Source organism: Acinonyx jubatus, chromosome D3 (assembly GCF_027475565.1).
Source record: "Acinonyx jubatus isolate Ajub_Pintada_27869175 chromosome D3, VMU_Ajub_asm_v1.0, whole genome shotgun sequence".
Taxonomy (NCBI): domain Eukaryota; kingdom Metazoa; phylum Chordata; class Mammalia; order Carnivora; family Felidae; genus Acinonyx; species Acinonyx jubatus.
The window spans coordinates 17033203-17317817 of NC_069392.1; the positions used below are offsets into that span (position 1 = coordinate 17033203).

General features: G+C 52.2%; 2 protein-coding genes and 3 long non-coding RNA genes across 24 annotated transcripts; 3 read left to right on the forward strand and 2 right to left on the reverse strand.

The window, feature by feature from the left end:
• Positions 1 to 1084: 1084 nt before the first annotated feature.
• Positions 1085 to 18066, reverse strand: LOC113595130 (uncharacterized). Its single transcript, XR_008291659.1, has 3 exons — positions 17911 to 18066; positions 12058 to 12159; positions 1085 to 2718 (listed from the first exon to the last, which is right to left on the reverse strand). It is a non-coding gene; the product is annotated as an uncharacterized LOC113595130 (long non-coding RNA).
• Positions 13013 to 25067, forward strand: LOC113595142 (uncharacterized). The gene is made up of 3 exons (XR_003415609.2): positions 13013 to 14329; positions 16868 to 18680; positions 23010 to 25067. It is a non-coding gene; the product is annotated as an uncharacterized LOC113595142 (long non-coding RNA).
• A 20458-nt stretch (positions 25068 to 45525) lies between these two features.
• Positions 45526 to 161713, forward strand: WSCD2 (WSC domain containing 2). 7 transcript variants are annotated; one of them, XM_027044001.2, is made up of 9 exons: positions 45531 to 45916; positions 106033 to 106914; positions 118387 to 118501; positions 122691 to 122875; positions 137317 to 137438; positions 139874 to 140048; positions 146103 to 146267; positions 153366 to 153566; positions 159655 to 161713. In XM_027044001.2, the coding sequence occupies exons 2-9, from the start codon at positions 106536 to 106538 to the stop codon at positions 160005 to 160007; spliced, it is 1695 nt and encodes a 564-aa protein (XP_026899802.1). In that variant the 5' UTR covers positions 45531 to 45916; positions 106033 to 106535; the 3' UTR covers positions 160008 to 161713. The 7 variants fall into 7 exon arrangements, with proteins under 7 accessions (XP_026899803.1, XP_026899802.1, XP_053061686.1 ...); XM_053205711.1 differs by lacking the exon at positions 45531 to 45916 and adding an exon at positions 47819 to 47943; XM_053205714.1 differs by lacking the exon at positions 45531 to 45916 and adding an exon at positions 66066 to 66209.
• A 37595-nt stretch (positions 161714 to 199308) lies between these two features.
• Positions 199309 to 252983, reverse strand: CMKLR1 (chemerin chemokine-like receptor 1). 13 transcript variants are annotated; one of them, XR_008291410.1, is made up of 7 exons: positions 252861 to 252983; positions 248498 to 251130; positions 247556 to 247707; positions 246240 to 247318; positions 245929 to 245983; positions 243670 to 243759; positions 241253 to 243471 (listed from the first exon to the last, which is right to left on the reverse strand). XR_008291410.1 is itself a non-coding variant. In XM_053205518.1 (4 exons), the coding sequence occupies exons 3-4, from the start codon at positions 202837 to 202839 to the stop codon at positions 201237 to 201239; spliced, it is 1137 nt and encodes a 378-aa protein (XP_053061493.1). In that variant the 5' UTR covers positions 202840 to 202940; positions 245929 to 245983; positions 247556 to 247707; the 3' UTR covers positions 199309 to 201236. The 13 variants fall into 13 exon arrangements, 10 of the variants coding, with proteins under 10 accessions (XP_053061493.1, XP_053061492.1, XP_053061495.1 ...); XR_008291409.1 differs by having other exon boundaries at positions 241253 to 243759; XR_008291407.1 differs by lacking the exons at positions 241253 to 243471; positions 243670 to 243759; positions 245929 to 245983; ... (2 more) ...; positions 248498 to 251130; positions 252861 to 252983 and adding exons at positions 199309 to 199975; positions 200367 to 202337; positions 202804 to 202940; positions 222392 to 223353.
• LOC128312313 (uncharacterized) lies at positions 222251 to 234953 on the forward strand. Of its 2 annotated transcripts, none has more exons than XR_008291411.1 (3): positions 222251 to 222446; positions 232509 to 232583; positions 233049 to 234953. It is a non-coding gene; the product is annotated as an uncharacterized LOC128312313 (long non-coding RNA). The 2 variants fall into 2 exon arrangements; XR_008291412.1 differs by having other exon boundaries at positions 232513 to 232583.
• Positions 252984 to 284615: the final 31632 nt, after the last annotated feature.

Below are 284615 nucleotides of genomic sequence, written 5' to 3' on the forward strand. Positions count from 1 at the left end.
CACGCTCGTCTGGAGTTAGGCTCCAAGGCTTGGGTTAACCAAGACGCCACCCTCCTCAAGTTGCCTTTTCCCCCTGGAGCCCTTCGCCCTGAACTCTGCTCCCATTAGGTGTTAAAGATGGTCGGGGTCCCTGCAATTGTCAGTTACCCCGGGAGACAGGAGTCTCAGGCAGGGCTGGCCTCAGAATCCCCCTGCTCATTCACAGGAAGCAAACATTTTCCTTCCACACAGGAAATGCTTTATGGCTCCTTTTCGACTAGAAGAGCGATTTATGCTCTTCTAAGACATGCAGATGATACATAAAGGTGTAGAGAAACGCGTGAGCTTCCTGCCTAAGGAACCATGCGTGTGAATGTGTAGTGAGCCCTCCTGTGGGTGAGCCCGGGAGCGGGTAGTGTAGACAGGGGTGCCCAGCAGAGACTCATCCCTGCTCCCAGGAACTCCCTGCCAGCGCGTGGACCTGTGTCCAGCTCATCTTCCAGGCAAAATCCCATGACACATTTTTTCAAAAAGAATGGGGCCATCCTGTGGAACTGTCACAATTTTTCTCTTACTATCATCTGATGATGTCCTTCCACTCCCTAAAAGGAAAATAGACTCTACGGAGTGTGGCTTCACCAGGGCTGCCTGAAAGCAAATGGCTTCGGCTTCGGGTTCCCAGGTGAGAAATGCATTCCTCCGGTGAATACCCGCCCCACCACAGGCTGTTTCCCTCTCTCTTCCACCGTCCCCACCTGCAAAACAAACAACACTGCCCTCCCCTATTCTGTCAAAGAGCAAATGAGATAAAACACCCGTAGCACGGTGCCTGACACACAGTAGGGGTTTCAAAAATGCTGGGCTCCTTCTGCTAGGACTTTGTTTTGCATATGAGCCTAGTAGGGTGATTTTTGTCTTGAGTTTTATTGTTTCCAACCTGGGGTGCTGAGGCTGAGGTGCTCATGCTTCCTGGCTTAGGACACATCCACATCACTGTCTGCAAGCGTCTTCCGTGTGTCGTTCATTCATTCATTCTTTTCCATTTATCCTCACGCCCCACTCTTGTCCACCCCTCCCGTACATGCCCCACAGGCAGCCAGTCTGATCCGTTTGATGTCCTTTTATTTATATTTGTCCCCGGAAAACATGTTTTGTGTGCATGTGTTTTTTTTTTTATTTACCGGAACGGTACGGTGCTGTGGGTTGTATCCTGCTTATTGTTTCCTTCGTGGTGCTGTGATATTAACATCCACCGGTGCTGTCGTGTCCGCATCTAGGACTGCCCGACGGTGTGCCCTGGTGTGGGTCCACCATAGTTTGCCCCTCCGTTTATGTAGGGGCAGACCCTTACAGGGACTCAGCTTGTTGCCAGCGTAGATGGCGTGGTGGTGACCAGTCTCTCGTGTAGCCCCCCACCCCTGTCCTGCGGCCTCGGGTGAAATTTCTCTGCGGTGGATTGCCCTTGGCTGCCCTCCCAATCAGTACTTGCATACGATGCCAACATTAGCAAGTTTCTTCTGATTGACCCCGCTGGGGGTCACTGCATCGGGACCCCTCCCATCCTCTGCTTGGGATCATTTTTGGAAAGCCAAACGTAAGTGTAACTTTGTAAAGGTCTTCGTAGCTATTTGGGATCCTCGCCAACTTCAGAGCTCCAGGGGCTGCTCAGAGCCTCATTGTCCTCACTTGTACGATGAGGGTGGGGGGGTAGATCATCTGGAAAATCAGAAGAGCAGAAAGGGTCAGAAGACCTTGGGTTTGAGTCCTAGCTCCACCATTTACCAGCTCTGTGCTCTTGAGCAAGTGGCTTCACCTGTCTGAGCATCTGCTTCCCCATGTGTAACACGGGTCCCTAAAAGTATCCATTTCCGGGGGTATTGTAAGAGATAATGAGATAATGCATGGAAAGCTCTCAGCCCCTTGCCTGGCTATTCCCCACAGCCACTCTTACTGCTGTTGAGATGAAGACTGATGATGGTTGAAATAACGAGAGAGCATAGCTCCAGGTTCTGATCATCCCTGAGCCTATGATAAACGCAGTAGCACAACTAATGGCTTGACCCACTGCATTTCATTTCTTCCCCTGCATTTCCCCATACCACCTGGAGGGGGCAGTAATGAGTCACCAACCTGTGACCTAAGCAATGAACGTTCGGAAGATTCAGAAAAAGTCCTCTGCTGAACCTCTTTCTACGGGTTTCACATCACGAATCCTGCCATTGGATTTCTTTCCTGTGCCCATCCCCAACCTGGCCCCTGCCAACGTTTTTAAAAAGCTGGTAAGTTGAACACATTCTCCTCAGCAAGTGCCGGTCTTCCATCTAGCCTGCTGGGGTTAGCTGGCCTCCCGTGTAAATTTTAATGCAGGTGTTCAGTTTTCATTGTTTGCTGTGCACGTGGACCCTACTCTAATGGGACAGTATATCTCACTTTTATGGAGTAGATGTATGCCAGGCTGCAGACTGGCTTTTCTCTAAATCATTCTCTCACGCTGGATCCCACTTTCTAGTATATACCTGTATTTCTTTTCCAGGTTTTATTTTTAAGCAATCTCTACACCCAACGTGGGGTTGAACCTCGCAACCCCGAGGTCAAGAGTCGCACGCTCTACCGACTAAACCAGCCAGGCACCCCAGTATATACCTGTATTGATACGGGCAACAAATGTTTATTAAGCACCTAGTATGGTCCTGCCACTGTGTTCTCCACAAGGGAAGGCAGGTATTGAACTTTCAGTGCCTAGGAGAAGGCAGATATGGAACAACGAATTACACAGATAGTAAGTTAAATTAAAATGTCACAAAGTTATTATACTGCATTACACTATGCTATGATCTAGTATGCAAACATACACAGATACAGGCACACAGAGAAGTATGGGAAGAGATAGAGCAAAATGTGACTGTTGATTTTCTTTGGATGATGGGCATATTGAACAGGAGTCTTTCAGTTGCAAGACTCAAACACAATTTAAACTCAGTTAAGTAGGGAAAGGGATTTGTTGTCTCGTGTATTAAGCTGAATGATATGAAATTGTCTTTGGGGGGAGGGGGTCAAAAGTTGCCAACTGTTGGAATTGCATATGGCTCAATTTAATAACTGAAAACTCTATTAAAATACTGGCTTCAGGTGTAGTTGGATCCAGGTGCTCAGACAATGTCAGAAATCTCTCTCTCCCTGTCTCAGCTCTTTCTTCTGTGGAGTTGGCTTCATTCTCAGGCAAACTCTCCACACACTGAGGCAAGACTGGCCACTCCCTGCTCCCAACCTCTTTACAACTTAGGACAAGTAAAAAGGAAAAAAAAAGAAGAAGAAAAAAAGCCTCTTTCTCTCTGATTCCAGGGGAAGTTCTGGGCAGAGCTCTAATTGGCTGAGATTGGTTGTACTCCCTTCCATGAACCAATCACTGTGGCCAGGGCTGGGATGCTCTAATTGGCCATTTCTGGGTCACATGCTCCTCCCCTCACCCCACCCCCACCCCCCACCCCCACCCCCAGCCTGGGGATGGCGTCAGCCGCTAATTAGCTGGGTGGGGAGTGAGACATGTATGGTTTTAAATTTGAGCACGGCCACTAGATGAAATGGAAAGACATGGCTGCCTCAGAAAGATTTCAAGCAATTTTTTTCTTTATTCTTTTTTTTTTTTTTTTTTTTTGCCTCTCTACGTTTCCTAAATTTCTACAATGAACATGAATTACTTGCAGAAAAACATTCTCAAGTTATTAGAAGGAAACCCAAAGGTATTGAAAATGGAATTTGGACGCGAATGTGGCCTGGCTTTATTCCAGGCCGATAATGGCTTTCTGTGTTATCCCTCCAGGTACGATTTGCATTTCAACCAGAGTCAAAACAACGTGACTCCAAGGAGAGTGTAATGAAGGAATTTAGGGCACAGAGCGAGCCCAGGAGGCCCTGGAGCCCATTGTCTGCCTTCTCTAGGGCCATGTTGCCCCGAGATCCGGTTGACCTTGAAAAGCTTTCATGCGGATTAAATCAACAACCTCAGAAGTGGTGTTCAGCTCTGAAACTCAGTTTCCTCACCTGCCAGGTGAGGATAATTAACAGTTCCTTCCTTACAGGATTGCTGTGAGGTTAGCAAGCCAGCACAGGTAGGCACAGTCCTAAAACAATGGTCACCCCGTTCCTGCTCCTCCAGAAGGCCCTCTTCCCAGCAGGCCGTGGGGGACTGAGCAAAGCTGAATTCAAAGCCAGCCCTGCCATGTACCAGCTGTGTGGCCTCCCACGGGACATGAAACCTCATGGCATCTGAGTTCCCTCACCTGAAAACCGGGCATGAAATTATTCTCGGTGCAGAACTGAGATAATCTGACAGGGCAGCCTTAAAAAAAATTTCTTTTAAGTTTATTCTGAGAGAGATTGAGAGCGGGAGTGGGGGAGGGAGGGAGAGAGAGAGAGAGAGAGAGAGAGAGAGAGAATCCCAAGCAGACTCCGCACTGACAGTGTGTAGCCTGATGTGGGGCTCAAACTCACGAACCTGTGAGATCATGACCTGAGCCGAGATCAAAAGTCAGACAGTTAACCCCACCGACTGAGTCACCCAGGCACCCCGACAGGGTAGCATTTTAATAAAACAACGTGATGCTTAGTGGACACTCCGTAAACATTTGCTATTGTTCCCTTTCTGGTGACTTTTAACCTCTTTCCCAGAATCATCAACACAGATCACATCCGTGTAGTTAGAGACTGTGTTTTAGAAATATATTTACACGCATAACTATCATCATTACATAACACAGCGAGATGGCAAATTCATGCAGAATCAGCAAGTTCCTAGGCTATGATTTTAAAGATGTTGATTTCCTTCTTAAAATTTTTTTTTTAAAGCTTATTTATTTATTTTGAGAGAAAGAATGTGCGCAGTGGGGTCGGGGAAGGGCAGAGTGAGAGGGAGAGAGAATCCCACGTAGCGTCCCACGTAGCGTCCCACGTAGGCTTGAACCCCTGAATCGTGAGATCATGACCTGAGCTGAAATCAAGAGTCAGACGCTTAACTCACCGAGCCAGCCAGGCTCCCCCGATTTACTTTTTCTATTTAAAAAAGATATATGTCCAGCTGTTCCAAAATGCTAAATTACCAAAGGTGTTTACTTATAAAATTTTCTGAAGCATGACTTGGGGGCTGATATTTCACACCTTGAGTTGTCTGTCCATCCATCCATTCATCTTTCCTTTTCTTCCTTCCTTTCCTCCTTCCTTCTTTCTTTCCTGCCATCCTTCTACCCATCCATCCGTTCATGAATCCATATGGCCATCCAATCATTCATCCATATATCCATCAATCCATTCATCTCTTCATTCACCCATCCATCCACCCACACCACCCCCCCCCCCCATTCATCCCTTCAACATATAATGGATGCTGTGTGCCAAGTCCTTGTTCTGGATGCTGGGCACACAGTGACAAATAAGACAAACACGGTTCCTGACCTCACCGAGCTCACTCCAGGTTCCTGGGAAGCAGAATGTGACTGAAAAGGCTGAGACTGAGCACTGATCCGGGGACTCAGCTTGGTCCCCAGGGAGGTGAGGTGGTCCTCTGGGACACCAGGTGAGTCATTCTCTGCTGTGGAAGCCCCTCCCTGCAGGTGGATCCATGAACCACCCAGGAATGGTCAGCGTGGGTGGGATTTTTAACAGGAAGAGGTGGATGTCCTTGTGTGCGGGGGCCTTGAGCCATCAACTGGCATGTTAACGTGATGTCACTTTTTTACACCCGAAATTTAAGATTGGGCTTATACCCATTTAAAAAAAATTTTTTTTTTAACGTTTATTCACTTTTTGAGAGACTGAGACAGAGTGTGAGCAGGGCAGGGGCAGAGAGAGAGGGAGACACAGAATCTGAAACAGGCTTCAGGCTCTGAGCTGTCAGCACAGAGCCTGACCTGGGGCTCAAACCCACGAACTGTGAGATCGTGACCTGAGCCCAAGTCAGACACTTAACCGGCTGAGCCACCCAGGCACTCTGGGCTTATACCCATTTTGAGTAGACCCTCACCCTCCTGAGTTTAGCTTCAACTAATCTGAATGGGGTTTTGTTACAGCCAGCATGCCCTCACTGTAGCCCGTGAGGATTATTTTGCTTAATCTTTGTAACAGCACTGCGGAGCTGGATCTATTACTGACACCAACTTACAGAAGAGGAAAGACAATCTCAGACAGGTGAAGTGGCTTGGCCTGGGTCAGACACTCAGAGGTGGGGCTTGTGCCCAAGTCCTAAGCTGGATTTGAAGGCGAATGTAGGGGAGGGCACTCCAGGCGGCGTAAATTGCGTGTGGAGGAGCTGGGAGAGGGCCCACGGACGTTGGCCTTGTGGTTCTGCGCAGGAAGGAGATCGAGGACGTGAACTAGGCACACAGATCTGATTGCCGCTCTCCCCAAGCACATTGGGCCCCTGTGTGCTGGAGAATGCCGACCTAGAGGAGGGTTACTCCACACTGCCCCATTATGAGCACACACCACCCCCCCCACCCCCCCCACCCCCCGCTACCCTGGCGGAGGCTCGTGCAGTGACAGCTCTTATGACAGCCTGGACCAGGGGCCTTTTTCTGCAAACAGATTACATCATTACCTTGAGAGACGCTGCGTTGTGAGCATGACAGTTTTACGGCCTGTAGATCCCTACAACTGGAACCATCTGGACTTTTAAGTTTTTAAAATTTTTTTTTTTTTAACGTTTATTTATTTTGGAGACAGAGAGAGACAGAGCATGAACGGGGGAGGGTCAGAGAGAGGGAGGCACAGATTCTGAAACAGGCTCCAGGCTCTGAGCTGTCAGCACAGAGCCCGACGCGGGGCTCGAACTCACGGACCGCGAGATCATGACCTGAGCCGAAGTCGGCCGCTTAACCGACGGAGCCACCCAGGCGCCCCCATCTGGACTTTTAAAAGCTTGGTAATGCAACAGCATAAACAGGCCTCTGCGTGAGTCCCACTGCGTGCTGAGATTTAGAACGAGGAGTTTGCCCTCGGGGAGGCAGCCAGGTCTGATGAGGACTCAGGCTCTTAAGGGTTTAGGCAGGGTGATTTGCTGTGCAGCCCCAGGCAGATGTCTCCCCTTTCCTGGGCTTCACTTTTCCTCCTTACTGAGACTGTTTTCTCAACGCATAGGGAGGCTTGGAATGAGAAATGATACGCGTGTTCTTTGTTCAAACCACCCCTAAGCCCCTTCTCTCAAGATCCCAGGGCTTCCCACCATCCTGCCACCCCAGTTATGGAAACATCGGTTCCAAGTGGCTAGGATGTGTGTGCCCAGGGTGACGGGGATGCTCACAGCAGAGCTCCGTCTGAGGCCCTAAGTGATCTGCACGAAGGGAGCACACAGACGTAGCTGCAGAAATGCCGGCACGCACCGGGGGCGTGAATGAAATATTCTTCTTAAAGGCCAGGCCTTCCCTCCATCACAGCACAGGCCTCCTTGCCTCCAGCCCAGGTTTTCTGTACCTGACCTGAAGGAGACCATGAACAGACTGCTTTCAGGCTGAGCTGATGAGCCGTCTGTTTTCACGTTGTCACCCGGAAGGACAGAGTCCAGAGACATTTCCAGGTGTGGTATGTGGGGGATTGGGGAAGCTTTCGAGCCCCCAGAGCTCAGTCGGGGGAGGAAGGCAGAAGGTGAATGGTGACAGACAAGGCGATACCATGTGGCTCATGAGGTTCTGCGGCAGCGTCCCACGTAGCAAGCAGATTAAGAAGAATGATAACAGGAAGTTATTGTCAACAATACAATTGTGGACACATGGCCACTCTCATGCCTTAGTGTACAAACTGGTCCCTGTAGGGAAATTTTGCAGTAGATACTGAGAATTTAGAATGTCCAGACTCTTTGGTCCAACTATTCACTACTAGGGATTTATCCTAAGGCAAAAATTGGACAAGTGCAAATATTTGTATTATAGGGTCACTTGAAAGCTTGTGAGTGAAAGCTTGTAAGTCACACAAATGTCTGACCAATGGGACAGATTTTGTAAAATATACTTCTGCCCTGCAGTGGAATATATACAGCTATTTTTTTTTTTATGAGCCTGACATCCTGACATCCTTTCCTAGGCATAGAAATGATAAGGCTATTTCTGTTTTGAAACGTGGAATGAAATGATGTCAGATGGGGGCCTGGGTGGCTCAGTCGGTTAAGCTTCCGACTTCAGCTCAAGTCAAGAGCTCACGGTTTGTGAGTTTGAGCCCCGCCTTGGGCTCTCTGCTGTCAGCACAGAGCCTGCTTCGGATCCTCTGTCCCCCTCTCTCTCTGTCCCTCCTCTGCCCATTCTGTCACTCTCTCAAAAATAAGTAAACTTAAAAAAACAAAGATCTTGGGGTGCCCGGGTGGCTCCGTCGGTTAAGCGTCCGACTTCGGCTCAGGTCATGATCTCACTGTCCGTGAGTTCGAGCCCTGTGTCGGGCTCTGTGCTGACAGCTCAGCGCCTGGAGCCTGTTTCGGATTCTGTGTCTCCCTCTCTCTCTGACCCTCCCCCGTTCATGCTCTGTCTCTCCCTGTCTCAAAAATAAATAAAACGTTAAAAAAATTTAAAAAAAAAAAAGATCTTTAAAACATGATGTCAGAAAACTAGACTCCATTCACAAGACTCTTAGTTTTCTCCATCCCCATGGTTTGCTCACAGAGAAGGTTCTTCTCATTCAGCTTCCTGGACGTCATCTTGCCCAAAGTTCCCAGATCTTCCCAGGGGCTCTAAGCCCTGCTGGAAGTGAAGGCTTTGTTTTCTGAACTTCACTCTCCTGTTGTGTTTCATTGTCTGCCTGGTATTAAGGTGAGCTATGCCTGTGCCTTCCATGCCTTCCTGAACTTGGCTAGATCCATGTCTGAAACACCTTTGATCCCCAGGGCATGGATAATTGTGGGGAAGGAGTAAATGATGCCTAGCAAATTCTCTACCATGAGAGAGAAGTTTATGTAAGGCCCTGCAGCTAATTTCTATACCAAATGCCTTAGTGTCACTTGATATTCTGGCTGGTGTTGCCTTGAACTTGCCCACGTCCTCATGAAGGTCAGCACCAGCTCCTGCTTGCTGTGATGCCTGTGATAAAGAATCCACAAATGTGTGAAACCGCCAAACTAAAGGGGGTAGGAAGAAAAGGTGCTGACCTAAGTAACTTTGGAAACGTGCAGAGTCTGAGAGACTAAAGGATACCGGAATTGAAGAATTACGTGAATGGATGGTGCATGGTGGGAGCCAGGCTTCTCATTGTTGAAGTATAAAATGAACAAGGGTAGGAGGCTAGATGATTCGTGTGGTAATGGATTAGAGCTGGGTACATCAGTATGAACTCATGTATAGCTTAATATATGTACATGCTGGGGTTTTTGTGTGTGTTTCTTTTTTATTTTAGAGAGAGCGAGTATGAACAGGGGAGAGGGACAGAGGGGGAGAGAGAGAGAGAGAATTTTAAGCAGGCTCCATGCTCAGGGCGGAGGCTGACTCAGGGCTTGATCCCATGGGAGCATGACCTGAGCCAAAATCGAAAGTTGGACACTCGACCGACTGAACCACCCATGTACCCCATACATATTGTTACACACAGAAATATTTATATACACTTGTGTATATGTAGGTCAGCGTGCTGACAGGCAGTTCCTGCTCTTCACTGAGAGGGCCTAGAAGCAATGACACCCCAGTAGCAACACAAACATCTAACGCCCAGGTCTTGGTTTAAAACCCCATTCTCCCATAAAAGGAACCAGGGATTGTTGGAGAAGTGGCTGATTCAATGACCAGGACGGTAAATATGCAAGGTGAGCCAGGAGCACCTTATCCTGCCATACTGTAAGAATGCGCTCCAAACTAAAAACGAAAAAGAAATTGGGGTATGTCAAAGGAACAAAGGAACCAACTGAGAACCTCCCAGGGGCCCAAGCTGGGACAATGTGAACCAGATAAATAAAGAATTATTGGATTATAACTCAACGTGTAAAACAAATAGCCATGAGTCCATACTGATATAAATAAATGATTGAATAACTTAAATGGGAAAGAGACACAAGTATCCCATGCGGAAGAATTCCAAATAATTTATGTAGATACTCTGCCCTCAAGGAGGGGGAGCATAACTCTTCACTTCTCAAGTGTGGGCCAAGTGTGGGCTGTGCACGTTAACTTCCCTCCAAAGTGTACGGGATGGAAAGGGGACAAATGAGCACCTTGACAGTGGAGAAATCTGACAGACACTACCTCAGCCAGATGGGATCAAAGCCCACATCAGGGGTCATGTGTCATGTTAATGCTATGTATCCTTGATATGATGTGATGAAAATTTTCTCTCTCCAGTCTTCCTCCCCAAAACCCATAACCCCAGTCAATTCGTTAAGGAAAAAAAAATCAGACAAGGGCGCCTAGCTGGCCCAGTTGGAAGAACGTGCGACTCTTGATCTCATGAGTTCGAGCCCCACGTTGGGTGTAGACATTACTTAAATAAACGAATGAGAACTTAAGAAAAAAAAAATTTTTTTTGGTACTAATAGAGACATTCTACAAAATACCTAACTAGTACTCCCAAAAAGTGTCAGGGTCATCCAAAATGAGGCAAGTCTGTGAAACCTAAGGAGACATGGCAACTATATGAAAGGTGCCATCGTGGATGGGATTCTGGATGCCAGAAGGGAAGTTAAGTGAAAAGTAAGGAAAATGTGAATAAAATATGAAGTCTGGTTAATAATCATGCATCAGTATCAGCTCATCAGCTGTAACAAATGTACCGTATTGAGGTAAGATGATACTAATAGGCAAAACTGAGCGGGGATATGTGGGAAGTCTCCATACTCTCTTCTCAAATTTTCTGTCAGTGTAAAACTTTTCTAAAAAAGTTCAGTCTATCTTTAAAAAAATTACCAATTAGGTACAGGTGAAGAATGATATCTTGGGTTTTCTTTAGTTAACTTTCTTTGTTTACTGTCGCTGTGAAGCGTTTTCATGTATGTGGTGGCTACTTCTATTTCTTCTGTGGATTGCCGATGGTCACGTTGTGGGGTTATTTGTTATGTGGCATTGTAGCCATAGCTAACTGATACAATCTTACTGAATTCCTGCAGCCCTATGAAGTATTATTTGTCCCCTTTCCATTATTCAAATATCCATTAAACAGATGAAGAAATGGAAACCCAGAGAGACTAAGTCATTTCCCCAAATTCAGACTCAGTGTCTCACCTAAGCTTTGAACCCACGGCTGTCTGACTCCAGAATTTTCTGACCACCACGCTATACTGTGAAGTACCATGAGTGATGATGGCAGGGGGAGGGGAGGGAATCCTGACAGCTAGTTGGGCGTCCAGTGACGAGCTTTGAATTCTGCGCTTTCGTGTAGGGATGCCAGTATGCCAAAGAGGGGCACCATGTGCAGCTAAACTAGAAATGATATAGGATATCCTCGGGGCACCTGGCTGGCTCAGTCGGTGGAGCGTACGACTCTTAATCTCAGGGTTGTGGGTTTGAGCCCCACGTTGGGTGTAGAGATTACTTAAAAATGAAATCTTAAAACAAGGAGATCCTCGAGTGGCTGCCATGAGAAATGGCTCATGAGGGCACCAAACTTCCTGTCCCAAGCAGGTGGGCTGGGGTAGGACACTCCAGACCTGCTGAGAACAGCAAAATGGGCTCTCTGGAGTTGTGCCTGGAAGAAATGAGATTGTCAGGTGCTAGCAGGCAGCACAATCCCATGTCATACATTATCATAATTTAATGTCAAGGCTCTGAATACTGGAGCCAGGAAGCACTATCTCCTCTCAAGAATGCTTAACCAACGTCCAAGATGTGGGGGCCCCCACTCACTGGCCCCTGCCTTCCCAGGGCTCGACCTCAAGGAGCTGGACTGAAATCTGAAGGTTCTGGGCTCAAGAACCAGGTTTGACCTCTGGCTCAGCTGACTGTGCTGTGCGGCCTGGGGCAAGTCAGCTCAGTGCTCTGGTCCTTGGTTTGTTCGTTAGAAAATGAGAACCGTAGCCCTTGCCCTACTGACCTCACGGAATTTTCCAGTGGATAAATCATAGTACTGATGGTTACTGCACACTCTCCACATACCAGAATTTTGCATGCATCGACTCTGAATACTCACAGCAATCTTAATGGGTGGGTGCTTATACTATCCTCGTTGTACAGATGGAAAAACAGGTCTGGAGGCAAAAACAGACTTGTCACTTGCCTGAGGTCACCCAGCCTGCAAAGATTAAGTCAGAATTTAGAGCCCATCCTGTTCACCAAAGAGGATGTCACTCACCATATTCCCATATGATGCTAGACGGAAAAAAAGCTTGAGGAACTTGGGACCCTTGGGGAAGAAATTGGCGGGGGGAGGGCAGGCTGGAGAAGCAGGATAGGGTGGGCGTGGTTACCAGCCAGGGCTTGGTCCTCATCGCCGGTTGGCTGTGCACACGGGGTTTGGAGAAGCAAGGTGCAGAGAGAAACCAGCCTGAGTGGACAAAGCTGGCAGAGGGGACAAAAGAGAGTTGTGGCAGCTGCCCAAAAATCATGCAAATCTGGTGAAGACAGAAACACCGGAAGGGGAGTTTTAGGAAGCTTTGCTCACAGATGGGCTCTGTAATCTCCATCCTCTGGCCTCCGCTATACCTGCAGTAAAGTCCCCGGGTTTTGCCAATGCCTTAGGAGGCGAATCCAGGTGCGCTTTGGATTTTGACAGCCTGAGACTGGCCACAGAGTGGCCAGGGGGCCGACACCATTCCTCCGCCCTGGGCTCCTTGGCATGAGCCTGCCTCAGGCCCAGGACAGCCCCAGGGAGTCCACAGGCTGCAGTTTCTGGAAGCTCTGGCTCCGAGTCCATCAAGGACAACAGATTTTTTTTTTTTTTAATTTATTTATTTAGAGAGAGAGCGCGCCGCAGGGGAGGGGCAGAGAGAAAGGGAGAGAGAGAATCCCAAGCAGGCTCTGTGCCGTCTGCGCAGAGCCTGATGTAGGGATCCATCCCACAAACCGTGAGAACATGACCTGAGTGGAAATCGAGAATCGGACGCTCAACCAACAGAGCCACTCCTGCGCCCCAAGGACAACAGCTTTTTTTTTTTTTTCAACGTTTATTTATTTTTGGGACAGAGAGAGACAGAGCATGAACGGGGGAGGGGCAGAGAGAGAGGGAGACACAGAATCGGAAACAGGCTCCAGGCTCTGAGCCATCAGCCCAGAGCCCGACGCGGGGCTCCAACTCACGGACCGCGAGATCGTGACCTGGCTGAAGTCGGACGCTTAACCGACTGCGCCACCCAGGCGCCCCAAGGACAACAGCTTTTTAAAGGAGTTAACTGTGCAGGTGGAGCATCCTAGCTGGGTCCTGGCCAAGGTGTCTTCTCAAACAGATGTGAGTTAGAGGCCCAGTCAGCCTTCTCTTTCCTTTCCTTTTACCTTTTTCTTGGCCATTCCTTCTTTCTCTTTTTCTCATTTTCTTCCTTCCTTCTCTCTCGCTTCCCATCTCCCCCTTTCCCTCCAGGTCCCGCTCTCTTGGACAGCAGGATCCTGGTGAGTTTGTTTTGTTTTTTTTTTTTCATCATCTCATCTGGTAAAATATGGATCATTCACCTTCCATTCTCGGGGTTATTTTCTAAGCGTTTCTTCCACGTAGCTGTACAACCTTCTTCCTTGTTAATGGCTACGTGATGTGCCACCAAGTACTCTCACTTGCATAACGGGCTCCCTGTTGTGGAACACTAGGTAGTTTCGAGGTTTTGTATCCTTACAGGTGAAAGTATTCGTTTTTTCTGGTCTGCCGTGTGTGGGGCTCGTGGGTCCAAGTTAAGTGGGGGCCTGGGAGGCACGAGGTAGATGATTGGCATGGGGTGGTAGTTCGTCCAGGAGCTGCTTCCTGCCTGCCCTCATCCCCAGGGCAGCTCGGAGTATACAGCAGGTGCCTCATGAATGCTGCCTGAGGATGCCTCTCGGCCTCTATTCCTGCACCTGGCATACTGCCTCAGTGCGCTCTCCATTGAAGCGTCCTCTTTCCCACCTGGCCGTGACCTTCCATAGCCTTTTTATCTCTATGTCCCCCGTGCCTGGCACCAGGAAGCCCCTCAGGAATGGAAGGGAAGGAAACAAAGTAAACGAAGAGGAAGCCAGAGAATGCTCACCTACTCTGGCCACCCCTCATTAATAGGGACTGGGATTGCCGTGGGACATTAGTGACAGAACATGTTGACATTGTGTAATTTATTAGCCTGAACTATACAAATTATACCTTCCCCCAGGATGCCTGCGACGAGAAGCTGCTTTTCATGAGTTTATCCTGGGGACTCGAATAAATAAGCAGAGAAACAAAAAAACCTCATGAATTTTTTAAAGAGCTTATTGGAATCAGGAGAAAACCTGGTGTTCCGGGTGCAGAAGTAAGTATCCAATAGATCAGCATTCATTTCTCTTTACCCTCTGAAGTCTTTTTTAATCCTCTTGCTTGCCAGTGTTAATCCGTGTTTTTCTGTGAATTTCCCTCCAGATCGGCAAGCGAACAATACCCACCCAGGGGGCCTCTCCCCATGCATTTCCCACCACACTGGGGGGGGGGGGGGAGGCCAGTGCCTGGTGAAGGGTGGGCCTTGGAGCCCCAGAGGTGCTGTGACCCCATCCTCTGCCTGCACCTGTACGGAGTGAGATTAGAGGTGTGGAATTGCCGCGCTGAGAGCCTTGGTGTCCTCTTAAAAAAAGCTTCTTGGCTATGAGAAACACCTGAGTTGATCATCCGCCAAATGTCAGCCTCGCCGAAAGTTAAGCGGTTTACAAGGTCTTGCTGAGAAATTCCATGTATTAGAAGCTAATAGAAGGTCAGCATTTTCCATTTCGATTTTTTTTTTCTTCCCGCTGCCCAGGGTCTAGGTAATAATACTCCCTTGGGCATTTTGAAGACGCTTCTACGAATTGTGGCATGGTAGCTAAGTGCTTGATGGGATTTACCCTCCCAAAGCCTGCGAAACAGAAGTTGTTATTATGTCCATTTTATAAATGAGGAAATTGAGGCTTGAGTGGAGAGGGGTCCCTTGCCCAAAGTCACACACAGCCCATGATGGAGCTGGGTTCTGTCTGATGTCTGTCAGAATCCAAAGCCCATGCTTCGATGCATTATGACTTCTTCCTCTACTTGGCACGTCGGAATGTCTCCTCCCCTCCCTTCCCCTCTGCAGACGTCTTCCTCGGTGGTGACTCCGTAATCGATGCTAGCAGCCCGAGATCCAAGTTAGAGTACTGCAACCTTGAATAGGCACAGTGGACATTCCATCTCTGGTTTCCTCTAATTTCCTGCAGCCAAGGTCAGCGAACTATACCCCTTGGTCCAAATCCGGCCCGCTGCCAGTTTATGTAAATAAAGTTTTATTGGCACTCAGCCACGCACATTCATTTACACATGGTCTGTGGCTGCTTTCAATGCTACAAAAGCACAGATGAGTAGTGGGACAGACACCATATGGTCCACAAAGCCTAAAATACTGACTTTCAGGCGGTTAGAGAAAAAGTTTTCTGACTCCTACAATGCAGAGTTGTCAACGTTTATTACCCCAGAATCTAACGTGATAAATGATAACACCAGTCCTGTGAGTAGATGGCATTTTTGGAGGGCCAACTATGAGCCAGGCATTCTGCTAGTTGCTTTCAGGGGATGATCTCCTGGAATCCTCCAACAATAGCATCAAGCAGGTGCTCCGAGAGGTGAGTAACTGCCCATAGTCACAGTCACGGGGTCTGAGACACGACCCTTGAGCTGTCTGGCAGTTCATACACTGCAGAGTGTTCTACGGCAATAAAGCACCGTTTCCAGATTGTCTACCCAGTGCCTGGCATCATGCTGCGTGCTGGGATGCAGCGTGATACATGACAAGCAAGGGACGGTCTCCATCCTTGGGAAACCTGTGGACTTATGGGAAAGACAGGCCTCCATCTAGATCAGCTGGCGAGATGAGCAGTCAAGAGCTCACAGGAGGAAGAAGCATCTGAGAAGGTGAACTTCGAATTAGGTCTTTCATGACGAACAGAAATGTGATCATTGAAATAGAAGAGAGAGAAGAACACCCCAGGGACAAGTTAAGCAAAGGCTTGGATTGAAATAATTGCCAGGCACCTGAGTCTAGGGTGAGTGAGGGGCAGAAGGGAGCAGAGGGTGGTCACAAACGACAATAGGACTTGTTCGAGACCGGAAGAGGAGAGGTTGGGATGTGATGCTGGGGACTTTGAAAATGTGTTTTCCTTCTCTTATCTAGAAAGAGCCTCAGGTTTTGCCATCCCTTTTCCATCTGGTAGGTAGTTGGTACTCAAGAAATGCTTCCAAGAATCAAATGTCAGCCCTCGCAACAGGGAGCAAGCTTGCATTTGTCTGTCCTTGCGGGATGCTCACATGGCAGCAGGCAACAACCACCACCCAGGTGACAATGACTCATGCACCTGGGACCACCATGCTTCCAAAGAGTTTCAAGTTTGAGGTTGACTCCATTGGGTCTCTGGAGAGGGGCTTTCCAGAAAAGTCTCCTACTTTCCTACCTGTGCTCAGATGGCATGACAGGGGTCTTGTGCCCTGAAAGAACTACCCTTCCATCATTGATCATTTGCTTGGGTTGGGTGAGGAGATGGGGAGAGCCCGGACTTTGGGGCCATCACCATCCCCCATCCACCGTCTGTAGGTTTCTGGTGTGTGACCTTGGGCAAGTTCCCTACTTTCTCAGAGCCTCGGTTTTCTCGTATATAAAATGGAGGCCATTCCTGTGTCATGGGGTTGTTATGACAAGTACAGCCTGCCATATAGTAAAGGCCCAATATTTATGATCGGTTATTATTTTTACTATGATTAGCGATCAGATTTCTGTATCAGTCGGCATTTGCTGCCATCATGCCAACAGTCTGTGTGATTTATAAAAGCATTTATTTTTTGTTTCCTCTCACAGTTTCCTGGATCCGTTGGGGACGGCTCTGCGGGTTGGGTTTAACCATCTCCCTTGTCTTTTATCCTGGGACCGGTGCTCACCTAAGACATGCTCCTCTGAAGGCAGGGAACAGAAATTTCAAGAGAGGCGAGTGAAAACTCAGGCCCCGCCTAAGGCTTGCGCTCAGAACTGGCCCACAGTTATCTCAAAATATCCCATCGGCCAAAGCTAGTCACACGGCCCAGCCCAATAGCACGGGTAGAGAAAGGCGGAAGAATTGTGTCACTCCCACAGCTGCCAGGATTCCTAGCGTGGCTGCTGGCCATATGATTCCACCACCTACCCAACATTGCCTTCCGTATTTCACACAGAAGGCTGTCTCCAATCACAGAGCATCTTAGAGATTGGTGACTGTCCATAGGACACTGTATGTTTTGTATCAGTGGGGTTCTGACGAGGTAGTCTCTAGCTGAATTTCCGGACCAAGATTAATTTGCTGCTGGAATGTGAAGACAGCCACCCTCACACGCCCACCGCGGGTCCAGCGGGAGGGAAAATAAGGAGACAGCCCCCGTGTTGGATAATGACCGCCCAAATTCCAATACTCAGGGCCCGACATTGCCCGTTCAGTTTCCTCTGGCTGAAATTCTTGGTTGTTCCGCTGCTAAAACCAGGGTGGCTATTTACTCTGGGCACCAATGGCTGTTCTTAGCCATATTGATAAACAAGGCTTCCAAAATCATCTCAATACCAGGAACAGTTCATTTAAAACAGAAGCAGCAACACCACCAATGACAAAATCGACAGGTCAGTCCTGTGGTGTCCACCCTCGCCCAGGGGAGCCTGGTGATGAGTTGAGGAGTATTTTTGGACACAGACAACAGCAGGCCTGGCCCAGATCCACTCATTCCTTCAGTAGAGCTTCCCAGGGAGTTCCACTTATTTCCCAATTTGTTCCAGCCACATCACCTTTTGTGGCTTCGTTTGGGCATTGAGGTCATCGAGAGATGACTGACTTGGGCAAAGCAGAGAGTAGGGGGAGGAAAGATTCTTCACTTACTCACCCACTCACTAATTGCTGAGTGTCTTCAGGGTCCTGAGCTGGGGGTTCAAAGCTGAAGGAAGCAGAAGGTCCACTGTGCTGGCCGTTTGGCGCGGCAGATCCTCCTTCCACGTGTCTTTTTTAGGGTAGATGGTTGGCTTCCCATCAGCCCCCGCGCGGCAGATGATTGGTTCAAGCTAATCCTGGCCGTGCGATTCTCTTGCGGATAATTGGTTGAGGGGTTAGCATGTGACCCAGTTCTGCCCAATGAGAAGTGAGGGAGAAATCTGTCCGTGGCCTTTGAGAAACTTTCCCTCACGACTAAGAAGGAGCTGGAGGAAGGGGTGGGTGCTGCTCCCCAGCGTTTGCAGTATGTGCAGGTGTGACAGCCGCACTTTTGACAGCCATCTTGCCACGTGCTGCAATGTAAGAGATGAAACTCGCTCTGGCAATGGCAGAATGGAGAGATGGGGACTATATCCTCCCTGATATCATTGAGTTGCTAAGTCCTTTTTTTTTTTTTTTTAATGTTCTTATTTATTTTTGAAGGACACAGAGAGACAGAGCATGAGCAGGGGAGGAGCAGAGAGAGAGGGAGACACAGAATCCGAAGCAGGCTCCAGGCTCCAAGCCGTCAGCACAGAGCCCGACGCGGGGCTCGAACTCACGAACCGTGAGACCATGACCTGAGCCGAAGTCGGCCGCCCAACCGACTGAGCCACCCAGGCGCCCCGAGCTGCCAAGTCTTTAAGTGCAAAGGCCACTCTATCCTTGGACTTCCCACTCTGCGGGGTAAGAGGTTTCCTCCAGGATAGGTGGGGGTTTCTGTTATCTGCATCCCAAGGCTTCCTACTTAATGCTGCAATATTATTGTAGAAACTTGATTTATCTATAAAGGAGCAGGCGTGGAGAAGTGGGTTAACTTGTCAGCTGGGAAACACCGGAATTAGGTTGTGAACCCAGGACTCTCCGCCTCCAGCCGTCTGTCTGCATAGGTGACCTTATAGCTGGCCTCTGAGAATGCGCATAACAGATGTTAAGCATCCAGTATGGGCCGTGCTGGATGCTGAGGGGGTAGGGAGCTCATGCCCAGAGAGAATGGTGAAGATCCTATCAGAAGAGCAGAACACGGGGGTGCCTGGGTGGTTCAGTCAAGTTGAGCGTCGGACTTCGGTCCAGGTCATGATCTCGCAGTTCTTGAGTTGGAGCCCCACATGGGGCTTGCTGCTCTGAGTGCATAGCCTGCTTCTGATCTTCTGTCCCCCTCTCTCTGTGCCCCCCCCCCCCGCTCATGTTCTCTCTCTCAAAAATAAACAAAACATTTTAAAAATTTAAAAAAGAAAGGAAGAGCAGAACATGACAGGTGGGGGGTAGGGCCACACATGCTTTGCTAGTGCTGGGATACAACCCCTCTCCCATCCCCCGTACCGTCCACAGCAAACAGCCACATTACCTAGGATCATTTGGTCCAGTGGAAAGCACTCCCCTTTCACATTCAGATTAGACCTGGGTTCGAATCCTGCCTCTGCTACTCCTTAGCGCTGTGACACTGGATATGTCCCACCACCTCCGAGTCTGTTACCTTGTGGTTCTGAGGACTGGACATGATGAATGCACATTGCCGGGCACTTGGAAGATGCTCAAACGAATGATAACTATGAGGACGCTTGTGGCAGGATTATTACGAACTTTGAGAATCACACCGCAAAAGGAGTGCTGTTCTAATGGCAGGAAGACCCAGGTCCTAGTCCCAGCTCTGCCATGATGAGCTGTGTGACATCAAGCCATCCCTGCCCTCTCTGGCCCATTTACTTGCTCCCGTCTAGAATGATGGGGTTTGGCTTGACCAATTGTTTTCAAACTCTGCTCCATGGAGCTCTAGAGATTCACTGGCTCCGTAATGAGGAAGGGGCCCAGTGGCAGGAATGGGGTGCCCCCCCCGCCCCGCTTCAACCCCACAGTTCTTTTGTTATTTCTTTCATGGGACTGGGTTTTCTGGAAGATGCTCTTTGAAGAGAGGCTTCTGTTGCTTTAATTTCAAAAAAGAAGAAGAAAAAGGCAGCCTGAAATACTCCAGATTAGATTACTAAATTCCTTCCATTTATTCAGTGGTTGACAGTGTGAACTTTGGAGTTCAACCCACCTGATTTGAAGGATGACTCTGACATTATCTACCTTCGTTAACTTGGGGAAGCAAATAATTTCCTGAGCCAGTTTCTAATCATCTACCAGCCATTCCTGGGAGTCTCTTTCCCCTCATCTCTGCCAGCAGGAGGTGTTATAGCTCTTCAAAGTGTTTGCCAGTTCAATGGGTACAAAATGGTGTTTCATCGTCACTTGAACTTGCATTTCCCTAACTTGTAGAGAATTTAAGCATGTTTGCCTGTATTTATTTGTTGGCCACGCAGATTTCTTCCGTGAATTCCCATCCTTTGTTCATTTTTCTATTGGATCATTTGTCACTGGTTAATTTGTGAGAGCTCTTTACTATAGTGTGGACATTACCCTAATACGGTATGGGTTTTATCTTTTACCTGCGTTACGGCTCTTTTCTAGAACGATCACTTGTCCTTTTTTTTTTTTTTTCCCCAATCCTATAATAATGATTCCCCCACTGCACTGTCTTGTGAGGATTAAAGCACGAGTAGAATTCCTGGTATGTGGTTCGGTAAATTACTTTTATTACTTACAAGCTTTGGTGCGGGTACAGGATTCTGGAGTTATCCCAATGTGTGTGTGCTAAAATGCCATTGGCCGAAGCAAGTCACACGGTTGAGCCGAGAAAGAGAGAGGAAGCACCGTGGTCACGTGGGCAAGGACGTGGGCAGGGGGAGGGTTAGAATTGCGGCCACCGTTGCAATCTGCCACAATGGTCCGGCACAGAGATCAAGACTGCAGGTTGTGGAAACGGAAAGACCTGGATCCTGGCACCTCTGGCTGCTGGGATTGCCACACCTCCCCCATGGCCCCCTTAGCTTGCCTATCCCAGAGCCGTTTTCCCACAAGCCTTTGTTGTCAGCCAGCTGCGGCCGCCAGAAATCTCTTTTCAACGTTGCCTTCCAGCTGCTAATACCCTCTTTCTCTTCCAAGGATATTTGCATTAAAAGATCCTTGCTGCCTTTTCTGATGACCAGGGAACACATGCTCAGTGCACAGTGATCCAGCAATATAGATAGAGATCCAGCTCCGTAACTCCGCCCTGAGTGGAGACTTTCCTCTGTTCACATGTTCTTCCAGACGGTCCTTCTGTGCCTATCTGAGATCTCTTCTCTTTGTCAAATACAGGCTCATGCTTTACACGCGTACCCTTTGCACTTAACAATAGCGTGAGTGCTCTCCTGTGAAGAATGTGGTCAGTGGCTAGGGCTTCGGAATGGTCTCGAAAGGAGAATATCAAAATGCAGATTCCCACACCTCATTCCTAAAGAGTCCATTTTGAAAGGTCTGAAGGGAGTCCAGGAACCCGTGTTTTTAACTAACTGTAGATCCACAGGGCAGGTGACGCTTGAATAATGCAGGGGTCGGGGCACCGTGCACAGTCTAAATTCCACATATAACTTTTGACTCCCCCCAAATTTATTTATTTTTTTATCTATAATTTTTTTTCTGTTTATTCATTGTTGAGAGACAGAGACAGAGCATGAGCAGGGGAGGGGCAGAGAGAGAGAGAGAGGAGACACAGAATCCGAAGCAGGTTCCAGGCTCCGAGCTGCCAGCACAGAGCCCGATGTGGGGCTTAAACTCCCGAACTATGAGATCATGACCTGAGCTGAAGTTGGACACTTAACTGACTGGGCCACCCAGGCGCTCCTACTCCCCCCAAATTTAAATACTAATAGCTTACTCTTGTCCAAAAGTCTTACTGGCCACACAGCACATATGTTGTATCTTATATGGATTATATACTGTATTCTTACAATAATGTAAGTTAGAGAAAAGAAAATGGTATTAAGAAGATCATAAGGCAGAGAAAACACATTTACAGAACCATACTGTATTTATTGAAACACAATCCATGTAGGGGCACCGGGGTGGCTCAGTCGGTTAAACGTCCGACTCTTGGTTTCAGCTCAGGTCATGGTCCTGTGGTTTCATGAGTTCGAGCCTGCATCGGGCTCTGTGCAGGCAGTGCAGGGCCTGCTTGGGATTCTCTCTCTCTCCCTCTCTCTCTCTGTGCCCCTTCCCCCTCAACCTGTCTCTCTCAAAATAAATAAATAAAACTCAAAAAAAAATTCATGTATACCTGAGCCCACACAGTTCAAACCCCTGTTGTTGAAGGTCAACTACATTTGTATTTTAATAGGACCTCCTTGCCTGGTGCTAATTTTGGGTAACAGTGGGGGGGGGGCGGGTATATCCAATGAAAGGAAAGACATGCCCCAGGACACCTGCCTTTCCCAGAGGAAGGAGCCTACACTGCCTTCAAGCCACAATTTCTTTGCCATCCGCCCAGGTATGGCTCCCTAAGCAACCAGGGAACCATTAACCCGAGGTCTGATACTTCCCAGCTTCATGTCCTTACCAAGCGACCACCTCTCTGAGCCTCAGTCGGCTCATCTGTAACATGGGAATCCTACTGAGTGTCAGGGCCATCGAGAGAGAGGCAGTGACTTCACACGTGTAACAACACCCGCTTGGGGGTTGGGCTCTGGGTAGATCTTCCAGAAACAGAATCTCCCTTCCCCCTCATGAGATGAGCAGAGCAGGGACTCACTGGCCGGCTTGGGGGAAAGCCAGAGAGTCCCCGAGGGGAGCAGCAGCCACACCAGGTGTCTTGACGAATTAATTATGGGAAATTAGGGCAAGTCAGGTTTCCGCCTCCAGGAATCTCATGTTAAGGTCGGGAGGATGGTGCGGGATTTTAATCATTCTCCAGGGGCTGGAGACGAGAAAGGCTCTTCCTGCCGGGACAGATGATAAGTAGGGGAACCAATCAAAATATGCAAATACAGCTGAGGAAGAGGCTGGGGACACCTCCAGAGAGTGCCAAGGCCTTTTCTGGATGTTTGCTGGCTGGGGACTCTTAACCCAGCGTACAAACCTGAGAGAGGCATTCATAACTCCTGACCTCAATTCTCTACCCTTCCCCATATCCTCTCCTTTTCCGATGTGACTTTGCAGCAGCTGCCATTAAGAAGTGGAATCTGTTTCCTTAAAAGCCCTTGAACCTGGGCTAGCCCTGGCACTTGTTTTGACTTCCAGCATATGGCAGAAGTGGATATGGTGGCTCCCAGCACGGGGGTCACAAGGACTGGGATACTTCCCACCCTCTGGTTTGGAATCTTGACCGACCACCATGAGGACCAGCCTGAGCTAGACTTCTAGAGGATGGGAGACCCCCGGGTGACCCCCAAGTATGTAAGAAAGCTCAACCCAGCCCAGCCAGCGGAGCCACCGACACGACTCCACCTGTCCTCGGACCCATCAGTGAGCCCAGCTGGGGCCAGAAGAACCTCCGGCTGACCTGCAGACAGTGAGCAAAATAATCGTTTATGGTTTTAAGCCAGGAGCTTTGGAGTAGTTCGTTAGGCGGCAATAGCTAACCGATAACAGTGTATGTGTGATATAATGATGTAAGAATAATAGAATTGTAGGAAGAACGATCACATAACCACATCGCCAAGGACTGTGCAGGTGATGCTCCCTGTCTCTATTTGTATCGGTATTTAATGATCACAACGACCCATCTCATCCGACGGGGGAGGGAACTCAGGCTTGGTACAGGTTTGTCTTAATTGTCTGTCGTCAGAGGCCAGGATTGGAACTTAGCTCTCTCTGACTCCAGAGTTTGCCTTGTACTGTCTCCTAAGGGCACCGACTAATCCACAGAGAAGCTGTTCCCAGGGCAAGGCCAGGTTCCCCAGGCGGCCCGGAAGGCCCCCCACCCCATGACCTAGCCCCCCGGTTCCCCCTTTTGATGTTTCTCCAAAACCATCCATACCTTTGCCCAAGCCATTCTCTCTCCCTGGGGTTGACCTTCCTTTCTTTTCTACCCAAAAAAACTCTTATGCGACCTTCAAGACCCAGCTCTGTCTCACTCTTATTGACTCTTAGATACAAGTCATAAAAAGTCCCTTTTTCAAATAGGCACAGCCCCGAAGCACAGTTGATGTCCCACATGAATGGAACTCCAGAGGTGAGGGAGGAAGGAGAGTCCCAGTGTGGTTGAGACAGCTGTTCTGTGGTGTTCTCGAGGGTCCCCCATCCCTGCCATGTCTTTGCTCTGTCAGCTGCCCTCACAGCGGGTTGCAGGAGAGCGGCTGTAGACCTGGCTTTGCATCCAGACCCAGCCACGTCCAGAGAAATCAGAGGGTTATTTCTTTTTAACCTTGAGTCTCATTTTGAGAGTCAAGGAGGCCCCTCTGTGCAGCCTCCAGGCAGATTTCCCTCAAGTCTCCTTGGCCAGGACTGGGTCATGTGTCCTTCTCCGAGCCAATCGCTGGCAGGAATAGGATTGTATCGCTATCATTGACTTTGACACATCCAGTCATCCCTGATGGGTCAACCACCATGGCCATGAGCCATGTCCTCAGGAAGTTGCCTTTGACTCTTGAGGCTGGAGCAGGTGCCTCCATTGGGGTTCTCAGAGCTCGCCAACCTTGCCCATTATAACACAGCAGGGCCCCTAGAACGTGGCCTCCTCCAGCACAGCTGGGGTCGCCGTGTGTTACAGGGGCTGCTTCTTTGGTAAGGCATCCCCTCTAACTTAGCTCTATCATCCTCATCCGTTGTCTCCTGCACAACCCCCCCCCCCCAATGCTCCCACACTTAGAATTACTTACCCGACATCCTGCGCCAAATATGAACTTCATGACAGCAGGTGTTGTTACCGCCTCCTTTGCTGTATTGTCAGCCCCCAGCAGAGTCCCTGTCCCACTGAAGTGCCCAATAAATATTTGTTTTGCCCGTGGCTTATTTGCTAAGACTGGAACTCTGGATCAATGCAGGAGAAGGAGCTGCAAGAGAAATATTGGGGTGTCATCTTCAAGGGCACCTTTGTGCAGATTTCCACCAGGGATGGCTTGAGCCTCAGCTGGATGCCCACTGAGGCTTCACCAGCCATGAGGCACCATCACTTTCATGGCCCCGAATAATAGTCAACAACTGCGGGTGTACATGGCTCACAAAGGGTCTGCCCACGTGTTAGCCCTCTGATCCTTAGGGCAACTCCCAGAGCCATGTGGGAACCTCATTTTGTAGATGACTCCTGCAGGGGTAAAGGGACACACAGAGGCTGGGCTGTTAATTGCCGGGGCGTACTGAGTCTGCGTTGATTTCAAACTGGTGCTCTCTCTGATTCATAAAAAAACACCAATGGGTTTCCAGCTTCCAACTCTGGCACCGTCTAGGTGGCTGTCCTTGGGATAACATGTAACTGTTGACCACTGCCTGTATGATTTTGTGGAAGAGGCATTTTTTTTTCTCCCTTACAATAGCAAAGAAATTTTATTAAACAGGGTGTTTTGTACTGTTATCCAGCAAATATTCACTCTCCCCTCCCTGGTCAATGAGGAGAGTGCATTTCCTCGGCCCATGGATGTGGGGCTTGGCGATGTGGATTGATTTGGCCAAAGGAATGTGGGCAGAAGCGATGGTGTGCTAGTTCTAGGCAGTGGCCTCAGGAATGGCAAGTTTCTGCCAGTTCTTGCTCTCCCTAAGAGAACAGCATTTCCAGATAGGAGCTTCTCCTTTACCCTGGGGCCCAACAGAGAAGACACATGGGGCAGACCCAATTCTGACCCGTACCCTTCAGATATATATAAGTGAAAAGTAACTCTGTTGGAGCCCAGTGAGATTTGGGAGGATGTTTGTCACACGGCTTTATCATAGCAAAAGCTGACTAATACACTCTGTTCCTGGATTATGCAAAGCCTTTTCCATGCATTAGCTTATTCGGTCCTCACAACAATCTCCGAAGGGAGTACTATCACATTTCTGTTGATCTATGACTCCTTTTGTCCATCCCTGCATCAGCAGAGCCTAGGGCACTGCGTGGCACATGGTGTAGAAACAATTTTTTAGAGAACATTTTTAGATGAATTAATAAAGTCAAGGTAGGAACTGTGTGGCACTTTCCTGCTTTGTGGCCAATACCTGATTGATAATAATGAACTGCTGTGCAGCAGGCATTGCTGACGTTGGTTTAAATGAGAAATTATCCCACCAAATAGTTACCAAGCATCTACTTCAATCCAGCATTGTTCTAGATGCTGGGAATAGAGCAGTGAACAAAAGAGACCAAACCCCTGCCTTCCTGGGGCTGAAAATCTACCCGGGGCGAGATAGAAAACAAATAAAATATATATAAACCCACGATACAATATAGTCAGTAATCAATGTCATGAAAAAATAAATCGGAGCCAGGAAAGGAGATGAAGAGGGACGAGGGTAGTGTTGTGGTTTCTAACCAGGCGGGGAGAGGGAGGGTCTCTCAGAAGGGGTGGCTTCTGAACAAAGACTTGGAAAAGGTGACTGAGAGGCATGAATGTCTGGGGGGAAGACTGACCGGTGGAAATAACAATTATTAATCCATTTGAGGGATGATTAAATGGGCTTGGAAGGATAAAATTGCTTGCCCATCGTCAGATGGCAAGTGGCAGAGCTGGGACTTGGGCCAGTTTTCTGGACCCAGGTAACCCGACTCCAGTGCCTGGGCCCTTAACCACTTAATAGAGGGTCTTAATGGGGAGGGGGGGGGCTCTGACCTAGCGGTGGGTCTGGGAATCCTTGCGCTGATCCCAGGGCCTCCACCCTGTGCCCTGAGTCGTATCTTCATCTGCCTTTCAGCTGATGCCAGTGGGAAACCACTCGGGTTCCTGATGGATTCAGTGCTCTCCAAATGCTCTGTCGTATTAGCCGTGGAAATGGGCTTTGTCTTGTCCAGGAGTCATCGCTTGATGAAATGAACAGGCACTCAACCTCCCAAAGCCCAAGGTGATTTAAAAACATTGCAAGAGCCAGCCTTAGATGAGGCTTATGCAAACAATCTGTTTAATTTGTTGGGAGGCGGGGGGCCGGGGGGGGGGGTGGTTCTTGTGGCTCTCCTGGGGCCCTGGGTTCCCACCGTAGGCAGCTGGTAGGTCAGCGTCCACCACCTGCCCCAGGATCCTCTGCTGCTGGTGCCTGGGACCGAGGTTAACCTGGAGAGGAGAGATAGGGTCCAGATGCTGTCTCCCGGCTGCCAGTGGGCAGAGGCAGAGAACACGGCTCCTCTGGGTTGCCAGACCCCAGCATGGTGCCCAGCACACGGTCAACACTCAGTATAGATTTCGGGTCAAAAACCTTCTGCTTGGCACAGTTTCTCAGAAGACAAAGCAGATGCAGCCAAAAGAAACCCAAGCAATGGATTCCAAGGCCAGGGACTGAAGATGTGTCCCTTGGGGGGGGGGGGGGGTTGGGGGCCGCCACAGGTGTGCTTGCCTACTCCATCCTGCCGCCTTCAATGAGCCTGGACAACTAAGAGCCTGGCTCCTTAAAAAAGAGACCCCTTAGGCTTCCCCTTTAGGAGTCTCAGGGGGCCTCCTAGGTTGAATGTCCCCATAAGAGACACTGAGAGAAGAAGCAGATCCTTGGGAACAGGAGTAGGAGAGGGTTGGGAGCCGGGGAGGGAAGGAAACCAGCACAGCCTGTGTTAATAAGCTGGTAAGGGCCGTGGGCAGCCCCACTAGGGGACTCTGGGGCAGACAGGGTATAATGTGCCCAGAGTTGTCCTACCCCAGGACAAGCACCCGGTGCATTTACGCACTTAGTCTCATTTGCCAATTCCCCAGCTCTTACGGCTGAGGCCCAGGCTCGCACAAGAAGCTACTGCCCTCTAAGAGAATGATGAGTGCACGGGAGTATGGGCCAGACATTGACAGCAGCAGCCACAGAGGGTCTGAGGGTCTCCTCCCCGCACCATGAATGCAGTCCCAGGGGAGAACATCTCTGATCTCCGGAAAAGCCCTGCCCATAGGTGGGGAGAGAATGAACTTTGGAACCACGCGTCCTGGGCTCAAATCCCAGCTCTTGGAGGCTCACCGTCTACTTTCTCTGCTGCCGAAGACGGTTTACACCCAGCAAAGGGAGATCTCAGAAAAGGCTGAGCCTGAGTGGAGGGTGTGGAGGTGGCCTGGTTATTCTTAGCAAGGAACGAAGAGAGGCAAAAGATGCTTTGGGCTGCCAGGGCCGCATAGCACCTTTCAGAGGGAGCAGCCAGACCACAGTCCTTCCTGGCTCGCCAAGTTTGGTTGGAAATTCTTTCCACCCCAGGCAGCGGGGAATTCAGGGAATTCGGGGTGGGCCTGCCAGGGCCTTCAGAGACCCTTAAATAAAATTTCTCAGCTCTGGTGTCAGAACAGTGGTCAGACGTGATGAGGGCTGTTCGAACAGCCGGGCCTGGCAAGCAGGACCCCAGAGGCTGGGCTCCTGGCCCATCTGTAGTTTTCCTTCGCGTCTGAAAGCTTTGATTCATGCAAGGGCTGGCCCAAGGAGGGTGAGGGGAACTGAAAAGGTACGTGTCCTCAGAACCAAGGAAGAGGGAAGGACATTGCCACCACCTTGCTGACGCCCCGGCTTTCAAAGGTTCAGGAAGAGCTGAATGGCATTGAGACCTGGCTTTTTGGTCCAAACTGTTGTTGCCCTCCAGGAGAGAACAAAAGTCCTTTTCTAGGGCACAGACTCTGTGGGTAAGACAGAGGGTAAGGGGTAAGAGCACAGCCTCTGGACTCAAAAGAGCCCCATCTCTGTCACTAAGAAGCTGTGTAGCACTGGACAGGTCATTTAACATGTAAAAATTAATGAAAAGGGAACCTCACTAAAAGGGAGTCAGGAGGCCAGAAGGGAGTCTGGGGGGAGGGGGAGAGTATCACTCAAATATCAATTTTAAGAAGAATTGTCAATTACAGACTCCCAACAGAATTCAGGAAATTATCATCAATTACAGGCCCCAACAGGGAGAGATGTACATTACATCCCCTGTAAGAAATCAACTACCCCAGCAACTCAGCTAGTGAGAAACTGTCAGTCCCGAACTCTTGCTTTGTTTAAGGGCCTTTCATGCAAAACAACCCGACTAACTTCCTCTTTCTCCATAAAGCGTTTCTTTCCTTTGTTTGTTGCACTTGCCCCTGGTTTTACTGTTTTGCAATTCTCGGCTATTCCCGAATAAACCCATTTTGCTGATAAGATAACCACTGTTCTTCAGATGAACAGATGTTGCCGTGCCTCAGTTTCCTCAACCAGTCATCCCTACGTTACGGGGTCGCTGTGAGGATTAAATGAACATTCAGTTCTTGGAGCAGAGCCTGGTTTACCCAAAGTCGTTGGTAGATAGTAACCCACGAGTCTGGCATAGGAAAGTATTCCATTAATAGCAACTATCCTGGGTACTGGCTGCTTTTCCATCTGTCCAGTCTGTTGTAGAGTGTTTAAGGCTTGTAGACATGAGGTGGCTCAGTCAGTTGAGTGTCCGACTTTGGCTCAGGTCATGATCTCCCAGTTTGTGAGTTTGGGCCCCACGTCAGGCTCTGTGCTGACAGTCCAGAGCCTGGAGCCTGTTTCGGATTCTGTGTCTCCCTCTCTCTCTGCCTCTCCCCCACTCATGCTCTGTCTCTGTCAAAAATAAATAAACGTTAAAATTTTAAAAAAATAAATAAAAAGACTTGCAGACGTGAAAGAGGACAGGTCTTGCAAACGAGTCCGGTTCCTCATCTGTAAGATGGGAATAATCGTAGGAGCCACTTTATAGACCTGTCATGAGGATTAAGTAAGTGAATTGAAGCTCCTTCACCACAGTGCCTGGCACACAGGAAGCACACAGTACTTACTCATTTTTGTTATCACTTGTTACTTAGTTTGGCTAGAATTATTCATCAATCCCCTGCTCAGTCATAAAACACTTCTGTCGCAGGCTTCAGCTCTCCGAGAAAAGTCAGATGTGCTATTAGCCTCCACAGGCGAATTCTAAGGATCTGTTTCCCCTCAGGAAAGGGGTTTGTTTCCAGAAGGGAGAGGAGAATGGGAAGGCAGATGTCACAATGTCCACTCTGGCTCCTAGGTTCCTAGATCTTCGGGTACAGTTGTGGGGATGAGCTGGTACCCAAAATGGACAAGAACGATGCCAGGAAGCAGGGCTCATACCCATCCTTTCTGACTCTTGGGTCTTCTACTGTGCTGTCTGGGAAGCCAGGAGCAGTGTAGCCCATGGAAGGGGGCGTACATTCTAGGGAGAGGAAGAGGCTGTTTCCCATCCAGGCTGATCTGGGCTGGGTCATTACCTTGCAGCAATGCTAACCACAACACCCAGCGTCTCCCCGGATTGGACCGCTTTTGATAAGCCTTCTCCAGGAAAACAGGTGCAGTCTGATAAAGTAAACTTGGGAAACCTGCCTGCTCCACCGACACCAAAAGAGCTGTGTTTGAGGGTCTTGAGAAACCCCCCATGAAGGAACCCTTTCATTTGAATTTAACCCGTGGTTACCTTGTAACACCTACTAACATCCGCCCCTGTAATCTACTAATACTTCAGGGAAGGCCACCACAGGCCAGTGCATTCAAGATCTTAGCCGGGCAGAGGAGTTTCACAGCTTGGAGAAAAAGCCCTTGTTTGCACTCCCCGCCCCCACCCCCCACCTCCGGGCCTTTTTGGAAACCCCCCTGCCTCTGTCTCTGCGTGGGCAGGGCCAAGCCTTGCAAAGCAGCTCGGTGCAGCTGGTTTGGCTGAGCAGGATAAAGTGGCAATATTCAAGAAAAGTCCTCAATTACCTAGATTCTCAGGAGAAACCAACTGGGGGGTGAGGCCCAGAAATTGGGGAAATGCAGTGCATAATAATAACCACTGGGAAAAAAAAATCCAACCGAGGAAAATAATTTGGAGAATTATTGAGTGCCAGAACCCCAAAGCTATAAACAGGATGTTTGAAAAGATTTCAAGCATAAAGGTCACAATCTGCAATTTAAATGGATAGTTTGTTGCCTTTTTTCTTGGTTATGGTTGGGTGCCACCAATTAGTAGAAGTGTGTGTGTGTGTGTGTGTGTGTGTGTGTGTGTGTGTGTGTGTAAAGGCTTTTCAAAGAGCGCTTCTCAATCAGGCTGGGTTGGTTGACAGCCTCTGAGCCCACACAGGGGTGGGCACATCCTTTATAGCATGAGAACAAGCGGAACTCATGCCCCACAGTAAGGGCCTTCTTCCTCTTTCTGGAAAAATAATAAAAATAATAATAACAGCATAAATCTCTGATCACTGCCAGCTCTCCTGCAGTGAATTTACCCGGAAGAACTGTATCATTGAAAAATCATCCCTGGGGTGGGATTGCCCCAAGGTTCAACCTAGTCCAATGGTTGTTATTTAAAAACAATTTTTTTAATATTTATTTTTATTTTGGGGAGAGCACCAGTGGGGGAGGGGCATCGAGAGGGGGGACAGAGGACCTGAGGCAGGCTCTGAGCTGACAGGCTGACAGCAGTGAGCACAATGTGGGGCTCGAGCTCAAGAGCCGCGAAATCATGACCTGAGCCGAAGTCTGATGCTCAAACAACTGAGCCACCGAGGTGCCCCTACATATTCTTTTCTTTCTTTATTTTTTTGAGAGATAGAAAGTGAGTGGGGAAGGGGCAGAGATAGAGAGGGAGACAGAGAATCCCAAGCAGGCTCTGCACCGACAGACGCGGGGCTCGAACCCACGAACCGTTGACATCATGACCTGAGCTCAAACCAAGAGTCAGAAACTTAACCATGGAGCCGCCCAGGCGCCCCCAGAGGACATCGTTAACCCGAGTCGTACTTATCAACTTGGTGAGCGCAAGGAGAGGGAGTCTGTTCAGCTGAATCTTGGTGTTATTCCCTCAAGCCTTTGTTCCGTGGACAAATGCCAAAGGTGGTTATTTTGTGGCTTGGGGAGAGGTCAGGGAGCTGACAACCAGGCAAGACGGAGTGTCCTTCTCAAGGTTGGGACCCTCTCTGTTGCTCATGGGAGGGTATTTGTGACAGTGTTAGGCAGACAGAGTAAACTTGGAATGGCTGTCAGGACAGGATTCTTCTAATGTGCACGTGAAATAACTGGGCATCTTTGTGGAGAATTAGCTAAACTACTACATAGTTATTTTCGCATTGGCATCCACTCTGCGGGGCCCAATGGCCTGCAGGGGCCTTCAGTCGACACTAGCCCCTTCAATGGCCACGTGTCCTAGATTAAAGGTCTGTGGTCATCAGGTAAGTGTAGGTTCCTGATAGGACTCCCCCAAAGGCCCTTGTGACGAGCTTTCTCTCCTGCCTCCCAGGGCCACGAAGCCTACCAAACCCGCTTTTTTTTGTTTTGAATTTCCCAAGCTAGCTTTAGACTGGAAACCCCAAAGCCCTCTACCCATGGACCCTAATAAAGGCATGTGCCCCTTGCACTCCGCCTTGACCTCCCCTCTGGGCTCCTCAAGGTGGCTCAGGACCTCCTCCCTGACAGGGGAGTAACGCACGAACTCTCTTTCAAACCTCCCGGTCTCCTAGAACTGTAGCACAACATCCAGCCCCCTGGGGCTGTGCTTAACAAATGTTAATTTAACAAAGACACAACGATCTCTTTGAAATGCAGATTCCGACCCTCAAAATCAGCCAGGAAAGAAGGGATTCTGCAATTCCAGCCAGCCCCTGGGTGAACCTGGTTTCGAGAACACTTTTGACTAGGGAGGCTCTAGACCAGCAGTGTCCCATGATATGTTCTGTGCTGAGGATGGTGCTCTGTATCCATGCTGCCCAGTACAGTAGCCACCCGGTACATGTGCCTACTGAGTCCTTGAAAGGTGGCAAGTGAGAGTGCATAACTGAATTTTAAATGTTATTTTGTTACAGAACCAGGCTGGAACGCTGGTGGAAAAACCAAGCGGCACTCGGAGATCTTGGTGGATCAGAGATTTATTTAACACCGGTGGGTTCAGAGAAGACGTTTCTCCAGCGATCTGAACGCCGAATGCAAGTGGGAAGGATAATTTATAGTTGTCAGCTTCCATATCCGTGGGGGTTTTCATGCGCGCGGCAAACAGGGCAAAAGAACCTGGAAGAGGGGCGTCCAAGCCGGAGACCAGAGCTTGTTTCAGTCCCCTTGGCCACCTTTGGCCTACTTTATTCATTTCTCCAGCAATTTAAGTTTAGTTATTTTAATGTTTATTTATTTTTGACAGAGAGAGAGACAGAGCATGAGCGTGGGAGGGGCAGGGAGAGAGAGAGAGAGAGAGAGAGAGACAGACAGACAGACAGACAGAATCCAAAGCAGGCTCCAGGCTCCAAGCTGTCAGCACACAGCCCGACGCGGGGCTCGAACTCACAGACCACGAGATCAGGCCCTGAGCCGAAGTCGGATGCTCAACAGACTGAGCCACCCAGGTGCCCCATGTTTAATTATTTTATTTTTTTAAAGGTTTGTTTTTTTTCAATGTTTATTTTTGAAAGACAGAGACAGAGCGTGAGCAGGGGAGGGGCAGAGAGAGAGAGAGACAGACAGACAGACAGACAGAATCCAAAGCAGGCTCCAGGCTCTGAGCTGTCAGCACAGAGCCCGATGTAAGCCTAGAACTCACAAACCGCGAGATCATGACCTGAGCCAAAATTGGACGCTTAACCGACTGAGCCACCCAGGTGCCCCAAGTTTAATTATTTTAAATTTCAGTAGCTACGTCAGGCTAGTGGCTGCTTCATCGCACAGCAACAACTGCAGACTGAGTTCTGTATGGGCAGGGACCTTCTTCTTATCTTACTCTTGCGTCCCCATTAGCCGAGTGTCTGTTCTACACCAGGTCCTTAATAAATATTTGTTGACCGGGGCACCTGGGTGGCTTAGCCGGTTAAGCGTCCGACTTCAGCTCAGGTCATGATCTTATGGTTCGTGAGTTCGAGCCCCACACAGGGCTCTCTGCTCTCAGCACAGAGCCTGCTTCAGATCCTCTGTCCCCCTCCTCCATCGCTTGCGCTCGTGCTCTCTCTCTTAAAAATAAATAAACATTAAAATAAATAAATATTTATTGACTACATTATTGCATAATGTAAGTGAAGAGAGTTTTAAACCTTGTTTGTTAGGACCCTAGGGTTGTTAAGTGACCAAAACCCACCTTGAACTTGAACCTGCCAAAGACTTCATGGGCTCTTATGACCCAATTGTAGAAAGATCAGGGGTGTAGCTGATCTTGGGGAGGGTTGGAGCCAGGAACTAATTCAACAACATGCTTTCTCTTTAGCCTTTCGTCTGCGTGAAGGTTCATTCCCTCAAGCTAAGTCATCCTCCCTGGACTCAAACCAATATCACAGGTAGCTCTGGACATCTAAACATAGAAACTCCTTGACGAGGCTTTGGGATGATGGTGGGGTTCGTGGGGTCTGGAGCCGACGACCAAGCAAGAATTCTTGAAGATGTCTTTGGTGCGAAAAGGTGATTTTATTAAAGCACAGGGACAGGACCTGTGGGAAGAGCGGTATATGCTTGGGAGCTGGGGGGAGGTCAAGTCCGGGGTAAGTTTCCAGTGCGATTTTCCTATGCTAAAGAAGATTCCCAGGATAGTGGAGGCCCAGCTATTGTCAAGCTAAGGTTGTTTTTCCCTCTAGCAAAGCATTAACATTAAGACAGCGGGGGACTTCCTGGGGAAACATTTTACTCTGCTGGCCTCAAGCAGTTGCCAATGGGCTGCGGGTTATAAGGAAATTGAATTTTACCTGCCATTTCCTTTTCGCCTTTGTTCCCCACATCACTATGGAGGGGTGATGTGGGGGCTCCAGGAAACAGAGTCTATAGGTTTCCGGAGATGAGGCTATTGATAAGACTACCTTTTTCTTGTAATTTACTAGGATATTTGTGAACTGATGGAGACAAATGTCCTGCAGGACGGTGATCTCTCTCAATTAACCATTGGTTTTCCCCTTTCCTTTGTTCTTGGGCAGCCAGGAGTGCCTGAGGACTGTCACACACATCCCACCTTGGGGGTCGGGGTGTTTGTGGCCTGTCACCTTGACTTATGCTCCCCCATCAGTCCTGACCACACGAAATAGGGTTGTTTCCCACCAACTAGTCAGAAAACTCCCCGGGAGTTTCCCTGATTGGCTGAGCTTGGGTCATGTGCCGTTTCCTGGACCAATCGCTGTGGGCGGGGCCTTGGGATTCTAAGACTGGCCAAGCGAGACCCAAAGATGTCCCTTCCAACTTCGGGATGGCTTCGCCCAGATACACAAGGTTAGAGTGGAAAGAAGCAGTTCTCACAAAGATGGGGTATACTTTTCTGGGCGACTAGAAGAATCAGCGTGGACGGAAGGGCGGAGGGAGGGCTCCCAGCTTCTGTTAATGGTTGTTGAGAGACATGTCTACACGGAGGACGCGGAATTGCCTTCTCGGATTATTTCCAAAGGCATAAAGAAGATAACAAGATTCCATTTTCCGGACTGGTTTCGCTGTACTCTCCTGTCCCTGCTGTGTTAGTGAAGCCATGGGGTTCTAGAAACCAAGGCCCCTCAAGGGAAGGCACTATTGAACTGGAAAAATGAGCAGGAGTTTGTTGGATGGAGAAGCGGAATGAGGGAAAGAACATTCCAGGGAGGGGCATGGCATATGCAAAGGCAAGGTGGTGAAGGAGCGTGGGGAGGTATGAAGAGTCTGCTAGACAGGGCACATGGGAATGGTGGGAAAGGAAGCAGGAAGTAGATTTGAGGCCCGGTTGCAGGCCGGGCTAAGTGAAGGAGCCTGGGCCTTCAGCTGTGAGAAACAGGAAGCCATTTGGAGGACTTAAGCAGGGGGGTGGTGTAGTCAGAGCTGTGTATGTTCTAAGATTGCCGTGGCTGGATTTGGAGGATGGACAAGCTGGTGACAGGAGGCAGGGTGGCAAGGATGAGGCTGTCCCAATATGTCTTGAAGGACCGGCCGCCTCCAAGGTGGGCGGCGAGAAACACCAAGCTGTGCTCAGGCTGCTGGTGTCCTTTCTCCCCATCTTCTGCTCGGACCTGCCCTGGCCGGATCCAGTTCTCATCTGAGCCACTTGCCAGCACTGGGCAGGTTGCCCTGAGCCTCACTTTCCTCATCTGGAAAATGGGAGTAAGGAATTCCCGAAATGCAGGGCGGTTGTGAGTTTGTGAAGCTAAAATGGATGTGATTGACGGCCCCAGGCCAGCAGACACCAGACCTGCCCACAGTAGGCGATGAACAAATGTTTTTCCTTTTTAAATTTATTTTAATGTTTATTCATTTTTTGAGAGAGAGAGAGTAGGGGAGGGGCAGAGGGAGAGGGAGACACAGAATCCAAAGCAGGCTCCAGGCTCTGAGCTGTCAGCACAGAGCCCGACGCAGGGCTCAAACTCACAGACCATGAGACCATGACCTGAGCTGAAGTCGGAGGCCCAACCGACTGAGCCACCCAGGTGCCCCTGTTGCTGTTGTTTGTTATGTGTTGTGGCTCCTGAGTTCATTTGCATGGAGAAAGGTTGAACACTGAAGACATGGGAAAGAAATAACTTTGAAAACACTGAAGCTTCTGGGGCACTTGGGTGGCTCGGTCTGTTAAGCGTCTGACCTCGGCTCTGTTTGTGATCTCTAGGTTTGTGAGTCAAGCCCTGAGTCAGGCTCACTGCCGTCAGAGTGGAGCCTGCTTCGGATCCTCTGTCCATCCCCCCCACCCACCCCCGCCCTGTGTGTGTGTGCATGCTCTCTCTCTCTCACAAAAATAAACATTTAAAAGCAAAAACAGCTCTGTAACTAGGTCAGGCTGACTTCTCCTGAATTCCAAGGTAACAAAAACCCCTTCAGCCCACAAGCCCATGGCTCACTCTCCTCCTAGGACACTCATGTGTCTAAGTTGGAACGTGCCAGAAGAGGCTAGTTTCCAAAAGCATTTCTCTGGAGTCCGTGCTGGAGTCTCCGGGGAAAATGAGGGCATTGGGCTACATTTTAGACTGGGTCTTGGAATGACCTGTTTGCTGGGCCTGACAGCCACATGTCCCTGTGGAAAGACCCCAGTGTGGAGCCAGGACAACCCAGGCCTGAGACCTCCAAGTTCTGTGAGTTCAAGAAAGTTGCCTCACCTCGGTGGGCCTCAGTTTCTCCATTTGGAGGATGGGAACAGTACTGACGACACGGGGCTGTTGTAGGGATTAAATCAGCGAATGCATGTGGCACATGGGTCACACGGCTGTGCCTCCAGTTTGGGATCAGAAATGTGCATTTATTTAAAAAAATTTTTTTAATGCTTATTTACTTTTGAGAGAGAGAGAGAGAGACAGAACATGAGTGGGGGAGGGGAAGAGAGAGGGAGACACATTCTGAAGCAGGCTCCAGGCCCTGAACTGTCAGCAGCACAGAGCCCAATGCGGGGCTCGAACTCACAGACCATGAGATCTTGACCTGAGCCGAAGTCAGATGCTTAACCCACTGAGCCATCCAGGCAGCCCCAGAAATGTGCACTTATTGAGTCCCTATGATGTGTAAGCTCCTCACTAAGTGCTGACAATACACAGACAAATAAGATACGGATCCTTGGCTTCCCAGGCTGGGGGCACAGATACCCGAATGAATACACAATAAATGATGTTGTAAGATAGTCACTGCTCAGTACTGCCCCCCTCTGTAAGAGATGTGTCAGGGTCTGTTGCATATGATTTTTCCACATAAGTAAAGGTATATTTCACGGTGATATTCTTGCCGCTGAGCTGAGCCATGGCCTGAGGATCTTCCTGCCCGGACCTTCCTTCCCCGGGCTGTTCTCAGGTATCAGACCCGCACCACAGCCTGAAGCCTCTTCCTGTCCAGTCTTGCTTCCTCTGTCTTTCTCCTCTCCGGAGCCTTTCTCCGTCAATCCCATGCCCTTCTGATTTCATCCATTCTGATTCTTCCTGCATCGCGGAGGATCTGAAGTCGGTGAGCAGAACATCCTGGCTCACAGTGATGCCTGATGTGTGAGTGACTAGGGTGAGAAATGGGGAATAGCGCCCCTGGCGGAAGAATTGAGGGGACAGGGCATGGCTGGTGAGGGAATGGGTTCAAAAGTGATTGGTTCCAGTCCCTTCTGGTGTTCAGTCTTGGGTGACTCGCTTAACCCCTCTGTGCCTGTTTCCACTGCTGAAAATGGGAGTCATGAAGTTATGACTTCCTTCCTAGGGCTGCTGGATTAAATGAGATAATCTACGTCCAATGGCTTAGAGTGGGTCCTTGAGAGAGCCGAAGTACAGGACCAGCAGCGCACCTGCCTGGAGTCCCTTGGGGGCCAGATTGGCTTCACCTTTCTGGGGCCGCAGCAGACTCTCAGAGAATTCCAAAGCTTCTCTTGCAGAAATGAGACCTTGGCGGGGGGGGGGGGGGGGGGTGGCAAAGGCCGCTGTCTGCTCTGCCCACAAGTATGGCTCTGGGAGAAGGGTCCACCTCATGGATATTTTGGCTGGGATGTGTGGTGTCTCCATGGCAGTTTGACCATTATCTGGGTCATCCGATCCCAGGGACCTGCCAAATCAGATAATTTGGGTGGTTTGCCTGTCTCTCTGGATCAGATGTCCTGAGTAATGGCCCTTGTCTCCACCTGGCTGGGTCCTCCGCAGACAATCCCCCTTTCAGTGAGCCTGAAATGAAAGCTGGTTTCAGCTGCTATGTTCAAGGTCAAGGCTTAGGAGAGGATATCAATTTAGAAGCCCACAGTTACCCTCTTTATTACATGGCTCCCTCCATGACCGTGCATAAGCATTGGTAACTAATAAAGGTTGAAATACTACGATCGGCAAATGGTTTACATTAAACATTTTAATTGTGTAATATATGACCATAAGCGTACAAACAATGCGTACAGCTCGTGCATTTTCACAAGAACACACTCTTGAAGCCGGTAGTCAGACCAAGAAAAGGAACACTTTCAGTTCCCGGAAGAGCCTCCCCCCCCCCCCCGCCCCCCGCCCCCCGCCCCATGCCACCCAGACGTACTTCCAACCTCTCCCTGAAGCATAAACACTGTTCTGACTTCTGGCATCCTGGTTAGTTTCTCAGTGAACTTTATAGGAATATCAGCAGACAGCAACTTTGGAGCTGGTTCGTTTTGTTTGCACCGTTTGTGACATTCATCTGTGTGGTCGTGGTGACAGAAGTGTGTTCGTTCTCATTGCTGGAGAGTATTCTGTTGAAGGAATCCAACACTATTTGTCCATTCTTCCACCGATGGACACTTGGGTTGTCTCCAGTTTTAGGGGTGTTACAAATAGTGCATTCTTGTTGGTGTATTTTTGAAGATGCGTGCATATGTGTGTTAGGCATCAGAGTTTTTACTATTTAAAAAAGTATAAAGTAGAAAGGGATGCCCTTAAGCCATTATTGTTCTCGATCTCTTTCATGGTGATATAAATATGCCTTGGGATTAGGAAAGGAAGGGGTGAAGCCACATCAGGATGCGTCCCGCTGCCTCTGGGATCTGTGTCTCTGTTTTAGCAGGTCTCCCGTGTGACCATTGTGGGTTCCCTGGAAGGAAGTGAGGGTTTCTGCAGGTTTTGTGGGAAGCCCCATACATCGCCTTACCCAGAGGGGGCCCTCCACACCCCTCCCGTCCTCAGTACTGCCTCCCATGCTCCCCACGACCTCAGACAGCTTACCCCACCTCTCTAACTTCAGGGGTTTCATCTGTAAAGACCAGTTAAAAATGGCTGATCTTTGGGGTGCCTGGCTGGCTCAGTCGTTAACACATGCAACTGTTGATTTTGGGTTTGTAAGTTCGAGCCCCACGTTGGGTGTAGAGATTAATTAAAAATGAAATCTTTAAAAAAAAAGAAAGAGATGGCTGATCTTCTTGGATGTCTCCAATTCTCAAACAATTTCAAATTAACTGCCATTGACAATTATGATACAAAATACAAATAGCTATCATTTGTTGAGTGCTTCCATTTCTGTAAACAATTTACACCCATAATGTCATTAAAACATTTTTTTAAATGTTTTTATTTATTTTTGAGACAGAGAGAGACAGAGCATGAGCAGGGGAGGGGCAGAGAGAGGGGGAGACACAGAATCGGAAGCAGGCTCCAGGCCCTGAGCTGTCAGCACAGAGCCTGATGAAGGGCTCGAACACACAAGGCATGAAATCATGACCTGAGGCTAAGTCGAATGCTTAACCGACTGAGCCACCCAGGTGCCCCAGCACCCATAACCTCGTTTAATTCTTCCAAGATTTATTATCCCTATTCTAATGTTCAGGAAATTGAAGCTCAGAGAGGTTTAATCCCTTATTCAAGACACACAGCAAATATCAGAACGGGGGTTGGAATTAGGTCTTTACTTTCAACTGCTACCAGTTTCTTTTTCTTTAATAAAGTATTTCAGGCACACAGAAAAGTCCAGAAAACAATAAAATTTCTATGTGTCCACCAAACTGCAGTAGAAATAGCACACTAAAAACTGTTAAAGCTCTCTGCCATCTCCCCACCCTTCCCCAACCCAGACAGCAATAACACCTCTCCTGAACTTGGTGTTCACGGTATCTATGCTTGTACTCGACATGTATGTGCTCGTAAAAATATACTGAATTGTCTTTCATAGTTTTGAGCTTTATTAAATGGTATTATCGTGTGGACCCTTTTGCAACTAGCTTTTTTTATTCATTCAATGCTGTAATCTTTGGGATTTATCCATGAGGATACATGGAGTTCGAGTTCATTAATTTTCACTGCTGTCTGGTGCCTTCCCTTTAAGAAAATACCAGAATGGATCCCTCTCTTCTGCTGTTGGGCGTTCAGATTCTTTCCAGCGTTCTGCCATTAAAAGGTGCTGCAGTACACATTCTTCCACTTTTACGTACCGTTGCCTCTTGTACTGAATTTTTAATGGGTCAATTCTCCTGATCATACCAGATTTTCTTTTAATCTGCGTCTCCCTGCAATCAGACTGGACAGTTTGATTAATTCATCCTTTTTTTTCCAGAGCACCTGTGCTCTAGACTGAATGTGTGTGTTCCTCCAAAATTCATACATTGAAACCTGATTCCTAATGTGATAGTCCAGGGAGGTGAGGCCTTTGGAAGGTGAGTAGGTTACGTGGGTGGAGCCCTTATGGATGGGACTCTTGCCCTTACAAAGGAGACCACAGAGAAATCCCTCGGCCGCTTCCACCGTAAGAGGCCACAGCAAGAAAATGGCTGTTTGTGAACCAGGAAGTGGGCTTTCACCAGACCCTGAATCTGCTGGCGCCTTGATCTTGGACTTCCCAGCCCCCGGAACTGGGAGGAATAGATGTCTATTTGTCCGTCAGCCACCCAGCCTTCGGTATTTTTGTTGCTGAAGCCCGAACGGACTAAGAGAGCCTACTACGTGCCCAGCACTGTGTTGAGTGCCAGGGACACAAAAGTGGCTGAAAGGCACAGCTCTTGAACTCCGGGAGTCTGTGTGCAGACCAACCACTATGGGATGGGAGAGGGGGATGCAGGGGACTCAGAGGAGGGCTCCGAATGGAGGGGCCAGGGAGCAGAGGGAGATTCCATGCAGAAAGCAGAGATGCAGGATTGCAGAGGAAGTGATCAGCCCATCCTGGGCATCATGCCCAAACTCCTTACAATTACGGGACCTCCTCCACTGTGTATCTGCACCTAGTGCAAAGTCACAGTGACCTTTGCAAGCCCCTTTTCTCGATCTCGTTCTCTCTTCCACACATTAACAGCAACGCGTGAGTCAGTTGTTTAGTGCCTGGAAGAAAAAAATTGGATTCTGGGAAAGCCACACAGGCTTGAATTCCAGAATTCTGTCCAGAGCCCCGAATGAATGGCATCCGTACTTTGCCTCGGATTTGTCTTCTCCATGATAATAGATCGTGCCTCACGTGCACAATGCATGTAGCTCTGTGATACGGTCTATACATGCCTATCATTTAATCTGCACAAAACCCTCATAAGGTTGGAACCACTATCCTCTGGCTTTTGGAAGATGAGGCCCAGAGAGGTTAATTAATTTACCCAAGGCCACCGAGCTCTGGCTGACTCTCGTGTTAACCCTCTGAGCTCTGCTAGGATTGGCCTGACGTTTCTGGAGGCCAGTCCCCTCCTCTCCACTTGAGACAAATACAATCAAAGGGGACTTACTTACCACCGGACACAGCCCGCTCACTACTCTAACATTCTCTCCACTTACACCAGCTACTCAGGAAATTAGAGCAAATCCTATTTTTAGACGCTGTGGCTCAAAGGACGGTGATGTATTGGTTAGCGGCTTGTTTTACCAACGTAGCTTAGAGGTGTTACCTGATCTTATGCACGGAAACTCTCTTACATCACCGTTTTGATCTTAATATAATTTATTTCAAGGATTGCTTTCTTGCTTCTCTTTCCTCCGTGAATGCTGCAACAGACTTGGGCCAGAAACAGTAAGATTCTGAGCTGAAGTAGAAGGTGTGGGGAGAGGAAGAGGTTCCCCTCAGCCGCCTGGAACACAAATGGTGGCCTGGATAAGGAGTGAGCAGAGCCAATCCTCAGCAACAATTAGAGTTTGTCCAGTGGTTGGGTCTAGACGAAGAGGACCTTGTTGCTTCCTGCCCAAACGGGCTGTGTTTCAGACAAAAAAACCCTCCAGCTTTACCACTCATTTTTTTATAGCGAATCACAATCTCCTGGTTTCAAAGGCCAGCGGTGGGGCTAAACGATGTTTGTCCGGGGCCCTGGCAACCCCAAGAATTAGGCCAGGGGGTGAAGCAGAACCAGCAGCCCTCTCCCCCTACCCCCCAACATGGCGCCCTGGGCTATCTGACCGAGTTGACCCCAGAGGGCAGGTGGGGAAAAGGCACTTCTTCCAAAAGATGGTTTTGGGTCAACTGGACATCTGTATGGGGGAAAACAAACTTTGTCTCCAGAGCCCCCACTTTTCACTGCTACAAAATGCCACGATGCTCTGTCCTTATGTGCTTGTGTGACGATCCCTGTACAGACTCTAACATCACCGTTAACGCGTCTACAGATTGTGCCGCTCTCAAAGTGGTTTCCAATGCATAATGTTCCCAGACACCTAGGAAGAGTCGGGGAAGACGTTGTCCGTCCTCTCGTGGACAACGAAGCCGACTCTAAAGGGTGAGTGCCCAACCCGAAGACCCTTGCCTAGCACTTGAACTTCACTTGTTTGATTCCAAGTCTCTTTGTGCTTCTCCACGGGCCCGATGCCCATTCCTGAGGGGGGTTCCGGAGGAGTAGGGGGGGCAGCTGGAGAGCAGTAGGGCTTTCCCCGGATCTCCACCACCTTGCAGCGGGCAAGGTGTTAGTTGCCTCACCTTGGCGAGGTGTCAGTCCCTAGACCTCGGCTAGGAGGAGGTTTGTCCCCTAGACAGAGCAAGGGGGATCTGAGTTGGGGAGGAACCAGGAGGACGTGAGAAAGGCGCCGCGTCTGCCTTTTGGAATCGTGCTGGCCACCGGGTGGGCAGGGGCCAGAAGAGCTGGGGTCTGATGGAAACTCTGCCATGAGCTTGCCGTGCATCCTTGGACAGAGGATTTCATCGCCCCGGGCCTCAGCTTCCTCCTCTCTAAATGGACTAATTCCAATACCTATCACCTGAGGTGCTTGTGAAGCATTAGTGGGAATTGTGCCTGTCACCTAGGAAGGACTCAACAGTTGTTGGCAACAGTTGCTGTGAATTGGGCGTCTGCTGGTCTTTATCTCACGTAATCCTCACAACAACTCCAGGGGGTGGGTGTTCCGTCCCAGGTTGTAGACAGGAACCAGAGGCTCTGAGAGTTGACAGCTGCTCAGGACAGAGGCCAGATGTGAATGTAGGTCGCCTGCACTTTTGAGACCCTGTCCTGCCTCTGTCCCTCTGGGGCTGGCCGGGTGGGAATGCTTTGCTCCAGATGGGGTTGGGCAGGCTACGAGGTGTGTGTGACCTCAGAAGTGTCAGCACCCCAGGCAAATGAGTGAATTGGATTTCTCAGAGGGAGGCACAGGAACAGTGGGAGAATGGAAGGTGTCAGAGCAGGGTTTGTCCAGTGGTAACTGGGTCCGATGCCCCAATCTCCAGCCTGGTAGGCTTTCTTTTCTTTGTTAAAAAAAATATTTATTTATTATTTATTTATTGAGAGAGAGAGAGAGAGAATGAGTGGGGAGGGGCAGAGAGAGAGAGAGAATCCCAAGCAGGCTCCAATGCCATCAGCTCGGAGCCCAATTCCGGGTCCAAACTCACGAACCTGGAGGTCACGAACCGAGCCGAAACCAAGAGTCAGGAGCTCAACCGACTGAGCCACCCGGGTGCCCCCCTGGTAGGCTTTTTACTGGAGCAGCAGGGTAATTGCATCTGGAGTTGTTGGGGTTGGGGAAAATGGGGGGGGGGCGTACAGCCTTAGCAAAGGATTCATGAGTTGCACTCCCCATCCCCTGATGCAGAATGGTGTCCATGGGATGATTCCCTTTGCGCCAACCGCCTTTGCGTGCAGGTATAGAAACAAGATCCGAGGAGCTCCATCAAGATCTTGCTAATCATTACCTCTGGATGGTGGGAATAGAGTTGACTTCCTTTCCTTCATGTGATTTGCTATTTTCTGAAATACTTACATCAGACAAGAATTCATTTTCTAATTGGGAAAAAATGTGCTCTGATTAAAGTGATGCGGCTGCTAATTCTTGCTGCCATTCCCAACAAACAGTAGGCCATGGTAGGGCTTCCCCTCCAGTCCCAGGCTTAACAGATACTGGTTTTGGAGTCAGAAGGTCCGGGGACCAGCTCTGACACCTTCTCGCCGAGCTAACTCGGGTGAACTTCTTAATCTCTCATCTGAAAAACTGGATTTGGAACTAGCTTCCTCCTAGGGCGGTTTCCATGACTTAAGGCGATGATGCATTTGAAACTACACTGGCCAGGTGCTTGGCATTTAGGAGGCTCTCACTCCATGGTGGTTCTCAGGACAGCAGCTCCCTTCCGGGAGATTTGCTGGAGTTCCTTTGAAGGTGGTCAGTATCTCTATCACTCCCACTTTACAGAGGACGGTCCAGAGGCTCAGAGGGGTGCTGAGACCCAGGGTCACAGAGCTCAGAAGGAATCTTCTGCAACAGGCTCAGAGAGGGTAAGTGATCAGCTCGAGGTCACACAGCGTCAGCCTACTTCCTGTAAAAACAAGAGACGAAGTACCAACGGACCCAACTGCCCTTTGTGGCAGTTGCTATTTGCAAGGTAACCTGCGAAGCCTCCTGAACGCAGCAGCAGCAGCAGCAGCAGGAGCAAACCCTCTGCCAGCTATTCGGCGCTTCCTCAATGCCAGCAGCTTGGCCCTTCGCCTCATCGGCTCTGTTAATTCTCCAAACCACCCCGGAAGCGGGTCTGCGAGCCCATTTTACAGGCGGGCAGACCGAGGCCGGGAGGCCTGGCGGCCGCGGGAAGACCGGGTGGCACGCAAGGAGTTAAGCGGCGGCGGTGCTGTGGCTCCGCGCGAGGAGCGCGCCCGGTCGAGGCGCGCTGCTGGCGGCGGCGGCGGCGGCGGCGGCGGCGGCGGCGGAGCGGGGAGCTCGGGCCGGAGACGGGAAGTCCGGGCGGCGAGCGAGGCAGCGCGCGAGGCGGCGAGCGGGAGGCGAGGCGGCCGGAGCCCCGCGCCCAGCCGCCGCCCGCGCCCGGCGCGCCCCGGGGTCGCCCTCCCCGGGCCGGGTGCCCGCGCGGGGCCTCGTCGCGGCGCGGGGCGCCCGCAGTGCCGCCCGCCCGCCCGGGCGCCAGGCTCGCGGGAGCCCGGCTTCCACTTCGCGCCGCCGCCCGCCCGCCTCCCCGGCTCGCCGGCTGGCGTCGCCACCGCCTCCTCGTCCCCCGGCCGCCGCTGTCGCCGCTGGTGCAATCCAGGACGCACACTCTTCCACTTTCCCGCTGGCGGCGCGCAGGACGCCCCTCGCGCCGGCCCCGGAGAGCTAGCCCCCCCGCCCCCCGGGGCCCCGGCCGGAGCGGGCTCGGCGGCCAGCGAGGAAATCCGGACTCGGCTTTCCCTGATGCCACTGCAGCAGCTGGCAGCCGGGAAGGCGCCCACGGAGCGGGCGCGCCGAGCGGGACGCGCGAGCCGCGGAGGGAGACCCCGGCGCCTGCTGGGCTCCGCTGGCAGAGTTTGCAAGTGGCCGCGACCCCAGGTAAGGGCTGAGGCGCCCCGACCGGGCGGGAGGGCTCCGGAGGGGAGCGGGGCGCCGAGCTGCTGCGAAACGATTCCTGCTGCCCCCAGACCGGGCTTCCAGGTCCAGCCGCTTCCCCGCAGGCTGGGGGCTCGGCGCCCGGAGTCAGGTGTGTAGGGAAAAGCCGAGCGAGTGGTGACAACCCAGCGTTGGTAGATGACAAACTTTCTCTCCTCTGGCAGAGGGTGGGACATTCCGGCTCATCCGGGCGGCCTTCCTGCGGGCATCCCAACGGGTCCCCAAAGGCAGGCGGGCAGGCACTCGAGGCTTCTCAGGCTCAGCTGGGCCACGGGGAAGGCGGTGGGCCCCTTTCATTTAATTCACGAATTAGCCCCCTTTCTCGGCCAGTTCAGAGTTCCGAGGGAGAAGGAGCTGGTCATGTTTCCAGTTTGGCTTTACGAGGTGCTCGTTGCGGTGATGCTGGGGTGCATGCGGTTTCCTGGCGTCTGGAGCCGGCATCCAGCGCTGCCCAGGGGACGGGCTTTGTGTGAGTGCTTTGCAGGCTTGCTTCTGTCCATTCCTGCCCTGTGTGTGTCAGGAGGCGAGGAGAGGACTGGGGACGGGGGACCCACGCAGTCAGAATCCCACGGCCCCAAGTGTCATCCCAGGAAGGAACTCATCTCCTTGGCGGACACACTAGGAGAGGTGGGGATCACCTCCCATTAACTGCCGCTCCTAGATGAGCCAAAGACTTGGCGGAAGTTACCTGGGCCGCTCAATGAGACCATTCAGAGCCTGGGGAGGGACCAACTTTTGTGTGGAAAAGGGGCTGGAATGGACAGCTGGGTAGAGGCTCCTGGCTTCGTCATCTGTGGCTCTGAGGAAGTGGGTAGTCCCCCCACAATCTAGATCCCTCGAGGCTCTGCCGAGCCCGGCACATAGCTCATGAGTTCGGCCAGATTATTCTTCCTCCTAACGAGAAGCATGGTCTACAGAGGCCACCTGGTCTCTGAGGATCATTTTGGAGCCACCCCAGTGGTCACAGCCTTCTAGATGCATTGTGCTTCTTAGCCGGGGCTACAGCCTAGGGCTCGGGTCATCTCGATGGACTGGTACTGGTTGGTCGGTAAGGCAGGTAGTAGAAGCTGACTGTGACCTGAAGGGTGGAAATAGTTCGCTGGTCCTGCTTGGGCTGGGCCTCTGCCTCCGGGGAATGGCATCGCTGTGTGATTCTGGGACTGTTCTTGAGGTAGGGGTCTCAGGACCTTCTGTTCTTGCTTAGGATTCTGACCTGGGACCCTGCTAGGAGCTGCCTCCCTGGGCTGCGGAGACCTGAGGTCGGAGGCTGGTGCTCGCTGGCCCAGGGCAGCCTCGTCTGTGGGTCAGAAGACGGAGCTGCCAGACCGCAGTCAGTTTGCTGTGTGACTTTGGGCAAATCGCTAGACTTCCCTGGGCTCTGGTTGCCGCCTCTGCAAGATGGAGAGATTTCACGTGTCCTCGGAGGTCCTAGTGCAGACACTCTTCGGCCCTGAGCGCTCGTCGGGGATGAGGTTTTCAAAACCCCGTAGCGTATTCGGTGTGTAAGAGGCGTCTGAGTGCGTCCAGTCGCTTTGCCCTCCGAACCTCGGCCGTCTCTGTACGGCGGGGAGTTCCCTGTTCCTGTTAGGAAGGGTGTGGGGGGGGCTGACATGGTGCGTGGAAAGTGCTTACTGTAGAGTCTGGTGAGGACTGGGGCTCCACGGACACGGGCAGGCAGCAGCAGGGCTGTCTCTTTTCGGGTCTCGTGTGTGAGCACGCGGGTGCCGTTTTCCCTGGGGAGGCTGTCCCCGTCCCACCTGAGCGCCAGGTGATGGCGACGGGGGGGGGGGGGGGGGGGGGGGGGCAGGGCCCTTGTTCTCTCCAATCAGCTGACACCTGCAATCCCCACCCCCTTACTGCTTCCTCATAAGAGCTCCGCTGGGCCAGCAGCTCCTAGAGGGGAGCTCGGGGAGGTCTGGGAGGGATGCCTGCACCCAGCTGCTGCGTTGCCATGACGACAGAAGGTGGAGGTAAGCTGTCTCCATGGCTTCAGCTTTGCGGCTGTGTAGGGACCCGGGGCCAGGAAGTTCAGTGGGTCTGGATGTCAGGCACCCGGTCTGCTGAGGCTGTTGGAACAGGCGAAGCTGCTGTTCCCTACAGGAACAGCTGCGCCAGGGAAAGTGCTGTGTGTGTGCGTGGGGGGGGTGGGGGGTGGGGGGTAAGGGAGAAGGGTTTCTGAGATTGCGGAGAAAGGCAGTAGATTGGTCAGTCTTCTTTCTCTCTGAGTTGGTTCCGAGGCTTGGGACATCTGTGTCCTTCCCCACGCTAGGGCTCCCCTGGGTCCATGCTGAGCCTGCTGGTGGGGAAGGCAGACCTCACCTCGGCCGCCCCGGAGTGAGTTCGTGGGCGTGCGGTAGGGACTCGGGCAGAGGCAGTTCTGCGGGGAGCTCACTCAGTCCGTGGCCTTGACTTTTAGGACTCTAATGAGCACTTTGTTTTCTTGGCGGAGTAGGACGTGGGTGTGTGTGTGTCGATGCCGTGTGTGAGCGCGTGTGTAAACGAGTGCGTTCTCACGCAGGTTTGTGCACATGGGCTCACGGGAGTCTGACTTACGTAGAAATCTTATATGTGTGTGTGCACGTGAATAGTGTCAGGCTGGGTGTGTACTTGTGAGATTGCGTGTCCGTGGATTTACGAGTGTGTGTGTGTGTGTGTGTGTGCGCACGTACCTGTGAGGGAACGGGTGCCTGCGTGAGTCAGAGCAGGCATGGGTGTGTGTGCACACTTGGGAGCATGCAGCCGTTGGGGTATGCGCGTTGAAGGTGTGTCTGTGACCGGGCAGGTGCCCGGCCGCTCGGCTGCACATGCAGGTCTGGCGGGTCTGTGTGGCGATGCGTGTGTCGGAGAGGCCAGGCGGGTCTGCCTGGGTGCGACGTGCTTTAGCAGCTGTGCGAGGTGCCTGCACCTGTGTGTGGGGGCGTTTGTGAGCACCTGCACGCGTGTGCAAGGATGTGGTGTGGACTTGTGGTACGCGCCTAGAGCCTGCACGTCTTCCAGCGTGCCTTTGTGTCTGTGCACATGTGTGTACAGCGTTGCACACTTGCCCGACTCTGTGTATGTGTGTGGACCTGGTTGTTGGGGTGCAACCTCTGTGAGCTCGTCTGTGTCTGTGTGTATTTCTGTGGGTGTCTGCCTGTGTGTGTGGCAGGGTAAACTTTTTGTGCATCCCTGCGTGTATATGCATGTATCTCTGAGGGTGTGTGCGCCTGTGTGTGGCATTGCACGCTCGATTGTATCTCTGCGTGTACGTGTGTGTTTCTGAGGGTCGGTACTGGTGTATTTGTTGCAGCGTCCATTTGAGTGTGTGTCCGTGTGCAGGTGTCTCTGAACGTGTGTTTGGGGGTTGCGGTGTACCTTTTGCACACATCTGCTGTGTATGAGTGAGTTTCTGAGTGTGTGTGTGCCTGGGGTGTATTTTCCTGTCTGTGGGGGTGGTAGGATTTCTGTGTGTATAGTGTGTGTGTGTGTGTGTGTGTGTGTGTGTGTGTGTGCTGAGCATGTGCATCTCTGTAGGTATGTCTGAGTGTCCACAAGGGTGTGTGTGTGGGGGGTGTAAGCACTACCAAGAGCTTCTCAACAGAAAACATCTCTGAACCTTTGAAACTGCCCTTTGTGGGCTCCTGGGGGGCTCAGTCGGTTGAGCGTCCGACTTAGGCTCAGGTCATGATCTCACGGTCTGTGAGTTCCAGCCCTGTGTCGGGCTCTGGGCCGACAGCTCGGAGCCTGGAGCCTGCTTCAGATTCTGTGTCTCCCTCTCTCTCTGCCCCTCCCCACTCACACTCTGTCTCTCAAAAGAAATAAAACAGTAAAAAAACAATAAAACCACTCTTCGCCCTGCCCCCCCCCCTCCCCCCAGGTTGGGACCGTGTTGTGCTGTGCACCCACCAGGTGTTGCTTCAGTGATCTGTGCCAGCTCCGAGCAGGTTGTCATGACGTTGTGTGTGCAGTTTTTCAAGTGCCTCTGCTCTGAAGTCCCTGTACCGCCCCCCCGCCCCCCCCCCCCCCCCCCCCCCCCCCCCCCCCCCCCCCCCCACCCCCCGCACCTTGGGTCTCTCTCACCCAAAGCCCGCGCTCAGGACGGTTGCTGAAAAACTCACAGATGTTAAGAGCGCAGGTATAATTTTAGGCAGAAGGTCTGAAAATAGGCAGCCTAGGATGCACTGAACGTCTCGACAGCAGTGTTTCTAATTAGGAGCAACTTGTTTTCCTTAAATAAACAAATCAAGTGAGGAAAGAAATTGCCTGAGATTAATGGCTCCCCGGAGCAGGTCCAGATGTTGGGAAGATGGGGATGGGGTCCCCAAGGACTGCAAGTGTTGAGCGCTTGGGGTCTCTTCCAGATTTTGACCACATGCTGATAGGCAGGGGCAGGACAGGAAGCCGGTGAGGAGGGCAGGGCTGGCGTCGGGCCCCCTTTCCGAGCTTTGGCTGGTGTTTGGTTATTGGGGTATAGAAGCATCACTGGCCTGTACCCCTGCCCTCAGCTGTGAGGCTCTGCCATTTTCCTACCTCAGGGTGCCCCTTCACTTTGGGTTTGGCCACGTGACTGACTTTGGTCATTAGCGGGCGGTGGACGTGACTGTGGGTCCGTTCCAAGCTTAGGTCTCCAGGGGCCTTGTGCGTTTCTGCCGTGGCTAAGGGAAGAGCTCCCCCAAGACCGCTGGTGCCCCTCAGCCTGGCCCCAGAATGAACACAAGTCCGACCACCCTGAGCCCAAACCTCAATAAAGTGCCTAGCTCAGCCAGGCTCCTTCCTGCTGGCCACACGCGGGTTAGCAAGGTCAATGCTCCTTATTGCGCGTTCCTGGGGTTTTATGGTTGTTTGTTACACACCGTTACTGTGGTTGTAGCTAACCGATGCACCTACCAGCAGTCTGTATTTCCTCCTCTTTCGCTGCGTCATGAATACCTGTACTTCTGACCGTGGGTATCCCCCTTCCTACCTTGCTTTCTGCTCATCTCCACCTCAGCGGTGATAAGGATGATGATGCATGATGTTTTGGGAAGTGCTGACCAGACATCATGCCCCAATGCCCTGGGAGGTAGTTTTCTGTTATTGTCTTCTCCTGTAATCTACCACAGATTGCCCCATCTCACAGCCCAGAAGAGGCATCCCGGGAATTTGCACCCAGATCCCTGATGTCATAGACCATTTTTTCAAAAATCTTTTTCATGTGTATTTATTTATTTTGAGACGGAGCGAGAGCGCAAGCAGGGGAGGGGCAGAGACACAGGGAAAGAGAGAGTCCTAAGCAGGCTCTGTGCTGTCAGTGCAGGGCCCGATGCCTGGCTTGATCTTGTGAACCATGAGGTCATGACCGGAGCTGACATTCAGGGCAGATCGCTTAAGTGACCAAGCCAAGCAGGCTCCCCCAGAGACACGTGTTTAAAGATGATGATGTCATAGTGCCTCCCCAGTGCCCGCAGGCATTTTCGGCATAGCATACGTTTGGCCTTTTCCGTTTAACGCACCTGGAGGTTGGATAGGCGGGAATGAATCATGTCATCGAAGTGGGAAGGGTCTGTCTAGATCGAGGAATGATTTGTTCGTTCATTCATTCATTCATTCATTCATTCCCATATTCATTCACTCAGCATCAGTGATTGCTGATAATCCGTATTGGCTCAGAATCTTACAACTGTCCTGTTCTGTGCTGGGCACAGAAGATACAGAGGTGAGAGACCCCAGTTCTGTCCTCAGGCGCCTACAGTTTGGAGAGGAAGAAGGAGGCAGAAGAGACTGGGATCCAGCCTAGTCTTGACCTCTTCCTGGGAGCAGCTTCAGCCCTCCCATCTGGCTGTTGAAAAATCAAAGGTCGTCACGTTGACTAAGTCCTTCACACTGTGCTTGGCGCATGGGAAACCCCAATAAACGGTATCTTTTCTTCCTCGTGTTCTTCCTCTTCTTTCTTATGGAGGAGACAGTTGAATGTCATAGCCAGAGCAATGCCGAGGTAGCCGAAACCAGGGGTCACGGGTAAATAACCGTCTTTGTCTGAAACTGTGAGGTATTTCAGGAGGCGGGATTTAGTGCCCAAAACCAGAAGAATCCCATGCAAACCAGGAAAAGCTACTTACCTTAGTCCTAGAGGAGGCGTTGGACCCCACTTGGAACGATTTAGAACAGAGCTTGGTAAACACAGGCCAACTCCAATCCACCGACTGCTTTTATAAATAAAGTTTTATTGGGGCACAGGTGAGCCATTCATTAATACATTGTCTATAACTGCTTTCCGGCGATAACTGCCGAGTTGAGTAGTTGTGACAGAGTCCATATGGCTTGCACAGCCTGAGATATTTAGTATCAGATCCTTACAGGAAAAAAAATTGCCGACCTCCGAGCTAAAAAGCCCAGCCAGGGTCCTGGGCGTCAGCCAGGAGTGGGGAGGCAAGAAGTCAGTGCACTTGGCTGAATCACTGTGGATCAGGTGGTACATAGGGCTTGCCTCCAGGGGCTCAGGAAGAGGGTAGCAACTCCAGAGGTTTATGAGCTTGGGGAATTCTTAGATGGGGAGATGTAGACCCAGAGAAGGGAAGACACTCCAGGGCCATCCAGCCAGTGGGAAGCAGGTGACTAGGGTCTTAATACCTGGCGACTGGAGTATAGCTGGGTGCTCTTCTCACCTCCAACTCCAACAAAAGCATCCTGGAGTCCTAGGCGGCAGGAGGGCCCGGCCCCGTGTGCTTCTCACGTCCAGGTGTTCCAGTTTCTAGCACAGCTCCCAGGTATATTGTTAAGGTTGCTGATTCCTTTAAATTCTCTGTGTAGCCCCATGAGTGCAGGTGACGAGAAGGGCCTCCGGATGGAAAGTGAAGGATCTGGGTCCCCACTCTGCCACCCTTTGACTTTGTGGCCTTGAGCAAGTCTCTTCCCCTTTCCGGGCCTCGGGTTTTCCATCTGGAGAATGGGAGAGGAATGATACGTAATTGCTAAGGACTTTACCAGTAAGGCCTTTGATGGTCCCATTTTCTTTCTCGTAGGCGGCATAGCCCCAGAGTCTTAAGATCTGTGCCTCTGTTCCAGGGTTGTCCTGTAGGATCCTGTTCTGCGGACCCTCCTGAGGATGAGAATAATGATGGTGATGCTAATGGGAATCATCCTCCTGGCCTCCGTTTGTAGGGTGAATCAGAGCTTCACTGCCGTTCTCTGACTGAGTCCTTGTGACAGTCAGTCCTGTGAGTTAAAGGACCCCTGTCTCTTCAGGCGAGAACACGGAGGCTCAGAGAGGTTCGTTTGCTTAGCAGGGTCACACAGCCAGTAAGGGGCAGAGCTGGGGTTTGAGCCCAGGTCTGACTGACCCCAAAACCTGTGTGCCCGGCCTCTCCTGTGTCCCCCCTCTGCTGTGTGGCCACTGGCTTTCCCAGGTGGAGGCGATGAGCTATTTCAGGAACCCCTCAGAGGCAGGCTGCTTTCTCTTCCCTGTGATTTATTAACGTGGGCGTGTCACGAGCCAGACTGGGCTCCGTTCTCACAGGCCTGATGATGGCCAGCGCAGGTCTGTGGGCAAGGCTGCGGTCTGGGTGGGAGTGAGTGACCGTGCATGGCCAGAGGGTCCCCCCCCCCCCCCGGGACACTGAAGGGCAGGTGACTCACATGGGCCTGAGGTGCTAGGACTGTGTGCATTGGCAGATTCACAGCCCCTGGGCCTCCAAGAAGCTGGGGCCACACGACGTTTGCCATGATGAACCACGTAGTTTCTGGAGATGGCAGACCATTCGTGTTTCTCCTTCTCTTAGATTGTCCCGAAGGTGAGCCCTACTGTGCCGGGATGGCCCTGATGTCTCCCTGCGCAAGGTGTCCATTGACGAGCGAATGGCCTGGGTTCTTTGTCGTTTGAATGCCCATCCTGTGGGACAGAGAGAAAATCCAGAATCTCTGGAACCATCGGACTTGCTTTCATTCTCATGAAGCTTTTAAGCATAACACCGTAATGACTGCGGCCGTATTTCCTGGAAACTCTGCTATATAAAAAAATAGAACAAGAAAGGCATCCCATTCAATTGCCACAGTGTCTCTATCAGGAAAGAGCCAGCATTTCTCGCTCAGAGACTATTTACTCATACTTTGCACACCATTCTGATGAGCTCGGTGACCTGATTTCCCAGACTTGTAGCCTCTAGAGGGAGCAGATTGGACATGTGTGGGTGGGTAGAGAAAACATGGTGACCGCAGCCAGGAGTGACAGCTGGCAGCCTGAGAACAAGGTACAGATGAAGAGATTATAAAAATGAGCATGAGGGGCGCCTGGGTGGCTCAGTCGGTTGAGTGTCCGACTTCGGCTCAGGTCATGATCTCACGGTCCGTGAGTTCGAGCCCCGCGTCGGGCTCCGTGCTGACCGCTCAGAGCCTGGAGCCTGTTTCGGATTCTGTGTCTCCCTCTCTCTCTGACCCTCCCCTGCTCATGCTTTGTCTCTCTCTGTCTCAAAAATAAATAAACGTTAAAAAAAAATAAAAAAAAAATGAGCATGAAAGGGCGCCAGGGTGGCTTGGTCGGTTAAGCATCCGACTTGGGCTCAGGTCATGATCTCGCGGTTTGTGAGATCGAGCCTCATGTCAGGCTCGCTGCTGTCAGCCCAGAATCTGGAACCTGCTTGGAATCCTCTGTCCCCTTCTGTCCTCTTCTCTCCCACTCAGTGTCACACCGTGTGCCCTATCGGAGAACAGCAAAGGTGCTGGCTTCTGTGATGGCGTTAAAGACCAGTGAGCCCCGTTCGGTTGGCAGAGCGAAGGGTGAAAAACCATTCATTGTATAAAATATTTCAGTCCCCGTGGTTAACTGATACATGTTTCTGTGTACGATGCTTCAGGTGTCTGAAAATTCTCTGAGACGGAACTCTTCGTTTCTTACGGTGTTGAGTGAGTGACATCTTCCCGTACCTAGAAGAGTATCTGGCACATGGTGGGAGCTCGGGAAATAAACACTCATTGAAACACCCAGGCAAATCTGGGTGTTCCAGTGCCGGTCTCTTCACAACAGCCAGTGAGCGGTTCCATCTCTGGCCTCAGTGTTCTCATCTGTAAAAGGGGGGGGGGGTGTGCGCAGCTGCAAACGGGCTAACGCTGCTGCTGAAAAACCAGAGCACCTCTGTGCTCGGCGTCCGACTTGGGACGTTTGCTTCCGTCGCGTGTATCTCATTCGGGAGCCAGCCGCCTGCAGAAAGCAGGCTGGCGGGGGCACTACGAGGCGGGGTTCTGGCTGTCCGCTGGTTTGCGTGCAGAAAGGCCCTCCAGCACAAGACACTGGGATGGAGTTGGGTGATGAGCCAGCCTAGTAGATGCCACGGCCCCAGAGAACGACAGCAGCACCTTCTACACCCGTGTCCAATGGCCTGCCTCACTCCGGTCTGATTTTGGAGTAGGGACCAAGACCTTGGTCTGCACGGTTGAACAGGCTTGCATTCGGTTCTCAGCTCTGCCACTTACCCGCTGGGCGATCTTTGGCAAGTTGCTTGAGCGCACCGTGCCTCCGTCTCCCCATCTTTGAAATGGGAACGATCCTGCCAGCTGGGATGCATTGTTATGGGGATTCGGCGAGATCACGCCCGGTGGCCAGTAAGTACACGGTGTGATCATCTAAGCCACGTTTGCTCACGTGGGCGTAGCTTAGGTGTCTCCTGGCATTAAAGTGTCCCTGGGCCTCTGTTCAGGACCCGTGGGGGAAAGGAGGCTGCCATTGGCTGCATCTTCCTGAGACCAGCTGGGGCATCGCCTGGAAGTTTTTCTCTTTGAACTTGAGCATCCTCTTCCATTCGAAAGCACATTTGGGCATCCGTTCATTTATGCGCCGTTCCTTTATTGGGTGCCTACCTCATACGAGAGCTTCCGGTTCCGTGCTAGGCCCTGGAAGGTGACTCCAGCTGGCAAACCATCCAACAACAACGAATCTAGCAAGGCACAGGCTAGAGAGGCAGAACCGGGACTCGAACGCGGATCCAACCCTAGAGCCCCTAGTCTTTCTCAGCCTGGTCTCCTGCCTCGGGCGCCATGCACACCCAAAGGCGGACGTGTGAGCAGATTTTGAGACAAGCTGGGAGAACATGGGTCGGGGCTGTGGACGCGGGAAAGGGAAGTCCTGGTGTTGAGAGAATCCGTGGCATGCCGACCCCCGGCGGGGTTCACCCGTTTGTTTGCTCTACAAGTCTTTATTTGAGCACTTGCTGTATGCAGGCCCTGCGGAGACAGTGGAGACAAAAACAAGACGCTGTCCTGCATATGGTTACAAGTCAAAGTAACTGTCAGGAGGCAAGGTGCCTGACACCGGGAAGGCACAGATGAGGGCCTTTGAAAGGAAGGCTGCCTTGAGAAAGAGAAAAATGAGCTGGGATCCGAAGGCTGAGCAGGATTAACCAGGCGAAGGATGGGAAGACAGGGGAAGCGGCATGCGCAAAGGTCCTGGGGTAGGAAGGAGAGTGACGTGAACCAGGGACACGGACGCCGGGGCTTTTAGGGTGGGGAGGAGCTGGTACACAATGAAAGTGGACAATTCTCAGGGTCTTGTGGACTGCGTATGTGTTTTGTCCTTTATCCTTCTAGCAGTGGAGAGCCTTGTAAAGATTTTAAGCGCAGAGTGTGAAATGATTCCATTAAATCCTGGTCAGAGCCGTAAGAAAAACCCCGCACCCCCATGTGAGGTGGGAGCCCATTGAAATCCCAACAAAGAGGGAGCTGAGCGGACGGCAGTGATTTCAGGATTTCAGCCTCATTATGCAAAACACACAGCCTTCTAAGGGAGAGGTGAGCTTTGGAAAAAAGAGTCAACAAATTAGTTTTTTAATCTGCTTTAAGTTGCAGAAATGCCCCGTCTTCCTTCCATTGTCACCTGATGGCCTATAGGCTATTTTAACTTTTATTAGAGGATTTGTTTTGTTTTGTTTTTTTAATTAAAGGAGTTTTTTCTTTTTGAAAAACAGATCCCAGCCGTGTCTCGATAAGAGAGAATTAAAAATGGCACTGGGGAAATGCCACGGAAACCTTTGCTTTTCCTCCGTATGGCATCTGAACTGATTTAAATAATAATTATATATTTCATCATGCTGCCACCGCCCCTCCCTTCCTGGCCTTCCCAACACACCACAGTTTCCCAGCAGCTCTGCGCATACACTGTCCCTAAAATCCTTAACTCGGGGCTCCGAGCGGCGTGGGGACGGCCGTAAGAGACCCGTGAGATTTCTGACCTAAGTGCTTTAGGTTTAGGGCAAAATCTTGCTCAAATTCATTGTTAGAAGTTCACCGCTGTGTGGCCTTGGGTAATTTACGTCAATCCCCTCAGCCTGCAATTGGTCACTCATGTAAAATGGAAATGACGTTAGTGTTTATACTTACCAGGATTCTTTTGGTCGTAAGAGACAGAAGAGTCAACTGAAATGTCACTACATTCTTATCCTGAGGCACGAAAGGGAACACCTGGGCTCGTGTAACTGGCAGCTTAGCTTCAGGTGTGGCTGGGTCCAGGGGCTCAACTGTGTTACAGCTCTCTTGCTTGTTCTCTCTCTCTCTCTCTCTCTCTCTCTCTCTCTCTCTCTCTCTCTCTCTCTCTCTCTTCCTCCTCCCTCCCTCCCTCACGGTTTTTTGGCTCTCCTTTTCTCTGTGTGCGCTTCCTACCGAGGCAGGCTCTGGCTGTCTTCTGGGCACAAATGCCCATCAGTGTCTCCATGTTTACGTGGTGCCAGCTGCAAGCCCAGTTCCAGCAAGTGCTGGAACTGAGCCCTGGGGCCTCCTGGGGCCAGTCACCATGGCCAAAGAAACAGAGACATGTAAGTTGGCCCCAATCGAAGTCACGTGACCCCTGAGCCTTGTGGGGGTGGGGCGGATACTCTTGGCTGCTTCCTAAGCCACAAAGACCAACAGGGGGAGAGGGATGGGTCCCCAAAGGGAAATTGGGACCCGGGGAACCGAAGAAGGGGAAGTGAATGCTGGGCAGACTAAAATGACTTCTTGGTAGGCTGTCTGCTTGTCACCAGTTGCTGGGACGCTGAAATGAGTTCAAGCACGCGAGGTCCTCGGTATGTGCTGACTCGCGTTAGTATTGCCATGGCGATGATTGCCACCGGCACGGGATTCTAGAAGCTGTGGGGTGGGGGTGGTGGGGGCGCTCTGCAAGTAGTTAGGGTGATGGGGACACCCCTGCCCAGGAGACTCGGCCTGGACGTCCCCTTGACTGCTGCGAGCCTTGGACCTGTCCCTTCCCTTCCAGTTCTGAAAGCCACTGTCCATAACAGGTTCCCCTCTTGTGTCACTTGACCAGCCCAAAGCTGTGATGGCTCAGGGGAGGTGGGGAGGGGTCGCATATGCAGACCCCTTCAGGGGCGGGCGGGTCCCATGGGAAGGAGACAGAGCAGAGGGACAGTAGTGAAGCAGAGACCAGCTGCCTTGTCCTCAGAGGCTCTTGCTTCTAGTCCCAGCCCACTGTCGCAGGGGAGTGCGGAGCCCTGGGTGGCCACCTGTCTCCACTGTTTTTTCCAAGAGAATTCCAACGTTTGTGTTTGTTTAAGTTTGTTTACTTTTTGAGAGAGAGAGAGAGAGCAGAGGAGGGGCAGAGAGAGAGAGAGAGAGAGGGAGAGAGAGAATCCCAAGCAGGCTCCACACTGTCAGCGCAGAGCCTGATGTGGGGCTTGAACCCATGAACCATGAGGTCATGACCCGAGCCAAAATCAAGAGTCGGATGCTTTACCGACTGAGCCACCCAGGCGCCCAGAGGATTCCCAGGCTTTACGCAAAATTCACCCAGTTGTAAATGTTGGCCACCAAATTCAGATGTTTTTATTTTTTTATTTTTTTAACATAATTTTCATGTTTATTAGTATATGCAAACAAAGAAGCTTCCTGCCCCCCCCCCCCCCCCCCCCCGCCATCCCTCCTCACACTAAGAAAGCAGCAGAGGGGCGCTTGGGTGGCTCAGTCGGTTAAGCATCCGACTTCGGCTCACGTCATGATCTTGCAGTTCATGAGTTCGAGCCCTGTGTCTGACTCTGTGCTGACAGCTCAGAGCCTGGAGCCTGCTTCGGATTCTGTGTCTCCCCTGCTTGTGCTCTGTCTCTCAAAAATATATAAACATTTAAAAAAATTTAAAAAAAAAAAGCACAGTTACTGTCCTAGATTTTAAAATGTTACTTGTGAAGTTATTAGAAACATACAAGTTTTTAGTCAAATTCATGGTCCCTTCATATAGTAGGAAATACTGATTGTAACACACAGGACAGACCAAACAAGCATGTCGTTGGGTGTATTTGGACCAGTGCTGTAAAGTCAGGTGTCCCCAGCGAAGGGGACACGGAGCCTGTCCTGCCTGAACCGTAGAGAGCTTGTGTTGTGGATGACCTCAGAAGACACACCCGGCTCGGTGTTCTGGAAACCAGGGTCATGCACGTTCAGCATCCTCTTGGATGGTCACAGGGGGACCTTTACACTGTGAGCTGCACCGTTTGTAACAGGCTCTGTGGATGGAATTCTGTGAGAACAGCCGCGTAGACGCGGTTCATTTTGCTGCCTGAGATTATTAGTGTTCTCTCTGATTTCCTGCTTCACACTGTTGATTTCCTGGTATAAACCTTCCCCTGCAGAGGCTGAGAAGGTAATTCAACTGCCGTCCCTCCAGGTGAGGGAGGATTCAATCCTGGCTCCCACTCTCTGCTGTGTGACTGAGGGCAGGTCACTTTGCCTCTCTGAGTCTCTGTGTGCTCTTCGGTAACAGGGATCCTCGGAGCTCCTGCCTCCTGAGGAGGGGTCAGGCGCAGAGTAGGTACTCAGCAAAGCTCAGCTTCTCCTGGGAGCTGGTTCTGCTCCTTCTGCATTAGTTTGCATATACTAATAAACATACTGCATATACTACATACCAGGCCCTTTCCCAGCACAGACGCCCTTTTCTGCTCACAGCAGCCTGAGGCTTGCAGCTTTACCGTCACGATCACCTTTTGTACGGGTGTGGAAACTAAGGCTCTGAGCAGTGAGAGGATTCGCCGAGGTCACAGAGTGAGGGCACGCGGAGCTGAATTTGAACTCCAGCCTGTGTGCATCCAGAGGTCGTGGCTCTTCAGAGAGGGGCCTACCTCCTTAGGGAATCAGTTGGGCATATACACCAAACTGATGGTTGTAAGGTCCCCTTAGCTGCGGAGTCTGGACCCAGCTCTGCTGCTAACATGCTGTGTCACCTCAGGAAAATTTCTTCACCTCCTTGGCCCTCTTTTCCCTCGCTCCTGAAAAGACCTCGTTCCCTTCCGCCACCTCGGGGCCTTTGCACACGCTGTGTCATCTGGCCGGCATGCTTCCCTCCCCATCGCTCCCCTTCTTCACCTGGTTAATTGCAGCTCCTGCTTTGGGTCTTGGCTGAAGCATTGCTTCTGAGAATTCCTCTGGGGCTCCCTTAGACCGGGTCAGATCTCCCCTGCCATGAGCTCTCCAAACTCTGGATCAGTCCTTCAGGGTCTGTGATTCTAGCGCTGAGTGACGATTTAAACTGCCCCGTGTTGCCTCTACCGGACTGTCTGCTCTGGGTGAGGGTCACAACACCCCCGAGCCCCCCTGCTGGGCTCACACTCCAAACCTGCCACACGGTGCAGCAAAAGGGTGTGGTTATTCCCTGAAATTTAAAAGGAGGGCTGAGGGCGCCTGGGCGGCTCAGCCAGTTAAGCATCCGACGCTTGGTTTCGGCTCAGGTCACGATCTCACCGTCTGGGAGTTCGAGCCCCGCATCGGGCTCTGTGCGGACAGCGTGGAGCCTGCTTGGGATTCTCTCTCTGTCCCTCTGCCCCTCCTCTCCTCGCGCGCTCTCTCTCAAAATAAGTAAAACTTAAAAAAAAATAAACAAAAGGGGGGGCCGAGGACCCTCATACACTGCCGGCAGGAGCGTGAATTAGCTCGGCCGCTTTGGAAGACCACTTGGCAGTGTTTGCCGAAGTGGCATGAGACCGCCTCTAATCTTCTTTTCCGCTTTGGGATGATAGACTCCACAAAAATCAGGGTGTATGTATATATTCTCTACTTCCTGGTGAGTCTGTCACGATAGGTATGTGAGGATACGCGTGTGCTCATATAATAACACCATTAGAGTGAAAAAGCCGAAATGTAGCCAGATGTCCTTTACGGTAAAAGAGCCACGTGACCGGAAGTGCCGTCGCACCGTGGAATAACACACGGCAGTAAAAAGGCACACGGTCCGGCTACCTGCCACAAAAGGGCGGATCACAGAAGAGCGATGCCAGGCAAACAAGACGCTCCCGGATGATCCCATAGTATACGATTCTCATTACAATAGGCTTGAAATAGAAGCCCGACTTTAGTGTTTGAGGGGGTGCGTGCACACCGAGTTTAAGCCATTGCACCTGGCCAGAGGACACGATTAGCCCCTTTTTTCAGAGCGTGATAAGGTTGGAGGGTTGACTGGCCCAGAAAAAGTAAAAAAAAGAAAACATGAAAGAAGGAGAAAAATAAAACCCGAGAAGCGTTTTCGAGTTTCTGGTTCTGTAGGCTACCAAAAGAGGGAGATACGCTGTCCTGGATGGAGGGGTCAGATAACAGGGCTGGGACGGGATAAGAATCAGGACGTGGGGCCCCGAGGTGGGGCAGCTGAGTGCTGCCCAGGGTGGGCTGGCCTAGAGGTCCAGAAGAATTAGGTCTTTGGACTTGCTGTCCTGGCTGTTTGCCCACGGCCTTGACCTCCCTTTCTGTGCAGACAGGAGGGTGGGCCTGGATCCTGATCTTGAATCTGGGCCCTGGCCGGAGAGCAGGAACGCTATGATTGTTACCGGACCTTGGAGCTTGGGCCAGAATGGAATGGGGTCAAGGGCTTCCAGAGGCTTCTACAAGTCTGGCTCATGGTTTGGATTATTAACTCCTTGATGACGAACTTCATCCATCCATTTAGGAAACGTACGTAAATCTCCTGCTCGCCATTCTGTCAACAAACGTGAATTGATCTTACCTCTGCAAAGCATCAGGGATGCAGTTGGGGCGATCCACTGGGTTTGGTTTGTCTGAGATTTTCTGTTCGGTTTGTTTTTGCTTTGAGAGAGAGAGAGGGTGCAAGAGAGAGACAGAATCCCATGAGGGGCAGAGAGAGAGAGAGAGAGAGAGAGAAAGGAGCGGGGCTCACGTGAAGCAGGTCTCGAGCTCACCCGACGCAGGACTTGAACTCACAAACCGCGAGATCATGCCCTGAGCCAAAGTCGGATGTTTAATCGACTGTGTCACCCAGGTGTCCCTGGGATTTTCTGTTTTAGCACTAAGTCTAAGCATCCCGGGGACCTCTGGGTCCCAGGCAAACCTGGATGGCTGGCCCAGGGTGAACTAGATGCTTCTGATGCCCACTCGCACAGAACTCACAGCCTGGCAGAGGAGGCAGGGAGATCCAAACCAGGAGATCACCACTTCAGGGGAGAAAGCACTGGGTGGTGTGAAAGCCTGCCCAGAAGAGACCTCTCACCCAGCAGAGGGGGTCCAGGAAGACTTCCTGGAGGAGGTGGCATCTAAACTGAGGCTTTCAGGAGGAATAGGGTCAGGCAGGAGTGACCTGGGACCTGGCAGGAGGAATAGGGTCAGGCAGGGTCAGGGCGGGGGGGGGGGGGGGAGGGAGGTGGGGTTCCTGACAGGTGAGAGACACCAGACAGAGCCCGGTGTGGTGAGGAGGTGAGTCAGGTGCACTGTGGCTGGAGGGTGGAGGTGAGTAGGGCTGGAGGGGAAGCAAGAACTAGAAAGGGCATGTGATGGTGGACCTTTTGGGTCAGGGTGGGCACCCACCAGGCGTCTGGGAACCTTGCGAGGGAACACAACAGGGGGCCGGAGGCACCAAGTTTCTATTTAAAGACGGTCCTGGCTGCCATGTGGACAAAGGAGGAGACTGACGGGGGGAGGGGGCAGGTAAGAGTGGATGTAAAGGGACCACTGGGGAGGACCACTTCCTCATCCTTGCAGATGCTCAGGCGCGAAGCTTCACCTCTGACTTCTTGCTTCCTCTCGTGCCCCCCAAAGGACCTTCAGTAAATCTGGCCGCTTCTCACCTCCTCCATTGTCATTCTGGCATCCTGGCCCAGCTTGGCTCTTCCTCCACGGCCTTTCCCACCTTCCAATCTCCCCTTCGGTTGACTGACTGACTTTGTTTACTCTCTGCTGCTTTCCCAGAGAATGGCGTTTCTCAGCCTCGAGGCTGTTGATGTTTGGGACCTGGCAATTCTCTGTTGGACGGGGGTTTACTGCGCATTGTTGGATGTCGAGGGGTATCCCTGGCCTCTCCCTGCCGGATGCCAGTAGCGTCCCCTCCCGCAGGCACTGACAGCCGAAGATACATCTCCGGACGTGGGCAGGTGTCCCTAGGAGGGGAAGGGGATGGAATCACCCCCAGTTAAGACCTGTTGCACTGAGGGGCGCCTGGAGTGGCTCGGTCGGTTAAGCCTCCGACTTTGGCTCAGGTCACGGTCTCACAGTTCATGCGTTTGAGCCTTGCGTCCGGCTCTGTGCTGACAGCTCAGAGCCCGGAGCCTGCTTCGGATTCTGTGTCTCCCTCTCTCCCTGCCCCTCCCCTGCTTACGCACTGTCTCTCTCTCTCTGTCTCTCTCTCTCTCAAAAATAAATAAAACATTAAAAAATATATTTAAAAAAACCCCATCGTGCTGGAATGTTGGTTTCCCGTTGGGGTCCTTTGCCGTCGTCTCCCCCCAGCGCCTGGAATGTGAAGCCTGACTCAGTGGTGCCTCCTGAACAGTTGTTGGTTGAATGAATGAGTGGGAGTAGCGGCCCGAGCCTGCACGGAAGGGAAGGATTTGGGAAGTAGTTAAGCGGTCGGCTTGATCGATAACTACAGCTGCCATTGTGTTTGTCACAGTGATAATCCCGGTCCTCGTCGTAATCCTCTCCACGGCTTGTACTTCTTTCATCGTATGGCAGAGAAGGGTCGGAGGGGTTAAGTGATGTGAGGAAAAACCTCACAGGAGTGGGTGGTGGAACCAGGCTAGACCTTGGGTCTTTAGAAACCAAATTCAGAGTGTTTTTTCAAGCGTCAGACACCCTCATACCGTAATGACTGCCATTTACGGAGCACTTGCTACCTGCCAGCCACCGTGGTTGGGACGGATCGCCTGATTTTTAAAAACATTTTTTTTAAGCTTATTTATTGATTTCGAGGGAGACAGAGACTGCGCGAGTGGGGGAGGGGCAGAGAGAGAGGAAGAGAGAATCACAAGCAGGCCTTGTACTGCAGCACAGACTTCGCCGCGGGGCTCGAACTCGCGAAGCCGTGAGATCGTGACCCGAGCCGAAACCGAGAGTCAGACGCTTGACCGACTGAACCACCCAGGCGCCCCCCAGGATGGATCGTGTTATGGAAGGCCCCGACGACGTCATGAGATTACTGGCATCATCCCATCTTTATCAGTGGGGACTCTGAGGTTCAGAGAGGTGGAGTGAGCTGCCCGGAGCGCACAGCCGGGGATGGGCCTGTGTGACTGTGGAGTCTGAGGCCGACTTGTAAGCAAGTACAAGCGCCGCCCCCCCCGCCCCGCCCCCCGCGGCCCACTCCAGATAATGGCATCACCCGGAAGAGTCTTACCTTTCCCTTTTGTCTGCTGAGGACAAGTGATCAAAAATTCCCACTGACGCGTTAATTATCAAGGCTGCAGTTCCCAGCGTCCTGCCTGTGAAATTCACAAGGCCCCCTGGCCAGAGAAACCTCTTGCCGCCTCAACCTTGATCTCAACCGGAGCCAGGGGCAGGGGACTGGGCCGAATGGGGCCGGGGCGTCACAGCCGACCTGCCTGGGAGGTGAGGTCAGCACACCCCTGAGCAAATGGAGGGGATGTTATTTCTTTTCAGCCAAAGACAGTAGGACTCCATGCTAGCTCCCTTCTGCGCTGGGATGGAAGCGGATTGCAGCAGTCGCTTTGCACTTTTGGTTTGGTTTGGATTGTTTTAATTCCCCCACATTTTCTCTTCCCCTCCCGCCCTCCGTGCGGAAGCTTTCCCAGTGAGCCTGGAGCGGAAGCATTTAATAGACACCCAGCACGACCTAAGATTTCCCAGCCAGCCCCCAAGCCGTGTGCACAGCCTGCTGGACGGATGAGGGAGCTGAGACCCAGCCTTCCCGAGAGACGGAGGGGAGCTCTCTCACTTCTTTTTTTTTTTTAATGTTTACTTATTTATTTTGAGAGAGAGCACTCGTGCACAAGCAAGGGGCAGAGAGAGAGAGGGAGAGAGAGAATCCTAAGCAGGCTCCACACCCAGAACAGAGCCCGACACAGGGCTTGATCCCACGAACCATGAGCTCATGACCTGAGCCGCAGTCAAGAGTCACTTAACTGGCTGGGCCACCCAGGAGCCCCTGGAATCCAAAGCATCCTAAGTACCTCTTTGTGGAGCCCCAGCCAGACCATGTGAACATTATGGAGCCTCCCTGTCAGGCTGTATACTCCTCACATGGAAATTTAGTGAGCAAGTACTTACTAGTCACCTAAATGTGCCGGCACTGTCCCCAGCACTTTACGTGGGTGGCGACCGTGGCCTAGCGTGGCCAGTCTGGGCATGTGCTCTGGGTGGACCTCCGTGAGCTCTGGAAGAAAAGCCCCTTTGTTTGGAGCCATGAACCAGCCTCCCAGCGAGGCGCTGGAAGGTTTGCGACGTGGCCCTCGGTCCCTCCTTTGACCTGAGTTTAAGGGTCAGCTGCACACGTAACATAAAATTTGCCATCTGAACCATTTTTAAGTTTACAGTTGTATTAAAACAGTTGACCTTGAACGGTTCTGGGGTTAAGGGGTGCCGCCACCCCCCCTTGCAATTGAAAATCTGCATATAACTTGACTCCCCCAAAACTTAACTGCTCATAGCCTACTGTTGACTGGAAGTCTTATCGATAACAGAAATAGTCGATTAACACAGTACTTTACGTGTTATGTCAAATATACGTGTGTTATATATGTGTATTATATACTATATGTGTATCATACTATATATATGTTATACCATATATAATATGTGTATTATATGCTATAATCTCAAAGTAAGCCAGAGCAAAGAAATCGTCACTAAGGAAATCATCGGGGAGAGAAAATACGCTCACATACCGTATTGTGTATGTTGAAAACAGTCTGTGTGTAAATGGACCCACGTAGCCCGAATCGTGTTGTTCGCAGGGGTCAGCTGTACCTAATGTTGGGCTCCCATCACCACCATCTACCTCCAGAACTCTTTTCTTGTTTGCACGTGGATGAGCTATGATCATCTGACCTACCCTCTCCGTTGGCAGGGACTTGCCCAGGTACGTAACCAGTTAGAAGCATATTCAAGGGTTGGCATCCAGGCCTCACTCTGCCTGGTGCCCCCTTCCGTGTGGTGCTCTCTCCAGGCACCTCCCAGAATGCCTTGCACGAGAGGGCACCGCACAAATACTGAGTGACCACACGCCTGCCGGGGACTCCACCGAGGTGCTCCCTGGGACTAATCCAGTTCCATTTCTAATCTCTGGGAGTTTGGAAGATGAAAACCTACTCCACAGCCTAATGGCCCAATTCATCGCTCTCTTCGGCCAGATAACACTTCTCATCGTTTTGGTTTTTTTCTTTCTAGAAATTGCGCTCACCTCCCCTGAGGTCCGACCAGCTCGTTCTGGTAGTTCCCTTCTCTCTGTCCCCGCCCTCCCCCTGCCCACACCGGGGCCAGACTGGGGGAGCTGCTCAGTGATAAGAGGGCTGCTGATCCCCTTTCGCGGGCGGCCCTGCCCTCCTGGACCTGTCTCAAGGCGTCTGGGTGCTTCGGTCTCTCTCACAATGAGGGCATTTAGCCGGCCTCTCCTCTCTTGGGACCCTCAGAGGCAGCAACTGGAGGAATAGCCAGGAGGAGAAGGAGAGGAAACAAAACGCAGCAAAACTGCCCATTCTGAAGGCCGTGCGCTAAGAGAAGGAGGCCCTGCCAGCTCAGATTTCAGGGAATTTTTTTTTTTTTTTTTTAGGAAGTGCCTCTGCCCATGGGCGTGCGGGCTGATAGGGGATGGTGCCCGAGGAAGGACAAAGTCAGAGGCCCCATTCAGACAGGCCGAGGCAAGGGTCCAGCCCGAGCGGGGCAGCGTGGGGGCCAGAAGAACAAGGGCTCTGTGTTTCTGGGCACAGGGCTGGGCAGCACATGCTCCCCGGCTCCAGCCCGGCGCTGGACGCAACCAGAAATCCACGATGCGGCTGGAGAAGTCGGGGTTGGGCGGCAGCAGGGTGATCTAGCCGTGAGCAGGGTTTGCACGGCGAGTCGGCTGTGGCGTGAGGGGTTCCGCCTGTCTGTGGCCGGGCCTGCCCTGGGATAAAGGTGACTCCAGGAACGAGCCCGGTCCATCCCAGGGCCCTGAGGGGAGGGCTTGGGTGTTCTTCCCTCACTGCCTCCAGGAGAGGGAGACGGGGAAGAGCCCAGGGAAGGGGTTGCAGACGCACGCCCTCAGGGGCCTCAGGGGCCAGGCAGGTTTGTGACGAGGTTGGGAGCCCGTGCCACCTCCGACCGCTCCAGTCACCACCGCTGATCCCTGATCGGGGAGCTAGCTTCAGATGCGAGCTCTTCCCCCTGCTAGCTGAGTGACCTCACCCAAGCGGTGTGACCTTGTGCCTCAGTTTCCCCCTCTGGACACCTGGGTTAGTGCCAGCACTTCCCTGATAGGGCTGTTGTGAGGGTTAAACCGTTAACCCACAAAAGCTCTTAGCACGGTGCTGGTTGATTTTCTCTTTTAAGAGAAGCAGGAGCTCTGGGTTTGTATTCAAGAGCTGCAGGTCCGTTAAGGTGGGCAATGAATTCAAATAGAAAAATAGGTAAATACGGGTCGTCTCCTGGCTGTCTGTAGCCTATACAGCCTGTGGGCCACCCCGGGCTGACTTCTGGCGGAGAGTTTTGGGCAGACCCAGGCTCCAGCGCCGGCTCTCCCATGGCCTGGTTCTGGAGCTCGGGCAAGCGACTCAACTTGCCTGCGTCACGTTTGCGTTGTCTGGGGTATCAGTCGGGAGGCTGGCGGGAAGGGATCACTCATGTTGGGCAGAGGATGAGAGTTTCATGTGGGGCGGTGTGGGGAAATCACAAGGGATGGGACAGCACCCCAGGGTGAGTAACAGAGGAAGCTGTTCCCCGTGCCGGTTCGGAACGGAGGTCGGAAATAGCTGTGTAGGAAGGACCACCTCCAGGACCTGGGGTTCAGCCAGCCTCATCCAGTAGAGGGGCCCAGCCAACCCTGGGGGTCCCGCAGAGAGAGCGGCGCTGGGGAAAGGCGTGCCCTGACCGCTCACTACCCACCTTCTCACCTCCTGCTGTGCTACTGGTGGAAGCCAGAGACCCAGAGAGCCTGTTGATGGGGTCCATGTGGACCACTTCCCAGGCAGAGAGCGTGGCGGAGAAGAGGGGAGACAGGCGATGTCCCCACCAGCCTCAGTTCTGGAAGGCTTTCTTAGTCTCGGTGAAGCGTGAGGCCGCACACCTACCCAGTGGGAGCCAGAGGGTGAAGGTATTGTCGTCATTGATGAGGGAGGGAAGGCAGATGCCCTGCAAGGGAGGGCTCAGCCCCCCACCCCGGGTGTTGGAAGCTGTTGGCAACTTCCTGTTGCGGCTGTAACAGATCAACACCAACTTGATGGGTGGCAGCAGCATACATTTATTCTCTTACAGTTCTGAAGGGTGGAAGCCAAAATGGGTCTCACGGGGTTAAAACCAAGGTGTTGGGAGGGCAGGTTCCTTTGGGCGACTCCAGGGGGAGGTCTAGAGGTCCTGGCCTTTTCTGGCTTCTAGAAGCTGCCCGCATTCCTTGGCTCGTGACCCACTTCCATCTTGAAAGCCAGTGATCAGTTGTGCCACTCTGGTCTCCGCTTCTGTTGTCGTTATCTCCTTCTCTGACTCTGCCTTATTTGCTGCTTCTTTACAAGGACCTTTATGATGACACTGGGCCCATTGGATAATTTAGGATGATCTCCCTGACCTCAGGACCTTAGTTCAATCCATGTGCAAAGTCCCTTTAACATGTGAGGTGACAGAGTCACAGGTCCTGGGGATTAGGACCTGGACATCTTTGGAACCACTATTCTGCCAGTTCTGCCCACTACTAAAGCATTCTAGAACCTTCTCAGAAGGAAAAACGTATTCCTACCACCATGCCCAGAAATCTAAAATCCCCTCTATTAATGTCTCTTTTTTGGATTAATCATGTTCCCAGACTCCACCACTTCTTGATTTGGCCTCAAGAATTTTCCCAGATCTGGGGCACCTGGGTGGCTTAGTCGGTTAAGCGTCCGACTTCGGCTCAAGTCACAATCTCACAGTTCGTGAGTTTGAGCCCCGTGTCAGGCTCTGTGCTGACAGAGCCTAGAGCCTGCTTCAGATTCTGTGTCTCCCTCTCTCTGCCCCTCCCCAGCTTCCACACTCTCTCCCTCCCTATCTCTCGAAAATTAATAAATAAACATTAAAAAAAAAAAAAAAAGAATTTCCCCAGATCTGCATATGTGCCATTAAATGGCTCTTACATCATCTCACTGTTTTACTCAGCGTCATTGTAAGCGACAATACGTGTAAAACCAAGGCTTGGTGTTCATTTGTGATTTTTCTCGCGTAATTTTTCTCACTATTCCCATCAAAACAATTACATAACTAGTGACATTTTAAGAAAAGCTGACGCATGCACCACCTAAAAGTGCCTTGCAGAATACTACGAGTACGTGTGCGTATATGTATAAGACAGAGGCTGGGAGGGACAGATTTGTTACAAGAAATTGGCTCACACAGTTATGAGGTGGAGAAGTCCCCTAATCTGTGGTCGGCAAGCTGGAGACCTAGGGGAGCCGATGGTGTGGGTTCCGGTGTAAGTCTGAGTCTGAAGACAGAAGGAAATGGGGTGGGGGTCGGGGGAGTGGTGGGGAGGGGAGAGCAAATGCGCCCGTGTTCTGCCTTTTTATTCTACTGATGCGTCCAAAGGATCGGCTGAGGCCCACCCACACTGGGGAGGGCAGTCTGCTTTCCTCCCTCTACTGATTCAAATGTTTATCTCATCCAGAAACACCCCCAAAGACACCCCCAGAGTAATGTTTGACCAAATGTCTGGGCATCCTACGGCCTGGTTAAGTTGGCACATAACATTAGCCATGACGGTGGCGTTGTGGGATGAACTCAGAGGAAGGAGTGAAGGGACTGGGGTTCTGGGTCTGCTCTGTAACGTTGGGCAGGTCTCATTCTGTCCGGGGGCATCAGTTTCCTAGTCTGTGTGATGGGGACCGTTCCTTGGGTTCTCAGACACGGGGAGCCTTTGTTTTTAGCCCCTTGGTGCATCAGTAACGAGACTGGAAAGCTTTGACGTGGATGGTTAGCCTATGCGATGCTGTCAGGGGCACCATAGGGGGGTCCACCCCACCCCAGGACCAGCTTTACGTGTTCTCCCTGGGCCTCACCTCGCACCATGTGCACGCATCCATCGTGGCTCTTAGTAGGGGAGACCAAGCTTTATCCAGCCTTGTAGCCATCACGCCCGACCCGGAATAAGGATTCAACACATTATCTAGTTGTTGAAGGACCAGCTGACTGAGAGAAGAAAAGGCGTGACAGTCCCCAGAGGTCAGAGCTTGCTGAGAAGCCCCTCCTGGGACTAGAACCTCTCCTTCCCCGAAAACTCAATGGTGAGCATGGGGGTTCTGTGAGTCAGATAGACCTGGGTTCAAATCCCAGAGCCACCATCTAGGAGCTGCCTGACCTTGGGTGGATGACACCACCTGTCTGAGCCTCAGTGTTCGGGTGGACAAAGGGGATACTAACAAAAGTGAGTTCCTGGGGCGCCTGGGTGGCTCAGTGGGTTAAGCGTGCAGCTCTTGCTTTTCGGCTCAGGGCGTGATCTCGCGGTTCGTGAATTCGAGCCCCGTGTTGGGCTCTGCGCTGACAGCTCAGAGCCTACTTAGGATTCTCTCTCTCTCTCTCTCTCTCTCTCTCTCTCTCTCTCTCTGCTCCTCCCCACCCCCCCAGAATAAATAAATAAACTTAAAAAAAAAAAGTGCGCTCCCAAATGTTTGTGCTGAGATTTAAAAGAGATAATCCGCGCAAAGTGCGCGGCCCGGAGCCTGGCACGTAGTGCTGTGTAAATAATAACAACGGGAACTGCTGTTAGCATTACCTTGCCATCCACGTTGTCTGGGGAAGATGTAGATGATCAGATAAGAGCCTGTGCCTCTCCAGGGCCATGCAGGGCCCGTGGGGAACTTGTGGAGACCCTACGTATAGGAGGCGTGTGTGTGTGTGTGTGTGTGTGTGTGTGTGTGTGTGTGTGTGTGTGTGGCGGGGGGGGGGGCAGTCTCTGAAACGCACATTGACTCCCCTACCGTTCTGCACCAGCAAGCTCTCTGGTGCGGTTCAGATAGTGCTCAGATGTAATATTCCGAAACTATTTTTAAGATGGCTCTTAAATGCCTGCCAAAACTAAAAACCCCACGTGCACGAAAACTGTCATTGCTAATTGGCTTTGCGTGACGCGAATAGATTGATGAAGGCAGTGGGTTCGGTTCCTCACCAAGAGGGGGAGAAAGAGCGTGTGCTGGCTACACCCCTTGCTCTGCTGCTTATGACCAGGTGACCTCAGAACGGCCCCCTAGGGTCTCTGAACTGTTGCCTCCTCTATGCCGTGGGTCACTCCCAGGGTAACCAGCCGGGCCAGCTCAGTGCCCAGTTGACCCAACCAGCAGGAGCCGTTAGAAGGTGTTTAAGACCATTCTGGCCAAGTGGCTGACGCGGTAGGCAATTCTGAAGTGCCGACTGTGGGATTTGATCCCAGGTCTGTCTGATTCACAGAGCCCGTGTGTTCACCGCTGAATTTTCGGGGGGCTTCCGGTTCCAGGAGGGGCTTTTCGGTAGGCGTTGCCCTCTTGGGACCGTCACGGCCGTTTCTTCTGTCAGTTGGTCTTTGGACAGCCAGCTACCCATGGGTTGGTTTCCTTGTGGACCGGACCCAGTAGCAGAGGGGTCTGCGGATGAATTTTGGTTGGATTTGAGCAGTGCCTTTCCAAGAATGGGTTGAACCATTTCAGGAACCAGCACACTTAGGAATCCGGTTTGACAGACTGCTACATTCCGTAGAGGACAGGTGTGGGCGGTGGGTATCGAGGAATCTAAGCCAACAAATTCGGGTTTGCCAGACATTGTAACTTTCTGAAATCTCTGTAAGTAACCTTAAATCCGATGTGGAGTCTCCACTGGGTTGCAAGAAGCCTCCTCGTTGCTGGGGCTCCCTCACCCTGCATGGGTAGACATCCCCAGGGACTGACCCTGGGACATCCCCAGGGACATCCACCTGCACCATCAAACGATGCCCTCAGCCTGCGTGTTTCCTCCAGGTCTGGAAACTCTGCTCATTCTGGGCCAAGCTGGGAGCGGGGCGGGGGGGAGCCAACCTGTGTCCAGACTGGCATTTCTGGCTCTGGGATTTTCCGACTCGCCTCCAGCATTGCCAAGACCTTGCAGATGGGCGCTTGTTGGGGTTGGAGGAGCCCCCCAGATGTTTCACTGTTGCTTGCCGGGCTTGTTAGTTTGTGTAGCTCATAGGCTTTATTTGGGAGTGGGCATTTCTAGGCTTCTAGAGAAATTGAACAGGAAGTACAGAGTTCAGGAAGTAGTCTTTCTACTCGGCCCCACCCCCACCCTGCCTTCCTCTGTGATTCATGTCTTCTGTTAGCTCCTTTGTTACAGCTGATGTGCCCGAGACGTCGTCATTACCTAGAGTCCTAGAGTTGGGAGTTGACTCTGTGTTACACGTTCTGTGGGCTTTGGCCAGCATGTAATGACCTACACCCACCATCAGAGTATCAGAGGGAATGGCTTCATGCCCTAAAACTCCTGGGTCCCCTCCCTCCCCCCACCCCCAGCAACCACTGATCTTTTGAATCTTTCCATAGGTTTGCCTTTTCTGTGTTTTTGAAATTAATTAGTTTAGCTTCCAAAATTAAAAAAAAAAAAAAAAAAGAATGGAATATTTTATGTAAAAACCCAAATGTCCGGTGTCTCTTGAAGAAGTGTAATGTCCCTGGTAACCTCAGGCCAGAGCTGAGTACAAGGCACCGCCCTCCCGTCCTTTCCCCCAGGCCTTGTGCGTGCGGCCCCCTCTCTGTTCGTTGGCCCCTCTAGGCATTTGAGTTTGCAGCCCTGCTCTGGCCTCCCACGGAGCCAGAACAGCCTCTGGTTTGTGGTCTGCTTCTGTTTCCTGCCCTGCAAATATATTCCCGAGGCCAGGTCTCACAACGAGCCCGGACGCCTGCTTGAAATGGGGAAGACCGAAACCTAGGAGAGCAAACGCAAATTCATTCCCCCCCTGGAAATCGTCTTGTAAGCTGTGGGAGGCTCCCCCGAAGCCATGCAAACAGCCAGCTGCAGGGCCATCTGAGGCTAGGACGAAGTCCGCCAACATCCTCCACTCAGCAGATTTTTTTTTTTTTCCTGTGTTCTCTATACAACCTGAAGCTGCCGGCTGTCTGAGGCCACGGACCCTGGCGTGGGCTGGGCACAAAGTCCTTCAGTGGCTGCTGCCGCTTCGGGTCAATTATTTATGCTAATGCTGCAATTCACCCTACTGACCTCCTTCCCGGAGTGTGGCGGGGAACCGGACACCCAGAGATTACATTGCCCCTGGAGTGGAGGTGGCGGGTGCACGGGGAGACTCTGGGAGGTTCAAGGCCAGAGCGTCGCTGAGACACAGCCAGGACCGAAGGCGGTGCTTTAACTTGGCTGCAAGGTTTTACTTCGGAGGAAACCCTGCATCTCTAAGCAGTGAAACACGAGCTGGCATGATGCGAGCATGCTCCCTTCTTCCCGCCCCACAAGCCCCTCTGCGGTCCTTACGCTCAGGGCCTCCGGGACGGGCTGAGGAGTGCTCAAAAGAGCACTTGATGTAGAGCCCAGTGTCTGTCCCCTTTGTGCTGTGTGATCTTAGGCAAGTTGCTTTGTCTGTCTGAGTCTCCATTTCCATCTCTGGATGGAAAAGAGGAAGGTGGCAGTAAGGTCCTACAGGAGCACGAATGGGGTTCTCGTATCCCAGGGGGTCCTCTCTGTGTCTCCCCCAAGCTCTGCATCCGTCCTCACAGCACCGACATTCTGCCCCTGTCCAGGTCGTCCTACCCAAATCCTCTGTCTCCCTCGCTCTCCATATTGACTCAGTCTACAAGTACTTACCGAGCACCTGCAATGTGCCCACCACTGTCCTAGGCACCAGGGACACCGTGGTGAACAAGATGGACCCTGTCCCTGCCCTGGGGGAACCAGTATCCCACTTGGGACCTTCCCTGTGTCTTTATACTCACCTCCAGCTACCCTGATCCAGGCCACCACCTCACTCTCTTTCCTGGATTCCTGGAACACCCTCCATACTGCAGCCAGAGTTCTTCCTGAATCACAGATCTGATGAATCCAGGGCCCCCTGCTGCCCCTAGCGTAAAATGGAAACTCCCCACGCACCAGCCGTCTTAGCCTCCTTTCTGTCCGAGACTGATGGAGCCCCTTTTGCCCCTGAATGTTTGCCCCGGCTGTTCCCTCTCCCTGGTTTCCTGTTCTTCGTGTGACATCATCTTCTTTTCAGGTGTCACTCTTGCCACCTCATTGTCCAGCCAGCCCTCCTTAGCCCTGTCTGTGTCCCCAGCACAGCCCTGATGAGAATAATAGCCAAGAGACACGCCGTGCTTTCTGTGTATTTGACTCTGTGCCCATTTTACAGATGAAGGAACGAACCAAGGCACAGAGAGGAGAGTGGCTCTGCTGGGGCTCCACAGTATTATAGTTGCCTCTGGCCACTCCATCATGAGTCCCCTGGAGCAGGGACCGTGTCTTGCTGGTCTCTGCATCTGCAGCACACAGGACCTGGCTCATAGTAGGTGCTCGACAAACTCTGACTACATGATGAATGACTGTCTTATGAAATCAGTGAGCTCATCGTGGTCCAAGCCCTACTTGAATTGCTCTGGACTGCCTGATCGTAAGAGGTTCTTATTATTCCAGTTGGACGATGAGTTGGTTCAGCCAAGGGAGGAATCCAGTTTCCCTGCCCCAGGGGGGTCCTGGCGGCCGCCGAGGCCTCTCTCACCAGGAAATGTGGGTGTGGGAGGAAGGTCCTTGCCATCATTTGTTTTTGTCAGTGTTGACTATTTTCCAGTATAGACCGCCTGCGGTGGGGAGTGGAGTCCAAGGGTTCGATATCGCTGTGGGGATTTCTGCCTGCAAGGACTCCAGAGGTCACCCCGGCACTGAGGCACGGGATTTGCTCAGCCGAGGCCCTGCCGGAGCCTTCCTGGAGATATTAGACGCCGATGTGGGGACACGGGGGCCGCAGCTCATTACGGCCTTCTAGTTAATTTAGGAGCGTGCTGGACCAGACGTGAGGGCTGCCGGGTCTTTGGAGGCTGCTGTGAGGTTCTTTTCGAGACCCCCGGTGAAGATCAATGTGGGTCCTGCAGGAGGGCGGCAGGTAGGACAGGGAGCAGAGGGAGGGCTGCTGTAAGGACTCATCTCAGAGCCCGAGGCCTGGGGTGCGCACGGCTTGCTTTAAATCCTCTCCCGGTTATGGTGTAGCTAGATGTGATATGATATGATATATACTAGAGTATTCTATGCTACGCTACATTATCTGTGCTGTGCTATCTGTACTCTCCTGTCTGTGTTGCATTATTTATACTCTCTATACTAACGGTGCATATCAAGCCATCCATACTATGCTGTCTATCGCATACTATACTATCTATATTATACTTTATTACCTACACTATACCATGTAATAAACGCAGGAGTCCACAGAAACAGAGCGGCACGATGATCGGGCACACAAACTTGGGAGGTAGATGCCTGGGTTCAGATCCCAGCTCTGCCCCCGATGAGCTAGGATCCGAACCCAGGCATCTACCTCCCAAGTTTGCGGCCCTCAGCCTTGCTCTCTGAGCCTCGGTTTCCCCATCGGTAGAGTAGAATTACTAGCTCTAACCACCTCGTAGAGCTGTCGCGGGAAAACGTCCTCGGGCACCTAGGGGCCGTTATGGGTTGAATGGTGTCCCCCGCCTAGAATTCGTAGGTTGAAATCTTAACCCTCCGGTACCTCAGAACGTGACCTTAACTGGAAATGGGGTCATTGTAGTTAAAGTTCATTAAATGAGGATGAGGTCCTATTGGAGTGGGCGGGGGAGGGGGCGGTCCTAATCCGATATGACTGGTGTGCATATAAAAAGGGGAAATTTTGACACGGACACACACAGGCAGAACGCCATGGGGACGAGAAAGCAGAGATCAGGGCGGGGCTTCTGAGATACTCCAGGGGCCACCGGCGATTGCCGGCAACCCGCCAGAAGCCGGACGAGAGGCGTGGGACAGGTTTGCCCTCACAACCTCGGAAGCAGCCAACTCAGATCTTGGCCTTGCAGCTTCCAGAACAGGGAGAGAATAAATTCATGTTGTGGAAGCCACCCGGCCTGTGGCACTTTGTCAGCAGCCCTAGAAATGGACGCAGGGGCTCAGCACGGAGCCGGGCGCAGAGAGCCCACTGCGCGGTGCCCGTTGTGATTGCTGTCCCTGGTATGTCCTGCCATTCCTGTGTTGCTCGTGCTGGGTCAGGAGCTGGTCAGAGCTAGGAGCCGTCCCCTTACTGGTGAGGCCGTGTGACTTGGGTAAATCACTTTCCCTCTCTGGGCCTCTCGGTTCCCTAATTTGTAATGTGGACACTCTGTGTGATGAGAATAATGGGACCCCTTGTGTGTAGAGATCACTTCCCCTTCCACTGTGCCCTCTCTTCCCTGACTTGCTGTCGTCCCCATTTGACAGATGAGGACGCTGAGGCTCACAGACGGAAGAAGTTACCCGCCCAAGGTCATACTGAGGCTGAGTGGCAGACATGGGGTCAAGCGCAAGACTGTCCACGCTAAGGACATTGGCCACAGAGCTCTGGTGAGGGTGGAAAAAGAGAGGGTGGTCTCAGATTCCCTCCGGGTGTGAAGATGGGACTGGCCATATTGTTGTCATTTCCTCCTTTGGGCTTATCCAGTGTTTCCCTTGTAGCTCCCGTCACTCCCCAGGCTCTTGGGGGTCCTGCCCATTCACTGGGGAAGATAAGGTGGGGGAGGGGGTCACAGATCCTGCTTCAGATTCACATGTGGAATAATTGTCTGCATGCACTTTGGCAAAGGGATTTGGGGTTGGGGAGAGGAGGTACGTTAGTGCCCCTAACCTGCTTCCCACACAGATAAAAACGACGTCTTTGGTCCCCAGGGCTCACCAAGCCGTCATTCCAACTCCACATGTATGAGCCACGTTCTGCTTTTTGGGGAAAGAAAAGAAAAAAAAAAAGCTATTTTGTTCTGCATCTGGGCATGTGCTTTCCTCAAAGTGCCAAGGAAATCCCACCTCTGATAAACAATAGGTAGCCTCCAGAAAAGCTAAGATGCGTATGTATTCCCTGTTAGGGGAGGGACTCGGCTCTTGCCCTCCCCCAGCATTCTGAAGAAGACGTTCCCTCCATTTTCTGGAAGGCCTGGGGGCTCGGTCCTTCCCTTTCTCATCTCCAGATCGGCTCTGCCCAGTCCTGGGGACTTACAAGAACATTTCTGAAGGATTTTAGAGTCAGACAGACTGAGTAGAAGCACCCAGGACTTAGTAGGTGCCTTTTTTCCCCCGTCAGTATCACTCATTCACTGCACAGCAAAAACCATCACCGAAACCAAAAGGCAGCCTACTGAATGGGAGAATATAACTGCCAATGGCATATCTAGTAAGGGGTTAATACCCACGATATTTAAGAACATACACAACTCAACACCAAAAACAACAACAAGAACAACAACAACAAAAACCGATGAAAAAAATGAGCAGAGGCCCTGAATGGACATTCTTCCAAAGAAGTCACCCAGGTGGCCAACAGACACATGAAAAGATGCTCAACATCACTCATCATCAGGGAAGTGCAAATCAAAACCGTGATGCGGTCACCTCACGCCAGTCAGAATGGCGAGTATCAAGAAAACAAGACCTAACAAGTATTGGTGAGGATGTAGGGAAAAAGAAACCTTCGTGCACTGTTGGTGGGAACGTAAACTGGTGCAGCCATGGCGGGAAACAGTCTGGAGGTTCCTTAAAAAAAATTAAAGCCGGAGATACCGTATCATCCAGTAATGCCACTGCCAGGTATTTACCCAAAGAAAACAAAAACAGTCGTTTGGTAAGATACACGCACCCCTCTGTTTGTATTGCAGCATATTTAAAATAGCCAAGATATGGGAGCAACTTAAGTGTCTATCAGTAGATGAATGGATAAAGAAGATCTGATACACCCACACAAGAAACACACACACACACACACACACACACACACACACACACACACACACACACAGTGGAATACTACTCAGCTGTTAAGAAAGAATGAAACCTTGGCCATCCATGACAACACGGATGGACCTAGAAGGGCCTTAGCCTTAGAATTAGGCTAAGTGAAATAAGTCAGAGAAAGACAAGTGCCACGTGATTTCACTTACATGTGGAGTTTAAAAGACCAGACGAACAATCAAACAAAAAAGCAGAAACAGACTCGTAAATACAGACAACAGACTGGTGGTTTGCCGGAGGCGAGGTGGGTGGGGGCGGGGAGAGCGAGTGAAGTAGGTAAAGGGAACTAAGAGGTACAAACTTGCAGTTGTGAACTAAAAGAAGTCACAGGATGGAAAGTACAGCGCAGGGAATACAGTCACCAGTCCTGTAAGACCGTTAGATGATGGCAGGTGGTGACCACTCACCGCGGGAAGTATTGAGAGAAAAGAAATCATCCGTTGGACGTCACCGAAGGTACAGGCTCTTCACCAAAAGCATTTCCAGGGAGCCAGGATCCATGCCAGCTGCCTCGCACATCACCTGTCCTCCAGCACCCCAGAGGGAGGGTAGTGATGCCCCCACTGGATAGGCAGGGAAATGACTTCAAGAGAGACTGAGCGGCGCCCCCAAGGACGCGAAGCTAATAGTGGTAGGATGAGTATCTGAACCCAGATGGGTCTGACCTGATTCCAAAATCTGTGCTCTTTTTAAAAGTCTAGGCTGGGGCACCTGGGTGGCTCAGTTAAGCATCCGACTTTGGCTCAGGTCCTGATCTCATAGTCCGTGAGTTCGAGCCCCACGTCGGGCTCTGTGCTGACGGCTTGGAGCCTGGATCCTGCTTCGGATTCTATGTCTCCCTCTCTCTCTGCCCCTCCCCTGCTCAGGTGCTGTCTCTCTCTCTCTCTCTCTCTCTCTCTCTCTCTCTCTCTCTCTCAAAAGTAAATAAACATTAAAAAAATTTAAAGTAAATAAAAAGTCTAGGCTGTTGTAAGTGAGGTCAGCTGCGTAAGCCCCCTACCCCACCAACACTGTCCGTGTTCTAGTCCCTTGAACTCATGAACGTGGTCAGGGGGGCTTTGCAGATATAATTAGGGTAAGGATCTCGAATCAAAATGGGGATGTTGTCCTGGAAGGGCCCAGAGTTGTCTGAAGAGTCCTTATAGAAAGGAGGCAGGAGGGTCAGAGTCAGGGGAGATGTGAAGACAGTTACAAGAGGTCAGACAGACACCAGGAGGGGGCCACAAGCCGGGGAATGTAGGTGGCCCCCAGGGAGCCTCAAGGAAGTAGATTCTCCGAGAGAACCTCCCGGAGCCAGCCCTGTGGAAGTCTAATAGAAGAAATCTGTGTTGTTTTAAGCTGCTGTGTCTGTTACCACAGCCACAGCGAATGAATTCACTGCGCATAGAGAAGAAATAAAAGGTGCTCAACTAAAAGATTAAAGAATGTCTTGAGAGCTCGTCAGCGTAAGAGAGGTTTCCCAGCCATATTGAATGAATGAATGATACGACATTAACGCTGACCTGGGTGACATTCCAGTGGGGTTCCAGTCTTATCCCAGCCCTGGACCCTGGGAGGGAGTGCTTGGCATTGTCATTGTGATCTAGTAGTCTTCATGAATTTATTTTAATTTATTTTATTTATACTATTTTTTGAACTAGGCTTCGTGCCCAGTGTGGAACCCAGCACAGGGCTTGAACTCATGACCCTGAGATCAAAAGTGGGACGCTTAACAGACTGAGCCACCCAGGCACCCCGTCTTTCATTTATTTAAACCCCAGACCTTCAGGGAAGGGGGATTGAAGAATTTTTTTTATGAAGGTACAACCTACATACGGTAAAATCAAATATTAGTACATTTTACAAACCTATAGAATTCATGTCACCATCGCCAAGGTCAAGATCTAGAATATCTTTCCTCACCCAGCAAGTTCCTTTTCACCCCTTCCTGATTGATACCCCTCAGGGGTAACCCGCCATTCTGATTTCTGTCACCACGGATTAGTTTGCCTGTCCTTGAACTTCCCATAAAGAGCGTCTTTTCTTTTGTGCACGCCTCCTTAGCTCCACGTTATGTCTGTGAGATTTACCCATGCCGTTACACGTATCAGCCGTTCAAGTTCATCCGCTCTCCTGTTGAAGGACGTGTGGCTTGTTTCTCCAGCTTGAGGCTGTCATGAACAGAGCTGCTAGGAATGTTCTTGTACGAGTCCTGTGGTAGATAGGAGCACTCGTTTCTCGTAGGTGTATGCCTGGAGTGGCGTCGCAGAATCATGGGGCAGATGGGTATTTAGTTTCAGTAGATCCCCCGGTTCTCTGGCCTGCAGCTAATCTTAGGATTAGCCTTCTCTGCCCCCACATCAGCTTTCTTTCCAGAAGTTCCATTCCCTCTCGCTGTGCTGCGCTGGTAACCGGGATTATGAGACAAGGAGGTGCGAGGGTCCCTCCCTCCCAGCCCAGGAGAGCATCATCTGACCTGGTGGTTTAGAGCAGGTGGGACGTGGGTACAAATGGAGAAGGGGGCGGGGGACACTCTGCTTTTCACTCGGGACTCATTCTTTCTGTGTTGGCCCCCTCCCCCATTTTGCTGAGTTGGTAAGACATAAGTTTGGGTTCAGCTGAGTCTGGTGATTTCTTCCAAACTTAGCACACTCCCTTTGAGATTTTTGCCACATTTACATGCTTTTCTTCGAATTGACTTACTTTTTTGCTAAAAACTACTCATTGAAGGAGTTAACTTACCTGCAAATATGAAATCAATAAGACTTTCCCTAAGTAGAGGTTAATCATGATAAACACTTATGAAAGGAAAACCAAGTTGAACAGTTCTAGCCAGATACTGTCACCAGCCAGGGGCCACGCCCCTGACGCTTTTCTCTGTCTTCATGGCAGATTGGCAAGTTTTGGGGATGCGTTAAAGAACTGTTAGCACCAAAGGGAGACTCTCTTTTTTCTTTTTTTAAGTTTATTTATTTTGGGGGTGGGACGAGCTAGAGCAGGAGGTGGGGGAGGGGGAGAGAGAGAGAGAGAGAGAGAAAGAGAAAGAGAGAAACCCAAGCGGGTCCTGTGCCGTCAGCGAGGAGCTCGATACAGGGTTCTGTCCCAACTGTGAGATCATGACCTGAGCTGAAATCAAGAATTGGACGCTTAACCGACTGAGCCATCCGGGCGTCCCAAGACTTTCCCAAGATGTCATCAGAGACACTGAAAGAAAATTAAAAAGGGATAACTTTCTCACTTGGCGATTGAATATCAGTTAATGTTGGAATCTTCTGTCATGCCAAGGTCAGGTCCACGCCTTGCAAAACACTGGAGTCCTAAAAAGTCACCTTTGTTTGAATCCTACACTAGCTCTGTAATATTGCGTCAGTGACTTCATCTCTCTGAGCCTCAACTTCCTCATTGGTACAAGGGGCTCATCATGGCACCTGCTTCAGAGGCCTCTGGCATTCCCACTGAATGACCCTGACCTTGGTATTACCATGAAGGGGACATCTCATGAATCTTGTGGCTGTTAGCGGGAACCAACACTCAGGATATTCCTGCATTGCAATTTTGTTAGGGTTCTTACTCCTAAGCAAAGTCATCTGTTAGCTTCAGCAAAGCCCTCTGCCATTCTGGGGGAGTGTTTATTGCCCTTGGGATCCTGCCAAGGTTAAGTGGAGAATATGGTCCTGGTGAAATTCACACTTTGTCATTCGTTCACAGGCCCAGACGTTAAATCTCATCCACTGGAGGGTAACAGGAGCTGCCCATGCACCTGCTGTCAGGGAGACTGTGATGTGGGGTGGGGGGTGTCCCTGTCAGACCCCTCTGGGTTCCAAGCCTAGTGCCACGGTCTACTCACCCTGTACCTTGGGTATGCTACATCTCTCTGGATCTCAGTTTGCTTGTCTGTAAATGGGAATGTTCACCCCTGCCTCCAGACATAAGAACGACCAGATTAGATAATGCACAAAATGCAAGAGCCAGACATTTAATAGACAAAAATGCTTATAATTATTCCTTGTTGAGGAAGCCATGGGCTGCATTTAAAATCTCTGCGGAGCCCATTCTGCCTCTTGGATTCCTCATCATCCCAAATCTTTGTTTCAGAAAGCTCTTGGGGCGCCTGAGTGGCTCGGTCGGTTAAGCGTCCGACTCTTGGTTTCGGCTCAGGTCACGATCTCATGGTTGGTGAGTTCGAGGCCCGCATCGGGCTCTGTGCTGACAGTGTGCAGCCTGCTTGGGATTATCTCCCTCTCCCTCCCTCTCTGCCCCTCCCTGCTCACGTTCTCTCTCTGTCTCTCTCAAAATAAATAAATAAACTTTAAAAAAACAAACCAAGTAAAAAAAGAAAACTCTTCCCTCTCAACTGTAATTCTGTCTTAGATTTCTGTTTCCCACAGCCTAGACCACAGATTTTCACAAATCCTGTGTGGAAATCCTGCAACAGCTACGGCCATAGGTAAAACTTCCTTATGTAGAAAGTGGCAAAAACACAACTCGAATGGACTTTCTAACAAGAGAGTAATTTATTTTGGCTCACAGATACTAAAATCCACAAGTATGTTTCCTGCTTCAGGTGTGGCTTGATCCAGGCTCAGAGTCCATCAGATCTTGGCTTGTCTGCATCTCTACCTTTCCCTAGTCCGTGGCTCTCCGATAGTGGCAAAATACTCCCAGGAACCCGAGATCATTTCTCCTGGATGCCCTCATCCACTGGAGACCAGGACCTCTGCCAGCCAGTCTTGTTGGTTCTAATTAGATTACCTGCCCATTCCCAAAACAGCCAGCAGTGAGAAAGGGAGATGGGCTATGTCGATTGGCTTGGGCCAGTCAGGACCCATTTTTGGAGCTGGATCTGGGGTTAGCCCTACTCAAACCACACTGGGGGGAGGAGGTGTGGATTCTGTAGGGAACTGATGCTGGAAGAAGGGAGCGAGGGGTAAAAGGATGCTGGGATTGCAGTCAGAGTGTCCTGACGCCTTTCTGAGACAAAGAAGTGACGGATTTTCCGTTAGAGACCTAGCAGCGCAGTAGGATTGAAGGAGCACCCCGCTCTCGCTCCCTCCCTCCCCGCCCCTCTCTCCCCCTCTCTCCCCCTCTCTCCCCCTCGTTCCCAGTGCCGTGTGGCCTGAAAATAACAAGGTTGGAGTCAGAGTGATGAATGGGGCAAGATTGACTCGGCACTAATTTTGCCTGGGAGCTGTAGCTATTTTGGGCCCTTGCTGAGCCCTGGTTTAGCTTAGCTGGTTAGAGAGCAGGGCTCATGAGGTCAAGGGTATAAAAAGGGAGCCGAAAACATGGGACTGGAGGCCGAAGCCTTGGGGCCTGCTCCTCCTGTTCTGCCACCTTTGACCTGGAGCCCTCGTGCGAGTTACTTACCCTCCCTGGGCCAGTATCTTCACGTTCTTTCCTTCTGTCCCCGCCTCCTTCGCTAGTCACTGCTGCACGTCTCGGGGTCACAGCCTGATTTCTCATCCCAAGACTGGGTTGAATGTCCCTCCGTGTGCTTCTGTAGCTTTAGGCTTCCAGGTATGAGTCCCGTTTCTCCCAGCTTCTCAACGAATGAGTTGGGGCGAGTCTGTCAACCTTGCTGTGCCTCAGTTTTCTCATCTGTCAAATGGGGATAACGGGAGCAGTACCTGTCTCATGGGGTTGTTGCAGTTCATTACCCTGTGTAACTTAAGTAAGCACTTAACACAGGAACTGGGCTCAGTAAATGCTAGTTTAAAATCGAGATGGTTCTGACATTCAGTGGAATATTGAGCTAATGAAATCAAGCGTCTAGTCCCCTGTCATGTAAGACCCATGGAACTGGGGCTTCATAGCGTTCTCTCCTCTCTGTCATTACTCACGTATTTCCTAGCATGTAGTACGTGCTCAATAAAACTTGTGGCCTAAATGGCCCAGGTCTGATGTTCTAGGGAACTCCCCTAGCTCTGCTGAGAGCCCCAAATTGTGCAGCTGGGTTTGTCCACAGGTCCTCACCAGCAATGCCGACCTTGAAAGGCCAGTCCGAAACTGGGAGTGGGAGGCTTGTGCATAATAATGTGAGCATTGCTAAAATCCTTTCCCGTCTCTTGAATTCCACGATTTGCTCCTTCCAGCCCCTCCCCACCCAGAGCCTTGAAGTTCAGGAAGGCCTTGCTGACGCGCAAATACCTGCATGCGAATCCATGATGACCACGGTGTCACTGGCTTTAAAGAGCTCATTAGAAGAACAGCGTGTTGTTGGGGGTAGGCCACTGGCCTGGTAAATTCTGCAGGGTCAAGGATAGAGGGAGGAAGGAGACACCGAGCGGGCACCTCCCTGGCTGAGAGCAAAGTCAGCCAGAGAGGGCGTCTTTGGTTCTGCCCAGAGCTTAACCTGCGGCGACTTTATATAAACTTGGTTGGCAACACTGGTAACAATAAATAACTAGAACGCCCCAAACAAGGTCCCCTCTGCTGAGCAGACCATTAAGGACCCGAGGGAGGTTATTTCACTTGGCAGCTTCCCCCATGGGTGGCCGAGAAGCCCAAAGATGGAGGCTGGGCTCCTCGAGCCTTCTTGTACTGGGAAGGGAAGAATAAATGACACGGGACCCGTGGTGGCTGGCTTATTTGTCTCTCCCCCGAGGCATGCTCAACGCTGTGTGCTGGCAGTGTTCTTTGGCCAAACCGGATGTCCTGGGTGTAGGGCGTGTGTGTGTGTGTGTGTGTGTGTGTGTGTGTGTCCCAGACCAGAACCATCGTTCAGCCTGACCTTTGTTTTTGTGTGTTATTGATTGGATTTAAGTCACTTCATTACTTTCTCCAGGTGAGCCCTGCCACTCTGTGCCCCGTGTTGCTTTGCGGTCACAGCACCTGTGGGGAGGCAGAAGGCGAGAATGAGGCTGATGGGAATAACGTCAGTGGTGATGGTGACCGTGATGAATGAAACAATGGCAGTGACGATGATGATGGGGATGATGGGGATGGGGATGATGGGGATGGGGATGATGGGGATGATGGGAATGGGGATGGGGTGATGGTGACGGGAGCAAAATCCGCTGAGCACGCTAGATACACAGCACTCTTCTGAATGATTTCATTTAATTTACTAACTTCTTTAATCCCCACCACTTCCCTGTGAACAAGGGTCTGTTGTCACAGAATCCATCATCTGCTGGCCGTGCAATGCTGGGCAAGTGATCTCATCTCCCAGAGTCTTGGTTTCCCCATCTGTAAAATGGAATAAAAATAGCACATCTCTGGCACACGCTCAGCGTTTGACGTAAATGTTCGAGAGATGAAGGCGATCCTCACGGCTGTTGATCGGGCCCTCCCATCAAGCCTGTGAAGGAGGAGGTTTATGAGGACCCCAGTCCTTGCGGGGGCAAGCTCTGCCGAGTAGGAGCAGCTGAGCTGGGTTCAAAGCTGGGCACGGGCCGCCGTGCCAGTCGCGCTGGCCGCCAGAAGCTCCTTCGGTCGGATCCCTGGGGTCCCCGGGCTAAGACCACGTGAGCCCAGATTGGCCCCAGAGCGGGCTGGGCTCAGTCAGCCCCCCGGCGGGCCCTCAGCTGAGCGGCCCGGGACCGACCACAGGGTTGGGGTGAGGAACGCAGGAGAGCTGGAGGTTGGGGGCGCATGGGGTGAGTCACCTGGTACCTGGAGAGCTGGGATGCCAGAGACGGTTCGCCAGTTCCCTTGCCTCCCACCTAAGGAGGCCAGTGGAGCAGCAGCCGTGACGCGTCTTAACTTGGAGTAGGATGCGTCTAGAGCGTTTTTCCCGGCTCTGCAAATCCACAAACAGCCAGATCTGCCGAGCGACACCTTCCTCTGTGGGGCCGCCGGCTCCATGCGTCTACCAAGCCGTCAAGGTGTGGATGGCGTGATCTGAGATGCGCATCAGTATAAGACACCCGCCAGAGTCTGAGGTCTTCGTGTGAAGCAAAGAATATAGAAGGTGTCATTAACCACAACGTTTATGTTTATTTCATGTTGCAATGACAATATTTTAGATTTTTGGGTTAAAGTACATGATTAAGACTAGTTTCACCTGTTTTTCCCTTTGTCATGTGGCTGCTTGAACATCTTAGGTGATGCATACGGCTCATGTCGCCGTTCTCTGTTCTAGGGCTTACAGTGAAGTGAGATTTCACAGTTTAACAATCGAACAGCTTGTTTGAGGGTTTCAGACCTGAATTCAGATCTCCAGCTAGCCCCTAACCAGCTGTGTGCCCTTGGGCAACTCACCGCCCCTCTCTGGGCCTTCGTTTCCTCAACTGTAAAACGAAGGTACTAACACCTACCTCCTAGGGTTGTTTTGTGGGTAAATGAGAGGCGAGGTGGACGGTGGTGAAAATAATGTCTGGCGTTGAGTGAGCAGTCCTTAACTGAGAGGTGTTGTTGTCATTGAAGTGAGCTGATCTGGGGCGCCTGGGTGGCTCAGTCGGTTGAGCATCCGACTTCATCTCAGGTCACGATCTCACGGATCGTGAGTTCGAGCCCCGCGTCAGGCTCTGGGCTGATGGCTCAGAGCCTGGAGCCTGCTTCCAATTCTGTGTCTCCCTCTCTCTCTGCCCCTCCCCCATTCATGCTCTGTCTCTCTCTGTCTCAAAAATAAATAAACATTAAAAAAAAAAATTTAAATGAGCTGATCTGCACCAACCCTGTGGAGCCCAAACCTCTCCAGCCCCGAGAATGGTCTTTGTATTACTTTCCCTTTTGTGACTGGAAAGATTTTTCTTTCTTTTTTTTTTTTTTTAGTTTACTTATTTATTTGAGAGTGACTGAGAGAGAGGAGCATATGGACAGGAGGGGCAGAGAGAGAGAGAGAGAGAGAGAGAGAGGGAGAATCCCAAGCAGGCTCTGTGTTGTCAGTGTGGAGCCTTACATGGGGCTTGATCTCATGAACCGTGAGATCATGACCTAAGCCAAGATCAAGAGTTGGATGCTCAACCAGGCACCCCAGGATTTTTGTTCCTTAAACAAACTCTATGATTTTAAGATTTTTTTCCCACTAAATTAAAAAAAAAAACAAATCCGTCAGAGACACTAATAATTCTCGAGAAATTCTGCTTGTCTTGAGGAGGGATGGTCTATAGCACTGAGTTAATCCAATTCCAGCCCCCAAACACAGAGTTGTACCACTGTTGAGGATTAGTGTGTAATTTCTAGGGTTTTAAAAATCCTAAGACGTCCCATGGACTCCTGTGGTGCCTTGAGGCACCTTTAAGAGTTTGGGACAGTGGGAGGGGGAGGAGGACCATGATCTCTGTTAATCTCCTCATTTTACAGATAGAGGAACGGATGACCAGAGAGGTTAGGCACCCTGCCCGACGCCACACAGCAAGTCGGTGGCAGAGGTCATCTGGCTGCAGTCTTTGCTCGTGACCACTTGCTAGTGGTGCATTATGGCACCTAGTCATCCCAACAGTCTTAAAATTATTCCTATTTAAAGATGAGGAAACAGGATCAGAGAGGCTAAGTCACTTGTCTAGCAGCAAGTGGCAGAAGTGATACCCCCCCCCCCCCACACAAATTCACATCCATCAGGAACCTCAGAATTGAGCCTTTTGTGGAAATAGGTGTCATGAGTTGAGGTGTAGTCCTACCGGAATCGGGTGGGTCCCAACCCAGTGACCGGTGCCCTTATGAGAAGAGAAAACAGAGACAGACACCCAGAGGGAACACACGTGAAGGTGGAGACAGAGACATTCGATTGATGTGTCTGTGAGCCCACGAACGCCAGAGATTGCCAGAACCCACCAGAAGTTAGGAGACAGGCACGGAACGGATGCTCCCTCAGAACCTCCGGAAGGAACCAGCCCTTCCGACAGCTTGATTGTGGACTTCTGGCCCCCAGGTCTATGAGAAGATACGTTTCTGTTGTATTAAGCCCCCTAGTTTGGTTATTTCTTATTTGGAAAATATTCCAGACGCGATAGGCTTGTCGCCCCTTCACATTAAAAACCCCAGCTGGTTCCAGGGAGCTGTCAGCATGTGCCCTCCTCCTGTCCACGGACCCTCCCAGTGGCCCGTGGCAGCTGCCCAGCCTCAGAGCCGCGCCACAGGCTGCGGGCTATGAGAAAGGCCGCTGTGGCTGTGGTTCAACTGTGCATCCCGTCTGCTGCTTGCATTGTGAGCTCTTGCAAATTACTGTTTTCAGTTGAAAAGAGGTTCCAGAGAGCTCTTCAGCTGCTCAGCAGGAGCCGTGGATGCTCTTGAATTAACGAGGAGAAGCAGAACCTTCTATGACGGATGGCCTGGACCCCCCGCCCCCTTTGTCCTGGCCCTTGGTCAGGCTTGGGAGGGACGGTGGGGCCTCTCCGTGGTTCCCAGAAGAGCGGTTTCAGCTGAGACCAGGTCAGAGTCGCCTGTGTTCGGTGTGTCTGTTTGGAAGGGGCCAGGGGATGCTGAATTAGGCGATGTAGTTTCCAGGGGGTCAGCTGGCTTCTGACGCTGATTCAGAGGGGCCCGAGGGGCCTCTTACCCAACGCGGCAGCCTGTCATTGGTCAGCACACACAGCGGACCTTCATTTGATGCGGTCAAATGGGCAGGAGGCCATTGAGGAGTAGCTGGCTGCTGGCTCACTGTGTGTGTGTGTGTGTGTGTGTGCGTGTGTGTGTGTGTGTGTGTGTGTGTGTGTGTGTGTGGTGGGGACTGTCTGGGATTTGAACACGCTTGCCCTGTTGGTTGATCTGATGCAAACTCCCCTCTATCTCTGGTTTCCACCTTAGCTGGGGCCATTCTCCCCTAAGCCTATTTGCACACCCATCCCACCAATATTTATTGTGCACAGGCTGTTTTCCAGACCTTTCCAGACATGTTTTCCAGGACTTTCCAGAAAGGCCCTTTACAGCATTGTCTCATTTAATCATTACAGAAACCCTGGGCTGCATTATTGTCATTGTCCCCATTTTACAGATGACGAAATCAAGGCTTGGTCTCTCGCCCCAGCTCACAGAGCTGGTAAGTGGCCAAGCAGCGTTCGGATGCTGGTCTGTCTTACACCCAAGTCCACGCTCCTGACCGTATTCATCTTGGGAGGGTCTCTGCGTTTTGATCACTGAGCTGAGTTGGAGGGATAAAAGCAGATTTGATTCAAGACCGTGGTAACAAGGGGCAGAGAGACCGAGGGATGGCACAGCCCCACCCCGAACATGGCAGGGCGAGCGGGGACGTACAGCTGAGCCCAGGGTCGGGGCGGGGGGTGGTCAGTGGATAGAAGACTAGGAAACATCGGGAACAAGGTAGGATTCTGGCTAACCTGACCCAACAGGATTCATGCTGAAGGCGGGTCAGGTGATCAGATGTTACCTGGGGGATGGGGGGGGGGGGCCCGGCATTGAAGGTGATCAGGTATGGGGGCTGGGGATTCTGCTCAACTCACTTGACCGGATTCTTGCTAAAATTGGACAATGCAGAGATGCCCACTTGAAGACAAGTTCAGGGAAGGCTGAGTAGAGCTTCGCTAAGCAGAGAATCTTTGTCACTATTTATTCCCCGTCTTGTCCTTAAAAAAAACAATGAAGGCTGCAGCTGCCTTAAGTGGAGTTGGATAATTAAGACGTTGGGCTCTGGTGTCAGACATGTCTAGGCTCAAACCCTGGCTCTACCAGCCGCTAGCTGAGTGCCTCAGTTTCCATACCTGTAAAATGGAGACCGTCACAGACCTCCGTCCTGGGGCTGGGTGCGGTGATGTGGGAACAGCCTGGCACAAGGTTCAAATCCACACGCGGTGGCTGGAGTCTGATTACCGGACAGCGTCCTCCAAACCAAGGCAGCTGGGGACTATCAACGTCACTCTTTCTGCCACGGTCAGCCCATCCCGCTGATGGCTTTGAGCCTCTAAAACGTGACTGTGTCAAGGGGCGCCTGGGGGGTTCAGTCAGTTAAGCGTCTGGCTTCGGCTCAGGTCGCGATCTCCCGGCTCGTGGGTTTCAGCCCCGCATCGGGCTCTGTGCTGACCCGAGAGCCTGCTTCGGATTCTGTGTCTCCCTCTCTCTCTGCCCCTCCCCCACTGGCACTCTGTCTCTCTCTCCAAAATAAACAAACATGATAAAATACCAATGCGTTGGGCACTGGGGAAAGCGTCAGGGATACAGAGGTGAGAAAGATAGTCAATTCTGTCTTCAGGTGGCTCTTGGAAGGTAGAGGGATACTGAGCTGGGCTTGCGTGTGTGAATCGTTGCGTGGAGACATTTGACAGTGGAGACATTTTTTAAGTTTATTTTTATTTTTGCGAGAGAGAGAGCGAGCGAGTGGGGAAAGGGCAGAGAGAGAGGGGGCACAGAGGATCCGAAGCAGGCTCCGCACCGACAGCAGAGAGCCCGACGCGGGGCTGAAACCCACGAACTGTGAGTTCAGGGCCGGAGCTGAAGTTGGACGCTTGACCGACTGAGCCACCCGGGCGCCCCCAGGAGACCGTTTTGATTGTCATGACTGATGGAGGGGGTGCTCGTAGGCAGAAGTCTGCCAGGGTGCTTGTAAATATCCTGCAGTGCACGGGTAGCCCCCCTCAATGGCGAATCATCCCAGCCCCGGATGTCAGTAACGCCAAGGTTGAGAAGCGCAGGTGCGGGCACCAGTGAGCGCGGTGAGCACGCCTGTCACCCCTGCGCAGAGACCCCAGGGCTCCGTGGGACCCGGAGGAAGCACGTGCCTGAACCACCCTCCTTCAGCCTGCCCTCACCCACCCATCAGCGGCTTCCAGCCAGATAATCAGACCTCCCCACGTTTCATAGGATCCGGTCCGCGGAGGCAAATGCAGAAACAAACCCCTGGGCAAATGTGTTTTTACGTAAACCCAGCAGGGGGTGGCGGCGGCCTGGGGAGAAAGTACCCTATGGCTGCTCCTTCTCAGAGCAAAAATAACCCTGACTGTTCCTGCTCTTGGAGCCCAGCAGGCCAGGAGAGGAGGGTCACGTGGGGACCCAGGTGCTCATGGGAGCTGTCCCTGCCCCCCCCCCCCAGCCACCCCCTCCCTCCAGGTGAGCACCCAGGAGCCGGGGATGAGAAGAGAGCAGGTGTTGGTTTTCTTGGAAGCATCCCTTCCTTCGTCGCTCGGCCGGCATAGCAGGAAAAAAGCAGGTTTTTGAGTATAATTTACCTACAGTAAAATTCACCCAGTGAATATGTTTCAACAAGTGTACTCGGCCGTGGAACCACCTGCAGAACGGAGATATACAGGCATCCGTCACCCCTCAAAATCCCTCTGTGCCTCGCCTGTGTCCCCCTCTCCCCCCACCCCCCAAGACTTTAAAAGCTAAAAAATAAGGTCGTCTGTCCTCTTCCTGACGGCAGAGGCCGCCTCTTCTTCAGGGGTGGGTCCACAGCACCTGGCACGCAATAGATACGCAATAAATGTTTGCCGAATGGAGAAATAAAACCACCCTCCGCCCCGCCACAGGGGTCTGGGGGAGACTATCGGGCTCCCGTGGATCAGAGCAGAGGTGGTTTGAGGTGATGAAGGAGAAGTTTTCCCCCAGAGATGATGCATCTGTGAACTTTTTTCAGGATAGACTCTCACCTTAGAGGGATCCCTGGGTTCGGGTCAGGACTGCGGGGCACATCTTGGCTTGGCAGGTGGCTGGCACGCAGCGAGTGCTTGTTGAGGGAATGAGTGAGTGAATTGTAGTTTGAATGGGGGTGGGGGGGGCGGTCATCAGTAAGGAGGAGCCAGAAGACATTTTGGGCAGTCTTTGTTTTTGTGCTTTCCAGGGGAGAAACTGAAGGCACAGAGAGGGTAAACCACTTGCCTTGGGACACACAGTCATAGAACGAGCTTGACAGGTTGGAGCAGGAATAGGAAAGGAAACGAGAGACAGACATGAATCTTTACCTCGTGCCTGCACCAGCCTAGGAGTTTCAGACACGAGCTCCCTCCAACCTTCACAGCCCCCCGGGAGCAGCCCTGTCATTTGCAGGGCCTCATGCAAAGTGCAAATGCTTCCCTGTTCGGTAATTGTTACGAATTCCAAGACCTCGGCAGCAGAGCATGAAACCAAGTGCGGGGTCCCCCACGGGACCCCACAGGTAGCACACCCAGGGAAAGGGCCCTGTGACCACGTCATTTACAGGCAAGGAAACCCCAGCTCAGACAGGCTGCCCATTTCATCCAGGACACCACGCCTGTCTTCCGGTGTCCAGATTCGAACCCACGGGCTTCAGTGGTTATCAGCTTCATTCGCTGAGTGTGCTAGCCTTGCCCCTGAGCCCCCAGGGCTGAGCGCCTGACTGCCCTGACGTGCTGTCCAGCGCTCTGGGCAGGGAGGAGAGGAGCTTCCCTGCCCCCCCGGCCGCCTGGCTGCTGCAGCCTTGAGCACACAGCCAGCTCCCCTGCCTCCTTCTCCCTCCCAGGATGTAAGGAGACAGACCTTCCTCCCTCCTCCCCAGGGAAGATTTATTCCTGGGGGTGCGTGGGTGGATGCGTGTTTGGGGGGGGTGTTTGTCTAAATTTAAAGACATCATGACAGCAACAGCCTATTAATGTTGAGACTGGTGAGGTCTCTCCTTTAGAAGAATCACGAATAAGTTGACAGCAGGAGCCACCTCCGGTTCTAACTTCTGCGCCCCAGGTGCACCTCGCCCTGCTCCTTGCCTGCCAGTTCTCTGGCAGCTGAGGGTAATAATAGGGGACAGGGGTGAAGGCGTGCACTTGGCCTGAAGAGCGCTGGCTGCGGGATGTATGGAATTGTATGGAATTGTCGAATCACTGTATCACACACCTGAAACTAATGTTAACACTGTATGCTAACTAGCTGGAAGAATAATAACAATAGTGAGGCTCGTCTTCTGGTGCCAGATGGTGCCATGGGGGACCCTGAGAAGTGGCATAGTTATGCATCTTATAGATTGGGAAGACGGAGGTTCAGAGAGGGGCCTGCCCTGCCGTGGTCTTGAGTTATGAACTGACAAGGAGGGTTTCAGTGACTCCAGTATGTTCCAGAACCCATGCACCCTCCGGCGAGCCTTGGCTGCCTATGTTGATTCAAACGTGAAGTTAACAATAGTTGTGATCCTGTTGAGATCCAGCGGTGTGCCTGGCCCTGGCCTAAGCATTTTACGTGTTACTTGGAAGAATCCTTCAAACGGTCCATGCAGCGGGGATCCACAATTCTCATCCCAGTTTATGGATGAGGAGCCTACAGCTTAAGAGTCATAAGTGGCTTCCTCCCCTTCTCAGAGCTCGTGATAGAGCCAAGATACCCAGTCAAGTCTTGGTGACCTCAAAACTCCTGCACCCTCCATCTGTTTCTTTAAACCACGGCCAGTAGTGGAGAAAGAGAAGACAGGCAAAATGACACACACACACACACACACACACACACACACACACACACTCACTCCTACACCTACTCTGCAAGAGGTAATGTCTTTATGTACATTGGTGAGTTTCCATCCAGCTGTTTTTCTCTGCCAAAGGGAACATTCTTGCCCCAGGCAAGCTGACCTTTGGTGTTCTGTAATCGCCGAGCAATTTAGAGATGCCTGGAAATGTATAATTCATGCGCACATCTTTCATCCTGGTCACTGGAAGGCAGCGAGGCATGGCTGTCTCCCGGGGAGAATTTCAACCTTGGCACGGGAGGAGGAGATTGGGGTCTTTGGGGCTCAGAAGGGAATTTCAGAATCTGAGAACCTACCAACGTTGAAGCCGACCCTGGTATCCCAGCACAGGATGTCAGGTGCAGGGGGCGCGGGGGATCCTGGCAGGGAACGTTACAGTCCATCTTACGACAGAGCACTGGGGTAAAATCTTAGAATTGAGCTCCGGAACCAGAGACTACACTCTGTAAATCTGGAGTCCGAGGGGTCCAGGGGTGGTGTTCTGGTCCACTCCTCTGTTCTTTTGGCAATCCCAGGGGATAAGAAACCAGGTTTGGTCAGGATGAGAAGCTTTGGTTTCCGGCTTTAGCTGCAACTCGAAACGTGTTTGGGCAGGTCTCTAGTGTCTGCTGTCTCTCGTCCGTGAGTTGGGTTGAAGCGTCCCTGCCATGTGCCGCGAATGGGGATGGAGAAATAGGGGTGTGTGCATATGTGCGTGTGCCGTGAGGGCAGGTGACGGGCGTGGGGATGTACGTGTTCATGCACGCGTGCGTCTCTGGTGATGTGTGTGCTCCCATGCCGCCTCTGGATGGTATCCAGAGGGTGAACCAGGGGGCTGAAGTACTCGTCAGTTTCTGGCAGCAGTTACCCTCGTGGGAGGGGACGTCTCTCTGTTGGATGCCAGCAGTGTCCTTGGGTCACTGAAGGACATGGTGAAGATACCACCGGGGTCTGAGGACCCCTGTGGCTTCTAGAAGGGGCTCATTGCCCTCATTTCCAGCTGAGGGGGCACCAGCTTGCTGAGCAGACTCTGCAGAGAAAAGCCTTCTGGACACTCCAGCCTGCAGAGGTCAGAGGATGGTCCTGTAGTCAGAGGCACTGACACGTGGATGATATGACTAAGGTTCTGGAGTTGGACAGGCCCGGGGTCGAGTCTTACTGTGCCACTCACCCCTCTGCTTTCTGGCCGGTTGACTGACCCCCTCCCCCACCTTGATGGCTCATCTGTAAAGTGAGAAGAAAGCCAGCCTGCCAGATAGCCACTGGGGAGGCTCAGTGACACGGGGTCGTTGGGAGGGCCCGGCACACAGTAGGTGCACAGTAAGTAGTAATTTGTCCATTTTCCTTCTTTCCCAGGGAGGGCGTCAAGGCTCATGGCCGGGGTTCAGGAGGCCTGGGTCTGGGAAGAGTCACTGGTTGACTCCACCGCCCCCTTTGGGCCTCAGTTTCCCTATCTGTCAATGAGGAAAGTGGCCTGGGGATTGTGAAGGGTCTTTCCTCCAGCTCTGATGGACTGTGAGCCCCCATTTTAATTCTGCTCTGAGGACTAGGGGGTAGGTGCTCTGTGAGGGAAGAGAGCTTGGGGCTGGGGGCTCAGAGACCACCCCCCCACGGACACACAGACACACAGACACATCTACATACACGCCTGCATGCACATACACACATACATACATGCAGAGACACAGACTTACAAACATACACACACCTGCACACATATATATACACACCTATACAGACATACACACACACATATGCACCTGCACAGCCACAGGCATGCACACACTGACATGTGTGTACACACACACACAGGCTTGGGAAGAAAGACTGGGCTGGAGGATTTGGGGGTGAGAGCCAGGGTTCTTGCAGGGGAAACCCTGGTGAAAAATTCCTCTCGGGAAGAGTTGCTAACGGAAGCCGTCAAGGTTCCTAAATTAGAGTTTAATTCTGCCTTGGCCAGTGTGGAGCCAGCAAGTGTCGATTGGCTCATGGTGGGGATGGGGGTGGGGAGGGGGCAGCAGGGAGAGAGGTGTGTGCATGGGGAAGAGAGTTGCAGGCCAGCAGGTGTGGGCTGGGAACCGGTGTGGCCCTCGCCTGGCTGTGTGACCCCAGGGCCACCCTTCAACCTCTCTGAGCCTCCGGTTCCTCATCTGTAAACTGTCAGACTAGCAGTAACTGGTTCTGAGGATCCTTTGACCTCTACTATGGGAACATAATAACAATAGTAGTAACAGTACGAGCTGCAACTTCTAGAACCTTCACTTGGGTTCAGGGCCACGGGAGGCATTGCACACGGATGGGGGTCATTTCATTTGAATTTCTTTGGGCCTCAGTTTCCCCTTCTGGAAAAGGAGACTGTTTGCTAGGCCGAGGATCTCCAGACTTCCTTCCAACCCGTTGTCACCTCCTCTTCGAGCTTTGGGGACGGGCCTGAGCCTTTCTCCCCTGTGATCTCCACCGTCAGCCTCCATTGCCGATAAAGATCAAGGTTGACAGACCTTTCTGTAAAGAGCTAGACCGTAAATATTAATAGACTTTGGGGGTCGCATGCTGGCTGCTGCTGCTTGTCTTTCTTCCTCTTCGTGACCCTTTAAAATATAAAAGCCATTCTTCACTCTAGGGCTGACAAAAGCAGGCCAGGAGCCAGTTTGGCCAAGGTCAGAGTTTGCCAACCTCTGATAGTGACGAATGTTCTCCCCTCATCCAAGTGATTGCCATCCTGTATGGTGTCAGGTCAAGCCCTGAGCCTGCCCTTCTGGTCAGAGTTTTCCCCTGAGCCCCACCTAGAAGGAAATTCTAGAGCCACCACTGATCCCCGCTAAGGGCCAGGACCTCGGCCTGCTCTCAGCTCTGCTAGTCAACAAACACTCCTTGACTGTGGCTCAGCCTTGGAGAGCCACTGGGTCATTGGCCGTAGCCCCCTGGGACAAGAGGGTCCTTAGAGGCCTCCTCCTCCACCTCCTCGCTGGTCCAGTGGGTGAAACAGGCGTGGGTGACAGTGTAATTCAGAAAGGCCCCTGTGGGATGGGGTCCACACACTCCCTAGCCCCTGCCTCCCTCCCCCTTCTGGGATGTGCTGGGCCCTGTACGACCTCCTGCCTTGCACCGTGTCCTCTCTGCCTGTGACCGTCTTGCCCCAGATCTTCCCGTGGCTGCCCCCTTTCTGGTTTTTTCAGTTCCATGCTCCAGTGCCGCCTTCCCAGTGGGTCCTTCTGCACCCACCGTATCCAAAGTTGCCCCCCCCCCCCCATGCTTTTCTCCATCACTGGGGCTTTCCAGTAATTCCAACGAACCTACAGCGAGAAAGGCACTTTCCGCTAGGATCCAGTATGCACACGCACACCTGAACCTAAGGGTTCACAAAATAACACTTGTCCTTCACTGCATGTGAGTCGGTAAGGGTTCACTCTGTTCCCTCCATGCCTTCCCTTCCCTCCCCTTCCCTCCCCTCCTTTCCCCTGCTCCCCTTCTTTCTCCCTATTCTCTGATACCCCCTGTAGGTCTGCCCCTGTGGGTAAACATTCTGCCCAGAACCACCAGAGCCATCCATTACCTCCCCCAGACAATTAGCAACCTATTAAGGAACTCTATGCAAATGTGCACTAATTGACCTGCGACAGAGCATCTCCTGGAGGAGAAGGATGACTCCAGATGGCTTAATGATAGGAATTTAGGGCCTTTCTTTAGAAGTCCCTCTTGGGGAGGAAAGTGATCTGGGCTCCGAGAGGGCCTGCCAGCTGTCTGTCTGATGGGGAGGCCAGGGGATCAGGCTCCTTTCATCAAACCATTGGAGGAAAAGAGCTGTCATTTCACCTCTTACCCCTCCTCCCCAACTCCGTCCCTTCCTGCAGCTCAGCTCGTTCCCCCAACCCCGGAGTTTTAATGGCTCGTTGACATCTGCTCTTCTGGGTCCCGCCTTTTCAGGTGTATGACCGCGACCCCCCTTTTTAATAGACTTTTTAAAGCCGTTTTAGGTTCACAGCAAAATGGAGCGGAAAGTCGAGGGATTTCCCATAAACCCCCCTCCCCACCCCCGCACAGCCACCCCCACCGTCAGCGTCCGCGCCAGAGCGGGGGCGTTGGTGGACCTACGCCGACACGTCATTCTCACCCGAAGTCCATCGTTGACATGTGGGTTCCCTCCTGGTGGTGGACATGCTTTGAGTCTGGGCACATTTACGGTGACGTGTCTCCACCATTACGGTATCATGCAGGATATTCCCCTGCCCTGAAAATCCTGTGCTCCCCCTCTCCATCCTTCCCCCACCCCAACCCTTGGCAGCCAGTCATCTTTTTACTGTCTCTGTAGTCTTGCCTTTTCCAGAATCCTGCAGAATATAGCCTCTTCAGGCTGGCATCTTTCACTTGAGTAGTCTGCGCGTAAGGTTCCTCCGTGTTTTTTCATGGCTTGGTAGCTCGATTTGTAGCACCAAATAATACTCCGTTGTCCACGTGTGCTACAGTTTATTTCTCCATTTACCCCCGGGAGGACATCTTGGTTGATTCCGTGTTTGGGCAATTAATGAGCAAAGCTGCTGTAAGCCTCTGTGTGCAGGTTTTTGTGTGGACCTAAGGGTTCAACTCCTTTGGGTAGGTTCCAAGAGCATGATTGTTGGATCGTATGGTAAGATGGTAGGAGTATGTTTAGTTTTGTATGGTTGCCCTTTGAAGACTACCTTCAGCTCTTGTTGAGTCCCTGCTGTATACCCAGCACCGTAGTAAGAAAAGTGCTCAGGTTTTGTCATTCAGTGACATCTCAGTCTCATTCAGAGACGTTTGACCCTGGGAGGACAGCCCTTGGCCCTCCGTGGGTCAGGAACTCCAGACTTTCTCAGCTCCTCTGCCTCGGTCTCTGTGCTCATCTGTTTTCCTCTCTTGGCTCTTTCTTTGGCCATGTGATGACGGCTTCTAGTCTAAGTGACGGGCAGAGATAGTCATGTTTCAAATCCCAACTCCATGTTCCGGGGCGGGGGGAGGATGCATTGATGGATCAGTTTTATATCTGAGTTCCCCTGTGGTCACCAGCAGTGCCCGTGGGCACGTTGTGCGGTACAAACATGGCCCCTGGGGCTGCCTCCATGAGCAGGGGGTAGAGGCCACTCACTAGACGGGCCCCCCCCCAAATGTGTCCTTCACGCCGACCTTGGGTGGTCAAGATGCACCACAGCCAAGTCACTGAACCTTCATCCTTTTCTGAGACGAAGTCTGGGCAAATGGATTGTCGTGAGAAGGGGTGGCGGATGGTTTGTTGAGCTGGCCAGAGTTGGGGGGTAGAGTATCACCATCTGTTGAGCAATCGTTATGGGTCTCCCCAGAATGCAGGCTCTGGAGCCGGACTGCCCGGGTGTGAACTTTGTTCCGACACTCTCTGGCTGTGTGACCTCACCACAGGTGCCTTAACCTTCCTAAACCTCCGTTTTCTCATCTGTAATCGGGGGCTAACAAAGGAGACCTTTCTTTTAGGTTATAAGGATGAAACAAATTGTGTCTCGAACAGTGCCTGACACACAGTAGGTGCTTAGTACATACTAGCACGTGCTATTATTATGGTGCTGCGTGTTTTACACACGTTAGCTCATATAACCCTCAGACCTTTCTACCAGCGGGGGGAGATCGGTCGTATTTTGCAGATGAGGAAACTGAGTCTCGGAGAAGCCACTTGCCGAAGATCTCAGCCGCCGTGTAGCTGGGGCAGGTTCAAACCAGAAATGTCCGACCCTCGGTCTGACCCCCTCCTGTGGTTCCTCCCTGGTGGTTTCTCTTCACTGTGGCGCAGCCTGATTTCTCTGCAACAAGTGAAGGTGGCCATAAAGTTTGCCCGTGGAACAGGAGGCACTGGAGTCATTTACCCGGGGAAACGAAATTTTAATATTTATTTTTAATGGGCCCCATATGCTCCTTTTGATTTTTTTATTTAATTACATCATGGCAGATGGCTGGGTGTTAAAGGCCATTAAGCTAATGGCACTTTGCCTTCTCGTTTACTTTTCTTGAATTTGGGGAAAGGTGAACGATAATGGACACGGATGGTGAGCTGTGGATGCCGGGTGGTGGCGGGTGAGTCCCTGTCCTCGGACCGGAAGGGAGGAAGTGTGGGGGCTCTGGGGCTCCTCCTGGCGGCCGGGTGAGTGTGCGGAAGGCAGCACATGCTTGGGTTTTAGGAGGCCGGAGCAAGGTTTCCCCTGTGGGCGCACACACAGATGTGCAGAGTCTTGGACACGATAATCCCACTTTTTTGGCCCCCAGAGCAACTCTGTATGTGCTGAGTGAAGTACCCGTCACACCTTTACACAGGGTGGGCCAGGCACTGGGGAGAACGACACAATGGTGTCATTCACGGACGCAATGGTGTCATTATATTCTGGACACGGGTGAGGGGATGGGTGTGTCCCAGAGGGGGTCCACACACCACGTAGGGGTGTGAAGTTCTTCCCCGGGGTTAGTTGGGTTAATAAAATTCTAGATTCCTAAAGACCGTGACCACAAGGTCATCATTTATAATGGTATTTCTTGGGCTGTTTTGTAACTTCTTTCACTTGCCAAGGGGCTGGTCCTGGAGCAAGAAGGATGAGAAGGAAGTTTGATGAAAGGAGTTGAACTTTGAGTAAACTACCTGGAGAAGAAGTGTTTGAGGGACGGTTTTCCACGTCCCCAAGCTCGGGAAGGATCCTTCCATCGAGGCTGGGATTCAGCTGAGAGGCGGAGTGGGTAAGGGGCTCTAGCTGTTCAGGGGGTCCACACGGTGTGGGCCACTGCATCACAACATTGAGATTTCGACAGTCTTGCCCTTGAATCCCTGCTCTTGTCTCGCAAGTCGTGTGCTTGGACCAGTCCCTTCGTCTCTCTGAGCCGTGGCTGCCTCATCCGCAAAATGGGTGTGATCGTAACTGCGTCTCATCATTATTGAGCGGTCCTGTATTGCTTTCCAGGAATCTGGACAAAGATCTACCTATAGGAGGTTCATAGTAGCATTACTTATTTATGAGGGAGGAAAACTGGAAATATCACATAGGCCTACCGACAAGGAAAAGCTTGAATGAATCACAATATATTCCAAGTAGTTGACACACACACTAATCATTGGTAAGTAGTTTATTTCCGAGGCGGAGGGCATACTAACTCCTTTCCTTCCCTGAGTGGGGAAGAGAGACGGGAAAGGGAAGAAGCCAAAGGGGTGCTCCAGTCCGCTACCACTGAGAGTGACTGAGGCTGAATCCCTCTGGGGAAAGTGAGGGAACCTGCATCCACAAGGCCTGACATTTCATTTCTCCTGTCGCAGGGGCGAGGGGGCCCGGGGCGGTTACCCACCCAACTCCCATTGTTCCTTCCAAGTAGCATCTGGGAGTTGAGTCTATGGGTGGGGTGCACACAAAATCTGTGAAAGATCTACCCAACGATTGGCAAAACCAAAAAAGGCTGACGGTGTTGAGCCACGATGCCGATCTGGAAGAACAGGAACGCCCGTAGGCTACTGGGGGTAGTTGGTCACTGCAGCCCTTTGGAAAAACACACCAGCATTTCTTAGGGCAGTCGTGAGATGTTCACACAGCAGGCCCTAGGAACGCCACTCCCGGGTATAGGTGCACCCTGCGTTGCTTGTACACAGCCGTCAGGAGACGACAGGGTTGAGTGTGGCAGCAGCTGGGGAGGGGAACTCATGCTACCCCAGCCATACAGGCTAAGAACCGATGACGGAGAAGCCCTGTGAAGGACAATAGGGTCCCTCTACCAGTAAAACAAAATGGGTGCTGGGCACACAAAACCATACACGTTCCCTACGCGTTATTACCGTTAAGAGGTAACGCTTCGGTGAAACGCGCGTAGTCCCCACACGAACCCTACGAGACAAGTAGGACTGTTTCCCCCATTCTACGGATGGGGAGACTGAGGCACAGAGAGGTTAATAAGCAGCTCACAGGGTTCTAGAGGGGATTAAATGGCACGGTGGAAATAAGGCACGGTGCCTGGCACATAGTAAACGCTCAACAACAGACACTGCTGATTTCCGACGTCCCCATTAGGCCAGCGCTAAAATTTCGTCTCTGGTCTGGGCTCCCAGTCGCTTGAAGATCCCCGGGGTGTCCCCTGCCCAGAAGTGTGGAGAAACCCAAACTTGACAAACCTGGTTTCTGGGGAGCTATTTCTTGGAGAGGCTTGGATGGTCACCGGGGTCAACTGAGGCCCTCAAGTCAAGTTCAGGGGGCTGAAGAGAGAGGGAGGGTGGGCCCCCTGCTCAGGCTCACGGACTTCTGGCCAGACCCACCTGCCCCCGCCATCTGGAAGGACAAGCGCCACGGCCCCTCCCAGGGGCCCCGGGCACCACGGGGCCGGCTCACCTCCTATTTTCCCTTCCCACAGGGTAGCTCTGCCCCACCAGTTATTTTCTTCGCAACTCAACACCAGAAGTTCATTCTGGTGCTAAAAATAGGCTGTGTTTAGACGCTGCGAGGCTCCGGCTGGAAACACGAACCGCAGTAACCAGATGCTGCCATTCCTGCAGAGGGGGGACGTCTTGCCCTCACGGTGGTGGAAACCCCCGCCAGCCCTGGGAGGGAGGCAGGGGAGGGATCGGGTCATCCGCCACATTGAGTAGATGGGGAAACTGAGGCTCAGGGGGTTGTCATGCAAAATAGAGACGGATGGAGACTGATTGATTGCTCATAGCACCAACTCCAGGCCTCTGGGGTGGGCATCTCACCGGACCCTCCCAGGGCCCCAGCAGGAAGACTGTGGTCGGCTCACAAGAGAAGAGTGGAGCTCACAGAGGCGCGGGCCCCTGCCCGGCTGAAGAGAGAGGGAGGGCGGGCCCCCTGCTCAGGCTTTTGGATTTCTGTAAGGCTTCCTGTAAGTGACAGGACAGGATGCTGACGGGATTATGGCTTCCAACGTGTAACAGGCAAGTGGAGACGGGGAGGTGGAGGCCAACACATGCCCCCTTCCCCGGGGGCATTGTCCATGTGCCATCTGTGGGCTGGGGAGAGCCATTGCTCTCACAGGTTGCTGGGAGGGAGGAGTTTGTGAGAACGTGTTTGTAAAGTCTTTGAATGCAGCGTCCGGCATATAGTAGGTGTTCAATAAATGGCCGTTCATTTCATTTCCGCATTCGCTTTGGGGTTAGGATTTCTGTCTAGAGAGAGAGAAAGAGACAGACAGAGGCTTGGGGATGGGGAGAGGATGACAGAGGGTGGTGAGAAGCAGGGAAGTCTTTGGGGTTCCCTTGGGTAGGGGGGGCTGTGGCTCATCGGGGCCCCCTGAACTCCAGGACCACCCAGAGCTGTGAAACGAAAGGTATTCCCTTCACAGAGCCCTGAGTGTCATTCTCTGAGGCTGTCACCAGTGTTGTGGTGACAGGGTTTAGGTTTAAGCCCCCAGGGGAGGTCAGTCCCCTGACTCTTCTCACTCATTTCCTGCACCTCTTGAGGACCTGCTGTGTGCCAGATGCTGGGGCTAACATGGAGAGAGAACAGACTGGACGCCCCCACCCCCATGTTGCCCAGGTTCCAGGGTGTTCTCCCTCTGGGTGCCCTCCCTCCCAGCACTGGCAGGTGGCGTGGGTGGCTCAAATCAGCACCGCCCCCCTGTCCCCTGGAGGAGCCCCCCTCCCCACAGTCCCTTCCCGGATGGGTCCCCTTCACTCCCCACACCACCAATGCCTCTGTCTATTTCTGTTCCCTGCCAGCTTCTAATGAGCTCATTATCCTCTTAAAACCCATTTGGCACCCACTTAGAGAAAAGATGTGTTGAAATAGAAAAGAACAAGAAGGGAACAACAAAAAAGGACTAGACCCAGAAATATCCTCAGAGAGACAAAAAGCCACAGGGAACACAACAGCCAGGATCTCTGCCGTCTCCACGGCAGCAAATGAGCTGCTGCGGCAAATGCCTTTGAAGGCTGCTCACATGTGCCCTTGAGAGGAGTGGGGTTAGGGGGTGCTTTTCTTGAGCACCTACTGTGTGCCAGGCACTCTTCCTAAATTTTTAAGTGCAGCCCTCCCAGCAAATATATTTGGGGGGAGGTGTCTTGATTCTTACACCCACGTTACAGGTGAGGATCTTCATGAGAACAGGTGTCTTGACCCAGTCCCACAAGCCGGCGGGTGGAAGAGGCGGGATCTGAACCCAGGTCAGTCCACCTCCAAAGCCCATGCCCTCGTCTGCTTCTGGAAGGGCTGGTGTCCTTCTGCCCATCCCCATGATGGCTGCTGGCTTTTTCTCATCCTGGCCCAGCTGCAGAAACATCTGGCGTGTGTGTGATCTCCACGGAATACCATGGGTCACCACCCACTGCCTGGTTTAAAGTATCAGTGTGACCTTGAAACTTCAGTGGTTCCGCATGCACGCAGATAGAGCATAGTCCAGACTCCTGGACTTGGCATTCAAGTCCCCCCCCCCCCCCGCCAACTATGTGGCCCTGGGTAAATTACTTAATCTCTCTGAGCCTCGTTTCTCTCCTCTGTAAAACGGTTACAGATCTCCCTCGTAGAAATGTTGCAAGGATTCAGAGTATGTATGTGTTCAGAGCAATGTCGGCTCTGTGAAGTGCTCAGTAAACATTAGCTATTAATTGCTGTTCTGTATCTTCTACATCTACTACAGGATTTAGCACGATCTAGTGCAGTGATTTCGTACAGTGGTGGTTTAGAGTTGCTATCTCCCTCGGCAGACTCTGAATTCTCTGAAAGGGGGACTCTGGATTATTTATTTCAGTATCCCAAGCACACACAGTAGGCAAGCAATGCACATTTTTGAACGGATGGAAGGATGGGTGGGGGAGAGCGGTATGGTTGCATGGGCTGCAGCGGTCTGGATGGACGGGTAGGTGAACGAGTGGATTAATGAACAGACGAATGGTGGATGGATGGACGGACGGGCAGGTGGATTGATGGATGGATGAAGGAATGGACAGTGGATGGATGGATAGATTGTGACTTGATGGGTGGGCAGGTGGACTGATGGATGGGTTAAAGTGGTGGACAGATAGACGGAGCGATGGAGAAACGGGTAGTTTGACCCCACAAAAATTTGGAGCTTTTTTTTTTTTTTCACTTATCTATTCCAAGTGCCTAGCACAATAACTGCATAGTAGGTGCTTAGCACTTAGTACCTGAATGAATGGGATGGCGTATGGACTACTGATGGCATCTCCCCTGAACCACAGTTAAACTCCCATGCCACTGTCTGCATTCCGGAGGGGCTGTTACCATTCAGATCAGCCATTGGCTGCCAGTTAGTCCTGTACATTGGCCAAGACTGTCACGAGGCCCCCTGCTGGTGATAACATGAAATCGCAGCAGCCAAAAGGAGTATTCGGTTTTCTGATTTGTATTCTGTTTTCCTCCTGGCTGATGATCCTTAACGTTTACTCATAAAGCAGTGCCCTCGGCCCTCCGTGCCCGTCACCATGACCTGAGGGCACCTTGTTACACCTGCAGACTTCCCCTTCTACCAGAAATCTGGGCTGGAGAGGTCCAGAATCTTCGTAGTTAACCAGGTTCTCAGGTGATCATGCATCAGATGCTCCGTGGACCACACCCTGAGGGGCCCTGTCAGACAGTGAGCAGTGTCCCTGGGAGGCCGTGGAGGCGGGCTGCTGCTTCAGGGCCTATCTCTGAATCCCCAAGTGATATCTAGTCCGTGTAGGACAAAAGCCGGGTCAAAAACGCAGTGGTTAAGAGCTGTGGTTTTGCATTTGGACTGTCCTGGGTTCAATTCCCAAGTCGACCACTCACTGGCTGTGCGGCCTCAGGTTCCTCATCTGTGAAGTGGGGAAATTGTTCCTCCCCTAGGAACCCTGGGAAGACCATGTGAGCTGACGCATGTAGGGGGCTCGGCACAGAGCTGGGCGGACTGTAGATGCTAAATAAATGCCGAGTGATGGCTATGTCGCTAAATCAGATTTCTTTTCCTTTTCTTCCTTGGGTAGAGGAGAGGGGCTATGGCTTTGATCTCTCCCACTGGAATGTGAGCCCCGTGAAGGAAGGGACTTGGTTTCTCTGGTTCACGGCTTTATGTCCGGCGCTTAGGACAGTACCTGCTACATAATGGGGTGCTCGCTAAGCATTTGCTGGAACGACAGCAACAAAAAAGAATGAATTTGATCTGGTTCCGAATCAGCCAGGTCCAGCAGGCAATTCGGCAAGGACCCTAGGAAGTACTTTTTAGGCTTAAAATAGTTCACGTATCAGTGTACGTTTGACAAACATATAGGAAATGTGGGCCCTAAGAACTTGAGCTTGTCCGAGGTAAAGTGTGTCCGAAAATGAGGGCCCAGGAGGAGACAGGCCCCCAAATTCCCACTTTGGCTTACAGAAAAAGGCAGGTGTTCTAGAAGACCCGGGACTGGGCCTCCATCCAAGCACTTGCTGGGTGCTTCAGGCCATTGGTTCCCTCCCTTCCTGGGGGCTCTGCATTCTCGGTGAGAAGGCTTAAGAACGCTTTGAGCTCTGGCCTCCGTGAGGAGGCTTCTTAAGCCCGTGTCCGTGCTGTTTTGCAGGTGGCAGTCCTGAGCCCTAATGCGTGAGCAGATGGAAACCCGGCAGCCTCTGTTTCCACGAGGTGGATACACCGAGCGTGGCCCCCAGCTGGGAAAGGGGCCAGAAAATGGCCCTCGGTGAAAGAATCCAGCCCTGACAGGCCGGAAGAGCCAAGAAAAGGAGCAAAGTGAGCTGCAGTGCTGGTGACCAACAGAATCCTCCTGCGACTGCCATTATCCAAGTTCTTTGGGAGCTTTCTGACGTGAGGAACAAGATGTAGGAAAATGGGACTGACTCCTGGGTGTGGGGTCCCTTCTGTGGCTCCAGGAAGCTCACCTTGACCTCAGTAGGGCTCCATTCTCTTGGCATCAGCCAAGCATCACCTTTGCGGAAGGAATAAGACTGCAGACCCCCAGGGGTTCCATCCCGAAGGGAAGCTTCGGGAACGCAGCCCCCCTCCATCCCCTTCCTGAAAACCCCCCACCAGCCAAGCCCCAGCGAGCCAGTCCGGAATGATCCTGCTATGGCCAAGCTCTGGTTCAAATTCCAGCGGTACTTCCGCAGGAAGCCTGTGCGTTTCTTTACCTTCCTGGTGCTCTACCTGACGGCCGGGAGCCTGGTCTTCCTTCACTCTGGCTTCGTGGGCCAGCCCGCCATCTCCCAGAGCCAGGCCAGCCCCGCCGCGGGGGTCCAGGCCGAAGGCGCTGAGCTGCCCTTCTTGGGTGACCTGCATCTGGGCAGAGGCTTCCGGGACACGGGTGAAGCCTCGAACACTGCCCGCAGGTACGGACCCTGGTTCAAGGGCAAGGACGGGAGCGAGAGGGCCAAGCTGGGTGACTACGGTGGAGCCTGGAGCCGAGCCCTCAAGGGGAGGATCGTCCGGGAGAAGGAGGAGGAGCGAGGTAAGAGGGGCAGACAGGGAAGGTGGCCAAGGGGAAGGGAGGGGGTGAGAAGAATACAGTAACCGCCACCAGGTTTCAGTGTTGAATAGGAACCGGCTGCCATATAGTCACGGCTGTAGACATGCCCGGGGATTCGCTCTCGTCCCCATTTCAGAGGAGAAATTTGAAGCCCAGAGAAATAGCTTGCCCAAGGTCACACAGCTTGTAAACAGCCAGGCGTGGACTTGAACCCTACATCTGCCAGAGTTCAAAGTCTGACATTTCCTCGCAGCCTTTTTTAGTCTTGTTAAATAAATACACATGGACATTAAAACAGCATCTACTGAGCACTTACGATGTGCCAGGTACTTAAGCACTTTAATGTGTATTGAATTGTTACCACAACTCTGTAGAAGGTGCTGTTATTCCCATTTTAAGGATGAGGAAACCAAGGCACCAAGAGCCCACGGTGACATAGCTAGTCAGTGACATTGCCCGTGAGAAGGCTCAGGAACTCTGTGAGCTCTGGCTTCCACGGCATGCCGTGGCTCTGCTGTACCGTGTTGCCTGTCGGCCCATCTTGACAGATCTCTTGGTGATGGCAGTTGGAGGGCATCGTTGCCCTGGAGGTATTTCCTCGCATTTTCTTAGCCTTTCAGTCGAAAAAGACTTTCTTCTGTGAGCGCGTTACCTTACTCGGTTTCCACTATACCTCATGAACAAGGGGTGTGACCCTCCACCCAGGTAACAGATGTGGAAACTGAGGCTTGGTGAAGGGAGACACTTGCCCAGGGCCGTACAGCTGGGGAGAGGCACATCTGGCCTGAACGCTTGGCCCCTGGACCGCCTTCCAGAGTCTGCCGACGTCCACCCGGCTGACCAGCATGCGGGGGAGGAGCCCGCAACCCTGCAGTTCTGGAGATGAATACACACGGCATGTTTTGGGAATCCAGGCCAGATGGTTTGGGAGGATCCAGCACCAATCAGGACAGAAGGAAAACCTCCCCAGCCTTTGTGTTCCCTGCCATATATCACACTTCTGCTGTGATTCAGCTCATGGAAAACCCCTTCTTCCGCCATGGAGGGAAGCGGGATTAGTGGCAGGGACTCATACAGGGGACCACGTTCCCCGGCTTCGGTCCCACCCTGTACTGGGCTCAGGAGCCATCCAGGGGACCCCACCTTCCCACGCTCGGGGATCTCCTAGAATTCTGCTTCTTTAAGAACCCGGCGTTCACAGGGAGGTGGAAGAGAGTGTGGGACGTGGCAGAACAGATTGGGGGACTTGGATTCATGTTCCACTTCTGTCCCAACCAGCCATGTGGCCCAGGCAAATAGTTTCACTTTCTCATGACTCAGTTTTGCTGTTTGTAAAATGGGGATAACGACCCCTCCCTTCTGGGCGTCTCCTGAGAGCTCACTGGGACACTGGTTAGGAAAGTACCCAGCACAGTGCTTGGCACGTTGTGGGTCTTAGAGGTGATCAGGAAGTCCTCGTGGATCTGCTGGCGGGAGGGACCCCATCTTCTCGGTCCAGGTGAGGTACGCGGTGCTACACAGAATGGAGAAATTGTGAAGTGGCTTCTCTTCACCCACCCAGCTGTGTCTCTCCCTAGCCACTCTGAACTCCTAGTAGTTTACAAATCCCAAAGTTTGTCACAAGCCTGCACCTTAGGATATGCTATTACCCCACCTAGGATAAATTCCAGAGCCCCCTGTTATGGCCACCGCTCCAAACTTACCTTGTAGGGCTCTGCACGCCACCCCCCCCCCCGCCACCCGCACCACCACACCCTGCCCCACTGTCCTTCTTGCCATTCACTGAATGTGCCAAGCCTGTTCCTACCATAGGGTCTTTGTATAACCAGTTTCTTCTATCTGGGATGCTCTTCTTCCGTATCCTTGCATGGCTCCCTTCCTCCCTTCCTTTGGGTCCCCAGTCAAACCTCGCCTTCCGAGAGAGGCCTTCCTAACTAAAACAGCCCCACTTTGTACCTGGTCACAACCATATTTCCTGGTTTTATTTTTGTCACAGACCTTACCATCATCTGAAAGCATCTTGTTTATGTGTTTCTTCCTTGTTTGTAGTCCGCCTCCCTTACCAGACTGTCAGTGCCATGAGGGCAGAAACGTTGCCTCTCCTATTTCCGCCATGCTCTTCATTCAGCACCAGGGACAGCACCCGGCACAGAGCCAGTGCTCAATAAATACTTGTCTCAATACTTGTGGAATGAAGGAATGATGGGATGGACACATGAATGAATGACCCTTCCTCTGTCTGGAGTGCCTCCAAGGGTCAACACCACTCTTCCTTCTGCTCTCAGCTTAGCTCGCCTCCAGGAAATTGTCCCTGACCCCCCACCCAGTATGGTCCCTATCAGGGCCATTAGGTGAATGGTGATCACCTGTGCTTTTGAGGTCCCGGATGGAGTGGGAGTTCCTTGTGGTGCATCGATAACCAACAACACTCACAACACTTCCCATTTGTTGTGAGAATAAACTGCCACAGCCACTTCTACCAGAAACGACTGCCATTTCTTGAACACCTACTCTACGCCAGCCGCTGTCCTGTTTGCTCTTCACGTATTTGAATGGAAGGATCTATGGAAAATGCTTATCGCATCTCCTGGTTCATGATTCTAGGTCACTTAATAGTGACCTGGTAGTGAGTTACTATCAGTAGAAGTAATAATAGCTCCTGCCTATTGAGTGATCATTATGGGCTGGACCATGTTGTAAGAGCTTCATTGCTTTAATTACCACCCAACTCAGAAAGTTAGACACTATTGTTATTTTCTTTCACAAATAGGAGAATTTTAAACTCAGAAACGCAGGCTACCCGGGTAGAAGTGAGGAACTGAGATCTGAAACAAGATTCATTTAATTTCAAAGCTTGCAGGCCGCCTCCTATGCCACGCTAACCCCTCTGCCCCTGGAAATCTTATGTATTTTTATAAAATGTAAAGAGAGAAGCAAGAGAAAATAAGAAAGATGCCCGGAGCCTAGAGCTCACAGCAGGCAGCCTTCGGAATCAGGCGGCGTTATTAAGAAAACACAAATCCAGCCTGTCCTTGATTAACTTATTCAGAGTTCAGCGAGGAAAGACAACGTATTAGATTAACGCTAATAAAAACGAACGCTTCTCTGACCTGACACTGAACACATTTGGTTTTTCTCTGAAGCTGGCAAGGGCTCTGCTTGATGCAGTGATGCAGGACTTCAGCTGTAAACGATTCAGAGCCCATCACAGGCCAGGAGGGGCGGGAGGAGCTGCCTCCAGGCTAGAGGTGGGGCTGGGGCTGGGTGGGAAGTCCACTCTGAGGTGGAGCGACACCTACTATGTGCCATGCACCTTGCTGGGTCCTTGACCTCCCCTGGCCTTGGGAGAGCCTGTGCTTTAAGCAGCCAAATCAGGGTGCACCTTCCAATTCTGCAGCTTGCTGACTGTGCAGCTTTGGGCAGGTCACTTCACCTCTCTGAGCCTCAGTTTCCTCTTGGGGATAAGTCCATAAGAGTAGATGGCTGTCGTGATGATCGTATAAGACAAATCGATTATGTGCTAAGTGCCAGGCACTCTCCCAAGTCCTTTGCATCTCTTATATCACATAATTTTGGTAGCAACCCAGTGAGGTCACTATTATTAACTCCATCTTGTAGGGAGGAAACTGAGGCACAGAGAGGTTAAGTAACTTGCCCAAGGTTGTTCAAGCTGGAGGAGGGGGTAAACTACTAATTGAACCCTGGTGGTTGGAGTCTTACACCTGAACCTTAACCATGATATCACCTCACTTCTCGGGGCACAGGAAGCACTCGGCTCAGAGGCTGGCACACAGTAAGCACTTAATACGTGCCAGCTATTGTCATCAGTATCGTAATTCTGCAGAAGACAATGCAGAAGCATACAGGTGATGTGGCCTGCCTGAGGTGACACAGCCAGTCACAGGCAGAGCCAGAAGCCAAATCCAGTTTGATTTTGAAGTCCGAACATGAAGGACTTGGGGGAGGGTCAGTCCGTATTCTTGGAAGGAACGTCCGGGCACTCGCTCCCCATCTTCTCCAGCTGAAGATGCTGTTGCTGCAGGTGTCGAGGGTCTGGTCTACGTCAGGGACTGTGCATCCAGACCCTCAGCTTCACATCAAGCAGGAATTTGAGCCCCTTTCACAGATGGGGCTCAACAGAAACTCAGAGAGGTTAAGTGATTCACTCAGTGTCACACAGCTGCTAAGAGGCAGAGCAGACTCCAGCCCAATTCTGAGTCTAAAGCTCTTACCCTTTTTTAAAAAATTTTTTTAAATCTTTATTTGTTTTTGAGAGAGACAGAATGCGAGCGGGGGAGGAGCAGAGAGAGAGAGGGAGACAGAATCTGAAGCAGGCTCCAGGCTCCGAGCTGTCAGCACAGAGCCCGACGCGGGGCTCGAACTCATGAACCACAAGTTCATGACCTGAGCTGAAGTCGGACGCTTAACCGACTGAGCCACCCAGGGGCCCCAAAAGCTCTTATTCTTAGCCACTGAGCTATGTAATCTCTAACTCCGTCAATCCATCCATCCATCCTGTATTTATCACATACCTACTATGTGCCCTGCCCAGTGCTAGGAGGTGGAGACACAGGAATGATCCAACACGGCTTTCCCCTCTAAGGAACATTCACAGCCCCTGGGGGAAGACAGGCAAGTAAAACCATAAGTTATATGTTCAAAAAATAATTTTTCCTAATTCTCAAAACCATCCATGTTCATTGTAGAAGAATGGAAATGTATAGAAAGAGATGAAAATAAAAATGGCCCAGAGCCTCATCTACCAGCAGCACAATCAACACTGTTGGTGTCTTACCTTCCTGTCTCTTTTTTTTTAAATGTTTATTTTTGAGAGAGAGAGAGAGAGACAGAGTGTGAGTGGGGGAGGGGCAGAAAGAGAGAGACACACACAGAATCCGAAGCAGGTTCCAGGCTCCGAGCTGTCAGCACAGAGCCTGATGTGGGGCTCAAACCCACAAACTGCGAGATCATGACCTGAGCCGAAGTCGGACACCTAACCGACTGAGCCACCCAGGCGCCCCTCTGTCTCTTTCTTTCATGTGCGTATTTCCAAAGCACATATTTTGTTTCTACATATATATAGCATCGTATCTTGCCTTCCCCCCATGACAGCACCTTTTTTTTCATTGTGTTAAAAATTCTACGATAAGTCTAAGTTTTTTCTAATTTGAAAAAGTAAATTTTCCAGTACCTGGAAAATGGTTTACAAAAGCGTTGTGGTAGGGTGGGACAGGGCATCTGGGATCCCAAGGGAGGGATCCCATTCAGTCATGGGGGTATATCATGGCTGCCTTCCCGGAGGAGGAGATTATGGAGCTGAGTCTGCAGTATCTGTATGCTTTGACCAAAGTGAAAGATGCATCCCTTCTGCCCCACAGAAACCCAGGTACGAGCAGAAAATTTCATTATCTGCGCCAGGAAACCCAGACAGCACTGGAGTGGGTCATCTCGAAGGATGGAGAATCCAGGATGGCGGAGAAAAGAACTCTTCCTTGAGTTTCTTGAGTTTCTTGCCGATCCTGGTGCTAAGGCTCCGTGAATAGATTAATCCTGTTTATAGTCCGTTTTAACAGTATCCCTTGTATTAGTGTTCCAGGGCAGTGGTAACAGAGTACCTCAGAGCAACAGAAATGTGTTCTCTTGCAGTTCTGGGGGCCAGAAGTTCAAAATCAAGATGGCAGCAGGGGCGTGCACTCTCGAAGACACCAAGGGAGAACCAGTTCCATGCCTTTCCCCTGGCTTCTGGCATCACCAGCAACTGTGGCCATTCCTTGGCTTGCTTCAGCAAAACTCCAGCCTCTGTCTCTATTTTCACATGCATCCTCCTTGTGGCTCTGTCTTCAGATGGCCATCGTTTTATAAAGACACCAGTCACAGTGATTGCCCTGCCCCCACTCCGATATGCCCTCATACCTTAACAGATCGCATCCGCAGTGACCCTATTTCCAAATAAGGTCGCACACTGAGCTTCTGAGCTTAGGACTTCAACCTGTCTTTTTATTTACTGATTTTTGGTTGGTGGCGGCAGGTGGGGGGAGGGGGACACAGTTCAACCCATATCACCTCTTTCTTATTCCCACTTCCCAGGCAAGAGAACAGTACCTCCAAGAGCTTGAGTCACACCGCAAGGCCACCGCAGTGTCAGGATTGGAACCCACATCCGGTTGACTCCAGGGCTGGCTGTCTTCTAGCACAGCGTAATGCCTCCTGTTTGTGAATCTACTCACAAACAGTAAAGCAGAGAAATACAAAGCAGTTTAGTTATCCTTCTAACAGATTACTTTTGTTGAAGAGAGCAAAATTTCCTGAAAGGGCAGATTAATTGAAGCAAAAGAAACAAAATGAAAGGAAAGGAAAGGAAAAAGGGAAGGGAAGGGAAGGGAAGGAAAAAAAAACCCACAGTCGGGAGTGCTCTTTTCCGGATGCCTGTGCTCTCCCGGGCTTACCCCTCACTGGTTCCTGTGCTGGAGATAAATGGGACAGCTGGGGACGACTCTGCCATTTCAGCGATATTTGGATAGCTGCGGAGATGAGTTGATAGATTGTGTGAACTCAGTCATTTATCCCCCCTCGAGTGGCCTGTGATTTTCTCCCTGTTTTGCATACCTAACCTCCCCCCACATCTTGGGGAGATTCTGCCGCCACAGCAGGATTTGAAGGCAAGGCGCTGGCTGAAGCAGGTTGGCGACAAGTGCACTGATGAGGTCAGCAGGGTGACAGATGCCAGGGGTGGGGATGGCAGTTGTGTTGGCCACAGCCTGTGCGGAAGGGTCTGTGGGGGAAGGAGGAACCAGCCCTTGCCCAGGACGGGAAGGAAACTGATTCAGTGTCCATTTCCTGACCCGCGGAGCTCAGCCAGTTCATCAGGTCACAGTGTGTGACACGCCTGTGTTTCTCCAGGACGTTAAGGAGAGACTGTGTCTCTTTTCCCCCCCTTCCTGTTGACAGATGATCCTCTAAAAAGGCTTTGAGCACCTGTTGTGCGAGACATCGAACACTGATGTCTGGCCTGGACGGGGGGACAGAGAGCAGGTGGTACAGCATTTAAAATCCCATGCTTTGAGGCAGATGGCCCTCAGGTCAGATCCCAGCCGGCTTCCGAGGGACCCTCTCTCTCCCACCGTCCCCTGGGCGCTCTCTCTGGTGGGGACAGAAGCGTCCTCCTCCCAAGCCGAGACTTGCTGTGGCACATGGGAAGGGGCGGCTTTGGCACAGACAGGCATGGGCATAGACTTGGTCTAGACCCTCATGGCTGGGTGGATTCGGGCACCTTAGCTGGAGTATTGATACGTGAGTGCTACACTGGTGGCGAGGGACAAAAACCCATCCTGAACCAGCTGAAGCTAAAGAAGGACACGTATTGTGTCTTGTCAACCAGCTGCAGAAGGGACTGGAGTTTCAAAGGAGCCATTTGTGCCCTTTCTCTCCCTCTGACTTTGCATCTCCGCTTGCCTCTGCCTTCGCTGCACCTCCCCAAACAGACAGGCTTTGGTGCCAGGGACCGTGGCTTCGTAGCTCTGGGCTTACGGGCTGCCGACGTCACAACCCAGGGGAAACAGATTGCTGTCTCCTGTCTTTGATCTGTGAGAATCCAAAGTGTGGGCCGCGTGCCCTTTCCCGGAGCAATCGATCAGTCACTGGCTGGTGGGAGGGACAATGTAATTGGCGGGTCAGGTCTATTAATAGAAAAACAGGGAGAGGGGGCGCTTTGAAGATGCAAACAGTCTCGTTACACTCCAGAGTGGACACGTGCCTGTACCTGCGCGTATACGCTCTCACTGGTGTGACTGACTAGAAAAATTTCATCTAGCACGATCCACCGCCCCACATACAGCCAAACGCCCCTGCCCTCACCCTTAGGTGAGACCACCCTTAGCCACAGCACATCCAGCTTCAAGCCCGGCCTGTCTGGGGCTCTAGCATTTCTCTGAGTCAGCCCTCAGTGTGGCTTTTAGTGATCTTGGGCCAAAAGGAAGTGGACCCTCCCCACGTGTGAAAGGGCTGGAGAAGAGACCTGGGCTTAAATTTCAAGCGAGACCCTTACGGGGTGTCAGCACCTGGGCAGATTCCATAGCTTCTAATTCTACTGAGCAAAGAGGAGGAACAGAAGTAACGTCAATGGCGAGCAGTCAGAACATACCCCATGTGCCAAAACTCCAGACTCGCTTCTAAGGCAGGCAGGTGTGACAGTCATTGGAATTAGTTTCCTCATCTAGAAAATGAGTTCACAAGTGTGCGACAATATTAATTTTAAAATAGTGCTAAGCAAAGTAAGCTAGTCAGAGAAAGACACCATATGATTTCACTCATACGTGGCATGTGAGAAACAAAAGGTCAAAGGGAAAAAAAAGGAGAGAGAAGCAAACCAAGAAACCGATCTTAACTACAGAGAATAAACGGATTGTACCAGAGGGGAGGTGGGTAGAGGGATGGGCGAAATAGGGGATTGGGGACCAAGAGGACACTTGTCACGATGAGCAGTGAGTAATGTACAGATTTGTTGAATCAGGGGCACCTGGGTGGCTCAGTCCGTTAAGCGTCCAACTCTTAATCTCGGCGTAGGTCTTGATCTTAGGGTTGTGGGTTCAAGTCCTGTGTTGGGCTCCCCACTGGGCATAAAGCCTACTTTTAAAAAAGGGGGTGGGGAACGCCACCCGGGTGGCTCAGTCGGTTAAGTGTGTGGCTTAATTTCCGCTCAGGTCATGCCCTCACGGTTCTTGAGTCCAAGCCCCACGTTGGGCTCTTTGCGGACAGCGCAGAGCCTGCTTGGGATTCTCACTCTCCCCCTCTCTCTGCTCCTCCCCACTCGCGTGCTCTCTCTTTCTCAAAACAAATAAGTAAACTTAAAAAAAATTCTTTAAAAAAAAATTGTTGAATCACTGTATTGTACACCCAAAACTCCTATAACAATGTAGGTTAACTGAACTGGAATTAAATTTTTAAAAACGTTTGGGGCGCCTGGGTGGCTCAGTCGGTTAAGCGTCCGACTTCGGCTCAGGTCATGACCTCACGGTCTGTGAGTTCGAGCCCCGCGTCGGGCTCTGTGCTGACAGCTCAGAGCCCGGAGCCTGCTTCAGATTCTGTGTCTCCCTCTCTCTCTGACCCTCCCCTGTTCATGCTCTGTCTCTCTGTCTCAAAAATAAATAAAACATTAAAAAAAAATTTTTTTTTAAACGTTTAAAAATTAAAAATGAGGAATGGCCCCTAGTAGAGAGAATATAGTAGGTGCTCAATACATGCTCCACCCACACACACACTGTCTTTTGATCTGACAATAAAGACCTCATGCTCCCAAAAAACCTTTTTCCTCCTCCTCCTCTCCCTCCCTCGCCCTCCTTCTCTCCTGTCCCTTCCTCCTTCCTTCTCTCTTTTATCTTTTCTCTCCCTCCCCCAATCTCTTCCCTGCCCCCACCCCTTCTACATACATGGGACACTCTGCCCTTTAGTGAATTATTGACCTAAAGTTAGTGTGACACGCTCACGAGAGGGGCTGCCTCCCAGCTCAGGTGTGAACAGCACCCACGCCCCAGTCCAGGGGCTGGGATTCCCATCTGTGACGGCAGGGACATACATTCTTGAACAAGCGCAGGGACAAGACGTGGGCTTCTCCAGAGCTGTCGCCATCTGACGTCCCCGCTCCAGGGAGGCGAGCTTTCTCTTAAAGAGGGATTGTTCTTCAGTCAACCCTATCACCTCTGTCTTAGAGAAGAAATTCAGAGTGATCAGGACGAGGCCCATCTCCAGCGGGGCTGACAAATTCTGCACTTAGCAGGGCCGTGCTGGGGGGCATGACCGCCCGGGAGCGAGCCCGCCCCACCCCCCGCCAGACCCTGCTGTTCACCGTGAGCGAGGGGGTCACAAGCCCGTGGGTGAAATAGATAGCAGGCCAGCCAGGGAAAGTGACCAAGTGGCACGCGGTATTTCCTGCAGTCATTTCCCCGCGAGGGCTGTTTGATCCCAAGGGCTGGCTGGATCTTCCAGTTACTTCCAAGTGGAATAGTGGAGAGAGCACTGGCTTAGGGCCCCCTAGACCTGGACTTAAATCTTTGTTCTGCCACCAGTGAGCCACAGGCTTCGGGCCAGACACGTGACTTTTCTGGGCCTCTGTTCAGTCGTCCAAGAGCATGAACGTGGTAGTGCTCCCCACTGTTCATGTGAGTCCTCGCAAGGATCTTTGGATTTCAGAAGATGGGAGCAGTGGTTCAGAACATCGGTTTTGCAGCCCGATCGCCCAGGTCCACCCTGGCTCCGCGTGGGCACCACCAGCTGTGCTTCCGTGGGCAAGTGACTTCACCTCCCTGGGCCTCAGTTTCCTCTTCTGTACAGAGTGGGAATAGCAGTACTTACCTTGGAGGAGGATCACTGTAAGGATTCAGTGAGACAGTAAGTAGAAACCACTTAGCAAAGCACATGTCTAGGTCATAATAATTATAAGAACATATGGGGAAAGACTTGTATAAACTGTGAAGTGTGGTCTTCATGTGAGAATTACTGTTTACCATGAAGTACAGAAACCCAGTTACTACTTTAAGAAAACGTTGTGTATAGTTTCTATTTGTTTAATTTTTTTTTTTTTTAATGTTTATTCACTTTTGAGAGACAGAGAGCGAGCAGGGGAGGGGCGGAGAGAGAAGGAGACACAGAATCCGAAACAGGCTCCGGGCTCTGAGCTGTCAGCACAGAGCCCGATGCAGGGCTCAGACCCACGCATTGTGAGACCGTGACCTGAGCCGAAGTCGGACGCTTTACCGACCGAGCCACCCAGGCGCCCCTGTTGTGTATGGTTTCTTACTGGTGGTTTTACATCATGTAAAGTCTTTCTTTGGATGAAAGCACTCACGTTGGCCCGCGTGTTGGCAAACTACGAAGTACGGCACGACACAGCGAATGGCCGGTTTCTCGTTCCACTCATCGTACCTTTGTGCCTATCGTGTGTCAGACGGTGTGGCAGAAACATTTACGCAGATCCTTGCATTTTGGCCTCACTGGGTTAGTATTCTCTGACCCGGTGCCTTTGAGATATCCCAGTCCATGTGTCCAGGGAAAAACAGACATTTTAAGGCAGCTTGTAGAAATGACAGCATGCTCTCAGCCATGTCAAGCTCTTCAGAGCTGTCTTACTATGGGTCTCATCTGTGTGGCGCTTAGGGAATGACCTTGGCTTGGCTTCCCGCGTGCTTTGTTGTCACCAGTAGAGCCCAGGGGCTTGGTCTTAACCCTGGCTACCCAGAAGAGTCCCTTCCTCCTCTGCTGGCCTGCGCTGCCCTTACGAATCAGGGTCAGCCAGCACACATGACTTTTAGTCTCTCGTTTCTGCTTTTCTGCTCAGAGGGAGCGGCTGGTACCAAAAGGTCAAGAAAGCCACATAACCGGAGGGACGCTGGTTGCCCCTGGTTTGCGAAACCCTTTCTGCTTTGTCCCCAGCCAGACCTGACTTTTCTCCTCTCCCCAAAGCCAAGTACATCGGCTGTTACCTGGATGACACCCAGAGCCGGGCCCTGCGAGGCGTGTCCTTTTTCGACTACAAAAAGATGACCATCTTCCGTTGCCAGGACAACTGTGCAGAACGGTAGGGCTCCGACGTCCCAGGCTCCATTCATTTCAGACCCCTTCCTTCCGTGGTGTTCTTTCCCTTCCTGTGGAAGGGCACAGTGGAGGATGAGCCCGTGGCCCCGTGGAAAGAGTGATACGAGGGTGTGTGTATGTGCACATGCATGTGTGAGTGTATATGCGCATGCACGCGTGCAGATGAGCAGGACTGTTCGGGAGGTGGTTTGTGGGAGTTTGTGATCGTGGAGTCGTGGGACGCTGTGGCCTGGGTGGGAGTTTGTACGTATAGCGTGCAGAGTCAGCGGGTCATGTTTGTAAGCTTAGTGCACACACGGAATGGTCTTTAAACACTAGCGGCTGTGTGTGCAGGAGGCTTTGTGAATGTGTGTGCGAGGGTCCGGACTTGAGCTTGTGTGTGAGAAAAGCCCACAGGTGTGAATCTGAGTGGGAGGCTTGTAAGATGCCCATGGGAAGGGTGAGGTGGGAGCCTGGGGGTCAGGGGTGCGTAATCCCTTGTTCTTCCCCCAGGGAGAAACACAGCGTTTCCCAATTGAAGAAGAAAATGATGTTCTCGAGGAGAACACGCACTGGGGGAGGGAGCTGACTTTCCAAGGGTGGACGAGGCCCCAAAAGACTGGCAGGTGGCAATGGGACCTTCAGTCCAGGCCCGGGCCCCAGCATTGCTGCCTTGGACCTGGAATAGCTTTTTTTTTTTTAATTTTTTTTTAACATTTATTTATTTTTGAGACAGAGAGAGAGCATGAACAGGGGAGGGTCAGAGAGAGAGGGAGACACAGAATCCGAAGCAGGCTCCCGGCTCTGAGCTGTCAGCACAGAGCCCGACGCAGGGCTTGAACCCATGGACCGCGAGATCATGACTTGAGCTGAAGTCAGACGCTTAACCGACTGAGCCACCCAGGCGCCCCGGACCCGGAATAGCTTTGAAGAGGCTGCTGCCATGCTCACTTTCAGACTCTAGCTGGCTGGCCCTGAGGTCACCAACTCTGGAGGACCTCAGCTACATGGCTGTCGTGGACATGAGCAAGTGGGTGGCCGAGGGACTCCTCCCTGTGTCCTTCATGAGGAAACACTGTCCCCTTTATAATCATCTGCCTGAGCCCAGGGCTGTCTCCAGCTTGGGAAGGTCTATGAGCCCTTGATGGTATCGATTCATTAATTTATTTGTCAGACCGTGGGGAGACCCAGGTGAATTCCACAGCGTCCATGGCCCCATGGAGTCACAGCCTTGATGGGGAGACAGACATGTGAACAGAGAAGGGCAGTAGGGCGGGGTGAGGGTTCAGATGGAATGAATCGCAGACGAGAAATGCAGAAGAGGGCCCCCAGCCCGCCTGGGGTGTCAGGAAAGAGTCCCAGGAGGTGACAGCCCAGCATCAAAGGACGAGTCAGATGAACTCACTTAATCCCCTTCAGTTCAGGAAATGTTTATCGCTGCCCACGTGTGTGTGAGTGCTGGAGGTGCAGAGATGAGTCCGCCATAGCCCTGCCCTCGGGGGGCTCCCCAGCTAGTTGGGAAGACAGAGGCATGAGCAGGCTTGGGCAGTAGAAAACCAACAGCTTACACGTGGTGGGCATTTCCCTGTGCCAGGCACTGTTCTCAGCACTTTGCAGATATTAACTCTCATCCACCACGAGACCCCAAGAGGCAGGAATGTTGTGATCCACGTTGCACGGATCGAGGAAACCAGGGTATGGAGACCTCAAGCGTGATGGGTGCTGGGCTGAGGGTGCCGTTTAAAGTACAGGGGGCCCGTGAAGGTAGAGGGAATGGAGGGCTCAGGAAGAGTTACAGAGGTGAGATCTTAAGCCAGGTTTTGAAGGATGAATAGGAGTTTTCTAGGTAGTCCTAGGAGGACAGAAATAACAGCACACTCAAAGATCAGAACTCCTGAAACATCCTAAATAGCCAGCATCCTTGCATAGGCAGTGGGGAGGGGGTGCACAGAAGGTCCAAGGGGAGTAGTCTAGAGGGGAAGCGGCAAGGCTGGCTGAAGCCTGCTGACACGGAGCCTTGAATGCCACCCGAAGCATCTGGCTTGGCCACAGGCAAGGGGGGAACCACTGGGAGGCATTCATCAGGAGAGTGGTGTCCATTCATTCGGCAAATACTTATTTAACATTTACCCGATGTCAGGCATTGAGAATGAGGCAGTAGGTAGCAGGGAGGGGGAGGGGAGGGGCAGGGAGGGTGGATCTAGGGCAGGGTCCTCAGCCCGGAGTGAACACGAACATCACCCAGAGTCTTGCAAAACCAGATTGCCCGTTCTCACTTTCTGATTCAGTGGGCTTGGGGTACAGCCCAAGAATTTGCATTTTTCATGAGTTCCAAGACTGTCCAGGCTCTGAGGGTCCTGGGACCATGGTTAGAGCATCGCTGCGCCGATTTTCACACTCAGCTGCACGGTAGGGTCACAGTGCCAATTAAATTAGACTGTCTCGAAATGGGAGCCAGGTGTGGCATTTAAAAAATGCTCCCTGGGTGATCCTAATGGCCGTCCATGTTAAAGAACCCCAGATAGGAGGGTCGGTAGGCTGAGCCAAGCCATCTGGAAGCTTATTTGCCTGCGGTGGAGGCCCCGGGGGGGCGGGGGCTGGTTTAGAGAGTGGAGAGGTATGATCTGTTTTAATTCTGGAAAGATCCTCCCGGCAAGGGCAACAGGAGGTTTATCGGGATCAGTAGTCTGGGGTGCTCCCAGGGACACCCCAGTGGCCTGAAGGATGGCAAGGCTCACTCCGTTTCCCTTCCCAAATTAGTTATCTGTTGCTGGGCAACCAATGATCCCCAAATGTAGTGTCTTAAACCAACAAACGTTTATCATCCCACACCATTTTTGGGTGTCAGGAAATAATGGCCCGGGAGTGGGATTAGCCAGATGATTCTGCCTCAATGTCCCCATGGGCTTGCTCTCAAGGGACTGCAGAGACCTGCGGCCTCTGAGGGCTTGGACAGGGCTGGAGAATCCCTTCCCGAGACAGGCACCTGGCTGGTGGCCTGAGGTCTCGGGTCCTCACCACACGGACGTGTCCTTGGGGCCCACTTGTGCGTCCTGACGTGGCAGGTGTCTCCTGTCCAAGGGAGGGGCGAGGAGGAAGCTCCCACCGGCTCTGGAGTTATAACACCCACTGGAAGTGGTTTTTTTTCTTTTCCTTTGGAAATTGTTCCTTCTGTTAGTGGGTCCAGTTACATGAGAGGGGTCCGGGGTACCCCAGAGCAAAGGCTTCAGAGAGACGGGAAGACTAAGACGGGTGGAAGCAGGCTGGCCGAGCCCCAGGATTTCGGTGGGGTTCAGGCACCGAGACACCCGTTTGGTTTAAGCTGCTCTCCCTGTACCCGGCCAGGCGGGTGTGTGGAGCAGGCAAGGGCAGGTGCCACCCGGAGTCGCTGAGGCATGTGGGGCCACGAGTCGGGGCGGGTCTGTCTCTCCAGCTGCCCTCACGTGTCCAGAGTCACGACCTGAGCTGACCGTTCCCCTCCGGCCAGCCTTATGTGGCCAGCATTCTGCAGGCTGCTGCCGGAGGAGCCTTCCTGGTTCCGCCTCCGAGGCGAGAGGGGCTGATGAGGGCTTGTCCTAATCCTCTCCCTTTGCCCCTACCCGCTACAGCCAAGACAGGCTGTGGCGTCTCATCTGTTTACAGAACGAGTGTCCACAGAGTCCTTTTTAGGAAACGATCCCAAGGCCAAGGGGAAAATAAGTCAAAAACCTTGCCGTGCCTGGAGTTTTGTTTTGTTTAGTTTTAGGAAAAGGAATTTTTTTCCTTGGCTGGATACGTGACCTTGGTTTTGCCATCTTCCAAGGGGATACGAGAGCCCCTGCCTCCTCCCTTCCTTCCAGCTTTTCTCAAGGGACATGGAGGCATCATTTTGGGGGATGTTTCCTGCAATAAAGGGGCTGGACTCTGGAGCACGGCTCTAGGCAGGGAGGAGCAAGGGAGTGGGTTGGGACAGAAGGACCCTGGGCTTGGAGGGGTGTGTGTGTGTGTGCGCGTGTGTGTGAAGTGTGCCACGTGTGGAAGTGTATAAGGTGGGTGTCGGTAGGACACAGTGTGGCTATGGGGGGGGTGTCCCTGGGGGTCCTTGTCCCCAGAGCCCTCCAGTTGCCCCAGGTCTCCACTTTGCTGGGTGAGCCTCCGTGTCCCCGGGGTCTGCATGGTGGTAGCTGCCCTGGACTAACAGCAGCCTTCCCCAGGGGTTACCTGTATGCCGGGCTGGAGTTCGGTGCGGAGTGCTACTGCGGCCACAAGATCCAGGCGACAAACGTGAGCGAGGCCGAGTGCGACATGGAGTGCAAGGGCGAGCGCGGCAGCGTGTGCGGCGGCGCCAACCGCCTGTCCGTCTTCCGGCTGCAGCTGGCCCAGGAGTCTGCGCGCAGGTGTACGTGAGTTGGCCCCGCCCCTCCCCGCAAGGCCGCCTGCTCCCTGCCCTGCGCCTGCTGGGGCTCCCCAGCACTCCCCGCAGCCCTGCGCCCGCCCCACCTTCCACCGCGGCCCTTGCCGAACGCTTTGATCCGTGGAATTTGGATGTTTCCACGAGCTGTGTCCCCTCCCTCCCACCCAGAGCGGCCTCCTGTCTTCCCGCCTCCTCCCCTGTCTTCCTCCTTGACAGAGTGAGCTGGAGCCTGAGCTCGGCCTGCCTTCCTGATTTTCTGAAAGCGTTTGTCTCTAATGATGATGCAGACAGAGATAATGACAAAAGCAGACACTTGGTCCTTTTCTCAGTGCCTTATGTGGAGTAGCACATCCTCACGGTGACCCTGGAAACGGGCGCTATTATTCTCTAATTCCCAGTTTACAGTAAAGGAAACTGAGGGTCAGTGTCACATAGCAGCAGAGGACTTAAACCAGTTACAGGGCCCACGTCTTTCATGCTCTGCTTCGGTCTTACTGGACGTGCTCTCCAGTTTCCACACGGAGGGAGGGAGGGGAGTGAGCATGGACCCTCTTCCGCAGACATTGTCCCGCCGTCCCCCTTCTGGAACAGGTAATGTCTGTCTGGCAGGAATCTGCTCTGTGCCAGGCACTGTCCCAAGCCCACGACAGGCCCAATTTCATTTCTCTTCCTTACAGCCTCCGTAAGTGGTTACCAGTGTTAATCATTCCCATTTTGCACCGAGGAAACTGAGGCTTATCGAGTTTAAGTAAACCTGCCCAAGGCCACACAGTGTATTTTAAGGTGATCCGCAAACCTATGAAGATTGTTGATGACCTTGACAGGAGATGGAGGGCTGGGTTTCTCCCGATTACCCTTCTGATGCAGTCCCTGAGGCAGGGACAGGAACCCACAGCCACACCTCTGACCCCTGGGCCAGCGTTTCACATTTGAATGTGCCCGTGAACCCTATGGAGATGTTGTTACAGAGCACGTTCGGGTTCGGCCGGTCAGGGTGAGAGTTTGCATTTCTGAGGAGCTCCCAGGTGACGCTAGGCTGCTGGGCTAGGGGCCACACTTTGAATAATAAGGCCTCAGACCTCAGCAGAGGTGACGCTGCCTGCCCAGGACACAGGTGGGTTTGGCGGAACGTAGAAGAAAGGCTTTTCCCATGGGAATGCCATTGTTGATAAAAATTCGTGGTGGGTCTGCCTGGCCATGTGTTCCGTTTCCCAAATCCCGTGTGTTCGAAGCCCCACTCGGGCTTTTGCTGTGCAGTAGGGTGGCGCGTGTTGCCAGTTTGCAGAGGTGCGGGTTGCTGCCATCGGAAGCACTGTCTGCCTCCCCACGGGGGCCTCAGTTCACCCCCGGGGCTGGAGTCCTGGCTGGCCGAGGTGGCGTGTGAAACCCAGGCGGGAGAATGGCCACACAGCGAGTCCCTCGTTTGGCCGCTAGCGTAACGAGGTTGTTTTTTTTTTAAATTTTTTTTAACATTTTTTATTTATTTTTGAGACAGAGAGAGACAGAGCATGAACAGGGGAGGGGCAGAGAGAGAGGGAGACACAGAATCTGAAACAGGCTCCAGGCTCTGAGCTGTCAGCACAGAGCCCGACGCGAGGCTCGAACTCACGGACCGTGAGATCATGACCTGAGCCGAAGTTGGACGCTCAACCGACCAAGCCACCCAGGCGCCCCACGAGGTTTTAATTTGATGGTGAAACTACCATCCTCACACTGATCCCCTTATGCCAATATGTATGTTATTTTTATGGTGACCTTGACTATGTGAAGAGATGGCCCTAAAATCATGGGCATTTCGTGAGAAGGCTGCTGCCGCTACAACATCCTAGTGGATGACGATGGGCTTGATAACAAGAATAAGGCCATGTAGATCGTTAGATATCAGCCAGACCTGCTTTTGGTTAATGTTCAGATTGACTGGATAACCTGGATGTATCCCCTCTCTCTCTGTCTCTCTCATGCTCGCGTGCGCGCACGCACACACACTGTTGTGATCACCTGATGTGAAGCACACTGTCACAGGCCATCGAAGATGTTCGGTCCATTGAAATATACAAGCCTCGGCACACAAAGACAGTAGATTCTGTACAAGGGGGTGTGTCTTGCCCTTGTGGCAGTGGGGGGGCTGTGTGGGTGCTGCAGAGTAGCCCCTGAGGCTGGCGGGGATGTTCCTGCACCCCTCCGCTTGCCCACCTCGGCAGCAGAAGAGTTACCCAGGATGGTGTTTTGTTCCATCTGAGAAAGGAGTCTTTTATATTTATGTCCAAGAGGGGAATGTAGTCACGTCTGCTGAGGGTGGAGTCTAGGCTTCTCCAAGTCCACCGCAGTTGTCCCGAATCATCACTGTACAAGATTGGAAGCTTGGGCACCTTCAGCTGGAGATTCCAGAAGAAAATTGAAGCCTTATTAACCTCAAGGCTGCTATGGCTGAGATAAGAACGGAAGTGGCTTAGATAAGGAGATGGATGGTTGACGATGTGCCAAATCGAGACTCCTGGTGGGCTCCCAGTTGATACCATGGTGTCTGGAGAGAACATGGAGACCATTCATTGAACCAAAACACTTGATGCGCATCCATGGGGATTAGGCATGGAGAGGATGAGTGGAGAATAAAGCACAGTCTCCATGGTTGAGGAGCTCATGGTCTAGTGGAGAAACAGATCCGGCACCAATGGGGTCTGTTCAAGCATGGGGGTGTATATATGGGGGAATGGCAGGGGTTCTGTCTTCAGGAGCCAAGGGAGCGACATTTGGGTGGGATCCCATTTTAAGGAGACTTCTGGATGTGAGGGAGAGCCATATATTCCAGCCATGAACAAAAAGTGCAGGGTCAGCAAAGGTCATGTGTTGAGTGCCTTATTGGAAGCACCTTCTTATATGCTGATGTCCCGTTTTACAGCTTTAGAAACTGAAACTCTGCACAGAAGAAGGCTGTTTTATTAGGGCCTTGAAAGATGCATGGGATTTTTTTCCTGGTGTGGAAGAGGAGGATATCCAGACTGAAGTTGCCAAGGGGTGGGAGGAAAGTCTAGGCAAAGGGAATGGGGTGTGCAAAAGCCTAAAGGTAGCTTTAGGAAATGATGGGAAGGCATGATTTTTCCAAGGCCGCAGTGCTTCTTAGGGACTGAGTTTGGGCTGGAACCCAGTTCCCTGACTGCTAGTTTGGGTGTTCACTCACTACAGTGCTGTAGACACCTTGACCTCTTGTAAGGGATTCTGGACCTCATCTCCTCTCTTTTGGGAGAACTCCTTGGATCTAGCTTACCTCCTACTTTTCCTGACCTCTGATCTCTCCTTCTGCCCCATTTGCGGACTCGAAGCAAAACAGAATTGCCAGTGTCCTTGTGACTGGGTCAGAACCCAGTGGCACCTTTGGCTTCCCATTCCTGGACACGATTTATACACAAGTAAATCAGAAAGGGAGGCCTTCTGAGGTACTGGCACACGATAGCAGCGAGTATTATACCAGGCAGGGAAATGAGTAAACACACCAGGAAACAGGTATGGTGGAAACCGGATTCCGTTTGTAGAGTCATTAGTTGATATCAACAATGTATCTTAACTGCGTTTCCCTGAGCAGTGGCACAGAATTCTTAATGATTAGAAAGATCCAAAGGAGGCTTCTTGTCTCCCAAGCACCACTGGTGGGGCATACACCTTGCATAGGGAGGCAGCCTACATGTTTCTGAGGTGATGGAATGCTCTTACAGTAAGTAGTGAGAGCATTAAAAGGTTAGCAGAGCAAATGTCTGCAGGCACCCTGCTATTCTTCCGTGACACAGACTCTCAGGCACGTGGACTCTTTGCCCTTGTTACAAAAGAACCGAGAAATGGACTTCCTTCTTGGTTGGATTACATTTTTCACAGCAGTTTGCTAAATGTGTCAGCAAGTGTAGCTCTCCTCCCAGGGGCAGAGACCTGCCAGCGATTTGAGAACGTTACGGCTTTACAGGATGTTGCAAGAAATTTCATTTGCTTGAAAGATTCTTGCAAGATCTGTGTTAGAAGATTCCTTAGAACTACATTGAATGTGTTAGATACACGTTGGGCCCATTGGGTGGCTGTCCTTGGTGCTGACCGTCCTTTCGTGCAACCTAAAGCCCCCAAAACTGCAGGCAGGCCAGATTCTCCCAGGATTCAGCACCTTTTGGTCTTGCTTGCATGCTTGTTTGTTTGTTTTCTGTCTTGGTGGAAGTATTATGAAGCTTACAGTACCATGGAAAAAATAGGTCCTTGACTTATGGCTCACACTTTACACAGTGTATTTTGTGTACTGTTAGTCTTGGCAGTTTTTTGTCTTTGAAAGTTAGAAGGGGAATTTCGTGCAGTACTTGTGTTGTGCTCACTGATCCTCCATTCTGGTGGCTTCTGCCAAGGGGAGCCTCAGATGTTCGTGGCAAGTCACACTGGATGGATGGACCATGCCTAGCTCCTCCTTTGCCAGTTCTGGAGGTCTCTCCTTCACTTTAATAGGTGCCCGGGACCCCTGAATTTTATAATTTATATGAATCTTCATGAGTTCTGCTGTGTAGGGTCGAGGAGATGACAGCTAGAAAAATTTCCTCCTTCTGCATCCTGAGGGGGGAGAATTGGTTTGCTCTTCGCCCCTAAGCAGAGTCCACAAAGGCTAGGGGGGCAGTGTAGGTTTTGAAATCAGGCAGACATCGCTTCTATCCCAGCTTTCTCACTTACTTGCCGTGTTGACTCTGGCCACGTTGTTTCCTCTCTGAGCCTCAAGCGCCTCATCTGTAAAATGGGGACAGTTCCAACCTTTAAAGATTGCTGTGACCACCAAGTGAGATAAAATCGAGAAAGCACATAGCACAAGGTTATTGAGCCGTTGTGATGCCCCTTTCTTCCTAGAATGAAAACTCCTTAGTGTGCTCCACGTAGCACCCAATTCAAGCCGTTTGAATTTGCAACAGCCCTCAGGAGCCTTTGGTGCTGCCTAAAAATAGCTGGTTTGAATTCTTCTCGGACAGTTAGGCTCTTTGTGTAATTCAGTCTCTCTCTGATTATAGGTGGCCGTTAGCAGCTCCCAGCTCACTGCCTTTCCTCCTCGCTGGCATCTTTAATGCAGTAGAGCCTGGCCTAATTACCCAGGGGGTGGTGGCCTCTTTCAAACCAAGGGGAACTCTTCCACGCCTGCCTTTAAGCTGATGCCTGGTGACATTTACCTCATTTTTGTGAAGCCCCGGAACAAAGAGATGATAGGACTTCAGAGATACTTGCAGCTGGTTCCAGGCTGTTCTTCATCTGCCCCCAGCAAAGAGAGTTGATGAACAGTTGCTCTGCTCACCTCTTGCTAGTAAAAGCCTCAAGCTGCCGAGGTCATGCACCATCCCAGCTGGCCTGGCAATGAAGAGCTGACATTACAGAATGTGGGGCATAGGCTTTTGTGACGCTGGGGCCCCTGCTGAGGGCCCGGAGAGGGTTTCTGGGAAATTCAGGTGGCTGGTATGGGGTCTCTGGAGCCCCCGACCGTGTTAGGATTGGGCAGGCTTCCCACAGAACGGCAGAGGGGTGGGAAACCAAAATGGGGTGTCGTAAAGGATTGGGGTCACATCCCAACTCTGCTCCCCGCTGGCTGTGTGACCTGGAAAAGCAGTTGAATCTCGTTACATCTCCGAGGCCTCCACCTGCAAAACAGGATAATAGTATGGTCCACCTCACAGGCTGCTGCAAGGATTAATTGAGATACGGTGTGTACAAGATGTAGCACAGCTGATGTGATTACCATCGTGAGTGTGTAGTAACATTGGCCATGAGGAAGACATGACCCAGGGCTGCTGCTGTTGTCCAGGGGGACCATTCTCAGAGAGTCTGGGCTGTGAAGAACAGTGGCCCTGAACTCCACGTGGGGTTTCCCTGGGGGATTACAAGTGCTCCGAGATCCAAAGATATTTTAAGTTGGGTTCCTCCAGAGGCAAGGATGGGAACCTTGGTTTGCTTGGGAAGTGACCCCAGGATGCATCTCTGGGAGGGATGGAGGAGTGAGACAAGGAAGGGAAAGAGCCGAAACAAGGTCCGCTACAGAGCAGGGCATGCTGAGGACAGCCGAAGTTAATCCCACTGGGGAGCTCGGGGAGACGGCGGTGAACGTGCTTCAGAGGTGTCCCCTGGAGGGGCAGGAAGCTGCAGCGTTTACCTTCCCACACATCCCCATCATTGGCTGAGGGTGGACCCTGGGGACATGGCCCAGCCTGTCTTCACCAGCCCTAAGGCAGAGTCCTGGGTATATATTGTGGGTCGCTGTCCATCTGTATCGGGACAGGGAGCACCAGGGGCCCTGACACGGGCATTGAGAGCGTCTGCTCTGTAAAGTCTAGCCACCCTTCACACATCATGGACAAGCGGAGGAGAAAGGAGCAGGGAGGGCTACTGAGTCCTGGTTAGGTCTTAGGCTCGTTAAATGCCATCACATGGGACCTCCACTCTCACCGTGCAGCGCAGATGTGATCCCTATTTACAGATGAGGAAACCGAGGCTTAGGAGGTGAAGACACCTGCCCAAAAGGACACTCAGCTTAGTAAGTACCTGACCCAGGTCTGTCTGAATTTATTTATGTAGTTAGTTATTTAGTTAGTTTTGAGAGAGAGAGAGTGCATGCGATTGGGGGAGGGGTGGGGAGAGAGGGAGAGAGAGAGAGAATCCCAAGTGGGCTCCTCACTGCCTGCCTGGAGCCCCGATGGCAGGGCTCAGACTTCCGAACCATGAGATCATGACCTGAGCCAAAATCGAGAGTTGGACGCTTAACTGACGGAGCCACCCAGGCGCCCCCGTTTGAATTTAAAGCCAGTTCTCTTTCTGCTGGGCACCAGAGCTTTCTGCAAATGGGAAGGCATCTGTTCATGCTGTGGGAGTGCAAAATTCTATCACAGAAGAGTGTTAGGAAGGTCAAGGGATCCTGACTGGCCACCTCTCCTTCCTTTGCGGACCCAAGTAATGAGAAGGCCTCGCCGCTGACGGGGAGGACCACTTGTCCATTTTACAGATGGAGGAAAGGAGGGGCGTGGGAGAATTAAATGTCTTCTCCATGTTCTGACCACCAACCCATAATAGAGAGCAACCTGCAGAGAGAAATGGACTGCAGAGTGCTCCCCTGATCCCTGAGAACCCCACCTTCCTGCCGGACATCAGGAAGCCCTCTGCGACCCTGCGGTTTCCCCCCCAAAAGCGGAACGGGCAGGACTGTAGGAAAACCCCACATCCAACAGGCCAACTGCTCCTGGAACCGCCTTCCCACACCTGGTCCCCTCCTTACCACACCCTTGGACACACATGGCCCAGAGAGAGACTCGAAGCAATGCCTCCCGATCCCACTCTGGCTCCTTGAAACCTCACCTTATTTGGTATTCAGGGCATTCAACTCAGCCCTCTTCTCTAAGCTGGTAGGGTCAGGGACTCATTAGCAGATGCTTAAATGTCAAAGGGAGACAACCTCCGTGGAACTGGGCTTACGGTCTTCCTTCCGCCTTCCCACTCTCTCAGTCTGGCGGCCCGCAAATGGCCTTCGTCCAGGCGTCCAGGCCAAAAGGAGGAAATCACATGGAGAGATGGCAGGGAAGAGGTTCCTGCCCCCTCCCCACTGCTTTTCGGGTTAAGTCTTAGGACAGGAGGCAAGGAGACCGGTCCACCGACCTTCACCTGCCCCTTCCACTCTACTTCGGGCTCACCAGACTCAGGCATATCCGTCTCAGAGTGAGCCACCCAGTATTCGCACCTCCATTTTAAAGATGAGAACATCGAGGCCCCAAAAGGAGAGGAAACTTGCCCAAGGGCGAACACCGAGGAAGGGGGTAGCCGCCGACGGGCACTATGGGAAGAGCTGCCTGCGTGACAGGCACAGACTCCAGGGTCCAGGGAAGGGAAGTAGAGGTGGCACCAGAGCTCGTGTCTCCTGGCCGCTAGGCTTCCGCTCCTTAGCTAGGTGGCTCGTCCCGAGCCTGTCAGTTCCAGGAAAGTGCTATGGCTTCTTGGTGTGGTGCCAGACTGGTGCCTCTTCTGGAGCCCCTGGGTCAGGGCCGACCCCCTCAAGGCCACCTGCAGACGCAGGGCTGATGTAGCCCCATCAGCCAGAGCCCAAGAGCCAGGCCCCCCCAGCTGGGGGTGATGAAGGCAGGGTGTTTGGCCGGGGGGGGGGGTCCAGATGCACGCGTGTGGGCTCACGGAACCTTGAGTGATGCCCCGGTGACCTCAGCTACTCAAGGTCGTATCTGCAAGAGGATGTAGGGGTGACTCCTAGCAGTGGTGACCCAAAGACCACCTTGGGCGGGGCGCCAGCTGTCACGTGCCCATGGGCAGACACACTCCTATGCAGAGACTCATGTCAGGTTCAGGGTTACACAGGACCGAAACAGATCCCAGCAGTGCCCCGGCTGCGCGCTCCAGGCGTGGGGGTCCCGGTGCTCTCAGCATCCCGGGGAGAGCCTTGTGATCTTATCTCTTGTACAGTACAAGCATGAAGTGGCCTCGCACTGGGGAAACAAACATGCTTGCAGGATCTGAGGTCCTGGCTGTTCAGGGAATTTTGAGAAATGCCCAACCCCTGGTGGCATTGAGCCTGTCTGGGGGGGTAGTTGGCTGCGGCTTAGCCCGGCCCTCCGCTAGGAGAGAGAGAGAGAGCCCTTCTCCACCCAAGCTACATGGTTGCCAGGCAACCCAGAGAGATCACCGAGGATTGCATCTCTGCCCCGTGGTAGAGGTCCCACGCACAACCACACGGTCACGTACAGATGCCCACCGTCAGGAGACAGCCTACACCCTCAGGGTCCTACATTCCCACCGAGACAGAGCCACGTGGCCACATTGGTGGGCTCGGTGCTCAGCATTCACATGCCCAAACAGATCGGTTCTCACGTTACCGCACGTGTCCACAAGATGCACACACTGCCTCCTTGTCACACACCTTATGCACACACGTCCCACCTCCCAGACACACCCTCACTACAACCAGGCCCATGGCTAATCTCATGATCAGCCCCTCCCACCCCGCTGATGGGCAGACGGCAGACAGATGCACTCACCCCACGGGTGCCCATACACCGCCCCCCCACCCCCTGCTTCTGATACAACTCTTTTTCCCCAGCACAGTCTCAGAAGGGTGGGGGTGGGGATCCATGAAGGAAGCACCCTAGAGGGTAAGAGGTCGTGGGCTTCGGATCCCTACAGTGTACCCAGGACTGCCCCAGTCCCAAAGGGGCCACCCTTAGCCTCCACCCCCAAACTGATTCCCGTAGCAACCTTCGCGGCCTCAGCCATGACCCGGGGGAGATGGTCTCTTGATTCGCATCCTGGTGGGAAAGAGGAAGGTTAATTTGAATGCGGTTTTAGAGACTCAGAGTCAAGACCTGGGCATTTTTTGGCGCTCCAAGAAATCCGACTCCAGTGTCCAGATGTCCCAGGGCGACAGCTTTGACTTTGTGAATGATTAAGTGGAGCGAGTGTGAAGGGCAGGATCCTGGGACAAAATAAATGGCCCAGTGTTTTGAAAATGCCGATTCAAGGCCCGGGGGTGGCTTCTTAAAGAGAGACAGCCGAGAGAGTGTGAGAACTCTGAGCTCAGACATTCCTGGGTTGGAATCCAGAAGCTGCTACTTGTCACCTGTGTGGCCTTGGGCAAGTCACTGTCCCCCTCTGAGCCTCATTTTTCCCTTCTGTATAATGGGGAAGAAAGAGACCTTCCTTGTAGGGAATAGGGGACCAAGTATATCAAGTGTTAGGGTGCGTGGGGTAAGAGCCCAACTCTTAATATCAGCTCAGGCCATGACCTCCCAGTTTGTGAGATCGAGCCCCGCGTTGGGCTCTGTACTGACAGCGTGGAGCCTGCTTGGGCTTCTCTCTCCCTCTCTCTCTGCTCCTCCCCTGCTTGTGTGCGTGCGCTCTCCCTCTTTCTCAAAATAAGTAAACACTAAAACTTTTTTTAAGTATATCAAGTGTTTACACATTGCCTGGCACACAGCCTCCGATAATACCCTCCAGAGTGGAGGAGACGTGTCACTTAGATTCCAGTATCCGCTCTGCCTCTTCAAGTGGCACAGCTGACTTGTGTCGAGTGGTTTCAGCCCTCTGAGCCTCGTGTCTTCATCTGTCAAAATGGGGATCCTGAGATCGCAAGCCGATGTGCGTGTTCAACAAGGCCACGCCTGGGAGCGCTCAGCCTGGTTCCCGGAGGATAGCACGCGACTGATAATTCAGGAGCCACAATCGTAACGGGGATACTCTGATATTACTATAAGCACCTCGTTATCATAACAGCATCGTTATTATTGGAAGGAGCATGGACTTGGGAGACAGAGAAACCTGGCTTCCATTTCACTCCGTTATTTGATCGCTCTGTGCCACTGGAAGGCAGCTTCCTTGAGCCTCAGGCGCCTCGTCTGTGAAACGGGAGAGGCCCCAGCATCTACCCCATCTGGGTGCTGTGAGGGTTAAGTGGATCCCAGGCACCCAGCAGGGAGCCTGGCATCAGTGGGGACTCAGTGAATAGTAGCAGAGTTGAAGAGAGAAGGCGAACTCCCTTGTTTCTAGAAGCAAGGCGGGGTCTCTCTGCCCTGTGACCCGAGTGGGCTGACAGCTGAGTTTTCTGGGTAAGCGAGGGTCCGTGCACCTGCTTTGGGCTTCCCAGCTCACTGCTGCGAGTCTTTGGCTCAAATGCCTGGCTCCCCTCCCTGACCTCCCCTTGGGTAGCACATTCTCTGAGCATCATCGAATCTTCCTCGGGATGACTCATGAGTTTATGGGGCTTCCCTCTGAGCATCCTGGGCCATGGGATGGGAGACTGTCGCGTGTTCCCCACACAGGACACTGGTGGCCTTTGGGGGGTAGCAGTTCCTCATCTGGGGGCTGGAGGGCTGTCCTGTCCAGAAGAGCAATCTGCATAGTCTGTCCCCCACCCTGCCATGCATAAGGGGGGAAACCGAGGCCTGGAAGACCAGAGGGCGAGTCAGCAGCATCCTGGCCACCCCCAGCCTCCACAGCACCCGCCACCTCCCTCCCCAGCCTGGAGCAGGAGCGAGGGCTCCAGGAAAGCAGGGAAGAGAGAACTGGATGGTGCGAGCCTGCGGCGCGCTCTGGAAATGAGCCATTTAACCAAATTCCAGATGTCTTCTCCGTTTGCTAGATTTGCCTCCGCGAGGAATGACTTCGGGCTACTGGGTGCCAGGTGGTAGAAGGAATCACTAGGGTGACAGCTGACATTTAAGCCGATCGTTCCCGAACTCCCTCCCTCCCCCTCCTCCACCGTCTTTCTGCCTGGGGAGCGATTCCGTAGCCCTTTCTTTCCCTGCACGTGAACGTGAATAGATGTGTATATGCCAACAGGGCGGGCTGACTCCCCGGAGAGACCCAGAGACAGACGTATAGAGTGGGGGCATATACGTGTTTGCAACTTTAACTTGCTTCCCTTTTTCCGAAGGGCTGACATTTTGTTGCTGACAGCGATCCATAGTAAGTTTTTGCCACCGGTGGGGGCCTTAGGTTGGTCCCATGACCTCCTGGTCTAAGTCCTGCCACTGTCGGCTGCAAAATGAGAGTTTGCCCCCCGCCTTCCAGAGTTTTCCCCAAGGTGCAGTGAGGTAATGTTTGTGAAGTTCCCAGCACAGCAGCTCACACGTGGTAGGCACTCGGTAACTGACGTCTATTTTTGTGCTCCTGGTTTTGATCTGCACTGTGTGAACGGTGTCCTTGGTTTTACGTGAAAGCCGTGTTCTGGAAAGGTTCACATAACTCAAACGTGAGCACGGCTGACCTCAATTTTAAATGGGCATCATGGGGGCGCCCGGGTGGCTCAGTCGGTTAAGCGTCCGACTTCGGCCCAGGTCATGATCTCACGGTTCGTGGGTTCGAGCCCCGGGTTGGGCTGTGTGCTGACACCTCAGAGCCCGGAGCCTGCTTCGGATTCTGTGTCTCCCTCTCTCTCTCCCCCTCCTCAACTCATGCTCGCTCTCTCTCACTCTCAAAAATAAACAAACAACAGCAAAAAATTAAATGGGCATCATGAACCTTTTGGGAAATTTGACAGGGGCATTTAAAAACTTTTAAATTTGTCTTAATGACATTGAAAAAATACATATTCACTGTAGAAAAAGAAAAGCGTTTTAAAAAGATGGAAATAAAAACTGCCTATACTGCTACTCCATTCGTCAGCGTTCTCCAGGGAAACAGAACTTGTAGGAGTTTTATTTATATATACGTTAGGAGACTTATTTAAGGCATTGGCTCATGCAGTTGTGGAAGCTGGCAAGCCCGACATTTTTAGGGCAGACCAGCAGGCTGGAAACTCAGCAGTTAATGCCACAGCCTTGAGGCAGAATTCCTTCTCTGGGAAACCTCAGGTTTTGCTTTTAAGGCCTTCAACTGATTGGATGAGGCCCACCCTTGTGCTCAAGGGAACTCTCCTGTAAGTCTTCCCAAAGTGAACTCATTATAAATGTTAGCCACATCTACAAAGGACCTTCCCAGCAGCACCTGGACGTATGTTTGATCAAACACTGGGGCGTCATAGCCTCGCCAAGTTGACATAAAACGACCATCATGCTTGCCGTTCAGAGATGACTGTGGCTGTCAACATGTTTGCGTAGGTCTCTCTAGAGATTAATGTTGAGGGTTCATTTTTTTATTAAAAAAAAAGCACCTTTTTTTATGGGGGCGCCTGGGTGGCTCAGTCGGTTAAGCGTCCGCCTTCGGCTCGGGTCATGATCTCACGGTTCGTGGGTTCGAGCCCCGCGTCGGGCTCTGTGCTGACAGCTCAGAGCCTTGAGCCTGCTTCGGATTCTGTGCCTCCCTCCCTGTCTCTTTCCCCCTCCCGCACTGTCTCTCTCTCAAAAATAAATAAACGTTAAAAATAAATACATAAATGAACCTTTTTAAAATGTTTGTTTATTTTGACAGAGCGAGAGAATCCCAAGCAGGCCCTGTGCTGTCAGGGTAGAGCCCGACGTGGGGCTCAGTCTCAGAATCTTGAGATCGTGACCTGAGCCGAAGTCAAGAGCCAGACGCTTAACCGCCTGAGCCACCCAGGCGCCCCTGAGAGATCACTTTTGTACAAAATTGATATTTGGTCATATGGGCAGTTTTATAGTCTCTGCTTACATTTAGCATCTTGAATGCATCTTTAGCTCTCTAAAGGAGCCTTGCATGCCGTTGTTATTATTGGCGGGGGCATGGAGTCCCATTGTGGTGGTGGTCTGTATTTTATTTGCCCGGTGCTTCGTCGTTGGGCACCCGGCGGTTCCCAGCGTTCCACGTGTTAATGCGAGTGAGTGCGGTAGGGAACGTCCTTATTTATACATCTGTGTGCCCCCCACAGTGGGTGCCACAGGGGCCCGCCCACGTCCCCTTTCCCTGCAGTGACTGCCAGCAGCCAGTGGTTCACGTGTGCCCACTTGTGCGAAAATAAACCTTGGCCCCAGAGGAGCGGGCTCTCCCGGGACGTTGTGTCCCGCGGCCAATATCTGACGCGCGGCGGGGAAGGGGGGACACACGGCCAAGGCTGGGCTCCTTTCCTTGCAGTGGGACCGGCTGTGGCACGGCTTGTCTTCCATGCTTGGGTGGGACCCAGCCGAGGTGACATCCTTGCTCGGTTCCTGCCCTGCTTCTCCCCCGCCCCCCTCTCCTGAGAGTGCACCTCAAGAAAACACTGTCTCAGGTCCTGTTCGTGGCAAACCGAGCCTCAGGCACCATCGCTGCCTGTTGCTTTGGGGTGACTGTGCGGCCTCTGAATTCCCTGTTGTGTGCCTGATCGGGTTATCTTAAAGGCGGTCCCTCCGGCAGATCAGTCCCTCGTAACCTGTAGGTGCTCAGCACTGGGTGGGCAGAGGATGATGGGAGGGAGAAGACAGCCCTGGGTACTTTGCTTCCCTCGATCCTCGAGCAGCCGTCTCCTGAGGGGATCACGAAAATCCTCCATGGCGTGTATCATCCCCCTGAATGGGGGGTGACCGTTGTGGAGGATGAATAAGAACGCTGACAAAAGGGGACAATAGGGCCCCACAGGAACATCGCGGGACCGTTGACAAAGATGCCAGGGTTGAGAAGACTTTGAATTATGTAGCCGATCCGTCTCCACTCTGGTACACTGTGTGACCTTGGGCAAGACTCTTGCCTTCTCTGGGCTTCGACTTAAAAGCACTTTTCGGGGCACCTGGCTGGCTCAGTCAGTTAAGCGTCTGACCCGTGATCTGGGCTCCGTCGTGATCTCACAGTTCGTGAGCTCGAGCCCCAAGTTGGACTGTGAGCTGACACTGCGGAGCCTGCTTGGGATTCTCTCTCTCCCTGTCTCTGTGCCCCTGCCTCGCTCACAGGCACATGCTCTCTCACCCTCTCTCAAAATAAGCAAACATTAAAAAATACATGAAAGCACCTTTCTTTAGAAAGTGGTTTGCCAAGCTGAGATCTGACCACTGCTTTTCCCTCCGGCCCTCCAGATGGAAGCGCTGTCTTCCGAGGCTGCTTCCGCAGGCCCGACAACCTCTCCCTGGCCTTGCCCGTGACAGCCGCCATGCCGAACATGTCCGTGGACAAGTGCGTGGATCTCTGCACTGAGAAGGTGAGCCCGGGGTCCCGTTCACAGAGCTCCGGGTGGGGGCGGGAGGGGGCGTGTGGAACAGCTGGAGGAAAGGGGGTGCTTGGCTGGAGAAGCCGCAGCTCGGGCAGGATGAGGGGGTCATCCCTCTGATGTGTGACACGGGAGAGAAATGCAACAGTTTCCTGTGGATCTAAGGGGCGGAAGTTACAGGGGGTCGATTTCTTTCCCCCTGAGGAAGCGGGTTTGTTCTAATCGTGGGGAATGCTCAGGCCTGAGGCTGACCTTCTAACTGGGCCTACAGGCATGAGTAGACGATTGTAAGGGAAAGGCAAGGGCAGCCCCACTCTGGGACAGAGTGAGCTCCCCGTCACCGGAGGCAAGCACGTCGAGTCAGGGCAGGTGTGGCATCCAGAACGTTGGGCGTTGGATTGAAGTTGGACTAGATGATCTGTGGGTCCTTTCTCAGCCCGAGATCCTCCCTCCCTGACCAGAGAGCGAACTCCACAAGGGTAGGGGCTGTGCCTTGAACACTGGTGCCCCCCCCCCCCCCGATACCCAGAGCAGAGCTGGGCACAAGACTGGCACTCAGTGATGTCTGAGGAACTCTGTCCTTCTTTCAAGGTGAGCTCATTGCACGAGCAGAAGCGCCCCTCCCCCACCACAGAAAGGTGGTTGCCCATGCCGTGAACCTACTTTGTGCCAGGCCCCGTGCTCGGTGCTGGGGATGCACGGCCACCAAGATGGCGTGTCTGTCCTCAAAGATGCTGGGGTTGTGGGGGGGCCTGCCTCGTGGCTCCTGCTGGGTGCTCCAGCCTGGACCCCAACTCCCGAATGCCCCACCTGCACTGAATTGTCCTGCTTGGCCCAGCCCTCACGGGGGCCCCTGATCCATGAGGCACACCTCGCAGGAACGCAGAGGGCTGCCACTCACCGAGCACAGATCTCACGCTTCACCTCTCACGTCAAGGCTTGGACTTGAGAATTTTCACCCCCATTTCACGAATGACAAAAACCAAGGCCCGCACAGGGGAAGGCCCCTGCCACACCTACGCTCTGAATTTCTGAGCTACCCTAGAGACCTCCCCTCCCCCTCCCCAGAGAGGCTTCCAGAGCCTCCAGGCAGGCAACTTCAAGTCACCAAGCATTTCCTGAGTGCTTGCTCTGCTTCTGAGAGACTTCCTGGAAAGTCAGGGGCCAAGTTCATAGGCTTAGGAGGTTTGACCAGCTTTTGATCCAGCTTACTCTCGGGTGGGCATGGATGCCCCTCTTCCATGGCATCCCCTCCAGGTGGACAGTCCTCGGTCCCCGAGGGCCCTGGAGCCTGCAGGTGGGACACCAACAGTGAGACAATGAGGTCCCAGGGCAAAGCAGCGTGTAACAAAGGGTCGGACTGCATGTGGGATTGGGAATTGAGGGTATGTGGGTGGATAGGAAGCCCCCCCCTGCAAACCTCCCTCTTCCAGTTTCTTCTGATCTCCTTAGGGAAGGAAAAAAAATCCCAGGGATTAAGTGACTGAGGGTACAGCGCTGCCGTGCCACGGGTGGAGATCTAGGATACCGGGGGAGGCTCGCTGTGTATCACCTGTTAGAAAATGCCATCAGTCACGGCCCACGCAGACCCACCTGCGTACCAGCGTCTTTGTCTCTCCCTCCCTCTCTTTCTCTCTGTCTCTGCTAAGAGGTGAAGTCCCTATTCAATGTCTGTTAGAAAGAAACCGATCCTATGGTGCCACGCTTGCTGAATTGGTTTGTTACTAGATTATTCCTGGGACCCGCTATCGGGGAGGATTCAGGGCTGCGGATCTGGAGCAGAGGGCAAGGGGCAGCCCAGTCCCCTCCGAATCCAAGTTCCCCCCACCCTCCCCACCCCCGCTCCCGCTTCGCCGCTCCTCGTGACAAATGAAGCAATTGGGAGCAGCTGTTGCCACGAAATCGTGGCTGCACGTGGCTGTCAGTATCCTGTTTGTCGTGAAAGAACGGGCTCACACAGCCTCTCCCAAGGCGTGGGCTTCGTGTCCCCCCTGGGGCCCGGGGGACTTAACGGTGGCAGGGCGGGCGACAGTGAGAAGAACATTTCCTGGTAAGTTTTCCTTCCGGTCCTCCCGGAGAAAGCTTCCTCTTGGAGCTCAGGTGTCTCCAGTACTTTCCGCCTTCCGCTAGTCTCCGCCTTTGCAGGAAAAGCGGAGCCCACCCGGCTCGGGGCCTCGATGCAATTGGATCACACGGTTTTCCTTCTCTAGTGTGTGCAGCTACGGCGTGGACGTGGACGCCGGTGCTGGTTTTATTTGTCAGTTACACCTTAATAAAGCCGCGTAGGAGGCGCGCAGGGAGGGGCCGAGCTGTGAGAGTGAAGCTGGCCGCGAAGGGGACGCTGGGAACGCCAGCCCTCCTCTGCATTGGGAGCCCGGTCAGTCCCGCGGTTTGGTGACCTCCTTCCTCCCCGTGTCCCGCTCCAGGAGTACCCGCTGGCGGCCCTTGCGGGCACCGCCTGCCACTGCGGGTTCCCCACCACGCGCTTCCCGCTTCACGAGCGGGAGGACGAGCAGCTCTGCGCCCAGAAGTGCAGCGCGGAGGAGTTCGAGAGCTGCGGGACCCCCCGTTACTTCATCGTGTACCAGACACAGGTCCAAGGTAAGCCTGGGCTCCCCCAGCTGACCCCCGGATGCTGTCCAGGGGCTTCCCTCCCCGGAGGTGCCCCGGTCAGCCCCTTTCATGCCGCTGGTACTGCTCAGACCGGTGGGGGGGGGCGCTGGGGAACTTGGCTTTAGCGACCCTGACGGGCAACGGAAGGAGGGCCTCAGGTGAGGGGGGGGGCGGTCTGCAGACCCTCATCTCTGTCCCGCATACCGAAGCCCCCCGCTTTGGTGGCTCTTCTCCTGCAGTGGAGGCAGTGAGCTTGAGTGTGACGTCCCCAGGGCTGGGCGTGGGGGACCTGGGGGACCAACACAGAGCCCCCGCAGGATCCTGGGCAAGCCACTTCCCCTTTCCGGGCCTCAGTTTCCCCATCGGTAAAATGAAGTTATAGAATGTGGACTTCCAAGGGCCCTTTGAATTCCAGGAGTCTGTCTATTGAGGTATAAATTCTTCTTTCTCCGTCTCACACGTGCCACTTCTGCCCCCCTCCCTCCCTTTGCTGGCTGGACCCCCACTTCCTGTTCAGCTCTCCTTCTGCCCCTTGTGGCTGCCAGCCCGTGGCCGCGGTGCTGAGGACGCGTCTCCGGGACATTCTTTGCGCCAGAGTCCGTGTTGAGTCCTTAGTTCACGCTTTCTCTCTGAATCCCCTCAGCTCTCCTGGGAGGCGGGAATAATCATCACCGCCCCTTGACGGTAGGGAAACTGAGACTCAGAACAGTTCAGGGCCTTGCCTGAGGTCACGCCACTGAGAAAACTTCTAGATGAAAACCCTCCCCCCTGACCGAGGCATCACGACGGGTGGGTGGCTCTTGGAGAGGTGCCTTGACAGGACACTCGGCCCAAGGGAACCCCGTGAGGGGTTACCCCGAAGTCTGAATATGCCGACCACCTACTATGCACTGGTCCTGTGCGAAGCCTCAGCTCATTTAATGATGTAAAGCCTGCAGTGAGTCTGCGACCAGGGCACTATCATCCCCATTTTCCAGGTAGGAGAAGCAAGACCCGGGAGGTGAGAACTGGCCACAATTGTACATGTACAAGAGTGGTTTGTTTTCATGTTTCTGACTCCAGAGCCCCTGCTAGAAAGCCCTGGCCCCAGTGTAAAGAACACTCCCCATACCCCCTGAAGCCTGGAGACCCAATAGAACACCATCGGGCTAGACTCCTCTTCATCTCCCAGGAACCGGGCCACCCCGTATGGTTGGGCAGGTTGGGCACTGCACAGGCACAACCTACAGGGAAGGTGGTGCCTGAAAGCCAGCCCGTGCTCTGCCCTCTGGATGGAAGTGCCTCTCTCTGCCCAGAGGAAGGAGAGAGTGCCTTTTCCTGATGTGCACAGAGGTGCCAAAAGCTAGTGGCAGCCCCAGCAAAATCGTGTCCCCTTTTCGGTCCCATGGGGCTACCAGGGGTGGCCATCGGTGGCTGCTTCCGTGGCACCTGAGGTCCTGCTAAGAGCCCAGGGAGCGGGAATCAGTTTAGCAAGTGTGGCTCTCGGCTTTGTTTACACTCCCGTGAGGGGGACGAGCCTTTGTTCGCCTGCAGGAAGTGTCTGTCAGTCTGTGCAGAACTGTGTCCCCTAGCCTAGCGGAGAGCTCTACGTAGATGAATCATTCCATGACCGCAAATGGCTTTGATGGGGACGGGGAACAGACATTGGAGCCTTTTCAAAAGCAGATAAAGAGCCCCTCATTGATGACTTTGCTCCTTCCCTGTGCCGCGTCCCCAGGCCATTACTGGTCTCCAGTTTTTCCACGTCAGGCCTGCAGCTCCTCAACGCTGGCGAGGTTTGAGAGGCCTGTGGCTTATTAGGGCTGCCAAAAGCCGGGTCCGTCTCGGCTGCCATTTATTGAGCATTTACTGTGTGCTAAACACTCATGTTCCTGCCAGGAACTAGATGGTCATTGAACACCTGAGTGCCAGATACGGTCTAAGCCACTAACTCCTCTAATCCTCCACGATAGTCCAATGACCGAGGCATTGCTATCATTACTCTTTTACAGTTGATGCAACCTGGCACAGAGAGGTTGGGTAGCTTGGCCAGAGTCACACAGCTAGGACAGGGCAGAGCTGGGAGTCGAACCCAGGCGGTCTGGGTCCTGAGGCTCCACTCTTTTTTTTTTTTTTTAATGTTTTCTTTTAAATTTATTTTTTATTTTTTACATGTGTTTATTTTGAGAGACAGAGACAGAGCACTAGTGGGGGAGGGGCAGAGAGAGAAGGAGACACAGAATCCGAAGCAGGCTCCAGGCTGTGAGCTGTCAGCACACAGCCCGACGCGGGGCTCGAACTCACAAACTGTGAGTGAGATCATGACCTGAGCCGAAGTCAGACGCTTAACCAACAGCCACCCGGGTGCCCCCTGAGGCTCCACTCTTAACCACAGCTTCTCAGTATATATTGGAAATACTTCACACATCTTATCCATTTAATCCTGTAAGGTGACTAGCCCCATGTTACAGGTAAGGAAACAGGCTCAGAGAGGGGAAGAGACTCATTCAGTATCACACAGCTCCCCCTTACCAGCCCTAGACTAAAACCCAGGTCTGTCTGATTCCAGAGTTCTCTACAGTATTGCCTCCAGCGTTTGTTTGATTGACGGAGCTTAAGTACCAAATAAACTTTCTTTTTAGGGCCGAAAACAACAGCCTTTATACCTCAGGGAGGGTCTTGGCCTCCCATTCAAGTATTTGTTTTTTTGTTTTTATTTTTTTTTTTACATTTATTTTTGAGAAACAGAGTGAGACAAAGTGTGAACGGGTGAGGGGCAAAGAGAGTAGGAGACACAGAATCTGAAGCAGGCTTCAGGCTCTGAGCAAGTGGTCAGCACAGAGCCTGATGTGGGGCTCAAACCCACGAACTGTGAGATCATGACCTGAGCCGAAGTCGGACGCTCAACCGACTGAGCCACCCAGGCGACCCCCATTCAAGTATTTGAATGGAGCATTCTGTTTTCTGGAGAAATTGAGGGGCCAGATTTTTTTTCCCTCCCTCCCAGCATTTTATGATGGAAAAATGTCCAACCTCCAGGAAATTAAAAAAAAAAAAAGGAATCCTACCGTAAACACCCATAATGTGTCCCATAGATTTCACATTTGTCAACATTCTGTTACATTTATCCTCCACCTCCCATTTCGCCATCCTCGGTCCTTGTCTTCGTCATGCGTTTCAAGGTACGGTTGACCCTTGAACAAGTCAGGGGTTGGGGTGGTGCTGACACCCTGCACAGCCGAAAATCCACATGTCACTTCTGACTCCCCCCAAAACTTAACTACCAACGCTTGCTCTTGATTTGCAAGCCTCAATGCTCCGTGTATCGTATGCTGTGTCACAGTAAATACGCTAGAGAAAAAAAAAGTGTTAAGAAAATCTTCAGGAAAACACATTTAGGGTAGCCTATTGGGTTTATTAAAAAATCTGCAGATAAGTGGACCTTCACAGGTCAAACCCGTGCTGTTTGAGGGTCAGCTGTTCAGGTGCAAACTCTGAGACACTTCAGGGTACGTATCCTTAATTTTAATGCAATATTTGCTTACGGTTTTTGAAGTGACCTTTGCGTAGCGTAGAATGCACCCATTTTAAATGTGCTATTCAGTGACAAGTGGATAATTCACGCCCCTTTCAAAACGCAAGACCTGGGCCGCCGGGGTGGCTCAGTCACTCGAGCCTGTGACCTCAGCTTGGGTCACGATTTCACAGTTCGTGGGTTCGAGCCCTGCGTCTGGCTCACTGCTGTTGGTGCAGAGGCCACTTCGGATCCTCGGTGCCCCTCTCCAGCTCACGCTGTCTCTCAAAAATGAATAAATGTTTATTAAAACAAAATAGAAGACCTTACCATACTCCGGAAAGTTATACACCTAGGCTGTTTTGCAGTATGTTTCCACGAAAACCATTCCCAGATACCCCCTTGGCTTCAACAAAGACCGGATTCTTCTTTTCCAAAGTTGGCTGTGCTCTACACAGATTCACCCTGGGCAGTGGGAGAGGGGAGCGGGCCCTCGGACTAGTAGGAGCCACCTACTAGTTGATTGGCACCCCTATGTGGGAGAGCCCTGTGCTAACGGCACACGCCCTCATTTGACCCGCCCGAGGACACCACGGTTGTCAATAGTCCCATTTTATTGGTGAGGAAACTGAGGCTCAGATCCATCATCTTCCCCAGGTCACCCAGCAAGTCGCTGGAGGAATTGGAATTTCAGTTCAGGACTTCAAACTTTTCCCTCAAGGGGCCGTTACGAGGCATCAGTGTGGCTCATAGATTTCAGTGATGACAGGTCTGGCAGAACAGGAAAGACCATGTGGAACCTCGGGAGGAATTCTGGGAAGGACGGGATGGAGGGCGGTATCAGATGCTGAGCAGGGGGCGGTCACCGGTGCCTCGGGCGGGACAGGCTCCCTGCAGCAGCGGGTTGGAGCCCGGATTGGCGCTGCTGGGAACAGTAGGAGGGAGTGGATTAGAGAGTGTGGACAAGTCTGCCAGCAGCGGGGTGGAAACGGGGTGAGGACAGGGAATGGCTCCTCGAAACAGAAGTGTTTAATCCTGGAGTGATCCGGGGGCACCTGGGTGGCTCAGTCGGTTGGGTGTCTGATTCTTGATTTCGGCTCCGGTCATGACTTCGTGGTCGTGGGATGGAGGCCCACATTGGGCTTAGTCCTGGGTGAGGAGCCTCCTTGGGATTTTCTCTCTCTCTCTCTCTCTCTCTCTCTCTCTCTCTCTCTCTCTGCCCCTCCCCGGGAGTGGGAGGGAAGGAAGAGAGGGTAGGAGTAGGATGTGGAGCAGTGTGGTGAGCTCGGGCAGGGGAGAGGGGGTTGTCCACAACCCGAACTGAGGATTGAGGTCGTTGGGCCAGAGTGCAGAGGCAGGGCTGGAGCCCCAACTCTAGGATTCTCTCCTCTCCCCTTCCACTGCAGAGTCCCCTGTGCTGGCCTTCCCTCAGCTTCCCTTACATCCGTAGGGGCCAAAAGAAACCCCCGCGGTGCCTTCTCAGCTCCGGGGCGGGCTGCAGTGGGAGGTGTTGAGGCTCTGACAACAGGAGCATTGGGAGGACTCTGGAAAGCCAGAGAATCAGAATGGTACCCACCTGCCCCAACCCATGTACAGATGAGGACGCTGAAGGCTAAAAAAACCCAACTACCCCCTCTGAGCACTTTAGCGCGTTAACATATTGCATGTATCATGTCAGCCCGTACAAGATGCCTGCAAAGTAAATATTGTTATCCTCCATCTTCCTACCTGCCCATCTACGTGTCTGTCCATCCATCCGTTTTTAAGACACTGGTATCGTCCCTACTCTATGCCACATGATACGGAAAGTGCTGGGGAGGCAGCAGAAAGCAATGTAGGCAGGGCCTCCAACTAAACAAATAGTCGTTCGAGTAACAGTTGAGATGAGCCATATGGGGGAGACGGACAGTGTTCGAGAATGATAGCCCAGGGAGTAGGGAAGGCAGGCGGTGCTGATTCAGCAGAGTGGGAGGAAAGCAGCAGTCTGCCTGGCAAAGGCAGGTGGGAGGGCAGCGAAGGCTCCTACCCAAGGTGCCGAGTCAGGAAGGAGCAGGGCACAGATAGGAAGTGCGGAGACCCCAAGGGCCGGCAGGCAGGGGGGGTGGGATGAGCCCCGGAGGACGAAGGAGCCAGGCCACCCGGGACTCGGAGGCCGAGATCAGAACCTTGGACTGGATCCCATGCAGGTGGATGCCGTATGAGGGTTTGCATCTAGAGGAAAGGACGGTGGAGTTGGGGGCGGTGTGAGAGAGCGACTCGCTGTTCCGGGGGGAAACTGAGGCAGGAGAGAAGACGCTTCCTTGTAGCTGATGTTCATTGAATCCCTGCTGGGTGATCAACCCTTTTCATCCATGAGCTGATGTAACCCTCACGTCAATCCTGTGATGAGGAACCATTTTCCCCTTTTAAAGATGGGGAGGCAGGCCCGGAAGGAGTTCTGTCTTGTGCACTGGGTCGTATGGCTGGGAAGCGGGCCGGGATGGGGCTCAAGGCCCTGGTCCCTTCCGGACGGGCGCTGTCCGCCCCTGACCATGCCCTGCCTTTTGCAGACAACCGCTGCATGGACAGAAGGTTCCTCCCAGCCAAGTCCAAGCAGCTCATCGCTCTGGCCAGCTTCCCAGGCGCTGGCAACACGTGGGCTCGGCACCTCATCGAGCTGGCCACTGGCTTCTATACGGGCAGCTACTATTTTGACGGCTCTCTCTACAACAAAGGTGAGGAGGCAGAGGGGAGCAGAGAGGACCCACCGGGAGGGCATGGGAATACCCTTCCTGATCACCTACTGTGCGCCACTCCACTCACCCGGGCACGTTCGCCAAGACCTACTGTGCGCTTGCCCCCCCCTTCACTTAGAGCCCACCCACATCGCCTGAGCAGCTTCTGTGCCATTAGGCACCTACTGTGCGCATGTGGTACCTTCCCTCTGTTGAGGTCCCCACAAACACTCCTTGAGCACCTACTAGGTGCAGGTTCCTCACCACAGACCTTTATTGACCAGCAGTCCTGTGCTGTATACAGAGGTAACAAAACTAGGTTCGTTCTGGGGGGGCCTATGGAGCACCTGCTGTTGGTCAGGGGTCTTGTCTGCATTGCAGAGCCCACATCCTTACCTCTCCATCATAGGCCAGAAAGCCCTGGGGGTTCGCACTGGGGAACTGAATGTCTTGGATGAAATACCCATGGGTCGTGAAGCCCCCTCCCAGACATGGCCGGGGGAATATCAGGGGACGTATGTGGGGCAGCCCTTGGCTGTGGGTCTTTATGTCTGTAAACCAGATGAAGACCACTTCCTGGCTGTGTGACTTTGAGTCAGCTTCTGTGCCTCTCTGGTCCTGTGTCATCGTGTGCAAATCAGAGCTAACAGTATGTACTTGGTGAGGTCATTGTGAAGGTTAGTGAGTTGGTATGTGTAACAGGCTTAGCACAGAGTAAGTGTTCAGTAAATGGAGGCTGTGAATACTATGGTCCAGGCACTGGCCGGACGCAGCTTGGTGTTGACAGAGAGCCATCCTTCCATCCCAGCTCCGGGAGAGCCAGGGGGCGTCTGTCTGAGGGTGAGAAGCGGGAGGAAAGAAAGACAAGAAGGATGACAAGGGACGGGTTGAAGGATGGGCTTAGCAGCAGGTAGGGAGTCGGCCTTAGAATCCCGACTTTCTGTGTATGGATCAGGCTTTAGTTTTGGCGTAAGTGGTCATTTATTGAGCACTTAATACGTATGAGGCTCCAAGCTGGGTGTCTCGCTTGCTTATACCAGGATTTGAACCCAGGCCTGGCTTTCAACAGTATCTCTGCTCCTCAACCTAAGTTGAGCTGCCTTTATGGGAGCTGCTGGGAGGAACCCAGGCACAGAGGGGACTCTCTCCGGTTTGCCCTGGGGAGCGGCAGGGGGGAAGCCGCCTCCGAAAGCATCCCGTGGCTGGCTCACATTCTAACCTTCCTGTGGCTGCAGCAGCAAGCCTGTTTCTGGAATTCTAGAACGTTACGGATAGGAGGGTCCTTCAGGAGCATTTAGTCCAGGGATGCAAAGTGGTATCACCTCATGCATCCATTCCAGTGAATTTACGTGTTAAGAAGGATTCTGAGGTTCTGTTCTCTTTCAGAAACCAAAGTGCCTTAATCTGGTAGTGATGTCGGTTGACGGTGGAGGGGGGGGAACAGTGTGGCCACCTGCCAGGTATTTACCACCTCTGGTCTAATTCAACCTCCTAATGTTGGACCACGGGAAACAATCTTAAAATGGAGTCAGGGGACTGAATTTTCAGACCGAACTCTTACCCGGTTCAAGACCTTGGGCAACATTTCTTTGCCTCTTTGAGCCTCAGTCTCCTCATTTATACTGTAGGGATGTCCACACTGAACTCCTAGCGGTTTTGAAAGAAATATGACGAGACCGTGTGTGTGAGGCTATGTTGTAAAGTATACATTATTTTTTTTTTTAATTTTTTTTTTCAACGTTTATTTTTGGGACAGAGAGAGACCGAGCATGAACGGGGGAGGGGCAGAGAGAGAGGGAGACACAGAATCGGAAACAGGCTCCAGGCTCTGAGCCATCAGCCCAGAGCCTGACGTGGGGCTCGAACTCACGGACCGCGAGATCGTGACCTGGCTGAAGTCGGACGCTTAACTGACTGCGCCACCCAGGCGCCCCAGTATACATTATTTTCTAAGCGACGTGTAACTGGGACAGTCAACTATTAGGCAGAGGAAAGGGCTTGGCCTCTGACGACACATGAGAATCACCCCGGGGAGCTTTTCAAGTCTTGATGCTCAGGCTGCACCTGAGACCATTTCCATCAGGATCCTACGAGGGGAACAGGGTGTCAGTTTTTTAAAACCTCTCCAGGTGATTCGGGCACCGAGTGAGGCCCCTGGCTCCTAGACCGGGAGCCCAGTATTCTCACCTCTGGACCCACGGCATTCAAAAAATACTGTGTATTTTAGGGGCACCTGGGTGGCTCAGTCAGTTAAGCATCCAACTTCGGCTCAGGTCGGTTCATGAGTTCAAGCCCCACCTCGGTCTGTCTGCTGTCAGCATAGACCACACTTCACATCCTCTGTCCCCCCCCCCCCTCCCGTTTGTTCTCTCGTTCTCTCTTTCTCAAAATAAGTAAACTTAAAAAAATACTGTGTATTTTACACTCGAGTCTTGGGGGAATATCAAGAGTTGGTAATTAGGGGGGCGAGGTGTGTATTAAAATTTTAAAAAGGAAAAGAGAGAGAGGGAGAACATACACCCTCCCTGGCCATTCCTCAGGCTCACACCGTGTGTGCACGTTTCCTTAGGTCCCTCCGAGGAGCAGCTGAAGCTTTTTGAACAGCTCCCCTTTCGTGAGGGGCTTCAAAATGCTTCCTGTGTTCCTGAGCCCTTGCAGGGAACAGTGAGTTGGCCCTGGGAGTTGGGGGCTGACAGTGGGGGGCAGGTGCATAGAGGACCCCCCCCATAGCATCAGTCGGTTCTGCTAACCCCACGTCTCTGCCACCACCACAGCATAAGGAACTTCTCAGAGCTGGAGGGTCCTGGAGTGGGGGGGGGGGGGGGAGTGGATTTGCCCCCACTGGGGGGCCAGTCTGCTGCCCCTTTCACACATCAGACCCCAGGTATGATGAGTTCGCAGGTGGCAAACACACCAGCCATTTGCACGTGGGTTTCCTCTCCCTGGGACCTCGGGCCCCACCCCCCTCCTAGCTCTTCTGCCTGGAAACCTCCCCAAGCTGCGGGTCACATCCCCCTTTGCAGCGTCTCTGGCCGACTTCGACGTCTTCCTGCTTTTCTCCCTTGTATCCAGGGCTCTCCTTCCTTGTAGCGGGGCCCTTATTGTTGTAAATGTCATGTCACTGTTACTAATGCTGATCATTATGGGCCCGGCTCTGGGATGCGTGCTTACAGAGTTTGTGATTCAGTCTTGGGTGGGGGTTGTATGTGCAGAAGGTGGACAGGACTCACCCGAAAGGAGAGGAGGGAGTCCCGGGCAGAAGCCACGGGGGTGGGCGGACATGTGAGGAACAGCCGGAAGAGGAGACTGTGTGATTGGTGAATCAAATAGTCTGGTGGTGCTGGAAAGGGGGAGGGCCGGGGGGGGGGGGGGTGCAGGAAGGGCAGCCGGGACCGGACAGGCAAAGCCCGTGCAAGCCCTCTGAGGACAGTGCACATTATCCTGGGGCCACAGGCTCGTGCAGGGAGTGGGGTGAAGAGGGGTTCTAGGCAGGGGGGTCTGTGCTAAGATGCACATGTGTGAAATACCTCTCTGGCCACAGAGTTTGGATGGGATGTTTCGGCTGCAGAGACAGTGGTGGGGAGAAGGGCACAGTGGAAGGGACATTTAAGAGGCCGTTGATTAGAAGGGATGGGCCCAGAGCGGGTGGTTTCTGTATGATGAGCGGAGCCTCCACGGACTTTTGTTGGTTGGCAACTTTTGGAGTTTCCTCCTTCCTCCCTGCCTCTAACTAGCTGGATAACTGGGGGTCTGTCCCCTGCCCCTTGAACCTTCGATTTCCTCCTCTGGAACAAACTCGTGTCGGGGGGGACCCCCAGGGCCCTCCCACTTCTGATGGGCTGCCTGGAATTTTCTCTGTCCTTCACTTTCTCGGCAACCTCATCTTCCTTCATCCTGGTAACAGTCTGCCCCCGCGAGGGACTGTTGAATAGAAGAGGGATGGAGGGAGAGAATGACTGACTGGTAGATGGATTCTCCCCGCCCAGAATCCACATGTCTATACCCCTTGAGTTCTGCCTTCTCTTCCTCTTACCCAGGGAGGTTGGCCATTTGCAAACCATGATTTTCTCTGTGTCCGTCTCTTGCTTGGTCTTAGTCTCCCTCTGATCTTTGTCTCCTTATTTTGATGTCTGTTTCTCTCTCCCCTTCTTCTCCGCCCCCCGCTTCCGTCCCCCTTCCTATCTCAGGGACCCCACAGCCCCAAGTGCAGGCTCCCGCTCTGTGGCCTGTCAGAACCCAGAGGTGGGAGGGGCTGGGTGACTGCCCAGATTGGGCAGGGCCCTTCTCTGCCCTTGGGGGCCCACAGGTGGGGCAGGGCATTGGGGAGGCAGCCTCTTGGCCCTGCTGACACAGGGCCAGTTTTCTGAGAAGTGCCTCAAAATAAACCCCATTATCCCTGGAGGACTGCCAGCCTCCAGGGTGTCCGTGTCCAAAGCCAGGAGTAGGTCTTTCCTGTCCCAGTAAACTCTGGGGCCTGCAGGAATGTGGGTGGAGTCTCTGCCCTGCTCTGTGCCTCAGTTTCCTTCACTGCAAAATGTACCCGCAACTCTAATAGTATTTCACACTGATGCAGTGGAGTTGCTGGGTCCTGTGTCCCACAGGGCGCCAGAGGGCGCCCCCTGGTGGTAGAGTTCCACAATTCCGCTCTGGCCCCAGGCTTGCATGCGTGATTGCTCTGTCATTACCTACAGGTCCCTCCCTGGCGGACAGCTGAGCTAGGTCCTCAGGCATGCGGATCCCATGTGGCTTCTCAAAGGCGCCTCCCTAGACGCAGAACTCCTCTCTCTGGGAGGCACTAAGTGGAATTTTCTCCACCTCCCTACTTTTCCAGGGTACCCTGCAACCTAACTTCTCAGGCAACCCGAGACCAAAGCAGGTCTTCTCTGGTGTTTAGTTTTTTGTATCTTGACAAATATTGTGCGAGGTTGACTCCGTCCCGTAGCAAAGAGAAATGTGATCGAGGGTCCCAGCAACCCCCGGGGGCTGATTGAAACTAGTCTCACCCCTCTGCCACGTTGTAGTTTTTCTTCTCTGAGAACCTGTATGCGCTCTTGTGCAACCCCTGCGTCTGTGTTTCTGTTGCTGTGCCGGTGGTGACATGGATTTTGGCAGAGAGAGAATGAAATCATAGTTGGGTAGCCCCTCGTCCGCGTCATGAGGGGCTTTACCGATGCCATGTGTGACTGCCCGCCGTGAAATCCTCTGTGTCCCGGGCTTGCGCTCGAGCTCCCAGACCCCATTCCTCAGTGGCCCATGACACTGTGCTGCCCGTGGGCCTCAAAGGCTGTGGGTTCATGTTTCCTTGTGGGCACGGGCCAGCGCCCATGTGCAAGGCTGGACTAATTCCTACAGCTTCACTGGGCAAGTCCCAGGACAGAATCTTGCTCAGGACATGACATTCCATTCCTGGCGTTGTTACCTTGTGACCCTGGGGGGGGGGGGGGGGGCAGACCTTTCTGAAGCCTGATCTCCAGGAACAGAAGTAGGTCCCATGCCGGCCTCATCTTAATCTACCTTAAAAGCCAAAGGCAGAGCCTCAGAAACCTTCGTGCGTGGGCCAGGAGAGAGAGAAATGAACTCTGAGGTTTGAGGACGCAGGGTGGCTCCTCAGTCCGTGACTTCGCCCCTAGACTTGTTCTCTTTGAGCTGCTGTTTATCGAAACACGTACAACTGTATGCCTCAGTGGTTTCTCACAGCAGCCCTGTGAAAGGGAAGGTGCATGGTGCCATTTTATGGATGAGGACACGGAGGCCAAAGAAATAACATTGAGTTGGAAACGCAGCCGGTATCCTGAAGGTGCCGGTACGATACTATTTCTACGCGGCTTGCAAGATGGCATCTAAGCGACTTGGAGAACTCGGTCTCAGGAGCCTGGATGAGTTGGGTTTGAATTTTGACCCTGCCTCTCGCTGCCTGTATAGTCAAAGCACGTTCTTTGATCTCTCTCTCTGCCTGTTTCCTCATCTATAAAATCTCTCCCATTTCCCCAGCTTTTTCCCCCCCCAGTTTATTTTAAGAGAAAGCAGGGGAGGGGTAGCAAGAGGGAGAGAGACTCTCGAGCAGGCTCCATACCTTCAGGCGCCCATCTCTGTCGGACTCGCAGACTTCGAGATCGTGACCCGAGCTGAAATCAAGAGTCAGAGGCTTAATCAGCTGAGCCACCCAGGCGCCCCATCCCCATTTTTTGAAATGAAAATCTGATCATGTCACTTTCTCTTTTGCTTAAATCCTTTTAAGGGCTGCCTAATGTTTGTGGTCTCGTGCTGAACTCTTGGTCACAACCCCTACCGTCCTATCTGGCTTTACACTCCCCTCTTTCTGCTCTCAGCAGTCACTCATGTGGCACCTTCCTTCCGACCCCCCCCTGGACCTTTGCATCTGCTGTTCCCACCACCTTTCCCTTCCTCTCTCGGGCTAGTAGATTCCTCCTTGGCTTTCACATGTCAGCCTAAGCACCTCTTCCTCCAGGAAACTCTGCTGGATGCTGCCTGACTAGGTCCGCGATCTTGGCTAGGCGGGCTGGGCTGCGCAGCTCCAGACCGTGGGTTATATCCGTGTCTGTTCCCTGAGTCTCTCACCATCTGGGACCAACAGCCTGCTAGTGCACGTCCCTCTCGCAGTGATGGAGGAGCATACAAGAGTAAACAAGCATGTGGGGCACCTGGGGGCTTTGACGGAGACCCGCTTCTGTCCTCATCCCAGCGGCCAAAGCGACTCACCGGCCATGCCTGGGGATGGGGAGTCCACCCAAAGAGGGCTCCCCCAGTGTGTCACCGTCAGGTGCCTCTCGTCGTGCCTGAGCGAGCATCCCATGCCTCTTCGGCAGCGCTGTGGTTCGTTACGTTTATTTCGGTCACGGTTTATAGAATCTGGCTCCCAACGACAGCGAGACGCATGGGTCTTTTTGCAGAGTCTATCCCCACCTCCCAGCACAATGCCTGGCACGTAGTAGGTGCTCAGTAAATACAGGAGGAAAGGTATGGGAGCGTGAATGAACGTGGGAGGATAACAGAGGCGGCCTGGGTGGGCAGGGTGTGGCGGGACTCCTCGCCTCCCCTGCTCATGGCCCTGTACCCCCTTCCCCTGCCCGTGGGAAGGGTTCAAAGGTGAGCGGGACCACTGGCGCAGCGGCAGGACCATCTGCATCAAGACGCACGAGAGCGGCCAGAAGGAGATCGAGGCCTTCGATGCCGCCATCCTGCTCATCCGTAACCCCTACAAGGCGCTCATGGCAGAGTTCAATCGCAAGTACGGCGGCCACATCGGCTTCGCTGCACATGCCCACTGGAAGGGCAAAGGTACGGGGGGGAGGGCGGGTGCGGCAGGTTGGGGTGAGCGGCCGGTGCCGTCTGCCGCGAGGGATCCAGGCAGGCCCCCCTGCGTTCCACCCCCCCCCCCCCCAGCCCCCAGCATCCCCTGCTGAGAGCCAGTGTGATGCCCTAGGGCAGCGGGCAAGGGCCTCGGCTTGGGCCCAGGAGCAACTCCCTGGGTTCAATGCCCATCTCCACCACTTCCCTCCCCTGGACTTAAGTTTGTCCCATCTATAAAATGGGGGTAATCATCGTGAGGCTCTAAGAATTTAACCCTTTAAAACCACTCTGTAAATGTGACTCGTGATGGAGATAGAAACCCTCACATGATTGATATGGGATGGATTGAAACCGTTTCAGGAGCCCTTTCCCCTGGGTGTCAGGAGACCTGAATTCAGCCCCGGGTCGGTGGCTGGTGGCCATGAGGTCACTTATGAGCTCCTAAGGACTCGCAGAGCAGCACTACGGTGAACCACCCCTAACAACTCTGGGTTGTGAGGCTCTGAGAGGTTAAGTGACCTGTGCCCGGTCACACAGCTGGGAGGTGACCGCGTTGACCCCCCCCCCGAGCAGTGAATCTTAATATGATCTGCCTTTGACATTCACCTCTGGTACTTAGATGGCAGCTGTGTGGATGAATGTCTCACAGGGAGGTGGCCCACGATAATGGAGAGAGCTTTACCGTCAGACCCAAGCTCTGTCGTCTTGGGTATCTTTAATCCCTCTGGCTCTCAGAATCCCCTATCGGCTTCCACCCGCATCGCCATCGCGGTAACGAGAGTCTTGAAACCCCATTCGTTTAACCCTGCTTTTACAGCTGGGACAAGCTAAGCTCAGGGAGGTGAAGAGGCTTCTCCGGGACGCGGGAGAGCTGGGGTTTGACCCCAGAAAGTCTTGCTCCTGAGCCCCGGCCCTTCACCACCACAGTGGTAACGGATGGGGCAAAACGTCGATGGAACGGTGGGCATCGCAGGCCAGTAGGTGCTCTGTAAATGTGAGCTCTCTCCACCTTACCCAGCCTGCTCCAGCCTCAACACTGAGGGGTGCTTTCCACATCCCTCCCCCGACTCCCCAAAACTGCTCTCCAGCCCTGGCCCCTCCCCAGAGAGGACCGGAACTTGACGGGATGGTATGCACTGAGCAATCCGACAGTTACACCCGCAGCAGTGACCTCGTTCATTAAGACTCTTGTGCCTGTCTGGCCAACTGTGCCCTGGCTTCCCAGTTCAGTCAAGGGGGTCCTCTGTGCCTTCCCTTGCCTCACCACACCCCCCCCCCCAGAGGGTGGAAGCGTAGGCGGTGACATTTGTGCCCTTGTTCCCCAAAAGGTCCTCTGATTTGCTTACAGAACAATCGAAAATGAACACCACTCAGGGCCAGGCTGAGAAGTCTGCAGGCGCCCAGGGCAGAGGGCCTGTCCTGAGCACAGACTTTGCTGGTCCAGCTGGAAAGGACCTGGGGCTGACCAAGCCCAGGGGTCCCCAGCCCCCACTGCACGTCAACATCCCTGGAGGAGTGTGGGGAAGTCCCAGTGCCCAGACTGCGCCCGGACCATTGCTGTGGTGGATCCCGGGCATCGGTATTTTTTTAAAGCGTCCAGGATACAGGCAGGACTGAGAACCACTGATTGTCTATTTATTAATGGGGAAACCGAGGCCCAGAGAGAGGCAGGGACCTGCCAAGGTCGTTAGGGCAGGAGTAGAATCCAACTCTCTGGCTCCCAGGTATCCCGATGTCCCCAGGGACAAGGGAGGGGACTCACTTGGGAGGCTCTCATGGGGCCAGGCACTTTGCATGCTTCATGGCATTTAACCCTTCTAATTCCAGGAAGAGGGAAGAAAGGCTTTTGTGGTCAAGGTGGCATTCCATTGCACAGGCGAGGAAACCATCCCAGGAAGGCTTATTCACCTCACCGGGCTAAGGCCCCAGGGTTTGGCAGAGCTGGGGTTCAACCCCAGGCGTTAGCTACCAGGCTCTCTTACCTTAAATGAGGGGTCTCTGACCTCCTGATGAGTTCACTGCTGCTTTCCTGGTTTAGTGCCTGGTCTCAGATTCAGACAGTTCCCAGGAGCCCCTTGCCTCTTTCCTGATCAAGGCAGCTGGGAGCTTGAAAACCAAAGATAAGGGAGGTGTCAGGACAGGCTCAACCACGAGGCTGTAGGGGATGGGAGAGAAGAGATTCCAGCAAATGTATCTCCTGTTGGGGGCCTGGGGCCCCAACCTGAGTCCAGGATGGGATGGGTGGGGGGGGCTTCTCCACCGCATCACCTCCCAGGCAGGCCTGACCCCGGTCTTAAGTGCTCTGAGAGCCTTCCCCCAAAGAACCATTTCTCTCTCTGCTTTAACGCCTGGCCCTTGGAGGCACTTGTTTGAGACCCTTGCTTTTAGGGTCCCTGCATCAGCAACATCAGTATCACTTGGGAACTGGTTAGAAAAACATTCTGCGGCCCCCACCGCAGACCTGCGGAGTCACATTCCGGGCGGGCGCCTGGCAAATCTGGGTCTTACCCATCCCTCCAGATGTTTGATACACGTTGATGCCCCAACGTGAGAACCACTGCCTTCATAAACCCTTGTGGCTCAGAGTGTGGCCTGTGGATCAGTGGTGTCCATCACCTGGAAGCTTCTAAAAAACTTTTCTCAAAAAGCACATCTCAGCCCTCCCCCACCCCCTGCCAGGGTCCCTGAATGGGAATCTGCATTTTAACAAGATTCTCTGGGAAGCTTCCTAGGCACTTGCAAGTTTGAGAACGCCTGGCTTAGAATGCCCTCCCCTAGCAGGTGACGGTCACCTCCCTAAGAGCAGAGCCCCCCTAGCTGCTGAGCACATCTGTCCCACCCTGCCCCCTTCCCCTTTAGAGCTGGGTCAAGGCCCTTGCAACCCTCCCCGCCCCCCCCCCCATTTTGGGTTCCATAACGTTAATTTTACAGTCTCCCTGGAGTGGGTCCAAAGCAAAGTTTTATGTGATATGATTACACAAGGTGAATCGTCCTGATCTGTCTAATGAAACAGACTGTGTTTGATGATTCCGTGGGGAATTAAGTGCAGTTAAGCTATTAATCTGGCCCCGGTTCTTCTCGACAAGAGGGAGCAAAGAGGGGCCCGAGGGGCCCTGCCAGGCTCACGTGTGGGACCGTTCCGGTGGAACCAGCACTGGTGACCAACGGTCCGTGGCTCGGCTTGCCTTTATTACCCGCTTTGAAGGCAGCGATCAGTTACCGGGAATCCTGTGCTAATCGGGGCTTCTGTCTTCACCTTTTATCCTTCTTTCATGATGAAGTGGGTTAGGAACAGCCAGGATGGCAATCTTTGGGGTAGGCACACAGCTGTTGCTGAGGCAGCTCGGGTGTTGCCCGGAAGCTCTGATGCGACAGGTGGGGCACCTGGGGCACCTCAGTGACTCCAGGGCACCAGCGTCAAGGATGATCGTGACCGTAGCCAGCACTTACAGAGCACCTGCTGGATCCCAGGCCGGGTGCCAGGGTTTTTGCCGCGCTTACTCCATTCCCTCCGCCCAGCACGCCCAGGACGGAGGTCTTCGCGCAGTTGTTCTGCCGATGGGTAAACTGAGCCACCGGGAGACCGACCGAGCCCCTCAGCTACTCTAGGGAGGAAAGGGGTTGCGAATGCTGTCAGTCTGACTCCCAAGGTGTCCGTGAACAGACCCCGAGTCGTAGAACAACAGCCGAAGGTGAAGTGAGCTGTGGTAAACTAGGAGCTGATCCCGAAGGGTTTCCTAGGAGGACAGCAGCCGGGCTCAGTCAGGGTTCAAATCCTGTCTTGGGTGATTACTGTGTGGCCTCGAGTGACTGGCTTCGTGTCTCTGAGCCTCCTTTTTCCTGTGTGTAAAATGGGCCCAAGTCTCACTCTCCAGGCTTCTTGGGAAAAGGGGAGGTGGCCGACACATAGCAGGTGCTCAGGCAACATACGGTCCCATCCCCCGGTGATCTCCAGTCAGCAAGGATGCCATGCTGTCTCCGCCCGCCTGCACTGAAGGCCAGGAGCCCCGTTTGCAGGACTCTGACCACCGTGCAGGCGGGTCCTTCCTTCTCCTCGACGACCACCGTGCAGCACCCCCTCCAGCAAATATTTGAGATGGTCAGAAGCGGCCAAGCCTGGAAATCCGATCTGCATGTTACTAGGTGACTGAGTACCATCTCCGTCCACCTGGGCCTCTGCCATCAGAGCAGCAGGTGTCCTGAACCATCCGGGACGCTGTGAGGTGACTCAGGAGTGGAGAGATTCTTAAAAAGAAAAAAAAAAAACCTATACACATGCTATATGTTCTTTTAATCGCTCATACATCTGGTCTTAACCCATTACAACAGTGTGGGCCCAATTAGCCAGATACATTGTAAATAATTTATCGTCAGGATAAAATCTATCCTTGTCACCAAGATATAGATTTCCCAAGCAGCGGTGGTGTTCCAGGGGGGGCCACTGGGAGAGCCGGAGCCTCTCCACAGGTCTTGATGTGTTCTGCAGAGAAAGAGGAGCCCTTTATCACGTCACAGTTTGGCGGTTGGGAATTTCAATTTAGTTCAACAAGCATTTATCGAGCCCCTGCTGGGTGTAAGGCAGTGGGGGTGAGGCTCCTGGTGCCTGGGAAGGATTAGGACCTGGGATCAGACAGGCCTGGTCTGGAGGGTGCTGCCTGGGGCTGTGTGACCTCGGGCCAGTCACTTACCCTCTCTGAGCCTCAGTTTCCTCACTGGTGATACAAGTGAACAGTAGCCCTTTCCTTGCAGGGTAGTTTTTAGGATTAAATGAGATCATGGGCACCCATCACCCAACAAAGGTTGAGGATTTAGTTATTAAGAACGAGTTGGGCTCCCCCAACCCAGCGTGCAAAACTCACCAGACCGTCGTTCAATAAACAAATCCCTCTGGAGGGGGCAGGGCGGTGGTGCTTCTGTGAGCAGCAGAGGGTCTGGCTTCAGCATTTGGGGGCGCCTGCCCCCTCTGATTGTCCTAGTGGGGGTTTGGAATCCCTTTCTGCCTTCCCAGCATCCTCCGTGATCTCCTTCCACAGGTACCCAGATTCTTGTTCTGTCCGTTTCAGCAGCTCCAGGGCTGGCTGGTGTCTCTTTGAGGTCCTCTCTAGGGTTTCCCCAAGCCTTCACTCACATTCTCCTGTAGCCTGCCTTTCGAGTCAGACCATCCCCAAACACCTTCCCGATGCTGGTGACAATCCACCCTGCCATTTTCCCATGACAAGGTAATACACCACAAAACAAGACAGTGTATGATGATAAAAAGTAGAGAAACAACACGAAGGCAAAGATGACGGTATAGAGCCTCTGATTTCAACTCTACCCCCAGCCCAGTCCATCAGAGACAACATACGCGGGGAGTTCAAAGGGGGCTGCGGAGCCCGGAGCCAGGAGAGCCGGGGAAGACAAGATCTCATCTCAGGATAATGACAGGAATAGTATTGAGTCAACGTCTATTGAGCACTTCCTGGGCCTGGGGCCCCATGCTCAAAACCTCCTCGGCTTTAATCCGCTTGCGTATACAAAGGTCCTACTATCGTAGGACCTGGGAGTAGATAACCGTTACCAAAGACAATTGCTACGACACAGGGTAACTTGATGGTGAAAAGCCTAGACTTCGAAGCCAGACTGGTGTCCCATCCTGGCTCTACCGATGATTAGCTGTGTGTCCAACAGCACCTGACTTAACCTCTCTGTGCCTTTTTTTTTTTTTCCTGTTTAATGAAAACGAGCGTACCTGTCGCACAGAATCGTGAGGAATAAGTGAATGAGTAGCTCTATTCATACGCTTATTGTACGTGAATACAAATGCATATAGAAGGTACAGTAAATACACGTATTTATGGATAAGTCTGTGCCGGGCCTACAGTGAGCACCAAATGAGTGGTGGTGTTATCCCCAGAGACCAGGTGAAGAACCTTCCAGGTGGAAGCGGCGGCAGGGAGGGGGCAGGAATCAGGCCAGTTTGGGGATCCGAAGGACTGGGTAAGGGTGTCGCTGTCAGTCACTGCGTCCGCTGCCACCTGACCCTTGCCCCCAGAGCTCCTCCTCCCTCTGACCTGGCCCTGCCTTCTCTCTCCAGAGTGGCCGGAGTTTGTGCGGAACTACGCCCCGTGGTGGGCCACTCACACGCTGGACTGGCTCAAGTTCGGCAAGAAGGTGCTGGTGGTGCACTTCGAGGACCTGAAGCGGGACCTGTTCGTCCAGCTGGGCCGCATGGTCAGCCTGCTGGGCGTGGCCGTCAGGGAGGACCGGCTGCTGTGCGTGGAGAGCCAGAAGGACGGCAACTTCAAGCGCTCGGGGCTCCGGAAGCTCGAGTACGACCCCTACACGGCCGACATGCAGAAGGTCATCTCTGCCTACATCAAGATGGTGGACGCGGCCCTGAAGGGGAGGAACCTCACCGGCGTTCCTGACGACTACTACCCCAGATGATGCATCAGGCAGGGAAGGGGCCGGGAGTCCCGCCCGAGCAGGGGTCTCGAGACTCCTGGGGACGCCCCCCCCCCCCAACCCATCTGTCCTCTCTCTCTGGCTTGGGGACACTCCCCTTGGCCGCTGTCGGCCTTCAGTGACTTTGCTGCATGACCAAGGAGGCTCGAGGGAAGAGACTGGGCGCTCCCCACCCTTGGAGGCGCAGGGGGCCCCTGGTTTGGAGACGTTCTAGCCACGTGGACCCTTTTCTGTCTCCTCTGCCCCTGCCCCCCCCCCCCCCGCCACTCTGGGCCCCACCTGTGGGAGGGAGGGCTCACGGTGGCCCCAGGACATGGGTGTCCCACTGCAGATGTCAAGGACCTCGATGCCAGGGTGGAAGGGACTGTAGCAGGAGAAAGTGGCCCCAGACTCTCTTCCCTTCTGGGCTGAACATTCACGGCCTCCCCCCACCTTCTCCCCTCCACCCCCGGAATCACAGGCACCAACACTTATCCGGGCCGCTTCTGTTTGAAGAAGGGTCTCAGACAGCCCGGGTGGGGTGCGGAGGCCATGATGCTCACAGGACGTTAACGGGCACCACTGCATGGGGCCGCTGTTGTCATGAGCCCACCTCGCCACAGTGCTCCTGAGAAGCCATCGGGTTGGTTGGCCACCTCTAGGGCCGGAATTCTGCCCTTTTCTTCCCCTGCTGTAGCCAGAAGGTGACCTTGGGATCTTTGATCTCCCTTCTAGGGGTTCTCAGGCGCCAATAGTCACCCCACCAGGATGGCCACATGCAGAATCTTGAGTAACACAGCTCTCTGTTGTGGCGCCCAACACATTGATCCTACACTGCCCTCTGACCCCTACCAGTGGGTCCTTTGCTATCCAGATGAGAGAGCAAAGTGCTCCAAATCAGGTGGGACCATGACCCTACTACCTTCTCAGACCATTGACCTCCCCTTGGTCATAGTCCAGTGGGGCTGGCCTCCCTCAGAATGGGAATGGTTCTTCATTTCCATACAAGCACTGCCCCCTTGGTGGTTAAGACCTCAAACCAAAGGATTCTCAAGGACCTGGGTTGCTAATTATCTGTCTTTGAAAGCATCAATTCAGGACCCATCTTTCCCCCGCCTCGGATACCAGTGGCTTCACATCCAGCCCATACCCGTGCGCCTGTCTCATTCCCTACCACGTAGATGCAAAAGCCATAGGTCACAGATCTTTGCTATTCTGTCTGGAGCAGCCCCCCCCACTCGGCCCCTTCGAAGCCTCGGGGGGCAGGTAAAAATGCTCGTTCCCAAATACCCAAGAGACTAGGGAGAAGGAGCGTGTAAAGAGATATATTTTTTTAAGAGGAATAGAACTAATACGTTCTGCCCCTTGGCACTTGGCCACTCGAAGAGAAGGGCTTAGGGATTGAGCCTGTGTTTCTCTTCCCTGATTCCCTCAGCTGTGGGATTCGGGCCACCGCAGGGCCCAGCCAGGGGGCCCTGAATGTATTTTATACCATGTTTCTTCCCCCACCCCCCACCCAGGCTAATTTCTAGTCTTTTGAGAAGCAGTTGAGGGCGTGGCCTCCCCTCCCACTTAGAGATCAGCGCTCTCTGGGGTGACTCTTGGTCCAAGACCTGGGCCAGCTCTGCTGGTGGCCACTCAGGCCACAAGCCTCAGTCCGAAGATTCCTCAGGTCAACACCATCATTAAAAAGCGAGTTTTGTTGAGTATTCTACCATGTCATGGAGTGTTGTGGAAGGCAATTTCACAAATGGGCGTGTGTGTGTGTGTGTGTGTGTGTGAGAGAGAGAGAGAGGTGTAAGTGTCCACGGAGTCTTGACCCAAGTCACCGACAGCACTCCACCTGGGTCACAGGCTAAACCCTGGCCCGCCTCCAAAATGGATCCTGATGGTATTTCCAGACTGAGCCTGAATCTGCCCACTGCTTTGACTGTGGCCACAGACTGAGCCCCAGACCTAGTCCTGGATGGGTCTTTTGCTTGGTCACTCTGGGCCCTGACCTTGAACGCTGTCTGGGCCCTCATCTGACCTCAGAGCCTTGACTCTGGTCCCAAGCTAAGCCCTGAAGCCCTATGCCAATCTCCTTTCCCCTTTCTATGATCTGTTCCTCCCTGACCAGAAGGGAGGGAAGCCATGGAACCTGCAGCCCCATGCTTTCCTGATCTCTCCTCCTCAGATCTCACAGACTCTCTGCCATATTCTCCCACCACAGATCACTGCGGGGCAGGGGGCAAGGGGGTTTCCCACCCCTTTAGGCCGGGGCAAGATGGCCAGTTAGGCAACCTCCTCTCTGGCCAATTTCTGCCCATTTGTATCACACTTCAGCAGTCCTCTTGAATCAAATCTGTAGGTCAGACCCAGAAGGAACCAAGGCAACATTCATTCATTCCCTCGTTTCTTCAACAGATATCTTACTGGGCATCTACTGTGGGCCAGGCACTCCTCTAGCTTCTAGAGGCTTAAAAAGGGACAAAAAAGACAAAAATCCTGGTCCCCGCAGTTTACATTTTACCAAGTACCGAGCAGATACTTGTAAGTAATCGGAAAGCTTTTAAGGAGGGGGATGGGGCGGGGGGCAAAGAAGGAAAGTCCCTAGGTGGCTTGTGACTGACCCCAGGAGGGTATTCTCAACCCCCGTGGACTGGGGCGTTGCGTGCTGATGCCCAGTCACTAGCCAGAACTGGCCCACGTCCCACAGAGGTGATGGCAGAAACTGGCCAGTCAGGGCCTTCCCCGAAAAGTCCCTCTGCACATCCAGAGTGACGGCACCAGCGCATCGGAGGAAGGAAACCTGGGGGTTCCAGTGGATGCCCAGCGCAGGGGGCATGCCCAGCCCGGAAGCCAGGACCCCTGGCTCATCCTGCTGTCACCTCTAGAGACCAGGCAGCACCCGGCCTCTGCTGACGGCTGGGATTTCCCGAATTTTCCAGTAACCCAGGAGGTGGCTGCAAACGTGTTTCTGGGGCACAATGTGGGATGGGGAGAAGGATGGGGAGGCCGAGGGGATGCTGGGGGGCAGGGCCCACGGGGAGGCCCAGACCCCTTCGCTCTCCTCTCGCATCGATTTCTTTCTGGCTATTTGTCTTTACATGCCCTCCGGCGCTCTTTGTGCTTTTATTTCCTCCAGCTGCTCATTAAACTTCTTTTGTCTTGCCCTCACCGCCCTTCCCCTCCCCTCGCCTCGCCTCCGTTTAGTCCAGAGCGCTTTCTTGATTTCTGCTCTGGGCAAGCATCTCTCCATCTCTCGATCTCTGTCTCTCTGCCTGTCTCTTGCTCACCACCCCCCACCCCTGCTGTCCTCTCCTGCCGCCTCCTCATCTTCCGGGGGAGAGAGGGGGTCACGCTGCTGGAGGCAGACACAGTGAGGCAACGTGCTACCCAGGCCGGTAACCAAGGAAGTGGTTTCCTTAGCAACAGAACTGCAGGCCTGGGTTCCACGGGGTGTCCCTTAGCTGTTACAGTAAGTACGGGGCGGGGGTGGGGCGCGGCAAGCCGGGAGAGGGGGGCGGGGCAAAGACCCCGCTGGAGCGATCCTCTTGAGAGGGGACTGTGGTCCAGACCCGCTCAATGCCTGTCACTTTGGGGATACTCAAAAATAGAGGTGGAGGGCTGGGGAGGGGTGCAGAGAGAGGCACACGGAGGAATCCGCAGGACTTGGTGACAGACTGGAAGTGGGGAGAGGCAGCAGCCAAGAAGGCAAAGGGGCCACCAAGGTTCTGCCGGGGCAGGTCCCGGGTGGAGGTCGGTGACAGACTGAGAACATGGGGCAGAGGAGCAGGTGCGGGAGGGAGAAAAGAAGGCAAGCTGACGTAGCCCCTCATCCCCAAGCAAGTTGGGTGAGACCGGGGAGGGAAGGTGGAGACAGGCATAGAAAGAACTCCCGAATTTCTCCCTGTAAATTGGTGACGAGGAACACCAGAGAAAAGGCGTGGCCCCGAGGGCGAGAGGCTCAGAGAAGGTCAGTCATTTGCTCGGGTGACACAAAAATCGGGGGCAACGCTGGGATTTGAACCTGGGAATGATCCAGAGACCATCCAGAAGGTGGAAGACGGAGAGGGGGAGACTAGGGAGAGGCAGAGAAAGAGGCACAAAGAGAGAAACAGAGGAACGGAGATTTAAATCATTGATTTGCCACTTTTCCCCACCAGGAGAACAAAAATATGTTCAATTTTTGAGAACTGAGGAAGGGGCGGGTGTAGACAATAGTGCCCAGCGGTGCAGTCGTGGTTGCAGCTATAAATATCTGTCCCCAAAGAAAACACCTGTCAAGATGCATTCACTTCCTGGGAGAGAAATTGTGTCCCGGGTCCAGGTTGATATTTCAGTGACTCAGGGGGGGTGGGGGGTGACGAGGGCGAAGGGCAGATAGTTGATCAATGGAACACGGAAACCTCGCTCGGCTTTTCCCCAAATGCAATAAAACGGGCAGGCGAGGAGAGCCATAAATCTGGATGATAATATCCGTCCCCGCAAAAGCAACATGTTTATTTATCATGTTCGCACGTTTACTATTTCCCTTCAAATTTATAGTCGGCAATCTGCTGCCGTGCAGGGGGAGAAACATGGAAATGAGAACCGGCAGAACATCGGGGAGGAAGAAATGATAAAATATTTATCCCCCCACTCCACCCCCCACGCCCCGGCTGCCTTAAATCCAATTTCAAACAAAGGTGGTGATGTATCCGAGCAGGGCGGAGCGTCTCTACCTCAGGCCTCTGACGGCTAATTGAAACGAACAGTAATGTGGTGTAACAAAATGATTTCGGGGGTCTTCTGGAGTCATGTGCTAAATAATTATGGGGAACGAACAGTCGGCCAGAAGCGAGAGAGCAGGTCCATCTTGGTGGGGACCACACTTGGGGGTGTCCTAAACTGGCGGGGGGGGGGAGGGGGGAGGGCGGCAATTCCAGGACCAAATTCTCTTCTGTGACCCAAGTTAGCGCCCAACCTCTAGCCAGTTACCTGGGCTTCCAAAACTCGGAATGCCCAGGCCTGAGGTCAGACTTTCAGAGTCAGATTTCCCCCAACGACGGAGCCCAGGAGTGGGTGGGAGGGACCCTCTGTGCTTGCCGAGAGGCAAAGGGGTGTCTACACCTGCCAGCCTGGGCAGTCATTGCAGCAGAAAGTGCATCGTGGTTGGTATCATCCGTGCATCCTGGCTCTTTGGCATTATGAACTCTGTACCCCCCGGAGCTAGCTCAGCGCCTGGCACATAGTAGGTGTGACGGAAGTGTGTGGGGACTGTTCTCAGGGAGTTAAGGAATACTCAAGGCTGATGCTTTGGGACTCAGAGAAGAGCCACAAATCAGCGGCCAAAGCAGACCTGAGTTATTTACTCCCTTAGCTGCGCTGGATTCTATCTGCAGCAATACTGAATTAATTACTGACCCCCTGCTTGAGTCCCCAAAGCCGGTGGCGTGGCATAGCCCACTCCTACGGACCCTTGAGAACCAACTGTGCACATCTCTTCTCATATTCACACTCCGTGATGTCGCACCGGGAGCTTGAAACTGACAGTGGTGACAATATTTACACCGTGGATATTGGCAAATGCTCCAAATCAAGCAGGGTTGTCTTTTTTTTTTTTTTTTTTTTTTTGCGGCGGGGGGGGTGGGGGGTGAGGGGGTGGCCCCAAGCACACAGGTGCACTGTCCTCGTGCTTCTTTTCTGTGCCTTTATTCCTACCGTCCCCTCTTCCTGGAAAGGCTTTATCTGGCTAACATCTTTGCCTCCTTAAGATCTGGCTCAGGCTCTTCCTCTTCCAGGCAGCCTCCCCTGACTACAAAGACCAAATTCAGCTCCTCCTCTAACCCCCTGGATCACAGCATTGGACGTGGCCACTGTTATCACTTCAGTCATTTGGGATCTCCCCCCCCTCCCCGCCGCCCCCGTCTCTCTCTCACCAGGGTATGAACTCTATTCAGACAGAAACCATGCCTTCACCTCCGAACAAAGACTAGATAATGAACAAACATTTAGCCAATGGAAGAAGGAATTGTTCAATCACATTTAACACTATCTACCAACCTCAGCTCTCACAAACTTTGCAGTGAATGGATAGAAGGATCCAGCTGCCTGGACAATGGCTGATAAGAAATGGAAATGAGAAACGACTCACAGCGACGAGAAGAGCTAATATTTACAGAGAACTGGTTATATTCTGGAGTACTAGTTATAGATACACTGTGCTAGAAGCTTCACACGTATAACGTCCCTGAGTCATGACCAGGACCCTGGGAGGCTGAGACTCAGTCTCCCCCTTTTGCAATCAGGGAACTGAGGGTCAGGGAAGGTAAGTAGTTTGCCCAAGGTCGCACAGCTGGGAAATGACAGAACTGGACTTTGACATCAGGCGGTCGAGCTTCAACGTCTCTATATTTAATCACTACCCTGCCTCCCAGGGGGAGAATGAGCCCTAAGCCAAGAAGGAAGGGGCAGGTCTGGCAAGACAATAGGGAGAAGACAGGCCAGCACAGGAGATGAGAGAGGAAAAGAGACCCTGTGAAGGGTTGGCCTTTCCGGGGCTGAGGACCCCGGGGGGGGGGGGGGGGGGGGGGAGGTGGCGCAAGGAAACGAGGCCGCCCCTGGGGAAGCAGGCAGGGAGCTGGTGTGCCAGACGGCTCTGGGTTCTAAGCAGCAAGGCTGATTTATAGATCCCCATGGCAACAGCTAGGCAATAATCTCTTACTCCACAGCTCAGTGATTCTCTAGAAATTCTTTCCTCCTCCCTTCACTGCCACTCTCCCCAGCCCCCAGAGGCAAGGTGACAGCTTCTTCCCCAGGAGGAATGGAGAAAGGATGAACCAAGATGCCTTTTTTTTTTTTTTTTTTGGACAATGGAGCAGGGACACTGGGGTAGGGGGCAGGAGCCAAGAGAAAGAGGGGCTGAAAACCCCAAAGGCCCAGGCATCAGATTGGAAAGGGACTGCAGAAGGCGGTTCTCAGGCCACCTTAAAAATACCATGAAAATACGAATTACCTGCCTGGCAAGACGTGAGCATGCATGTGTGCCCACGCACACAGAGTTCTGTGTGTAGTTTCGGGGAAGCGTGTAAGCCCCTTGGGACCTGAAGTAGGAAATTAAGAAATCATCTAATCTAGTGGTTTCCAAATGAGGGCAACGGAATCCCAGCTTTAATCAAAACCGAACGCGATACCTCCAACAGTGGGGTTCTCAGCAGGGGCGATCTCGCACCCCAGGGGGTATTTGACAACGAGTGGGGATAATTTTGGCTGTCGCAGTGGGGGGAGGAGGAGGTGCTACTGGCATCCACTGGGTAGAGTTCAGGAATGCTGTTCAACACCCCACAACGCACAGAACGGCTCCTGCCACAACACAGAAGGACCTGACCGAAAACGTTATAGTGCCAAGGTTGACAGCCTCTGGGGTAATGTCAAAAAAGGGTAGGGGTGCCTGGGTGGCTCAGTCGGTTAAGTGTCTGACTTCGGCTCAGGTCACGATCTCGTGGTCCGTGGGTTTAAGCCCTGTCAGCTCAGAGCCTGGAGCCTGCTTCGGATCCTGTGTCTCCCTCTCTTTCTGCCCCTCCCCCACTCATGCATGCGCGCCTGCGCTCTCTCTCTCTCAAAAATAAACATTAAAAAATACTTTAAAGGGGAGCTATTCATTCATTCAGTGGACTGGGTGAGGTGTGGGATACAGAGCTCCTCTGACATCCAACCTGACTCACGTTGGGACTCAGCTGTGTGACCTGAGGCCAGCTGCTACACATCCTGGGTTTTCATGTCTTCATCTCTAAAATGGAGATTATGAAATAGAACTACAGGGCTTGCTGTCCTGGGCACAGGACCATCTCTACAGGGGAAGGAAAGAACAAGGGTATTATTCTCTTTATTAGCATGACTGTTATTAATGGTGTTGGGGAAGATCTCACAAATGAGGGAGTCGATTTGTTGTGTGGTTTTTTTTTTTTTTAATTTATTTGAGAGAGAGACAGAGAGAATATGCAGGGGAGGGGCAGCAAGAGAGGGAGAGAGAGAATCCCAAGCAGGCTCCACACCGTCAGCGCAGAGCCCGATGAAAGGCTCCATCTCATGAACGGTGAGGTCATGATCTGCGCCGAGATCAAGAGTTGGGTGCTCAACCGACTGAGTCACCCAGGCGCCCCCGAGGGATTCAATTTCTAGTAAGTAGGAGAAGCATCTCTCACTGGCTAACCTGAGGGACCAGAGACTTCTAGGGACAGAATGTGTCCTCCCAAAAGGTATAATCCGAATCTCCAGTGTGATGGTATTAGGACGGGCAGCCTTTAGAGGTAATTAGGATTAGATTAGGTCATGATGGGATTAATACCCTTATAAATGGAGAAAAAGACACTAAGTGACTCAACCTCCTTCCCTGTCTCCACGAAGGGAGGACCCAGCAAGAAAGCAGGAAGCGGGTCCTTTCCGGTCTCCGGAACCATGAGAAACCCATGTCTGTTGTTTAAGCCTCTCAGTCTGTGACGTTCTGTTATAGCAGCCTCAATGGACACGATTGGGGTCTTGTCGCATGGAGGGGTCTTGTCGCACCGAAAACTTAGCACAACAGTGTGCTCATGGGACGGTTTCCCCCTGGGTAGCTTGTAAGCTAGCCCCAAAGTGTAGGAACTTCTCCCATCAGTGTGAAGCAAGACACTTGGCATAACGATTGTCTTGAAGAAGACAGACAACCCCCTTGTGGGCATGTCTGGTCTGGCAGTCTGTGTAAAACTCCACCTTGTAATTACATACCTACCCCTCCTACATTCACCAATCAGAATCCCAACATCCATCTCCAGAATGCTTCCTGATCTAAGAAATCTATGGTGCTTGCCTTTGCGTGGGGTCTCCTGAAAGCAGAAGCTGGGGTGAGGCTTTGCGTGCAGGTCCTTTCATCAAGGGGCGACCCGGGGAGCAGAGAAAACAAGACAAGAAGAAGAAAAGGCCAATGTTACATGTTATGTGTATTATGTGTCTTGGCTGAGGGCCATGGGGGGAAGGGAAGGGGCCATTTCACCAGGACCTCCTGAGAAGTCTACAGAACGCCTCCCAGGCCCATCTGCCCATCAGCTCTCCACCTTCACTGGTCAAGGGTTTTCAGCGGGGCTTCAGACTCCCTTGTGGGGGTCCACACAAGATGCAGCAGGAGTTCATGGCACTCGAGAGGCCTAGGACCAAAAGCAAGTTGTGTAGCACGCACTTGAGGCAAGGCAGGAAAGAGGATGTGAATAGGGGCCTTCACAGAACTGTCCACACCAGACGCAACTGATTGGAAGTGAGCACAGACGGAAGCGAGCAACAGACGGAAGTGAGCAAACAAGTGTGCTTCACCATGGACATACAATTCCCTAGCTGGGTTCACATCTCACCTCCGCCAGTGATGAAACGGTCCTGGTTTTCCCTTCTATAAGGTAGAAGTCATGGTGCCTATCTCACCGAGCCTCTGGGGGGATGGGATGAGCTTATGTTTTTTTAAAGCATACAGTAGGTGCTCGGCAAAGCGGAGCGGTCACCCTTCTGCCTGAGCGGCAGCCCTGACCTGAAAGTGGCTTTTCCCGCCTCTGTGACCTGCCTCACTTTCGTGAGCCTGGCTGACGTGATTTCTGCCATAGAATGAATTCCTAGGAAGTGAAATTGGGTCACCCGGAGGGACTCTGAGACAAAGGGTGGAGGACAGGTTGGCAGGGGAGGGAGGGAGTTACCAAGAGGCTCTTTGGCGATTAATGTCACAATAATGATCTTCCCGGAGGAGCTCATTTGACCCACCCCCAGCCCCTACCTGTGGGCTCGCTTCCTAGCAGGTTCCAGGGGACACTGGCTCAGCTAGACTGGGCAAAAATCTTCCTTTCTCCACTCTCCCAAGGAGAAAAACCACACGAGTAACCGCAAGTGAGTTATACGCATGCAGTCAATCCGCACACGGAGCACAAAATAATATTCCTCTTTTCCATATAGAAACATACTCTCCCCCTTTTATTTTCTTAAAACACGGGGTTCTCATGTCCCTTATTTAATTCACACTTTTATTAGAGACACGTAGAGAGAGGTAGTTCTCGGAGAAGAATATACCAGGACAGCATTACATGGTAGCTAATTTGGCACGGGGGGTGGGGGGCAATAGGAAGGATGGGGAACCGTGACTAACTGGGAATTCTGTATCCCACTGGCATTACCAGAAGTCATGGAGCAGGCCCTTAGGAGAATCAGAGCCTCCACTCAAACCGCCACAAACTTTTGAACCCTGATGAAGTCAACTCTGGACAAAAATCAAAGCTTTGACACCTAATCCAAGACTTCCAACAACCAGGACAATGCTTTGTGAAGAAAATGACTTAAGAACTGAATGTTTGCATTGTAAGGAAATGACAGGGCTCAGGTCTCGGGCTGACCACTGGGATAGCCGAGTGGACGCTTCAGTGACCACACTTGACAAGGAATACAATCTCTGTGGGATAGGGGGTGGGGGAGTTTGGAAAAGTCACTAAACAGACAGGTGCAACCCCTGGCCATCAACAGGGGCAAACCTCAGGGAAGGGGGGAAAATCTGATTTCCAGAGCTACCACATTATAATACTCGAAATGCCCGGCTGTCCACAAAAAATTCACAAAGCATGCCAAGAAACAGGAAAGTACGGCCCGTCATTCATTCACTCGCTTGGTCACTCGCTCCTTGGAAACTCATTGGCTTACAACCTACTTATCATCTCACCCTTATTCACTCACTGGTGAGTTCTATTTATCCAACATATTCCCCAAATGTGTCCAGCCCTCCCTCAGATTCAGGCTGTCCCAAGAGTACTGAACCACAGAGTGGCTTTTTCAGCCACTCCTCCTTCATTCCAAACCTATTCATTCCACCCTCCCTAAATCATGGAAGTAACCTTTGCTTCAGAAAGACTGCCTAAACAAGGCTCCACCCTCTCCAGATTTCAGTCACTCCCTCTGCAAAACCAGTGTGCTGAACTGGGTGACCCCCTAAGGATTCAGTCATCCCTGGAATGGGAATTCAAGGGGCATATGCAGGGCTTGGAATCACACATACTGACCCACTGGGGGAACATGCTCAGAGAGGGGAAGGGCCTTGCCAAAAGGCATACCGCATTTCACACCTACTTTCCCTGACATCAAAGCTGTGAATCAGAGATCTTTCACCCACCATGTGCCCTTTCTCTGCATGTTGTTGGCTGAATGAACTGAGGCCACCGTTTTCTTATGGACTGGTAGGAGACTGGCCTGGAAGATAACGTGCCCACTTCCTCACCTCGGTTGGCTTTCTTGGAAAGCCAGCCATTCCATCTTTCTCTTGCCTCCCAGGGCTGTGGAAAGTGTTTAATAAACATGCTTTTAAAGCAAGCTAATATTAAAGAGCAATGTTTAAGTGCTAATTACTGTTATCATAGGCCACTTTCCACCTCATTAAATGCATGGATTTGGTAATTGTTAGCCAATTCCCAAGGAGAAACCAGACGCTCCTCAGGTGTTAGGGTTGCATCTTTCCCCAGCAATTGACTCCATTTCCAAGCCACAGGATGGTAGGTTGTTGGTCTCAGAGCCCAGTCGAGGGGTCCTGTAGAAAATGTGTAGGCTGTGCCTTCACCTTTCCAGGTTCAAGTCCCAGCTCTGCCACTTACTTCCCTGATGTGTGACGTTAGGAATGTTGTTTCATACCTTTGAGCATGTGTTTCCTAGATCTAGAAAAGAAGACAAATGTATGCAGAGCATCTGACTCGTTAAAGGGATTTAATTATTGTTGTCAATATTAATATTTTCTTTACCATGAGCTCGGTGGGTTTTTTTGGTCACTTTTATTGAAATATATTTTACATACAACAAAATTTGCCAATTTCACGTATAGGAGTTGGTGAATTTTAATACTCATGAGATAATCATAGGATTACCATCCCTTTCGTCCTATAGAACATTACCATTTTCCTCAAAAAGTTCTGACATGCCCTTTGCAGTTGATTTCCTCCTTCCACTGTGCCCTCCCCCACTGGTTTGCTTTCTATCATTATAATTTTCCAGAATTTCATATAAATGGAATCATACAAGTCTCTCTTCTTTCAGCTAACTTCATACTTTTGAGATATTTCCATATTGTTGCATGATCAGTATCAAGAGTTCACTCCTTTCCATTGCTTAGTAGTACTCCATTGTATGGACATACCACATTTTTTTTTTTTTAACTCATTCACCAATTGATAGCAATTTGACTTCTTTCCAGTTTGGAGTTATTATCAGTAAAGCTGCCATAAATGTTGACATACAGATCTTTGTGCTGATACAAGTTTTCATTCTCTTGAGTAGATACCTAAGAGTGGAATTGCTGCTGGATCACAAATGGATGTTGAATTTTATTTTAAAAAACCTGCCAAACTGTTTTCCAAAAAGGCTGTCCCATTATCTATTTCTACCAGCAGTAGAGGAGAAGTCACATCCTCACCAACCCTTGGTGTTGTCTGTCTTTTTACTTTTAGATATCCTATTGGATGTGAGTGGTACTCACTGTGGTTTGAATGTGCATCTCTTTAATGGTGAATGATGTTGTGCATCTTTTCATGCACTCACTAGCTCTAAATTTTCTTTGCTGAAGTGTCTATTCAAATACTCTGTCCTTTTTACTGCAGGACCTCTTTTTCCTCAAGCCCCTACTTTCAAGAGCAGAAGACATAGCTGACTTTCCCAATATATAGAAACAGACACAGAAAGTTGGACAACATGAGGAGACAGAAGCCTAAGTCCCAAATGAAAGAAGGAGACAAAATCAGAGCAAGAGAGCAAAATGAAAAAGATAGGCAATATGCCTGACAGAAAATATAAAATAATTGTCCTAAAGATACTCACTAGACTTAGGATCTCAGGGAGACTGCCAACAAAAAGATAGAAAATATAAAAAATAATCAGATTAACTCAGTAAGTGAAATTAAAAATACACTAGAGGGAATAAATAGTAGAGTAGAGGAAGCAGAAAAATGGATCAGTGAGCTAGAAGACAGTAATGGAAATCAAGCAAGCAGAGCAGGAAAAAGAAAAAAGAATTTTAAAAATGAAAATAGATTAAGGGGACTCAATGACATCATCAGTGTAACAACATTTGCATTATAGAGGTCCCAGAAGGAGAAGAGAGAGAATAAGGGGAGCAAAATTTACTTGAATAAAAATAGCTGAAAACGTCCAAAATCTGGGGAAGGAAAACAGACATCCAGATCAAGGAGGCACAAAGAGCCCTCAAAAAAAAAAAAAAAAAATCAACCTAAGGAGGTCCACTCAAGGCATAGTAAGTGGCAAAATGTAGTGATAGTGAATTTTAAAAGCAGCAAGAGAAAAGAAAACAGTTACATCTAAGGGAAACCCCATAAGGCTATCAGCTGATTTTTCAGCAGAAACTTTGCAGGCCAGAAGGGAGTGGCAGGATATATTCAAAGTCCTAAAAGGAAAAAAACCCTGCAACCAAGAATATTCTATCCAGCTATGCTATCATTCAGAATAGAAGGAGAGAATGTTTCCCCAAACAAAAGTTAAAGGAATTCATCACCACTAAATCAGCCTTACAAGAAATGCTAAAGGGGATTCTTTGAATGACAAAGAAAGACCAAAACAGGGGTAAGAAAAGTAGGGAGAAGAAAATCAGGAAAACGAAATGTATGCATAAAAATCAGGCAGGTGATTCACAAAATAAAAAGATGTGAAATATGACACCGTATACCTAAAACATGTGTGTTGTGGTGGGGAGGAGTAAAAATTTAGTGCTTCTAAAATGGGTTCAGGGGCGCCTGGGTGGCACAGTCGGTTAAGCGTCCGACTTCAGCCAGGTCACGATCTCGCGGTCTGTGAGTTCGAGCCCCGCGTCAGGCTCTGGGCTGATGGCTCAGAGCCTGGAGCCTGTTTCCGATTCTGTGTCTCCCTCTCTCTCTGCCCCTCCCCCGTTCATGCTCTGTCTCTCTCTGTCCCAAAAATAAACGTTGAAAAAAAAATTTTTTTTTTAAATAAAATGGGTTCAAATCTAAGTGACCATCAACTTAATATAGACTACTCTTATATATAGGATATTACATATAAACCTAATGGTAACCAAATTAAAAGCCTGTAATACATATATACAAAAAATAAAGAGAAAGGAATCTAAGCATATTACTAATGAAAGCCATCAAACCACAAGAAAATAGATCAAGAGAAGAAACGAACAGAGAACTACAAAACAACAATAAAGCAACTAACAAAATGGCAATAAGTACAAACACATCAATAATTACTTTGAAGGTAAATAGAGTAAACATTCCAATCAAAAGACATAGCGTGATGGAATGGATAAAAAAGAAGCCCCATATATAGGCTGGCTACAAGAAACTCCTTTCAGACCTAATGACACATGCAGATTGAAAGTGAGGGGATGGAAAACATTTATCATGCAAATGGAAGTGAAAAGAAGGCTGGGGTAGCAATACTAATATTAGACAAAATAGATTTTAAAAGACTGTAACAAAAGGCAAAGAAGGATGCTATATACTCATAGAAGGAACAATCCAATAGAGAAGATGTAACAATTATAACTGTTTATGCACCCAACATGAAAGTACCCAAATACATAATGCAGCTATTAACACACATAAGAAACAAGTCGATAGGAATACAATGACAGTAGGGACTTTAACATCCCAATTAATAGATAATGCAAACAGAAAAAAACAAGCAACAGTGGCTTTGAATGACACATTGGACCAGATGAATCTAATAGATATATTCAGAACATTCCATCCCCAAACAGTGGAATACACATTCTTTTCAAGTACACATGGAACATTCCCCAGAATAGATTACATGTTAGGCCACAAAACAAGTCTCAACAAATTCAAGAAGATTAAAACTATATCATGCATCTTTTCTGACCACAATACTATGAAACTAGAAATCAACCACAAGAAAAAATCTGGAAAGAACACAAATACATGGAGGAACCTAATCATATTGGTAGCATAACATGCTACCAAACAATGAAGGGGTCAACCAAGAAATCAAGGAGGAAATTTTAAAAATACACAAAGACAAAAGAAAATAAAAACACAAGTGTCCAAAATCTTTGGGATGCAGCACAAGCATCTCTAAAAGGGAAGATTATAGCAATACAGGCCTACCTCAAGAAGAAAGAAAAATCTCAAGTAAACACCTAATCTTACACCAAAGGAGCCAGAAAAAGAAGAAAAAAAAAACAGTAGAAGGAGAGAAATAATGAAGATTAGAGCAAAAATAAGTGAAATAGAAACTCAAAAAACAAACAAACATAGAACAGATCAGTGAAACTCGGAGCTTATTCTTTGAAAAGATCAACAAAATTAATAAATCTCTAGCCAGATTCATAAAAAAAGGACTCAAAATCAGAAATGAAAGCAAAGAAACAACCAACACCACATAAATACAAAGGATTATAAGAGCATATTATGAAAAATTATATGCCAACAAGTTGGGCAAACTAGAAGAAATAAACTCCTAGAAACATATCATTTCCCAAAACTGAATCATTAGTAGACAATTTGAACAGATGATTACTAGCAATGAAATTCAATCAATAATAATAATATTCTCAGCAAACAAGTCTAGGACCAGATGGCCTCACAGGTGAATTCAACCAAACATTTAAAAAATATTTAATACCTATTCTTCACAAACTAGTTCCAAAAATAGAAAAGGAAAGAAATCTTCCAAATTCATTCTATGAGGCCAGCATCACCCTGATAAGAAAACCAGATAAAGACAGTACAAAAACAAACAATAAAAAAAACACTACAGTCAATATCTCTGATGAATATAGATGCACAATTCCTCAAAAAATATTAGCAAACCAAATCCAACATTTAAAAAAAACATTCACCACAATCATATGGGATTTATTCTTGGGATGCAAGGGTGGTTCAATATTCACAAATCAATCCATGTGTTACATCACATCAAGAAGAGAAAGAACAAAAACCGTATGATCATTTTAATAGATGCAGAAAAAGCATTTAACAAAGTACAACCTCCATTCATGATAAAAACCTCCAACAAAGCAGGCTCAGAGAAAACACACCTCAACATAATAAAGGTCATATATGAAAAATCCAGATGTTCAATGGGGAAAACCTGAGAGCTTTCCCCCTAAGATGCAGAGCAAGACAAGGATGTCCACTCCCACAACTTTTATTCAACATAGTACTGGAACTCTTAGCCACAGCAATCAGACGAGAAGTAAAGACAAGAAGTAAAAGCATCCAAGTTGGTAGTAAAGAAGAAGTAAAACTTTCACTTTTTGCAGATGACATGATACTATGTATAGAAAACCCTAAAGACTCCACCAAAAAACTACTATAACTATAAATGAATTCAGTAAAGTCACAGGATACAAAATCAATATACAGAAATCTGTTCCACTTTTATATACTAATAATGAAGTAGCAGAAAAAGAAATTAAGAAAACGTTCCCATTTACAATTTCACCAAGAATAATAAAACACCTAGGAAATAAGTTAACCAAGGATGTAAAAGACCTGTACTTTGAAAACTATAAAACATTGATGAAAGCAAGTGTAGATGACATGTACAAAGGGGAAGATATCCCATGCTCATGGATTGGGAGAACAAGTATTGTTAAAATGCCCAATGCAATCTACAGATGTAATGCAATCAATCTCTATCAAAATACCAATAGCATTTTTCACAGAACTAGAATAATCCTAAAATTTGTATGTAACCACAAAAGACCTCAAATAGGCAAAGCAATCTTGAAAAAGAAGAACAAAACTAGAGGTATCACAACCACAGATGTCAAGATAGACTACAACGGTGTGTAATCAAAATGGTATGCCACTGGCACAAAAATAGACACATAGAACAGCACAGAATAGAGAGCCCAGAAATAAACCCACAATTATATGGTCAATAGATCTCTGACAGAGGAAGCAAGAATATGCAGCGGGTAAAGAATAGTCTTTTTAACAAACGGTGTTAGAAAAACTGGATAGCTACATGCAAAAGAAGGAAACTGGACCACTTTATTACACCATACACAAAAATAAACTCAAAATGGATTAAAGATCTAAACGTGTGATCTGAAACTATGAAAATCCTAGAAGAGAGCACAGGCAATAATTTCTCTGACACTGGCCATAAAAACATTTTTCTAGAAAGGTTCCTAAGGCAAGGGAAACAAAAAATAAAATATTAGGACTACATCAAAATAAAAAGTTTCTGCACAGCAAGGGAAACCATCAACAAAATAAAAACAATAACCAAGTAGAAAAAATATTTGTAAATGATATATCTGATAAGGGGTTATTACCCAAGATATATAAAGAACTTATGCAAGACCATTATACAACACCAACAATCTAATTAAAATGGGCAGAAGACATGAACAGACATTTCTCTAAAGAAGACATACAGAAGGCCAACAGACATATGAAAACATGCTCAACAACACTAATCATCAAGGAAATGTAAATCAAAACCACAATGAGATGCCACCTCACACCTGTCAGAATGGCTACAATCAAAAACACAAGAAACAAAAAGTTTTGTTAAGGATGTGGAGAAAAAGGAGCCCTTGTGCCCTGTTTGTGGGAATGTAAGCTAGTGCAGCCACTGTGGAAAACAGCATGGAGGTTTCTAAAAAAAATTAAAACTAGAATTACCATATGATTCAGTAACTCCACTCCTGGGTATTTACCCAAAGAAAATGAAAACACTAATTCAAAAAGATATATGCACCCCTATGTTTATTGTAGCATTATTTACAATAGCCAAGATATGGAAGCAACCCAAATGTCCATTCATAGATGAATGGATAAAGATATGGTGTTTAAACACACACACACACACACACACACACACACACACACACACACACAGAAATATTAGCCATAAAAAAAGAATGAGATCTTGCTATTTGCAACAACACGGATGGATCTAGAGGATATAATACTAAGTGAAATAAGTCAGAGAAAGACAAATACTACATGATTTCACTTATATGTGGAATTTAAGAAACAAAGGAAAAAACAAACAAAAAACAGACCCTTAACTATAGAGAAAAAACTGGTGTTTTCCAGAGGGAGGTGGGCAGATGTTTGATATAGGTTAAGGGAATGAAGAGCAGTACATTTATTTTGATGAGCACTGAGTCATGTATGAAATTGTTGAATCACTATATTGTACACCTGAAACTAATAACACTGCATGTTAATTATACTAGAATTTAAAATAAATAATTGGCCCCTTTCAAAAATTGTGTTGTCTTCTTATTAGTTATAAGTGTTCTTTGTAAATTCTAGGTGTAAGGGCTTTAAGTATGTGGTTTTCCTTTTCACTTTCCTAACATCTTTGAAGGGGAAGAATTGTTCATTCTAACAAAGACCAACTTATCAGTTCTTCTGTTTTAGTATTTCTTGCATCCGATTTAAGAAATCTTTGTGTAAATTCCACATGCTCTTATGAACCCAGGCATATTGAGAATTCCTACAACCTTCCACAATTACCACTGTCTATTTCCTCCCTCCCCCCCGAATTCCTCCTGCTTGACTGGATTTCATGTTTTGTGTTTTGTCCCTCCAGCCTACCTCACTCCCACCATCAGAACACATCTGCTCTCAGTCTCATTCCCTCTCCCAGCTGGTAGACAGCTTGCTCATCTTTTGCTAGATGTGTAACTATCGTTGTGTGTCTGTTAGTAACTTAGACACCTTTTCAAAGGGACCTGCAAAATCAAGATCCTTATTCCAAGAGAATGCTGCTCATGGAAGCATTTTTTTTTCCAGCCATCACAAGATACTACTTGGAGAGTCTCTTGGACCCAAGAGCTATTTGGATGGGAGCTACCTGGATCTTCTCCTGATGCTAAATCACACAATGTGTGTGACTTATTTGGTGAGGCCTGACTCTGTACTTGGGAATTAGCATCAAATCAGTAAAAAGGGTTGCACTGGTAAATCAGTTTAAAGCTAGTAGCTTTTTGGTTTCATGGCTCTTTCCCCCATTGGTACTACTGGGTCTTCAGACTGGATTTCATAATCTGAATGTTGTTTCTGACACATAGGATGTGTTAGAAGCACCTGATCACATTGCTGATGTGTAGAAGCACCTGATCACATTGCTTTTACAGTTGACCAACCTATAGTTTCCAATACCATTTTAGGTTCAGATCTCCTTTGATGATTTCAGACATACTCAGAAGGGGCATTCCTAGCTTCATTTTGTACACAAGCAAAGTGAGGACCAGTGAGGTTAAATGACTTGCCCAAGGCCAGACAGCCAGATCTTAGTCATGTACCACTGATCTTCACATCTCCTGATAATGATGACTTGGAGAGCCAAAATGAATAATTCACTTACTTTGTACAGGCACTGTTTTAAGTCTATTACATACTTTGTTTTACTTTTATTGGTCAGCTACTCCCTCAATTATGCTGCATAGCAAACAGCCCTAAAACTCAGTGATTCGATACGGCAATCATTTATTCTCACGGGTCTAGGTGTGGGCTGCAACTTGGCAGGGATAGACGGGGCTCCAGACTCTATGTTCCAGATTGAGGGTTGAGTTCAAATTTGACCCCATAGGTTTACCCCAGGGCCCAGGATGACGAGGAAGCAACTACCTAGGGGAAGCTTTGCTCATGGTAAGGACAGAAGCACAGGAGAGGCTTTCTAAGCATATTTGTTGTCACTGTTTACATCTCATCTGCTACCATTCTATAGGATGAACAAGCCGTATTGTCGACTGCCAAGTTTCATAGCATGCAAACCAGTAGGAATGAAGAATCGGGGCCAATAATTCAATTTACCATGCCATTTAATCCCGACAACTCTAGGGAGTTAGACACTATTATGATTTCTATTTTACTGATGAGAAACCGAGGCTGAGTCAAGCGGTTAGTAACGGGAGAGATGGCAAAATTACACTCAGACATTCTAACCCCAGACTCAAGCTGTTAACCATTGAACCAGCTCTTGATGAAATGGTGCCCCACACAGAGGAAAATTAAACAACAGGTTTGTACAGGCTGTGCTGTAGGCATAGGAGATCCACACAGCGGGAGGTGCTCTGTCCGTGGTCCTGAAACATCATGTATGCTCTACAGACTCCCCTAACTTCAAGCCAACACTCCCGGGAATTTTAATCGAGGTGAAAGAGGAGAAAAATGAAAGACATGAATAAAAACAAAATGCATAGAGGCAGACAGTTTCCTTAAAAGACTGACCAGGTCTTGGTCAGTTTGTTTGGACAAACTTTTCAAGTGGTAGCAGCTCCCAAGAAAGAAACCACTTGGGAGCAGGACTAGAAAAATCAAGTATTTCCAGGAGAGTGAGAACACATGTGCTCAGTGGCACAAAGCTGTGTGGGTGCCACACAAATAAATTATTTGGAGCAGGAGAGTAAACCAAGCTCCCATCAACAGGGCCTAATTGCTGTGCCAGCCTCCCTTAGATATACAAGCATGCTTTGTGTTTTCCTTTTTATCCTGATGAAATTATGCATCACAGAACAAGCAGAACTGTGACTTAAGTTCCACTCTTTTATATGGCTGATTTCATATCATCAGGACGTTTGACAGTCTTCCTGTGTTGCTGAACTACGAGTCACCCCTCCCCACTCTAGGCAATTTGAGTTGGGACCATAAGCTCCTTGATCCCCCTAGTGCAATGTTTCTAGTCTTGTGCTTAAACTTAGGGATACAGATGGTGGGTAAGTCCTATTTGTAGTCACACAAATGGGGGAACTGATCAACAGCTAGCTGGCCTGAACATCTGAGAGCACATAATTTTTTGCAGCTTAAGCCTTAAGGAAAAAAAAAAACAAACAACACACCATGAGGCCCAACCAGTGAAATAGAAAAAGCCATCTTTTTAAGGTCGGGTTTCTATGGAGCTCTCAAGATCATGTGTTTAAAATCAGGAGGATTCTCCGAGACCACAGGTGATACACACACACACACACACACACACACACACACACACACACACCATGTATATATATAAAGCCATAGCTTTTCACCCTTCTTTATACCTGTCACCATGTGACTTTGAAGCACCCTCCCACTCTGACTCTGGGCTTGGCCATGTGATTCGCTTTAGTCAGAGAGAGGTTAGTAAATGTGATGTAACCAGAGGCGGGAAATGTACCTGCATGATTAGCTTTGATCTCCCTCTTACATGCCTCTTACCCCTGCTGGAGGATGCCAGCAAAGCTCTCCTCGACTGCCCAAGCTTAGGCCATCCTAGATCAGTCAACAATCAGCCATCCCCACACATCAGAGGGAGTCCAGCCAAGATCAGCAGAACTGTCTAGCCAACCAGCTCAGATGAAAGAGCAACGAACCCTGATTTTTAAGTGCATTGAAATTTTGTGTTGCTAGACAGCATCATTGTAGCAATAGGTAACTGATATACCACCCATTCTAGGGGTTTGAAACTAGGGTTCCCTCAGGGTTCTAAAGGTCTATGAAAGTGTCCAGAAGGAGGGGAGTAGAGGAGGGCGATGCAAGCCACCAAATTAGTTTTAACTAGAATTGTGATAGTTTTCTGTTCACACATTGAAGTTTTGTGCAGAGTTTCATATGATAAAACAATCCCCTGCCTTATCAGTTTAGAATGCTTGGGACAGTAAGTACTAGAATATCTAACTCATAATGTGTGTGTGTGTGTGTGTGTGTGTGTGTGCGTGTGTGTGTATATATAGTAATACATATCTTTATATAGATCCTTATATACATATCTGTATCATGTATTATATATTTAAAAGGTAAGAGAAATCTTGTAGAGCTAATTGCCTCAAGCTGCCAACTGCTTCTTTCTAGGAATTTGGTGATCCTCATTGGTAACGATGGCTTTTACTATATTTGTCATTCCTCTCTTTAGATCAGTTACCATAGAATCCTCCTTGGCTTTATTTCCTATATAGTTCACTTTAAATATGCCAAGATATTTGATGATTCATAGCAGCTCCACAAGGGAAGTATTATTCTTATCCCATTTTACAGATGGAGAATGAAAACCCAGTGCCTGGGGCAAGGAATGACCTGCCATACTATTATCCCACTGAACAAGAGGACTGAAGGTAGACAGTTCCAGGACCAATATAATGATTCAAATAATGACACCAAGGATCCAATCTATCTATCTATCTTTCTTTCTGTCTGTCTGTCTTTCTCTTTCGCCATTCTTAGTGTGTTTGTCTTTTGATGAATGCATAGGTGTTGCCTCATGGCCTCAAGATGGCTGCCACAGCCCAAGGCATCAATGCCTACATTTGAGGCAGGAAGAAAGCGGAGGGGGGCTGCCAGCCAACTCTTCCTTCTCTCATGCTTGTCCCTTTTCATCAGAAAACAAACTATCTTCCTTACAACCACACTTCCCCATCCTTGCAGACTTCCCCCTATACTCTATTGGCCAGAACTAGACTCCAGTAAACCACTGCTGGCTGTAAAGGAGGCTGAAGAATAAATAGGTGGCACAGGCCCAGGCGAGGAGCAGGAGAGGCTTAACAGAGTCAGGATGTATCCTGGGGGCTCGTCATGTTGCTGCTTCAAACAAAATCAGAGTTCTGACGGCAAGGCAGATGTCAAGAAGATCTGTGGGGTAGTGAGAAGACTGTGGAATCTGCTACCCCTTTCTTTTTTCTTACATTTATTTATTTTGAGAGAGAGAGAATATGCATCCCAAGCAGGCTCCGTGCTGGCAGTGCAGAGCCCAACGCGGGGCTTGATCTCATGAACCATGAGATCATGACCTGAACGCTTAACCAACTGAGCCAGCCAGGTGCCCCACCACCCCTTTCAATAAAGCCCTTGACCTCAGCTGTCAGCCCCTTTAAGGACTGATTCAGCTGCAGACAACCACCTCACCAGGGACCATGCACCCTTCCCGGGACAGCGGACATCCAACAACTGATCAATGTAGGGTTTCAAGGGCTGAACACCTTACCCCAACCTAGGACAACCCCAAAAGGCCATCCTATCTCTCTATGGGGTCAGTTGAGGCGGTCACTGAGCCTGCATTACAGATCGACCTCTTTCTTTCTGCTTCCTTCCCCACCTGGAACAAGTGGTGATCCAAAAGCATGCCCTAAGGAATATCCCGCACGTTAAACTCCATTTCAGAGCCTGCTTCTCTGAAAACCTGACGTGCAACAGAGACGCAACCCAAAGTGTCCCCTGCATCAGCTAATAAAAGTTTGCAATTCGCTGGAGTAGATCAGTAAACCTTTTATGTAAAGGGTTGGATAGCAAATATTTTAGGCTTTGTGGGCATAAGGTCTCTGTTGAGACTGCTCACCTCAATCTTTGTAGCATGGAAGCAGCCAGACGGTACATAAAGGAATGGGTAAGGCCGTGGGCCAATAAAACTGTACAACTCACCCTCAAACAACACGGATTTGAACTGCACGGGTCCACTTATATGTAGATTTCTTACAGCACAGGACTATACGTGCAATTTCTCTTAGGATATCCCCAATAACATTTCCTTTCCCCCAGCTCACTTTAATGTAAGAATACAGTGTATAATACTTCTTACTATACAAAATACAGGTGAATCAACTTTTACGTTATCACTAAGCCTTCCGGTCGGCAGTAGGCTATTAGTTACTGTTTGAGGAGTCAAAGTTACATGTGGATTTTTGACTCTGCAGGATCTAGCACCCCTGATCCATGAGGTATTTGCAAAATGAGGCTGCATGCAGGTCCACTGCCTATAGTCTGGCAACCCCTGGACTAGATCAACTCTCTTACGGTACAGTTGAGCAAATGGAACCTTAGGGAGGAAAGAACTAAGCACATCAATGAACGCCACACGTGAAGCACTTAGAGGCCCACGACACGGTTATATTCAAATTGTGACAGCAATATGCTTAGTGAGCACTTAAAATGGGCAGGTGTGCCCGCAGTCGTACACCCCCCTTTTTCACTTAGGTCTCAAAACAGCCCCGGGGCAGGGGGTGCTGTCATAAGCCCCGATTTACAGACGAGGAAGCTAGGGCTGGAAGAGCGAGTCACACACCTGCTAAGAGGCAAGGCCAGCCCTGGAGCCCAGGCCTCCAGCCCTAATGATAGAATCAGAGGCACGGTGCCAGGGGTTTCCTATAGAACGTTCTCCACGCAGGATTCTTGCATTAACAAAACCCACCTCAAGCGTCTCAGGACACACGCCTCTCGGAGTTCACACAGTCAGGCTGAGACAGGGCCCAAGGCAGACAGTACAGACCCAGGAAGAGCCAGTAAACGGGTGTCCAGCCCAGCAATCACACATGCCCACCACCCACTGGTGGGACCATATGGGGAGTCACTGGTTTCTGGACTATCAGTTGTACTAGAAGAATCTTCAGGGAGGGGACTGCGATCTTGGTTCTAAGTACTTTTGCCATAAGCATCTTTACAACACACATTTTTCCTGCGGACCTCATCGGCTGTAAGGCAATTTTGCTGGAAACAGTTAAAAAACAAAATAGCCGGCTGAGAGTTTGGCTTGACAGCTCGTTGGTTTTATCAACTGTTCGACCCTTCCATTTCCCCACTGATCTCAGCCCTCCTAATGGGCTACGCACAGGCACAGAGTTTTGAACGCACATTTCCCACAGAACTTTAAAAGGTCCACCAATGCACTTGTGACAATGTGCCAAGAACAAAGGATAGCGTACAAGGCCTTTCACGACACAACCCAAAGCATCCTGGTATGGGGAAACGGATACCTCTCTTAACAAAGGAAGACATTTCAGTGAAGAAAAGGCGTGATGCCGAACCAACAACAACGACAAGTAGGACAGTACGAACAAAAGACTTTGAAGTTAAGTGCTCAGGTACAACTCAGAAAATTGATTACTCCCACAGGATTGCCATGACTCTACACACACTTGAAATGCACTCAAATATTTTGTTATTCTGCAGTAGAGCAGAATTTTCATTTTGTCTTCTTTTGTGTTTCGTGATATCCTTTGTAACGAACGCCCTTCTTGTGTTCTTCGTGATTTTCTCTTTTACGGCAAAACTTCGCTACGGCCAATTAGTTACATGGCAACAACAACAACAAAAACAAAGTTTGCCGCGAAAATACCGGACACGGTTATTTTTATATCGGAAAAGGCTCAAATGCAGCACAGCGTCCAATGCAAAACAGCCACAGAAGTTCAGGATAAAATAAAGAAATGCCAAGGAGGTTTCCCAGGCTACAGCTCCCCTGGCCCACCTCCCCTGCCGGATGTCCCAATGTACCTGTTCCCTCATCTTCCTGGTGGGCTCATGAGAAGGCAGGTTTTGGGGTCAGACTGGTCTCGGATCCCGACTCCCCGCCGACCCCTGGCGTCTAGCTATTCAAGGCAGGATCCTCAGAACAGCCTCGCGGCATCATCTGAGAGGCAATCAGAAACGTGAAACCCATCTCAGGCCCCACGAGTCAGAATCTGCATCCTAACAAGATAAAGATCCCTGGGGGTCTGCACGTGCAGTCAAGTTTGGGAAGCATGACTGCAGGCAACCCCTAGCCATTCCTCAAGCCCCACCTGGAAGCTGTAAAAAAGTCAAAGCTGTAAAATCTTTAAAAAGCTGCCAAAAAAGAAAAAAAAAAGTCAAATAAGGAGGGGTCAATCATGTCAAAGCGTTTTTTTTTTCCAACTTTTTTTATTTATTTTTGGGACAGAGAGAGACAGAGCATGAATGGGGGAGGGGCAGAGAGAGAGGGAGACACAGAATCGGAAACAGGCTCCAGGCTCCGAGCCATCAGCCCAGAGCCTGACGCGGGGCTCGAACTCACGGACCGCGAGATCGTGACCTGGCTGAAGTCGGACGCTTAACCGACTGCGCCACCCAGGCACCCATGTCAAAGCGTTTTTAAACGGAGCCGGAAGGGGGTACCTGGGTGGCTCAGTCGGTTAAGCATCAGGGACTTCAGCTAGGGTCATGATTTCTTGGGTCTGTGAGTTCAAGCCCTGCGTCAGGCTCTGTGCTGAGACCCTGGAGCCTGCTTCGGATTCAGTGTCTTCCCCTGTCTCTAACCTTCCCCGCGCATCCTCTGTCTCTCTCTGTCTCTCAAAAATGAGTAAGTGTTAAAAAAATTAAATAAATAAAATTGAGCCGGGAGGCCATAAGGAGGCGGGCCTTATGCACGTCCTTACCAGGTGGACCCGTGAACTTGTGAACGGGGCCAAACCACAAATAGCCCGAGGACTGGGTCGTAACACGTGCAGCTTGCAACAGTAAGAGACTTTGCTTTGAAACCAATTATGTTTCAGCCAGGAGTAGTTTTCTGCCGCCAACACCAATCAGAATTCTTTGTAAACAACATACACAGAAATACACGTTCCCTTTTATCTTTCAGAAACCTTGACTTTTGCCTTGCAAGTGGTAGGGGTGGGAGGGACACTATTCCGGTTGGTACTCAAATCTGTGTTCCTCGAATTGTAACTCCGAGACCCCACATAAATGCTTTTGGTTTTGTTTCAGCTTCTGCCTCTTTTCTCCGTCGACAAAGCTGTCTCCTGGGTCCTCTTGGCTGGGTTAGTTGACCCTCCACTTACCAAATATCATGCCCTCTGGCTCCTTTACTTGGCTGGGACCCGCCCTCATCCTGACTCTGGCTATCAGTGGCTGCCACCTTGGGGAACCTTTTAAGTAGGAGGCAATTGACCAGCATGTAATTTGTCACGCTAACCCTACAGGATAAACACCACCACGATCCCCTTTCACAGTTGAAGAAACTGAGGCTTACAGTTTTAAATGAATTGCTCAAGACAAATATGGAAGCGACAGGGATCTGAACTTGGGTGGGTCTGAGACCAAGCCAGAGGGTCGTACCACCTGTCTCGCAGCACACAGCAGCAGGTGGGGAAGCAAGGGAGGTGGTGGGGGGGTGGTGGTGGTGGAGAGAGACTTCTGTCCGGTGTATGGAACAGGGCACGGACACAAACACCTCAGCACACGGTGCATGAGAAGGGAGTCAGTGCAGAGTGCTCTGGGGACCCCAGGAAGCAGAAAGTCTGAAATCCGAGTCCTTTTTTCTCCAGCTCCTCTGTGGTTTGCCGGCCCCAAGCCAAGGCTTCTCTTAATCCAATTAAAATGGACTTGTTTATGCTTATCAGCTCTTTATTTGGTTTGTTAGAAATGTGCAAATTACCCAGAAGCCTCTTTGTCCCCTGAACCAAAAGGCATCAATAAAACTATTAAGTTAAATCCAATTAAATGCAGTTGCTGGAACTTGAAGGTGGCAGAACAGAACAGAAGCGAGGGAGGGGCAGGCGGGATTTTGCTGGGAAAGGGAGGAATTCTTCTGGCCTCCTCGCTTAGTGTGGTTCCTCTCAAGCACCCCCTGACTGTTGGCCGGGAAAGAGCAGGAAGAACCACACTGTACCATGAGCCTGACAGCGGACCTGTAGCAGATCATTAATTATCTCAGGAAATCTGCAAGACGGATCCGATGGACCCATTTTGCAGATAAAGGAACTGAGGCTCAGATAGGTTGAAGCATTTTGTCCAGAATATCACACAACTGGGGAGCGGCAGAGGAAGGATTTGAACCCTCATCTGCCGAAACCCTCTGCCTGGAGTCTTGGAATGTCAGGGCTTAAAGGGTCCTTAAAGGCTGTCCTGCCAAGGGCAAGCCTCCGCCAACATGTGGACCTGAGTCTCTGCACCCGTAAAATGTGCATGATGATAACCATGCCGACCTGCCAGGGCTTGGGGAGGGGTCCGTGAAATGCTACGTGTCTCAAGTGCCCGACACATGGTAGGTTATATGTTATATGCTAATTGCTGATAACTGACTCTTGGCAAAACCCATCTCCTTCCCCTTCCTATTTTTCAGAAGGGAAGGCTGAGACCCAGAAAGGGAACATGACCTCAGGGTTACACGGAGACCCCATAAAACAGAGCTGGGACTCAAGCACGGGTCTCTTGCCCCCTGATTTGGCATCTCATTTCAGCCCCTGAGCTGCCCCTCCATTTTGTAGACGAAAACACTGATGCACACCGAGCAGCGGGCACTCAGTGGCCAGGGTCACCCAGGTGGGTGCTGAGCGCCAGAGCCCTGGACTCGGGTCTTGGCACCACTGTTCTTCAGCTGCGTCGCGTGGGCACATGCCTTGACCTCCCTGAGTACCTGGCTCCTCCCCTTTAAAAGTGCGGCTCGGGGTACCTGGGGGGGGGGGGGGGCTCAGTCGATTGAGCGTCCGGCTTCAGCTCGGGTCAGGATCTCACGGTTCGTGAGTCCAGGCTCACTGCTGTCAGCACAGAGTCTGCCTCGGATCCTCCATCCCTGTCTCTCCCTGCCCCTCCTCCGCTCACACTCTCTCTCTCTCTCAAAAAAAGGCCCAGGGTGGGTTCCTCGTTCCTGGCTTAGACCCAGGGGATACAGATTGCTCAGGAAGGGAGGGCAGGCCAGGATTCCAGGCAACGCTAATCCCGTTACAGATACATTGTGAACCGTAGGGGATCCCACGAGCACCACCCTCCGCATGGAGATTTTCCAAACCCCTCCCTCGCTGCTGGCCCATCCCCAGCTTCTCAGAAGTCCAGTAAGCAGCAAGACGGAAGCGAGCAGAAAATGACGTGGGACTGTGCACTGGAGCCCGCTCACAGCCGCGCCACCACCCCCCTCCTGGGCCACACTGAGGCAGCGATCTTCAAGGTGTGACCATAAGAAGCCTGAAGTCAAAGGTGGCTCCCAGCCGGCTCACCTGGGGCAGGCGCCTCACCTCTCTGAGCTTCCATTTCCCCACATAACCGTCTTAATAGTATCGTTCTGACTTTTTCATTCCCACTCTTAAGCCCCAAAGCCTGTTGGGAGCTGCAGAAGGAGTTGAGAAGCAATGGTAATGGGGGGCTTTTCTGGAAGTTATGGAAGCTGTGCTTGATAGTGTCCTGAATACAAGATCTTTGACCGACTGGCCCGGGAGAGCCCGTGCGCACGGGAGGGGGTGGGATCTGTGACACGAGAGGAAGGAGGGGGTGACACTCCGCTCTGGCGGGCTACAGGGGATGATGCAGCCAGCCGGCGGACTCAAGTCAGGCCACTGTCCCGAGGGGGGTGGATTTTCCAATTTCCTTTAATCTCTTCCCTTAGCACACAAAAGCTGTGCCTGGAAGCCCAGCTCCCGGATTCTGCCCGGGGTGAGCAGCAGACCCCCTTTCCTGTACCACCCCGAGGCTTACCACTGGATGATGGAAAAGTAGAGAAGACAGAGAAGAAAAGCTGCTTCTTTTCCAGAACCAGCATTTGTAGAGGAAGGGAAGAGGGATTCTGGAGAGAGGACTGGCCAGGCGTTTGCTTGGTCTCCCCTCTTGCAGATTTGCTCCTGACACACTGAGGGCAGGGGTTTTTCCAGACCATAGCCCCACCTCGCTGGCCTTGCTGGGCACTCTCAGGTCTCGTGTGGCATGGGTGTGGGTGAAAGCCAGCAGGCAGCCGCGGGGCAGGACGGGTGACCTTCAGACAAGCTGGGATGCCTCATCCCTATCCAAGCTGGGAGGACAGCAGAGCCGGGGTACCCGGGCTGGGGGGGGTGGTTAGCTGAGGAGACACTAGTCAGCCACGCCCAGAGCTGGGTTCTCTTTCCATGGGTTTCCACTTGTACGTGCAGGATCAGGGAGAAAGGAGACATCTATCTCTCTGCACTAGGAGGCACAGGGTCCCGGCGAGTTGTACACTTCACCACAGTCTCCTGAGACGTCAGAGCAAGCCCTACCCGCCCCCACCCCCCATGTGCTTCAAGCCACCCCAGGAGAAAGGCAGGGGAGGGTGGCATCTGGGAGAGGGTGAGAATGTTTATCCAAGGGAGACTTAGCTCAGGAACCTGTAAAAACAACAGTCGAACAGAAATGTTAAAACTGGTTATATTAGTAGCAAAGCACCGCAGACTGGGTGGCTTAAAGGACAGACATGTACTGTCTCACAGATAATGGCGTCTGGAAGGCCAAGATCAAGGTGGCAGCTGGGTTGGCTCATTCTAAGGCCTCTCTCCTTGGCTTGTCGATGGCTTTCTCCCAGTGTCTCTTCATACCGTCTCTCTCTACGTGTCTGCACTCAAATATCCCCTTTTTAGAAGGACACCACTCATACTGGACTAGGTCCCACCCTGATGACCTGATTCTAACAGGATTATGTCTGTAAAGGGTCTGTCTCCAAAGCAGGTCACATTCTGAGGTCTGGAGAGGTTAGGATGTCACCATGTGAATTTTAGTGGGGGGGATGCCCAATTCAACCCATAACGTTAGTAAAGCTTAACATTTTTTGTTTTCTGTTTTGTTCTCTGCCAGTGCGGGGTGACGGAGGGGAGGGGTTTGGAGCCACGGCATAAGCAAGACCACGTGGGCTACAAATACATTACATTTTCTTCCCATAGCCAAATTGTAGCAAGCATTCGCTGCACAACCCCAATATATAATTTAGGCAGATTTGTGCAGCCTCCTGAATCACTGGCCTGGATTAGGCATGGCCCCCAGAGATAACAAAGCAAATGCAGTCTCGTAGCTCCAGTAAAAGGGAAAAACTTGAATCGAACATGACAACAGCGAGTGCCAGCAACTATTTAAGCACATAATATTTTCCAGGTGCTGTGATAAGCTCTTTCCACGGATTATTTTATTGAATCCTCCTTCAACCCTACGAGGCGTTTCTATTACACCCTGGATCTTACAGATGGGTAAACCAGGGCTCAGACAGCAACAGTCATTTGCCCAAACTGGCCGGATTCCAGAGCCTGCGTGTGTGATCGCTGCCCACCTGGCTGGCAGACCTCTTCTTAAAGCCTCAAGAGCTCTTCCCTCTGCTGCTAGGGATAGAAGAAGGGAGAAGGGATAGCAGGTATCCAGAGGCTGGGCTAGTGGGCAGAAAGCTCCCGTTAGCTCTGTGGGCCACGCAGGGCTTGCGTGCCTGGCGTCAGAATCTCAGCTCTACGGTAGCTTCTCCTGGGCGAACCCATCAGGGAGCCACAAGAACAAGAGAAATAATGCTTCTAAAAAGGAAACAGCATACGTGGCCGTCAATAGGGGGTTGGCTAAATTAATTAACTGTGGTGCTTCTTCCGGGTCAGCCTGGCAATCGCTTGAGTAATCAATGCCTGATTTTTTTTTTTATTAAATTTTTTTTTTTAACGTTTATTTATTTTGAGACAGAGAGAGACAGAGCATGAATGGGGGAGGGGCAGAGAGAGAGAGGGAGGCACAGAACCGGAAGGAGGCTCCAGGCTCTGAGCCATCAGCCCAGAGCCCCACGCGGGGCTCGAACTCAGGGAACGTGCGATCGTGACCTGAGCTGAAGTCGGACGCTCAACCGACTGAGCCACCCAGGCGCCCCAATCAATGCCTGATTTTTAAAAGATGGATAGAAGCGCCTGGGTGGCTCAGTCAGCTGAACGCCGGACTCTTGATCTCGGCTCAGGTCACGATCCCAAGGTCATAGGGTGGAGCCCCGAGTTGGGCTCCACAAGGGGCGTGGAGCCTGCTTAAGATTCTCTCTCCCTCTCTAAGGGTGCCTGGGTAGCTCAGTGGGGGAAAGCATCCAACTCTTGATCTGGGCTCAGGGACAGAAGGGACGGGGCTGTGCTTTGTGCTTCTGGAGGGTCACGTGCCGCATTCTGGAGCCGCTGGCAAGGCTCCAGGGCCACACGTGCCCCACCCTTGGCCAGGGGTCTCCGCACGGCGGGCTGTGTCTGTCTCCCGTGTCCGTGCTTCAGCATCTGTGGGGCTCAGCAGTCGCGTGGGGCCGGAAAGGGAGGTGGGCCCTCACCGCCACCTACCCACGGGCACCGGGCACGATTAGAGGCCCACCGCCCCGCCTCCCTGGGGCAGAGGAGAGCCGAACCCAAGCTCCCCGCTTTAGGTCCAAAAGAGAGCGACATTCAGAATTCAGGTCATTCGTTGAGACAAAAAAAAAAAAAAAAGTCTGAAAGCAGCATGTTTTGGAATGATCTAGAAAACTTTGGATTTTTTTTTTTTTGAAATAAATCCTTAACATTTCATACTGTTAATATCTTGAAAATTTGTTCGATGCTGTGGAAAGCCTGATTACTATTTTCAGATTCTCTCAGTAAACAGACTTGTTTAAAAGGTTAAAAAAAAAAAGTCGCTGAAAGCATGAAGCTGCTTGGGATTCTGTCTCTCCCTCTCTCTGCCCCTCCCCTGCTCTCTCTCTCTCTCTCTCTCAAAATAAATAAACTTAAAAAAAAACTCTTTCTCTCCCTCTGCCCCTCTCCCTCTCTCACGTGCTCTCTCTCTAAAATAAAAAATAAATAAAAGATTTTTTTATTTTGTAAATGGATACAAATGTTATGGAACAGAATATGTATACATACAAATCTTTTCTCTAGACTGATAGATATTGAAGTATAAAGACACACAGACTAGGCTGTAGATCATAAGCTGAAATACTAATAGTGATTATACCTGGGTGATCTCTGGAATTATAAGTGATTTTCCTTTCATTTTGGTCTGGAAAAGGTGACATTTCAGAGCCCAGTAAGCTGAAAGACCTACTGATCCTATAGTGAGTCTGGAAGGGGACCATGGAACCCACTCCATTCCCCATTTCTTGTTCCGTCCATCTGCCCCCACACCTGCGATTTCACCTTGAAAAGCTCGCTCTTTTGGGTTAAGTGGTACCATCTCCCTGCCGGACTTTCAAAGGAGAGGAAGAGTGGCATCAGCCACTGTCCTATTTTGAGGCGTCAGGGAGGGAAAGCAGTTGTTGCCGGCTGCATCCTGGTTCCCAGAATCCATCCCAACTCCCAGCCAAGATGGGAGTTTTCTCTCTCTGACTCCCGGGAGGTGTGAGGCGTTATAACAGAAAGCTCTTCTCTCCATTCTGTAGTAATCCCTCTGGACCTAAGTTGTTTAACTCAAGAAGCAGCATATCTAGTGGGAGAGTATAAGGAGTCACAAAGCTAGGGGCCCCTGGGTGGCTCAGTCGGTTAAGCGCACGACTCTTGATTTCGGGTCAGGTCATGATCCCATGGTTTGTGAGATGGAGCCCTGCGTTGGGCTCCATTTGGAATTCTCTCTTTCCATCTGTTCCCTTCCCCCATGCTCTCTCTCTCCAAATAAATAAACTTAAAAAAAAAAAAAGCCAGAAAGCTTTATGGATATGGGTTCGAATCCTATCTCTTTTATGTATTAATGTGTCATAAGATTCATGAAAGTCAGTGTGGGAGCTGCTGATGTAGCCCCAGAACCCAGCACAGTCCCTGGCACATAGTAGGTGCTCAGTAAAAGTCAATGGGAGGACGTCAGTGTGGTCCCGGGAAACATGCTTCCCCCCTTTGAATGTCAACGTCTTCATCTCTAATGAGAAGGTAGTTTTACCCTGCAGGGATTTTTTTTTTTTCTGTTTTTTTTTTTTTTAAGTTTATTTAATTTTGAGAGAGAGAGAGAGAAGGTGCGTGCACATCTCCGAGTTGGGGAGAGGCAGAGAGAGAGAGGGAGAGAGAATCCCAGCGGGCTCCGGGGCTGTCAGCACAGAGCCCAATGCGGGGCTCGAACTCGCGAGCCGTGAGATCATGGCCTGAGCCGAAATCAAGAGGCAGACGCATAACCGACTGAGCCACCCAGGCACCCCATACCCTGTAGGTTTTTAATGAGGATGAAATGAGGTGATGGATGGACATGGCCTCTGGCTGCTTGTCACCATGCCTCTCGTGCCATCATGAGTCCCTGCTTCCCAGCCAAGCACTGGGGTCTGGGCCGTGGCCTGGGCATAGGAAACTGTCTGAACCAGGAGCTCGCCAGCTACTACCACCCACCAGCCGTGGCTGAGAGCCCCCTTTCCCACATCCCCGTGTGTGTCCTTGCTCCAAAGCTCCAACATCTGGGAGCCAACCAGAAACTCATTCAGTCATCCAGATATTTGCTGTATGGGCACCAAACATCTGCACGGTGGAAACCAAGGGAAGGATAATCCTGGGGTCCACCTCTCCCAGAGCTAGGCATCTGGGCTCCAGGGATACTTGGGCATCAGGCATCTAGCTGTACTTCCTGCCGAAGCATCGCCTGGTGCCCAACCCAGACCTGGCGCCCAGTTGGTTGCTCCAGCCATGATTTCTAAGTGGAAGGATAAACACAGGAAGTTTGTGGTCATGGTTGTACCAGCCAAATTCTTAACAGGGTCCGGGTCCGGAAAGAACTACAAAACAATGCCGGGGGGGGGGGGGGGGGGGAGGGGGGGGAGGGGGGGGAGGGTGGGAGGGGAGGCATCTGGTTCCTTTATTTTCCGGCTGCAATTAATCAGACAAAGGGGAAAGGAAAAGGCCAAGGGAGATAAAAGCACTGAATGGAAATCGCCTTCATTTGGGAGCCCTCCTGATGGTGCCAGGGCAAGAACCCTGTGGCGGCCTCTCCATTTCTGATCCAAGTGACATGGGGTCGCCACATCTGGGAAGTGGGAGCTAGCTCCCTCCTGCAAGCTTCACCGGGACAGGAAAAACCGTGAAAACACTTTGGAAATGGAGTATTGTAACAGTGATCGTCTTGAAACTCGATGATGGCGATGATGATAAAAATAACGTCAGCCTGTGGTTATTTCCCCATTTGTCCCACAAAGGATCGTGAGCATACTTCCTGGGCTAAGCCCTGCTCTGGGTGCTGAGGCTACAGAGGTGGGCCAGGCAGACGCGGTCCCGTCTCCCCCCTCTCCCCGGGGCCCTGATGGAGCTCCCCACCCAGGAGGGGGACAGACTCGGCATAAACTTCTTCCAGGTGGAAAGGAAGTAGTACGATGAGTGGAAAACAGGGGATCTGATAGACAGCGAATGGACACGGGGCTGCTTTACCTGCAGAGAGGGGTCTGTAAGGGAGAGGCTGAAACTTGACAGAAGAGGGGATAGCGGTCTGGGAACAGCCAGCGCAAAGGCAGGGAGGAGCCCTGAGCTGGGGAGCAGCGGGAGGTGAAGGTGGGGGGGGGTGCTGCTCCTCTAGGGCTTTGGACGCCACCGTAAGGGACTGGGATTGCTGCGCTCTGTGAGGGGAGCTCACTCAGGCTGTTTCGAGGAGGGTGGGTTGTGGGGGGCAAGGCCAGAAGCGGGGAGACCAGTGGGGAGGCTGATGAGAGTGGGTGCTCCACGCGAGCCCGGCAGCTGCTAAGTGCTTGTGCGCGACATCTCATTTAATCCTCCCAGCGACCCTGGGATGCAGGTTCTTATTAGGCCCATTTTACAGATGACAAAACTGAGGCATTGGAGATGTTGAGTGGCTTGTCCAAGTCACAGAGCCTTCACCCTACCCCTAACCCTAGACGCTGTAAATGGTGGAGCTGGGATTCAAGCCCAGGCATTCTGACGCCCGAGCCCCCGTGACCCTGTGTCCTAGCCATCAAGGGCCCTTTGAGTCAGGGGAAAGGGCTGGGGCGACCCCTGGGAGGGCTTAGTCCCTCCTGAGATGCTGCCACCCTGGAGGGACCCTGCCGGGACCGCCTCCTTCTGAGTTGCTCTCTTGAATCAGAGAGATGCTCCCAGACCCAGTTCTGTCCAGAGTGCCAAAGGAGGTGGGGGGGTCACTCCTGCAGATGCCATAGATTAGTTCATTTTCAAATTGTATTTTAAGATGTATTCTTCAAAATACTTCTATGGAGGCCTAACTTCCTACAGTGAAGGGCAGTAATCATCTATGCATAGACCAATGAGGTTTTATGTCTAAGGACAGACGCGTAACTGCTACCTGGATCCGGACAGACAGCGTTGTCACCCACATCCAGGACAGCTGTGAGGGATGACGTTTATGTCCCAAACGCAGTCTGTCTCTGCCCTGTACAAGGGTTTTCCAAGGCCTCCTGCCTCCTGGTTAGCCAGGATTCCGCTGGAAATGCCCCAGTGACCCCTGGATCCTGGAGACGGGTCCTTCAGGGCAGATGGGCACCAAAGCCCCTACCAACAAACCATGAAGACCACAGCCCGTGAGTGCCCGGGTCTCCGGAATGCTGGTGTTCAGGAAAGTGGCTCACGCGGGCATTTCCCCACACACCTCACTCACAGCGGCCAGTGAGGTCGGGGGGAGAGCGTGGCGGGGGGGGGAGGGGTCCCCATCTCATTTGCGAAGAGGCCTCAGTTTTACCATCTGTAAATGAGGAGGATGGGAAGGGATGTGGTTTTTAAGATTCCCAGGGCTGTGAGGAAACGACAAGCCCACCCAGACACCATCTCCTTCCTCTGAAAGGAAAAAGCCAGATCCCCACCCCCCGCCCCCCACTCCCACCTCCTTAAAATCTGACACCGGACAGGGAGTGTACCTTCCCCTCCCCCGGGAGGAGTCTCCTGAGAGGACACTTGGCACTTGCAAGTTGCTTTAGAATCGGACGCACTGGGGTTTGCTACTAAGCTCTGTCGCTGAGCAACGCCGGGCAAGACACTTCGCCTCTCTGAGCCTCCGTTTCCTCGTCTGGACGTGGGGATAGTAATGGCTCCTACCGCAAAGGCTGTTGTTAAGGATTCAATGAGAAAATGAAACCAAAGTGCTTGGAGGAGACCCAAACCCGGGGCATGCTCAACCGATATTACCCACTATTGATGTTGTTGGTATTGCCGTCTTTAAGCTTTGAGCACAAGGGAAGCGTCTCGGATGCCTGCGTTTCTTCCTTCATTCACCACGGCTCTCCTTGCCCCACACACCCTCACCCCCCCTGCCCGATGACCAGGATTCCAGAGCGATAGCTGGCCAACTCCCAGGGGGAGCGACTTCTGGAAGATCCCGGGGACAGAGGTCGGATGACCTCCAAAGTTGAACCCCAGTCCAAGCACCTAGCGTCTTGTCTGCATAAATCCCCCCCGGCCGCCACCCGCAATTGCGGCACTAATGGGCCTCTGTTCCTCGTAGGTTAATATATGTATTATTTATAGGGTTTTATTATGTGCTCAGAGGGCTCCCCTGAGAAATGTAATTGTGCACTGGGAGGTAAATTTGAATAATATTTACAATTAATTTCCATCAATAAAGCAACGCACCGAGGCCTCTGTGCAGCTGAAACGGGCCCTGGGTTGGCTTTCCGCTAACCGCTCCCCTGAGAAAGCCTGGGTAGCTGTTAAGCGTCTCTAGAATAGTCCACTTGTCTCAAGCTCTACCTCTGCTCCCACTGCACGCATGTGGACGCTGTAGCCGCCTCCTGGCTTTCCCTTCTGCCCTCCTCCAACCTGTCCTCCCCAGCTGGGCCCCGGGCATCGGGCATCATTGCAAATATGCAGGGCTGAGCGTGGCCCTGCCCTGCGCCTGGCCCCCTCTGCCCTGCTCGCCATCCTGTCTGCTCTGTGCTCTCTGCTGCAGCCCCCAGGCTCCTTCAGTCCCCGGCAACCACTCTCTCCTCCCACACTGTTCCCTCCTCCCGAAGCACCCTCTCCCGCACCCCACCCCCAATCAGCGCCCACCCATCCTTCCCGTCTCAACGCCAACATCTCTTCCCCGAGGAGGTTTCCCCGGTCTTCGGACAGGGTCAGTCGGATCTCCCTGTAATGCGTGTGTAGCACTTAGTGTGGCTGTTTTCCGGTTTTTAAAAACTCGTTGGCTGTCTCTCCCACTGACCAATGAATGGGCTCATGAGGACGGAGACTGTCTATGTCCCGATCACTCTTGCATTCCTGGTGCCTAACACAGGGCCTGGCAAGGAGAAGCTATGAAATAGATTTTCACTGAATGGATGAACGGGTGGCTATAGAAACGGTTATGTAAATGGATGGGTGGGTGGATGTTGGGGGGGGATGGGTGAGTGTTATCTTGAGTAAGTCCCCGACAATCTCCCGTCCTTGGTTGCTAAGGAACTGAGAGAAGAGGAGGGAATGCTTTTCAAAATGCAGTGTCTTTGAAGTCCTAAATTTAAGGAATGATAGGGAATTTGGGGGTTCCTCCAGCCGCCGTGCAACACTGCTGTGTGACTTTGGGCAGCGTTCTCCACTTCTCTGAGCCTCGCCTGCCCCTCTGGGAGGCGGACGGGGAAGGCATGGGGGTCTTGGGGGCCAGGAACATCCAGCACGGAGCCCACTCTTGCTTCAGTCTCTAATCAAAAGCAACTTTGTCCTCAAAGGGAGAAAGCAATTCTTTCACGGTTGGACAAGTGGCTTCCTGGTTCCTCCGGGTCCTGGAAGGCATCCCCAACAGGAGTTTTCCAAATCCAGGGTTTGGCAACCACGGGCCCGGGGCGCCCCAGCTCCGGCCAGGGCACAGCACGCTAGGGCAGAACGGGAGGGGGAAGAGCTGGGGAATTGTAGACCACTTCCAAGCGAGCAAACGCCAGCTCGGTTTGCAGCAAAGGGCGGCTCTCGAAACCTCAGTTCCCTCATCTGTTAAATGGGAGAGACCCTGATGGCTCTCACTGTTGGGTTCTTTTTTTTTTTTTTTTTTAGATTCATTTATTATTTATTTATTTTGAGAGACAGAGAGAGAGAGAGAGAGAGGCAGAGGGGGGGGAGACAGAGAATCCCAAGCAGGCTCTGCACTGTCAGAGCTGAGCACAACGTGAAGCTCCATTTCACGAAATGTGGGCATGACCTGGGCCGAAATCGACAGCCACCCAGGCGCCCCTCACTGTTTGGTCCTATCCTCTCCCACCCAGCCTAAGCCCTCCGGAGCTGACTCTGCGGGCAGGCTTAAGGCAGACTCCTTCCTCAGCCAGCACAACATCAGGGTCACTGTCCCCTCCTGAGCCCCTCCCCCTCATCCCTTGGCTTACCCCCCTCCTCCGTCCCCTTTCCCCTCCCTCTCTCTCCTTCCTCCCGTAGGCCCAAGACGCTGGGATTTCAGGGCGCAGACCTGGTTCAAAGCCCAGCTCCCACCGTTTACCGGCCACGTGAACCCGGACAGGTGGGGTCTGCAAGCCCAGCCTCCCGCCCTGCTCACCCAGGCGGCTCTGATGGTCTTCTTCACATTGGACCATTTTGAGGGTCTGATGAGATTGTGAGCCCGACACCTAGTAGGTGCTAAATAAATGCCAGACCCCTTCCTTTATCTTTGTTCTGCATTTCCTCCGTGCTTCCCTCAGCCCTCCCTCTCAAACACCACCTTCGGCTCTGGTCCCTGTGCCCGCTTCCCCGGACCCCCTTGGTCCACCAACCCCACCCAGGAAGCAGCGATGACCGCCCCCATCGGCCCGAGTCCCGGCCCCGAGAGGAGGCCTAGTCAGTCCCAGAGCATGTTGGCTGCCTGCGGAGTCACGCAGGCACGCACGCTGTGTGAGCCGCAGGACCTTTGCATCTGTGAGATCTTTGAAGAAGCTGTAGGGACAAGATTAAGGAGGATGCCACGGTTGCATTTAAGTATTTAATGGGGAACAACTGGTGGGGCAGCCAGAAAGAGGCCTAACCCTAAGAAGGAAAACAGCTGGTTTGAATTCTACTCCCGCTCATCAGCTTTTCCAACAAGCTGGTTTCCTGGCTTGTCGCGCGGCCCAGGAGGAGTGAGGGACCCGCCTGAACAAGTATCACCTGGGGGTCAGAGCCTGCGTGGCTGGTGACCGTCTCTGGGGTCTGGAAGACGTCCCATGCCATCTCGTTGCTTCACTTGTGAAGTTGGGGCCGGGGCTGGGGGATGACGAGGGGCACGGGGCAATATTTAAAGTTCCCTGTGTTTGCTCCCAGCCAGTCCAAGTTCAGATTTCTTGAAGCCATTGGGCGCCCTGGCTTAGGGTCACTTCAGAGCTGCCTCATCATAAGCACAATGACCCAAGAAGGAAAGGAACAGTCTGTCTCTTAATGAGGTGTGATTTCCAAACAGCCCGGGGCCTCGGGAACTTGCCCAACGCCGTGTAGACATTACATCTGTTCATTGCATCTTGTCGGAGGATTGGCTTCACGATGATGGCGTTTGGAAGAGAGCGTGGACACTGGGAGGCCAAGGGCCCCCGGCCCACCGACGACTACCTCCTGCCCATCCTCTCTCTCCCCACTGCCTTCCCGGAGGTCTCAGGGGGCGCAGGAGCTGGGAACCACGGCGGGCGCGTGTGGATGGATGTCGAGGGAACTGGAGGCCAAGAGTATTTTCTCTGCCATGTTGGGTCGTTTTCAAAAACTATTTGCAAAGCTGATGTATAGGCCAAGGAAATGTTTAGATTAATCTGCTGAAGAATCAATATTTGTGGTCAAAACCCCAAGCCTCTCTCAAAACCCTGATCCTGAGGCCTTATTTGAGTCAGATAGACCTAGTTTCCAATGCTGGCTCTGGCAGGGACCAGCTGGACGCCCTCAGGGAAGTTACTTAACCTCTCTGAGCTTCAGACACCTCATATGTAAAAGGGAAGTAATAACTGGGAAGTCAAGGCTGCTGGGAGGAATAAGTTTAGCATAGGGAGCACTAAATAAATGTAGGCTACCGTTATAGTCTAGAATATTCTCAATAGATACATTAGCCATTGAAAACAAACAACAACAAGACAGAGCTTCCGGAGCCAGACAGAGCTGGCTTCACATCTTACCTCTGCCTCTTGCCGGCTGTGTGTCAGTGGGCGAGTTACTCCCCACCCTCCCTGAGCCTCAGCTTTGCCATCTGTAAATGGGACAAGGACACTGTGGCACAGGGAGGCGTCAGTCCCAGGTGAGAAAAGACAGCATGGCCGCGCCAGGAGGGGCTCCGCGCCTGCCGTCCCCACAGCCCGCATCTTCAGAGCACGGTCACCACTCTCTCCACCCCTTCCCCCAGGCCCCACATGTCCTGCCCTCACAGAGCCCACAGGGCTCCTCAGGACCTGTTCTCTGTCTTCCCACCTGATCTGAAAGCCAAGTGCGTGGTCCTGGCAGTTCGCGAGTGCCTGTGTCACCTTCCTCTCCCAGGTAACCTGTGCATCTCCACTTGCCCTCACCCGGAGGAATGATGCGGGCGGGCGGCAGGATTTCTGGCTGGCCAGTGACACAGGCATGTGGGGCGAGGCGGCGATTTGCATCACACTGGGTTGGCCCTGACCTCTGCTGCTCAGGCCAGGAATACGCCCCGTGGCGTGTTTGTGATTCCAGGGGAGCACGGAATAGGCAGCTTAATCCCTCTGTCTTATGCTGATCCCGGTTCATGGCAGCGCTTTTAAGAATGCTCCCTTTTTTGCTTTGGGTCAGCCAAGGCAGGTCTCCCAAGAAGCATGGGATGCCGGTCCCTGGCCTGCCCGGTCAGCCACGCCCCTCGGAGGACGGAGTTCCGAGCCCTGGACTCCCAGCTCAAAGCACTGGTCAGCCCCGTGTAAACTCTAGCAGGCGTTGGTGGGTGCTGAAGGGGGTTTCTGCGGTGGTCTTTGGAAGGCATAGCTCTGGGCCTCCGAGGCCGGAGTGCCTGTCCACCGGGGGTTCCCGGATGAGGCTCAGAGCATGCTGGTCTCCTTCTCGTTGATGGATGACATCTTGGTAAAGCTCCTGTGGCTGGGATAGGAGGAGTGGCCTGTGTCCTCGCTCAGCGCGTTAACCAGGCGGGAGAAGAGGGCCACCTTGAACTTCTTGAAGTCCTGGCCCACGAAGACGTACAGGATGGGGTTCATGCAGCTGTTGGCAATGGCAATGGCGGTGGCCAGGGGCAAACCCAGGCTGAAGACGGAGCCCGGCACGGTGGCGTGGCGGAGCTCCAGCAGGTAGAGGGTGTGGTAGGGACACCAGCAGAGGAAGAAGGTGGTGATGATGGTCACGATGATCTTGAAGGGTTTCTTGGTCTTGGCCAGGCGGTTGCGTCGAAGCTTGCAGACGATGGTGAAGTAGCAGGCCGTGATGATGAGCACGGGGACCAGGAAGCCACAGAGGAAGCGGGTGACCGTCACCACCGTGTGGCGGCTGAGGCCCGCGGGGTCCAGCCCGGAGCGAGCGAGCCACGGGGCGGAGCCGGCCGCGGACAGGCTGAAGTTGTTAAAGCAGGACGTTTTCCCATGCACGTGGGCCGTGTCCCGGAAGACGAGGGACGGAGAGCTCAGGAAGAAAGCCAGGACCCAGATAACCACGCAGGCCACGCAGGCCAGCCTCACGCCGCGGTGGTTCTGGGACCAGACGGGAAGGAGCACGGAGATGCAGCGGTCGAAGCTGATGACGGTCAGCAGGAAGACGCTGGTGTACATGTTGTGGATGAGCAGGAAGTTGCTGATCTTGCACATGGCCGTCCCGAAGACCCAGTGGTAGTCCATGGCGGTGTAGGCAATGTGGATCGGGAGGAAGACGTTGAACAGGAAGTCCGCCACGGCCAGGTTGAGGAACCAGACGGTGTTCACCGTCTTCTTCATCTTGAAGGTGGCGATGACGATCACCAGCCCATTGCCCAGGATCCCGAGGAAGCAGACAATGCTGTAGACCGCCACCAGGAAGATCCTGGTCACCTTGCCTTCCAGGGGAGAAGACTCCTCCAAAACCACGATGGGTTCAAAATCATCCGAGTACTCCTCGTCGTAGGAGAAGGAGGTGTTGTAATCCTTGTCCCCCATTCTCTGTGAGCAGAGACAGGAGTCATTAGGGGAACTGGCTCTAAGAGGTTGACCAACACCAGCAAGACCGACAGTGTCCTGCCTGACACTGAGCCGGGCCGGCGTAGTATCTTGACTGCTTAACTACTTGCTTCACCACAAAGCACATGGTACAGATGGGAAAACGGAGGTCTAAGGAGCTGAAGTCACTTACCCAAGGTCATACAGCTGAGAAGAGGCGGGGCCACGAGTCAGACCCCAGCTTCAGGGTCTATCCTCCTGACAACCATGGTCGCTGCCTCTCGGGGACCCTCCCCTTCCCCTTACGGTCCACCGAGGGAGAGAACATTCATCAAGCTCCTCAAATCATGGCAGAACTGCAATGATGCTAAGGGCCATGAAGGAGGGGTGAAAAACGCTGTGGACGTGGCTCCAGCCATGTTTCCAAAACCCAGGAGACAGCTGTGCTGGCATCCTCCAGTGCCCCTACCTCGTCACGGGTCCCCCACGGGTGCCCTCTGGACATTTGTTCAGACCGCAAAGGTCCCTCACCGTTCACTGTTAGGGTGTCCAAAGCTCTCCAGTGGGGTCCTTGGCCAATCGGTCCCAGGGCACAGCTAGGAACACCTGCAGGAAAGATGAGGAGGCAGTGGTTGGACCCAGGTCCAAGAGCCAGGGGTTGGGTGCACTCAGAGCCACAGATACAATCTATTGTCATTATCCCAGTTTACAGAGGAGAAAGCAGAGGTTGGAGGCTGGAAGGTGACAGAGCCCCGTGAACCCAGATTAACGGCTGGACCCTTCATCCCAACCCCCACCTCCTCCCCACCCAAGTACATCCACAGGTGAGACTCTGAGTCAGGGGTGGGTGCAGGGAAGGCACAGGGGAGAGCATGTGGATGGTTCGATGCAAATCTTCTGCCAGGGCAGACCCAGAAGACAGAAAAGGAACGGTCCTGAGCACCCACGATGTGCCAAGAACTATGATTCCCTTAGTTTGTCTTTCCAGGGGCTCTTTGAGGCAGGTGTTGTGTTTCTTGTTTGGGATCTGGGAAACTGAGGCCCAGAGAGAGAAGCGTCCTGCTCACTTGGCATTCCCTGGGCCCTGTGGGTGTCACGGATCACACACAGACCTGCTGTCACAACAGCCCGGTGAGGAGACAGACACAAATGCATTCACTGAGCACCTACCATACTTCCCATAACAACGCTGTTGGGTATTTTCCCCACTTCCCATAACAATATTGTTGGGTATTTTCCCAACCTAAGGAAGAACAGAGAGTCTGGGGAGTTTGCAAGTTTGGGAGGTCTTGGAGGTGGTCTCACGGGCATGGTTCAAACCCAGCTTTGGCCACCTACCAGCTCTGTGGCTTTGGATACACGACTTCTCCTCTCGGAGCCTCAGTTTCGTCATCAATAGAATGGGAATACTCACTACTAAACAGAATGGGTGTAAAAATTACAGGCATCAGTATGGCACGTTGCTTCAGTGCTGGCACATGATCAAAAAATGTTAGTGATTCAGTTAGGGCCCGGGGTAAACCGTGGGACTGGAACCCAGGGCTCCGACAGCCCAGAGCCCATGCACTTTCCACCACCCAGGCTCTCCCCATCCTGACGAATGGGAACCAAACCAGAAGCTCAGCCGGTGAGACTGCCAATCGATGCTTTGTTATAAATAACGCCGACCTTCCACCATATAAACGCATTACTGGTCCTTAATGGGTTTGAGGCGGTATTTTATTGCAGAAAAGTCATCTTTTGCTTTTATTAAATAAAAGCCACTTGGAAAATCCCATTGAGGGCCCTGGGCTCCAGGGATTCAGAATTAAAGCACCATCCTGCTTGGGTGTCATGCCATACTGCAGGCTGGGAGAATATTCCAGAGGTGCCCAGTGAGGGGTCCCGGGGGGCTTCCTGTGACCCTGGAATGCAAACAGAAGGTGGGCCGAATGCGGCTCCCCCCGCCCCCCATAACTGGGGGGAATGTGACTGGTGCTCGTGATAACAATGGAGGCCAGGGACCGTGCTGAGCATTTACTATGGATGCCCTTGCTTTGGCCCCATGACGGGCACCGACAAGGCTGAGGGAGATGAGAACGCTCGCCCAAGACATCCATCCAGGCAGGGGGTGGGGGAATCAGAATTTGAACGAGGTCTGCAGAACCAGGGCGGTCGCCATGTCTACACGCTGCCCCGGAAATCATGGTCTGATGACAGCCACCAAGCGTGTCCTCGAGGAAGAAATGACCATGTCCACATTCCCTGTGCCGGGCTGTGCAGGCCCCGGGGACAAGGAAATGGCTTCCCCAGGATCCCGCCCCACAGGACCTCACAGCCAATCACAGGGCACAAGACAGAGGTGAGCTGGGGCAAGGCCAGGAAGCCCGAAGAAGCCTGGAGGGGGTGCTCCCCAGCCTGGGCACCAGTCCTGTGCTTCTCAGGGCAGGCGGGATCTGAGCTGAGTTTTCAAGGACAGCTAGGAGTTCAGAGAATGAGGGAACGTGTCAGGCCGTCTCTGCACCCCCTCCCCCCCCGCTGCCAACAGGGGAGGCGTCTGAGCCCCAAGAGGAGGGTGGAGAGCACTTTGCATCGCGTCTCCAGAAAGGCACTGGACACAGATAACGTCATGTCTGGCTCTCCGGCCGGGCTGGAGCGGCTCGGGGTCACAGGCCATGTCTCACCGTCTCCGGGCAGGGATGGGGGTTGGCCGGGCCCAAAGCAGCACAGAGTGGTGCTGACAACCTCTGGGCCTGTCTGTCCATCCGCCCCCTCAGTCTACTAGGAATTGAGTTCATCAGTGTCCCCCGTTGACGTGTGCCCTCCCCCTGAGTCCTCCTGGAGGAGTGTTTCATCACAGGTCAACCCTCGGCCCATCCGGACACACACCCTTCCTGCCCTGAGCCTGTTTCTGTGCCAGCCCAGGCCGCACAGCAGAGGAGCCAAGGACACAGACTCTGGGGCCTGGCCAGGCCGCCAGCTCCCCGATCCTGGGTCTGCACAAACTTCCTGTGACCACCGGCAAGTCAGCTATTGGCTCTGCGCCTCAGTTGTCTTATCTGTAAAATGGGCCGGATCATGCGATGGTGGTGAAGTTTCAATGTCGCATGTAAAGTTCTTAGAACAGGGTAAACACGTTGTTGTTGTTGTTGTTGTTGTTGTTGTTATTGTTATTCTATCCCAGGCTTCCACTCTCTCCTAAAATGGCCTTTGCCTGGAAAGGTAGAAGGGGGCCGGGAAGGCCACAGGACCCATAGGTCCCCCCACTGGCCTCCCCAGTCCTGGGTTCAAGGGCGGGTCAAGGGAGACACAGGCGAAGATTTTGTTTCTCTTCGTCTCTCAAATAGGGGTAAGAAAGCCCCCCTCATGTTGTTGGGAGGGTCACATGTAGTGACAATGAACCCTTGGCCAACTGTAAATTCTAAAGAGCCATGAAATTCTAGCTATTTGTAGTCCTTGGACAATCAGGAAGCTTCTGAGAAAAAGTGTGTGTAACTATATATCCACGATAGGCGTATACGCATAACCAACATTTATTTGAACGCTCAGCATGTGTGAAACGTGCTTGGCGAGGCATGCTCCCTACAGCCCTGAAAGGGTAGCTCTGACTTAACAGGTGCAAAAACTGAGGTTCAGAGAGGTGAAGCAACCTGCCCAAGGCCACACAGCTGGGAAGTTGGACCTCCAAGGATCCCAAGTGAGAAGTGTCTTGGGCTCCCCCTGTTCCCCCGGGGGATTAGCAGTCCCCAGTCCTGCCACTTACGACTCCCAGCTCTCTAAACCTTAGCTCTGAATCCTAAGAGTTCAGACCTTCATTACATTCTTTTTTTTTTTTTATGTTTATTTTTTGAGAGAGGGAGACAGAGCATGAGTGGGTGAGGGGCAGAGAGAGAGGGAGACACAGGATCCGAAGCAGGCTCCAGGCTCCGAGCTGCCAGCACAGAGCCCGACGCGGGGCTCGAACTCACGGACCGCGAGATCGTGACCTGAGCCGAAGTCGGACGCTCAACCGACCGAGCCACCCAGGTGCCCCATGTTCTTGACCCTCCTATGGAGCTGCCTTTCCGGAGCCACCTTCCCAGGCTTCCCTTCTCCTTTCCTTCAAGGCCCCTAGAAGGGGCTCCACATGAAAATCACATCTGCAACGCTGTGTATATCCTGGTCCATGACACTGCCCACTGCCTCCCTCGGGTGCCCCTTATGAAGCCCCCTGCTTGGTGAGAAATGCCCAGGAGAATTCAAGGTAAGGAACAACATTGTTTCCCCTGGGCAACTGGGCTGTTTCCTCATTCTAGGTCATCCAGGTTCTACAACTGATCATGTTTCCCTTTTTGATGTGGCCACAAGGAAGCTCAGAGTCACATTCGCAGGTCAGAGGCAGCAACCGTATTAACCCAGCTGGTCTGGCTTCTACGTTGGTTTGGTTACTCTTCATGCCTACATCTAGTGACACTTTCTATTGGTTTTAGTCCGCGGTGATAAGTAATAGTTGACTGGGTACCTGGAACAGCCCGGAACGCTGTATAAATATTTTCATTGTATCAGCTCACACAACCCCCCAGGTCCCCAGAAGTGGTGCTGCTGTCACTCCCAACGTAAGGGTGAGGAAGTGAGGCTATTGTCCCACAGTCAGCGGGTGGCCAGCTCACATTGCCCAGACTTTGAGCCCTGCTCTTAACCGCTTTGCTTTCCAGAAGGTGGAGCTCATCTCTCCGTGTCTGCACCACCCCTCCTCCTGCCCCCCCAGGATACCTACTCATTGCTCCCCTTGTCCTAGCCCCTCCAGGGATCTACCTCCCTGCCCTTCTTTTCAGGACATCTGGTTGAGGTCTGGGGCACATGGTTCATCACAGCCCAGGCAGGCAGGTGAGCCTGTGGCCAGTCTGTCCCCCTTTCTGCTCTCAGCTCCCCCAGAGAGCCCAGGAAGCCCAGGGAGCAAACGAACTCCCCTGGCTGGCTCCCAGATTCAGCCTGTGACCCTGAACTTACACCCATTTAGAATAAGGCCTGGAGTTGAGCTGTTCTGAGGCCCCTGGGACAGACTCCCCAGGTCATCGAGACAGTGTCCTGCCTCCAGGCCCCCTCCTCCCTAGCATCCCTGCCTGGACATCTACGGGACACATATGAAGCAAAGGACGCCTTTGTTTCTCTTTATGGCCTTAGCACACCTTCCCAGCAGTCCTGAGAAGTGGGCAGGGCAGGTATTATCATCCCCATTTTGTAGGTCCCGAAATTGAGGCTCAGAGAGGAGAAGCAAGTTGTTCAGGTGTGACCTTGGACGTCTCAGCCTCCAGAACTGTGAGGACAGATGTCTGTTGCTTAAGCCCCGGAGTCTCCGACATTCTGTTACAGCAGCCGGAACGGGGACCAAGGCCTCCGGGCCCCATTGCAATCCCAGTGCGATGGGGCTGCTCCGAGGACCTACCCCCAGGCTCTCGTGAGGCTTGAGGAGGCGGTGTTTGTTCCAGGGGCTCTGGGGGCACTGCCTGGGGCATGGAAAGTTCACCACGGATCATTAAGCACTTCCAGCGACTGGACAGCGGGCCACACACATCTTACCCACCTCTTACACGACAGCCTTCCGGGGCCGGGACACGATTGCACCCATTTTCAGATGGGGACGCTGAGGCACAGGGAGGCGAAGTAATGTGCGTGAAGCATTTTACATCCCTGTAGCGCATAAGGCCATTCTTGTCCTTGTCGTTGTTGTTACTGTTTGGGGAGGGAGGGGTGGACGTAATCCGTGTCCACCAGTTTTCTATCAGTATCTGGTTCTGACCCCACTGCTCCCTTCATCTGCGCTCTGGCCAGCTCCCAGGCCTCTCCCTCTGATGCTGACCGTGTCCCACCTGCTGCCCCCAGCACCCCCCAAAAGCCTGCTGGATAACACACACTCCTCCTTCACCAGTCCCTGGCTCAGTGCCCGGTGCACAGTAAGTGCTCAGTAAGCACGTGTGGCATTAACTGCTGACATCGTGATTTACTGGACACTTCTATGTGGTGGGTGCCAAACCCATTAGAAGTGTTGTCACAGACGACTTGCAAGGGGCGAGGTGTCGTCCTCCCCCGAGGCTTTGGAAACATGGAGCCTGACGCCTACGGTATCAGTCAGCCCGCGTCGCTGTCACCGGGGACCACAGGCTGGGCAGTTTAAACAACAGACATTGATTTCCTCATGGCTCTGGAGGTTGTAAGCCCAGGATCAAGATGCTGGCAGGCTTCCTCTGAGGGTCGCTCTCCTTGGCTCCTACACAGCCGTCTTCTCCCCGTGTCCTACGTGGTCTTGCCTCCGTGTGTGCCTGTGTCCTGATCTCTTCTTACAAGGAGCCCCGTCATGATGGGTCAGGGCCCACCCAGATGGCTTCATTTTACCCTAACCGCCTCTTTACAGGCCATATCCCTGAAAATACAGTCATATTCGGAGGTGTCGGGGGCTTGGGGTTAGATTCATTCAACGTATGAATCTGGGGGGATGCGATTCAATCTCTAACACCCACATGCTGCCATCATTGGTATGACCCAACACGGCTATTTACGGTTCCTCCAGATGGCTCACTCTGGGCTTGGGGGAGTCTTACCCCCAGCTCTCTACCCCATGGCCTCACCCGTGCTGGGACCAGGCCCTATCCTTCCGATGGGTTACTCGGGCACACCCACACACACACACACACACACACACACGCACACACGCCCCGCCTCCAGTGGAGGAAGATATTTACCACCTCCACACCCATCAAGGGAGTGCCATCTGCAATGTATGAGAAATGTACAAGAAATGTACAATGTACAAGACATACCTTCAAATCCAAACAGGCAGCAACCCCAACAGAACAACCTCAAACCATATGAACAGGTAATTTACAGGAGGGAAACCTCCAAACATGGGCATGTGACAAATTCATGCTCCAAGACTTGCCAATGACAACCGCGGCTGGATGAGACTTGGTGCCTACCGGGCTGTGGCAAGAATACAGCGCTGGCACGGCTACCCCTCAGGCTGGCAGGATGGGGGCATGGGCTCTCAGGCCACCCTGCGGGTACCCGTGAACCCCTGGGCACCCTCCAGCCCCGGAAGGCACCAAGCACCAGGGCACTCGTGTGTACCGTTTGCGGGGACATGCCTCAGCTTGGGCTCTCCAGAAGCAAACTCCAATGCGGATCCCTGCAAAAGTGATTTATTAAGGAAGTGTTCCGGGAAAAAATCCATACGGGAGTGGAGAAATCGGATCAGGAAGGGGAGGAGGCTAGTCAAGGGTGCAGAAGGTGCCCTTGGCCCTTGCTTGTGCTCTGGGAACAATGGAGGTCGTGATCCAGGAGGCCGAGCATTTGTATCCCTCCACCCTGCCCACGTGCATTCCCAGGCACTCCCAGCCCCGGAGGTCCGGAGGTCGATCCTCTCACAAAAGCCAAAGGTGCCGGCCCACAGGGGCAGGAGAACTCGGGGAGATTGTGTGCGCTAAAACAGTCGAGGATCTGGGGTCTAAGGAGGCACACGCATGCGTCTGCTGACGGCTGGAAGCTGGAGACCCCTGAAGCTCCACTGTGGGAGACGGGACCAGGGAATGCCGTAAGCTTCTAGAAGTGACAGATCATGCACGGTACACACGGCATTGGCATTCGGAGCATCTTAAAACCACCTAACCAGAGTAGCACTTAAGGGCATGGAAAACACGCACGCACACAAAACGGGAACAAACATCTGGCAAGAACACCACCAGATAACAAGCTACACACTGAACGGATTACGATAGCCCCGTGGGAGCAGGGGTGGGAGGGAGAAGTATAGAGAACGGGGCTAAACGGAAATGAATGCCAGGAAGAAAGGGAGGTCAAGTGCGGGGGGGCTTCGAGCGGCCAGTGGTGCAAATGAGAATGGACAGAGGGGTGTCATTATGTGAGCCCTCTTTCCTCTCCTGAGGTCCAGAAAAACCAAGAGCAAACAAACAGACACTCCAAATCCCTGCCTGGTGCTCATGCTCCGACGGTGTTCAGCCCACGCCTGGATCCCTGATGAAGCCACACTCGGCCTGCCAGCCTTGGCCCTGCCCAGGGGACTTCGGTGTCCCCCCCACCGAAGCCTCTTTTCAGACTGGGAATGAACTTGGCTGAGCCAGTGGAAGCACTGGCCCAGTTAAGCTGGCCCTGTGGCACCCAAGGCCTCCGACCTCCTCGGCAAGCCCAGCCTTGGCCCAGGACAGGTCGGGGCTCAAGTTCACAAAGGGTTTCTCCTGCCATCGGGAGCAAAACCCTCAGGTGGATGTCATTTGCTTAATTTTTATTAAGCAAACAGATGGCCCTCACTACAGGCTAGGCACTGTTCTAAGCACTATTACAGATGAGGAAACTGAGGCCCAGAGAAGGTAAGTAATGTGCCCACAGGTAGGTCAGCCAGGCAGGTCAAATGAGTCATTCTGGACGGAGGAGGAAGCTCCAAGCAGGCAGGTGCCATGCGGGGCTTCAAACTCAGAGCCTGCTGAACTGCCCAACCCACTCTCTTTCCTTGTCTACCACCTGGCCTCCTCGGAACATTCTGGAATTCTCTGGTCTTTGCTCCCCCGGAACCTCCCGAGAGCCCCCACGAGATTTATCTGGCGGGGTTCACGGCGTGCATTTTGTAGATGGGGCCAGACGAGTTTCCAGGTTCCCTGTGACTTTTCTGTGGGGCCCCTCTGTGTCCAGTCAATGGCCCGATTGGGACTGTGTCACGACCCCAGTGCCATGGGGAAAGTCTCCCGGAGATGGGAGCTCATCCATCCATCCTGTGAGGGAGTGCAGAGCCTGCCGCTCCCTGGCCCTGGCTGGGAGGCTGGGGTGCACCACCTGGACCTCCCCCTGTCCCGCTCTGCAAGGGTGGCTGTCCTCCATCCTGCTTTATCAAGGGGACATCTGAGGCCAGAGGGGGCGGGGGCGGGCTTGCTTGCCTGAAGCCACACAGCTGGTTAGTGGCAGTGCAGGGATTTGAATGCGGTCCGTATGAGTCCGAGGCCCCACCTTCTCCAGCTGCTCTCCGCTGGCCCGTGTCCCCGTGGGCTCAGGGGACGGCAGGGCTGAGGGGCATCTGGGCGGCAGCTGTGTGCCTTTCGCTTCCTGTCTGGGTCTCTGTTGTGGGCCCCTTTGCTAAACGAGGGCCCCAAGTCTGCGAAGGACTCGGCTCCCTTTCTGTCTGTCGTCTGTCGGGGACTCTCTCTGCTGGCTTCTTCCTCGGCCTCTCTTTCTCCCTGTCCGTGTGTGTAGCAGGGCCCATGGGTGGGGGAGCCCATCAGGGAAACAGGAAGCTCCTTCCTTTGTGTTCGGCCTGGCTCTTGCCCTCCCCACGGCCTGCTCCCAAGGTCCAGATGGGCAGCCGCAGATGCCTCTCCTCTGGCTCTCTCCAAGCTCTCCCCCACAGGGCATCCCATTTTGTGGCCGGGGAAACTGAGCTCCAGACAGAGCAAGTGACCCTCCCGAAGCCACAGAGGAGAGGGGCTCTGTCTGTCTCGTGTGTGGCATATCCCCAGGGCCTAGAACTCTGCCTGGCACGTCACCCACCTTAGGGCTCCGCCCTCTGTATCTTCCCTGCACAGATTTGCCAGTGAAGGCTCACTCAGAGAGGTGAAGTGGCCAGGCCAGGCTCACACAGACCTTAAGCGTTAGCCTAGGATTTGAACCAAGGACGCTCTGCCCCCCAAAGCTGCTATTGCTGGTTGCCCCAGATCATAGTCTCGGCCACTCTTCCTCCACACATGTCCCTCCCCAGCCTTATCCTCACCTCCTGCTGGCCCAGACGGCCTCTGCAGGTTCTGAGGTCTTTGCTGCCAGAGTTCCCGGTTGCTCCCACCTACCAGTTCCCCACCCTTCCGGGCAGAGAGACCGGGCAGAGGGCTGTGAGAGACACATTAGGGGTTTCAATTGCTGGATCCCCAGCTCCGAGGACTCAGGAACCTCGAAACCACCACCACCGCAGATACTCCAGCCACGGGCTGGCAGCCAGCCCCCGGACAGAATTAGCTCGGTGTTGGGAGAGAGTTTCCTCCCTGGTCCCACGCCCACACTTGGAAGCTCACACTGAGTCACTGCAGTGAAGCTAGAAAGTGCTGGCCGCCTAACAGCCTGTCCCATTTTCTTGTGGTTTGGATGGGGCCATGTTTGAGCTTAGGGCTCCGTAGGCGTGGGCAAGAGCCAGGAGCCTATAACCCTGGACCCGGACAACCCACTTGCTCAGAGACCAGAGGCCCCAGGAAACCTCCAACAGCAGACGAGTGCACAGAAGCAGGAGACCCCCCCCCAAATGTCCATTCTACTGCCTGGTCTCCCCTCCCCCGCATTAGAACACCACTCCTTCCTCCCGGGTGTGCTCTCTGTCCCCAGATCCACTCCCCGCAGCTCTGTGTCCTACAGGCGGACCCACAGGAATGACATCACAAGGCTCTTTGAGAGCCCGACCCGGGGGACAGGGCAGGACGAGAGGGAGGTCAGGCTCCCTCCCGGCAGAGTCTCCTGAGTCGGTCACAGCCATGCCACCTGGATCGAAGTACAGACCCCTCCTCTGGCCCTCAGCCTGGGGCACCAAGGTCTCCATGCAGGGCTGGCCCTGGGCTGCTGGAGAGAGAGAGAGACAGAGAGAGAGAGTACATCCCCTATACTGTCCACCCCTTTCTGAGCCCTCCGAGCCTAGGCTGTCCTGTCTCCCTGTTTGAGCCGGTCATCGCTTTCTGGCCACGACCCTAACCACACTCCCTACCCTCTACGCCCACATCTGTCAGATCCTGCCCGTTTTGTCCATCAACAGCTCCCAGACCTGCCCGCCACTTCTGCCCACCCGGATGGTGGGGACAGGCCCCCAACCAGCTGCTCGTTTCCATCCGGATTTCATTTCCCACCTGGTAGCCGGAGAGATCTCTTCAAAGCGCAAACCACATTGCAACGCTCTCTGCTTACGAGCCCTCCTTAGAAGCAGCACCAGCTCCTTACCGCAGTCCCTGAGGCCCCTGCCTCTGCTACGACAGAGCCCAGGATGGATCCCGGCCCCAAAGGAGACCCTGCCTTGGCCGCAGGCTCTGGGGCCCAGGTAGAGTGTGGACACTTCCTTGCAAACCCGGCCCCCCTATCTGATGGCAGACCCAGCAGTCATTCCCAGCCACCTAGACCCCTAGCAAGAGAGTTTGGGCAGACGTCTCTCCTTCCAGGCTGAGAAGCCACTCTGGCCCCAACAGTGGGTCTGACGCACAAACACTGCGTGTCTTTGCAACTACTCAGCTTGTATCCAAAGCCGCCAGGCAGATAGCTTGCGCCTCTTCCCATAAACACGGCCCCAGCCCCTGGAGGTGACCTGTAAACAAATTCCCCCATGCTTATATCCCCCTAGACTACGAGGCCCAGCACCCGACTCGCCTAATCCCCTAAAGCCAGCCTTGTGTCCGCTCACGCAAGCAATCCCCGAGCTTATCCGGAAGGCACTGGGCGCGATGACATGAGCTGCTCAGGATGTGGTCTGAGCCGGCTGCCAACGGGGGTCGCCGTCCCGCCCGGCCAGGTGCCGCCCAGGGCATGTGCTCAGGGTCCTGCTCACAGCAGGGGCTCGGAGCCTAGACTCCGAGGCTCTCAGGGTTAAATGTTATTAAATATCATCATCCAAATAACGGTATTTTACTGAGCACGATGTGCGTCAGGACGCTGAGAAGCTCTTCGTGTACGTCCTTCACACGAACCCCATGCGACGGTGGGGTCATTATTACGGCCAATTTAGAGTTGAAGAAGCAGAGGCCCGGGGGGGGGGGTGGAGTCTCACCCAAGGTCACATGGCCACTGAGAGGCAGAGGTCTTTATACTATACAGGGTCTACTTGACAAACGCCCTTAGGTAAATCCCTGACCCTCTGGGGGCCTGGGTTTCCCCGTCTATAAAACAAGGAGGTTGGAGTTGACGGTGTTGAAGGCTCCCTTCCAGCTTTAAAAAATGCCACGGTTGAGGGGCACCTGGGTGGCTCAGTCGGTGGAGCGTCCGACTTCGGCTCGGGTCGTGATCTCGCGGTTTGTGAGTTCGATCCCCGCGTCGGGCTCTGTGCTGACGGCTCAGAGCCTGGAGCCTGCTTCCGTTTCTGTGTCTCCCTCTCTCTCTGCCCCTAACCCACTCGCATTCTGTCTCTGTCTCTCTCAAAAATAAATAAGCATTAAGAAAGATTTTTTTTTTAAATGCCACTGTTGAATGGGCCAAGCGTCCGTCGATTGCCAGCCTCGTGGCACTAAAAAAGACAGTATGGCCCAGCTCCACGCTGTGTGACCCTGAGCAAATTGCTTTACCTCTCTGAGCCGTTGTTGAGTTGCCTATGGAATGGCGATAATAAAATCCTCCTTTGAGAAAATCACGGAATCTGGATAAAGTGCTTTCTTGGGACCCCTTGCAGTTCTAAGATTTCTGGCCCAGTGGCTGAAGGCTGATTTATAAACCTCCCCTTCCTCACCTGGTCAGCAGGTCTGGGGTCCTTACTAACTATGACAAGGTTGTCTCGGGCTCATTCCCCTGCTCCAAGCTGCCCAGTGACTAAGCCACCAGGTTCAAATGCCCTTCTTAGCTAAGCAACCATGAACAAACTCTCTCCTTTCCCAGACTCAGTGTTCCCCTCTGTAAAATGGGGCTGATATTATGACCTCCCTCCTAGAGTTACCATGAGCCTCTCAAGAAGCAATGATGTGGGTCCACAGAGTGCCCCACGCACAGCGGGTGCTCAGCAAACGTTTGTAGAGAAAAATCGGATGGAGATTTAGTTGGGAGAACCAGCAGCAGACCCGTCCCCCGCTGAGGAGAAAGCTGGGCTGAATGCACTTAGCAGATTCTGAACCAAAGCAGAGGGCCGGGCTTCCAGAAACCGACGGAACTCGAAGATGAGCCTGGAATGTGTCTGGAGGCAGCGGAGGGGATGGGAGCCAGGCCGCAGCCAGTGGTTCCTCTGAGCCTCCCCCTCCCAGACCAGACGCTGCCCTGGCCGGATGACGAAGTGTGGCCACTGACATCCCTGCCCTCAGCTCGGCCCCCTCTCCCTCCCCACATCCTCTGCGAGGGCCTCCGCGAAGCATTTTTCAACTTGGTTGAAACCCTCGGCTGAAACCGAGCTCTTGTGCCCGCTCTGTCCTCACAGAGGATCCCGGCGTAACCAGGAGCTGGCCCCGGCTGTGCGGGCTCTACCCCGTTTTCTCCGCATCTCTGACCCCCCCCCCCCGCCCCGTTTCTGCTCCTGGAACCCGGAGCTCGCCCGACGGGCTGTGAAATGCAAGGAAAACGGCCCACGGGATGCACCTAGCGAAAGAGGCAGCCCCTCGTGGGGTCTCCCCCGATGCCAATTCCCCCTTATTCCCATTTGGCAGAGAAAACTCAAATTCAAACAAGTTTCATGATCCTTCCCCAGGTTGCCCCACCCCCAACCCCAAGGGAGCAATGGGTAGAATGAGGCTTCTCTCCTGGTTCTTCCTGGAATCAGGTTCGGGAACCCCATCTCCAGCACTTGCAGGCTGTGTGACCTGGGATGAGTTACCTCACCTCCCTGGGCCTCGGGCTTCTCCTCCCTAGCGTCTACATCCAGGGGCCGCGACCATTCGGTGGAACCCTCGGCGGAGTGCCTGTCGCAATCACGATTACTGGGGAATGTCATAGGAAAGGACCTGGGAAATGCATCCCCATGGCTCCCTCAGCAGAGCTACTGTTGGAGGGTCCAAGGAGAAGCTGGCAGGGCACCGGCCTTCTCTGGAACCTCTTGGATTGGGGTCAGAAGTCGGGGCACGTTGGATACATCAGAGGCACCGGCAGGCTGCAGCCTCGGGTCCCAGGCCCCTTTCCAGCCTTCTGATGTCCTCCGTTGCGCTGAGGCTCTGGAACATCTGGCCAAGGACAGCCCTGCCCCGGCCCCGTTCACCCTAGGCCACCTTGTTTCTGAGACTTCCTGCCTCTGGCCTGGAACGTTCTCCTCCGTGGCCCCGTCACAGGAGGAAGTGTGCTCAGCATGGGCCTGGGGCTCCAGGAGTGTGGTTTGGCACCTTTGCCTGGGAGAGGTCAGAGAACAGAGGCCCTATTGGAGGACGAGGGAGGGTGGGCCGGGGCCTCGCCCAGACAAGCTGACTCAAACCCTCCGGGAGGCTGAGAAACTTCCGGCAAGATGGCCTTGACATCAGGCTCATGGAAAGCTCCAGAGGCCAGGGATTCTTCCCTCCACGTCTCTGATCCTTGGGTCTCCTTTTCTCTAGCCTTCCAAGAAATATTTATCAAACATCCATTAGGCTCCAGGCCTGGGTCTCGGTCCTGGGGATATAGCAGGGAACAGAGACACGGCACTTGCCTCAAGAGGCTGGCATCCTCGGAAGAGGAATGGGAGCAAACAGATAAACAAGTAGGTGCCAAAGAAGGCAAATGCCTCTGGAGCCAGACTGCCTGGGTTTGAGTCCCTGCTCTGCCACCCACCCGCTGTGTGACCTTGGGGGAGTCATTACACCTCTCTGTGCTTCAGTGTCCTCAGCCGAGAAACAGCCCTGGTGAGTAGCACCTCCCTCACGGGGCGACTCTAAGGATTAAATGAGTTTACACTGGTAACGTTTTAGAAGCATGCCTGGTGCATTGGAAGCATCGTGTAAGTGCTGGAAAAAAATCAAATGATTACAGTGGCGGACGGTAGTAGGTGCTACAGAGAAAATATAAAGAGGAACAGGGCATGGGTGAGGGGGAAGAGCATTATTTTAGGTGGAGTGCCCAGAGGAGGCGTCTCCGAGAAGGTGACCTCTGAGCAGAAACCAGAACATAGGAAGAGGGAGACGTGTGACTGATTAAAGGCAGAAGGAACGGCAAGTGCAAAGGCCCTGAGGTAGGAGCACCTTCGCTGGGTTCAGGAAACAGCACAGACCTGTGCATTCAAGCTTCTATTCAGATGGCTGCTAGTGGGCCACGCTCCCTGCTAGAACCTGTGGGCGTCAGATGGCCCAGTCTCTGCCGTCATGTAGGGGAGGTGGGTGCAGGGGCATGGTTGATACTCTGAGATGTCACCGAAAATCCAGGCTTGCAGCAATCTGGTCATACTGCATCACAGACAGGATGGGCTTCTCTGCAGTCTCCACTCTCTTGATCCCCACACTAGTCATTGTGTCTCCCTCCCGGCCCCGTTGGCCGCTGAGACTGTGACCCTGGTTCTGTACAAAGCAAAGGGAAGTTGGTTGGGGAAATCAGGGGAAACTTCTTGGTGGAGGTGGCATTGGGGCCGAGCCTCGGAGAGTGCAAAGCCTTTGCTATGGGGCGCCAGGGAGGCGGGAGGCATCCCCGAAGACAGAACCGTGCGCGAAGGCACAGAGGCTTCATCGGGCATGGTAAGTGCGTGTGTGGAGAGTGGGACGGCAGGAGACCGGGCTGGGAGAAAGACCCTTGCAAGGCACTGACTCTATCGTGGAGGCAATAGGGAGCCACGGATGGCCTTTGAGCAGAGGGATGTCCATCATTCTGAAATGAGCCCAGCTCTAACCCACACCGCTGATATGGGGGCCATGCTGGAAGAGGGAAGACTGGAGACAGGAGGCCAGCAAGGGGCCCCGCGAGCTGAGCGAGGACCCTTCGGCCAGCTCTGGGTCCACCCAGAAGGGGCAGTCCTCGGAGCTTCTGGGAGTCGGGGCCCCCTCAGGGCGCCAAGGAGTCTGGCAATCCCCCCATTTTCTTGAGGAATATTTCCTCAGCCCACGTGGGCAGTGTTGCCTCAAGAGCTGTTTCCATGGTAACTGCCAATGCTCTAAGGTCTTAGATGAACAGATGAGTGGGGACCACAGACACCCAGAGGAGGCTGCACGGGAGAAGCCAGGTCACGGAGAAAGGCCCACGCTGGCCAGTCCTAGGGGTCGAGACTCATCTTCTGCCCCCAGAGGCCCTGAAGCCCCAGATGAAAATTAGTTGCCATTGACAATGCTGACTCTTTGTCTCTGGGTCTCACTGGCCTGGGGCCTTTCAACACGGGGGGTGTGGGGAGAGGGGGGGAGAGAGCAAGGCAATGCCAACAGGCAGCCGGAACCAGCCGCTTCCAAAAGATGCGCATCCTGGGACAGGTGTGTGAAGCAGGTAAGTCTGAAGACGACCCTCCCCCCGCCAGGAGATAAGCACGGATGCAAATGAAGGAGCAGCCTCTGCGGGTCTGAACTTTGGATTCCAGAAGGGCATCCTCCGCGCCCCCAGAGCCGGTGCCTGGTAAACCCTGCTGCCATGCCTTGAATTCCACCATTAAATCCACTTTCGACTCCCCTCCTCCAATGAACTGCAGTAAAGGAAGTAATGATGATAATGACCTGTTACGAACTGAAGGTCTGTGTCGTCCCCCCTGCCCGCCCCCGCCCAAGTTCATATGTGGAAAGCTCATCCCTAACGTGAGGGTGTTAGAAAGCGGGGCCTTTGGGAAGCAATTAGGTCACGAGGGTGGAGTCCCACGAACGGGGTGAGTGCCTTTATGAGAGACCCCACAGAGAGATCCCTGCCTCCACCATCTGAGGACACGGAGAGAAGATGTGAACCAGGAAGCAGGCCCTCTCCAGCCACCACACCTGCCGGCACCCTGATCTTGGATGTCCCGGCTTCCAGAACTGTGAGAAATCAATCGCCGTTTTGGTTATAGCAGCCAAGACGGGCCAAAACCATGACTAACACTTATTGGAAGTTTACAGTGCACCAGGCACTGTTCTAAATACTTTAGCTAATTTGCTAATACAGCATGATCTAGCTAATTAATCTAGACAGGAGCAACATTGGGTATTATTGATCCCATTTGAATATGGGTGTTGTTAAGGTGAAGAAGTTGAAGCACAGAGAGGTCAAGCAGTCTGCCTAAGGCCACACAGTGAGGAAGTGGCAGAACCAGGATTTGGATGTAGGCATCCAGTCTGTTCCTCCTCGCTTACCTCTCTGGAGTTTCTTTCCAAAGCCCACGCTTGCTTCTGGCGTCACAAAGCATGCAGAGCTTAGCCCAGTGTGGGGCACCGAGCAGGGGCCTGGCGATGTCCCTTCCCTTCTCCTTCCAGGCGTATGGTCCCAGAAAGGAATCCAAATACAAGTCAAAATTGCGCACCCACCCCCACAACAGCAGAAAGGCTGGCCTTCTCTCCAGAAGCACCCCTTCCTGGTAGCCATGAGCAAACCCCAAGCTTTTGGTTAGCAGCCCCTGGAATCCAAAGACACCTTCTGCCCTTCCACGTGCTCCCAGACAGGGCCCATTCATGCATCCATTTGGGGAGGGGCCTGTCCATTGCTTCTTTGTCAGAAGCCACCCCACCCGTCTCGTCAGGCTGCAGGGCTTGGAAGGAGATGACCCCACCCCCTGCTCTGAGCCTGGCCAATGAGAATATCCCACTCTGCTGGCCACCAATGACTGCTTCAGGAATGGGGCACAGGGCTTAGAGTGGGCCAATGAGAGTCTTCCCTGGGACTCTTGCCACCACCTGGGCAGATTCTAACAGAGAACGAGACCAACACAGAAGAAGGCCGACCTCAAAGATGCGGAAACACCAACCACACCCAAACCCTTGCTACACACAGGGGTTCCCTCAACCAATGGATTTCCTTTACTGCTTTAGCCAGTTGGGTTGGGATTCTGTCACCGGTGACACGCCTGCCTCACACGCAGCTGTTCCAGCTCCGGGATCCCCCAGTTGAGGAGGGACCTCCCTGAGAGAGTGCGCAGCCCCCTAAAGGGGCGGCAGCTTGAGAGAGAGACTGAGGGCCTCGCAGACTTGTTTGCCTGACCCTACAATGTCCCTTGCCCTTGAGGGGCTCCCTCAGGTGCCATAACCTCTCCAGGGAAATCAGGAATGCCAAGGGAATCCCCAAATCAGAGAACTTGCCTTCACTTTGCAAACAACGCCAGTCCCCCAAGCCAGGTGTCTGAGGCTCGGAGGAACCGGACGCCATCCCACCTTGAGGGCAGGTGGAAAGAACAGTCACGGAAACAGACGCATAAATCGGAGCTGACATTTACTGAGGGCAGAGGCTTCGGTCTGTTCGTTCACGGCTGTATCCCCGACCCCTTCAACAGCGTATACGACACCACGGCGCACACACCATAAAATTCATGACGTCCATTCCAGGGCTTGTCATGTGTGTGGCGCTTACACATCAACCGACTCGGTCTCCACATCAGTCCTGAAGTTAGAACTATTCTTGGTGCCATTTACGGATGAAGAAAGAGAAGCTCGGTGAGGTTAAGTAACTTGCCGCAGGCTGCCGGGCCAGGAAGCTGCAGAAGTGGGTTTGAATGGGGTGTTCGCCCCTTATGGGGCTGTGGCAGGAGCAGGGGAAGAGGGGGGAAGCAGTCTCAGCGGAAGGGGATATCCTGGAGGGGTTGGGGGACAGCAGGAACGAAGGCGCGGAGGTGGGACAGAGCGAGAGGGGGAAAGGCAGCACAAAACAGGAGACCCGGTGAACAGCCAGGGAGAGGAAAAGAGGGCCCCGGTGTGTAAGCAATAGTATCTGTTCCCCTTGGCCAGACTGGGTGATGTCAGCAACCTAGGGGCACTGACCCAGGACAGGGCTGCAGGGCCCAGGGCTACTGGGGTCGGGGGGGGGGAAGAAGGGGGGACTTCAGAGCCCAAGTCCTTCCAAACCAATCTGCTCCCGCGTGCTCCAGGAGCCCAGTGCCCCCCTTGCATGGTGTTCGAGACCTCTAGGCTCTGACTCTGGCCGATCCCCTCCGCCTGGGGTGCCCCTGTCTTGTTCCCTAAGCTCCTCCCAGCCTCACTGAGCACTCGGTGCGGATCCAGGCTGCCCTGTCCCCAGCAGTGACAATGAGAAGAAAGGACACTCGTGCTGGGACGGCCAGGCATCTGGCTGGGCTTGGCCTTCCTCTTCTCCCCGTAGCCGGACAAAGCCCCCAGAGGAGAGGGATTATTCTCCCCACGCAACAGATGTCGAAACTAGACTCTGAAAGGAACAGGGTCGGGATGAGCAGCCACGCCTGGAGCTTGGTTCTGTTCTAACGGACCCCAGCGGCAATCCACAAGGCTGGTGAGAATGTCCCTCTGTCCCATCACGGTGCGTCCAAGCCCCCGAGAGACTGATGGCCCTTCCACTGCAGGGCTGTGATGAGCCTTCGAGCCTCAGACTTGCCTCGTGTCTCACTAGCAAGCTTCTCCAGGGTGACTCAGAAGCCCTCACCTGTCTCTGGGTCTCTGGGTTCTGCCCTCAGCAGAGAGGGACAGAAAGTGAGAGGCTGGGGTGACGACATTAACCCCCACTTCTCAGGTGCCAACCTCTACTTAGAACAAGCCGTCAACAAGGCAGGCTTTTTATTCCCATTTTGCAGAAGTGGAAACTGAGGCTCAAAGAAGCAAGACCACTAGCCCCAGAGCCCCACAGCTAGGAAGGGGCAGAGATGGGATTCAAGCTTGGGCTGCTCTGACACAGGAGCCACATCTTCAGTCACGGTGACTGTCCCTGGCATCCTGTGACTTGCCTGCTGGAGGTCCCTCTGGGCACAGGGCACTGTGTTCTTATGCCCGCTGACCCCAACTGTGCCCAGGGCTGGCAGGGTCACAGCGTCCCACACATCCACCGCCCCACCTCCGAGAGCCCTCAGTGACCTGACTCACCCACCTTGGACGGCACAGTTGCCACTCGCTGGGCTCCTGGGCAGGCGGGTGGACCCCGGAGAGATCCGGGAGCCCTGAGCCGCACAGCTGCACCCTGCCAGGCTGCCAGCCCTGGGCACGGGGGCCTTGGGGGCCCCTTGGAACCCCCTGGCTCCAGCCCAGGCGGCTGACAAAAGGGCTGGCCGCTGCTGCTAGCAACCAGAATGGTGGAGTAGGAGACCCCACCCTGTTCCCAGGCGCGGGGGGAGGAAGAACGGGCTGCCCTCCCCCTCAACCCTGTCACTGCGCGGTCACCTTTCCCAAGGCAGAGCTCCAGCCTTGCCCTACGGAAGGGTCCTGCTGGGAAAACTACCCCTCCACCCTCAACGGAAAAAACAGCTGGTTGAAGCCCAGAGGAAATTCCAGAATCTTAAAAGCCGTTGCTGGAGAGGCTTCAGGCTCGAGGGGGCTGCCGCCCTCACGTTACAGGAAAAAGAAAGTAACTCAACGCGCCGAGAGCTTAAGCCTCACCCGGCAGACGCGGAGCCAGATCCCGGGCCCAGGGAGCAACGTCCTCATCCGCAAGGTGGGTCGACGTAAAGACCCACCTCGGGATCCCCAATGCAGGGAGACCAGTCATCCAGCTTGGGGGTATCCCATGAGGCGGGGCTTCCAGAACGTTCCAGGCAAAGCAGGATGGGCTGGTCAGCCTCTGTAGGTGAAGATCCTGACTCGACAGACGTGCCCCTGGGCTGTTATGTTTACAGACAGCTATTTCTGGAGGGCAACAATATTGAGGTTGCATTCCGGCTCGGCCACCGGAAGCTGTGGCCTTCATTCGATGAATGTGACAAAGCTCGGTGGTGTGCCAGGCGCCCGGCTGGTGTGGGGATGCCACAGACAGCGAAGCGTGCGAAGACTCGTGTCTGGTGGCGCTTACCTCCTGGGCGGGTGGCGGGGGGGGGTGGGGGGAGACAGGCAGAAGATAGCATCACACGGGCACCATCAAGGGGTGCCCTTCGCCAGCCAGATCGCCTGGCTTTGAAACGGGGGGAGCCCACGCCCGGGCCCTCCAGTCAACGCTCCGGAAAAAGAACCAGAAATAAACTCTCCCTGGGTTCTGCCATGTTCCAGAACAGGTCACTCCTCTTTCTCCTCCCCACCTCCACCGGCGGAACTTCGAGAAAGACCCACGGGGCCGTTAGAAAGCTCTTCCTTTCTGGACTCAACTGGACTCCGAGCGACCTGGCATGGTCACCTGGAGCCCGGTTGAGCCCCCCGGAGTCACACAGGGTCAGCCGGCCACCTCCTGCCCCGGACGAGGGCCGCCGACTTCCTCACTCTCACGTTGGTCAGCCCTTCCTCTGCATCGTTCTTAACCTCGCGCCTTCCAGCCCCCCACCCGCTGGGACCCTTGTGTCTGCAAGCAGAAGGAGGAGGGCTACAGGATGCTTTGGCTTGCGGGTTTGTCTGTTTGGTTGCTCACACTTTGGCGTGGTCCAGAAGGGATGGGGTGGGGTGGGTGGGGGGTGGGTGGGGGAGAAAAGTCTCCCAAGAGGCTCACGTGTACAGGGGAACATAAATTAAAAATGAGAGCGAAAGGAGGAAGGGAACGTGGGTGGAGACAGAAAGCGGAGCCAGGGCTGAGGAGAAAAATGCAGACGATAAGGAATGTCCCAAATACGGAGCTTGGGTCGGCCACCCAGGGGACGCCCAGACTCCTAATCTCGGAAAGGGAAGCCGGCTCCGGCCGTCGCGTGCCCCCGGTGAAAAACAAACCCAGCCGGCGGGGAACGGTGAGCCCTCCTGGGGCCGGGGAGCAAGAAGGACTCTCTCCAGCAGTCTGGGCAGAAAGGACGAGGTGTGATGGGGCGATCGGTGTCCTCGTGGACCCGCAGCCTCGAGGTCTGCGTGTTTTTGGACGGGCGTCTGTCAAATGCTCGCTGCCTCGAGACGGGCGCCCTCCCTAAAGCCGGTGGCCCCCGCGCCAGGGTGCTGTTCGGCAAGAGCCACTTTGCCCCGCCATGCCCGGGAAGGAGTGGCTAGACGTTCAGGCCGACGTATTGCTGGCTTAATCAGAAGACGTTTCTAGGATGTTTGGGAGTCTGGACTGCGCGGCCTTCAAGGCCTTCTCGCTGATCGTGTTTCCCTGACGTCCTGACACTGTTAGCTAGGGCAAGGGGGGACGCCATGCTCTGCGGCAAATGCTAGAACCCAGTCGTGCCGTCTCCCAGCTGGAGGCCAGCCCAGGGCGTGGTTACGCCGGCTCCCCGATGCTCGCTCGCCTGTTACCACGTTCAGGATGCTGATAAAGACACTCACGACCCCTGCATGGTGACCCTACACCTCGGCCTGTGCCTCGGATCTCAACACGCCCCTTTCAGTTTGGACAATAAATCATATGGTTTTCCTATTGACAAATCACCCCCTCCTCCACCCCAGAGGGAGGGAAGCCAGAAGCTCCTGAGTGCTGGCCTTGCCCGCCCACGTATGCTGGGGCCCGTGCTGAGCACTCGTCTGGGTCATTACATTCCCATGATCCCCATTTGGCAGACGAAGAAACTGAGGTCCAGAGAGGCTGTGGCTACTCTTTGAAAAGGTCCATGCCAGGGGTGCCTGGGTGGCTCGGTCGGTTAAGCAACTGACCACGGCTCAGGTTCGTGGGTTTGAGCCCCACGTCGGGCTCTGTGCTGATGGCTCGGAGCCTGGAGCCTGCTTCGGGGTCTGTGTCTCCCTCCCTCTCTCTGCCCCTCCCCTGTTCATGCTCTCTCTCTCTCTCTCAAAAATAAACATTAAAAAAAAAAAGAAAAAAAAAGGAAGTACTAAGAATTTCAAGACCAGTAACGGCAGAGCGTTAAACCAAGTGCAGGCCCTACTGAGCCTCATGTGGCTGACCCGCCCCTCCACTCTCGGGGAGATTTGGGAGAAGAGTCTTCTCCACTGCAGGCCCAGCAGGGCAGGGGTTTGGTGGGGTGGGGGTGGGGGTAATCTCAGTGGGGAGGAGGGAGCAGGGGATCGCAGCAGACACCCAAGGAGTTGCACGGAGGGAAGGGCGGCCAAGCAAACCCCAAGGGAAGAGGACATAGAGGGAAAAGGACATGGAGGAACAGAGAGGAGGGGAGGAGGGGGAGACAGAGAATGACCGAGAAGGTAACAGAAGCCTCTAAACTGTGAGGGCGGGGGAAGAAGGACTAAGGCAGAGCAAATACAGAGATTCAGAGTCAGACACACAGAAGGGGAAAAGGTTGAAAGCAACCTTTCTGCCTGACTCCTGAGAAAGTCCATGAAGTCCTGACGGGCCCACCCCAGAGTGGGCCAAGGAGGGGACCCCACGAATGGCCATCCTTCCGGGGGGTGGTCCACAGCACGTGGGTGTTTTCTGGCGTATTTGGGTACATGTTTAGGAGCGTAATAAGGGCAGCCTTGGGGTATTTCCAAACTCTCCAAAGACCAGAGAGCTACAGAGCAAGGTGTGAGCCTCGGCTCTGGGATGGAAATGTGAGGGGCCTCGGTTTTGGGATGGAAGGCTGGAGCCACATAGCAACACGCTGATCAAAATATGCAGTGGCAGCTCATCAATGTCTTTGGTTAATTTTAACAGGTTGGGATGAGCACTGGGTGTTGTATGGAAACCAGTTTGACAATTATATATATATATAATTTATTGTCAAATATACATATTGACATATATGATAATATATATTTGACTATATATATAATTTATTATATACTATATATATATAGTGTATATGTATATGTATATATATATACACACTATATATATATATATATATATACATATATATATATATATATATATATATATATATATATATATATATATAAATCTCAACAGGAAGCCGTGTCTGGGGAGGTCCTGGCAGAGAAATCACCGGCTAAAAGCCCTATAAGATTGTTTTCTTGACCGAGCATATGGGTGTTCAGTTATATTCTCTAGAAGGTCTCTCTACCCATTGGATATGAGGGTCAAGGAGAGCCCACAAGGACACATTTTTTTCCTACAAACATTTCACCAAGTTTGTTCTCTTGGAAAGAGACAAACAAGTCAACTGGCTTGACCACCCGTGTCCACAGGGGGCCAAGGGCACCAGGAACACATCCCAGCATCCAGAATGAAATGGATGTTACAGGGAAGGGCGGGCCCTGCATCAGACGCCATTAGGACCCTCTCAGGCTAGGTTCAAAGTAGGCCAGAAGGAACCCTCTCCTTGTGACACTGAGGAAGCTGGAGTCAGGCAAAGCTCGGTTTAAAACCCTACGTGTGTTCATGTGATGGTCAAGGGGATCATGACGGTAAAAGTCACAAGGATTACAGTTTAAATAATACTTTATAATAACCACTAGCCTAATGGGCAACTGTGCGTGATTGTCACTTGGCTTTTGTAACTTAAATTTTTGACTACGCAACACAACTCCATCTAATTGGTGATATTCAAAACCATCTAAGATTATTTAAAAGTTAGAATGTGAATCCAGGGCACCTGGCTGGCTCAGTCAGTGGAGCATGTGACTCCTGATCTCGGGGTCATGAGTTTGAGCCCCCTGTTGGGTACAGAGATTACTTAAAAATAAAATCTTGGAAAAAAAAAAAAAAGAAGGCAAATCCTCATTCCTACCCTGTCACCATCCACCCAGTCCCCCCTGGACCTATCAACGGCTTTTATTTGTTTCTCCTATCCCCTTCCAGTTCCTTTAAGCAAATATGCATGTGTATTCTAATTTCTCTCCCATTTTGCACGAAAGGCAGTATATTACACACACTATTTTTGCAAGTTGTCTATCCTAGCAATACACCTTGGAGATCATTTCACATCAGTATAGTGCCTATCCTTTTTGATGGCTGCACAGTACTCCATTGTTGGTCTTGCCATCATTTACTGAACCAGTCTCCTGGATTTGAGCACTTGACTTGTTTCCAGTCTCTTTACTACTACTACGATTCATTATTGTATATGTGTTACATAGTATTGCAATCAATCGTGTGTGTATCATTTGCTACTTATTCCCAAAACTGTCTGGGGCTCTCAAGCCCTTCCTCAGTGTCACAAGGAGAGCAAACAACTTTTCAGCCGTCCCTTTGCACTGGCTATGCTGTGTTTTAGTTCATCAAGAAAATGCTTCAGAGCTACTTAGACTGTTAGTCCCCAGAGAGCCCAAGCCATGTCTGTGGTATGAGAACTCTTGCTTTTTCTCCTAACTGTAGCTGTTCCAACTTCTGGTCCTCCATTTCCATGTTTATCAGAGGGAGGGAGAAACCATCCGCAGGGCCACTGTGGGGATCAGGGATCAGGAATATATTTTGCAGATGTATGAAACTATCTGCAGCGTGAGGGAGACAGATTTGTGCCCAAGGCCCCCCTGCCAACCCCAAAGGATAGATCTGGTTTCCCAGAAAAGAAGCCAGTCAAGCTGGGGGAGGCAAGCTCCTCAGAGAACAGGGTAGTGATGGGCCAGCTGGCACGTTTCTGCTGCTCTCCCCAATCTCAGAGGCTGGAGCCTGAGCTTGTGAAGTGTCGTGTTCTAGAACTGGCTAGGCAGCCATGAGCGGCCCCAAGCCACCATCAACTTAACGTTGTTTTCTGCTTCTATTCCGTTTTAAAATAAAACTGGGATCACATTCCTGGCGGTAGAGAGACCTCTCCCCTCTGTGGATTGGCCCTAGCCTTCCTGCCCCCTCAGGAAAGAATCCAAAGTAATTTTCCACCCATTGCTTTGTGAAGAACAAATCCTGGCAGGCAACATGGCACCCGCCCCACTCCCAGGCGGGAGTCCTCGTCTCCCCCTACGGGGCTCTCATTTCTTCCTAACTTGCCTCCCAGAGGAAGGGCCCCAGGTGGCTCACAGAGGGGCCTTTGTCTCCCTCCTCCTTGCCTTCTCACCCTTCTGACAAGAACCCTGGCAATGTCTCCACTGGTGCAGGTTTCCAAGAGCCCCCGCAGTATGTAACCACCAGCTGGCCGTGGGAACCGTCACTGTCAGCCCTCAGGACCCTTCCCCTCGCTCACTTTGTTCCAGCCTCCCAACAGCCCTGATTACCACCCCCCCGTCTCCCAGTTGCGGCAACAGAAGCCCAGAGGGGTCAAGCAACCTGCCCAAGGCCACACAGCTACCAAATGGAGGAGTGAGGACTTGAACCCAAACCCGTGGTCAGCACCTCAGCGTGACGGGAGCAGGCCCTGGAGCCAGAACATCTGAGCTCAAATGCCGGCTCCGCCACCTACTACCTAGGTCGCTTAAATATCGCGTGCCTCAGTTTCCCTCTGCAAAAGGGAGCAGCAAGAGTACATACCAAATAGAGTCGGTACTAGAGTTAGATAAGAGGAGTACGTTATTGAATACGATGACGACTCTTAGGCTATTTTGAATTCTATTGCCCCAGACACGAATGTGGGACAGTCATGAGGGAGTAGGATCATGAAACAAACAAAAAACTCCTCTCGGAGCTTCTTTCACACTAGGGTAGAGACATCTGACGACAGATCACACATTTCTCGTTCATACATTCAATAAACCTTACCGAGCACACACGATCTGCCAGGTATCAGCCAAGAGCTGGGAATACAAAGATGTAGTTCCCACTCCGGAGAAACCCCAAGCCAGGGGGCGGGGGGGTGCAGATAATGAGTAAAATCACAACACAGCAAGCCCGTGTGCTGGGAGAACACACAGGCATGGTACCCACGCCAGCTACCAAGTCAGGGAAGGCTGCCTGGGAGAGGTGAAACTTGAAGGACAAGTGAGAGTCAGCCCAGGCACAGCAGACGCCAAGGCTCAGAGGCATGAGACCTTGGCACGTTCGGGCCACGGGTTAAGTTCGGATTTAAAGCTTTGATGGCGTAAACTCAGGCGCTGTGTGCAGCAGGGGCAGAGTTTCAGCAAGAACGTGTGTCACCCTAAAATCCCAGAAGGAGCCCCTTTTAGGGAACAAACCCTGTGCCTCTCTCTCTCTGAGCCCTGGGACTTAACATCACACGTAATCTGCAGCGCTTTCTCCTGAGTTCCACCAAGAACCCCAACCCTCTCCAAGGATCTGAGACTCAGAATGAAATGTTCCAGGCCTCAAGGGTCTACAACTCCTTCAGCTTCCCAGTTGAGGAGAAACCAGAGTGCCAGGCTACTTCCCGGGACCCTCACTACTTGCCTGCTTAACCAGGGCAAAGCCCTGTCCTTCCTACTTTATCCTCCCCCTGCTTTTCCTTCCTTGGCCAGGATCACAGACACTTAGCCCACTGTGGCTTTCCTCCAGCCTGCTCCCATCCTCCAAGCTGGAATGAGCTCATGCCTCAGGCCACGCCCCTACCCACGCTAGCTCCACCTACTTTCCCCTGCCCCAACCCAGGACACCCTCCCTGCTCAAAGCATTCATTCATTCATCTGTTCTTTATTATTATTTACTTGAGAGAGAGAGAGAGAGCATGTGTGAGTGGGAAAAGGGAGGGGGGGAGAGAGAGAGAGAGAGGGAAGGAGAGAGAGAGAGGAAGAGAGAGAATCTTAAGCAGGCTCCACACTCAGCACTGGACACAACATGGGGCTCGATTCCATGACCCTGGGATCATGACCTGAGCCGAAATCAAGTCGACACTCAACCCACTGAGCCGCTCAGGTGCCCCTCATTCACCCACTCTATAACAGGACTAGAAGCTGGGCCCTGGAGGCTTTGGCACAGTCATAGCTAAAGAAATACAGTCCGACAGCCAAAAGCACCTAAAAATGACTCAAATTTTTTACTGGCGTCTCTCAAAGAAAAACAAAGAGTACTGTGGTGGGTGTTGGGTGTCCAGCTCAGATCCCCTTTACTAGCTGAGGGCACCCATCCCACCGCTGCAGAGAACACTAGATGCTCACGGCTCACAGCTGGCCCCTTCTCCTGGGAATTGCCCTCGGCTAAGCAGGGGCTGCCTCCCTCCAACTGACGGGGGTGCAATTCAGGCTCCAGAGCTCCCCATGGGATCAGGCTAAGAAAAGTCTCCACCTGAGACCACATCCTTGCTGGGTTCCCGCCCTGCTCTGGCCTTGAACGTAAATTTAAGAGTGTGCCAAGCAATTTACTGATCAAGATAAATAATACTTTAGTTCCATATTCTCACAAAGCGAAATTAGGGACGCCTGGGTGGCTCAGTTGTCTAAGCATCTGACTCTCGATTTCTGCTCAGGTCACGATCTCCTGGTTTGTGGGACTGATCCCTGCGTCGGGCTCTGTGCTGACACCGCAGAGCCTGCTTTGGACTCTCTGTCCCCCCTCCCCTCTCTCTGCCCCTCTCCTGCTCAAATGCACGTGCGTTCTCTCTTTGTCTCTCTCTCAAAATAGATAAACTTAAAAAAAAATTAAACTAAAGCATAAGATACGAGATGAGCAAAATATCAAAATTTTAAATGAAGATGGAATCCAGCTCTAAAGTTGCGTGACCCTACCTCGCTCGCCTCTCCCTAATCCCAACCCTGTCCGACAGCACATCCTCAAAACCTCACATTCACCCAAATCCTTGCCTCAGGCTCTGCTCTGGGGAAAACCGCCCGAAGACAGATACCCAACTCAGAACCCAGCTCGCGCGCTCTCTCTCTCTCTCTCTCTCTCTCTCCCTCTCTCTCTCTCTCCCCACTGCCCTGACTCTGAGTCATGTGCTGAACACTCACGTGGAAACCATTTCACCCCGTTGCCCAAAATGGGCAACTACTCCGTGCCAGGTACATTCCCGGCTCTGCGGTCCGGCTCTGGCTCTAGCTGCCGGAACCCTCACCTCCATGCCCAGGGCCCAGGCTCTCGGTTCTTTCCAATCATGTGACCTCAGCCACTCCTACGCCTACCTGGCTTGTCCCTGAGCTCAAAGGAGCCCAAGAGACCGCGTTAGTTCAGTGAACTCCAAACTTTGGGGTTTCGTGAGCCAGTTACATCTCCCGAACAGTTGTGAGACTGCCCTAGAGTTCCCACCTTTCCGTGTTCGCCAAATGAGGGTACCGCAAAATTAAAATTGTCCTTTACCGCCCCCGCCGTTTCGGAAAAGAGACGGTATTTAACGCCAACAAAAATCGGTGGGACAAAGACTCATCTTCCTCAGCTGAAAACATCTCACGTTCTGAAAAAACTCATTCTGTTGTCTGCATTCTCTCTCTCTCTCTCTCTCTCTGTTTGGTAAAAACTTCACCACATACAGGTTCCAGTGGGCTGGGGTTGTCAATCCCCCTGTTCGACGTCAGGGGAAACTGAGACCCGAAGAGCAGCTCTGTCTTTCCCGCCCAAACCCCGGTCCTCGAATGTTCCCCCGAGGGCGACAGGGATGAATGAGGGGCCAGGCGAGTGGGAGACATGGCTTCCCGTCACACTCTGCTCCCAACCTTCTGAGAACCTACACCAATCTCTTTCCCTCTCTGAGCCACGAGCGCGTGGATCCTCCAGGCGACCATGGACTTGGAAGGCACCCTCTGGTCCCGTAGAGAAGAGGCAGGCAGAGGCCCCACCTGAGCTCCTGAGCCAGGGCGGCCAGACACACGGGATTGGACACCGGCCTTCTTCCTCTGACATCATGTTTGGGCCTCAGTTGCCTCTTCTGGAAACGAGTTCTCAGATCCTTGGCAGCCCACGGTTGGCTCACAGACAGCGGCGCAGGCGCTGAGGGTTGGATGCTCGGCAGGAGCCAAACCACCTGGGGCAAGAGGCTGGCCAAGTGCCTCAGACGAGAGGCACACAGACTGTTTCCTTCCAGAGAGACCCAGCCCAGACCAGAGGTCCGTGACTCCAGCCGGGGAACCCTAAAATTTGTGTCTTTGTGCAGAACCTTCCCTGTCCCCAGTAGAAGGGTTCTTGAGGCCCCAGGCGCCATCCGGGCCCTTGGTGGTTCTTCTCTCTGGGAGCCGACCGTCATCAGAGGCGACGCCGTGGAAGGAAGTGGGTCTCAGTTGTCCAGGAAACTGCCCCAGCTGTCTAGCCACAAATACAACAGGGGAGACAGGAACAGGGCTCACCCAAGTGGCATCTTTGCAAGCGTTGTGGCGAAAGCTGTCTGGGTTCAAACTCTGGCTCTGCTGCTTACCAGCTGTGTGACCTTGAGCATGTCACTTAACCTCTCTGTGCCTATATTCTCACACAATATAGAGATGGGCGGGGTGGGGGGGGGAGGGGAAGACTCAACTGTCCGTGAGCATCCCCCTCAAACCTGACGATCCGTGCGTTTTCTACCCCAGATGTCGCTGAATGAGCCACAGAGACAGGAAACCAGAACACAGATGAAGGTCCTTTCCCTGGAGCTGACCCAAGGTTTTCTGAGGGCCACAAGTTTTGTCTTTAAAGGCAGGGGCATATTATGGTGCTGAATGCAAAATTCCCATGCTTTTTCATTTTTAAATAAAGCGGATGCCCTCAAAATAATCTTGTGTTTTAAAAATAAGCACATACCCTCAAAATAACTCTAGTGAGGGTTCGGTTTGCCCTAAGGGAAGGAGGGGGGCTTCAGGCGATGCTCCAGATCCCGGTCCCCAGAGTATGAGGGTGTGGGGTGTGGGCCTCTGCTGGTCATCCCCTCACGAACGTGCACTGAGTGCCCGTGCTGTGCAGGGTGCAGGGGGGCTGGGTGCCCGGGGTACGTTTGCTGGACAACTGAGGCTCACTTGTTTTCATGGCATCTCCTCTCAGCCAGCTCCCGGGGAGAGGAAGCCACGGAGAAGCCAGCCGGCCCCTGGAGCTTCGAGGACCCTCCCTTTCCTCAAGGTCAGTTCTTGCTTCTGCCCAGAGATGTTCCACTCAACTTCTGGAAGTATTTAGAACACTGGCTGCAGAAGAATGGAGAGAGGAGGAGGGAGGGGGAGGGGGGAGGAGGGAGGGAGAGGAGGGGTGAAGTGGTCACAGGGCAGGGAGGTACACTGAGAAGACAGGGGCCAGCCAGCCTTTGACCCAGCTTCTCACAGTGGCCTTGCTCTGCGCCCTACATCTGGGGGTGGAGCCCAGAACCCCACGAATGCTGGCGCCCCCTCGGGAACTTGAGCATACAGAGATGCCCCCAGCTTCTCCATAAGACATCAAGGGGAGAAACCAGCTGGCCACCCCCCCCCCCCCGGGGGAACCAGACGATGCCCGGGGAGGCCTTTCGGATGGTTCCAGAAACTTACCCCTGACCTGAAGCCTGGAGTTCGTTGTTGTTGTTTTTTTTTTAAGTTTATTTATTTTTTTTTGGAGAGAGAGAATGAGCCAGAGGAGGGCAGAGAGAAGAAGAGAGAGAGAAAATCCGAAGCAGGCTCAAGACCGTCAGTGCGGAGCCCAACGCGGGGCTCGAACTCCCGAACCCGTGAGGTCATGACCTGGGCCGAAACCAAGAACTTGATGCTCAACTGGCTGAGCCGCCCGGGTGTCGCATGAAGCTCTTCCGACCTCACCCCTACACCCTCGCCACCACCCTCGCTGCGCATCCCGAGTTTTCAAGAACATGACCGTAAACAAGGTGAAACTACGCCCCCAAAGACCCCTCCCCCCACCACGGCGAGAAAGCAGAAAGGGGCAGAGCTTCGTACGAATCCACCCCGTCGCTAGGGACACGGACCGGACTGCCAGGGGCAAACGCTTGGCAATTACTGCTCCCTGGGCCCCAGAGCCACATGCACTCCGCGCACGGACCCCCAAGTTCCGGCTTCTTGCCTTTAAACGGCTGATGGTGGCAAATACCAAACAAACAAACAAGACATAAAACGAAATAAAACGTGTCCTCCCCTACATTTATCTCCTTCCACCCCCAAAAGCCCGTGAGGCAATGCCATGCTGGCCCCCCCCTCGTACAGATAAGGAAACCAGGGCCACAGAGCCAGGAAGTCAAGGAATGGGAAACCACGCAGCTGGATTGCAGAAGCGGTGACATTCATGCCATCCTGCTCTCCAAACACACCCTGACCAGACGTGCCTCTCCCCACAGCGGCCCAGTGGCACAGCCCCGGGCCTCTCGCAGCACCCCCTCCAGTGCCCACGCGAGGAAGGAAGGAGGGCCCCTGAGTGAGAAGACAGCGTTACCAGTTCGGCAAAGGGTGACAGGGACACCTGTCCTCATCCAGGGCCCAGGACATGGCCGTGGTAAGCCCCTCTGTCCTCTGTGGGAAAGTGGCAGGCCGGTGGGCGGGCAGTGTAGACACGGGGTGTGCCAAGATTGCAACACTCGTCCCCAAGGCCTCCGGGGCCTGCCCTGTTTCTCCGAGCTCTGCTGGAGTGCAGCCTCGTCACATTAAAAAAAAAAAAAAAAGTCAACCCAATTCGGGCCACTCCGTCTACAAGAAACGGGAGGAGCAGAGAGGTGCTGGTGGAGGTGAGGGAGTTGGAAATACAAATTTCTATGAGTTGACTCAGTAACTTCCTGCCCTCGGGTCTTTATAGCAGGACCGGGCCATGGCTCGCTCGCCTCTGGGAAAACCCCTGGCCCCAAGTCTCCCCTCACCTTGTGTCCACGGTGCCCGAACGTCCGCCGGCACAGACATTCTCTGCTGACTTTGGCCATCGTGTTCACAAGCCCCCACTCCCGTAAGCTGTCAGCAGCTACCAACACCTCAGTGTGAACGAGTTGATTGCTTTGGTTTTCAGCGGGAAGTCTGGGGTGAGAACAGGCTTCTGACCGAATGGGGCATTTGATTAAAAAACAACAACAACAACAAAACAACGATACAGGAGATAGCCCTGATTGGAATAGGGAGGGTCTGTGGCAGAGGTAAAGCAGAAAGGTCTAGAAATCACAAAAGAGGAGGATGTGTAGACTCTGGACAAATAGGAATAGCCCTTGTGGTTTACGGTCAAGGGTACAGGCAGGTACGGGAGGAGGTATCAGGAGCGTGTCTCCCTTTGTCAGCAGCTGTGTGACCTTAGGCAGTCGACCAACCTCTCTGAGCCTCATCTTGGACAGGAAAGTATGGCTGTAAACAGGCTAGGGGGCTGGAGCAGAAGGGGTAATTCAAGAATTTAGTCTCATTTCAAAAAGCATTTACCAGGGACCTCCAGGCACCCATTTTGTTTTAAAGCCCAGAAGTCTGAGGCACGCCCCCTTGACAGGGACCCACGTAGTGCAGGGCCCAGGGCCAGGCCCTTTACATGGATTATCTCATTTAATCTTCACCCTGCAACGCAGGGCTGATCCTGGTATCCCCTTCATTGACAAACGGGGGACCCGAGGCCGAGAGAGAGCAGCCAACCGGGACGCTGTGCGAGAGAGCACCCCGCTGGTCGCCAGGGGATTCAGGAGTTGAACCCAGGTCCGTCTCGTCCCAGACTCCAAATCATTTCTCTATGTGCCCCATCACAGGCACCCCCCCCCAAAGGGCAAAGGGTGCATTTCAAAGGCAGAGAGGGAGGCCGGCTAGCAAAGATCTGGTAAATTACAGAAGGAAGGAGCCGGCGAGCACACACCCTCTCTCTGGGCCTCAGTCTCCTTGGCTGTAAAATGGGACCCTTTGCCCTAGCTCCACACCAGAGAAACGACGAGACTGTGGCCCCGGAAGACAACCTTAAAGCAGGACAGGGCAGAAGCCCAGCAGGGACTCAGCAAACGGAAGCTCCCTGTCCTCTGTGGGCAGTGGAAACAACACACAAAGCTCTTAGGAGGAGGAACTGTGGGTGATGTTGGCTTCCTGCGAAATGCGAGACGCCAGAGCAGGGAGAGGGCCGAGAATGCGGAGGGAACAGAACGCGAGGAATCGGTGACGGGGAGGTGAGCGGCATCGCCCAGCCAGGCTCCGGGGAGCCGCCCTGCCCTGCCCTGCCCTGGGGCCTGCTCCTGATTCCCGATTCCCTTCACGTCTGAGGTTTTTCGTGGCGGGGGAGGGAAAGGCCAGAGAAAGAAAGGCCCATTGAGGCCAAACAGGCCCCGCGCCCCCCAGGAGAAGAGGGGCTGGTGATTCAAGGTCCCCACCCTGTCCTGCCATGTTTTGGGGCCAAGGCAGGAAATGGAGGGGAAGGCTTGGGGTGCAGCGTGACCCTGGGAACGGCACACTTGGCCTTTCTTGGCCCCTCCTGGCTCAGGACCTCCGGCCCCCACAGTTCCGCACCCCTGGAGCCAGGCCCCTTCACGCAGAGGCCACGGTGGTTTTCAGCCCCACCTCCGAGCCACACAGGATCTCACGGAAGCCACATAACACCCCTGTGAGCCTCAGTTTACAGGGGAGGAAACCGAGGCCCAGAGCGGTCAAGTGAACTTTTCTGGGGTTCACGGCCAGCGTTTCAAAACAGGTCTGGGAGCTGGCGGATCTTCGGCTCCTACCCGCTGGGTGGCCGTTCCCCTCTTACTCAAGGGACGCCCTTTTTCTTCGTGACCCAAATCCCTGACAGTCGAAGAGGCCCCTTGTGAGTCAAGTCTGCCGTAAAAGAGACTGCAGATGGCCTGCCCTCCCCGAAGGCTCTGTCTTGACGCCCGTCGGCTGTGTCCCCAGCCGCTGGAAAGCCAGTGGGTCCTCCGGTGCCAGGCCCGGCTCGGTCTGGCTCCGAAGGGCAGTGGCAAGGTCTCCCCGCAGGAAAGGAGCCCAGGCCGACCGCAGGTGCCATCCTAAATCAGACTTCTTTAGCCCTGGAGGAAACATCTCGTTTCTCCCAAGCTCCGTGTCCTCGTCTGGCAGCAAGTCCCGGGCATGGGAGGAGAGGGGACCCCGTCATCCAGTTAAGAAAGCCACCAATGCAAAGCAACGCTGAGCTGGTTCATGGACCAGACAGGCCAAGAGACAGAGCCACAAACCGACATGCCCTCTGTCAAGTTAGAAGTTCAAACTCAATTAGTTTGGGGCTGCCCGGAATCTTCCATTGTGCAAATGTCTGAGCTTCAGCTCGATGGGAGTTCGGAGACATGGGCCTCAGGACAACAGGATGCTGCAACAGGGCAGCGCTGGACCACCCAGAAAATTGCGTGGGAACTTCAAGACCCCGCAGAGCGTCCAGACTCCCTCCGGTCACTCCCTGCTCCCACCCACCACACCACACACCCCTCGCTCGTCCAGCCTCCGGATCTCTGCTCGTGCTGCTCTCCCCACCTGAAGGATCTTTTATTTCCGGCCAACTCCTGCTCCAGCCAACTGGAGGCCTCCTCCAAAGCCAATCATCCTTGGCACCAGCTCAAATCCGCACTTCCTTCTCAAGGCGCCGTTTCCTGACTTCCCCTATTAAAGCCATCCCCAGCGAAGCTCTTTGCCCCCCGAGGTACTTTGCACAGTGAGTGTAGCGGGCAGACATCAATCTGAGTGTATTTAGCAATACGCTCTCGGGGCTCCCGGGCGTTCCGGCCGGTTAAGCGCCCGACTCTTGATTTCGGCCCAGGTCAGGATCTCTGGGTTCGTGAGACCGAGCCCCATGTCGATCTCCGCCCTGACAGCACAGAGCCTGCTTGGGATACTCTCGCCCTCTCTCTGCCCTCCCCCTGCTCTCTCTCTCTCTCTCTCTCAAAATAAAGTTTCAACAAAACAAAAGAAAAATGCACTCTCAGTCAAATGGCCGGGGCTCACCTACTTTACTGAGTGGACGATGGACGGAAACGTCATGGGTGATTGTGACCCGGGAGCAGTTGGCACCGTGCGCCCTGCCATTAAAGCCGAAATCTGGCCACACGGACACCACTCTGCATACACGCCTGTCTCCCCGCTTGACAGGGAGCCCCCTGAGGGCAGGGCCTGTCTCTCCCTGTATCCCATGCTCCTGGCACACGGTAGGCGCTCAGTAAATGCTGGTGGGGTGCGTGGAGGCTGTATCCTGGCTCTCTCGCTCCCTTCACGGGAGTCCCTCTCCCTTTCTAAAGCTTATTTCCCAGCCGACAAGTGAAAGCATGGACTAACTCACTCAGGCCACGGTCTGAACGTTCGTTTCCCCTCCACCCCCACCCACCCCAATACATACGTCATGTCCTAACCCCCAGTTTGATAGTATTAGGAGGTGGGATCTCTGGGAGATGATGCGGGGGATTAGCGCTCTTATAAAAGAGACCCCAGAGAGCTCCCTTGCCCCTTCCATGGTGCAAAGACACAGCAAGGACGGCAGTGTGCAGCCCAGAAGAGGGCCGTGCTGGCACCCTGATCCGGGACTTCCAGACTCCAGAACCGCCAACGGTGAGTTTCTCTGTTTAGGAGCCACCCAGTCTCTGGCATTCTGCAATTGCAGCCCCAACAAACTAAGACCTCAGGAATGACAAATGACCATCTCAGATGACCATTGTCATCCGTCGAATTTTAAGGTCAAATCCGGTTGATAGATTGTCATCGGGGATGGGCTCTACCATCACCCCCCCCACACACACACACCCCCACATCAAGAGGTGGCCTCTACTGCTTTTCCCTTTGAGTCTGGGCTGGGCCGGTGACACACCGCAATCAACGGAATGCGGCAGAAGTGATGCTGTGCCAACCCCAGGCCTACGTCTTCAGAGGCCCAGCAGCCTTGGCTTTCACTGTCCCAGAGCCCTGAGGTCCCAAGTAGAGAAGTCCAGACAAGGCTGAGACAGCGGGGAGAGACAGCCCGAGTCCCAGCAGGATGTGGGGCCATCTTAAGCGGCCCCGCCCAGGTCAAGCTCCCGGCTGAGCGTAGCCCATGAGTGACCCAACTTTGTTCCACGTGACTTCCACGTGGGCCATCGCTGCAGAACTCTGCCGAACTACAGAACTGTGAACAAATACGTCATTTCAAGCCACCGCGTTTTGGAGAGGTTTGGACCACAGAGTTAAATAACTGAAACATTTGGGTTCGGCTAGAGAGAAAGGCATGATTGGGTTCGTGTCTGCCATGGCTCGTGAGTGAGGACTGTGGAACTCCGTCCCTGGACTAGACAACGTCGGGATCAATGTCAATTCAATCCAATGTCAATTCAACTGATTGAATTGGGCCTACTAATGTCCATCAGCTGATGAATGATGAAGAAGATGTGGTTTACACACACAATGGAACACTACGTGGCAATGAGGAAGAATGAAATCCTGCCACTTGCAACGACGTGGATGGAACTGGAGGGTGTTATGCTGAGTGAAATAAGTCAGTCAGAGAAAGACAAATCATGTTTCCACTCATATGTGGGACTTGAGAAACTTAACAGAAGACCATGGAGGAGGGGAGGGGAAAAAGTAGTTTCAAATAGAGAGGGAGGCAAACCCATAAGAGACTCTTCAATACAGAGAACAAACTGAGGGTTGAATGGGGGGGGGCAGGGCAGGGGAGAGGGGAAAATGGGTGATGGGCATTGAGGAGGTCACTTGTTGGGATGAGCACTGGGTGTTGTATGTAAATAATGAATCATGGGAATCTACCCCCAAAACCAAGAGCATACTGTATACATTGTAGGCTAGCTAACATGACAATAAATCATTTAAAAAAAAAAAAAAGATTTTTCTTGGGCCTGTTGGACATGAACATTCCACATTGAGAGGGGATTAATCTATCAGACCTGAACCCCACTAGGACTAAACAAATCAGATGATCCCTCTTAAGATGTTTAAACAGGTGACCCAGAGAGGGTCGGGCAGTCCTCAGCAGAGCCAGAAGCAGAAAGAGAAGCTCAGGAAGAGAGAGTATTGTTGGAAACTGAGACACATGGGAAGAACAGCAGAACAGGAAGTTGCAAGGTCTTGCAGCTGAGGGGACGAGACAGCCCCTCCCTTGAGCCACCTCAGATCCTGAGAACCTTCTAGTTGAACACCAGCCTGGCTGGGCATCTGGAGCAGGACCCCGCAGGTTGGCACACACACATTCCCAACCACGAGCCGCCTTTCTTCAAGGGCACACACAGCCCACGAGCAAGGCTCGGCCCTTCTCCCCAGCACGGGGCAGAAACAGAAGAGTTCTCATGTCTAGAAATCACTAGGGTCTGACACAGAGGCCCAACCACCAGGAGGATCGCTGGTTCATGGTGAGCCCAGAGACACAGATCAGCGTTCGAGATATCCCTCACCGTGACGGGCAGAATAATGCTACCCCCGCCACACCAAAGATGCCCATGTCCGATCCCCCAGAACCTGAGAGTATGTTACCTGACATGGAGAAAGGGGCTTTGCCCATGGGACTGAGTCAAGGGTCATGAGATGGGGGAGATTTATCCAGGGTCCTTGCGCAGGTCCTTCAAACTGAAAGAGGGAGACAGGAAAATCAGAGCGATATGATGTGAGAAGGACTCGACCCGCTGCTGCTGGCTTTGGAGAAGGAGAAAGGGACCATGAACCCACCAGTGTGAACAGCCTCTGGACTCTGGAAAAAGACAAGGGGCTGCATTCTCCCCTGGAGCCTCTGAACGGAGCACAGGTCCACCAACACCTCGCTTTTAGCACAGTGAAACCTGTTGTTGACCTTCCGAACCAGAAGGTTAACACGTGTGTTACTAGGCCACTAGGTTCGTGGCGGTTGTTACAGCAGCAACCAGAAACTCATACGCTGGTTCTTTGAGCTCTTCCTCTCAGACTCAAGAATTCACAGATGCTGATGACCCTTCAAGCAAATTCGGATAACCAGGGATGGGTGCATTCTGAATGGCCCCCTGCCCTTGAACACCACCCCTGATCATCTTCTGAGCGCTGCAGACACACTCTCCACCCTCTGAGACAGGGGGACACGGAGACTCGACAGGGGTGGACTTAGCTGAGCTCGCCCAGGTGGCTGGTGCCAGACCGAGCTCTCTTGTCTCCTGGCCCCCGACTCTCAGAAGGAAAACGTAGGAGTCACTGGGTCTCGCACCAACAGCCCTACCCAGCCGCCTCCTTACACAAGAGCTTCCCCCGGGGCTGGGATCAGAGGACCCGAGTTGTGAACCTCAAGAAAGCAGAACCGATTCCCACAGGCTGCCTACGTTGCAGCCGACCCCCCTGCTGAGTCAGCTGCTGGTACTTCCAAGTTTACAGAGCGTCCGTGGTGGATGGAACGAGGCCTGAGCTCCCCCCCACCCCCCACCTGAGCCCGGGACTTCTCCACGGGGCGAGGCACGAAGCCAGGAGACGGGCCCGCATGATCTTTTCCAGCCCAGGGACCCAAGATCACACGGCGCCCGACTCCCACGTCAACCCAGACACGCGAGGGCAAACTCCAATGCCCACCTTCCGGAGGATAAAAGTAGAAATGTCTTCCCTGAGCTGACCATGCACTGTACTGTGCCTTATGTATATGAACCCATTTTATCCCCTGCCAAGGCCGTGGAGGAGGCGGGAAGAGGGTACCCGCTTTACGGATGGGGATGCTGAGGTGACAGGAGGCTAGAGGGCAGAGATGGTATCTGAACTCTAGAGCCACGGGCTGTGGGGTCTGTGACCATGTTACTCCATCAACTGATGCCAGCCAGATATTCTGTCTTCCTGTGACAGCACCGTGTAGCATTACCACCCAGCAGGGCAAGAAATCCTACTTCCTCTATCACGTTGTGCCCACCACTACAAGACGGTGCCAGACACACAGCAGGTGCTAATAAAAGTTTGTTGGGGGAACAAATAAAAGAACGTGTTACTAGCTTGCCTCCCTTCCCCCAAGGGCCTTAAGCACAGAGTCTGGGTCTAATTCCATTCTATGGCTGCCACCTCTTCCTAGGCTGATTCACGCGGGAAATTGTTCCCAAGCACCCACTGTGTGCCTGGCCCAATCAAGGCCTCAGTGTCACCCACACAGCCTCAGTCTGTGTCCTCACACGCTATCCCCTTCCCTTTTCTCTGGTCGGTCGGTGGCCGTGACATTTAGTGACGCCGGGCTTTCCAGGCCAGGACACCCACCCGGCTGCCTCATGACCAGCAAGCTTGGACCATTCTAGGGATACGGACAACGCCTCCTGTACTCCCACTTCCTGATGCCCAGACCCGGGGGAACACAGCCCGAGGAAAGCCCCTGCCCGAACGACACGCACGCACGCACACGCACGCATACGTGCTCGCACGCGCACGCATCCAGCGTGCGCTGCGACCCTAGGACGGGACTAGGGTTTTCTCAGTTCAAATCCCAGCCGATGCGTGTGACCTTGGGCAAGACCCTTTACCTCTCTGATCTTCTCGTTCTTCGTCTATAAAACGGGGACGATTATGGTGAAGCCTTTCCAGGTAGGGCTGTGAGGGGGATGCAGGGAGATACTGGATCTGAAAGCCTTTGGCTCAGTGAAGGGTGCTGTGCTCAGGACAACTGTCCTTCCCGTTTGCTTTCTCCAGGAGGGAGAGAGAATCGCTCTCGCCTGGGTCCCAGGGAAACCCGCCTTTACTGGGCTGGAATGTGGGGATTTACTCAGTATATCTGATGGGGATTATCTTGAGGGCAGGAAAGTATTTGTGGAGCAACATCACCGTGTTGACGCCACGGGAGTGAGAATTTAGACTTAAAATCAGAGAGCGGAAGAGACCCCAGAGGTCACCATATTTGGGGCAGAGACAACTAGCTGTCTGCAAAAATCCACCCCCCCGCCCCTTGCACAGCATACAGCTGACATCGGGAAAGAGTCGCCTTGCCAAGAACTCTATTTTCCAGCCTCCTTTGCAACTAGATCGGCCACATGACTAGTCCTCTCGTGTGGCAGCAGGCACTGAAGAAGTAAACGTGCTACGTCCATGCTTTCTTCCATCAGTGGTGATGTCCAAGGGGACCGTAGGGACGTGCACGGAAGAGGGCCGCCCCCGTGCAGAAGCACCTGCCTCACAGTAAACGTCTGTTCTGTTTGAGCCATTACACGTGCTTGCGTCTATGTATTCCAGCAGCTACTACCCCGACGGGTGCAACGCTCAACCTCCTTGATCACAAATGAGACGATTATGGCCAGAGGGTGAGAGTACCTTGTCTTAAGCCCATGCGGCAAATCCCACGATGTTCAAGAACGTTGGTCTCTTAGTTTGGAGGAGATTTGCCGGCTTCCACCCGCCCCACCAAGCTCTAAGAGTGAGTTCCGGCGAGTCCCCCGCTTCTGTTTCGGCTAGCCTAACACGTCTGTTATCTGTTTTCAGATTGCAGTCCTCCATGTATTTTCATTGGAGGGAGAGAGTTCAGTGGCTTAAAATAATTCCAAAGCCCACACGCTGGGTGATTGCTAGCTCGCTCTGACTTTCCGCGGCGCTACAAAATAAAGTTTCACTTCTTCTGCGCCATGCCTCCTGGCCTCAACAGCTGACACAGGACATGAAAATGCACAGAAGTACACAGATATTTGCTTAGAAAGGGAAAAACATGAACCTCCGTGTCTGCGATCAACAACCCAGAAACCTGGACAAAAGGCAAAAAAGAAAAGTTCACACACTCTAGCTCGGGGGCCCTCAAGTTTTGGGAGGCGTCAGAATCATCTGGGGGGGGGGGTGGAGGCTGGTGCAAGGAAGAACCCCCCCCCCCCACCTCACCCTCAGAGATTCCGACTCGAAAAACCGGAGCTTCAGGAAATCCTCATGATTATTCTGCAGGAATAATATTATTCATGATTCTTCTGATGCCAACATTCCCATGATGGTACTTTGAGAAGCCCCGAGTCTGCTTTGCAGCCCTGAAACCAGCGGTAATTCCTGGCGGTAAGAACCACGCTCGCGCAGTGTAGCTCAAAGAGAGCAAAATGGGCTTTTAGTATTTTTGTACTCGGACGGGAACCTGAGCATTGCTACTCCACTGGTAAAGACATCAGTACCCATTTCTATTCGGCTCACATGGGTGTCAAAGGTCTAGACGGCACGGTGGCCTAGAAGTGATAACAGAATCATAGGTGATGTTTACAGAGCACCTTGGGACACAACAAGCCGTCTGCTAAGTGCTCCACGTGTGTGATCTCGTTTCATCTTTGTAATATTCCCATTTCACAGACGAGGAAACGAGGCGCATACAGGGAGCTTGTTCCACGTCGCTCAGCCGGCAGGGGGCAGACCAGGCTCGAACTCACCCAAAAGAACCAGCTCCACAGCCACGACGTGCTGGTGCCTCTCATGGAGGTCTCCCGCCGGAACCCCTCTCTAGGCCTCAGTTTCCTAATCTGTAAAATGGGCATGTTCATAATATCTTTGTCACACAGCCACGGTGAGGATTCCAGAAAATCACGGGAGTGGGGCGCCTGGGTGGCTCAGTCAGTTGAGCATCGGACTCTTGATTTCGGCTCAGGTCATAATCTCACGGTTTCGTGGGTTTGAGCCCCGTGTCGGGCTCTGTGCTGACAGTGAGGAGACTGCTTGGGATTCTCAATCTCTCTCTCTCTCTCTGCCCCTCCCCCACTCACACTCTGTCTCTCAAAATAAATAAATATTAAAAAATACTAAAAAAAAAAAAAAAAAAGAAAAAGAAAAGAAGAAGAAAGAAAATCATGGCAGTAAAGTGGTTTGCAAACCGAGAGGAGTTAGTTAAGTAAACACCGAAGGGATGAGCCTTTGACTCTCCCAATCCCATTTTACAGATGGTAAAACCGAGGCCTGGTCACTTTATTTATTCGGTGAACATTTACTGAGCATCTACCGTGCACTAGGGCTGGTGCAGAGGACTGAGGATACAGAGAGAAAAGTACCCCGAGTCTGGCCTCAAGGAGCCCCCAGGTTAGCAGGGGAGACAGAGGAAGCTGGGCCCTGAGAGAGGAACCTCTCCGAAGGGGTCAAGCCAGAGAGAGGAGTGACTCTGCCAAAGTCGAGTTCACCTAGTCAGCGAAGTTGTGGCAGAGAAGGTTCCCGGGTACCAAGAGAGAACTCTACCCACAGGCTTCTTATGCTTGGCACCCCACCACCTAAGCACCCCTGGTGACAGTTAAGCCTTCTTTTATGGAGAAAGTGCCAGGTGGCCCTCCTCCCACCCCCAGAGGGCTGGATTGATTAGCCGATCACATTCACCTCAGCAAATGAGGCATTTCGGCGAGCCTCTCCTTTGAGTGAGTGTGGAGGAAGTGGGAGAGACAGCAAGAACCACAGGTAAGATCGGTCTTCAAAAGGAGGTAGGGGCCGCCGAGTAGGAAGTTGGGGGCCAGACCTCTTGATGGAAAAAAGAAGACAGACCCGACGCCCGGCTGGCCACTTCCTCGCTGGCCTATCTGAACCACAGGCCGGTCTGAGTGATCAGACTTACATCAAACAGCAGTTCCGTGATTATAACGTGTGGTTTGTCATTGCGCCCGAAGCTAGCCTTTAGAGCGAACTCACGTGAACGGTAGCACACTGGGGCACCTGGGCGGCTCGGTCGGGTTAAGGGTCCCACTCTCGATCTCGGCCCAGGTCACGATCTCACGGTTCGTGAGTTCGATCCCCCACGTCAGGCTCTGTGCTGACAGTGCAGAACCTGCGTGGGATTCTCTCTCTCCCTGTCTGTCTCTTTCGCTGCCTCTCTTCCACTCATGCCCTCTCTCTCTCTCAAAAGAAATAAGTGAAGCTTAGAAAATAAATAAGTAAATGGTAGCACCACCCGTGCGCTAGTCTGGAAGCAGAGGGGGGCGTGGGGCATGTTCCACAGCACGGCCAAAGGGTCCGTATCCTTCGTATACGAAGAACTCTCAAATACCAACAAAAGGGAAGCATGCCAGCAGGAAACAAGTGGGACCACACAATCATAAAAAGTGAACAGTAAGACTGTCAGGAATAATCGGCCTCAATAGAGCGAAGTAAGGGGGAAGGCGGCCAGATAGAATTCTCACCAGAAGCCTCACAAACCTCAAAACCCGGCAGACCGTGGGCTCAGCGATTTAGCCTTTGAGAAAAGTATCCACAGGACCCACACACAAAGGTGTCGCGCAAGAGTGGCCCTCGCAGCCCTGTTTGTGAGGACAGAAAAAAAGAAGGAGGAGGAAAGAAGAAAGAAGCAACCACCGCGAGGAATGGTCACATAAAGCCCAAGACACGTTTTCCGTGCCGTCCTCGGGAGGCGCACTGAAGGACTGTGGTTGGAAGCTCACAGTCCGGGGTCAAGGACGAGGTAGGTTACCCCACGAGACATCGGGTGGATACTTACCTGCGTCTGCTACATCGTAGGCACTCGACAAACAGCAGAGGTAAATTAGTGAGCGAGCGAGGGTGTGAGTGATAGAGCCACCGAGAAGGCCACCCCTGGGTGAGGCCCTCCTCCTGAGTCTATACCAAGAGTCCAGCCCGGGCGCGAGGGAGGAGAGCCGTGCAGATGCTCATTTGGTTCCGATCTCGGGTCCCCCCACCCCCCGGCCCCAGCGCCGGCTTACCGTCTCTGCAGCCCTGAGCCAGTGGCTTGCCCTCTCTGAGCCTCGGTGTCCTCACCTGGAAAACGAAGACACCTGTCAAATGGAAGCTCCCGCCGCAGCGTGGCCTTGCCGTGAGCATTAGCAGAGTCAGGAAGGAGAGACACTGACCCCGCTATGTTTCACAACGAGCGCGCGTGAAAACCTGAAAATCATCACAGGACTGTTTGCATTTTGACAAAAGTGAAATTTCACGCCGAGCCACGGGCCTCCTCTCTCTCCTAGGAGCCCCCTCTCCTGAGCCCTCCAGAGGATGTCAAAGCCAAGCGTGATACCTTGTGGCTGGTCTCCGGCCAGGTCCTCCCAAGGGTCCCCCTGGACTTCGGGGCACTGAACGCTGGGCAGGGGACCCGTGTTGCCGGACTTCTTTCTCTCGATCACCTCGTTCTCTGGCTGTGGCTGTCAGCCCAGAAAGCCGTCCGCCCGTTCGTTCAAGATCTCCTGGAACCCTCCCCCCGCCCCAGATCACAGCCTCCTCTGGAACCCCGTCATCCCTCAGGAGGCCCTCCGGGAGACCTCATTCAGTCCCGAGCTCCTGGCGCGCTCTCTCTCGCTGGGGCTGCTGTCCTGAATGGGACAGAGCTCTGCCAGAGAAACAGCTGGAGGGAGGAGAGAGGGAGAGGGAGGGGCAGGAAACTGGGCTGGCCGAGGGCGGGGGCGGCCAGCTGCGGGGAGCAGGGACGCCAGGGGAGGCTGCCCCTGCCTGCCAGCGGGGGACCGGGCTTGTGGGTGGTGGCTGGTGGCTGGTGGCGAGGCCTGCTGGGGACGACCCGCTGCCGGGAGTGGTGCCCACCATCCGAGCACAAACCAGGAGCATATGGAAGCCCCAGGCAGCCCGGCTGCTCCCTACAAAGGGCCTCGGAGCTGAGCTGCCTGCCGGATGCCCTACCGGGCTGGGCCACCACCTCCCTCCGCCCACCGGGATGCCCTTCCTGGCCTGAGCTGAGGCTTGATGACCTTCAGCTCCCTTTTTCCTTTCTTTCCTTTTTTTTTTTTTTTTTTTTTGGAAATGAAAACAGCAATGAGGTTTTGTTGGTTTTTTTTTTAAGTATCAAACGAACACAGGTTAAAATGTTTTCTGTTCAGTTTTAGCAAATGTTACAGGGCCAGCAAAAATCTTCCACGTGGTTGGCATAGGCATCGATGGGCCGTTTCTGGAGAGCCGTCTGCCCGAGATGCAGCAGAACTTTTGTCACTGAGTTCCGAGCCTGCGTTGTTTGAATGTACATCCTGCTCGGGGCGCCTGGGTGATATCAGGTCATGATCTCACGGCCCCACGATGGGCTCTCTGCTGTCAGCGTCGGCCCCGCTTCAGATCCTCCGTCCCCCTCCCTCTGCCGCTCCCCTGCTCACGCTCTGTCTCAAAAATGAATAAACACTAATAAATAAATAAGCGTAAATCCTGCTTTCATCCCCAAACCCTGCTCCCCAGAGATAAATATCACTACCATTTTGGTATGAATCCACACATGTACATTCTATATATAAATGTCAAATGGCTCGGTCACATTCCATGTACCATAGCGTAACCTGCTTTTTCATTCCCTGATAGGTGTGTGAGTGTGTGTGTGTGTGTGTGTGGACATCTTACCCTGTTTCAATAGCTGTTCATTGTTTCGATCAATTGATGCACTGGCTCCTTTCATCAATACTTTCTTGGTGATTGGTCAGGTCATTTCCAACTTGTTGACTATAATAAATACACCAATCACACTTGTCCAATTGTCTTCTTGAGCCGAATTCCTGCGAACACACTTATTATTCAGAGGGTCTCCTGGTCCCTTTTCAGGTCTCGGCTTGGAGACCAGCTTCCCAGAAGCCTCCCCTGCCCCTGGGGGGACTGCTCTCAGCCCCCTGGGCTCCCTTTCTATCCACAGTGGCATCTGTTGCCCTTTCCTGTTAGGGGGTCTCTCTCCCTTACACTGGAAACTCATTTGGGGAAGGAACTACATTTTTGTCCCCTGCTCTGTCCCCAGAGCTAAGTGCCTGACTCCTTGTCTGCATCATTAGCAGAATAAACAAGATTAGCAGACAACCAGGCAGCGTGTTCGTCTCTGGCTACTTAATTCTCGGGACAACCCTGCCAAGTAGGTACTGTTCCTGCCCTCCTTCTACCGATGAGGAAACTGGGACACAGAAAGGTTAAGTCACTTGCCCTAGGCCACACAGCTGATAGGTGGGAGAGCTGGGAATCCAACCAGACTGGCTCCACAGCCCGGACTCTTGGCCCCCAGACTAAAGAGCTAACAGAAGTGGCCACTTTGTGCATGGCCCTGTGTCAGGTGCTTTCTCTGGAGCAAGGCACGCAAACTTCCAGCAACGTGTGTGACATCTCATGTTACAGGTGAGAATGCTGGGGCCCCGGGGCCGACGGAGGCCTGCTCGAACCCAGATCTGTGTGATCCCATAGCTAAGGCTACCAAAAATAACTTGTGTAGAAAGGAAAAGAGAAGGGGAGGAGAAAGGGGAGAGAGAGAAGGAGAGAGGGAGGGAGGGGCAGAGGCTTGGGCAGGTGTGGGAACACGTCTTTCACCATCTGACCATCTGTAGAACCTCTCCTTCCTCTCCCTACGATCCTCGACTGTTAGTTCGGTGAGATTGACACTTGGAAACGACCGTCTCTTTCATTCCCTAGATACAAACTGGAAGCACAGAGAGGTTAAGTCACTGTCCAAAGTCACACAGCATCCTAGAGTCAGAAGTCAGACCCAGCCTGACTCCAAACCTCTCTCCTCCCCGCTCTGCCAGTCTTGCCCAGAGGACTTAGAGCGTCTCATCCACGCCTTTACTGTACAGATGGGAACATTGGGCCCATTGAAGGCAAGGGATGCCTCCAAGGTCACCCAGAAGTTACCAGCAGAGCAGCAGCCCCAGAGCATCCTGGTCCAAAGGTGAGGATATTCCCACAACGCAGTACAGATGCTGTGTGTCCTGTACGTCACCACCTAAAGGTCTGTCATTAACAGAGACCGGTGGTTCTCAAAGTACGGGTTCTGGACCAGCCGCTGCTGCCTTGCCGCGGAACTTGTTAGAAACGCAAGCTTGCAAGCCAGGCCCGTCTGCAGCCCTGGGGAACCAGAACCTCGGCAGGCTGGGCCCCGTGAGCTGTGTGTTCGAAAGGCGCCAGGGGATACTGATGCTTGCTCAAGTTTGAAAACCACCCATACGGACATTTCCAGTAGGAATAAATCCTGGATCCCGGAACGAGTTACCTTGTCAGTCTCTGGAATGGTGGTTAAGAGCAGGGGCCCTGAAATCAGACAGAGCGGATTGGACTGAATCCTTCTCTCCTACCGTGAGCTGTGTGACTGAGGCATGTCCTCTCTCCTCTCAGAGCCATAGTTTCCTCATCTGCTGGGGACTGAGGGGGACTGGGAGGGGGGAGGAGAGGACGGGGAGGGGAGGAGGAAGTGCAGGAGGAAGAGGAGACAGGGGAGGAGGAAGAGGGGGGAGGGGGAGGGAGAGGAGGAGGCAGTGGAGAAGGGAGAGGGGACGGGAAGGAGACAGGGAGAGGAGAGAGAGATGGAGGGGGAAGGGCAGAGAAGGAGAAGGAGGGGGAGGAGGGAGAGGAGACAGGGAGGCAACCTCTGAGGAAGATCTGGAACACTCAGGATATCCAGGATATCCCGGAGGGGGAGCGGAGCCCGGTGAATCCAGCCTCTGGATGGATTTATGGAAATTGCCTCTTCCTCCTTCACTGGATGTTGGACGCCGTTAATGCACGTCCCCTGGACGCCTCTCACCTCCCAAGCCAACCCCAGGCTGTGATGAGATTTGGGTTTTATCGGCTGGGAGATCCGACAGAGTGAGGACTCCGGGTTTCAGGCCAGAGGAGCCCCCCACCCCAAGCCCAAGGTAGAGGTCAGAGCACACAGCCCCACGCGGACCCCCAGTGAGAAGTCGGAGGAGTCCGGCTGACCCCGGCCAATCAGAAGCCACAGGTCTCGGGCCACCATTCTGAACGTGGCTGAGGAGTTTGGCCATTTCTTCCTCGGAGTAAAAAGCGTTGGGGGAGGAGGGGGGGGCTGGGGAGTTGTTTGTTGTTGTTGCTTTTAAATAGGATTCTGAAATCTAAGGCCTAACATCGGGCTCCTGGGACCTGCGAGAGAGGTGGTGGCAAAGAAGCCTCTGTTTATCCCCTTGGAAACTGTGTGTTTCCAAGATGGCGGATCAAGCTTCATCTTCTACCCAAACCCAGTTGGTTGACCCTGGAGTCCTGGAGCTCTGCGTTAAAGGAAATGTGAGGCCGCATCTAGGACTGGCTGGAAAGAGCACCGTCACCCACTGGCAGCGCCTACCTTGGACCTAAAGGAAGGTCCCACTTTGTCATCCCACTCTGTCCTCCAACGAAAGCCCATCCCACTGGCCGCGGAGGCTGGGGGACTGGTGCCAGCTCTGCCTTATCTTACCCCACGTGTTGGCTGACTCTAGTATAGATAAACATATCTTTTAAATTTATTTTTTAATGTCTTTTGGGTTTTTTTTTTTTTTTTTTTTTTTGAGACACAGAGAGACTGATTGCAAGCAGGAGAAGGGCAGAGAGAGAGACACACAAAGAATCGTAAGCGGGCTCCGGGCTCCAAGCGGTCAGCACAGAGCCCAAGGCGGGGCTTGAACCCACGAACCATGAGATCGTGACCCGAGCCAAAGTTGGACGCTTGACCGACTGAGCCACCCAGGCAGCCCTCGATAAACTTCTATCTTAATTCCCACAGCCCTTGGTATGTTTCGGGTTGATTTTTAGTGTTCACAGATTCTCAACGCTCTAGTTAAAGCAAATGGTTTCCTTGTTCCGATTAACAGCTGCAGAACTAGGTTCGCCAGAGAGGCTCTCAGACCACAGGAGGCCCGGGAAGACGCTTTCTGTGACACAAAGGATTCCCTATAAATCCAAACTGTGCCTACTTTGGACTTTAAGAGGTAGACAGACCATACCTCTGAGAGCCCCATTTCAGCCGTGTGGCCTTGGGCAAGGCGTTCATCGTCTCTGGTAGGTTCGCTGCTCCTGTGACTCGTGAGATGGGGAGATTATCCAGGATTACCCAGGTGGACCTAGAGTAATCCAAGCATTTCAGAGGAGGAAGGCAGGGAATCAGAGCTGGGCGAGGAAGGAAGCAGACGTCTCAGTGTGTGGCCACAAGCCAAGGAGAACAAGCAGCCTCCGCCCTGGAAGACACAAGGAACGGATTCTCCCTGAAGCCTCCAGCAGTCTTGATCGTAGCCCCTTCAGACTCATTTTGGACTTCAGACCTCCAAAACGGTGGGGGTATAAATCTGTATTGTTTTAGGGCCACTAAATTCGTGATTATTGGTAGGGCGGCAGTAGGAAATGAACACAAGGGCTGTTCCAGACACCAGAACGCTGACCTTGGTGGCAGACAGATCTGGGTTTGAGTCCCCGCTCCACTGGCTATAGCTGTGTGACCTTGCTCCATTTCCTAACCTCTCTGAGTCTCGGCTCTCTCCTCCGCACACGGGAATAATAAAAGACCTACTAGCTCAGACTGCTGTTGGAAAGATGAAATGAGTGGATGCACACGACAGGCTTAGGACAGAGTCTGGCACGCAGCACTCAATGAATGTTGGATCGTTTTCCTCTTCTACTGGGCACTGAGAGGCCGACATTCCCAAATGCAGGCCCTCTAATCATCCCTGGGGCACTACCGGAGCCACCTTCCTGATGTTCCCTTTTGTTCCATGGCATTCCCCCGCTCAACAACATTTCATGGCTCCCCAGTACCTACCCTCGTCTCCCAGGAAGGAGAAAATTAAAGGGATAGCAGAGCTGGAAGACTGCTTGAGACCCCAACCCTTCAGATGCTGATTGAAATACTGCTTTCTCCGGGCAGGGTTAGCAAGACGGGAGAGGGGAGCACTGTGCAAGGATCGCCAGACGTTTGTAACACCCTCAGCCAAAAATGGTCCCGGAAACGTGATGTGTGTCTGTGCGGTAGGTGTTCAAGCAACAGCGGCAAGAGTTAATCCCTCTGTCCGGTAGACCAGGCTCAGGGACGGAGGGGGAAGGAGGGTTCCTCGAGCTCCTGAGGTTTGTCTGTGGTGGAAGGAAGGAACACAGAAGTGAGAAGTTGACTTTGGGGAACCGAGAAGGAGGAGGAGCTAGGGGGGAACTGGCAGCCCAGGAGACTTTGCCTGCTTGGCAAGTATCCAGCCCCCTGGGCTTCCGTCCAGGCTGGGAAGGGTTAACAGCACTGAAAGGGAGTGGCTTGTGGGGGCGGGGAGGGGACAAGGAAGGGGGGGGGGTGGACAAGGAGTGAGGAAGCCCTAACTCTGAGGCCAGGGGAGGGGGCTTCCTGGTGGGGGTGGATGAGGCTCCCCTGTGAGCTGGACCCTGCCGGCACAGCTCCTCCTACTGAGACAGAGATATTTGCAGGAGCGGGAGACTACCCTGGATGCCTGGGAGGGGTGGGGGCCCCAGCAGGGGTGTTGCAGCCCGTGTCTCCAGGACAGGGATGGGAGGGCTCGGAGCCAGCTTGAGACCCCTTTTCCAACCCAAGCTGGCCTTTCCCCAGTTCTCGAGTGAGGCCTGACTGCTCGCAGCTGTTGCTTGGGTCTGGGAAACCTTCCCTTTCCCAGGGAGTAGAACAGAGCGGCCCAGAGAGGGTTAGCAGCCGCTCAAAGTCACACAGCAAGTCCTGAGCAGCCAACTCTCCCAGTTCCCAGAGAACGCCTCCGCTTCTACACACACACACACACACACACACACACACACACACACAGATGGGTTCAGTGGCCTTGCCCTGCCCATCTCTCCAGCTGCATAGCCTACCTCTTCCCCTCCTACTCTGACCCCATCATGTACTTTCGAATCTCCCACCTTTGCTCCAGCTGCCCCTTCTGCCAGAAATACCCCCCCCCCCCCTCCGCTTCCCACCTACCTGGGAAAGTTGGTCACCCCTTCTGCCTGGGAGGTCAGTACTTGGCCAACGCGTTCATCTTTTCTCAAATCGCACTGCCTTTCCAGCCTGCCATGTATGCATCTGTCTCCACCCCTGGATTGCTGGACCTGACCCGCACTGGAAATGTTTGGTGGGTCGAGCCAGCCTCCATGCCCGCACCTCCCTCTCGGGGGCCAGCTGTTCCTGTGAACTCCTGGAACTAGACCAGAAGCACCAAAGCCACTCCATTTTAGGGCAGTTCAGCCTGGCGGTCAAGAACACAGACTTTTGAGATCAGAAAAACCTGGGTTTGAATCCCAGCCCCTTCCACTGTTGTCGCTGTGTGAGCTTGAGTCAGGTACTTGCCCTCTCTGGGCTTCCCTTACCCTTTCTATAAAATGGCGATGGTAATTTCTACCCCGCAGAGCTACTCTGGAGGATTCTCTGCGATGAGGCACGTAGCGCATATGACAGAAGGCTGAGAGTAAACGCTTCATAAAAGGGGCTGGCGGAACTCCGTGGGTCATTTCTGAAAGCCTGTCTCCCCCGCCACCCTCCCTCCTGGCTCTGCCCCGGCATCATTTACCAAAGTCCCTGTTCTAAGCTGTGTTCTTTTTTTTATATATTTCTTTGAATGTTTGTTTACTTATTTTGAGAGAGAGATAGCGAGTAGGGGAGGGGAAGAGAGAGAGGGAGACAGAATCCCAAGCAGGCTCCGGGCTGTCAGTGCCGGGCCAGACGCGGGACTTGAACCCGGGAACCGTGAGATCACGACCTGAGCCGAAATCAAGAGTAGGTCGCTTAACTGACTGAACCACCCGGGAGGCCCCTAAGCTGTGTTCGTTCTTAACACACGGAGGAAGTAAAGCCACGCTACCAGGTGCCCAGACTTGCATCCCAGCTCTGCCACTCCCTGGCTGTGTGACCTTGACAAAGTGACTCCCCCTCTCTGAGTCTCGGTTTCCTCCTCTGGAACATGCGGATAGTAATAGTACGTGCCGGGCGGGGCATCGTAGAATTAGAGTTGGCACTTGTGAAGCTCCCAGAGCGGCAGCTGGCAAGCCAGCAAGGCAGTAGTAATGAGACTCGAATTCACCATCTGGGCCGCTTCTTCCTCCGCCCTGTTTCCCTCCCACCATCCACCTCTGACCCCTGCCCCCCACACCAATCTACAAGCGAGGACTTGGCCTCTTTTGCCTTCGCGGTTAGAAAAACCCAAGGCCTCTGGGATCAATGGAATGAGATCCTTCCTTCGACCTGCCTTTGCCCTCAAGCACTTGCAGGGACACAAGTCTTTAGCTTCCTTTTGAGAAGACCCCTTTCTTCCAGAAGGATCTGTAGGGATCCCCCAACATGTGAGAGCATATGGAAAAGCACCTGTTCGGCTAGAGGAGACTGGGAACATGGAGCCACACCCTTCGAGCCCTTGCTGCCCCCGCTTCCCCCCCCACCAGGTTCCCATTAATCCACTGACCCCTCTCACCACCACCACCTTCGGTGGGGTGACTTTTTCACAATATCGTTTTAAACTCACAGAAAGGCAGCAATGGTCCTACCAGGAACTCCTTACTACCTTCTCCCAAAGTCACTGATGATTGCTCTTAGGTCCCATGTGCTCTGTCCCCTCCCTCCCCCTTCTCTCTTCCTCTCTCTTCCTAAACCGCTCCCATGTTGCATATGGGAACACCGAGGCCCTGAACCCCAAGCCCACAGGCTCGTCGAGGGCCCCCAGAGATATTCGGAACCTGAACTCGCAAGCCAACCGACCCCAGAACACCGAAGGGCAACTGAAAACTCAGAATTAATGAACGTCTGATGAAATGTCTACGGTACGTTCGCGAGTCAACTGCCATTTCTCAGGGCTCCTGTCTTTAGAAATAGAAAAGCCCAAGTCACAAGAACACTTTGAATAATTCAGGCTTCAAAAAAGCCCTTACTGTATGGCTTCTTTTCAAACCTTTTCAGATATTTTTATAAGAAATGCGGATGTGTAATGGGATCTGTAGGGACATTTTGAGGTTTGCCATGACGTGGGGTGGGGTCCCCCAAATGTCACAGATCTTGGAACCTTCAAAGCCTTTACAACAAGCTCTCCCGGCCCCAAAGCTCCTTGAATTGCACTCAGATCGGGGCACAGGATGGAGATTTTTCCGTGTATTTTTACAAGGAGGCTGTATGTACCTTTTTATGTGGGTCACACACACAAAAATGTAAAAATCTCAAAAACACGGAAGCAACACAAGGAATTCGTCATAGCAACAGGCCCGCCTCTCCTGTTTTTGAAAAGTGAGCTTCTCCCTCCTCCCCTTAGTGCAGAAAGTTTATTTTCCTGCCGGGGCCTCTGACTCAGCCGCAAGCCCAGAACTCAGCCGCCTCCGAGGAGAGACAGGAGGCGCGGGGGTGTCGTGGACCCGGGCGCGGGTGGGGGACGCCCGAGGGTCCCAGGCCTCGGGTTCCCCTCAACTGACATGTCCTCGAGGCAGCCCGGTGCCCTGGCATTTCTGGTCACCACGCGGGAGCATCACTCCGCACGCATCCGCGTACTTCTCTCTAACGTGGCCCTTCAGAACAGCCCCGTGTGTAGGGCTCCAGCTCTGTAAATATCCGGCCAGCTGGTAAACCCTAGCCAAACAAGACTCTGCTAGGACCACGCCACGATCCAGGGGCTACAGGGGTACCAACTGACAAGTAGGGCGCTCAGGAGTCTGACTCAGGACCGCTCTCTAGCTGGGGCTGTCCCATCAGATGATAAGGGGGACCCTGCCGCGGCCTGAGGGCTTCAACAGAGCGACCGGAGGTGGCTGCGGGTGCCGGTGGTTTTGAGAGCACAGTGCGGGTTTGAATCCTGCCCCACCGATCAGGGAGGCAAGCTGAGGGCAAAGCCCAAGGTTAACACCCGCCCCCCCCCTTCCCACCACCTCCCTCCACCCCCAGTGCGCCCGCCCCCTCCGTGGGTCATGTGTGACATTCCTCAGGCACTCCTCGCTGCCCAAGAACAAAGGAAAGGGAAACACCAATGGTTGACTGATAGAGATCACAGTCCTGCAGGACATTTGTCTCCATCAGTTTGCAACTGTCTTAATGATTTACAAGAAAAAAAGCAATCTCCGGAAACCTATAGACTCAACTCCCCGCAGCCCTAACATCACCCTCCCCTCTATAGGATAGAAAATCTTCTGTAATCTAGCCACTCCTCACAACCCCAGTGCAGCTCTTTCTGCCCATGGGTCCTGTCCGTGTGCTATAATAAAAACACCCTCTTGCACCAAAACACGTCTCAAGAATTCTTTCTTGGCCATTGGCTCTGAACCCCAACACTTCAAACCACATCCCCACCATTCACCAGCTGTGTTACCTAAGGCAGGTGCCTTCACCTCTCTGTATCTCAGTTCTGTCTCATAGATAATCAGTACCAGTGAGCTGTGGCAGAGATGACGTGTGTTAACCATATCATTCACTTAGCATAGCACCTGGCACAGAGCAGAACCTCAATAAATCTTTATCATCTCCTAACCCCTCTCCTTTTTAACACTTTTCGTGACCATCCTGTACAATCAAAGCAACGAAATCAGAATCCAAGCTTCAGCAATTACCAGCTGAGTGTCCCTGGGCCAGTAACAACATGTCCCTAATGCCGATTTCTCATCTGTAAAACGGGGATAAAACTATAAACACATAGCTCGCCTCCTGGCTCATGGTAAGTTCCTAAACACTGGCTGTTATTATCATCAGGGGTCAGAAAGCTAGAGCCCACGAGCCAAATTTGGCCCACTGTCTGTTTTTGTAAATAAAGCTTTATTGGAACACGGCCATACCTATGTAGCTTTCTTGCTACAACGGCAGGGCTGAGTCGTTTTGTTTTTTTTAACGTTTATTTTTGAGACAGAGAGAGACAGAGCATGAACAGGGGAGGGTCAGAGAGAGGGAGACACAGAATCTGAAACAGGCTCCAGGCTCTGAGCTCTCAGCACAGAGCCTGACGCGGGGGTCGAACTCACGGACCGCGAGATCATGACCTGAGCCGAAGTTGGACACTTAACCGACTGAGCCACCCAGGAGCCTCCTGGTTCAGTACGCTTCACATTCCTTTTGTGTGATGTTGGGGCGAGAGAAAGGACACGGTGGGGGGTGGGGGACGCGGCAAGAACTGATCCGGAATTCAGCAAAGGAAACCTGTGAATTATTCACCCCAGAAAGATGGCTTCCTGTCTGGTCCATTCCTTCCTTCGGGAGGCAGGCGCGACAGTCTGCCCTTCCTGGTCGGCCTGATGGGGTCTTTGTCGTGTGGTACAGAGAACAGAGCAAAAAGTAATTTGCGGGCCTCCCAGATCCTGAGGATCTCGGTGGCCACGCTTCTTGGCTTCGTCCCATGCCCGCAGCTGCCCGCCTTGGTTTCCACTGTTCCAGGAGTGTTGGTTCTCAAAACCCTAATTGGCCCTTGATGTCACCTAAAAGACCAGGCTGGACTCAGCCACCCGCGGTCCCTGTCCCGACTGGGGGCCACCAAGACTGGTGAAATCCAGGCCCCCTCATGCCACCGCCCTCTGTCTCTTCAGCTCATTCACCCTTATTTCATTCATTCTTGTTTCTTCGCTGTAGGCGAGGGCCAGGGGACAACTGCCCTGCGGAGATTCGGCAAGTGTTCCCAGGGTAGGTCAGGTCAGGAGAGGATAGGCGTTCCTCCCTGGACTGCAGGCTCCGTGAGGGCTGGGACCAGCCTTGTCCGACTTTCCGCTGAGGCTGTAATCCTTCAGGGACACGTTCAAATGTCAGAGTCTACAAATCCTGTAGTGGGGGAAAGGACATCCTTTTAGGAGTCAAGCTTTTAAGGTGTTACGTAATTATAATGATACAGACGTGAGAACGGCATCTTTTTTTTTCCTGGTTATTAGAATATGGGGCACCTGGGTGGCTCAATTAGTGAAGCGTCTGACTCTTGGTTTCAGCTCAGGTCATGATCTCAAGGTTTGGTGAGTTTGAGCCATGCATCAGGGATTCTCTCTCTCTCTCTCTGCCCCTCCTCCACTCGCACTGTCTCTCTCTCTCTCTCTCTCTCTCTCTCTCAAAATAAATAAACTTAAAAAAAAAAAGAATAGGGGCGCCTGGGTGGCGCAGTCGGTTAAGCGTCCGACTTCAGCCAGGTCACGATCTCGCGGTCCGTGAGTTCGAGCCCCGCGTCAGGCTCTGGGCTGATGGCTCAGAGCCTGGAGCCTGTTTCTGATTCTGTGTCTCCCTCTCTCTCTGTCCCTCCCCGTTCATGCTCTGTCTCTCGCTGTCTCAAAAATAAATAAACGTTCAAAAAAAAATTAAAAAAAAAAAGAATAAAACAGTGATTCTGAGCACCTCCTAGGAAATCCGTGGATGGTCTATGAAGACACTATACACAAATAAAACCACATGCGTGAGTGCACAAGGTTTTCTGGGAAGGGAGTCCAACATTTTCATCAGATTTTCAAACGACCTCCAGGACCTCAAATGGGCATAGATGGGAGACTACAAATCTGATCCATATTTGCATCCCTAATGCCCTCGTACAATGGCTGGTGCCTGACAGGTTCTCGAGAAAGGTTTGCTGGGTCAAATGGCGGTTTGAAACCACCAAGCACCACACTGCCCAATAATCAGATTTCCCGGAGGGCCAAACCCCACTAATCTGGAATCTGGGGATAACTTGAATGGATTCTTTTCTTTCTTTCTTTCTTTTTTTTTAATCATCGGGAAGGAGGAGGTAAATGAATGATATAGACAAGGATGAGTGGCCACGGCCACCAAAGGGCATCCACTGCTGGCCAGCAGTGTTCTCACGAGCTGCTTCTGCCGTGTGCGTTGAGGCGGCCTCCCCAAGGAACTGTGTGAAGGATCCCGGACGGTGGTTGTCGGCACACAAAAGTACTAAAACTGCTTCTCCCGAAAGATATTCTGGGATCGAAATTAGTAATGCCTTCTAGCCGGACTGACTTCTCATGCACCTTAAAATTCTTTCCCCAGACCAGCACAGCTGAGCTCAGACCAGCTAGAAAACGCATACATCTTACAACTCGGGGAAATTCAGGGAATTCGGTAAAGGAGTCCTTCTTTCATGAGTAATAGCACCAGAGGATACAGTGAATGGCACTCGAATGCACCGTAGGGGTGGGTGGTGGGCAGGAAAGGGCACACGGGGACATGAGCTTTTGGTAAGCAATTGGCCAAGAGTCGTAAAAGCATTCACACCCTCGGCTAGAGTAGTTACACTGCTAGACTTCTGTCCTAAGGAGACCATGAGAATTGTGCACAAAGATTTATTCATACAGGTATAGAGCTTAACATGACGAACGATAGCAAAGAAGCTGGAAACAGTTCGGGTGTTCGACAGTAGGTGTTAGGTAGGAAAATCACGCACGCCCATGTGCAATATGAAATCTTGAAACTTCATAAACATTTAAAAACTTCTGCGCTTCAAAGGATCTCCTCAAGAAAAGGAAAAGACAGCCCAGAGAACGGGAGAAAAGATCTGCAAATCACGTATCTGATACGGGGCTTGTATCTAGACTATTCAGAGAACTTGGGTAACTCAATATAAAAAGACAATTCAATAATCCACCTAAAAGCGGGCAAATGATCGGAACAGACATTTCTCCAAAGAGAAATGGCCAATACGCACAGGACGAGAGGCCCAACATCATTAGTCATTAGGGAAAATGCAAATCAAAACCACAGTGAAATACCACTTCCCACCCACGAGGATGGCTGTAGTAACAAGTCCTGGTGAGGATGTGGGGAAACGGGAACTCTCGCACGTTGCTGGTGGGGACGTACGATGACACAGCCACTCTGGAAAGAGAGTCTGGCGGTGCCTCAAAAGAAGAAAACAGAGTTACCCTACGACCCAGCATTCCACCAGGGGTACACGCCCAAGAGAAATGAAAACATACGTCCGCGCAAAAACGTATACGCAAATGCGCGCGGCGGCGTTACTCGTAATCATCGAAAAGCGGAAAATTTGGGAGAGTCGTAGAACAGATTCTCCGGCCATAAAAAAGCAACGAGGTACCGATGACACGCGACAAACACGGATGCACCTTGAAAACACGATGCCGAGGGACAGAAGCCAGGCGCAGAAGACCACATATTGTGTGATTCCGTTTCTATGAAATACCAAGCCGCGGCAAAACTAGAGACAGAAAGTAGATTAGTGGTTGTCGGGGGCTGGGGGGAAGTGAAGAATGACTGCTCCTGCAAGCGGGATTTATTTAAAAAGATTTTTTTAACCTTTATTCGTTTTTGAGAGACAGAGCATGAGTGGGGGAGGGGCAGAGAGAGAGGGAGACACAGAATCCGAAGCAGGCTCCAGGCTCTGAGCCATCAGCCCAGAGCCCGACGCGGGGCTCGAACTCACGGACCGCGAGATCGTGACCTGAGCCGAAGTCGGACGCTTAACCGACTGAGCCACCCAGGCGCCCCTCCTTTTCCATATTTTTAATGAAGCTTGCATCATATTAAAGAATAAACATTTTTTAGCCCAACAGAGGAGACCCGGGAGGGGAGACATCAGGCAGTGTTTTTCTGGAGCCGACTTAGCACAGCCCTCCCAGGGGTGTGAGTACGCTCATGCCCCTGGGATCACAGCTGGGCCCTACGTGGAATGACGTGTGTGACCACGGAGGCTCCCAGCGTCCCCTGCTTTCTGCGGGTGCTGGCGGAGAGGGTAGATTTCTTCCCGGAGGGGAGATGAGGCCAGAGGCTTTGCAAAGTTCTGCGAAGGAAGACAAGCAGATCAAGTCTCTGACAACAGTGAGTAAGGACTGGATATGATGTGGACGAGGCTCTGGACTGGGGTGGGTATCAGGAAGCACGGGTTCAAGCTTCCAGCCCAGCAGGGTGACCTTAGTCAGGTCACCTCCTTTCTCAGGCCTTAGACCCCCCTCTAAAACGAGGGCACCCGGTCCTTCCGTTTCTGGTGGCTTATGACTCTGCGATGTCACATAGGCTACCTCTGTTTCCACCGTCCCTGCGACAGCTGGTAGTTCTTCGTGGACCGCCCCGCACAGCGCCTGTCCCCAGAACCCCAAGGGCCATTCTGCCCCCAAAGGCAATCTCCAAATTGACACAGCACGTGTTTCAAGCCACCTCATCAGAGAAGACTTTCTGCCCAAGGCCGCAGGAGCAAACAGCATCCCCCACCCTCCGCACACCTGAACCTGGTCAAGAGTGAGCATATCTGCTGAGCACCGAGCAGGTAACAGCCACTGCTGTCGTGGCACAAATAAGACACTGCTCTGCTTTCTGGGAGCTTACGGGATGCACAACCACCACCAGTTAACAGACCATCTGTCCCTTGACAGGGGGGTTCACACACGCTACTTTTTTATAAGCTGCACACCAGTCCTTTGAAGCTGAAGCTATAGTTGCGTTTTACAGCTGAGAAAATGGAGACCAAGAGGAGTGAAAAGGGCCCAAGCTCACAGAGCAAACAAGTGGTAAAGTCAGGATTCCAGCCCCGGTGGGTGACCCCTCCAAGGCACCTGTGATTTGGCAGGTGGTTCTTAACTCTACAGTTTGGGCAGAACAAAAGACCTCAAGAGCCACCCAATCTCCAAACTGGATTTCGGAACATCAAACTTGACATTGACTTTGTAGGAGCCAACTGGGAGCTCATACGGGTGAATTCATACGATAAAGCAATATCCCATAATACGGTCAAGACATCAAATCTGTAATGAGTCACAACATGAGGAAAATATGGTTTTTTTCAATTTTTCCCCCCAATTCTGATAATTACACCCAGGAAAAGGTCTTGATTTGGTGCTCACCGGTCTTTAACACCTTCTCCAACACTTGCACGTCTCCCTTTGTAACAAAGAAAGAGCCAGCAAGCATCAGGCTCAGAGCCTTGTGTCTAGCTAAACGATATCTCTCGCTAAAGTTTAAAAACACTGCTTTATTTTCATTGTTCATCAGGGTGATGGTTGGTGGGTATATCACATTTGAGGAAAGTGAAAACTGATCTTCTATTTACTGTCGTCATGTAAATCTTCCTTTGGAGCTACATTTACCGATATTTAAGGAGCACATTTGCTGGCATTTTTAACGAGTAGATTTAAAGATATATATTAAATTCATGACACCATCAAAGTGGTATACAAGCAGGGCAAAAGTGTTTTTTAAAAAAGTGGCGCTGAAACGACTGAGGCTTGAGACATGCTGCCCGATGAAATTAAAAATAACCCAGCCATGTAATTATATTGTCCTGAAAGCATATTGCGAGTTACCTAAATAGCACACATTCATAGTAGCCCATCACTGTTGAAGCACATTTCTGAGGGTTTACGTATGCAGTTGCTTTAGCAACAGGGATATAACTGAATCATATTCGAACCACAAGACATGTGCGCCTGAAGGTCTAATTATTGGAAAATTATAGACCTAAGAAACACAGCTATGCCTCACTGCACACGACAGGGTTGACAGAATACCTGATGGTAGTTGGATAAACCACGTCTCCAGAAGATGTGTGGAAAGGAAGAACCTTGCCCCAACTGTGGCACCCTTAACTACGTGTGGATGCAGAAGCGCATGTATTCATCCGGTCACTCGTCCAACCACTCCTGCAAACGTTTCCTGAGCGCGGTCCGATGCACTGGAAGGACAAAGGACCCCGATGAGCCTCCCCTCCAGAAGGGGGCGCCAGACATCATGCTCAACGTCACGCGCCAGGGTGCCCACCAACTGGGCTCTGAAAAGAGCACCACTCTTTGAAACCATGTAACAAAGGAAGCTGCCTACCCTGGGGGTGGTCAGAGAAGGCTTCCTGGAGGAGGTGACCATCAGGTTGAGGGCTAAAGAAGTAACGGGAATCAACCAGAGGAGGTGGGAGAGGAGAGGGCGGTAAAAAGGCAGGTGCATCCACCTAAGCGGATGGGCTCTCAGGTCCCGTGCACCTCTCATAAGTGAGCGTCTCGCCCTGGTGACATCACCCTGGGGTGACCTTTGCATTCAAAAATGTGTATGTCATTGATCCCTAAATGCAAGCCAGCACAGGGATCCGTTTCTTCAGGGAGTAAATGGCTATCCGATCCCAACACGGCGGGAAAACAGAGAGGGTGAGTGGGTCTCCGACATCAGCCTCCCTCTGGGACTTGAAAGACTGATTTTGCCCGTGAACTCTTCTCACAGGCACCAACTGTAGAGGTCCTCAGCCGGCGCCGCACTTAGGACTCTGGGGAACTTCCGAGCCTGCACGCGCAGGGCCCCTCCAAGACCACAACCGGCTATTAAGTTAGGCTCTCTGGAGGTGGGGCCGGTGACTAATCATGTTTAAAGCTCCTCAGAGGAGTCCAGTGTGTGGCTGGGGCCGAGAACGACACCGGGAACCTAACCGCGGTGGAGGAATCACATCTGCAAAAACTTACTGAGCACCTACCTACTCTGCGCCAGACAGCGGGCTGGGGGCGGGGGCGGGGAGCGTAAGAATCACTGTGGAAGGCTGCACCCACTCTCAAGGATCGCGCTGGAGGTAGGGTGAATATGAAAAGTGCTGTGGTGCGATGAATTGGCTGGGAGATCTCAGCAGATCTGGGTTGGTGCCCCAGAGTGTGCATTTCTGTCGAGCTCCCAGGGTCCGTGCGGGGCCAAGAGCTGCATATGACGGGCAAGGTTCTGCAGGAAAGCTCTCCGACCGGGGCTGCTGCTTCCCACCATTTCTCCACCCCTCTGACAGTCCTGAGCCTCGCCGGGGGGTGATAACAAAGTGGAAGGAAAGAACAAAACGCACCCTGGCAGCCGGCCCGGGTGTGCACCCGTGCTGCCTCCAGGCTCCAAAGCCCCAGGGCAGCGCCCCGTTCCCCCCCTACACGCACCCGCAGAGCGTGGAACAGATCTCAGGAAGAAAGAGAAGGGGCTGGGATGGGAGACGGGGTGCTGGGTAGGTGGTTGTCATAAATAGCACACCATCTGCACGCCCCCGCTGCCTAAGGAGTCCCCCATCTGGGGCCAGAACAAAGGCAGCAACATTCTAGAGGCATCGGAGATCAAAACGGCCTCCGAGGCTCTCCTACAGCGAGTCCTCGCTTCTAATTAATCACTCGTCCTTGGCAAATCAATTGTGTCTGTTTTAAAATCTATGCTCCAAGGGCAAGGGACGGGGTGGAAGTCGGAAGCAAGAAGTTCTCTGGAGCTGACGCTCAGGGCAGTGTATTCTTGGGGAGGGGACCCTGAGGTCAACCCTGACCCACTCAGCAGGGCCAGGAAGGGACCGATCAGGGGGCACAAATGCTTACAGAGGCCAGACTGGTCCCAGAAACCGCTGAATGAATGAATGGGGGTTAGAAGAGGAAGCCCTGGGGACTGGTGCCAAGCGGGGACTGTGGGCCCTGACCCAGTAGGCTGGCGACCCTTCAGTCCCAGTCCCCCGACTCTTGGCAGTCTGTCACTGCCAAGCAGAAATGCCGTCCCGTTTCTGCATTTCTGGAAGATTTGCCAGAAGATGTGGGAGTCAGACCCAGGCAGTCTGGCTCCAGAAAGCATTCTCTTGGGGCGCCTGGGTGGCTCATTCGATTAAGCATCCGACTTCGGCTCAGGTCGTGATCTCGCAGTTCAGGAGTTCGAGTCCCGCGTCGGACTCTGTGCTGACAGCTCAGAACTTGGAACCTGCTTCGGATTCTGTGTCTCCCTCTCTCTCTGCCCCTCCCCCGCTCACAGGCTGTCTCCCTCGCTCCCGGAAATTAACATAAAAGAAAGGAAGCAAGAAAGCATTCTCTTAATTGCATGCAGCCCTTTCTCCCTTAACTCCCACAATGCCCTTCACAGAGCTCTGCACACAGTAGGTGCTCAGGAGAGGTCAACTACCTTGAAACAAGGTCTCCGCGAATTGGATCCACTAGAATTCGATGCTATCCTTTTGACAGATTTTTTTTTAAGCTTCTTTATTTAGTTTGAGAGAAAGAGAGCACGAGCAGGGGAGGGACAGAGAGGACCCCAAGCAGGCTCCACGCTGTCAGTGTGCAGAGCCCGGGGTGGGGCTCGAACTCACAAAGCTGTGAGATCATGACCTGAGCTGAAACCAAGAGTCGGACACTTAACCGACTGAGCCACCCAGATGCCCCTCTTTGGATAGATTTTGTGTTCTGTTTCAAGAACGGGCTCATGGTTTCTGCAGGGGCCGGGTCCTCACCCTGATGACGTCCTCATCATTACGTTGAGTGCGACATCACCCAGGCGCCGTGCGCAAAGAGGAGGCGCCCCCAGCCCCTGCTCCCCTGCTCCCCCTGACTCTGCAGCGTCTGTCTGGTCGCCTTCCGTCCGCGTCCAGCTCTCGGATTCATGCCACCCTCCTGGGACCTAGTTCAAACGTCTCCCCCAGAAGCCTGTCTTAGTGTTTGCCCTTCTCACGCAGCGCAGTTCACCTGAAAGGGGAGCAGGGGGGCTATCTCCCCCAAGCTAGGTGCCGTGGGGCACTATTTAACCCTTCCCCGCCCTAGGACTTGTAAAGCCCTCAGAAGAAGGTTTCCGAAGTCTGGGAGGTGGGGCTTTCACCCGTGAGAATTCCGGTTCCCCACCGGCTTCTCATTACCACGCAGGACATACACCAAGTAAGACAGGCACACGGCCTTGAGGCTGCCCGTACCGAAGCTGGCCACCGAGCCAAAGGCAGGCTTTTCTTCCCTTCTCTTCTCTTCTCTTCTCTTCTCTTTAATGTTTATTTATTTTTGAGAGAGAGACAGAGCTCACGTGTGCACGCACGTGAGTGGAGGAGGGGCAGAGAGAGAGGTAGAGAGAGAACCCCAAGCTGGCTCCACACTGTCGGCACAGAGCCCGATGTGGGGCTCGATCTCTTGAACCCCGAGATCATGACCTGAGCTGAAACCAAGAGTCAGAAGCCTAACTAACTGAGCCACCCAGCCTCCCCAAATGCAGGCTTTAAATCACACGGTTCTAGTTCCAGATCGTCTGATAACCGTTCATTTGTTCATTCATTCATTCAACAAATATTTATTGCACCTGTTACGTTCTAAACACTGACATGGGTGCTAGGGAAACAGTGCAAAGCTGAGGGGTCCCTGTGAAATCCCTGCGAGACCATCAGGAGTGCAGGTGTCCTCTCTGAACCTCAGCTTCTTTTTCTGTAAAGTGGGGGTCCTTAGGAAGATGCAAGGTCCCCTCAAAAGTCCTAAGCCCCACCTCTGGCAAAAAGGCATCCTGGTGTCACAAAAAGAGCACTGGAGAGAGAGTCAGGATGCAGCCTGCTGGCTGAGTGGCCCTGATGAGGTCATTTCTCTGGGTCTAATTTCTTTGTTGGTATATTGACAGAGCTGCAGTGCATAATTTCTAGAACTCGTCTGTCTGTGACTCTCTGACTCACAGAGTCTATGATTCCAGCATGAGAATAGCTCGTGACCCCAGGAATGGACATACTCCTGTTCTGCATGCAAATCTCCCCCTTATGGGATGCTTTCCATCGTGCAAAGCAGCAGAGAGGAACTCGCTTCTTGTCAGATGAGCACGGAGGGGTATGGGGAGCCCTCCTAGAAGCTGCCCTCCCAGGCTCCCCAGAATCACTCCATTTATCTTCCCCATCATGCTTTTAATCTCTGCAAATTTAACGGCACAACCATAAGCTGCCTTAAGAACATAGCTGACCCATCGCCAATAAATCAGAAGCTCTCAGTGATGCTTCTGAATAAATGATAGTCCCTCAGATCAGTGGGCAGTGGGCGGGGGATGTTTAAGGTGCCTTGGGAGAGATTTCAACCCGCCCCCTATTGGGGTGGGGGGACATTGCAAAGGAACAGGGGGTGTGGTGAGATCAAGACGCCCCTGGAGTCATCCCTGGGTGTTTGTGCAGAACCAGACCTTAGCTTTTTGAGTCAGGGCTGGCTCAATCTTGCCTGAAAGGAAAACGTCCCGCAGAGAGAGACAGGAAAAAACATCCCAGGGTTAAAGAAAGAGATGTCAACTCTGAAACCTCAATTAGAATCCCTGCCTTATTTTTTTTTTTTTAAGCCCCTGCTTGGCCAGTTTTCCCATCTATAAAGTGGGGATCCCAGTAAACGGAGACATGTCCTATCTTGACCTTGCACCTTTCGATGGTAATCACCTACTGGCCCCCAGTTTTCACAGAGAAGGAAATGGGCTTGGAACGGTGAAGTGACTTGCCCGAGGTCTCACAGAGAATAGGGGTTCGATCCAAGGCCTCACCCCGCGACACTGTGCCTTCTTTCCTGCAGTGGGAACCCTGGGCCCTATCTGGCTGCTTTTCCACTTTGGGCAGCTGAAACCCACATGGAAATCCCAGCTGCACAGCACACCCAGGTGTCCCTGAGGGCCAGTGGCAGTGGGTGGCTATGATGCCCACAGTTTTCCTACACACACCCCCGTCCTGAATTCCATCCCCTCTGGCGACTCCGAGAAACAAGCAGATGGGCAGCCCTGGGTACGGCTGAAGATCCTTTGGTGTCATTTCCTGGTGGGTACCGTATCCAAGGACATCCCACGCCCTGCCAGGAGCTGTTTGGAAATTCTACCAGACCCTAGATCATGGGAAGCAGGCTCTGCTTGTAAATGCAGTTAGGGGCTACTTGTACTGAGCCTCTCAGTGACACGGGGTCTAGGAGAGCTTCTAAGTATATTAGGCTCCCAACTGCTGTGCCTCAGAATTCAGGGGTCCCAAACCCTAGGGGACACAGACGGCCACTTCTGTGCTTTCACTACACTCTGCCCAGAGCCCAGGGTCTCCTTCACACCTCCTCACACCCGTAAGGGCACAATAATTGGTCCCTAGAGCTGAAAAGGTGACCCATTGCGATGGGTTTTAAATATTTTAAAATGGTGTTTTTGAAAAAAAATTTTTTTAGGGGCGCCTGGGTGGCGCAGTCGGTTAAGTGTCCGACTTCAGCCAGGTCTGTGGTTCACTCACCGATCTCGCGGTCCGTGAGTTCGAGCCCCGCGTCAGGCTCTGAGCTGATGGCTCAGAGCCTGGAGCCTGTTTCCGGTTCTGTGTCTCCCTCTCTCTCTGCCCCTCCCCCATTCATGCTCTGTCTCTCTCTGTCCCAAAAATAAATAAACGTTGAAAAAAAAATTTTTTTTTTAATATTTTTTTCTGAGAGAGAGAGCACACACGCATGAGCAGAGGAGGGGCAGACAGAGAGGGAGACACAGAATGCGAAGCAGGCTCCAGGCTCTGAGCTGTCAGCACAGAGCGCGATGCAGGGCTCGAACTCATCAACCTTGAGATCGTGACCTGAGCCAAAGTCGGACGCTTAAGTGACTGAGCCACCCAGGGGCCCCTAAAAATAGTTTTGAAGACATCTAAGCCTTTCTTCAAACAAAATCTTACTCAAAATCCCAGTTATGCAGAACAGATAAAAGGAGAACACACAGTTGATGACGATCCCAGTCCCCACCCTCCTGTCTGCCTCCTGCCTCCCAAGGCAGCCTCAGGGCCCTTCCGTAGAACCCTAGGCCTGAAGGAAGCCAGTTTGCAAACCACTGCCTTGTCAGGTGGGGAAAATGCCTGGCCAAGGTTAGACAGGGACATAGTGCAAGGGTGAGGCCCCTTCCAGGAGGGCTGAAAGCCCAAACAAGAGGCAGACAGCCCTCTCCCTGGGCCAAGTCAGAGTCTCTTTGTATGGATTTGCCCCCAAACCAGTGTATTTTGGTTGACTTGCTAATTAGTGGTTATTTGATTGGTTAGTTGGTCTGTGTTTTGGTTGGGTGATTGATTAGTTGCCCACTGGATGATTGAGTGGTTAGTCGGCTAGTTGGATGGTCAGCTAGCTAGTTGATTACATGATTAGTTGTTTCTTAATGGCTGGTTGAACAAAGGAGTGAGTGGATGCCTTCGTGATTGCATATCCCAGTGCTTTGGAGAAGGCTCTGAGACAGGGTCGTGTCTAATGTTAGAGGCACCGAGCAGATGGCCTTGGACATGGAAGGAAGAGGGAGGTGCATTCACAGGTCTCAGTATAGACAGGGCAAGTAGTAAAGCTGCTGTTGCCAGTGGTAGTTTGAACCCTTCTTGACCTGGGAGGTGAGTGGCTACACCAATGAATCTGAGGGTCCTGTATAAACTGTAAAGCCTGGTACACAGGTCAGTGGTCCTCTCCCACTGTCTTGGGGCTCCCAGTGCCCCCTGGTTTCCTCCACCCCTTCCCCCAAGCAACCCTGCTCTCCAATCCTTTACCTACCCTGGGGTATCGGTGACAGATAACAGCGCAATGTGTCTAAATAAGTAAATTTTGAGTGAAGGAGCATTCATGGGAGTATTTCAGCCATCTTACAGCCCACGGGACTGGGGTTGGAAGGAAAGATTCTTCTAGGACCCGGTAGTCACCTCCCATGAGCAGCACTCACTCTGATGGAAACGTAATGGTAGAGTTCATGTAACCCTCCCAGTAAACTTCTGTACTAAGCATTCGTATAATCTCCAAAGATGAAGAACCTGAGACTCAGAGAGAGGCAGTGACCCAAGTTCCAACAGGCGGAGAGTGGGGGGCCCAGACTTGAACCCTGTCCCTCAGGTACAAACACCACACTCTTTCACAGCCTTGAGATCACTCAGGTGTCGAAACCGTAATGGGTCCTCCCCAGCCTCCTCTCCCTCCCCTGGGCCTTCTGGATGTCAATCCAGGTGCCAGTGGGGAGCCCAGAGCATCCCCCGCCGACAGGCCAGGCACAGCAGGCCACACGATGACCTCCACCATAAAATGAGCACATTTTATGTGCTCCCGACTCTGCCTAATGAGCTCTGAACTCCGTTCTGAGGCCATAATCAATTAATAGGAAAACCCTCAGCTATGGCCACTTCATGCATTTATTTGCAAGATTAATGGCAAATACAGAATCGCTTCTTCACCATGGGGCATTCAGGGGAATCTGGAGACAAGCGGGTGACAGCCCTCTAAATATTCCTCAAGCTCACTCCTGCCTTTTGCCACACCTTTTGTTAGCAGAATGCAGTGTTTTCCTGGCCACGCTTTGCAAGGCCGAGGGGGACGTGCCGAGGGATGGGCGCGATTGTATAGCTGAGAGGAATTTCAGGCCTCTTCCCTCCTCCCCTCTCCCTTTGCCCTTCCCAGGGATGTGGGAAAAGAAGATGCTTCAGGGGGGCCCCAGGTCAGTTTCTTCAGAGACCAGCTTTAAGATTTAATAAAATAATAATAATAGTACATTAACTTGCCCAGATGGGGGGCTCCCTATGAGCCGAGCACTTCACGTCATCTTACTTCATCTTGGCATCAGCCCTGTGAGCCTGGAACAGTTATTATCCCCATTTTGCAGACAGCAGAACTGAGGCACAAGATCTCACGGCGACTTAGTGCAGGAGAGCAGACTTGAATCACCGCCATGCTTCGCCACAGCCCATGTGATATTTGCTCCACGAACCTGACTGACCCTTCCCTAGGGGACTTACGAGGTGATCCCCGGTCAGGACTAAAGGAGGGAAGTGGGTCTTGGGAGTCTCCAGGGCCTGAACCCTTTGAAACATCACCAGCCTCTGGGGCTCCCCATTTCCCTTCAAGTCTTCATCTCAGCTGCCCGGTGGTCGAGAGCTCGAGCTCCACGTCAGGCAGGAGTGTCCAGCCTCGGGCCTCCCACTTTCCAGCACGGTGGCCTTGAACCTTCTCGGAGCCTCAGTTTCTCCTCTATAAAAGTGCCAAGTAAGGCGTGTTTGTTTTTTGCGTTTTGCCAAGTAGTAAGTGCTCACGATTTAAAACAACGACAACAACAAAAGTTCTGAACATACACACAAGAGGAAAGTCTTTCTCAGACCCCCTGTCCCCACCATCTTCCAAGTTGTCGTCCCCATAGGGAGCCACCATTACCAGCTTCTTACTCATCCCTCTCCAGCAGCCCGCACCAAACTTCCCCACGACGGAGCTGTTCCACGCCTGCACTCCCCAAACTCCTGGCTACTGAGGCCTTGAAATGCGGCTCATGGGATGAGAAACCAAGTTCTGGCTTTTCCTTCATTTCAACTTAAGTTGCTGCACGTGGCTAGTGGCTGCCTTCTTGGACAGCACAAGTCTAGAGACCCTGACCTCTAACACCCATGGAGGAATGACTGTGTGCAAGGTCCTACCCTAAGCACGTCCCATGAATTGTTAACCCCCAGTCTGCACGAGAACCCCATGAGTAGGTACGATAGCACCTTTCTTCTCTCTGGAGAAACTGAGGCACAACGAGATTACGTTCTTGAGAGGTCACTCTCCCGGGACTTGGAGGAGCTACAATCTGAGCCCAGGCTGTCTGACCCCAGAGCCCGGGATCTTAGCTACCGTGATGCGGGCGTCACCATAACCATAGGCACAGCTTAGACGGGAGTGTACACTGAGCTTAGCATGTTGTCCGGCATGGAATAGGTCCTGGGAACCTACCCTGACCTACCCTAATCAGGTTCCTCTCCTCCCTGCTCTCTGTTTAGGCCCACTTACCCCCACCCCTGGGCCCCCTCTCCACCATGCTCCCCTCAATCCTTCCACGCAGCCAAATCCTGCCCAGCGATCAGGCACCAAGGATGGGATAAAGCGGATCAGAGGTGTGAGTTGGCCTGGGCAAGACCTGAAGAGGTGGGGGAGGGCGTGGGGGCACTGGTGACAGAGCTCGGACAGGACTGCAGATCAGAGAGTGCTGGCCAAGCCACCTCCCAGCACGACACCGAGTAGGTGTGTGAGCTGGAGGTTAGGTAAGCAGGGCTGGGACAGGACATCGACTTCAGAGTGCCAAATATTACTTTAGATCTGATTTAATACACGGTAAGGGGCCGGTGTTGATGTAGTCATGCATTTAGCAAACATCTATGAAGCACCTACTTAACTGATCGGTAATCATTGGGGGGGCCACCTGGCAGTTAGCCCCCGCGAGACTGTGCTAAAGACAGACTGGGCTTCCTGGTGTAGCGCCTCAGTGTCGCCTTTTCTGAGGAAGAGGGGCAACCTGGGGTCCTTTGCCTTCATCCTGTTAACAGGTACTTTGTACACGAATCCACTCAACACCCCATTAAAAAAAAAAAAAAAGTAAAAACAGGATCACGATCCCATTTTACAGATGGCCAAACAGAGGCTGGGGAAGTGGAGACGGTTTGCTCAAGGTCACTTGACCTGTTCGTGGGCGGGCTGGAATGAGCACACAGGCCCCAGTCTGGATCCCTTTATCCTGTGTCTAATTGTTCCCATGCAGGGCACAGAGGTCTGTAAATTCCATCTGCCAGGAGGGGGCTTGCCAGCAAGAGGCATCGGGTGTCCGTGGCACTGGCTCAAAGGGCTGCCTTCCTTCTGTGGTGGGGAGGAATCCTTTTGCTTGGCATGCCACCCGCCATTTTCCACCTGGGTGGGTTTTAATCTTGCAGATGACAGATACCTAAGCATCTCACCACCCTGGGGAAAGCAAGAGCTCAAAGCGGCCCAGGAAGAAGGAGCTCTGGGCAGTGCCCTGTGCCTGGGCACAAAGGAGCGGCTGTCATGCTCAGGATCTAAGTGCCTCCTGCACAGGGCCCCTGGGGGGCAGGGGGGGGGGGAAGCAGCAACAGAGAGGGCAGTTCCTGGATCTGGTCTATTTGCCCACGGGAGAAAGAGGGTGGGTCATCTCTATGCATCCAGAAAGGACCTTCTGCTGTCTTGCTTCCCCTGAGTCTGTCTGCCCTCATAACAGTGCCCCTTCCATCCCTGGCTCAGCTCTGTATCTCGGGGGCTGTGTTTTCCAGCTCCTGGGTCAGCTGGATTCTGTCTGGATTCCACCAATGAGAAGCTTGGGCAGGAGATTCGAGGATGGGGGGAAAGGGAGGAGCCAGGGCATTTCTCCCCTATCCTTCTCTGATTTGGGTGTGAATCTGACACTGTTGGGCTCCTTGGTGGCATCAGTTTCCCCTGGACAAGCCCACTGCCATTCCAAGTTCTGCCAGGGGCCCCCAGCCCTTGGGTGCCGGTCACACCACACCCTCCCTGTGTTTCTCCAGCCCCGGGGGAGGCGGCAGCTTCCTGCTCTCACCAATCCCTGTGTTACACAATCCTTAGTTTGTGTTACCCTCAAAGCAAATCCTGAAACAAAGACTGGGGTGTGCGCAGTCCCTTTGGGAGGTGGTCCCAGAAAACAAGGGAGGGAGGGAGTGGGGAAGTGAGATGGGGAAGGGATACAAGCTCAGAAAGGATGTGTTAATGAGCCTTGACCTTGATAGGCTGCTGGGCGGGCTGCCCACTGGGGCCCTTAGGAGAATCCTTGGGAAATACGCTTCAGAGTCACCCCACTGGGGGAATGAGAAGGTGTGCCATTTATCTACTCGATCCTATCTCCATCGTTTGAGGCTTGCCCCTCTGGGCTACACTTGAAGGCTTCCAAGGCTGGGAGGAAGACCTCACACAGAGAAGCAGAGTCGCGTGGGCTTGGCGTGCAATGGAAAAGATACCGCACAAAAGGATGCGCACACAGCCAACGAGCACACGAAAAGATGTTCTACAGCATCAGCCACACAAAAATAAAACCCCAGCGCGATAACACCACCTACCCGTCAGGAGGGCGAAAGTTGAAAAGGCTGACGATACCGAGTGTTGGCGAGGATGTGGGATGATGGCAACTCTCACACACTCCTGGTGGGGATTGTAAAAATGGTACGACCACTTTGGGAAAGTATCTGTCTGTTTCTTTTTTTTTTTTTTTAACGTATTTATTTACTTTGAGAGAGAGAGAAAGAGCAAGCTGGGGAGGGGCAGAGAGAGAAAGGAGAGAGGAAATCCTAAGCAGGCTCCGTGCTGTCAGTACAGAGCCTGAGGCAGGGCTCGATCCCACAAACCGTGAGATCTCATGACCTGAGTTGGATGCTTAACCGACTGAGCCATCCAGGCGCCCCTGTCTGTTTTTTATCAAGCACTTCCTCTAAGGTGCAGCCACCGCTGTCCTAGGTACAGACTCAGAAAATCTAAAATCACACATCTACACAAAGTCTGCTATGCAAATGTTTGCAGCAGCTTCGTTTATAATAGACCAAGACTGGAGACATCCCAGATGTCCATCAGCGGTGGAATGGATGAAGAAATGGTGGTCTGTTCATATTCAGTGAAACGCCGCTCAACAATAAAAAGGAACAAATTACTGATACATACAACAGAAGGGATGAATCTCAAAAAATTAAAAATGTCAGTGAAAGAAGCCAATCACCAGCCCGATGATTCCATTTTTATGTGAAACTCTATAGAGAAGACGCGACTAATCTACGATGCTGGAGGTGAGGATACGCCCTGTCTGGGAGCGGAGATGTTAACTGGTTGGAAAGGGAAATGAGGGAAACGTCTAGAGGTGGAATGTTTCATATCTTGAGCTGAGTGATGGGTCACACCATGATCACAAAGGTAAAAATTCATCGTGTGGTACACTTAGGATTCTGTGCCTTTTATAGAAATCACACGCCTTTGTTTTTAAAAATAAAAATGTAGAATAAAACGAAGGAGAAGTTCCATTCTTAAAAGTCCGGCTTCGGGGCGCCTGGGTGGCTCAGTCGGTTGGGCGGCCGACTTTGGCTCAGGTCATGATCTCGCAGTCCGTGAGTTCGAGCCCCGCATCGGGCTCTGTGCTGACAGCTCAGATCCTGGAGCCTATTTCAGATTCTGTGTCTCCCTCTCTCTGACCCTCCCCCATTCATGCTCTGTCTCTCTCTGTCTCAAAAATAAATAAACGTTAAAAAAAATAAAAAAAAAAAAAAGTCCGGCTTCAAGTCCCCAGCCGGTCGCTAAGGATGACTCTGTAGTTGGGGTCTCCAGCCTCATTAGGCAAAGGTGAGGGAGGGCCCGGGCCAGGCTGAACTTCTGGAGCTGCCATCGCAGAAAAAACACTCACTCCCGTCAGTGACTTATGATTAAGAATTTTCCTCCTGGCCTCTGAGTGTTTTACTGGCTCATCCATCAATCTGTCAGGGCGGGCGTCAAGGCAAGAGCCAGAGAAAACTAACAGCTCACACCCAAACAGCCTGAATAATTCAACGCCCGCCACAGCCTCTGGACACTGGGAGCATGAAGCTAATTTTTTATTTATTTCTCAGGCTCTGCAGTTTGTTTTCATGCCCCGGGAGGCTCAGAGAATGGGCATGGGGCTCCCCTGGATCAAGAGAGGATGGGCCACAGCTCCAGAGCGGGGGTATCCCACCCTGACATCTGGGGCGACAAGGGACTGTGGATAAAGCAGGGGCATTGCCAAGTGGGGGCCTTTGAACAGGGGGGAGGAGGAGCAGACACTGGAGTCTCAAGGTTTAGGACCTGGATGAGCCACTTCTCAGCTGTGTGGTCTTGAGCAAGCCAGTCACTTCCTTGAGCCTCAGTTTCCCCAGTTACAAGACGTCCACGGTGATGGGACACTTACATAGTGCTTCCTTTGTGCCAACACCTGTCCTGATCGTTTACATATTTTAACTCATGTAATACTCAAGCGTCCCTGTGCAGTACTTAACGACATCACCCCCAGCATGCAGAGGAAGGAACTGAAGCCCAGAGCTCATCCTAAGGAATCAAAGCACCAATCTCATAGGATGAGGATTAAAGGAGATAAAGATCTTACAGATCCCCTGACATCATGCGGTGGGTGTTCGTAAAACGTAGCCACTGCTATTGTTATTAAAATCTCTCTCAGGGTCATTATGTTGCTTGGGTATAACAACAAATATATGAGGTTGGTGGCACTGTGTAATTGTAGATGAGGAAACTGAGGCAGAGAGAGACGTAAAATGGCTTACCCGAGGCCATATACATTCACCCTAATGATACTGCTCTGTCCTGAGATCCACATGAGCTCCCTTTATGGAGCTGTTGAGACTGAGTTCCATGTTCTATAGGCCAAACAGACCCCCAAACACAGACTTTCCTTTCAAAAGAAAGACCTGGATTCAAATCCCACATCTGCCGCTCCCCAGTTGTGTGGTTAGAATAGGATCCCTCACTTCAGCTTCCTTGTCTGTGAAATAGGATGAAATGATCAATTACATGGGGATTAAGAGCAAACCTGGGGGACGCCTGGCTCGTTCTGTTGGTTGAGCATCTGACTCTTGATTTTGGCTCAGGTCGTGATCCCAGGGTTGTGGGATCAAGCCCCACATTGGGCTCTGCACTGAGCATAGAGCCTGCTTAACATTATCTCTCTTTCTCTCCCTCTGCCTTTCTCCCCTGCTCCCTCTCTCTCAAAATTAAAAAAAAAAAAAAAAGCAAACTTGGGTGACAGAGTGACCTGGGTTTTGTTACCAGGCTGCCACTTACCAGCTGCAGAACCTTGGACATGCTGACTTCTCTCAGCCTCAGTTTTCCCATCTGTAAAATGGGGACTCATAATCCCAACCTTATAGGGCGGTGCTTAGGATTCCATGAGGTAGTGTAGGGAAAGCCCCTTAGCCCAGGGCCAGGCACCTGAACAAAAGGTGCCATTAGCATCAGTCCTAGACGTTCCTATCTGCCACCATCATTTTTGCAAAGGATCTTGGGAGATGTAGAGGTGGCCTGAGAGACAGAAAGGTCTACCCGGCCACCCCCCCCCAACCTAGGAAAGGTTTGTGACCTCCAGGAAGGGGTGCCACCACAAACACTCTGGGCTCTTTGGAGATGGAAAGCAGTGGGAGACTTCTTGCTTTATGTAACATTACAAGGGATGCTCCCACAGTCCTGGCGGTGTGTCCCTTCGGGTGAATGAGGTACTGGGTGGCACTTCCAGGATTTCTGAGTCAGAAGCCATTCTGATAGAGGACAAATAGCCTTGTGGCTGCAGCCCCCTGAGCCCCCGGCTGGTCTATTCCACTTGCATCCATTAGTTACTTATTGAACATTGAAGGTGAGCCAGACCTAGTATTGGGCAAGTCAGACAAGGAAGTTCCCAGCCACTAGGGCGCTCCGGCATGGGCTTCTTTCTTTTCAGAAGCTATCGCTTTGGGGAAACTGAGGCAGATCAGTGGCTCTAAGTCTTCTTCCCTCTCAGGACAAGGTGGAGAAAGCTAAGACTCCCAATGATCTCCTAGGAAGAAGCGGTCCAGAGTGATCAAACCCTCCCGCCTCAGGAAATACCAGATAACTCCTCATTACTGGCTGCTCATCTCTCCGGCAGAAAGTTCTGGTGAGGAGTAACAGGAAGGACGCTCTAGATCGGTGGTTCTCAAACTTGAATATATGTCAGAACCTCTTGCAGAGTTTTGTAAAGCAAAGATTGCCAGGTCCACCCCAGAGTTTCTGATTCACTAAGTGCGGGGAGGTGCCTGAAAACTTGCCTTTCCGACAAGTTCCTAGTGACGCTGATGCTGCTGATCTGGCAACCCCACCTTGGAGAGCAACAAACCGGATGAAAGACGAGAAAATGAGGTTAAAATATAGCCCTGCCATTTCCTGGCAGTGTGACCTTGCACAATCTACTTGGCCTCTCTGAGACCCAGTTTCTTCATTTGAAAATGGGGTAGGGGCACCTGGGTAGCTCAGTCAGTTAAACATCAAGCTCTTGATTTCGGTTCAGGTCATGATCTCACTGCTCGTGGGACTGAGCCCCACATCATGCTCTGCACTGACAGTGCAGAGCCTACTTGGGAATCTACCCCCGCCCCCCCCCACCCCCCAATCCTCCTCTCTCCTTCTCTCTCCAAATGAATAAACTTTTTAAAAATGAATAAAATTGGGTAAGTAATGTCTACCTGACAGACTTAAGATCAGAGACAATAAACATTGATACTTAGGAGGCCCTCAATAGAAGGACACCCCAGGTGACAGTTCCAAGATCGATGAAAAATAATGCTTTCAGGGAAGACCACCACCACCAAAACAACCTCCTGGAATTCATTTTTCTGAACCAATGGTTTCACAGAGAAACGAGTGGTTTCACAGAGCAGAGTTCCATGAAGTCAGAAGCGAGAGCCAGGGACTGAAGAATTCACAGGAAACGCTCAGCATCACATTAAGCAGAAGGGATGCCCAGATTTGTCTGTGCACACAGAACAGTGTTAACCTAAAGAATCAATTAACTCCCTGGAAGACAGGCCGTCTAACCCCAGGGCACCCAGCAAGGGCCTGCCCACCCCAGCTGCCCTGAGCACCACGGGAGCAAATCTTCTAAGTTCTTTTCTTTCTAGTGCCCTCATGATTAAGAACAAGATGCATCACTGGGCTTCTCAATCAGGGGGCGACTCCATTAATGATCTTCAGATGGCAAAACATCATTGGCCATGTTGTCCTGGGCGGGGAGGACAAATGATAGCTGCATTTCATAAGCTGCAGGTAAATGATGTTCCGTTGCAATGTCATCTTTTATTGCAATGGCAAATCTGAGCTCTGGTCCTCAGTTTGACCTTACTGCTCCGATGTTGTATAATGCTTAGTACGATATTCTGAGGGGAAATCAGGAACAGGGATCAGAATGGGATCCAGAAAGGCTGGAATTTGGACAAGCTGTAGGGACTGAGCTAGGAGGGCAGGTCCACGTCAGCACCACAGACAGCGCCAAGCAGCTGGGCTTCTCTGGGGGAAATTGCTTGACTCTGTGTGAAGGCCAACGTCCATACAGTAGTAACATTCACGCTGTAGTCTGAATCAGGGTTTCTCAACCTTGGTACTATTGACATTTGGGGCCAGGTAGTTGTGGAGGGCTGTCCTGTGAATTGTGTGTAGAAGCATTCCTGGACTCTACCCACTCCACCCCCAAGTTATGACCGTAAAAAATTTCTTCAGCCATTGCCCAATGTCCCCAAGGGGTGAGGACAAACTCATCACTGATCTAAGTGAACAGTATTCCCTGGGGTTTTACAGTATGCACGTGAGACCACCCATCCATATAGCCCTAATACTAAAACCGCCTTTCCGGACTTAGAGAGTCCAGGCACCTCTAGTCTTTTCTCTTCTGGTAGGAAGTCATAAACAGGTTAAGACACATGTAAACAAGTAAAATAAGTGAATAAAATAAAGAGTGCAATAAGTGGCATGAAATAAATAACAAAACGGGGATGTGATAAAAAAATAATGGGAGAACATGTGCACTGGACAAGGGAACCCTCGTGCACTGCTGGTGGGAATGCAAGCTGGTGCAGCCACCAGGGAAAACAGTATGGAGGTGGCTCAAGAAATTAAAAATAGAACTACCCTATGATCCAGCAATCCTACTTGTGGGTATACACCCGAAGAAAGTGAAATCACTAACTTGAAAAGATACACACACCCCTATGTTCATTGCAGCATTATTTACACGGGCCAAGACATGGAAACAACCTAAGTGTCCATCAATGGATGAATGGATAAGAAAATGTGCTAAATATATATATATATTATCATTATATTAATGTATATAATTATATATTAATATATTATATTATAATTACATCATCATTATAATCACCATCAACACAATATCATTATATTAATTATATGTATAATTATATTATACATATTAATATACATATATTAATGTATATACACATAATATTATATATACACATAATATAATAATTAATTATACATATAATTAATATAATGATATTACATAATAATATACATAATGGATTATTATTCAGCTATTAAAAAGAATGAAAGCTTATCATTTGTGACAGTATGATGGACCTTGAGGGTATAATGCTAAGTGAAATAAGGCAAACAGAAAAGCAAACACTGTGCAATCTCACTTATATATGGAATCTAAAAACAAAACAAGAAACAAGCTCATCGGTACAGAGAATAGATCGGTGGTTGCCAGAAATGGGATGTGGGGATAGGAAAAATGGGTGAATTCAGGGGGACAAAATGTACAGGCTCCCAGTTATAAAATGAAGTAAATGGGGATGTAATGTACAGCATAGTGAGTATAGTTAAGAATACTGTATTGCATGTTTGAAAGTGGCTAAGAGAATAGATCTTTAAAATCATCCCTCTGGAGGACAGTATGGAGGTTCCTCAAAAAAACTAAAAATAGAACTAAAAACTAAAAAAACCACAATCCAGCAATTGTACCATTAGGTACTTACCCAAAGGATACAAAAATACAGATTCAAAGGTATACATGCACCCCGATGTTTAGAGCAGCACTATCAACAATAGCCAAAGTATGGAGAGCCCAAATATCCCTCAACTGATGAGTGGATAAAGAAGATGTGGTGCGTATATGTGTGTGCGTATGTGTGTGTGTGTGTGTGTGCATATATATATATATATGCACACACACACACATATATATATACATATATTTATATATATATATATGTATATCCATCCCCCCTCTTTTTTTCCAAAAACTAACAGTGTTTCTACAGCTCATGAAAGGTCCCCATATTTCTAGCCCAAAGAGAAGATCAAGGAGACTCCACACATTTTACAGCATCCAGGGAACGAGGTCTGCCCTCCCTTAAGCATATATCTTGCCCTAGATCCTAAGGAGTTATTAAGCATTGGAGAGCACCTTGTGACTTAGTAAGATGGAGTAGCGGGGAGAGGAGAGAGAAAATAACAACGTGCTGTGGATTTATGACCATGTAATTTAGTTCTCCTGCTTGGATCATTGTCTCTTCCCCCAAGCGTCCTTCAAAAGTCAGGGATTTCAGCACTTTAAGAAGAACCGCTCACGGTCCTACCCTCCGAAGGGGACACTCGGGACATCTCCAGCTTTCCTGCTTGGTGAGTGTAGCACTGGGGGATGGTGAGGTCTTGTGAGGAGTTCCCAAAGCCACCGTATGAAAAAGCAATCCTAGAAACCTAGCCATCTTCCCTTTCCTAAATGCACATCTTTATTCATCACTGCCTGAAAAAATATATCAAGCCAACGGCTTGATTCCCAGGGAATCTCAAGGAAGAAATGGACATAGCTTCAGACCTTGGCAAAGGCAATGAACACTAAATTCCAGGGAAGAGGATTACAATGGTAACACCTATGCACTGGAGCTCTGTAGTCAAACAGAACCGGGTTCAAACCCCACCTCTTCCACTTGTTAGCTGTGAGATGCTAGGCAGTTGATTTTACCTTATTAGCTTGAGTTCCCTTATACGCAAAATGCAAATAATAGTCACATCTATTTCATAGGGTTCCAGAAGGGACGGGAACAAAATAAGATTCAGATAGAATGTAAGCATCATAAGAACAGGTCCTGAAATTATGTCATTGTAACCACGTATCTTGCACACATACATATTGGCTACGTTAATGATTTGATGAGTGAGTGTCTGGGGGCAATAATTGATAAACCAGAGGAAAGGGGATGCTTGTTCCACAGCAGCAGAAATGTTAGTAACACTTTCCCCTGGGGTAACAGGAAAACTGGATAACGTGTGTAGTCACAGATGACACCTGTTTCTTCCCGATGCTTATGGTAACATGCAAGAGGAGAGGGGCAAGTTAAAGGAATGGCCATTAAACCGAAAGGGAACCAGGGCTTGATAGTTTTGGAAGCTGCCTGTATCTCCAGATGGCAAAGGATGCTAAAATTACATGTTTCCAGGCAGAGATCAAATCCAGGAAATAGGGTATAAAAATGAGGTTGGGGTGTGACTGTAAAATCCCTTACCAATGCCCCAGAAGACCTAAGATAATACTGCAAATAACTCATCAGTTGAACCACACGGATTTCATAACCTTAAGGGTACTGTGCCTCAGCTGCCTTGGGATTTGTCAGCAGATGCTCAAGGTAGACCAGAGTTTATCTCAATGAGATTCACGGGTGTGGTGGCTTGGTTTTGGTTTTTTGTTTTGTTTTGTTTTGTTTTGTTTTTAACGGAATGAACCTGTCATAAGATTCACAAAATCTTTAAGAGAAATGTATTGGCAACAACACAGGCAGCTTGGATTGAAAGAGACGAGAATTACACAGATTAAAAGGAGGCCTTTGGACTCCCACACTTCTACAGAAAGAAAGCAGGACGAGAAACCAGTTCGTCTGCAAACATGCGCTTCCTCTGTTTCACGGGGAAGGAAGGATGAATCAGAGAGTGAAACCAGGAGCTGTAGAGATCTGTCCCCAGACCTTGGGTCCCCATTTTAAAAACTGTCAATTTTGGGGGCTCCCAATTTGGGTCCCAATTTTAAAAACTGTGCCTTGGATTATATTTAAGAATTGCAATGGACCAGTAATCCCTGGGTGTTTCTTTCATCACCCCCCACCTTTGGAATAGGAGTTGTCTATACATTTTATCCCCTGCCTTCCTCTACTACATGTCATGTATAGAAGTCAGTTCACAGGTCTCAGAGAGAGGGAAGCAATACTTAAGGAGCTGTACCAAGGAAACCACATCTGGGAATCTTCATCCAGACCTACACTTGATTCAGACGATGGGATTCTGATTTTGAGCTGCTGCTGTAATGGGATGCAAGTTTTAGGAGCTGTTGGTGGGGAGGCGGGGGGAAGGAGTGTATTTTGCATGTAGGAGGGACGTGAGTCACCGGGGATGGGAGGGCCTGCTGTGTGAGCCACTCTCCAAGATGGCTCTCGTGTAGTCCTCTCCTACGCCGCACAGGGCTGACCTGCGTAACCACTAGGATATGACAGAAATGACAATGGGTGGGTTCTAAGGTCAGGTTGTTTTAAAAACTGCAGCTCCCATCTGGCTCTCTCGTGGGTCACTCTTGGGAGAAGGAAGCTACTCTGCGGTGAGGGTCCTGAAGCGATCCTGCGGAGAAGTATGTGGCAAGGAGCTGAGGTCTCCCGCCAACAGCTAGGACCAACTTGCCAGCGGTGTGAGTGAGCATTTTGGAAGTAAGTCCTCCCCCTACGGTCAAGCCTTCAGATGACCACCAGCCCCAGATGCCATCATGACTGCAACCTCATGAGAGACCCTGATCCAGAACCACCCAGCTAAGCCGCTCCTAAGTTAATAACCCACAGCACCTGTGAGATAATACATGCTTACTGCTATGTTAAGGCTAAGTTTGGGGATAATTTCTTGAGTGGCAACAGAGAACTAATACAAAATTTCCAAAGCATGCAACCCATTTCTTGGAACAAACTGAGGCTTAATAAAATACATGCCTGATGTCATTATTAATAGAGATGAGTTTTGCCCTTGAACAATTCAAGACTTAGCACCCTCCTCTTGCATATTACTTTAAGCATCAAGAAGAAACAGGTGTCATTTACAACATTCTGCTTGGGGATCTCCTTATCTAGATTACCCACTAGACTACACACATTATCCAATTTCTGTGTTACCCCAGGGGAACGTGTTACTCGACTCTCTGCTACCACATAGCAATCACCCCTTCCCTCTGATTTATCATTTATCCATGCATGCACACTCTCATGAAATCATTCACAATGTTCCTGGCAGAGGGAACAGCATGTGCGAAAACCTTCAGGTGACAGTGGGCAAAGATTAGTCAAGAAAGTGAAGACACTGTTGGCCTGAATCAAAGAGCCTAAAGGGCTGGAGCAGAGGTGGAGAGAGGAGAGGCCAGGGCCTGAAGGGCCTCGTAGATCTTTAGCAGAAGTCTGGGCTTTATCCAGGGCAATAGGGAGCCATAGAAGAGAATAAACAGGGGAGGGATAGAGGCGCGTCTTAGGAAGATCACCCTGGCGGCAGTGGGGAGCATGGTGGGAGGGGGCAACAGCACAGACAGCATGACCAGGGAAAGGTGGTCAGCCTGGAATGGTGACTGGCTTGAAGGGTATGGCAAGGTAGACAGAGGATCCCGCCTTCAACAGCCAGTACAGGAAGAGGCAATTAAATTCCTGGCTATAATTATTTTTATAAATGAACACATAAGCAAGGGGGAGGTTGGAATCAGGGACTTTGGTCTTATGTCCATTTTCATGTGTTCCCCCTCCTCCCAGGGCTCTGCCTGGAGTGGACAAGGGGACAGGCTGGCCTGGGTCACCCAGCTCCCTCCAGCCACCTGGCCCGGAAATAACTGCATTGCCTGCTCCCCGAGGCAGCCCCGACCCAGATGAGGAAGACCCGGAGGCGGGGCAGCCACAGCGGCTGGGGGTGCTCCTGAGTTAATTGAGAGCACACGGGATGAGCCGCTGCCCTGTTTTCATCTTGATGGATCTAATTAGACAAGCAGCAATCATGCTACACGGACTGGCCCAGCGGACCAAGGCCACGGCTGGATGCCCGGGGACCTAGGCACGAGGCACAGCAGTCTCTGCTGAGATCATTGTCTTTCTTGAAAGAGACTGGGGTGGGAGGCAGTGTGGCCAGGGCTTGTGGGACACAGGCGACTAGAAGAAATCAGATTTCCACGGACGCAATCGTGAAGTCATGCCACAGTTCCCCAAGATCTACTGAGTCTTTCTAGAGCTCCCACAAGGGAGCCAGGTACTGTTCCGGGAGCTGGGGACACAGCTTTGAATGAGACAGACCTGTCCCTGCCCTCCTGGAGATTACATTCTAGCAGAGTGACAGATGTTATAGAGATGTGTAGGAGGGTTTATTATTGTCAGTTCCATTTTGCAGATGAGGACACTGAGGCCCAGAGAGGCGGGGTGACTTTTTCAAGGTCACCCATTAGGGAAGTGGCAGAACTGGGATGTGAAGCAGAGATGCTCGGGCTCACCAGGCAGAGGGTTGCACAAGTGTCCTGTGGCGGGAAAGAGGCTGAGTGCGGGAGGTACTACTAGGAGGCGGGGGGCCGGAGGGCAGAGATGGGGGGTCCGGGCTGATGCTAGGAGGGGAGCGGGTGGGAATTGGAGCCAGACTACACAGAACGTGTCAGACATATCAGGGACATATGTCTTTATTTTGAGGGCAACAGGGAGCCACAGAAGGGTTTTAGGCAGGGGAGGGATGTAATCAACTTTGATTCTTACTCCGCCTAGCAGAAATAGCAAGTCAGTACCAGGACAGACATTTGACCAATGAGGAACCC

Bases quoted from the DNA above. Each gene is read 5' to 3' on its own strand.
- CMKLR1 (XM_053205514.1), bottom strand. From the start codon at position 222,698: ATGAAGGCCACAGCTTCCGGTGGCCGAGCCGGAATGCAACCTCAATAT. The intron at 202,941-222,391 runs GTGAGGCTTAAG...TCTTTCCTGCAG, and splicing joins TCTGGCTCCGCGTCTGCCGG to GTGTTCCTAGCTGTGCCCTG. The intron at 202,338-202,803 runs GTAGGGGCACTG...CTCTGCTCACAG, and splicing joins CGTGGGGGACCCGTGACGAG to AGAATGGGGGACAAGGATTA.
- WSCD2 (XM_027044001.2), top strand. From the start codon at position 106,536: ATGGCCAAGCTCTGGTTCAAATTCCAGCGGTACTTCCGCAGGAAGCCT. The intron at 118,502-122,690 runs GTAGGGCTCCGA...AGCCTTCCCCAG, and splicing joins CAGGACAACTGTGCAGAACG to GGGTTACCTGTATGCCGGGC. The intron at 153,567-159,654 runs GTACGGGGGGGA...TTCTCTCTCCAG, and splicing joins TGCCCACTGGAAGGGCAAAG to AGTGGCCGGAGTTTGTGCGG.